The 286,638-nt window shown below is 47.3% G+C and overlaps 9 protein-coding genes and 2 long non-coding RNA genes across 18 annotated transcripts in view; 6 read left to right on the top strand and 5 right to left on the bottom strand.

The window, feature by feature from the left end:
- Positions 1-47,553: 47,553 nt before the first annotated feature.
- On the top strand, positions 47,554-57,988 carry LOC144153321 (palmitoyltransferase ZDHHC2-like). The gene is made up of 3 exons (XM_077684972.1): positions 47,554-47,675; positions 48,097-48,336; positions 57,408-57,988. The coding sequence occupies exons 1-3, from the start codon at positions 47,554-47,556 to the stop codon at positions 57,961-57,963; spliced, it is 918 nt and encodes a 305-aa protein (XP_077541098.1). The 3' UTR covers positions 57,964-57,988.
- Positions 57,989-78,097: 20,109 nt separating this feature from the next.
- On the bottom strand, positions 78,098-84,131 carry LOC144151700 (neprilysin-11-like). The gene is made up of 2 exons (XM_077682822.1): positions 83,135-84,131; positions 78,098-79,545 (listed from the first exon to the last, which is right to left on the bottom strand). The coding sequence occupies exons 1-2, from the start codon at positions 83,854-83,856 to the stop codon at positions 78,186-78,188; spliced, it is 2,082 nt and encodes a 693-aa protein (XP_077538948.1). The 5' UTR covers positions 83,857-84,131; the 3' UTR covers positions 78,098-78,185.
- An 8,802-nt stretch (positions 84,132-92,933) lies between these two features.
- LOC144151966 (isocitrate dehydrogenase [NAD] subunit gamma, mitochondrial-like) lies at positions 92,934-111,742 on the top strand. The gene is made up of 10 exons (XM_077683151.1): positions 92,934-93,127; positions 94,097-94,227; positions 95,394-95,509; positions 98,108-98,298; positions 102,567-102,700; positions 103,421-103,523; positions 105,225-105,371; positions 107,107-107,201; positions 107,750-107,810; positions 110,830-111,742. Exons 1-10 carry the CDS (start codon positions 93,041-93,043, stop codon positions 110,917-110,919), a joined length of 1,155 nt encoding a protein of 384 aa, XP_077539277.1. The 5' UTR covers positions 92,934-93,040; the 3' UTR covers positions 110,920-111,742.
- Positions 111,743-112,412: 670 nt separating this feature from the next.
- On the bottom strand, positions 112,413-153,448 carry LOC144151965 (ubiquitin carboxyl-terminal hydrolase 15-like). Its single transcript, XM_077683150.1, has 19 exons — positions 153,293-153,448; positions 152,448-152,575; positions 148,038-148,204; positions 144,882-144,972; positions 142,979-143,124; positions 141,734-141,789; positions 141,570-141,641; positions 139,792-139,936; positions 138,467-138,799; positions 135,394-135,705; positions 131,026-131,117; positions 130,835-130,903; positions 129,444-129,572; positions 125,640-125,713; positions 122,150-122,421; positions 119,579-119,856; positions 118,992-119,095; positions 115,271-115,359; positions 112,413-114,409 (listed from the first exon to the last, which is right to left on the bottom strand). Exons 1-19 carry the CDS (start codon positions 153,385-153,387, stop codon positions 114,251-114,253), a joined length of 2,811 nt encoding a protein of 936 aa, XP_077539276.1. The 5' UTR covers positions 153,388-153,448; the 3' UTR covers positions 112,413-114,250.
- Positions 153,449-156,256: 2,808 nt separating this feature from the next.
- Positions 156,257-165,414, top strand: Arpc4 (Actin-related protein 2/3 complex, subunit 4). 2 transcript variants are annotated; one of them, XM_077682643.1, is made up of 4 exons: positions 156,257-156,412; positions 157,704-157,822; positions 159,086-159,293; positions 165,115-165,414. In XM_077682643.1, the coding sequence occupies exons 1-4, from the start codon at positions 156,410-156,412 to the stop codon at positions 165,289-165,291; spliced, it is 507 nt and encodes a 168-aa protein (XP_077538769.1). In that variant the 5' UTR covers positions 156,257-156,409; the 3' UTR covers positions 165,292-165,414. The 2 variants fall into 2 exon arrangements, with proteins under 2 accessions (XP_077538769.1, XP_077538770.1); XM_077682644.1 differs by lacking the exon at positions 156,257-156,412 and adding an exon at positions 156,581-156,599.
- Positions 165,415-169,117: 3,703 nt separating this feature from the next.
- Colt (carnitine/acylcarnitine carrier protein colt, mitochondrial) lies at positions 169,118-203,357 on the bottom strand. 3 transcript variants are annotated; one of them, XM_077685239.1, is made up of 9 exons: positions 203,081-203,357; positions 191,296-191,388; positions 189,243-189,370; positions 186,452-186,542; positions 179,055-179,184; positions 175,913-175,985; positions 173,991-174,100; positions 172,927-173,051; positions 169,118-170,271 (listed from the first exon to the last, which is right to left on the bottom strand). In XM_077685239.1, the coding sequence occupies exons 1-9, from the start codon at positions 203,180-203,182 to the stop codon at positions 170,209-170,211; spliced, it is 915 nt and encodes a 304-aa protein (XP_077541365.1). In that variant the 5' UTR covers positions 203,183-203,357; the 3' UTR covers positions 169,118-170,208. The 3 variants fall into 3 exon arrangements, with proteins under 3 accessions (XP_077541365.1, XP_077541367.1, XP_077541366.1); XM_077685241.1 differs by lacking the exon at positions 203,081-203,357 and adding an exon at positions 202,302-202,767; XM_077685240.1 differs by lacking the exon at positions 203,081-203,357 and adding an exon at positions 192,748-192,909.
- LOC144151851 (uncharacterized) lies at positions 199,432-201,959 on the bottom strand. The gene is made up of 2 exons (XR_013318990.1): positions 201,489-201,959; positions 199,432-199,680 (listed from the first exon to the last, which is right to left on the bottom strand). It is a non-coding gene; the product is annotated as an uncharacterized LOC144151851 (long non-coding RNA).
- Positions 203,358-203,579: 222 nt separating the features above from the next.
- Ssadh (succinic semialdehyde dehydrogenase) lies at positions 203,580-231,862 on the top strand. Of its 2 annotated transcripts, none has more exons than XM_077685224.1 (11): positions 203,580-203,765; positions 204,275-204,403; positions 212,150-212,272; positions 213,142-213,225; positions 214,702-214,872; positions 216,705-216,965; positions 221,216-221,359; positions 223,578-223,736; positions 225,932-226,101; positions 229,080-229,138; positions 230,620-231,862. In XM_077685224.1, exons 1-11 carry the CDS (start codon positions 203,733-203,735, stop codon positions 230,826-230,828), a joined length of 1,542 nt encoding a protein of 513 aa, XP_077541350.1. In that variant the 5' UTR covers positions 203,580-203,732; the 3' UTR covers positions 230,829-231,862. The 2 variants fall into 2 exon arrangements, with proteins under 2 accessions (XP_077541350.1, XP_077541351.1); XM_077685225.1 differs by lacking the exon at positions 203,580-203,765 and adding an exon at positions 203,866-204,046.
- A 613-nt stretch (positions 231,863-232,475) lies between these two features.
- LOC144151561 (uncharacterized) lies at positions 232,476-274,721 on the top strand. 4 transcript variants are annotated; one of them, XM_077682661.1, is made up of 6 exons: positions 232,476-232,643; positions 241,329-241,627; positions 244,234-244,359; positions 246,030-246,154; positions 266,305-266,459; positions 271,628-274,721. In XM_077682661.1, exons 2-6 carry the CDS (start codon positions 241,411-241,413, stop codon positions 271,740-271,742), a joined length of 738 nt encoding a protein of 245 aa, XP_077538787.1. In that variant the 5' UTR covers positions 232,476-232,643; positions 241,329-241,410; the 3' UTR covers positions 271,743-274,721. The 4 variants fall into 4 exon arrangements, with proteins under 4 accessions (XP_077538787.1, XP_077538788.1, XP_077538785.1 ...); XM_077682662.1 differs by having other exon boundaries at positions 232,485-232,643; positions 241,329-241,585; positions 266,281-266,459; XM_077682659.1 differs by having other exon boundaries at positions 232,485-232,643; positions 266,281-266,459.
- On the top strand, positions 246,171-251,633 carry LOC144151562 (uncharacterized). Its single transcript, XR_013318900.1, has 3 exons — positions 246,171-246,793; positions 247,860-247,928; positions 248,007-251,633. It is a non-coding gene; the product is annotated as an uncharacterized LOC144151562 (long non-coding RNA).
- A 6,084-nt stretch (positions 274,722-280,805) lies between the features above and the next one.
- The window catches only part of LOC144151560 (uncharacterized), a 10,581-nt gene continuing 4,748 nt past the window's right edge, over positions 280,806-286,638 (bottom strand). The window contains exons 5-7 of the mRNA XM_077682658.1: positions 286,380-286,468; positions 282,390-282,539; positions 280,806-281,069 (exon numbers count right to left, since the gene is read on the bottom strand). Of these exons, the coding sequence (XP_077538784.1) occupies positions 280,926-281,069; positions 282,390-282,539; positions 286,380-286,468 (383 nt within the window). The 3' untranslated portion in view covers positions 280,806-280,925. The remainder of the gene's footprint in view (positions 281,070-282,389; positions 282,540-286,379; positions 286,469-286,638) is intronic.

Raw genomic sequence — 286,638 nt, 5'->3', positions numbered from 1 at the left:
GGACAAGTTCGTCGCCAGTCTTGTAAATATTGACCTTCCCCTTTCGTACCTGCCCGTTTGGATTACCTTGTGAATATAAGGCGTGAGTTGGCTCATGAACAGTAGTCCGGCTCATTGCTCTGCACGCGGTCCGGCCCAACATTCATGACACAGATTATGAAGCTTTAACGGTGGAATGTAAAAATGCTATTTTTGTTGTTGTGTACCGCCCCCCTGATGGAAAACTCGAAAATTGTTCCGCATTTTTAGAAGACCTCAATTTTGTTTCGTCTTATGGTTTACAAATAACTATTGGTGGGGACTTTAACATTAACATAGTACAGGCAAGCGCACATTCGCGTGATCTAGAGCTCCTTTTCGGTTATTTCGGCTGCATGAACGTGATCAAAGAACCGACTCGTATGGGCCGTCTTTCCCAAAGTCTTATTGATGTATTTATAACCAGTGATACAAGTAGCAGTACCATGTCCGGTGTGACTGGTACTGCCCATATCTCCCAATTCTGCCCATCTCTACATATAGGTGACCATTTACCTGTATATATGTTCTCAATGCGCACAGAAATACTAAGATGTAAGCAATGCCCCGAATCTTTCGCTTTTCACGATATTAATCAGAATACTGTGACTACTTTTCGTCAGAAAATTCCCTCTAGGTGGTGGAATCCTTTACTTCTGTGCACCACTGCAGATGATGCCTACGATACTTTTCTAGAATCGTATAAAGATGCATATCAAAAGTCTTTTCCTCTTAAGATGGTCAAGAAAAATAAGAATATAAGGAAACCATGGATTACAGATGAATGTCTGAAGATGATCCGTAAAAAAGATATATTGTACCATAAGTTTGTAAAAACAAAGAACAGGGACGATTTTGTAGCCTTTCAAAAGTACCGAAACTTTGTGACAAAGTTCTTACGCTATACTAAAAAAATGTACTTCGAACATGTGTTTTCTGAGGCTTCCTCCCGGCGGGATGTCATGTGGCGGGAATTGAATAAACTTTTTCACCCACTTACCCCCGTACGACGACTTTGAATTGACAGTAGATAATAAACCACTCAAGGGTCAAGAACTGGCAACCAAGTTTAATCACTATTTAACGAATCTTATGCAATGCTTCCACAATGAAAGCGCTATGAGCTTCCTAAAGTATTCTAACCCACACAGAGCCTTTTTTTCTCCGGTAACGCCTCAGGAAATATGGTCGATTTTCTTGTCACTAAAAAATAGCAAGGCCATAGACATCGATAGGCTTCAGATTCGGCCTATTAAGCTTGTACTGGACGTTCTTGTATCGCCGCTTAGCCATATATATAACTTATGCCTTACTACTGGTGTTTTTACAAAAAAGATGCAGCAAGCTAAGGTCAGGCTACTGTTCAAATCCAGGGACAAAGTCAATTTTTCCAATTATAGACCGGTTTCTGTACTTCCAGTTATTTTAAAAGGCTAGAAAAAGTAATCGCGAAACACCTTGTGTCCTTCTGTGACAAACACTCTATTATATCATCAAAACAGTTCGGTTTTCGTAAAAATATGCCAACGAATTAGCTTTACTAACGCAAAAAGAATGAATAATCCAGGGATTTGAAGAAAATAAGGTAACCTTAGTTATACTTATAGACTTTTTCAAAGGATTTGATAGAATTAGTCATTTAACATTGCTTTAAAAATTACAACATTATGGATTCCGGGGGCTTTACTCTTTTGCAATCTTATTTAAGTAACCGGCAACAGGTCGTAGCAATAAAGGAACACAACTCTTCTTCACAAGAAGTAAGGGCTGGAGTTCCGCAAGGCAGTCTTCTAGGGCTAATCCTGATCAATAATTATGGATGATATCGTAGAAATTACTGAAATTGCCCATTTTTTTATTTACGCAGATGATACCAACATTTTCTTTCAATCGTGTGATACTACTCAGCTTTTGCATTTAGCAAAGGGATTTGCATTTAGCACATTTAGCAATAGCAAATTTTGAATTTAGCATTTAGAAAGCTTCACAAATGGACTAAAGCATACTCGTTAAAAATAAATACTAAGAAAACTAAAGCGGTGTTATTTTCACCAGCTCAAAGATCTCTTGATAGAAACCTCAGTTTGTACATCGGATCTGAAAAGATTTGTATAGTTAGTGAAATAAAAACTTTAGGCATTGTTTTTTAAGAACATTTAAAATGAGATGCCCATGTCTATCACGTCTGCACTAATTTATCTCGAGCGTGTGGGGTGCTTTGTAGGTTACGGCCTGTGGTTACATCAAATATTAAACTTATTCTTTATCATGCTATATTCACAGGTCACATGAATTACTGCAGCCTCGTATGGTTAACCAGTTCCGCAAAAAATAATAATAAGCTGCATTTATTTCAGAAAAAGGCCATTCGACATATCGCAACTGTACCATATGACTCTCACACCAACGAACTATTTCTGCAGTATAATTTGCTTCCTGTCCACTGTATCTACAACTTTAATCTTCTAACAAAGTATAAAAATAGCTTGCAACACAACGGTGCAGTGTATCTAAGTCTATGTAGTTTAAGAAAACCGTTGGACATACCGTACGAAATTAGGGGAAGGAGTACATGGTTCGTGCCGTTTTCAAGTACGAATTAAGACAATGAATGGTTGCAATCCCTAACTTCCCGCCTTTTAAATAACCTAGCCGAGAGTGGCATAGCTATAAATACAATTTCTAAGTGAGATTTAAGGAAACGTTTATTGCTGAACATAGAACATTTTTAACTGACAATCTATTAAGCGTTGTCTCTCGTGGCAACCTTGGTTTAGCCAAAATTACTTAAAATATTTTTTAAGCATTTTATTGGCATTGTCTTCATTCCCTGCAAACTTTAGCATCTAAAAAGTACCGTACAATGATTTTGCCAATATTGTGTGTATTTATGTGGATACTTCTGTAGTGCAGATTTTGATGAGTGTATGCATACCTGTATATAACATGACTTTTTCTTCAAGTTTTGTCTTTTGCTTTTTTTGTGTCTACACAGGTTCCGTACATATCCAATATTTCTCTTTTTATGTACATGTGTACCCTGTTTTGGTTTGTAACCTTTATACGTATGTATGTACCTATGAGTGCCTATATGCGTGTATGTACATCATTTAATAAGTATATTTTACAAACTGTGAGCTATAGTGCGTTTTAATGCTTTCTTTTATGTTTGTATGTAATATCGACATGTTAAGGCGAGATTTATTTTCTTAGGATTATTTCCTGTTCGTATGCTTTAAACTCCTGTTTCTGCTCTGCCACGCCAACCGTAAGGTGCAAACACCTCGTCAAGCTGCAGTTTTGCAGCTTTTTGTGTTTGTCCTCGCATTTCTATGTACGAAATGATCAATGAAGTTGAAGTTGAAGTTGAAATTAGTTAGGTGAGTGAATGAGCTAATGTGAATTATTGGGACTGGTGTGTTGATTAATTTTGATTAAAAGAATTGGCGGGTCAGTTAAGGCGGATTCGACGGTCGGACCAAACATGATATCTTTGGGGTCCTTGGCATTTGGAAATTTTGCAGCGTTCTCCTTCTCGACCAATCAGGAAATTTTGTCACGCACAAAGTAGCCGCAAAGTTACGTGAAGACCGCCTGAATGCTATAAAAGGTCTTTCTTTATGCCCGTATTGCGAGTTCTCCTCTGCACCACAGTGCTGAATGTATCAATATGTAACCACTCCTGCCTTGGCTGCCAACAGGTGGCTGGCAGTATATTACAAATAAATAAAATTATGTTGTTGCTATATTAAAATTGACATCTCAGACTAAAGTTAATAACTAATTGCCTAATGCATATTGTATGTTCATCAAAGAGTTTTCAAAACGTGTGTATATATGAGGGGAGACAGTTGGAAAGAAACTAAACTGCAAGAAAAAAAGGGAGGAACGATCAACTGGTTTGATGCAAGAGCCGCCCGATAGCATTCTTCAGTACCTTCTCTTTGTGTTACCGTTCTGCAGCCTCCTACAGGTGTAGCATCTCAACCGCCGAACACAGCCCCCTCTAAGCTGAGGAAGCGGCGATAGCACATGCGCTTAGCCAAAGCGGCGTCAAAACTCTCATAACAGACCCTTAGCAGGTGTGGCCCAACTTTGCCAACGGTCGATTGCATGTTACAACACTTCCGATGTTCAACCAGAGACCACCAACGAGACCAGTCACGATTGTATGGGCGCCAGCTCATACTGGCATCCACGGCAAACAAGATCACCAACCTCGTGGTTCGAGATTTCACTCGCTTAGCCGGCGCTGATGAAGCCCGGCCCGAGTGCATGCATCCTGCAGTCACTGACCAAGAAGTTACTCAGCACTCTGCCCTCTTCCATAGAACGTACTCCTCCCCGCACCAATCGCTACCGATTAACCAGGAAACATTACTCCGCACCCTGTGGGCATACACCTTCCCACACAACGCCAGACTTCACCTCTTTTACGGGACACAACTCTCTCCATTGCGTTGATTCTGTGGAGAGCCTGGGAACCTCATACACATAGTAGGCGGCTGCGACTAGTGTGCCGTAGATCCATCCAACCTTCACGTTTCCATAGAGAAGTGGGAGACAGCCATGGCCAGCTGCGCCCTGGAAGATCAGTTGTTCTTGATGGAAACGGCTGTCGATTCGGCCCCCTCGAATGAGGACGCCTCTCTTAAACATTGCCTCGATGGAATTAAACTTAATTTTCTCTCTCTCTCTCTACAAGTGATCATTACTGCTGCTTGTGACTTGACTTGGCTATCATCTTTCCTAGAGCCCAATCGCTGTCACCAGTCGCTGAAGGGCCATTAGCAAGTTCCTATCTCCAGTGGTTCCCTATCCCATGTCGTCCTATACCAGCCGTCCAATGAGTCCTTAGAGCCATTCTTTCTTTCTAACAGCTCTGTTAGCAGATAAAAGATGAGCAGTAGAAAATTTTTTCTAAATACCACCTGCCACGCTTGGCAGTCGCCGCCACGTACTCGTCACACTACCATAGAAAACATTTTGCGAGTACAGTTAAAGGAGCTCTTCAACACCTCAGATAAACTCGCCGCGGTGGCTCAGTGGCTAAGGCGTACGGCGCTGATGAGCACACAGACGCGGTTTAGATTCCCGGTCGCGGCGGCCGCTTTTCTGATGGAAGCGAAAAGCGAAAACGTCCGTGTGCTCGAAATTTCGTGGCACGAAAAGATCCCCAGGTGGTCAAAATTAATCCGGAGCCCTCCACTATGGCGCGCCTTGTCGTCGGCGTTGCGACGGCGCGTTAAACCCAACAGTAAATAAATAAATAAATAAATAAATAAATAAATAAATAAATAAATAAATATAACTAGGTAAATAAATAAATAAACAAATAAACAAATAAAAAGCAGTAAATAAATAAATAAACACTTTCGAAAACGCTTTCAATCTTCTTCGCATCTGGAAGAGCTGCGAAAACTATAGCTATTGCCAGCACAGAGCAAGAGTGCGTGATTTGCTCGTCGCTGTGGATACACCTTCCGTTTCTGCTTCGCTTTTGTGGCTTTTTTTAGATGGCTATCAAATGCGTTCTCTTCTGCAACTTAAGGAAAGCCGGCAAACAGCCGCTACACCGCTGTAATGACGTCATTCAGCGGTCGAAGAACGCCAAGACCGGGAAGGAGAGAAAAATATTTTGAGCAAGTTTCTATGTTATCTGACGAGGAGAGAACAGTAATTTTTGGCTGAGGCACATTGCGACCCCATAGTATAATGCGTTGGTTGACTACTTTCTGCAAGCACTCAAGATTTAGACAAAATTAAAAAACGTGTTGCAGGGTCGCTTTAGTTTGGCGAAGACAAAATATTAGGACAAAGAAACCTTCATTATGAATTTTTTGTTATGCCGATTTGATAAGGAAACGAAAAACGAGCACAAAAAATTAACATAAAAAAGACGCCTACTTTTTTTTTCTTCGAACCCGTTTGAACCCGTTTGAACCGGTTCGAACGGGTTCGAACCGGTTCGAACCGGAACGGAATGGTGCTCTGGAACTGAACCCGAACCGAACCCGAAAGGCTTGAACCCGAACCCGAACCGAACCCGAAAAAATTCCGGTTCGACACCCTGCCCACGACGCACGCCTGCCCGCCGCTGCGAAAAAGCGCTCGGGCGGAGCACGCGAGCGCCACCTCGTGCGGTTGATACCAAGTGCCTCACTCGGAGGCGGCCGCTTTTAAAGCAAAGCTTTCTAGTTCTACCCGCCAAAGGTTCTTTCGTGGCGTGCGGGACAACAAAATCCCAACGGGGTATGGGGTATGGGGGTGAGGGGTATGGGTGTGAGGCGCAGGGTTTGGGGGTATGGGGGTGAGGCGCAGGGTTTCACTCACGGACCAAACTAGAGATGGCGCGGCGAATTTACCCAGCGTTCTCCGCGCGGAAGTGCCTGCTCGTCGCGGCGTCGGCGGTACGGCTTTGTCATCTGCTTTAGCGAAGGTTGTTATGGGCCTGTTTTGTGCAGCTTCGCGTCAATTGCGCTGTTCCTTCGAACGGCTTGATTAACTTGTTTGACAGCACTTCCAGGGTAATCCGTACCCGACGGAATTAAGTGGTCGCGCGGCAAACATACGTTAAGGATTGTTTTACAAGGCGGGAAAACAAAATACACAAACCACACACAGACATTTGGCCGATATAGAGACGCTATCTTTTGCGCACTGCTTGCCAGGAATGGGACTCCGATTTCTACATTGCTGAATACCAATTCGGTTGTGTCTTAAGAGGTATTACAAAAGGAAAAAGTAGCAACTGGTTCTGATAAATAGCGATCATAAAAGTTCCCTGAGCTTTTTCGCAATCCTCAAACTTACTAAACCAACTAGTGTAAATCGGTATAAATGGCAGTCACTAAGCAAACATGCCGAATTGTTTTGGTGTCTGCGCTTGTATCGAGCGGTGGTGTAGCCCCAAGCTAGCACATCAGGATGCCTAGGTTCTGCTGTCTCACCCTTCGAAAGACGCTCCTCTCCGTTTTCTTTGTCCCGACTCACGGCCGGGCTACAGCGGCGACGTTCGCCGCTCTAACCCGGGCCGTGGCCGACGCCCCCGCGAATTCCAGGTAACGGCTGGAAGGATCTCTGGCTTCACTCTGTGTACATCCACGTGTGTGAATTGAAGTGACGTCACATGGGCAATTGTTGTGGGTGTCGTTTAAAGCTTTTCTTCCGAACCACCTTCACAGCGTGCATTGGAGCCAATTTTTTTCACTACCCAAGTGTTCTGAGTGAGTGAGTTAGGGCTTCATTGATGTAGAAAGTGGAAAAGAAGTGGACTGGAGATATTTTGAACTCATTTGGGAGTTCACCAGCATACAACCCAGTCTGGGGAAAGGGGAGAGGGGGAATAAAGGGGACCATCATCATCATCAGCCTATATACGCCCACTGCAGGGCAAAGGCCTCTCCCATTATTCTCCAACTACCTCGGTCCTGTGCCAACTGTGACCAATTTATCCCCGCAAACTTCTTGATCTCATCTGCCCATCTAACTTTCTGCCGCCCCCTGCAGCGCTTGCCTTCTCTAGGGATCCACTCTGTTACCCTTAATGACCAGCGGTTATCTTGCCTTCGCACAACATGCCCTGCCTACGTCCATTTCTTCTTCTTAATCTCTACTAATATGTCCTTAACACGTGTTTGTTCCCTGACCCACTCCACTCTCCTCTTGTCCCTTAATGTTACACCTATCATTTTACGCTCCATTGCCCGCTGAGTCGTTCTCAATTTAAGTTGAACCCTCTTAATGAGCCTCCAAGTTTCTGCCCCGTAGGTGAGTACCGGTAAGATGCAGCTGTCATACACTTTCTTCTTAAACGACAATGGTAGGCTGCTATTCATTATCTGAGAATGCCTGCCATATGCACCCCACCCCATTCTGATCCTTCTAATTATCTCTGCCTCATGGTTGGGATCTGGGGTCACAGCTTGGCCTAAGTAGATATATTCGCTTACCACTTTCACTGCCTCGCCACCTATCTCAAACCGCTGTGCTGTCCCGAGGTTATTGATCATTACTTTGGTTTTCTGCATATTAATTTTCAGGCCCACGGTTCTACTCTGTTCGTCCAGTGCGGAAAGCATGCTTTGCAATTCGTCCCCCGAGTTACTTAGAAAGGCAATGTCATCAGCAAATCTGAGGTTACTGAGGTATTCTCCATTAACCCTTACTCCTACCTGTTCCCAATCCAACGTTCTGAATACTTCTTGTAAACATGCTGTGAATAAAATGGGAGAGATTGTGTCTCCTTGTCTGACACCCTTCCTTATAGGTATTTTACTGCTATCCTTATGGAGGATGATGGAGGATGATGTGGACCCACTGTAGATATCCTCTAGTATTCTTACATAATGCTCATCTACCCCCTGGTTCCGTAATGCCTGAATGACTGCTAGGGTTTCGACCGAGTCAAATGGTTTCTCATAATCTATGAAGGCTATATATAGGGGTCCAGTATACTCAGCGCACTTCTATATCACCTGATTGATCGTGTGAATATGGTCCATTGTTGAATAACCTTTACGAAACCCTGCTTGTTCTTTAGGTTGACTGAAATCTAAGGTTGCAGAAATTCGGTTAGCGATTACCTTGGTAAGTACCTTGTAGACGACTGACCGTAAGCTGATCGGCCTGTAATTTTTCAAGTGCTTCATGTCGCCTTTCTTATGGATTAGGATGATGTTCGCGTTCTTCCAAGATTCTGGTACCATTGCGGTCATTAGGCATTGCGTATACAGGTTTGCCAGTTTTTCAAGTACAATTTTTCCGCCATCCTTCAAGAGGTCTGCTGTTATCTGATCGTCACCAGGTGCTTTGCCCCCTTTTATTTCTTTGAAAGCCTTCCTTACTTCGGTCGTTACTGGTTGGATGTCTATCTCCTCTGAGCTACTGTCTCGTTCGGCATTATCCTGGATGTCCTGGCTACTGTACAGATCCCTGTAGAACTCCTCGGCCACTGTGACTATTTTATCGCTATTTGTGATGACGTTGCCTTGCTTATTTTTAAGTGCATACATCTGATTTTTCCCCATCCAAGACGTCTCTTCACAGCTTTCAGGCTACCTCCGTTCTTTATTCGATCCTCTCCATATTATACTTCCGTATGTCAGCTGTCTTACGCTTATTGATTAACTTCGAAAGCTCCGCTAGTTCTATTCTGTCAGCTGCGGTGGAGATTGTTATGGTTTGCCGTTTCCTAATTAGATCTTTAGTCTCCTGTGAAAGTTTGCCAGTATCCTGTCTAGCCATAGTGCCCCCGACTTCTACTGCACACTCGGTGATAATACATGTAAGGTTGTCGTTGGCTTCCTGTGTCGTAAGCTCGGCTTCCTCGTTAAGAGCTGAATATCTGTTCTGCAGCGCTATCCTGAATTCTTCTACTTTACGTCTTACTGTTAGCTCATTTATCGGCTTCTTTCGTACTAGCTTGTTGCGGTCCCTCCTCAAATCTAGCCTAATTCGAGATCTTACCATACGGTGGTCACTTCACCTTACCCTTCCTAGTACTTCTACATCCTGCACGACGCCAGGGTTATCGCATAATATGAAGTCTATTTCATTTTTATGCTCCCCATTCGGGCTCCTCCAGGTTCACTTACGACTCTCCCGTTTACAGAAGAAGGTATTCATTATGCGTAGGTTATTCCGTTCTGCAAACTAAACTAATAGGTCCCCCCTGCTATTTCTACAGCCCAGACCATAGTTCCCAACTGCCTTGTCTCCAGCCTGATTCTCTCCTACTTTAGCATTGATGTCCCCCATAACTATGGTATACTGTGTTTTTACTTTAGCCATTGCCGATTACACCTCTTGATAGAAGCGTTCCACTACTTGGTCGTAGTGGCTGGATGTGGGCGCGTAGCCCTGCACCACCTTGAGTCTTATTGGGCCTAATTACAAGACCTGCTGCCCTTTCGTTAATGCTATAGTGTTCTTCTATGTTGCCTGCTATGCGTTTATTGACTAGAAATCCCACTTCCAGTGCTCTTCTCTTCTCTAGGCCCCGGTAATATAAGACGTGTCCATTTTTCAGCACCGTAAAGGCTTCGCCTGCACTCCTAACCTCGCTAAGCCCTATTACATCCCATTTAATGCCCTCTAATTCCTCGAACAACACCTCGAGACTCGCTTCGCTGGATAAGATTCGCGCATTAAACGTTGCCAGGTTCAGATTCCATTGGCGGCCTGTCCGGATCCAGGGATTCTTAGCACCCTCTGCTGCGTCAGAGGTCTGACCGCCGCCGTGGGCAGTTGCTTCGCAGCCGCTGGGGACTGAGGGCCGTGGGTTAATTGGCGTATTAATGGGAGGTTATGGCCGTTACTACACCAGGGTTGCCAATCCTGCTCTGGTGAGGGAGTGCATTACCGGCAATGGTCGCCGGGGTCAGGCCGCACCCCAAGCCCCGTTGTGCAATTCCATCAATACGCGGATTTTTTTTTTGATCCGGTGGGAATTGTCTGGCACCGCGATTCGAACCACGGCCCTTCTGCACGCGAGGCGGATGCTGTACCTCTACGCCATCGCTGCAAAGGGGATATGGGAGAAGAAATGGGTACAGAGAAAGAGGAAGAGAAAGAGATAAGGAGTGCGTAAGGCTGGCCTTCAGGCATTGGGCTACAGTCGTTTGATAAGGTCGGCCTCCTCGAGTAAGACCAGGACAAGTCGGAATGCTTCACTCCGGATGGAGTTGGGACCCGTCGGGAAAAGCAGGTCCATCCGGTTGTGGCTGGGCAGCCCGGGACGCCGGAGTGCGGCCTGAAGCTCTGCTCGCGGGGCATCGTGCTTGTCGGCAGGAGCAGAGCAGGTGCCCCAGTGCCTCAGAACCTGGGCAGTCAGCACATGTGGGCGGCGACCGGCGGCCTTGTCGGTGCAAGCGGGCTGCCACGTTGCAGCAATCGAGCCGCATGCGGAGGAGGTTGGAGCGGGCGTCCCTGCTAATGCGGCCAGGGAGGACCCGTGGAGCTTGGCCGCTGATGACTCTGGTGTCCGGGTGCATCGTCTCCACTTCCCGCGCCAGGATGGGTTGTGCGACGTCGAAAGGCTTCAGGTCGCGGGATGCAGGGACCCCATCCTGGCGAGCAGCACATCTGGCCAGGGCGTCAGCCACCTCATTGATGGTGATTCCTACATGAGATGGCAACCAGTGGAGCCGCACGTCACGACCGCTGGACTCCACCAGGTGAAGCTTCGCCGCCAGCGCCCGCTCCACGTAGCCGCTACAGCTCGATGGGTGGTCCGCCGCTCGCAGTCACAAGAGAATGAGCGGGGAGTCGGTGAAGATGACGGCCCCCTGAATCCCTTCTCCAGGAGCCCTTCTACAGGAGCAGGTCTGCAGCAAAGTGCAGCGCCCAGCCAGCTCTGCATGGGTGACGCTGCGGCAGCTCAATGTGACCCTCGTAGATGGACGCCAGCATGCCCATCTGCGAGTAGGGGCGGCTGCGGTAGCGCTGCAGAAGAAATTCCCCAACCTGTTTGCTATGGAGCCGGTGGATGTACCGACAGCATCGCGCTCGCACTCAGACACGCAGGATCACCACCGGCGCCATGGCTCACCCGTCTCCCCCGTAGTTGAAGACAGATCGTCTTCCCACGTCCCCTTCAGATCTTATTTTGGAAATTAGTAAGGGGGGAGGCGGAAGACGGGAACTTCCAGGGCACTCCCCCCTCCCCTGGAGCGGTGGGCCCCAGAACCGTGGCTCTCGAGCTCACGGGCAGGCAGAGGTGACAGGCACCCTCTGCCTGTGTGAAAAGAGAATTTATTACAATCCACATATCAGGCCGCAGCGACTAGTGGTAACAGCGCTGCCCTAAAAACAGAAAAAACCCAATCAGTTCAAAATTACTCCCGGCATTCAACACTCTGCACAACAAATGTCTGTGGAGGTGAAACAAGCTATTGCAAAATCAGCCGAGAGAAAGTTCACAGGTGTCTATGTACAGAGAGAGCTCAGAAACTAACTGAAACTCAATACGGTACAATAGGTATGCTCAGGATGTTGTTCCTGACTACTATGAAGCGCGTGGACCAGCGTAACAGAAAGGCTTCTTCGCCTAGAACTGCCAACTCATTTTCCAAGTGACTCATAAGGATCGACCGTACACGCCACAGCAGTGGAAACATAGCCCGTTGTGGTCGGGCGCGAAGACACGCGGCACCACGCTTTCGCCACAATACAAAAGCACCAGCACACATCAGGAAGTTCACTAACACGTCATTTGAACGTGTGATTATTCCAAGTGTGAGACAAAACAACATGCTTAACACAGTCCAAATCGTTGCCGCTAAACTATACTGAAACAAGGCATGTTATAGTGTTTCAGTGTGCCCGCAGTGCGGGCACCGTGAGGAACGCACAACGCCGAATCTCGCCAGACGGTCACACGTCAGAAAAACTTCCCAGCCACGCAACCATCCAAAATCCCGAACATCAGACGGTAGTGCCGCCGATGTCAGCTGATGCCAACGAATGCCATGTGATGTTGCTATCTGTTGATTGTCTGATTTATTGCCAATTTTTCGGACAGTTCGCTTGCCGTACTTTCCCTAAAATTTAGGCTTGGCAAGGTAGACTGGACGTTTGTCAGCGTTTTGACAACATAGGCATAAAATGGCGGTGACGGCTCGGCAGAGGGACCGGCAATGCGTTCGTCATAAAAAATTGAGCGGGAAGTTCCCTGAAAGTATTGAAGCAGCGCCCTCCCTGGGTACTCAGTTGAGTCGACCAGGTCGAACACTGCGCGTACGGCCAGCACGCTACACATGGTTTGCAAGCAAGGCAGCCTGAAACCACCCATCGACTTGGGCAGTCTCAACAGCGCACGCGACACTGTTTCTGTCTTGCCCGCCCAAAAGAACGACCCAAACTTCGTGGCGAGCTGACGGGTGAAATGGCGCCGCAGTTCCGCTACGCGGGCTACATAAAAAAGCGCCGCCGAGACAGACGACTTAATTATGTAGCTTCGCTCTGCGGGGGAAAGCCTGAAATTTGCTGCAACTGCAAGACGCTGCTCCGCAGTCTTGAGAAGGCGCTTCCACGTACCACGCGCCACTTCACCCGAGGAATGGAAAACCACACCTAGTACCCGAACTCCCGTAACCCATTTTACGTCGCCCTAACTAACTAAGTGGTTCGAGTGAAAAGGAAAGGAGATGCACTGGGGATATTATTGAGCCCAGCTGGGGGCTCACCTGCATACAACCCAGTGCGGGGGGGAGGGGGAGGAGGGGTATATAAAGATTAGAGAGGAGAAAGGGAGTGATAAAAGGATAGGTAGGAGAAAGGGAGTGATAAAAGGATAGGTAGGCGAGCAACAAGAGCGAGGAGCCTCGACGTGAATCTCCGTGAAGCAGCAGCAATGGCGCGTCCAGCAGACTATTGTCTATAGGCGCTGAGCAAGTCCTGTAGCCTCCAAGTAGGCCAGCAGGAGGCGGAAGACGTCACGGCGGGTGCCGTCGGGGCCTGCTGGGTGTAGCAGGTTCTCCAGGCGCTGGTGGGGCAGCCCAAGACGTTGGAGCGATGTCTGCAGCACTCCCCGGTGTGCCGCAAACTCCGGGCAGGAGCAAAGCAGGTGCTCCAGCGTCTCAGGCTCGGTACAGTGGGCACAGGTGGGGGAGGAGCGGCGGCCTTGGCGGTGCAGTCGGGCTGCCACGTCAAAACAATTCAGCCGCAGCCGGAGCAGCAGGCTGCGGACGTCCCTGCTCAGACGCCCCGGGAGGACCCGAGGGGTCTGGCCACTCACCACACGGCGGTCTGGGTGCATGGCAAGGGCCACTTTGGCGAGCTGCTGGCGTGCAGCGTCGAATGCTGTGACGTCCCGGGAGACAGGGGTGACTGGCTGGTGGGAACCCTTGGCCAGGGCGTCGGCGGCGTCGTTCCCCGGGATCCCCATGTGGGACGGCAGCCACTGCAGGCGGACGTTGCAGCCGCCAGAGGCAACCGCATGGAGCTTGGCAGCCAACGATGTCTCTACATGCCCGCAGGAGCTGGACGGCTGGTCTGCCTCCCGCAGTCGTAGCAGAGCTGGCCGAGAGTCCGTCAGGACCAAAGCCTGGCTGTCCTGGCCCGCCCGTTCCAGCAGCAGGTCCGCAGCCAGGTGCAGGCCAGCCAGCTCCGCAGTGGTCGACGACGCAGGGAAGGGCAGGCGGCACGTTCGGCTGGCGCCCAGCGCAGGAGCCGTGCAGGCAGCTGCCCGCAAGGCCAGACGCAAATGGGCCGAAACGCACCGCCATACTTTTTCCCCTGTTCAGTCTATCTCCAGACAGCTCACCGTACTCCTGCAATAGCCGCATAAACGCTTGGTAGCTGCCCTCGTCCCGAATGAACAGGGACACATCGTCTGCATACGCGGACACTTTAACTTGGCCTACGCCTGGCAACGGGAAGCCGCGGATGGCAGTGCTTGCATCAACACGGCGGAGCAGCGGGTCCAGACATATTACAAAAAGCAAAGGTGACAAGCGGCAGCCCTGCCTTATCCCACGGCTGACAGAGAACGGACTACTTAAAAGCCCGTTGACAAGGATTCGAACGCTCACGTCCGAGGAGAACAGCTTGAGCATAGCTACGAAGTCTGGCGGAAAGCCATATTGGCACAAAACGCTCAGCAAGTATCGGTGTTCCACTCTGTCGAAAGCTTTCGCTTGATCGAGAGAGATGAAGCACCCTGAAGCGCTAACCTTTGTTGCGTAACAACAAATCGCGCGTCAATGCCAGAGAGGAGAAAATTGTGCAACCTGGCACGCTGCACGTTTGCGCTTGGCTGATAATATCGGGCAAAACGGCATTGGTGCGACTGGCCAAAATGGAGGCTACGATCTTGTAGTCCGTGTTGAGGAGTGTGATTGGTCGATACGCTTGGGGCTACGTAGGATCCCCGCCTGGCTTCGCAATCAAGATTACGTGACCCCCACGGAAGGAATCGGGCCTTACTCCGTGGAGAAAAAAGCCGTTCACCATGTCGAGGAGCGTACCCTGAATAGCTGGGAAAAACCTCTTGTAAAAGCCAGCAGGAATCCCGCCAGGCCCAGGCGTCGATGCACCATTCAATTTTTTAACACACTCGCCGAGCTCGTCAGCAACCACGGGAGCACACACCGAAACAACAAGGTCATCTGGCACACTCGGCAGCACCCCACAAAACGCACTAAGCTTGTCCTCAAAATCCTGTGCATCCCACGACGCGTTCTCGGTCGAGAAAAGGGTGACGAAATGTCCCACGAAGACCTCAGCTATATCTTGAGCCCTCGTGCTAACCGACCCGTCAGCGATTGTAACCTCTGGAACAGTAGCTAACCCACCCTCAACAAGCGAGCCCGCTCTAATATGCCCGAGTACAGAGGGGTCCAAAACGGGCCTGCCCAAGGCCTGCGCACTGCTCGCCGCTTGCGATGATTGACGTAAGAGGGACGCGTAGCGCACTTTTAGCAAATTGACGTAGTCCCGCATCGCGAAGGTTAAGGTGCCCCTCTCTGTACGATGCGAAGCCTACACAACGTGTCGTTAAGCGCGGCAGTGATACGCGCCTTGCGCGCACGACCCTCCTTTACTAAAAGCACGCGCCAGTGGTCCTTCAACTTATCCCAAGGCAGAGAACCGAACTCGCACAGAGCAGTCAACGAAGCATTAAGTGCTGCTGAACTGTCCCTGTCGGTTAGCAGACGCTCGTCCATTCGCCACATCTGGTGGCGTGGCGCACAGTTGCCAAGGTTAAGCGTCGCTAACACGGGCCGGTGATCGGCCACGCGACAAGCCCCATTTGGGGAGGAGAGGACGGCACAGCATTTCACGTAGCAGCTCAGCTCGGGTGGAAAGTAAAACGTATCTACCCGACTGCCAGATTGTCCCCTTTTCCAAGTAGCGACAAACCTGTCGCCGTGGAGCTGCACCTACGCATCGGAGAGACGAAATTGACCGATCAGGTCCTCCCGGGCACCGCTATAGGGTCGACCTTGCCCACGTCCCCGTACGTCACGCTGAGGGTCGGTTACACAATTAAAATCACCCACCAAAAATGTTGGGTAAGGTTCGAGCATGTATGCGTCGAGGGATGCGAAAAAAGAGGAAGAGTCAAAGGGCTGCGCGGTAGCGTACACTACAACAGCTCGGACGCGACGAGCAAGCAAGAAAAAAATCAGTTGCAAGCACGCGCTCTCCGATCTACAATGAGCCCTTGCGGCGCAAGCTCTCGTGCAGAAATACGCCTACGCCCGATGCCATCCTGTCTGACAGGGTAAAAAAGGCTTGCACACAATACCACTTGCGAAACAGAAGAACGTCGCGTGGAGTACGGAAATTGCACTCCTGCAAAAAGAGAAGATCAACGTGTTGCGCCCGAGCATAGTGCATCACCTCCCTCTGTTCGTCCCAGTCCCGAAAGCCCTGAACACTCAAAGTAAGAAAACGCACCAGCATAAAGGTGATAAGGGCGCAATTTCCACATTAACCTCCCCACCTTCAAAACTCACTGTCGTCGGAAGGCACGCGACTTTTTTTCTTGTTTATTGTCATAGTCAGGATCATCGGCGTCCGCTGACGACGTCGGCAACGCCCGCTTGGAGGCATCTAGGCGGTCAGGTTGAGAGCGTCGGGGAGGAAGCAGGTCATGCACCTGGTTGATCGGGTTGACGAGGCGAGGGTCGCTCACAACGAGGAATGGGCCAGCAGTGCGAGGCTCGTCAGTGCCGCCCGCATCACCTGTGGCCGTCGAGAAAGACACACTTTGCTAGGTGGACGCCGCGAGCCGCTCCAGGAGAGACGGGGAACCTACCAGATCGTCGACCTGGCTGACAGGGTTGACCAGACGGGGGTCCTTGACCTTGGGTGTAGGAGCACCACTGGAACTGGACGTACTGTGGCCAGCTACAGGCGACTTCGAGGCGTGATTAGAACGGCCCACCGCTGCCTTGCAGCTCGTGCAGGGCTTGCTGCGTTCCTTCCGGCGGCTGCGCGAGCCGCTCGAGGAGCCAGGAAGAGCGATGTTTTTTCCTGTGCACGCCCTGGCTCGCGCTCAGGCTGCTCCGCGATGTCACTGCACTCGGCAGAGCTAGGGCTCGTGAAGTGGGAGGTATCGGTCGAAGACGATGAAGTGGCTTCGTCCGCAGGTGGAATCTCTTCCTCCGAAGGCGACAGGCAGCTCTCGTGTTCCATCTCTTGGCTGTCGCTTGTTGATTCATCAATCGTCGAGTTCACGCCCAGAGCAGTACCTTCACTTGATGCCTCGGGAGGCCCGCTCAAGGAGGCCCTGGGTAGCTCTGGAAAGACGCTTGTACTCTCAAGAGCCTGCTGGGGGGGGGGGCGCGAGGCGACTCAGCAAAATTGCTCGCAGCGTCCGCATAGGAGCGGGGCCGCAGGCAATCGGCGGTGGCATGGTTTCCCTTGCAGCGGCGACACTGGGCATTGCATCGGACGTCGTCTACGCCGTACTCCGAGCAGTGGCCGCACCAGGGGTACTTGCAAGCGCTAACTTGGTGGTTGGTCTGGCCACAGCGGACGCATACCCTCCGCACACCTTTGTATTCAAACTGGGCCTTGAACCCTCGAATCTTCAAGAAGTTAGGGACAGCATTCGCCATCTCCATCTTCATGAGTCGCATGCCGTTCTTGATATACTGAGGGCTCCTCCACGCCGGCTGGCTGACGTTGAGTATCTTCCCATACGGTTTTAGTGCTGCCGCTAGCTCAGTGCTGCCGCTAGACAACGGGGGTGCTGCTAGACGACCTGCGGGTCCATGCAGGCCACAGCACACGAAACACTGGTAACGACGACGGCTACTTTCTCAGCGATCTTGCGAGCAGCAGCAGCCGTATCCGCCACCGCGCTGAACTTGAATCCACCCTGGTGCATCAGGGTGTCCAGGCCATAACGACCTACGATTTCTTCAAGGGCATTCACCAGGTCACCCACGGAGACGTCCTTCGCGGCCGTAAAGTAGAATAAAAACAATAAAGGACCCAGTACTGGCCCCTGAGGGACGCCAGAATCAACCGGTGCACAGTTGGAAAGAGCGTTATTGATTGCAAGAAATTGACTTCGACTTCGAGGATATGCAAAAATCCAGGAAAGTAATTTATCATTTCATATAATATGTCACATATAATATCATTTCATATAATATAATATGTCCTAATTTGTGCAGAAGCTTTTGGTGCGGTGCTTTATCGAATGCTTTTTTAAAATCCATAAATATTACGTCAGTCTGTTTTCCTTCACTAATGGCACTCGCAAAGTCATGAACGGTTTCCACTAGCTGAGTAGTGGTCGAGGAACCAGCCCGAAATCCGTGATGCATATTTTGTTATTACCTTATGTGTTTATAAGTAGTTGATTATGTGCTTGTAAGTGATGCGGCTGGTTTTAAGAGTTATAGCAGACTGTCACTACCGTCCATGCTACCGTGACTGGGAGCGACTTGTGTTGTACGTCGTATGGCAATTTTTCGTTAGTCTGTGGCGTTTTCTGTGCTGAAGTATTACTTTTTAGTTCTCAAAAGCGCTAAAAACAGTATTAGGAAAAAAACATCCCCCTCGCGAGGGGCACGATCAAATGCAGAGCCTTTCCGCGGGGGGCGCGCCTGCAAGTCGTATGGATTACGTATTGGTTGTTGTTGTTGTAATTGTTGTCTTTCAGCGTAGTGGTGAAACGTGAAACGTGCCGTGAACCCCCTGCCGCGGCTATGAAGCAACGTGGAGCGGCTATGACGCAACGTGGCGCGGCTATGACGCAACACAATCCAACACAATCCACTTTAATCCAATCCAATCCAAACCCAAACCAATCCAAGCCAAGCCAATTCAAGCCAATCCAATCGAATCCAATCCAATGCCCCTCGCGAGAGAGTGTTATAGCGCCGAAATCGCGCCACCACACGAACGCGTGATGTTGACGTCACGATCACGCCACAGCTGTTAGCGACCGCAGCGCGCGCGAACGACATATGTGGTTTAAGCGCGAACCGACCGCGGCGAGAGAGCGCGATGCGAGCGCCCCCACCTGTTCTTGCGCGCGAAACGACTGTTGCTCAGCGCGAACCCAACGCGGCGAGAGAGGGTGTTGCGCACGTCCCCACCTGTTGTGCGCCCGAACCGAACGCGGCGAGAGAGGGTGTTGCGAGCGGAGAGAAGGCGAGGAGGACGCGGGGGAGAGGGCGCACCTGTGGCCGACGGTTGAATGAGTCAAGGATATAAGGCGCGTTCGTAACCTTCCGTTATGTGTTGGCTTTGTGGCCCAGTGGGTAGAGCGCCGTGTACCTTGCGTTCTGCCCGCACAGTCGTGGGATCGAAACCTGGCGCCGGTAAGTTATATAGTGTAGGGGGAGCGATGCGGACTACGGACGTTAACGCGGGTGACATCGTGAGTTACTGAAATGCTCTGCATTTAAAACATGGGCCTTGGGCGGTGGCTGAACAACCTCCCAAGAAGCTATGTGTGACGTGTTCCTAATGTCCAAGATGGCGGTCCAGTGGTCACAATGTAGACGGCGTCCAGGAGGGAGGGGCTACCCCAACGTAAAACCGAAGGCCGCCCCGTTGCAGTCACGGCGAAACCAAGAGGGCGGTGACAGATGACGTGTCCTTCCTTGGCTGCAGTCACGGCGAAGTTCCTAGACACAGGCGAACGACGTAACCCGTCCCGGGCGAAGCCACCGGACCAACGTTGGCGAATGTGAGAGATGAACATCAAGCGGTGGGTCCCAGAACCCCAGCCTTGGTGTCCGACATAACTCCCGGTGGCGTCTTCTATACTTGAAGGTGTCCTGAACCGACGCTTTTGCCGGTGTCTTGCTGTCCAGGCACGTGCACACCGCCGCGCCGCCGGCGGTCGCTCCGGGGGAGCACGAGCACGCCTCGCGAGTATTGGCGCTAGGAGGCGTCGCCTGAAACACGGCGCAGCACCAAGCTCTGCAATCTATGCTCATCGCACCAGGCCACTGACCCTGTGACCTGAACCACCCGTTATACGCTATTCGGCAATCTCCAGAATCATTATGGTCAATGATTTGTCTTATGTGACCGCTTATACGTTGCGAACCGCGCCTCCGAAGGCGTGGTGTGGTGAGGTAGAAGACAGCAGTATTGTGTGAATGTGTTGCAAGGCTTCGACGAAGACGGAGCTTATAACGAAGCTGAGATGGCAGACCATGGAAAATCACCGTTAGTGGGTATGCGCTAAAGGAAGAGAGGAGAGGAGGAGACCGTGGCTGGGGTCGAAGCAGGGGTGGATTCCGAGGAGCAAGGTCCTTGAGAGCGGATGAAGGGAAAGTTGGGGTAGTTGGTAGGTGTTCATAGACGTAGACGTAGACGAGCTCTCTACGTCTTTTTTCGTCCCTGTTTTTTGAGCGCTTTTGTTTCCACCAAGTTTTAAGAGCGGCCCGCAAGATGTGGTATCCGTGATGTGCCAAATCCGTCGTCGAGGACGCCCGGAGACCCAGCAAGGCTGCAGTGTCGGCCGTGCCTTTCGTCCACGACCGCGCATTCAACAGCCGGCATCGACTTAACGACGTGGTGCACCCCGGGACGAATACCAAAAGGCACCGATGACCACGGTTTTTCTACGCCTCAGCAACGGCTTCGCCACTTGAGATATTTGATCCAGTACCGATACGTATCTAATCCTAACTGGGAACTGTTTTTATTTCTTTCACGCCCTTAAAAGCTTGGTGGTTTTATGATTGACTTTAGTGTCGCAGTCTGCTTGTACCCGTAACGTCCGTTTCATTAATCGTCCCCCCCATATAAGTGTTAGTCCCCATACTTCACGCCCGTCTCAACCGGCTATCTCTTTTCTGTGACGCCACTCTGGAGGTCTAGCCATCTATAGCACCACACGTGGTCACGCCCGGAACTCGCCAAGCCTAACCAAGGAGTTAGAATCTGAGGCCATGGCAACCGCGTAATCACCGCCGCCGCCACATGCCAGCAATGCATCTCCGGCCGAAGCACGCGCTCTCGCCGCCGAAGAAACCCCTCGTGCCACCGAAGGAGCTCACTTTCGGGGCACCGGCATGGCCAGTGAAAGAGCAAATTTTCCCAGCCTCAGCCTGCCGACAAGGACGACATTTTTGCCTTAGGTACGTCGTCATATTACGCAACACCGCCGAGCCAGCAGCATCGACTGTGCACGCAGCGTACAACTCCTCGTAGCCGGGTGCAGTGATATTCTGGCCAGCCAAGCACGCGCCAATGAGCTGCTTCAAGCTCGGGGCAAGACACCTGCCCCACTCGGTGCTGTGTCGGCGACCGCCACTTCCTCTCTGCTAGGCCATAGCTGGCGGCCACTGGGAAAGCATCGACATGTAGCATAGCCCTCTCGACGCCGATGCTCTGCGCCGCCAAAAAAAGTTGGCCGCGTATCTGCTCCTTTCGTTGCAAATGCCGTCAAAATACGATAGTCTTTATCGGCTTTTGCGAAGTAAATGCCTCCCTTCACTTTACCGCTCACCTCTCATGTTCCTCTTGCGTCGCGCTCCTCCCAAGGTAAAGACGCCAAATGTTTGCTTAAATCATTTTAAATTTCCCGCGTTCCACTGCTCCAAACCGGGTGTCTCGATGCGAACGCTGCCGTACGGCGAAGACGCGCGTTAATCGAGGCACCCTACTTCAACGTTTATAGAACCGCGTTTCCCTACTCCACGTGCGTTGCAAGCAGAACGTGGAAACTATCTAGTGGAACCTTGCGTAACTGTTGCCGGTTGATTTCTTAAAATGGCGCCAGAAGCTATATTGGCGCTGGCGACAGCAGGCGACGGCGGAGTGAATTCTTTTTCTGCAGTTGATGAAGTATTTAATTTCGAAAAAGTCAAGCATGTTCGAACTTTTATAAAGGAACACTGCAAATACCACTTCTGTATTGATTTGTTGTCTCATATTTGCGTAATGTCTTGTTCTTCAACAATGTTGACAAGTATGAACATTACACCGGACATAGACGGGCAGATTTAGCTGTGACTATATAAGACTATTGCGCAGGCATTGTTTTGCTTTGGCCGGGTGGCTGAATCGAGTCACAGACAGACAGACATACAGACATACAGACAGACCAAAATTTCTGGTTTTAAGTAGCCCAAGAAAGACTATCGTCTTTAAAAACTCCCCCCACCTCTCCGAAGGAGATCGTGCGGAAATGCGAATGCATTGGGTGCACCGATGAGTGCGCTGCGCCAAGCAGTAACAGAGAGAGGCGTGCGCTCCACTGCATTTATATACATTTTCCGAGCGCAGCGAGCGGAGAGAGGGTACCCGGAGAGGAGAGAGAGACCCGCGCAACACGCCCGCCCCGCGCGCGAGCTCTCTCTCCCGCCGAGCTCCGCGATGCGAGCGCCCTCACACGCCCGAGCGCGCTCCTCCTCTCCACTCACTCTCCGCTACTCCGCCCGAGCTCCGCGATACGAGCGCCCTCACACGCCCGAGCGCGCTCCTCCTCTCCCCTTGCCCTCCGCTACTCCCGCCCGAGCTACCACCTGCTCCGGTTGCTAGGCGCGCCACAGCTGTTGCTAGGGGCGAGGAGGAGCGTGGAGAGATAACACCTGCGGGCGCACGCCGACGGAGCACGACAACCCCCGACTAAGAAATGCATTCGCATTTATGACGACGACGACGACGAAGGCAGAACTACGAGGCGCGCGCTCACGTGCGCTCGCGCTGGAGGAATGCCGGCGCACGAAATGCATTCGCATTTACGACGACGACGACGACGAAGGCAGAACTACGAGGCGCGCGCTCACGTGCGCTCGCGCTGGAGGAATGCAGGCGCACGCCGGCCAACGGAGCAAGACAACCCCCGGCTAATAAATGCATTCGCATTTAAAAAAACGCGGCCGAGACCCGCAGACGAGCGAGATTACGCCGAGGATGGGGCCGGTAACATTATGACAGTGAAGCCCGAGATGGCGGCCAATGCGCACCCCTCCAAGCACCGCAACCACACCAGCGATGCTGCGCCAGCGGTGGCAACGCCGCAGTCTACGCAGAACGGCAAAACACGCAGGTCCCAGTCACGCCCGCACGTGAGCTCCTCTGCGCATTACCGGCCCCTTGCTGCCTCCACTGGACAGGTTGCGATGGACGCTGCTGCGGGGAAGCTTCCTCAACACCTCGCTGCCTCGTCGGATGGTGCAGCTCCTACCTCGCCGGATGGTGCCGCGATCGACAGCGACCCCGTGCGCTTTGCCAAGCGCGCCTCTGAGCTGCATGACAGAGTGGCGGCCGCGTCCGCTGTTCTGGCCGAGGAAGATGCTGATGATACGGCGCAGTGCATGGTCACACCAATGGACCTTGCAGCCCCTGGGGTCCACACAGAAGGCCTATCTAACTGTGGACCTCCCGCGGACGAAGCGGAAGGCCAGTGGACACAACAGATCTCGAAGTCGTACCTCCGCAAAATGCAGAAGCTTGCCGCCAGGCGTCCAATACACCAACCTGTTGTCGGTACCTGCCTGTTCCGCCCCACTTACCGTTCTGCCTCCTTCCTTGCGGTATCAAGGGAGGCAGTCGCCCGTGAGTTGGCCGCTGTCGCCGCTGTCTCCCAAGTGAGGATGAACACTCGCTTAAACGTTGTTGCCGCCGACGCCGAAACTGCTGAGTGCCTCTCGTCACTGTTGGCAACACAGAAAAGATGAGGTGTGCCCGTACGCGTCTACCTACTCGTGGAACGCGGCACGAGTCGTGGCTTGATCTTCGGCGCAGACCCGCAAATCACGACGGCCGAGAAATGGGCTAATATTAACTGGGGTGTGCCTAGTGGTGCAGTGGTAGTACACTTTGCGGGACCTGTCCCACCCCCCTTCATGGCTGTCTACAAGCTGGTACTCCCCGTGAGAGCCTGCCATCCCATGCCTACCCACTGCGGCCGATGTTGGAGACACGACAATGTGACGGCCAGCTGCAAGTGCACCGCGGAATGCGCGCGTTGTGGGGTAGGACACTACTCACAACAGTGCACTGCAGCTGTTGCCTGCTGCTCCAACTGTAGTGGCCGCCTCAGTGTGAAAGACACCCGTTGACCACGCTGGTAGCACAAGCGCCGAGTGGCCACAGCCATGGCCCAGGCGATGCAGCCAGGGCTACGTGCTGAGGTCGAGGCATTATTTCGGCCAGCGCAGCCCAGCTACGCCGAGATGGTCACGCGGTGCAGCACCCAGCAGCAGTCACGGCTCGGCCCACAGACGGAGCAGCCTGCCCCCCAGGGACGCCCTCAGCCCCGTTCTGCAGCTCAGCGGAAAGCAGCCAGGCGCACCACTGCCTAGCAGCCCGCCCCTCCCGCCGCCCAGTCGTTCCGCTTGCAGCTCTTGGCCCGGAGCAGATGATGCCCGTCCTCCAGGCCCTGGAGCAAAGCTTGGCGGGCAGAGAGCTCGCCGATGACCCTGCACGGCTGGCGGCCACAGACGCAATGGCCCTCCTGAGTCCCCCGCTGACCTCCACCATGGCCAGCAGACCCTGTGGGAAAGGCCAGCGGCCACGCATTCTGCAGTGGAACTGCAACGTCCTGGGCCGCCGCAGTGTGGAGCTGATTGAGCACCTGCTGCGGGAGTCCTTCGACGTGCTGGTACTGCAGGAGGTGTGAGTCTACGGTGACACCCCCATGCCTGCCGGGCTACTTGTGTCATCTCAGCGCCACCAGCTGCCGCACGAGGCCTTGCAGCAGCAAACCGTGTCGCGACGCCACCGACCCACCGGTAAAGTCGTGGGCAGCGGTCTATGTGCAGGCCACCCTCAACAGCACTCCTGTTGACCTGGCCCCAGTTGACCTGGCCCCATACTATATTCGAGGAGGGCCCAGTTGCTGAGGCCCCTATGCCGACTCCCACTGTGCTTCCTCGTCATAACTTGAGTGTTACCGCATGGCTGCCGTATGCCCAAAGCGTCGCAACGACCCCGGTACCGAGCATCACGTACGCTGACGCCGTGGGTGTCTCCCCTCAGCGGGCCGCCATGTCTTACCAACACCCTTTACCGATGAGGCCACCGCCCTTGTCTCGGCCTCTGCCCCAATCCAGCAGTGCCTGGTGAACGTGGGACAACCGTTCCATCTGTTTCAATTGCCGTTATGCCGGACATGTCGCCCGATACTGCCGCCGACGCCTGACGCCCACCAACGAAGATACCGGAGCCGCTGCTAATGGTCCTCACAGCCGATCGCCACGCCATGCCTCACACGGGTCGGACTTCACCGCTGCACCTTCTGATTCCCGCACTTTGGTACCCGTCGCTCATCCTCCCCTCGTCGTCGATCTCTTTCTCCAATTCGCCGCCGACCAACCACTACCGAAGAGGAAAACTAGTTCACGCAGTTCCGGGGGCAAGAACTGCGCTACCAGCGTACTGTTCAAGGCCTCGTTTTTCGCCCTCAAATGTTATAGACGTATTTGTGGAAGATCGACGTGCATTGGCGTTAGTCGAGTCGGGCACTGCCGTTTCATTTATACATGCTGGCCTTTGCCGTGTCCTTAGAAAAGTGACGACGCCGTCGGATGGCTTCGCGCTACGTACCGCAAACGCACAGCACGTCCATGCGTCTCCAGCGTGCACGGCGCGAGTGACGATTCAGGATGTTTTGTTCATTGTAGAGTTTATCGTGCTTCATTCTTGTTCCCATGACCTCATATTGGGTTGGGATTTTCTCGCTCGTCACCACGCCGTCATCGATTGTGCGCGTGGGGAAATTGAATTTGCACCAGACTGCGACGCGCACCATAATGAGACAACTGCTGCTAAAGTGGTCGTCAGCCAAGATGCAAAAATTTCGCCGCACTGCTGTGTTTCTGTGCCCCTGCGCTGTGTGAGAACTGCTGCACAACCGCGCTTTTTACGCCGTCCGACCTCTTCATCCGACAGAGACGTCTTCAACTGCCGCCCGCTCTGTTAACGACGAGCCGCATGCTTGTTAGTTACTGGTCCTCGGATGAAATTTCGCTGCTACAAGGTGAGACTATCGGCTGGATTGAGCCTGTCGAGCCGAGTGCTGTCGTCGATGTGCCCGACGATACTATCATTATCACTGATGTCGCAAAATTGAGTGCTACATCCGAAGCTGGGCTTTTACCATCCGACGTTTTCAATCAGGCTACCGTTGGAGATCTCATGACCACACAACGAGAACAACTGCTGGCACTACTCCATCGGTTTCGCTTGTCTTTTGACTGGTTGAAAGCTCCGCTAGTCGAACATCAACAGTCGAACACGCGATAGACACTGGCTCGCGCCCGCCGCTACGACAAAGACCTTATCGTGTTTCCCAAGAAGAACGACGTACTATTGATGAAAATGTAGACGACATGCTTGAGCGAGGCGTCATTAGGCCTTCCAACAGTCTCTGGGCGCCTCCCGTAGTCCTTGTGACCAAGAAGGATGGTTCGATACGCTTTTGCGTAGGCTATCGGCACCTCAATAAGATAACCAGGAAGGATGTACCCTCTACCGCGTATTGATGACGCCCTCGACTGTTTGCAGGGTGCCGAATATTTCTCGTCGCTTGACTTGCGCTTTCGATCCTGGCAGGTACCTATGGCAGAGGCTGATCGCGCAAGCATGGCTTTCGTAACACTTGACGGCCTCTATGAGTTCAATGTCATGCTGTTCGGCCTTTGTAATGCGCCTACCACATTCGAGCGCATGATGGACAGTATTTTGCGGAAACTCAAATGGAAAGCATGTCTGTGCTACCTTGACGCGGTCGTCATTTTTTCTCCGGATTTCGAGACCCATTTACGCTGCCTGGAACAACTTTTGAATTGTCTTGCCAAAGCAAAGCTACAGCTCAAACTCAAGAAATGTCGCTTGGTCCCTCGGAAGCTCACTATTTTGGCCCACGTCGTTTCGAAAGATGAAGGTCTACCCGTCTATCCCGTCTAAGCTTAAAACAGTTGCGGAGTTCCCGACGCCAACATCTATGAAGGCCCTGCCCAGCTTCCTCGGCCTCCGTTCTTACTTCAGGCGCTTCGTCCGCAACTTTGCGACCATCGTAGCACCATTGACGCAGCTTCTCTCTGGTACCTCTAAAGACCTCACTACGTGGTCCCCGTGCTTGTGAAAACGCGTTCGCGACGTTGTGGAAGCTTCTTGCGTCGCCACCTACCCTGCGGCATTTTGACCCGAGCGCACCCACTGAGGTTCATGCTAATGCCAGCGGGTTTGGTCTAGGGGCTGTGCTTGCGCAGCGAAAATCAGGCTTTGACGAGTACGTTGTCGCCTACGCCAGCCGTACACTTACAAGGCTGAGTCAAAATACTCCTTCGCGGAAAAAGAGTGCTTGGACATAGTTTGGACACTAGCTACAAGTCCCGACCTTACTGTACGGCCGCCCATTCGACGTCGTCATGGACCACCATGCGCTATGCTGGTTGTCCACACTAAAATATCCGTCTGGGCGGCTAGCTCGGTGGGCTTTACGGCTACACGAGTACAATAAACGTGTCATATGTGGGTCTGGCAGCAACATACCCGACGCTGATGCCTTATCCCGTTGTCCAGTGTCACCAGAGACTACCTGCATCCTGCCTGACGACGCTGTTGTGTCACCTCCCTCTCTCACTGACATGTCATCTGAAAAACGCAAGGAACCATGAATTGCTTCGCTCATGTCTTTGCTCTGACGTTTTTCTCGGGCCCTGCGCAGAGAAGCTACGCACTTCACGCTTTGTGACGGGTTGCTCTACCGGAGGAATTACCTCAACGAAGGGCGAAAGTGGCTGCTCGTAATTACTCGGCACCTTCGCACCGACATTTGCGCTTCTCTTCATGCCCATCCAACGTGTGCCTACGCTGGCTTGTTAAACGTACCACCGTGTCCGTCTCCGCTATCACTGGTGCGGCATGTACACCTTTGTGCGGAAGTACGCTAGGTCACGCACTACCTGCCAGCGTCGCAAGCCTCCGCCTTCCAGCTCGGTGGATCCGCTGGATGCACTGCAGCCGCTTCCTTGCCCAGAGAAACAATTCCATTCGACCGTGTTGGCATTGATTTGTATGGACCTTTGCCCACCAAAGTAACCGGCAACCGATGGGTTATCGTCGCCGTCGATCACCTGACGCGCTATGCCGAAACTGCTGCTCTGCCTGCCGCTACAGCCTGAGACGTCGTCTCTTTCATCATACGGCGCTTCATTCTGTGGCACGGGGCGCCTCCTGAGCTCCTCAGCGACAGGGGACGTGTGTTTCTGTCAGTCGTTATTCGTGCCATCTTTGTTGAGTGCCGTGTTGCCCATCGCACAAGTACAGCGTTTCATCCGCAGACAAACCGCGTCACTGAGCGCTTCAACCGAACCCTCGGCGACATGCTGTCGATGTACATCTCAGCGGATCACGACGACTGGAACCTTGTGCTGCCCTGCGTGACTTATACGTACAATACAGCCATTGAGGCCACAACAGGTTTCTCGCCCTTTTTCATCCTGTATGGTCGCGAGCTGTCATGCACCCTTGTTACGGTTCTCCCCTTCCGACCGGATCGCTCCTTGTGCTCCCCAGCTTCTGAAGCTGTCAAGTACGCAGAGGAATGCCGGCAGCTTGCAAGGTCCTTTGCGACTCAAGATCAGTGGCAACAAAAATTTCGACGCAACGACACACCCGACGTATTCACCAGGATCTATGGTGTGACTATGGATTTCCTCCATCACACCAGGATTGTGTAGCAAGCTTCTTTCTCGGTTTCACGGACTTAACCGTGTCCTCGAGCGGACGTCGCCGGTGAACTACGTCATAGAGCCCATGACACCTCCCTCAGACCTCCGTCGCCGCGGGAGGGAGACTGTTCATGTACAGCGTTTGAAGCCGTACTATGATCCCCTAGTGTCGTGTGCACCATGAGTCGCCAGGGTGGCGCTTTATTCCCCGGGGGGCAGTTGTAATTGAGTAGAGCGGCAGGGTTTAATAAGAAAGAGCGGACAATGCCCCATAATGGTTAAGTGCTATCAGATGTCGCCATGTTGCTGGCAGACAACCAGCCGCAGGTGTAGAAGAAGCTTGGACTGCGCGGCTGTGGGTGTGATCTTTTGTCAGCTCCCTGTGCGGTTCAGGACTTCTGTGATTTGTGCGTCTATAAGCAAAAAAAATCCCTTCAATATATATATATATATATATATATATATATATATATATATATATATATATATATATCAAGGTTGCAGTCGTCATTGCCAGTGCTATTCGGCTTTTTTTTCGAAATATATAATAGGGCCGAATGACGTGTGCTTGTCACGTTTCTTTGATTCATTGATAAATAAGCGAAAATATAAGTCGAGAAAAAATCCGCCGTTTTCCGGGAGCGGGACTCGAACCCACATCTCCGCATAACCGGTGCGGTGCGTTAACCAATTACGCTATCCCCACAGCGGCTTCTCTCTCGACTTTAAAGCGGGGGTTTATATTTACAAGAGCTCTGAGGCCGGTCAACTAGCGCCGCCCCTCGACTACCGCGGGAGACGTAGAACGTCTTCTTTCCCAGCGGCCGCCACGTAGAACGTGGTCGGAGGTCGGGGTTAGCAATTGGCATATCCGAACTGCTGGAGCCAGTGCCTCGTAATGCATGTAGCAGAACAGAGAGATACGGGACGAGGGACTCGGTAAAGATACATATCAAGGTTGCAGTCGTCATTGCCAGTGCTATTCGGCTTTTTTTTCGAAATATATAATAGGGCCGAATGACGTGTGCTTGTCACGTTTCTTTGATTCATTGATAAATAAGCGAAAATATAAGTCGACAAAAAATCCGCCGTTTGCCGGGAGCGGGACTCGAACCCACATCTCCGCATAACCGGTGCGGTGCGTTAACCAATTACGCTATCCCCACAGCGGCTTCTCTCTCGACTTTAAAGCGGGGGTTTATATTTACAAGAGCTCTGAGGCCGGTCAACTAGCGCCGCCCCTCGACTACCGCGGGAGACGTAGAACGTCTTCTTTCCCAGCGGCCGCCACGTAGAACGTGGTCGGAGGTCGGGGTTAGCAATTGGCATATCCGAACTGCTGGAGCCAGTGCCTCGTAATGCATGTAGCAGAACAGAGAGATACGGGACGAGGGACTCGGTAAAGATACATATCAAGGTTGCAGTCGTCATTGCCAGTGCTATTCGGCTTTTTTTTCGAAATATATAATAGGGCCGAATGACGTGTGCTTGTCACGTTTCTTTGATTCATTGATAAATAAGCGAAAATATAAGTCGAGAAAAAATCCGCCGTTTTCCGGGAGCGGGACTCGAACCCACATCTCCGCATAACCGGTGCGGTGCGTTAACCAATTACGCTATCCCCACAGCGGCTTCTCTCTCGACTTTAAAGCGGGGGTTTATATTTACAAGAGCTCTGAGGCCGGTCAACTAGCGCCGCCCCTCGACTACCGCGGGAGACGTAGAACGTCTTCTTTCCCAGCGGCCGCCACGTAGAACGTGGTCGGAGGTCGGGGTTAGCAATTGGCATATCCGAACTGCTGGAGCCAGTGCCTCGTAATGCATGTAGCAGAACAGAGAGATACGGGACGAGGGACTCGGTAAAGATACATATCAAGGTTGCAGTCGTCATTGCCAGTGCTATTCGGCTTTTTTTTCGAAATATATAATAGGGCCGAATGACGTGTGCTTGTCACGTTTCTTTGATTCATTGATAAATAAGCGAAAATATAAGTCGAGAAAAAATCCGCCGTTTTCCGGGAGCGGGACTCGAACCCACATCTCCGCATAACCGGTGCGGTGCGTTAACCAATTACGCTATCCCCACAGCGGCTTCTCTCTCGACTTTAAAGCAGTTCGGATATGCCAATTGCTAACCCCGACCTCCGACCACGTTCTACGTGGCGGCCGCTGGGAAAGAAGACGTTCTACGTCTCCCGCGGTAGTCGAGGGGCGGCGCTAGTTGACCGGCCTCAGAGCTCTTGTAAATATAAACCCCCGCTTTAAAGTCGAGAGAGAATCCGCTGTGGGGATAGCGTAATTGGTTAACGCACCGCACCGGTTATGCGGAGATGTGGGTTCGAGTCCCGCTCCCGGAAAACGGCGGATTTTTTCTCGACTTATATTTTCGCTTATTTATCAATGAATCAAAGAAACGTGACAAGCACACGTCATTCGGCCCTATTATATATTTCGAAAAAAAAGCCGAATAGCACTGGCAATGACGACTGCAACCTTGATATGTATCTTTACCGAGTCCCTCGTCCCGTATCTCTCTGTTCTGCTACATGCATTACGAGGCACTGGCTCCAGCAGTTCGGATATGCCAATTGCTAACCCCGACCTCCGACCACGTTCTACGTGGCGGCCGCTGGGAAAGAAGACGTTCTACGTCTCCCGCGGTAGTCGAGGGGCGGCGCTAGTTGACCGGCCTCAGAGCTCTTGTAAATATAAACCCCCGCTTTAAAGTCGAGAGAGAAGCCGCTGTGGGGATAGCGTAATTGGTTAACGCACCGCACCGGTTATGCGGAGATGTGGGTTCGAGTCCCGCTCCCGGAAAACGGCGGATTTTTTCTCGACTTATATTTTCGCTTATTTATCAATGAATCAAAGAAACGTGACAAGCACACGTCATTCGGCCCTATTATATATTTCGAAAAAAAAGCCGAATAGCACTGGCAATGACGACTGCAACCTTGATATGTATCTTTACCGAGTCCCTCGTCCCGTATCTCTCTGTTCTGCTACATGCATTACGAGGCACTGGCTCCAGCAGTTCGGATATGCCAATTGCTAACCCCGACCTCCGACCACGTTCTACGTGGCGGCCGCTGGGAAAGAAGACGTTCTACGTCTCCCGCGGTAGTCGAGGGGCGGCGCTAGTTGACCGGCCTCAGAGCTCTTGTAAATATAAACCCCCGCTTTAAAGTCGAGAGAGAAGCCGCTGTGGGGATAGCGTAATTGGTTAACGCACCGCACCGGTTATGCGGAGATGTGGGTTCGAGTCCCGCTCCCGGAAAACGGCGGATTTTTTCTCGACTTATATTTTCGCTTATTTATCAATGAATCAAAGAAACGTGACAAGCACACGTCATTCGGCCCTATTATATATTTCGAAAAAAAAGCCGAATAGCACTGGCAATGACGACTGCAACCTTGATATGTATCTTTACCGAGTCCCTCGTCCCGTATCTATATATATATATATATATATATATATATAGCGATGAATAAGTTCCGAGATTTGGTTTCAAAAAGACATTAGAAGGGAGACACGTATGAAGACGATGATTGAACTAACGTTTCGACCGGGGTCCGGTCTTCATCAGAGTCTCTGACGAAGACCGGACCCCGGTCGAAACGTTAGTTCAATCATCGTTTTCATACGTGTTTCTACCTTCTCATGTATATATATATATATATATATATAATTCAGGGTGTCGAACCGGAACTGAACTGAACCGAAAACCGGAACTGAACCGGTATTTTTGCCGGAACTGAACCCGAACCCGAACCATTATTTTTTTTAGCCGGCTGAACCCGAACCGGAACTGAACCAAAAAAAGAAATAACGGTTTCCGGTTCTCGACGAAACGGTTCGACCATCCTCTTATTGATAACGGGTGGTAAGTGTCATTAGGGGCTTCTTTCACGCGCCATCAACTTCGCAATCTTTCGCTCACTTTTACCCTTTCAATGAATTAAAGCGCTCCGAACGCGCTCATCACGGTCACAACATGGTGACAATTTGTTATTTGATTGATTGTGAGGTTTGTTAATGCACCGACGCAACGCAGGCGATAAGGCGCACCGCAGTGGAGGGCTCAGGATTAATTTTGACCACCTGGAGACCTTTAGCGCGCGACGAAATCACGAACACACGGGCGTTTTCGCTTTTCGCCTCCATCAGAAAAGCGGCAGCCGCGGCCGCAAATCGAACCCGCGTCCTTCGGCTCATCAGCACAACGCCATAGCCACAACATGGTGAAACGACTGCACACCAGTATAGCAATTAAGGCCCCTAATAGCAATGGTATGTTGCTTGTGGACGAGCAAGCAGGGTGCAAGGCTGGGAAGAAGAAATGTCAAACTCTTGGCACCCTGCGCGTTGTTGGAAGCACCGAAGTCGCATTTCCCGTGGTCGCCAGTGCTCCTGTCACCACGCCCCCACAAGGGGTTCTCTCTCTCGCCCTCATTAGGACGGTGTAAGTGAAATCAGTCCACAAGAGTGTTGCACTGTGTACCAGCCAAGATTCAAGCCCTACATTTGCCTATGCCTATTTGCAGCAGCTAAAGAGTGCTGAAATTTTGGCTTTTAGTCACATGCTTAATCACAAGTATCAAAACAGCGCCACAAACGAAACGCAGGAAGAAAGAAACGCACATATGTTTGTTATTTGTTCGAGACATCGGCTTTATACAAGCGAGGCAAACCTCACGAAACGAGAAAGATGGGAAAATAGGGCGAAGGGGCCGGAGAAATAAGATTTTTAAACCTACTACACCGGGATAAGAGAAGATTGATTGATTATGAGGTTTAACGCGCCCACGCTACACAGGTGATGAGGCGCGCTGCAGTGGAGGGCTCCGGATGAATTTCGACGACCTGGGGATCTTTATCATGCGCTGAAATCTCAAACACACGGGCGTTTTCGCGTTTCGCCTCCATCACAAAAGCGGCAGCCGCGGCCGGGAATCGAAACCGCGTTTTTGAGCTTAGCAGCACGACGTCTTAGCCACTGAGCCACCGTGGCGGGTGAGGTAAGGGAAGATGCGTGTCTATTCGAAATTCTAGAGATTGTGTTCTTTCGAATTGACAGGTGTGCCAGGCGTTGTGCACTGTACTATTATGAGCAATATGAAAGGGAACACAGGAACGCGTGGCAAACAGCCTCGAAACAGATTCGGAGCGATACGCGGACGGCGCTGTGGAAAACGAAAGGGGAAAGGAGGGCGCTCTTCCACCAACTGCTGGTACCCCTACCACGCTGACATTTCTACAAAGCCGCAGCTTACGTCATTTCACCGATAATATGGCATCGTCGGACAGCCGATAAGACGCATGGCGGCAATGGGAACAGTTGTTAGAACAGCGTCCCCCTTTCCACTTTGTTTCCGACGGTGGCCGCTGCGTATCACTCATAGCTGGGTCTGAGGGTGTTTTCTACGCGTTCCTGTGTTCCCTTTCATATTGCTCATAATAGTACGTTTGGTTTCGCTGATTTCCACTGGAGTCTTTGGTAGTGTCTTGTACAGGTAAAGCTGCTCTTCACAGGCGAATAAAACGCCATGGTGTGTGCGCTGGCGCGTGTTTGCGCGCTTTACGTGGGAGTTTGCTTTGTTGATTGTTTTGCAATGGGGATGCAGGCAGCATTCGCTCTTGATTGTCGCGGTAAGCCCGACAACGAAGGGGCCGCAGCCCGTGGTCGGCGATATTTTCCCGCCGCGTCTTCTTACATGCTTGGCCAAGGATCCTAAATGGACCACGAAAACGAATCCCTACCTTGCCTTATTTGAAAGATCTACCTTTGTTGACTCGTTAAGGGCGTTGTTTTCACAAGAAGCGGTGAGAAACACCGAAAAAACTTTCAAATTTTCTGTCACCCAGCATCAGCAGTGACGTAACCAAGAAGTAATTCAAGCAAAATGGGCAATGACTTAAGTCATTATTAGCATCCAAGCAGTACAACAAAACGAAGCAAGGGGCAACAATGTCTCTTAGCGGTGGCTTCGTGCAGTCTCTAGGACGACAGTAGAGGTGGTGAAAAAGATGCTGGTACATTTTCTGTTACACCTGCCCTAGATTATCACATTTGACAATAGTATTGCAGCTCATTTTAAAAAAGCAGTAGTTCGAGTGAAAAAAAAACACTTCAGTTTTATGATGAATTTAAAGTATACACAACTGATTTTTTGCACCTTGCTAATAATTCAGTTCTGAACCGGTTCGGGGCTTTGAATTAGTCGAACCGGAACTGAACCGGAACAAAATAAATTTACCTGAACCCGAACCGTAACCGATCCCGTATTTCGACACACTGATTTAAATATATATATATATATATATATATATATATATATATATATATATATATATATATATATATATATATATATATATATATATATTTAAATCAGTGTGTCGAACCGAAAAAAATACGGGATCGGTTACGGTTCGGGTTCAGGTGGGCAAATGTACCGCCAAGATTGGTATCGGCGACTCTGAGTTCGTTGCAAGTTTTGTCGTCCTCCCCGAGTGCTGCAGGTATTTAATTCTAGGAATGGACTTCTTAAGTGAGCACAACGGTGTAATCCACGTAGGGGAGCGTTCCATTAGGTTCGCCGCGAGCAATCGCCGCCCAGAACATGGAGTAGGCCGTGCACCGTTGCGTGTTATCGACGATGATGTGAACGTACCGCCGCGGTCCTGCAGGATAGTTTCTGTGATGTGTGATGTTCGCTGTACCGTCGATGGTATCGCCGAGCATATGGACGCCCTCTTGCTGGATCACGACATTACAGTTGCTCGAGGCGTACTGCACCTCACCGAGGGCCATGCGGAATTATTGCTGACCAATTTTGGCAAGGAACGCCGCCACGTCGCCAAGGGTGCCACCGTTGCTTACTTCGAGGAAATCGCGGGCAACGATGACTGTTTCGTATTAAAAGGCACTGAACCTGGCGAAGGCGCTCCCGATCCTATCCGTGATATCAATTAGAGCTTACCGAACGCGGAGCAACGAGCCCTTCGTGAGTTGCTAATTAGCTTCAAAGACAGTTTTTATCATCGTCTGCTGTGCGTCAAACACCCCTGACGAAGCATCGCATCATTACTGCCAACGGTGTGAGACCTATTCGCCAAAACCCGTATCGTGTGCCTACCAAGGAGCGCGACGCCATCCGAAGCCAAGTAGAACCGATGTTGCGAGACGACGTCATCCAGCCATCTGAATCCAGACAGGGGAGTTCGCGGGCGTCCCCCGTGGTTTTGGTAAGAACGAAGGACGGGACATTGCGATTCTGCATAGATTACAAGAAGCTGAACCAAGTCACAACAAAGGATGTGTACCCGCTGCCCCGGATCGACGACTCCTTCGACAGGCTTCGTCATGCCCGTTACTTTTCATCGATGGATTTGAAAAGAGGGCATTGGTAAATCGAGGTTGATGAGCGCGACCGCGAGAACACCGCCTTCATAACACCAGATGGTCTTTATGAGTTTAAGGTTCTCCCTTTCGGGCTGTGTTCCGCACCTGCCACATTTCAAAGGATGATGGACACTGTTTTATCTCACTTGAAGTGGCAGACGTGCTTGGTTTATCTCGACGATGTCATCGTGTTTGCAAACACATTTGAGGAACATTTGCGACGGCTATCTTCCGTTCTTCATGCCATTCGATCGGCCGGACTCACGCTGAAAGCGGAAAAATGTCATTTTGGATATCAGGAGCTACTTTTCTTGGGCCATGTCAGCCACGCCGGCGTCAAGCCCGATCCTAACAAGATAGCAGCGGTGACCAAATTCTCGACCCCTGCGGACAAAAAAGCTGTTCGACGATTTCTAGGCCTTTGTTCCTATTATTGCAGGTTTATAGAAAACTTCTCAAACATCGCGGCCCCCTTAACCTCACTCACCCGTAATGATGTCACCTTCCATTGGAATGGGGAGCACCAGGCTGCCTTCCAAGAACTCGGGTTTCGCTTACAAATGCCGCCGGTACTCGCCCACTTTGACGAAGAGGCTGCGACCGAGGTCCATACAGATGCTAGTAACGTCGGTCTTGGAGCTGTACTTATACAGCCGCAAGACGGTGCGGACAAAGTCGTCGCGTATGCAAGCCAAACCCTTTTTCGAGCGGAGACCAGCTATTCGGCAACAGAAAAAGAATGTCTGGCCGTTGTATGGGCGGTCATGAAATTTCGCCCTTACCTCTACGGCCGCCCTTTCCAAGTAGTAAGCGACCACCACTCCCTGTGTTGGATGGCCAATTTAAAGAACCCCACAGGACGTTTAGCTCCCTGGTGCCTCCGACTTCAGGAGTTCGACCTAACGGTGATTTATAAGTCCGGAAAGCAACACTCTGACGCTGGCTGCCTTTCACGAGCGCCAGTCGAGCACACCGACAATGAAGATGATGACGACACGGCCTTCCTCGGAGTGCTGGACGCTACCATCTTGTCTCAGCAACAGATGGAGGACGAGGAGTTGCGGCCTCTTTTAGACTTTTTACAATGCCGGAATAGCAACGTTCCGAGGCCCTTCGCACGCGGGTTGAAGTTCTGCTTGCGCAACAACATCCTTTACAAGCGAAACTTTGCTCCTTGCGGAAGGGACTACCTCCTAGTTGTCCCCGCGTGTCTCCAAAGTGGAGTACTATGGGCGTGCCACGACGACCCAGCGGCTGGCCACCTGGGTTACGCTCGGACGACGTCCAGGATGAAACAGAATTATTACTGGCCGAACCCTGCCGCCACCGTGAAGCAGTACATACGGACGTGCCGTGAATGCCAACGACGCAAGACTCCGCAGGGCCGACCAGCTGGATTACTGCAACCGGTTCAAGTACCGAAAAGGCCGTTTGAGCAGATAGGCATGGATTTCTTGGGACTCTTTCCAGCCTCTCACGCAGGCAACAAGTGGATAATTGTCGCCACCGATTATTTAACGCGGTACGCAGAAACGAAAGCGCTTCACCGCTGCACAGCACTCTCCATGGCCTAGTTTTTTATTGAAAGCGTCGTTCTTCGCCCCGGCGCTCCGTCGATTCTTGTTACAGACAGGGGAGCCACGTTTAATGCCGACCTTGTACGCGCCATAACGAACCACACAGGTACCTCATACCGGCAATCAACCACTTGCCACCGCAAACGAACGGCCTGATCGAGCTGTTGAACAAAACTTTTGCTGACATGCTGAGCATGTACGTTGACGTGGAACACAAATGCTGGGACGAAATTATTATGTGACATTTTCTTATAATACCGCCCGGCAGGAACCAACGCGTATGACACCGTTTGCACTTGTCCATGGATGCGAGGCAGAAACCATGCTTGATGAAATGCTGCCTCACGATGACGGCGACGGCGACGAGAACGTCCAGAGTTTCATCCAGAAAGCCGAAGAAGCGCGGCAGCTAGCGTAGCATCGAATCACAAAACAGCAGCTGCACGATTCTCTCCAGTACAACGCCCGCCACAGACACGCCGCTTTAGATCCTGGCGACCATGTATGGGTGTGGATCCCAATAAGACGTCGAGGGCTGTCGGAGAAGCTTCTAAAGCGTAACTTCGGTCACTACCGACTCCTACAACTTAGCCACGTCACTTACACCGTGGTTCCCGCAGACTGCACTTCAACGAGACGGCGGCGTCCCTTGCGCCCGGACGTAGTGCACGTAGTGCGCAGAAACCTTATTTTAAATGCAGAGCATTTCATTAACTCACGATGTCACCCGCGTTGACGTCCGTAGTCCGCATCGCTCCCCCTACACTATATAAAAAAATAATACTTACCGGCGCCAGGTTTCGATCCCACGACTGTGCGGGCAGAACGCAAGGTACACGGCGCTCTACCCACTGGGCCACAAAGCCAAAACATAACGGAAGGTTACGAAAGCGCCTTATATCCTTGACTCATTCAACTGTCGGCCACAGGTGCGCCCTCTCCCCCGCGTCCTCCTCGCCTTCTCTCCACTCGCAACACCCTCTCTCGCCGCGTTCGGTTCTGGCGCACAAGTGGGGACGTGCGCAACACCCTCTCTCGGCGCGTTGGGTTCCGGCGGAAATGCTCTGCATTTGATCGTGTCCCTCGCGAGGGGGATGTTTTGATTTTAAGTGCGAATGCACTTTATAAGCGACCCCAAACCTTTCACCGCCGCCGGCGGCGGCGGCGGCGGCGTCCGCAGTCCTCCTCTCTATATATAAAAAAAAACACCATCCGGCGCCAGGTTTCGATCCGAGGACTTTGGGGCCGCAGCGCGACGATCTACCGACAAAGCCACGGACGCGACGCTGATATCAGTGTTAGTAACGCGCCTTATATCTTTAACGCAGTCCTCCTCTCTATATAAAAAAAACAGCATCCGGCGCCAGGTTTCGATTCGAGGACTTTGCGGCCGCAGCGCGACGCTCTACCGACTAAGCCACGGACGCGACGCTGATTTCAGTGTTAGTAACGCGCCTTATATCTTTAACGCATTCAAACTACGTCGTCAGCGGCGTGCGTTGGCGACTCAGCGGCGTTATAGCGGCTTGATAACTGCGTGGTGTACACGTGATACTACAAACCCGATGGAAGAGATGGAAGAGAAGGCGGCGAGGCGGTGGGCTGTGGGGGCCGAGCGCAAGCGCCGCAAGCGGGCCGACAACCGTGCATTCGCACTTTCACATTCTCCCCCTCGGGGAAATGCGGGGGAATTTTTTTTTCCTTTGTTTGCTAACACAGGATCGGTATACGGCCCTCGCAATGTGTTTCTCCGGAGCTGTACGCTTTTGCCCCTTTAACACAGAGACGAAAAGCAAATCGCCTTTGTTTGGGCTTGCCGAGTAAAGATAAAAATATCCCGAAAGCTGGCAAGGTCGCTGTTTACACTTCGTCCAGATTAGAAATGCGAACGTTGATAAATTGTCCAACCGTTACTGTCGAGAGAGGGGAGGGCGGTTCGTTTATTTCAAGGACATAACACACCCGCGCTGGTTGTTTGTATGTCCACACAAGCATCGGGACGATGCTTCCGTTTTTCTTAACACCGGCGCAAAGAGACGACTGTGAGGACGAAGAAGTGGTTCAGTGCGCGTGCTTTTTCATCATCGTCATTCAGAGCTCTGGCTCTCGTGCTTGGAACCCTGTGCTCGAGCTATCCCGCAAAAGGCTCCGGCTGCTTGTACCGACCTGGTTGTCTCCTTCGGAGACCTCGGCTCAGCAACTGCGTGTTTATAGCACGCGACAATTCTGTTTCCTGCACTCAAAAAATTCTTCATCTCTTTCTATGACCCACCCCAACCTCCCCTTTGCTTTCCGAGGTTTTCTTGACTGCCAACCCTTATTTTCTGTCTTATTTCACGGAGCCCCTCATTTCCCATTTTCTGATTCGCTACACGCTTAGCGAGGGCCTCTGTTCTGGCAGTCTTGGTGCCAAAGGGAGCTTAAGAGGGTTCAACGCTGGTTGACCACTCTCGACATGTCGTAGACACTCGAGTCACGGCCCGGGGCTTAAAAAGAAGGTCCCCTTCACCCCGAGTAGTCCGAGTGGCGCTGGCTACCACCCCCAAGTGCAGGAAACAAAAAATTACTTAACATAAATACCCGAGAAAGTGCTGGGGAAACAGCCCCGCCGGTAGCGTAGTGGTTATCGCATCAGACCGGTATTCTGGAGGTCGTGGGTTCGGATCCCACCCGGCGGGCATTTTTTCACCACTTTGTTTCCTGCACTCAAAAAATTCTTCATCTCTTTCTATGACCCACCACAACCTCCCCTTTGCTTTCCGAGGTTTTCTTGACTGCCAACCCTTATTTTCTGTCTTATTTCACGGAGCCCCTCATTTCCCATTTTCTATATATATATATATATATATATATATATATATATATATATATATATATATATATATATATATATATATGTATATATATGTATATATATATATATATATATATATATATATATATATATATATATATATATGTATATATATATATATATATATATATATATATATATATATATATATATATATATATATATACATATATAACCCATGAAGGAAAGAATACTCAGGAGAGGCCCCTAGCACCCCAATGCATTGCAAAAAGTGTGGAGGAAGTCACGTGATTTTTCTTGAGCCCACGGACAATGTTGCTTACTTGTTTACAACTGCGGCGGCCAAATTTGGGCGAATAGAACGGACAAATTTTTAAGGCGCTTGGTATGTGGCTGCTTCGCTACGCTTGCAAACCAGCGCAGTCGCTACGACAAACGTTTTTAGATTAGGCCAGTTTTAAAACTCTGCCGTCGCAGGCGTCTGCGTTCGCCATCCCGCGAGCCTGTTGCTATGACGACGACAAACGCTACTTTGCCAGGCTTAAGAGCTGAAAAATCGTCCTTCTATCTCAAAAACGAAAACCGTTTTTGATTAAAACTTTGGGTGAGGGTTAGAATGGGCAAATTGAAGGCGAAATCAACAGCTTAGAAGACGACATCGCACCGAGGAATTAGCGACGAAGCTGTTTTCGCTTCGAAGCGGGAGGGCAGGGCGACGCCATGTTAGTCAAATCAAACCGGAGACAGCAAAGGATGATGGGATAGAGTGCTGGGCTCCGTGGGCTCAAGTCATGGCGGGACTCGGCTTCACAAATGTGACGTCAGGGCCTCTCCTAACCTTTTCTTTCCTCCATGATATAACCAAAAATAACTACACGACACGGCGCATACACCCATCTCTTCTGTATTCTGTATGCACAATGCACATGAGAATATTTTGGTCACAGCTCGTGACCTTTAAGGGGCCATGAAGACAAAATGAAAGGTTGGTTAATTCAAAAGATCGCCTCATTAGAATCATAGTGATACCACTTTTAACGCAAACTTCGCTCAAATAAGCTATGTAATTAGAAAAAAAATGGTCTTAGCTCAGCTAACCTTGGATATGCAACGAAAAAGTTTGGCTTAGTCTGGTTCATGGTGTAAGATATATTATTAGGTGAGGACACAGCTTACAAAACGAATGTGTGCTCTTTGTTTGGACAAAGTCGCCAAACTGGCGCCGCTGAGACCGTTGATTGCAGCGCCCTCCAGCGGCAGAGAAAAGAAGCTGCCCGAGCGCCGCCCACTCGGAGGTGTTCGGATCTCTTCGGCTCCTTCTCGGGCCTTCTCGGCAGCTTCCGTAACCGGTCGTCTGCTCGATTTCTGCTCGCCGCAGCTTGGCTGGTTCCGCCGACCGGCGGTGCAGACGATAATTAGAAGAAAGCCGTGCGAAAGCCTTTGCACTCGGCCCAGTGTTTCAACGTGTTCTAAGCATGTGTTTTGAGTCGGTAACAATCAAAAGAAGGTATAAAACACTAAACCGAAGGAAATGTGTGCCTTGGTAGCCGTTGAGCGCTCACACAAATGAGATTTTATGCTGCGCTTTTTATGCTTGCGCAAAGAAAAAATGGAGTGCAAATGTTTTATTGAGTACGTACTGCAACGGATGGCAAGAAAACGTGGCAGTAATCAACGTTACCTGAGATCCTAAACGAATGAATGCGTGCTCTGCAGTCATCCCCAGCAGAAAATGATGCTACTTGCGTTCAGCATTTTTCTGAGAGTGCGGTTGCGCGAAACGGTTCTTTTTGGTGCTTTGAGGGGATGTACTACTGAATGTCTAAGAGAGGTGCGCTCGCAAACGATGCAGTGCCGTCGACTTTACCGTTGGCTACAGCCCCCCAAGCTACTCCGTACAAGCAGCGGCAAAAGAAAGCGTCCGCTGCCGGAACAACGCTCCGACATACAAGGAAAGTAGGCAGCTTGTGAAATGGATTAAACTGGCGGCGAGTACGCTGATGTTTCTTCGTCGTAAATGACGTTGCACAACTGGGGCTCCAGCGGAGACGAATCGATGTTGTCAAACTCACTGCCGGTGTCCAATGTTCTGAGAAGCTGCGCGCGCGTTTTAATGAACCTATGAAGTCCGAAATCTCGCAGCTGTTTAAACAATGCAATAAATTACGCGTTAAGATCGCGTTGTGTTAGCTCACACGGTGAGCTCAAGCAATGTTGTTTTACACGCATGTCGCAGGTGCCTGCGAACCACCTGGCTTCGGACTGTCGTTGTTCAAGTCGCTTGAAGCCTCGGTCGCTTCGAAGCTTAGTTAAGAGTTCTGCCACCAGATGTCCTTTCAGTCAAAGGTCCACGGGTGGTGCCACGGCGCCACCAACTCTATTTGACAGATTTTTGGGCTGCTGTGTCCACACCTAAAAGTATATCTTACGCCGTGGTCTGGTTGAGTCTTGGTTTTGCGTGGTTAACCTTTGATTTAGCTGTAGTGCCGACGATATTTCAAAGCCGTCTGGTTCCGTGCAACTCTCACAGAACGAGGCCGGGCGGACGCGGCGTTCGCCAGGGTGAACGCGGCGTTCATTCAAGTCGAATGAACGCGGCGTTTATTCAAGGCAAAGGGAGTCGTCTCGCCCCGGTGACGACGGGCGCGAGGCGACTCAAGTTGCCCGAAAAAATCCAGCGCCGCATGCATGGGAGGCTGCGGGGGTGATCGGCTGCTTCGGCCGAAGCGGCGACGGCGACAGCTGCTCGTTCCGTTCTGCGCACAACGACTGAAAACGAGACCTTGTGCGCAGCGCCGACAACAGGCCCGGCGAATCACGCAATGCGCTTCGAGTGGTGTATCGCCGGGGGTCAAAAGGTCACAAAAGGTCAAAAGGTCACCTTGCGCATCCTCCGCGAAATATCTGGACCAAAGAATTAAAGGTTCGCTTTAAAAGGAAATGGCCATGCGACCCACTAGCTCATTTTCCGCAACAGAACCTATGATGTCATACCAGCCAGCTCTGCGATTGGCGGAGGCCGGAAAAAAGCAAACGCAGATAAGGCAGAACTTATAAGCTTGCCGAACGAGCTATTTGCGCTTAAATTTAGGGCACACTCTTTTTATATCAGAATAGTGGAGCAAACAGTGGAAGTTGCGAAAGCACACGTAAACCTAGAAGTAGTTATGCGTACTGCTGTTGGTACTGCGCGCACTATGCTTCGTTTAGATGCAAAGCACTGCGGGGCTTTGGGGTTGTCTCAGACGACACTGGCCGATTGGCGCAAGCAACGGTGTCCTACGTGACCATATTTGTCGATCGGGCACCATGTTTCACGAAACAATTATTATCTCCGTGAAAAAAAGCAAGCCGGATATATGGTCAACAACAAACCAAAGGCAAAAAAAGGCTTGCCGCGGTGTGGTGACGCCATCTAGGTTGACTAACTGTAAGCAAGTCTCCGCTCCACATTAAGTTTAGTATGAAAGGCCTGTTCTAATAATGTCATTGCAAACGTCGTTCAAACACACGTATTTGCGCAAGAATCAAAATTTTAGCTTAACTTGATTAGTTTTGCAGTGAATAAAGCATCGTTTGCTTCCGGAAAAGCGCTGGGCACTATAGAACACGAAGTCTTTCGAGTAAAAAAACTTCTATTTTGTCTTCGTGGCCACTTCAAATTCAGATCACAATTGGCAACAACCAAAGATTGTGTGAAAGCTGGTGCACCACAACAACACCCCGCCCCCCCCCCCCCCCCCCCCAAAAAAAACGCCAAAAAACCGAGATAGCAAGGTTCAGCCAATGGAAATATTCAGAGGCAAGATACGCAATTTATTTTGGCGATAAACTCAAAGATGTGCTAATGCAAGCGTCACTGCGGTGTGCCATTTAAAACGCCTAAATAATTTCTGTTGCTTAATAAAGTTTTATGCTTGAATTGGTATAGAAGAAGGCAGCGCTTTATTCTCTGCGGGGTTATAACGCGGTGCATACGGCGGCGCGTGCCCAGTGGTATGTGTCCCCTCGTCACAATCATCGCTATCCTTTTCCCTTAGTGACGTCTCCTTCGTAGCGATCGTCCTGTGTGCACCTTTTCTCATCCTAGCCTTGTTTTTGTTGGTGAAACGTATTATAGCGAAGCTTTAGTGTTCCTACTGATGGCGTCTGCAACGCGAATACGCCTGAAAAGCCAACTTTCTCTGACGACGATGATGATTCAGAGTGAAGCGTAGTAAAGCAAAAGCGCTTCCCTGCGAAGCTTGGCAACGGCTCCGCTCGGCCCCATCCACTAAAGGTTGATGTGCAGAACGATGTAAGATGAGAATGGCGTTGCTCTGCGTTAGGCCTAACGCTAGGCCTAACCTCACATCTTGGGGTTTAACACCTCAAACGGGCACCCACTGAAATAAGTGCTCCCTCAACGCCAAGACAAAGAGATAACTTTATTATCTAAACAGCTCCAGTCGTGACCGTAGTGCCACAGCCTCTTTATTAGGAGACGGCCAGTCCTTAGAATTACCGGCAGTGGGCCGCCAGGAGTTCTTGCGTCGACTTCATGTCCACGCCAGGACCCGGGTTCTGCCGGTCCTCCCAGGGAAGTGATGTGGGAACGAAGGTATGGCGGTAGGCCTGGTGGATGGCACTCCCAATAAAGGGGTGGTACTGATTTCGCGCACCCCAAACCCAAATATTAGGCCTACGGAGTGCACACGTGAGAGTTGCTGTGGGCACTCTAGAAAAGTTGTGCGTACCTCCAGAGTAGCAAATACTCGCATTGTGGGATTGTACAACCAAAGAATCCATCACAAGAAAGCTTCACGTTCAGCCATCGTCGTCGTTAAACGGAGGGGTGCATGATTTTTCAAGTTTTTGTTGGTTACCGTGAAAGACTATGAGTCGTAGGCTTGGCTAATCGCCCTTGTTAGCCCCAAATATGCGCTATTATTTTGAGTGTGCTTTCGCACTCATCTAATTGCATGTTCTGAAATTTCAATACTCAATTGTTTCTGTAATTAGCCCATGTACTGCTAACATGTGTTTTTTTTAATTCGAGCACCAGCACCGTTCCGCTGGCCCTACATTTAGCCAGGTAGACTCGATCATGCAGCTCCGGAATTCTTGTTGGCCTAAGTGCCAGCCTTAAAATAAATGAAGACAAGATGTCACGGTCTACAGGATCCGTGCTTCTAGCGTGATCCGGAGGACGTTGGTTCAATTCGTACACCACGGCAGAAATTTTAACCCGCTGTCTTTTTGACTAAATTAGTTCCTTTGTTTGTGAGTGTTTTCATGAGAAATGTGGCGTTCTTCCAAGCTTTCATTGACCGGTTCTCTGTACTTTGACGTGGGTCATTTGATGCCGTGCGTCTGCCATTTTGTGCATTGTCCTGCGGCAAATAAAAAATAAAGATTACTTATCATAAAGGTTAATTAAAAATTAGAAGACAAACTGAAGCACAAAAAACTACGGCGACGTACCAACCGTGTAGCTACTGTATCTGTACAAAAACTCATAATTAGCGAAGTTAAAGTAATAATTCGTTATAGAAGTGTTGATGTAGATCATTGGTAATAAATGTAGCCAAGCAGAAAAATAAGTCCCCCATTATGGCCAGTGTAGGTTATCACAGGTCAACTTAAACTAAAAACGACAAATATTAGCTGTGGTTCTCAAGTTGACTCTTCACTGTAAAACTCACAATGAGAAGCTGCATAAGAGTGCTTACGCATTGCTAGAAAATTCTGGGAAATTCCGTTCGATTTCGAGCTTGTCACAGTTCTATCCTTTTGGGGCTAGTAGCTGCGTAATATTGCCCGCCACCATTTAGGAATTTTGTTATGGCTGGCAAGAGAATGCGTGTCCGTCACAGCACCGTGCTGCAAGTGAATGGGTCGTCCTTTTAAGTGCGAATGCACTTCTTAAGCGAGCCTGAAGCGTCCGCCGCCGTCCGCATAGCAACAGCTGCGGGTGCGCGCGCTCCTCGTCTTCCTTGGCAACGGGGGGAGATGGGCGCGCGCTGCCTGGCCGCTGACATGGCACATACCCACGTGGGGGATTGGCCAGGAATCTCCTCGTCTTCCTTGGCAACGGGGGGAGATGGGCGCGCGCTGCCTGGCCGCTGACATGGCACATACCCACGTGGGGGATTGGCCAAGAATCGGGCGTGAGAAGGGCTAATGCACCCGCTTAAAGGAGTACTGACACGAAATTTCAAAGCTGAGATCTGCTCTAGCAATCAAGTACAACGATAACACAAATAGGTGTCTGTGAATAAATGCATCTTTCTTTCTTTGTAGTTGTGTGTGTGTGTGTGATCTCTCTTTCGCGAACATTACCGAACCGCGCAAATTCAACTCGTGCATTCGCACTTTCACATTCTTCCCCTCGGGGAAATGCGGGGAATTTTTTTGAGATTCTCATGTTTTATTTTACTCGTAAATTTGGCGTAGGTAAGTTCATCCACTCTTGTCTCCTTTCACGAGCCTCAGCCAGTCTCCCTCCGTGGGCACGCACCATGCGGATTAAGAAGTCGAAGAAGAAGAGTGTATGAATGCTCCCTGCGGAGGATCTAATCCAGGTTCCCGCAGAGGGCGGGCCGTCCCACCGACGCCAGAGTCTCACGCGTCTTCTAGACTGGCTTCCGCTTATTGTGGCCGCGAGCGTTGCATCCTGGGCCTATTACGCCTACATCATCGTCTTTTGCCATCTCGTGGCCCAAGGCGGCGTTAGCGAGGCCATCGCCTACGGCTTAGCCTTTCATCTACTCTTCGGCATGTTCCTGTGGTACGCACTCATCGCTTTTCGACTGCTGGAGTTTCTGTATTATGTGACAGCGGCCTGTATCACGCGCAAGCTTCTTTATTGAGTAGACAGTCGCCTAACATGTGGATAGTTGCATTGAAGAGAATGTTTACTTGCGCGGAGAAGCTGAAGTTTAATGTTGCATAAGTTGTCTTCTACAGTGCAGCCATTCATCACGCGCAGGTGCAAATAAACGGCAGCTAGTAATTTCAGCTTTTAATTACGCCAAATGAGAAAACTGAAACATTCCCTTCTGCTATAATCACAGGAATGAGCCACTTATGCTTCGATTATTTTGATCCGGAATCTTGTTATTACAATAATTCTTTATTCAGAAATGGTGACTCAAGGTATCGTCAGGGATGGGGAAGATGGTAAAGAAGGTGAGGGTGTCTACATTCTCTTGTGCATCCCCATGGTGCCTGCGGGAGTCCACAGGGCTGTGACAGTATCTTTTGGGTGAGCCCGGCACAGAGGAGGCGACGCCCACTTCTGGAAGTTCTTGATGTCTGGCGGAAGATCGGCTCTTCTTACCGCCGCGAGCCCCGAGCACTCCCACGGCATGTGCTGCATTGCGGGCCTCGGTGGCGCGTGACACAAGAAGCAGGTCACGATGGACGCCTCCCGGGAGTTCTCGAAAGGTTCTCTCAGGTGTCATGAGCGTCCGGCAACGTATGCCCGCCACTTTGCGAGCACGTCCTCTGTAAGGGCAGCCCCGGCTCTCATCTCGTGTATGAGGACTTGGGCCCCCCCGGGAAGTCCTCCTGGCGGTGGTCACTGGTCATGGGGTGTAGAGTGTACTGTTAGATCGTAACCGCAGTGACATTGTTCAGACACCTAAAAGTAGAGCGGCAAGCAGTACCGGGTGTATATTCTACAGGTCGTACGTGCAGACGGTCATCACGGCGTTGCCTCCTATCCCGGCGCAGTATACGTTGACTGAGGCGGCTCAGCAGGCGCTGGCCAACTGCAAGAGCGAGCACAGCCGTCGCGGCATGCTGGACGTGCTGGCCGCGGAGAGGGACGTGCGCACCGTCGGCCTAGACGGCAGCGTGCGCTACTGCGAGCCGTGCGGCATCATCAAGCCCGACCGCTGCCATCACTGCTCCGTCTGCCAAAGGTACACATTCGGGGGCTATAGGGGGGACGTAATCATACTGACAATAGATGATTTGCGTACCTTGTGTTCTTTCGCAAGGCGTAATCGGCTATTTTCGGCCATTAGGTGTCAAAAGCAACATTACGAGTATTGACTTTCATACCTTGCTCTGTTATCCCCAAGGCTCGATATTGAGCGCACGCTTTCAGCTGTAGTGATTTTTTTTGCTTCATAATAGCCACTGTGGCGCCAAGCTTGTCACCAAACCTCCCCCCCCCCCCCCCGAACCAAAGGAGGTTACATCCTGAAAAGTTCATATCTTGATTTTTGCTCCTGCTGTTCAGTTTATGTGTGCTCTTTTTGGCATAAACGTATATTAGACATGGTGCTAACATAATTTCGAAAGGCAGCTTGAATAACAATCCAAACGACCCTAGTAAACATTTATTGCAGGAAAATTGAATGTCCGCAGCAGCCAGTATTAGCTTCCGAGGAGCTGACATCAAATATTACCAACATATTACCTTTGCAGAAAAAATTAATCCCTAAAGTCGCTAACTTTGATTGTCTGATTTTATGTATTTGAAGCAATCCTAGTTTAGAATACATTGAATAATCTTGACTCAGGACATGTACACCTTCGGCACCTTATACGGTCATTTTACTCGTCTACACCATCGTTCAACCATATTTGAATGTTTCTTCTTTGCAACGAAATAATCATGCAGCTAACATGCGCAGCAACAATAGTTGATTAATTTATTTTCTCCAACCGACACAGAAATAAAATACTGCTAAATAACCTGTTTCTTTCTGTTTTGAACCGATGTAGTAGCCTGTGTAATCGTACTGGAAAAATTACCCCCAACATTCATGATTGTGTGGTTGGTATTTGTACCTGGATTTTGTTGAGCTTCCCTTTGCTTTCATGTTTGTTGTCGTTCATACTTGGAAATATTCGTTTAATTGCGCTGTCTATAACAAGGTTCTTCAGATTTGTAGTTTCCACATTATACAGAGAATAGGCATATCATATGTACCAAATTTAATGAAGTTGGCTCAAATGATATCGTACGTCTGAAACTTATGATATGGTACATACGGTACATATGATATTGTACATATGATATGGTACATATGGTAATGAATTTACTAGCGCGTACGGGTAATGAATTTATTGCACTTCGCTACTTTGTACTACTTGCCTGGGTCCCCTTCAAGTGGTTTGCATATCCTGAAGCACGGGCAACAAAGCAGTATAAAGCTCATTCATTCGTGCACAGCCACGCATAAATTCACCAAACGTTGAAACAAAGCTGCCCAGGCGGCAATGAAAAGTTATTTCAGCAGAGTTATTTTTAGGTCATTGGGAAGTAACTCTGAGCTAGCACGAAATTTTTCATTTCTTTTAAAGAACATAACACTGTTCAATGGGACGATAAAAATGTAGAATTTCAAACTTTTTTACAAAATTAAATAGGGAGTGTAAATGTTGAAGCCAGTGCAGAAGGTGATATAATAACATACTGGGCGTTTGAATTAGTCGCTGTTTACAATCCTTTTTTACCTTGGACTCATGACATCTTACTGTATCCATTCAGGAAACAAATATCCTTGCACGTCATTTCCATTAGATGTTGTCAGTAAGCTTCACTAGTAATATTTTATACGTCCATTCAGCGGTCAGGGGGAGATTTCAAGCGTGAAAAGTTGTGATGACAGGTCCCTACGCAAGGCCATCCGTAGCAGAAATCACCAGGATTAATGTTGAAGGCGCTCAACCTATCATAGTGGCCAATAATCGCAACAGATGCATTATATGGCAATAGAATTCCAGGGGATTCCAGAGGAAGAGAGGAAACCTAGATCAGTTCTTACTAAATACCAACATATAGGAAACACCCGATGTAATCTGTGTGCCAGAAATTGGAAACCCAGCCAAGCTACCAAATTACAAAACGTTCAGTCCAGAAAATGAACACTCCTCCAGCGATAGCGATAAGAAACCGGTGTTTGCTGCATTCATCAAGCGCAATCTAACGATAACACAACACGACACAGATATGGAAGTAATCGACCATGCCTCCACCTAAATCATTTCAACCTAAGGAAAGGGGAATGTAGTCTTTTTATACTCAACGCGTACAGCAGCCCCCATAGTAACAAGTTTGCAAAACATGACGAAATGATATGCTTTTATCCTGACGGGGGACTTCAGCGGACACGACTTCGCCTGGGGCTACAAACGCGAGACGACCAAAGCAAGGAATATATGGCACGACGACCAAATAGCGGGACTCTCCACAGCCACCGACCCAACCTACCCAACTGGACTATATAACAGCGTCAGCATGGACATGACGCCGAACTTACCGTCACAAAAAAATATGGTCAACGACACCGAGTACATAGATAAACCTACAGGGAAACCTGGGCAGTGACCACTTCATAGTGGCCACATCGCTCACAGTGGGCCTATCCCATCCCAAAAAAGGCTAGTATTCGAGATTACTGATTGGGATTAATTTGGAATTATCGGGGTAGCCGAACGAAAAATGTAGGAAGAGGCAGGAAGCACAGCAGACATTCAGGAATGGGTCGAGCAGCTGAACACACACGCAAGAAAAGTGACAAATAAAATTCCCCCGCATTTCCCCGAGGGGGAGAATGTGAAAGTGCGAATGCACGGTTGTCGGCCCGCTTGCGGCGCTTGCGCTCGGCCCCCGCAGCCCACCGCCTCGCCGCCTTCTCTTCCATCTCTTCCATCGGGTTTGTAGTATCACGTGTACACCACGCAGTTATCAAGCCGCTATAACGCCGCTGAGTCGCCAACGCACGCCGCTGACGACGTAGTTTGAATGCGTTAAAGATATAAGGCGCGTCACTAACACTGATATCAGCGTCGCGTCCGTGGCTTGGTCGGTAGAGCGTCGCGCTGCGGCCGCAAAGTCCTCGGATCGAAACCTGGCGCCGGATGCTGTTTCTTTTTTAAATATAGAGGAGCACTGCGGACGCCGCCGCCGCCGCCGCCGCCGCCGCCGCCGGCGGTGGATGGTTTGGGGTCGCTTATAAAGTGCATTCGCACTTAAAACGATACCCGAAGGAGCCGAGCTCAAGCAAGCCAACGCCACTCTTGCACATGGGGGAGGCGAAACGGAGCCTTCAAAGACGGTAAAGCAAACAGAGGCTAAACCGAAACCTACGAAGCCGAATTTCGTACTTAAGCAGGGAAATAGAAGAGTACCGTAAAAACCCGCGTATAATACGAGGTTTTTTTTCCGAATATTACTATGTAAAATTTGTGCCTCGTATTATATGTGGATCCCGAAGTTCTCAGCCGAGAATGTTCACTTTCGCTTTTGGTTTCAGCGGAGGGTGCGCCATCTTGAGGTGACGTTAGCTGGCTGCTGCTTATCTCAGACGGCGCCATTTTGTTTGTTTTGACCACGCAAAGGATCGGCACGTTCACCGGCAGTCTATCACGATGTCGGGTGCACGAAGACATTATTCGGCTGCAATTAAAAGAAAAGTTATTTTATGTGCCGAGACCATCAGGAATTGCGCCGCAGGACGGTTATGCGAGCACAGACGGAATGTCAGCAAATACAGGGATGGCCATTTGTCTGTTCACTGCCACGACTGCGGCTGCGTGCCACGGTTTGAGCAATGTGTGGTACGGTCGAAACACAAGGCACAAAAAGTAAGAGAAATAGTAGAGGCAGATTTGATTAGTATAGCGAGGTTGTCCTGTGTGAGCGTGCCGTCACTGAGTTTGTCAGATAAGGAAGCAACTTTTCTGCGCATGGCTGCAACACATCGGCATTGGCGGTGATAGTGGGAAGTGATTGCGCGTAGGCTGGGGATACATATATGTACGTTTGTGTGAAAGAAAACTACGTAGTTGGAAGTTAACGCTGTGTTGTGTGTTCTCTCTCTGTCCTCGTTATTTTTGCGCTATGAATTCGTCAAGATCGCCACACCAACGTGCCCAAGAATCCGTACTAGTGAGCAGGACGGCAGTTCGGCGTCACCGAAGGCAGCATTCCCGGGTAGAGAAAGCAACTGGAGCTTGACTGGATAAAGTCTCTGTGGTGTCGGCGGCCTGGAGCAATGTTGGGGGTTCCCGTCAGTGCTCGTGTTGGAGGGCTTTCGCTGCCACCTTGCCAATTCCGCGCAGAAGTTGTTGCGCGAACCCCGCACCGAACTCACTGTCATTCCAGGAGGAATGACATCCCAGCTGCAACCGCTAGACGTTTGCATCAACAAGCCTGTCAAAGACTGCATCAGGTCCTGCTACCGAGAGTGGATGAGGTCAGGAGAACCGTAAGTGACAGCTACCGGATGGCTGACGCGGGCTTCTCCAGCGGTTCTTTGTGGCTGGATCGCGGATGCGTGGGTGGATTGCGGATCCAGAGGAGATCTTCAGTCGCTCTTTTAAGAAATGCAGCATCTCGAACGCCTTCGATGGCACTGAGGACCACTTTTGTGGGAAGACATTTCCGACAAGGCGAATTCAGGAGACAGAAGCAGCGAACCTGACGATGACTGAACGGACGTCGGGAGACATTGCCAGCGAAAACTGACAGTGACTGAACGGTAACTGCAGTGCAAATAAATGTTTTCTGTGCTCTTTATCTCGCATTATATGCAGATGAAAACTTTTTTTTCTGAGTTTGCTGTCCCCAAATCGCACCTCGTATTATACCCGGGTCCGTATTATACGCGGGTTTTTACGGTATGCAAACCACCAACTGACCCGCCAGGATATAGGTACAATACGTGCGATACAATGAACTCACAAATCGGACTTGCGAAAACCTGGAATATACATCGTTACTGTGGTCTTGCCCTACCCCAGGAGTGCTAAACCACACAAACACAACCTCAGCAAGGTCATGCATGAATATCCAAGATCGGACAAGAACTTCATAGAAGAAATCAAAAACAGATACATTGGATCAAACGCGAAGGAGAATCACAAACCTCACGAAGGCACTCCAAACTCCAAACTCGACCGCCTCGTTACAACATCGGAAGTCTGGGAAGCCATCCATGATCTTAGGACGAAATCCGCACCGGGCTCGGATGGGACTAGGAGGAGGAGGAACAAACGTTTATTTTACATATTTAGAGCAGATGGGCGGCCGCCTTAGTCCAGGTAGCCGCGTGCGGTCGCTGCTCGGGTGGCCCGCTGGATCAGGTTTTGCTGGTCCTGAAGGTCCGAGCTGGTCAGCGCGCATTCCCACTGGTCAGGAGTAGGTGAGGGGAGTGGGGAGGGGTGGTGTGGGCAGAAGAATAGGGGGTGGGGGGTTGTGTCTTGTGTCTGTGGTGTGGCAGTCGGGGCAGTTATAGGTGAAGCGGCTGGGAGAGATACGAGAGATGATAGTGCCGCTGTAGAATGTATTTGTTTTGAGACGTCGCTATATGCGGGATTCTTCGTTTGTGAGTACAGGGTGTTGGGGGAGGGTATTCTCGGCGGATGTGGCGATAGTGCGCTAAGACATCGGAGTAGGTGGGTGGTAGTGGGTGTAGCGTGTCAGTCAGGGTGCCCAAGTCGCCCGGCCTCGTCGGGAGTGCCCGGTAGTGAAGTTCACGGGCCGCATTGTGGACTGCTTCATTCCCGGGGAGGGAGGCGTGACCTGGGGTCCAGACGATGGTTACGTTAGGAGGTGATACTAGGCCTTGTAGAAGCTTGAGGGCACGTAGAGAAATTCTTCCAAGGAGGTATCTTCGACAGGCTTGCTGCGAGTCCGTAATAATCGTGAGGTAGTCGCACGTTGCTGTATGCATTGCTAGGGCTATTGCCGTAGCTTCCGCTGCAGATGGGGATAGGTGGCCGTAAGTGGCCGCAGTCTGTAAGGTGCAGTTGGTGTCGGTGACCGCTAGGGTTGAGTGGGAAGGTAAGTGAGCGATGTCGGTGTAGCGGGTGTCGTTGTCTGATGAGTACTTCTTATGTAGGTAGCGAACCCGAGCGTTGCGACGTCCTTTGTTGTACTCGGGATGCATATGTCGTGGAAATGGGCCGACTTTGATGGTGGCCCGTATACGAGGTGGTATCGGCTGTAGTGCTTCATGGGATGCTGGTGTAGGACGGCCTAAATTCTGGAGGACTGTGGGGCCTGTGGGGGTGAGCGTAAGGCGAGAGAGTTGGCTGGTTCTTTGGGCTTCGATAAGTTCGGAGAGCGAATTATGTAGGCCAAGTTGAAGGAGCTTGACGGTGGAAGTGAAAGCCAGTAGTCCCAGGGCTATCTTGTAGGCTCGACAGATGAGAGCATCCAATTTGGAGTGTTCTTGGGGTTGGAGTTGGACATAGGGAGTGCCATATGTAAGCCTGCTGAGCAGTAATGCTTGCACAAGTTGACACGTGACTTGTTCTTTACAAACAAAATTATATTCAATCTTGATAGCGATTCCGAAGAAGCGTATGTGCTTAATCAACAAATACTGCGGTTAGAGTTACGTGAAAAGCTGTAAAGTATGAATTTCCGTCGTGGCGATGTAGGTACCTTGTAAATAAATAAATAAATAAATATGAAGATTTAATTAATAATTAAAAAAGAACCCGAGGATGGCTTGGTGGGCTAGTTGGTGGGCATCATGAAGGGATTAACAGCCAACAAAGACGACGAATCACAAGGAATTCGAGAAGACAGGACAAGCGCTGAACTACAACTGACTTTTTATTCTGCCATGAAAGGCATATAAACCAAGACACATCCAATAACAAGGCCCAGCAAATATGACGCAAACACTTATCTCGCGCCCTGCCTTCTACGCGCGTTTCTCCAGATACGGTTTTTCTTTTTCTGAGAGTGCAACAGATGGCATGCCGACGCAGTGTTTACGTCATATTTGTTGGGCCTTGTTATTGGATGTGTCTTGGTTTCAGTGTTGTACACGTTCCTCTAAAATAGGAACGAAACCTCGTTCCTCGTTCCTTCCCAATTTTGAAACGAGTTACCGTTACAAGTTCCTTTATTTCGAAAGGAACGCGTTCCAGTTCCAGTTCAAAAATTGGAACGTTTCGTTACTTTAACGTTACATTCGATTTTTTTAATTAAAATATAGGGTCTGATAGGTAAAATAGAGTTCGAATTTTAAAACTATAATCGAACTACGTATATTATACGAATATGAACACCGCCGGCAGCAGATTATCTAGAAATAAAAAGAATCCAAAGGAACACTCCCTGACAAATTTTTTTTCAGGAAGCACCGCACAAACCCCTGACATGTCTAACTGCGTTTTTGGTGCTCGTCTATTATAGGTGCAACACATATAATAGACGCAGTAAGGTTCCTGCGCGTCAGATGTGCAAATACAAAGTTACTCACGTGCAGGAAGATAATTAAATTTCTTGCATTAGATTCACTATTACAGTTTATTTAAAATACTCTACAGGACCCTTTGCAGGATTTGGTTAAGGGGGTTACAAAAGTGAAGCGTTGCGGATCATACAGCACAAATTTGCGAGCAAGAAAACACATTGCAGCAGGTGACAGAATCCAGCTTGTTGCCGGAGCAGGCAAGATGGGGTTCGATGATTCTCAAATGTCCGGTAGACCCGCGAAGACCCAACTTGCTACTTGCTCAAACAAAACGAAAAAAAAAAACAGCTATCTCTCTCTCTTATGGTCAGTCTCGGCGCTGGGCGATTCCTGCGCCCCCGATAAACGAAGTTCACATAAAAAACAGAGAAATGCTTAAATTATCTCACCTAAACCAGAGTCTTCTCTGGCTAAACCTCGTTAACTCACGAGGGGCTCCGCGTTCGCTCTGGTTCTGTAAACCGACCGGACTCAAGCTTCTGTAAATGGACTTTATAGTTCTCGCTCTGACTGTCCAACAACACCAAGCACTTCGGTTTTATTACACTAAAACCAAGCCTCGAGGACCCACTAAGTTCTAACTAACACACACTGTGCCGCTGATTGGCCAGGTCAACAAAACCCAAATATTTGTGCACAAACAATCACGTGATCCACACTAACACTCTCACTCAAACTCCCAGGTATTCATCAAGGCACAAGTATAATACAGGTTTAACTTGAATCCGACCAACTACAGCAACTCTGAGCGCTGGAAGTTGACCTTCGGGCGGCCTGGCCTCTCTCAGGTATTGTTCATACGGCGCGCGACGAAAATATGCCCAACAGTGACAGAATTACTGCCCTTTGTCAACACGACGCATGCAATACAAAAGCACCTTGCGCTCCCGTCGGCCCATTCCCGCCAGATCGGCGACAGACCGCCCCGTGACGAACTGCGCGCGTACTCTGTAACTTCGAGCAGTACAACATCCCGAGACACTGCGGTGCGCCCAGCTCTTTTGAGAGCCGGCGACCCTTTGAATGACCTCACAGCGAGCGCAACTGCCCCGACAACAACGCACCCGCGCCTCCCGAGCACTAATGCTGTAATTAGCCCTGACAATATACAGAAGGGGTGGTTTCACAAGGAACCTGCGGCGCCAACAATTCTATCGGCCAGACGTGCATTTTGGCCACCCCAGACAAACGATGAAAGGTGAAAAGCATTCTTGCGGCAGCGCTGTTCACCCGTAAGCTCAACCTGCATGAAAGCAAGCCTAAGCTGTGAACCACTGCGTGGTTATTTTTCTGCATTGAACCTTCGAGGAAGCACAATCCGCTGAAGGGCGGGCAAATTGGGCAGCTTATTGGAAGAGAAACACGACGACTTGTGATTTTTGTACTCGAGCTTTGGCATCAAAAACAGCCAAATCCTGGCAATGTAACGGCAGGAACGCCGTTCCTGCCGTTCCTTCAAAAATCTAACGAGTTACCGTTACAGTTCCACCGATCCTTAATGGAACGGTGGCGTTCCTTCGTTCCTACAAAAAGGAACTAGTTCCAGGAACGCCGTTCCTTGGATTGCCGTTACGTACAACACTGCTTGGTTTATGTCCTTTATGGCGAAATAAAAAGTCAGTTGTAGTTCAGCGCTTGTCCTGTCTTCTCTTCCTTGAGTATCGTCGTCTTTTGGCGCTGTTAACCCTTCAAAATAAATAAGACCATTGCATGAGAATTTGCCATAGACGTTCTCTTCATTTCTCCACCGCCGACACGTGCAGGTGCGTGCCAAAAATGGACCACCACTGCCCATGGTTCAACAACTGCGTCGGCTTCACCACCTACAAGTTCTTTCTGCTGACGCTGTTCTACGTGGTGGCACTGTCGCTATTCGGTGTCGCCACCATGGCGACCTTCGTGAAGGACCTGTGGCTGGAGCCCCGAATGACGGCACCCACGTTCCACCTGACCTTATTCCTCCTCTTCGGGGTCCTGGTGACCGTCGTCTTGGGCTCATTCCTCTGCAACCACATCTGCATGGTGCTGAGAAACGAGACGACGCTGGAGTCCTTCCGGGGCCCGGTGTTTCGTCAACCTCTCGACTCGTTTGACCTAGGTCGCTACCAGAACTTCATCCAGGTATTCGGTCTGCGGAAGGGGCTGTGGCTTCTCCCTGTGTTCACCAGCGTGGGGGATGGCTTGCGTTTCCCTACCAAGACTCGCCCGGCTCTGGACTGCCCAGAACACCATCCACCTTCAGTCGATGCCACCTATTCTACGAGTTCGTCTGGTGGCGCGGTCCAATTCGGTGCCTTGGATCGTTTCCAAAGTAACTGACGCGATGGTGAAATTTCGGCATAGGAGCATGGTAGGGTATAACTGTGTACTGCGTGGCGCTGTATGTAACAATGCATTGGCTGAACATACTAATGGCTACCTTGCTCAAGAACACTACTTTGTATTTAACCAATATAGGAGAACTACGTTAGCTATAGCGCTTGTACTTAATATTCAACCCTAAAGCGCCGCATTAATATTGCGCGACTTAAATGTTGGGTTTCACTTATTCTGAGCAATTTGACGTGATTGTGGGTACACATTGGACCTTTCTTGTCTCCAACGTCGATAGAAATACAGAGAGCAAGAGAGAGAGACAGAAGAAGGAATAGAGAGGGCGAGAGAGAGGGAGAGATAAAGAAACTTCACTTAAAGCTACCCATGTCCGTGTGCCTAAGGTTGTCGTAAAGGGCCGCGAAAGAGCCTTTGCCGGGGTTCTGCGGTATTGAGGACACCCGAAGTGCCCGATGTGCACGGAGAGGCGAGGCCATAGGGTTGGCCGAAGCATTGGTGCTAATCCAAAAATAAGCACGCGCATCCTTTGCTTCCTCTTCTAACTTACCCTAACCCTTCCAAATATTAATTTTTTGGAGAACTGCTATTGAATGGAATTCGTTGTCTAAAAAATGTTTGAATGAATTCTGTAAGCACTTATTAGAGTTCATAACTGACTGCTCTAGAAAGGTGGTATTCCCGCCGAGGCTTATGTCACTCTTTTCGAAATGATGTTTTGTTGCTGTCTGTTATTTTGTAATGACCAAACATCGATTTCCTACATCCAGCATTTTCTTGTGAAGTTTTAATGGCCTCTTTCTGCTGGGATGCGTGTAAATCTCTCTATAAAGACTGATATTTTTTCGGCTATATTAAGCCATGTTTAGGTGTTTCTAGTTGAGCCAATACTTTTGTTCCTTGCTTTGGTTCCGTTTATTTTGAGTTTCACTCACTATATCTGCATCTCACGTAGCTTTTGTCGGGCCCCATAAGTGTATATTTGCATCAGCCTGTTCCCACTTCCCTGCTTCTCCGTGGCGAAAGTATACGGCAACTAAAAATAAGCTGAAGTAAACACGAACTTCATTGATAGCGTCGCCCACAAAAAATGGGCGCTGAATTTTCCTTTCCTTGAAAATGAGGACGAAAGACGATAGCCGACTGGCGCCGCTGCCATGTAAGCGCTTGCCTTCTCTTTCCCGCTCACTTCTCATGCTGTTTCTCTCCCGTCTTATTCCTCCCAAGTTAACACACTAGAGGTTTGCTCAAGACAGTTTAAATTTACCGCGTTCTTCTGCTCCAGGCCAGATGCCTTGATGCAAGCACTGCCGTACGTCGGAGACGCGCGTGAACCGACGCACCTTACTTCAACGTTTATAGAACCATCTTGCCCTACTCCACGTGCGTTCCAAGCGGAACGTAGAACCTATCTAGTGGAACCTTTCGTAACTGATGCCGTTTGATTTCTTAAAATGCCGCCAGAAGCAGTAGTGGCGCAGGCAACAGCAGACGACTATTTTCTGCAATTGATGTAGCATTTCATTTGAAATCTCAAAAACCAAGCATCCATGATTTTTAAATAAAGAACATTGCAAATATTACTTACGTATTGATTTTCTGCCTTATATTTGACTAATGTATTGTTCTTGTACAACAATGTTCACAAGTATGAACATTGCCGCCGGACTTAAACGTTTAGATTTGGCTGTGGGTATAGAAGGGTATTGCGCAGCTTCTGTATCACTTTGCCGGGTGACTGAATCGAGTCACAGAGACAGGCAGACCAAACTTTCTGCGTTTAAGTAGCCCAATAAAGACTATCGTCTTTAAAACAGTGCACTTGGAGCAATATTCCAGATCAGAGTGTATATAGGTATACATAAAAGATCGCACAAAAGAACCTTATCGTTACCCACTGATCATGATCGTTAACAGGAACCAAGGTTTTCAAGTGTTGAATCAAATCGAAAGACATACTTTCTGTATTTTTTCGGTGTCACGGGTTGTGTCACCGTGTAACATGGAAAAGCATAAACCTCAGAGTACTGCAGCAACCTATCAATACCATTACCGAAGAAGCATTACCACCATGTTACTATGCGCAATCTGCTGCGAGCATTTTTCCCTGGGAAAAGGAGAACTTGACACATTGTAGGAAGTCGCACGTCGATAAACGTACTTTCACTTGATGAATACAGTTTCTTATTCAATAAAAAGGGTGATCAAAATTAAGTCGACAGGATTTTTTAAAAATTAGGAGCATAGATTTACGTGAACGCCACCTCTACGAGTGAGGTTATCCGCCCAGGGGGACAAATAATTAGGTGGTAATTATTGATGTCGGTGGCTGAATTAACTAAAATTGAATAATTAACTTTTTTAGCGGCTGCAGTAAGCGGGCATGTTTGCATTGAAAAGTTAGACGCAATTGTATTTCTAAGCAGTTTCATTTGGCAGAATTCTTCTAGCGCATCCGTACTCCCAGATATCGAACTGCGAAATTGAATTGCCGTTCGCATGATTACGCATGCTTGACAGCGAAGACCGGCGCAAGGCTCCTCCCTTTTGATCTGTTTCGATAGCGGTTCCGAGTACTGCAGATTGCGTAACGCCAGCCAAGACTGAAACGGTGCCAGTTATCACTTTTGTCTATACCTTCACCCCGTTGTCAAACTAAACACGTAATACACAGCGGGCACGTCACAAAAGGGAGGAGCTTTGCGCCGGGCTTCGCTGTCTAGCTTGCGTAATCATGCGACCGGTAATTAAACCTCGCAGTTTGATATTTGGGAGTACGGATGCACTAGAAGAATTCTGCAAAATGAAACTGCTCAGAAACACGATTGCGTCCAACTTTTTAATACAAACATGCCTGCATATATCAGCCACTTAAAGATTAAATATTCAATTTTAGTTAATTAAGCCACCGACATCAATAATTACCACGTAATTATGTGTCCCCTTGGGCACATAATCTCACTGTAGAGGTGGCGTAAATGTAAGCGCCTAATTTTAAAAAAACCTGTCGACTTAATTTTGATCACCCTGCAGAGTAATACCAGAAGCAACGGCATTGCGTGCGGCAAGTTTATGTTTTACCTAACAATGCTTCTAGGCAGAGCGCGAGAAGAGAGCAGAGTGAGGTTGCAGATACTTTAGCACAAAATAACAAAATTAATACAAAAAACGGGTTCACATGTAAAATAAAACAAACGTTGGTGGTTCATTTCAATAAAGTTCCAGTTTTTTCTAAATCAGTTTTTTCAGTATTTTACTATCAATGTACTTACACTCTTTGGCAGATCTGGGGAAAGGCAATAAACTGGAAGGGAATTACCCTGGTTGTATTTATTCGAGTCCTCATCAGTATCATCATCATGACCATTATTATTATCGTCGTCGTTATTACCGCCATACCTAAGGGCTCTAAAGGACATGGGCCTGTCCCATAGATCTTCAGTAGTTCCTGTCCTGCGGTGCCCTAGTCCCTCCTTTGCCTTTGAATTTTCTGCGTTCCCCCATCACATGGTCGTCTTCGCCTGCTTCCAGTCCTGTCTTTCGGTACCCACTCTGTCACCGGGTCGTGCACAGGTTCTCATTTCATAGCTCCACGAGTAAATCAGAGGTGCACTTTTTTCGTAATCTTAGCTCCAATACAGTCCGCCAGAGTTCGTTAACTGACAGAACATGCTTGTTTCCTGTCCTTGTAATCATCCTTCCTTCCATGGCGCACTGGGCTGACGTAAACTATCTGTCCAAAAGTTTAGCAGGACGAAAAGTTCTACACTGCCTGTTCGGAGTTTAAAGACCTCTTCAGAAAGTTTGATTGTGAATTTCTGAAGATGGCAACAAGCTTTCTATGTTCTAGATTTAGCAGGGCGTATTTAGTAACTCGTGTGCTAAATTTGTGATAATTAAAAATACTAGAAGTGAGAAGACAAAAGCTTAGATGAAAAAAGCTGCGACATATGACATTTTGTATAATGTAAGGGCAAATAGAAATTTTTTGTGACTACTTTCATACACCTTTCACCTTGGCAAAGGGGAAGCTAAATCAAAACCTTTAAAGGATGTCACTAATGTTTTCAGAGCGTTATCGTTTACGTTTCTTATAGCCCTTTGGAACACGCATTAGGATATAGCTGTCAGAAAAATTTGAAACTACCTGTGTATGTTTTTTATAACCAAAATTTCACTTAAAAACCATACAACAGCTCGATCTCATAAGTAGTTAATCAATTAGGTAGTGTCCTAATCGTAAACACGCTATCGTAAACGTGACCAACGTTTCCTAGCTATTGCTACAATAGAAAATGTATACCCATTATTGTGATCTGTAACCCTCATATATTACGGTAAAAGCTTCAGCTTTGCTTTTATAACGTTTTAACTAGATTGAAAACGTAAAACCAGAACACCTCCTTGACGCTACGAGAATTTTGCATGTCAAATAGGTGTTCTTGAATCGCTCAGTAGGTGTTCTTGAACCCCACTTGAATCACTCAGCCAGCATTCGCATTTCCTGCCGTAGAGCGATATGCTGGCTGAGCAGTTTAAGTGGGAATGACGACGATTGTAACTGGCAAAAATGCTCTTAAAAGTCGCCTGTACAATTGTACGCTCCGTGTCGCAAACGGATGTAATAATTAAATAGTTTATCACGGCGCGTTATCGATAGAGCAGATTCGCACTGTTTGAGAATGTGGATAATTATTTCTGCACGGCTGAAGCACAGCCAACTGTCTCTCTTTAAAGTCATTTTTTGTGACTGCCTTCTTTGTAACTTTTAGTTCCTTTCCTCCACGTTATGATGTCAAGTGAGCGTCACCGTATAAGGAAATAAAACTTTTTAATTTTTGAAGACGGCTTCGTCCTGTAGTGAAACTTGACTTCAGGATGACCATGAAGAATGAAATGCAACATACAGAAGAAAAAAGAAATAGGAGTACTGCGCATGTTCGTCCGTTTTCGAAAAGTTCTCATTTTTATTGTATATTTTCTTTCTGAGAACAAAACATTCTCCAAACAGCAAGTCTTAAGCGGAATAAAACTAGGCGGGATATAAGAACAGACGAATGACCTCACTTTAGCTTCAGAGGTACCTAGAACGATATCGTGTTTAATATGCAAAGCAAATCTCTGCTCGGGTACAACTTAAGAACGACAACGGAAGTCGCCCGAGCGCTTCGTCAACGCACCGGGTGTTCCTCCGCGCGGCGCAAAGAGTGCATTCTTAATGCGAGTATTTTAAACGTGACTCGAGTCGTTTCATAATTTTTCTGACGTAATCTGGTTATAAATTACTGCGACGACAAAAAAGAAACAAGTTGTCAAAAAGTAGACAGTACTACGCATTAACCGCAATCTTCTTTCAAAACGCCCGCGCGCGTTGAGGTCCGGGTCAGTCGCTTCGGCGGAGTGATACACCACATGAGCTATTGCCGTTCTGAACTTGTACCCGAGTATAGGTGAGCACTGGTACTTTCGTAGCGTTTATTTTATGGCACCACCGTTGTGAATTTACCAGCGGTTCTATCTCGGTGTGCGTACGGTGTGCATAGCATTCCCTCTAGCGAGGGAATGCCACGCATATATGGCGATCATTGTTCGTCTATTGCTGTCTCACAGGCTGCTCCTACGCATCATATCTTACAAAGCCGGCCAAGTTCTGTCAGAGCATGAGGCAGCCGTTCCAGAACTCCTCGTACTGGCTTTTAAGTGCCGTATCGTGCGAAGTTGTATCTTCGATGAGGGAAAGGAAAAGTTAGCGTTTCTACTCCAGTAGATGTGCATGGGGCTGTGCCCAGCGGAGACCACCTGGTGCCTTGATGGCTGTCTGGCAATGCATGGAGTTCGTCCATATCGCTTCCTGCAAAATAGAAAAATGTGAGATGCCGGTTGACCGGAAAATATGGGCTCTCACGCCAGTGCGATATAATCGTGGCCATACCATGGAATGTAAGATAAGGACACCAATGAGCGAAGCGAAGAGAGCAATAGTTTCCACACTTTACCTTGAAGGGTTATAAAATCAGCTGAAACGAAGTCAGGGCACAGCCAGCAAGGCAGAGTGGTAGAGCACCGTATTCCGGAAACTTATACGCAGGCGATTTTGTTTCTGCAGAGATGCATGCAAATTCTGCGAAATATATTTGACCAGGACGCCAATGTATTCGCTGTAAAGTTCAGCACAGAAAAGTCGAGAAGAATAGTTGGAAAAAAGGGTAGCATGCACACTGTACACATCGAACGAGCCGAAATACACAGCCTGAGAAAACAAATATTTGGGAGACCAGATAAACGAAGGAAGAAGCTATTCGCGAACTCACCGCGAGCAATCCTAACATAAAGACCCGTTAAACGCGGCCGTATTAAAATATAGACCGTTTATCATGTCGCGTTCTGGGTGCGGCCATGTTGGAGACGTGACGCCATTCGCCATGGCCGGCCTTTCTGAAAGCGTTGCTTGCCGTGGCCTTCGCTGGCGCGGGTGGATTGGGCGAATTTGGCAATTTTTTCGTGTTGCAATGAATTATGACTTGGCTTCCGGCTAAGTAGTGTGTAGCAACGTATGCAAATTACTTTGTCACGAATAATCTGAAGGTTTATAAGCACTGTTGTGATTGGCGTCAGTCGCCGAGTTTTCTGTAGGCGACTTTCGTCCTGCATGAAACTGTCAGATAGTTCCAGTTTTTTCTATTTCTACGTATTCTGCATAGCCGAAGGGCTGTAACATCATGCATTACGATAATTGTGCATGTATTTATAATGTTTCTGAAAGCTTTCCTTTCAAGCGTACGCTAAATATTGGCTGTGTACGCACGGTTTTATCGACATGAAGGGCTGAAAAACAATATTGAGAGACTAAGTCGAGCAACGGTGTTTATTGTAGCGTTCTAGCCGAAAAAACTTTCAAAAAACGATGATGATCATGCACATAGCTGCTAAAGAAACACTGCCGCATGGGCTGGCGCCGATGAGCATGTACAGATGAAGACGAAGCGCATGAATGGTCCTCTGGAATTCCCCATCGGTGGGAGTGTGGTAAATAATTCTCACAATATTTTATTTATTGTTTATTTATTGAGATACCTTAAGGGCCAAGAAGGGCATTACATGGGGGTGGATTGCATATCAAACAAAAGATTGCATACAAGTTACAGATGCCAAATGATTGCAGGGTGAAAAGCCAGTACATACCTCAAGGGTGTAAAAAAAGTACGAAAGAATATGGGTACAGAACTAGAGCGGATGTTTATTTTCTAAAAGTAAGTAAAGATAATTTATTATAACCCACATATCAGGGCGCAGCGACTAGTGATAACAGCGCTGCCCTAAGTACAGAAAATTATCCAATCAGTTTTTATGTAACGTGGTCATTCTACACACTGCGCAAGAATGTTTGGCGTGGGCAACAAGCTACTACAAATCAAGTCACACAAAGTTCACCAGCGTTCAAAGAAAGAGTTCATAAACTATACTGAACTCAGTACGGCACTAGGGAATCGCTCAGGATGTTGCTCCTGACCACTATAAAGCGTGTAAACCAACGCAAAAGAAAGGCTTCTTCTCCTAGAGCTGCCAACTCGTGTTTCGAATGACTCATGAGAATCGACAGGACACGCCACAGCAGCGGGAACATTGCCCGTTGCGGCCCGGTGCTCGAAGACATGCAGCACCACGATTTCTCCACAAAACAAAAGCACTAAAAACGTTAACAGAGCACTCTGGAACGAGGACAGCTCAGTTAGGTTTGCCACACTGGGAGTAAACTTATTCCATTCGGCAATACTGAGCGCTAATGGTGAATTTTGGTATTTGTTAGTTTTCGCGAATATGGGTCTCACTTTATGCGCATGACCGATGCGTGCTGATACGCAGGTTGCTGGATGAACATGACTGCTTGAAGGCAATAAACCATTGTGATAAAGAGTATGAAAAAATGATAAGCGACAGTATTTTCTTCGAATTGCGAGAGGCGGAAGTTTGAGAGGCGCTTTTATTGCCGGAACACTGGTATGGCGGAAATAAGACGAAAGAATAAAGCGAGCCGCTTTGTTCTCTACTGACTCGAGTAAGGCTGTTAGATATTCCTGGTGCGGCATGGGTGTAGAAGTATGTTTTTCCTTGACTGCTTCTTCGTGTTTCGACGGCGGATGAAAAAGCTGCAGTGTCAGATATAATTGCGAGCTTGCTTACAGCTGACGCGGGCAGTCTTGTGGACCTATTCCGCGTTATCAGCTGTTGCCCGTTCAGTGAGTGCTAACTTGCGGCTATAAAAGTATACTTGTTGATACAGAGATACGGCGCATGCATTGAAGGGAGAAATCATATGTGTGGGTGCATTGGTGCGCAAATCCCAAAAGTGCACTTAACGCGTACAGTGAAGTTTCTAAACGCTCAAATTGAGGGATCACGCTTTGTTAGTACATTGAAATATTTCACCGAGCTGGCACACAAGGCTACTGTCGAGAATACGTTTTTGCATTTTATTTTGGTTGATTATGATGCGGACCATGGCAGTGCACGGTAGAAACCGAAATTCACGTCACACGTGCACAAAGGCCAGTGATGGCGAGTGCGGCGCTAGCGCCATCTGGTTTAGGTGGGCCTAAGTTGTAGCTGCAAACGGTCATAATGCCCGGTGGGGTGTAACAAATAGGAAGTAAGGCAAGGAGTCTGTAAAGGCATAAAATTGGCCTTCGCAGCACATTATTTGCGAATACAGTATGAAGGCCTTAAGTAGTAAGAATATTAAGGCCTTAGTTGCCCTATTGCGCGAAAAACCGTCGATTTTCGCACAAGTAGCGGACAAATCTGCGCTCCTTGTTCCCAGGGCACTCACAGGAGGGAGGCAGCCACCCTAAACCCCCAACCGTCAAGTTTTCATCTCCAATGAGCCTGTCGTCCAGGTCCCCCACCTCGTAAGGCGAATACGCGCACAACAATCACTGTTCCGAAGCATATGCATCCAATCTTCAACAAGGAACGACGTGTCTAGAAGAACTTGTTTTCGGGCGAGTTGGTGCGTCTTGGTGAATAAACACGGGCTTTGAGCAAAAAAAAACACATGCACACAGTACGGGACAAGCTCAACTCTCAACTAACTTTTATTGGACACACCACACAACTATAAGTACACTTGTTATCAGGTCACTCATGCGCCTTTCCTACAATCATAGTAATCTATAAAAGCAGCTCAATCAGATGGCTACATATACGTGTCAAGACATACAAGCTCTTGTTTATGAAGTAACGCCGATGTGTCACTCACGCATTCTCCTCCCTTATATCTTATATGATAAGCATCTAAGATTTCCTGTGCCTTCGTGTCGTTTCACCTGCGTAGAGCCTTAACATCTTTTAATAGCGGTACACACTGCCCATTCGTGCGGTCCAGGCAGAGGGTGGGCAAGCGTCCATTAGTCTTTTTTTAGATGCGGAGCATCTTATAGTCTGGGCATGTCCCGCGTCGGCGTCCGCACTCACACTGCGCATGCGCAACTCTCCTCCTTCCCTCTCTCCCACAGCTGCGCGATACTCCCGTCACTTCTTCTCTCGTACTAGCTGCGTGCACTTCGCTTTCGCTTCTCCCGCGTTCTCGCTTCTGCTTTCGCGGCGCATGCTTGGCGCTTGCGCATCTCTCCTCCTCTCATATCCTCTCCTTCAACCTTGAATGTAAATCGGGTAGCGCGCTGCGCGCGTTCAGTTCAGCGCTTGCTGCGGTTGACTCCACTTCACTCCGTTCTTCCGATGAAGTGTTATGGAAGCAACAGTCCCGTCAGTTAGTGGGTTGGCGCAAGCAAGCGTCAGCACCACCCCACAAACTAACAGCAACGCTACGTCCACTGAAGACAAAGCTGCGCAGCGAAGGGCACGCGACGCTGAGCGCAAACGCTTGAAGCGAGCGGCGGACCCTGAGCTTCGTCGGCGGGAATGCTCGGCGCTTGCGCATCTCTCCTCATCTCGTCTCCTCTCCTTCAACCTTGAATGTAAATCGGGTAGCGCGCTGCGCGCGTTCAGTTCAGCGCTTGATGCGGTTGACTCCACTTCACTCCGTTCTTCCGATGAAGTGTAATGGAAACAACAGTCCCGTCAGTTAGTGGGTTGGCGCAAGCAACCGTCAGAACCACCCCACAAACTAACAGCAGCGCTACGTCCACTGAAGACAAAGCTGAGCAGCGAAGGGCACGCGACGCTGAGCGGAACACAACGGAAACACAACGGAACCCCGAGATACTCAGCGTTCCCTTCGGGAAGATGGGGCTTTTTTTGACAGAGAGGTGGTGCTCACGCATACGGTCGTTGATGCAGCGTCCAGTTTGCCCTACGTAGACTTTCCCACACTTCAAAGGTATTTCATACACCACACCAACTTTGCAGTCTGCATAGGGGTTGGCGTGCTTCTTGCCTTTGTTTTGTTAGTTATTAAAGTTAATGGGTGAATGCTAAACGTTCCCCATGTGCCTCAAAGGCCTTCATAACATCAGCAACGGCTTCATCATTTGTAAAACCGGGTCGCTTTCTTAAAAAAACAAAGACGTCATCCACGTATCCAAAAACCTTGGCAAAAACATCGGTGTCGAGTACGTCATGCAGAGCACGGTCAACATCGGATAAAAATATGTTGCATAAAACGGGTCCCGTACTGTCTGTATGTGTTTTCGCGCAAAGCCCGTATTTATTCACGAACAACGCGTTGCACGGGCTCGGCAGCTCACCAGGAAGCACGGAGGTGCCCCGACATCGCACAGTCAAAAACTCCAAGAACTCTCACCACAACAAAAGACATCGCCCGTGCAGCGTCATATCTTCACGTATCAGTCTGCGTCGCAGTGTAATGGCCATTGCTCATGCCACCGCGACTCATTGCAATTAACCATACCTCACAATAAAAAAACAGCAGCGGCTTAGCTCGGCTATGTCAGGATATACGTAGCGTGAGCTAAAGGTTCAGCAATTCAATCCAATACAATCCAATCCAGTCCAGTCCAGTCCAGTCCTGTCCAGTACAGTCCAGTCACTACTCCTCGCGCATGCGGAGCACGGCTCTCCAAGAGCCACGCGAAACGGCTATCAAGCGGCTCCGGCGCAGCGTCAGACTTGGCTACGGCGCAACGGAGGCGCACAGCTCGGCACGCGCCGGCGCCAGTGCGTCTGCCGCGGCTATGACGTCACTCTTCTGGAATGCGCAGACCGGCGAATGTGCAGACCCAATTCTCTACACACCCGTACTCCAATTAGATTGGATTTGCAATCCAATTCAGCACAATCCAATTTAATCCAATCCAATCCAATCTATTTCAAATCCAATGCTTCTCGCACTTGCGCAGCACGGCCCTTCAGGGTCCACGCGAATCTGCTCAACCTCGGCCAGTGTAACTTACGCTACAATAACAGACTCACAACACACCTGTCGCCCATATCAAGCCAGACTAGCACCTCCCAAGGCACTCTCCATTCTAAAAAGGCTTCCCGACGACATCTAAATTACCCTTTTATAAGCCCCAGGCAATTTGAGCCTTGTCGGCAGCTGCCGCCTACGATATTCATATCCGGGCATTCACAACTTCTGGACAGGACACCCCGAGTGGCACGGAACCTCCAGCCAGCAGTCCAGCTACTATCGACCCCTCTTACAACTCAATTCTCTCACATTACACACACATGAGAACATATCCTAACCCCTTACTATCAAGCTACCAAGCATACATACTCCAAAACTGCAAACAGAAACGTTTTAAAATCGCATAAGCGCCTCGAAGATCCAACTAACCCTGTTCTAACCAGACTGCCCGCACTGCAACTCAACCCTTACGACGTATCATATCGCATTCTCCTGCCTACATTACCTCAACTCCATTAACAACTAATCCGTTGAGCAGTGGCAGCGCGCGCTGACCAGTTCGACACCGGAGCTTCAAGAATCCCTGGAGCAACGAGCCCTGGATTCGGCGTAGGCTCGCGGCCTCCAGGGCATAGCAGGCTAACCATATCCCCGTCCCAATACCCTCTTGCGCCAATAAATGTGTATTCCTCCTCATTAGTACTTCTTGCTGCAGACTATACGAACGTGTCCAATCATTTTCGGACTTCTTGCGAAAGCGTTTAGGTCTTAAAAACATGTTCAAAATGCTAACAAGGAGGAGGCTGCCACCTAATTTTGGTAGGACTGGTGCGATCTCACAGCTCAGAAGTAACTCACATAAACATCGGTTTTATCTCGTACTACCAGATAACACATTGTCATTCGCACTAATGTTCTTATCCTTTTCCGTTGCAAGCGTTTTTTGCGTCTGTTTCTTGTGTTTAATGGTTGTGACACATTATTGGCAGATTTGGTGGTTCCTTCACGACGAAGAAGCTTTTCGCACGTCGAACTCGGCATTTGAGGCGATGAAACAGGAGGCGAGACGGTGATAACGACGACGGAAGGATACGACAGCGAAGAAAAACTGTAGAAATATGTGAAAACGTTATTTACAAAAGGGAGTGACAGAGCATTGCTGTCTTAGCATTCGCCTGACTTTGGTTACACCCTAGAATCAGAAAACGAGGCGACAAATGCGTAAGCCAACCGTCCCTAGCACTATCGCAGTAAGTAGTGCATTTAGATAAATACATGTGACGCAATGCATAGCATCAATGTGTGTCATGCGCCGAGACTGTGCAGTTTCTTCTGTTCAAAATAAATTCCAGTTGTGAGTGGCGCCCTGTTTATGTTTACCTCCGTCATTTCGTCTTTTGTGTCTTTTTGCGCCTGGTGAACTGACCTAAGAGCTTCTGTCTTGGTGATCTACCATATCCGCACGTACAGTTGCCGTCAGAAGTAATTGGAGCACGGGAGCTGTGGCCGTACCGCATAGGAGTGCCTGTAGCTGCACTGGCGGTAAACTATAGGAGCAGAACACGCATGCGCGCCTGCCGACGGTGATAGCCCCTCTATACTTCTCTACCCACTTAAGAAGCTTTTACATGGTGACCGAGAATCTTCCTTCTTCTTTCTCGTCTTCGTCTGTCTCCTCCGAGTGCCGTCGCGCCGAGATTCCCGCTATTTTTCCACGGGCTGACCCCCGCACGCGCGCGCAATTTCAAAACAGATCACAGTTCCTGGCAATCGGAAACATCCTCCCGTCCCCAGCACTGAGGGTTGTAATCTTCGTCTACGCTGCAGTAAGCTCTATGGGTACAGTGACTGCACCGGTCGTCGCAATGTAGCGCCGCTAGGAAACCTCACAATGCAGGCTCGGGAGTTTTGGTCGCGTCCCATGATAACTTATATAACCCGACCAGTCTTCCGCATCTGTCGAGGGGCTTTTAAGTGCGAATGCACTTCTTAAGCGAGCCTGAATCGTCCGCCGCCGTAGTCAGCATAGCAACAGCTGCGGGTGCGCGCGCTCCTCGTCCTCCTTAGCAACGGGGGGAGATGGGCGCGCGCTGCCTGGCCGCTGACATGGCACATACCCACGTGGGGGATTGGCCAGGAATCGGGCGTGAGAAGGGCTAATGCACCCGCTTAAAGGAGTACTGACACGAAATTTCAAAGCTGAGATCCGCTCTAGCAATCCAGTACAATGACAACACAAATAGGTGTCTGTGAATAAATGCATCTTTCTTTCTTTGTAGTTGTGTGTGTGTGTGTGATCTCTCTTTCGCGAACATTACCGAACCGCGCAAATTCAACTCGTGCATTCGCACTTTCACATTCTTCCCCTCGGGGAAATGCGGGGAATTTTTTTCGTCGTGCACAAGCACCGAATCTCCACTTTCAAGCTCGTGGGTGGGCACATTTTTCGCATGGTGGAAAGAGCGCAAGTGCGACAGATATTCCTTTCGCCATGTCCTCCCCGAGAACTGTTCCGCAAGCCGTTTACAATGGCGCCACCTTCGCGTGAGTTCGCTTCTTGTTTATTCCGCTGGTTGTCGTTGACCCGCACGAGTCGCAGCAAGCCTCCTTCCTATTAAGAATTGTGCGAGCGTGAGTACCTCTGGGTCATTGAGTGGTGCAGATAGGTTCGTGAGCGGACGGAATTTACCCGCCTCTGCCTCTTGAAGGACAGTCGTCAGTTCTTTTAGTCGTCAGTGCAGCTTTCCCCAGGATTCGCCGTAAACATGATTTCCCGGTTTGCAACATACGCTTCCAAAATCCGCCCAACCACGCCGCTATTTCTACAATAAACTTTCATTGCACGTGTAAAGGGGCCAGGTAAGGGGGCTACAGGTGCGCTGGCTGGCCTTGGTCGTGTCCTTATGCATGCTTTGCATCTGCCGATTACCTTTTTTACTATTTGTCTTCGGCGCTGGATCCAGAATCTCTGTCTTAGCTCGGTCAATGTGTCTTGAGTCCCGCCATGAAGGGTTCGTTAGTGGCAATCGCGAATGACAAGTTCGGTGAACGGGTTAGAAGGTGGCAGAAAGAGGGGGCACGTGCTTGACTTCCTCTTCTTCTTGAGAGAACTGTAGCGCCTGCTTCGTACACGAATCAATCCCGTTGAGCCAAGGAAAGAACTAAGCATCCGAATGCTTGATCGGCAGTCGAGAGGAGCGTTCTGATTCCAGAGCCGCTCGAGTAACTGTCTTGTTGAACAACTCGGATCCAGTGCAATTCCGCATGCTTAATCTCTTCCACCGAGATGGATGTAGATATCCGGTTGGCAACATTTTTACAATGTCTGATGAATCGCAGAATCGAAGCGGTGGTTCGAAGAATACGCAACAGGTTGGAATACCGCGCCAAGTCCAAGATGGGATTCACATTCCTCAAAAAGCAGACTTCCACACACCTCTCCCTTTCTTCGTCGACGCCTTTCAACTCAATTTCTGACTCTTCCGTAAGCCAATCTGTAGGGTCTTTCAGTAACCCACCGCGGTGGCTCAGTGGCTAAGGCGTTACGCTGCTGAGCACGAGGTCGCGGTTTCGATTCACGGCCGCGACGGCCGCTTTTCTGATGGAGGCGGAAAGCAAAACGCCCGTGTATACGACATTTCGTCGCACGTTAAATATCTCCAGGCGGTCCAAATTAATCCGGAGCACTCCACTACGGCGCGCCTCATCGCCTGCGTTGCGTCGGCGCGTAAAACCCTAAAATCAATCAATCAAATCCTAATGATGACGATGGTGATGATGATGTATACACTGCCCTATTTTATTACCGGCTTTGTACAGTGACAGTTCAGTTCAATTAGCAGTTTCTCAAAACATAAGGAGTGTGCTTTTCAAACCAGTACATGGCGCTCGCTGCGTACAGAAAGTGCCGGGCTTGTTTCTATGTCGCAGTCGTGGTTGGGGCTGTGGATGGCGGGCAGTAGCAACTAAATGCGCGGTAGACCCCATCTCGAAATATCTTTACCAGGTATATGATACAGTAAGTAGAATGACTAACCTGATTAAGACTATTGAACAACAAATCATTGATAATAATTACTTCATCAATTTGTGATACAGTCGAACCCCGTTATAACAAAATATCATCGGGACCGCAAATTAGTTCGTTATAAGCGATATTCGTTGTAACAGTAGAGGTAGAAATCGGCTATAACGAATCGACAATCTGGCTCGCGCAAAAATACTTGATACAAAATGCATATTTTAAGGCTTCGAACCCACTACAAACACGGTAACCCTTACCTTTCTCCTTGTTGCATTTTCAAGCTCAGTGACCCGGAACATGAGTACGTGAAATTACAACAGAACAAAACTCACTTGACGAAACAGGCCTGCGTCCTTATTTATTTGATGATGGATGTGATCTTCGACTGGTGGCTACTTGACAGCACTAAGCACGATTAAAGGAGCCATGAAGAGAAAACACAAGTTTGGTTCATTCAAAAGATTGTCTCGTTAGAATCATACTGACACTACTTTTAACGTAAACTTCGCTCAAATAAGCTACATAATTAGGAAAAACGGGAATGGTCATGCGACCCACCAGCTCATTTCCCGCAACAGAACCTATGATGTCACATGAGCTAAGCTCTGCGATTGGCGGAGGCTGGCAGAAGCAGACGCAAATTAGGCAGAGCTTACAAACTAGACGAACGAGCGATTTGCGCTTAAATTTAGGGCACATTCTTTACAAAGCAATAAGAATGATGGGACAAACAGTGGAAGTTACGAAAGCACATGTAAACATAGAAGTACTGATGCGTTATGCTGTTCGTACTGCGCACAGCATGCTTGGTTTAGCTGTACAGCACTACGGGGCTTGGGGTTGTCTCAGACGACACTGGCCGATTGACGCAAGCAACGGTGTCTTACGTGACCCCATTTGTCGAGCGAGCACTGTTTCAGGGAACGAATATTTTCTCCCAGAACAAAAACAAGCCAAGTTTAAATGCGGGCAAAAACAAACCAAACGCTTGCCACGGTATGGTGGCGCCATCTAGGTTCGGGTAACGTAAAGAAACGCGGGAACAAACCAACACCGCTGTACAGGGTGGAGACAACCTTTGAACGGTCCCGTGCCGCCGCAATTGGGCCAACGGGCTCAACGCGTTATTCTTTTCGTTTCCCACGAGACCTAGCAACGCGAAACAGACAATATGATTCAACTTCTTCAGTAAACCGCGTTGCGGCGATAATTTTAGCGCGGTTTTGACACAATGACTTGCTTCGGCGGCGAGCGAGCAACCGAAAATGTCGGCGCCAGCGTATACGTGTCTCTACCCTGTACGGCGGATGCGTGAATGAAGGTACTCTAGGCTGCAGAGCGGTCGGTTCCTGTGATGTCATTTGGGACCACGAAAACGCACGATTGAGCGGGAAAATCAAAATTTTAACCTAAATTGATTTATTTCTCAGCGAATAAAGCACCGTTTGTATCCGGACAAGCGCTGGGGGCACTATAAAACTGGGGGCACTGTAAGTTTTACACAGCGTGCGCGAACAAAAGGGCCTTTATACTTCTGCAGTTTAGTACTACGGGGGTTTTTTTCCAAGTAGCTTCTCAGCCTCCTGGTCAAATATTTCTTCGTTATATCCGATATTGCTGGCGGCTATCACGGTTTCAGTTTCGTTATAAAAGAACAAGTGTCATGAAATAAAGCATGACCAACCAAAATTTGTATTTAGTTCGCTATAGCCTATAATTCGCTATATCAGAGTTCGTTATAACGAGGTTCAACTGTACCATAAAACATGGACCTTCTTTTTGTGCTGCCGTTTTACAGCAGCAGCCGGGAATACTTTGTTTGAGGAGATTACATTTTCTCGGCGTCTGTTTGTCGCCGTGTGTCCATCACAATGTGGGAGACGCATGCGATGCCGAGCACGGTACTAGAAAACAGTGAGTTTGGATTTTGCCAGCTTGGAAATTTTGGCATGTGAACCAGGCCCTCCCCGTGCTTTTTGTTTGAAGGGAAAGCAGACGAAGGAAAAGTTTATCCTGGCTTGCAAATGTCGCTGGCACAGAGACGTGGAGGGAAATAGTTAGGAGCGAGATAAACATTACTGGGAGCATCAAAATGTGGTGTTCCCAGATCAAGAATTCATTCGGAAACACCAACACCAAAAAAAAATTTCCCCGCATTTCCCCGAGGGGAAGAATGTGAAAGTGCGAATGCAGGAGTTGAATTTGCGCGGTTCGGTAATGTTCGCGAAAGAGAGATCACACACACACACACACAACTACAAAGAAAGAAAGATGCATTTATTCACAGACACCTATTTGTGTTGTCGTTGTACTTAATTGCTAGAGCGGATCTCAGCTTTGAAATTTCGTGTCAGTACTCCTTTAAGCGGGTGCATTAGCCCTTCTCACGCCCGATTCCTGGCCAATCCCCCACCTGGGTATGTGCCTGCACAGACACCTATTTGTGTTGTCGTTGTACTTGATTGCTAGAGCGGATCTCAGCTTTGAAATTTCGTGTCAGTACTCCTTTAAGCGGGTGCATTAGCCCTTCTCACGCCCGATTCCTGGCCAATCCCCCACGTGGGTATGTGCCATGTCAGCGGCCAGGCAGCGCGCGCCCATCTCCCCCCGTTGCCAAGGAAGACGAGGAGATTCCTGGCCAATCCCCCACGTGGGTATGTGCCATCTCCCCCCGTTGCCAAGGAAGACGAGGAGCGCGCGCACCCGCAGCTGTTGCTATGTGGACGGACGGCGGTCAACGGAATTCAGGGTCGCTTATAAAGTGCATTCGCACTTAATAAACGTCACTTCGGCTCCGCCCACGCGTACCTTGCCCACTTATACCTACTTGGGGAGTCACCAAAATTGGCGAGCCATTTGTAGCGCAGTCATTTCCAGGCCAAACCCACGTGTCTAATTACTGCCACTGGGGATTATTTTTGCCACTTACAACGGCGAAGACCTATTGTCCTTGGAATCACTGTCCTTGGGGAAGCATCCAATTACATAGACGAATGACTACAGCTGGAGCTGCAAGGCGTATCACCGACAGGTGTTCGTCTGTAAACTGTCTGCGCTACACAGAGGACGCCATGTTTAAAACAAGAAAAGCTGGCGAATATGAACACCTCCAATAAGCATTTCCTGTTTGGTTTGTGTGTTTTTCCAACGTAATGTATTTTAATTCATACACACGGTAGACACAGCTGACTTATTGAAAAACCACAGACGAATAAGACTATGGTCTAAGTTCTAATGTACCTAATATGTCCAAAGTACGTAATATGAATTTTTATTTCCACCGAGCACACACGGCACCTTCGGCCCTGCGCTGCTTTTGTGCAGAGGAGGAGACAACTGACCACTTCCTGTTATCTTGCAGGCGGTTGTCCTTACTTTGAAAGGTATTCGAGGAGGTTCCCCTCAGCCGTCTGTCTTTCCTTGTCGGTGCACAATTTAGTATCATTTGGGGCATTGCCCAGAGTTCCTCAGGAGTAACAACCCAAACAACATTTTTTTTTTCTCCCGGGCTTTGTAGGGTTTTAGAAATTAACCGCTATGGATTGACACACGAAGGTACTTAGACCTCCTAGAAGAGATAAAGACAGGGCAAGCACGTTTGCCCGCCAGAAAACCAGCATTGTTTATGCGTGTCGACTAGCATTGATCCGGGAAGCTAGATGGGCTCGTGACAGGTAAACGAAATAGTGCAATTTCGTTGTTATTACAAGTGATAGCAATACTAACTTTATGTTTATGGTCTTAACTTGAAATATAAATCATGCCGATTAAAGTAGCATTCTTGTTCGACTGATAAATGGAGATACAAATGCACAGTGTTGCTCAGATCTAAGACCTCATTGTGTCTATGCTAATGAACATAGTATTTTTCTGACATTTTTGTGATGTGGGGAATCACTCTGGATCACAAAAATGTTTTTTTGCGATCTTAATCAAATAAATAATGTGCTGAGAATCAAAGGGTTAACGAAATATTTCGCGACTCCCCTACACTTGCTTAAATCGAGTTTTAACAACTATAAACTCGCACGTCTTGTTACGTATTGCAAGGGTATACAGGAATTAGAGATAATGGTCTCGTTATATAGGAAACATCTAACTCGTGATTAGTATAGTCAGATTGCCTGCTAATTTATGTGTATATCTGCGGGATGTGAACAACTCATTATCACGTCCCACCTAACAATACATAACAATCCGATACTAGTTCGCAGTAAACAGTTTTCTGTTAGCAAATTTGGCCTGAAAACATTATGAACCAAGTGAAGAAAGCGAAGGTAACGCTGATTGTGTGCGAAAGCTCAATAAACTCCACTTGATGCCCGTGAAGAAAAAAACAGCAGTAGTGTTACAGATATTCAACTCCCGCGCGTTGGATGCTATGAGCGACGCGCTTTATAAAACCAAAGAAAAAAGGAAAAACTATTGCGTCTGCGTCATATAACCAACGAAGTGACAACCTCGAAGAGCGCAATAACAAAATAGGCGTTTACCAATTCTTCGTAAACAATTCTGAATTTTAAACACACACGTCATGCTTGGCCGCGTCTGTATCCTGGCGGCGTCTGTATCTGCTCCGACAAATGCACTCCAGATGGCCAAGCATGTATGATTCATAGTTTACCAAATCATTGCTAGCAGATTAAAAAGTTTTCCCAAATTATCAACAGACAGATTAAGAAACTGAAATGACATTTATATTTTATAAAAGCGCAATACAGAACAATCTGGGCACGAAGCTTTTAAAAATAAAAAGAACAACTGTGAGAACTAAGCCGAAACGCAAATATTCACGAAGCTTGAGAGGTTCCTCTCCAGACGTTAAGCGGGCTTATTGTAAGCATCCAATGAAATCCATTAAAAGAACCTGCACTTGTCCGCGTTTTGTCGCGACGGCGGAGTGCAGTTAAAAGCGAAAGCGAACTCCCAGAAGTGATCCGCAAGTTGCGCGCAACTGTCGAGCGCCCACGCGGAGTACCTCTTGGCGCAAGTCATTCTGCAGAGGGTCATGAAGAACACTTTTTCATCCGTCAGTTCGCGGGTCAAGTTCAACTGGAAGCTGTTCCGAGAACGTTCCAGGAAGAGGGAGTACGCGATCTCCACGGCTGCCATGGCCACCCGGCTATGGCGTGGCTGGCCACCTGGGGAATCGCAGTGCCGCCTCTCATTCAGCGCTTCCAGCGATTCCGGCGAAATCCACGACTTCGCGTCGTCGGCGCTTCCATTCGGGTGCAGGTACTCGCTGGGGCTGTCGAGCACGCTCATGAGCGCCGAGAGGAACAGGAATCCAATGCCCCCGAACGTCATGCCCGCTGTGCCGCGCTCGCTGAACACGGGACTGAGCAGGGCGGCCACCGCCACCTCCACGGCGTTCGCCAACGGGTCGTAGGCGGTCAGCTTAGGAGCGAAGCTCGGTAGCAAGGTCGTCGCGTCGTCTCGATGCCCACCCGCGAATACGGCGCTCAGGCATTTCCTAGATTTCACCCACATCGTTGCAAAAGCTGTGTCGTTTTCGGGGCATTCGGCATAAAGCTGCTCGACCTTCGGGTACTGGTCGAAGAGGTCGCTGGGCCAAAGACGGACGATGGCTGAGTTCAGTTTGCGCGTCAGGAACTGCTTCGCGTCGTCGCCCATCCACGTTATTCTATTTACGCGATGGGAAGCTGCCTCCGCAAGAGTCTGCAAGAGCAAGTCGGCGCGGTTTTTGCCCATCGGGGTGAGGCGGGCTCGGGCGAAGACCGCGACCGTCAGTGGTCTGTAGACTGCGTCCACTTCGCGAGCACACAGCAAGGCGAGGTGAGAGGCCGCAAGCTGCTCGTTGCCCATAATATTCTCGAGCAGCGTCCTGTCCAGCATAACTGCGTACATCTGGACGAACTCCCAGGACAGCTGCCACAGGACGTCCGTGCCACTGACGTCCTGAAGGTATGGGACGAGGACCTTTAGAACATTGGTGTCGGCCATCAGCAGGTCGTTTTGAAGGGAGTGCGGTGCCAATCGGCTGACTTGTTCCAGTAGCCCGACAAAGCTTAGGTTTGAGAGGTTGTCCCTAACGTGTGCAAGTTGGAAAAGGTCCGGTACACCGTGCGTATCCAGCGCCAGTTGCATCAGTGCAACCACGGCCATGCTTTGAATTTCAGCACTCCTCTTGATCAGGCCGTCGACGTCGGGGCCCGGCGCGTCATCCACAAGAAATGAGAAGAGCAGCTTCCAGTACCTGCAAATGTTACCGTGTTTGAGCAGGCGCTAAGATTGATGTACAATAAACGACACGCACTGCCACAGTACAAGGACGAGCAGCGTCGTAGTTGACGCTTCATTATATTCAATACTGTTTTGACCCAACCCCGTCCTATGCATAAAAACGACCAACTGTCTGTTAACGCAGTCTCGTTTGAATTTCTGAAATACGCTTTTATAAAGAATTGTTTAGTTAATTCAGATTCTTGGGAAGACAGGGGGGTTATAAGATTGTGAAATGCACTAACGTGGCTATCTGGGCGTGTTGGTTTAACATGATTAGGAGAAGACAGCGCGGTTTACACACGGACACAGGGAAGAGTACTTGACAAACACGAGCGCTGACACACACTCAGCGCTCGTGTGTGTCAAGTACTCTTCCCTGTGTCCGTGTGTAAACCACGCTGTCTTCTCCTAATCATATAATATTGTGCTTTTGAAATGTTGCGGCTGTATGAAGAGCACAGTGTCATCAGTATAGCCGTACGTCCAAATTCCAGAACCGACAGGGAGAGCCATTCAATGACATTTGAAGAATAGGCGAAACAACTGCCCCTTGAAGAGCGACGGTCTACAATACAGTGAAGAGCAGATACTAATACAGGGAAAATTAAACTAACTGTCTCTTAAAAATGCGCAAGGCCACGTCACAACATCCCTTGGGCTGTTCAGGTTCTGTAATCTAGCGAACAACGCAGGATATTCATCTTCGTAGTAAGCCTTTGCAGAGTCTTGGGGAACTATATATGGAGCCGCAGTCTCTCAAAGTCCGTGCGAGAGCTTCAGACAGAACTATTTGGGCGAGAGGCAATTTGATTTGGACCGAGGATATTTGCTATGGAAGGATACGTGTATGCAAAGTCGCCTAAATAGTTTTGCCACATTAGCGACTAATGCTATGGGCTTCATTGTGAACAATGAAACTCTGGGCCGTACATCAGAACATAAAATTGTTTAATCGGGCCACATAAATACAAGAAATCAAGCATTTTTACGAGATAACTGATAATACTCACAAAGTCATTTGGTCAGCTAGGAGGGGTATGTCTTGTGTATCCTTCGTACCCGTTTATATTCACCTCCCCAATGGCGCTGGCCACAGCTTTAAAGGACCTAAGGTATTTCTGATTTCCTGACGCTACCTTCCCCAACGTTCGGACCATCAACTCCCGGCGGAAAAATCGCCGCCTCAATCAATTCCTGCTTAGCAGGAGGGTCATGGTTGTAAGTCTGGGTGTATGGACTTGAGGCTCGTCGCGTGAAGCTCAGGTTTTGGTTACGCGCATGACGTTGCGAGCGCAAAAGGCACAATTTAGTGCGTGGCGGGTCGACCCCAATGCTTAATTTGATAAGAGCCAGTGAAGCGGGACATTATCTTTTTAAAGTAAATTGCGGTGAGATGGACTCCACGCGAAAACCAAGCAACCTACAGCCAACATCACAGGGCGTTTTAACGCGTTAGTTCGCATTCACTTCTTCAACGTTTTCCCCATCATCTCTATTACTGCTACCACATCCATCTCTATTACTGCTACCACAAGCGAAAAGGTTTCGTGCGGTGGCCGTTAAGGCTGCCACGGCTGTCACGACTGCGGCAGCGAGCGTGCGGTGCACGGGCGCCACGGACGCAGAGGAGGTCGCCATCGCTCTGGCGATCTCCGAGGCCGAGTGTCGCACCGTGCTCAGCGACTCAAGAACCACCGTGCACAACTTCACCATGGGTCGAGAGTGTGCGCCCAGGCGGCCGCCATCATCAGCAAGACCAAGCTTCAAGGCAGAGAAGTCCGCATAAAGTGGTTCCCGGAGCACGTGGGCGAGTGCGCAACTACGCCCAACCACGAGATGGCTCACTAGACTTACCTTCCGCTCCCCCGAGACCGACCGCTCGTGGTGGTTCGAGAGCAAAGACCGCCTAGCAAGCTACAGCGAGATTACCAGGGCCTACCGCCTGGCTCGACAGGTGATGCCACCGCCCCACCAGGGTTCAGCCGGGAGGAGGCCGTGTTACTACGGCAGCTCCAAACCGGATCCATTCTCGCACCGGCAACGCTGCACATGTTACATCCAGGACTTTATTTGAGTGGTGTTTGCAAAGTGTGTAAAGTGGGTGTGGCAGACCAGTGGCACATCTTCTGAGACTGTGTCCAGTTTCCAGACGAAGCGAAGTCAAGAACTTATCCGCCAAAACTCCAAGAAGCAGTGCGCAGTAGCGACAAGGAGGTTCAACTTTGGGCCGTCCAGCAAGCCCTCGAAAAACACAGACCTGGCGACCCGCCAACGGGATCCGCTGGCGCTGTGCACAGTAGCAGCAAACCCTAGGTCGACGCCAGGCCCGTGTCGCGGTGCGTAAAAACCCGTCGATTTGCAGGCATCAATAAAGCTGTACCTAACCTAACCTAACCAACGCAGCAGTGAGGAAACTTTCGAAAATGAACGAAATCCGTGCAGCTTTGACTTGCAACCACGTATACTCTGCAGCTTTGCCTTTCGAACCTCAAAAAACTCGAGAATGTAGGATTGCCGCTTTTCCCCATCGCTGGAAAACACCACGCGCGGCAATGCAAGGTCCCTTGCGATGTCGATGTCAACTCTCTTCCGCGCTGGCTGCTTGTCTACTGCGTTTAGTACGTCGAGCTTTTCCTCAAGGGAAAGCGCCACCCGTTTTCGCGACGCCATTAAGGCCCGACAAAGTTCGCGGTTGCAAGCTCAACGGTGTTCTTAAAGCTTGAGCCGCACGATGGCGACGAGAGTGCGTTCTATTCTCGCGGTGGTGCTTTTATAGCAAACACGCACTTCCGGCATTCCAAAGTGAAACTTCCGTTGTAAGCGCAGTGATAATGGTGATAGCATAAAGTAACATAGGGCAATCTAGTGGTGACGAATCGCACCCGCGTGCGACTTCATGCAGTCAGTTCTGTAGCCAAGCCTGGCCAAAGCTCGTCAAACGTCAAAATGGCGGTCCGAGCATGTTTCCCAGGCGTATCCGGGCGGGTTCGGAGTGTCAGATGGTGACGAATGATCCGGGAACGTACCCTGAGCCATGAGGTAACAGTGAGGATTTTAATACATGGGACTTCAAGTGAGCTGCGCCGGGACTGGACAAAAACAACCTAGCAACCGGGAAAACGCAGCACTGAGGAACGTAAGAGCACGGTTCTACTGTAAATATATACATACCACGTGGTATATATGCACCATATATACGTGGGTTGTAGTTTTGTTACACTCAATTTGATGATGCGTGTCTTCACGCACAATTTTTTCTGCGCTAAACTAAATATTGCTGGTACTACAAAATATCTAATTATGTGCTTAGTCTTAGCAATTACCTGCGCTCTGTGAATTATTTCATTTTACACAACGTAGTTTTCATGTCACCTTGGTTGAAACGTCATGACTTTATCACTAAAGGGCTTGTACTTCATTTTAAATTAACTGACGTGTTAGTGTGGCATCATTTCTGCGGCTTATATATTACGTGGTTGGAAATGGCAGGAATGTTTGCCTAGGAATGCAAAACTTCACAGCGCTCGTCCAAAAAACATTCCGATAGAAGGAAACAGTACCTTGGGTAGTCGCCAGCTTCCATGACACGTCTATGGTTTTCGGCGAACAGTCGTATGTCACTGGTGCGCCCTGGCATGATGAGGATGCGGTGAGCGCCAGCGAGGAACGGGTGTTTAATCACCTGAACGCGCAGCCAGAGCGTCAAATCCCAGCGAGTGGCCAGGTCGAGAAGTACGTCCAGGGCAGCGCTCCCGCCCAAGGGCTTCTCCGGCCAGGACAGGTTGCGTGCCCTCATGAACTTGCGGAACTCCCGTCTGTCGAACTGGCTCGCGCCAGTGTTTCTTACACAAGCTTCGAGCAGTGCTAGGGGTTTCCTCGCCACCGGCCACTCCTTCGAGCCGTCCTGGAGCATCTTGGGTAGATCCTCCAGCCAGGCGATGGCGAGGTCATCAAGGGCCGTCGTGGACAGGTCGGGGAAGCGGGCGTCCGGCTTCCACGTGGAACAGACGTAGTTCTCGAAGTCCTGGCACGGGTCGATGCTGCGGTTCAGGCCGTGCGTGAGCAGCTCGACGTGTCGAAGGCACTCTCTCGCCTCGCACCAGGCGGGTGAACGTACCGCGAAGGCCATTCCGGGAATGAGCTGCCCAAGAAGTGCGAAGGCAAAGACAAGGGCGAGCGCGACCACGGCAAGCACGATCAGCCTCCGCCGATCCTTGGCGCGCAAGGCTGCCATTCCGGAAGGTCGAACGTCCCGCTCCTGCGTCGTGCATTTTTGCGCCATCAGTGCCAGTCGAGTGCTTTAGGCAGCTTATCCAAAGTACGCCTCTCCTTTGTCATAACTGAACATATTTAACGCCTGTAACCTTGGCTCAGCTGCAACGTCACGACCGTTTAAGGTTACCTCATGTATGCACACACCTGACCACCACGCGTACACACAAGCCACACACACTCACACACGCGGACGCCGGCACCTATCGCCATAGGGAGGAAATGGTGAACAGCCCCATGAAACGCGTCTGGGGAAACGCGTCTCGTTTGTAAAGCCAAACTTTCCTTGACTCTTTTTCCTGTTTTCAGGGGGATGCTGCTGCTACTGCAATTCGGCAGTGCTATCCGCTGGGTGTTATCTTAAACCGGTAGACGTCGCACTACGCCTACCGCGCTTGCGGGAGTGATACAAGATAACATCGCTGGCCTCCGTGTATCGCGCCTACGGCGCCAAAAACGACGCGTTTTAAACTGTAAGGCGCAGGCACGTGTGGGATGAAAGCAAGCACAAAAAGAACAGAACTCTCGCGCTGTTGGAGGCATATGAGGCGCGCGAGCACTGCGAAGGTGGGAAATCTGAATTGGCCCTAGCACCCCAATGCATTGCAAAAAGTGTGGAGGAAGTCACGTGATTTTTCTTGAGCCCATGGACAATGTTGCTTACTTGTTTACAACTGCGGCGGACAAATTTGGGCGAATAGAACGGGCAGATTTTTAAGGCGCTTGGTATGTGGCTGCTTCGCTACGCTTGCAAACCAGCGCAGTCGCTACGACAAACGTTTTTAGATTAGGCCAGTTTGAAAACTCTGCCGTCGGAGGCGTCTGCGTTCGCCATCCCGCGAGCCTGTTGCTATGACGACGACAAACGCTACTTTGCCAGGCTCAAGAGCTGAAAAATCGTCCTTCTATCTCAAAAACGAAGGCCGTTTTTCGATTGAAACTTTGGGTGAGGGTTAGAATGGGCAAATTGTAGGCGAAATCAACAGCTTATAAGATGACATCGCACCGAGGAATTAGCGACGAAGCTGTTTTCGCTTCGAAGCGGGAGGGCAGGGCGACGCCATGTTAGTCAAATCAAACCGGAGACAGCAAAGGATGATGGGATAGAGTGCTGGGCTCCGTGGGCTCAAGTCATGGCGGGACTCGGCTTCACAAATGTGACGTCAGGGCCTCTCCTAACCATGCATTGGACAAACCTCCATTCCATTCCATTCATCAAGAGAGGAGTGAGACAGGGCGGCGAAGAGTATGATGGGTGATAGCAGTGAGCGGATAACGGCGTCACAGCCCATTATGGTGAATGACTGCTCTGTACTTCCCACAGATTTCACGTTAAGTGGAACGGCTTTAATTTTTTTTTGTTCGACAGCTATTACGTCTGTTTTGCGACGCAATTTTTTATTCCATAAACAGTCATTTTATTTTGTTTCATACCTACCATTGCAATGTCTATGTTTACTATTTTAACTGAGCAGGGTTTAGCCTCCGTTATGTGCGTTTCTTTTGGCTCAAATGTGTTCAGCGATTTCCCCGACACGTCCACTGCCAAACTGCAAGGGTTAAGCCTTAAAGGGACCCAGAAAAGCTTTGTGAAGGTGGCAATCAAATGCATTCATGTGGTAGAACACATAACGGGGGATTTTTGAGCCAAGTGTGAGCCCCATACGTTGTACGGATAATTTGTAAACAATTTTTGAAGATCGCCTTTCTCTGCCGATGAGCTCGCCGCCGCAGCGAGCCGACCGCGGCTGACGCAACGCCGACCGCGGCTGACGCAACGACGAGGCGCCCCCCTGATTCGGCCGATCGTCGGTCGCCGGCAACGTCACTGCCATTGGCTTCCGGCTGCTCTTCCTCCTTCCTGCGCGATCCCGAGGCAAAGACGGGTCTGCAGCGATTGACGCGTGCCGCAGGAATGTAGCTAGCGGAGAACGGAAGTCGAGCGTCGCGATGTCACATGGCAATTCCCAGTGTTTCCAGCTGCTTTGAAAGAAGCAGAGAGTGAGGAGGAATCGATCGGCAAGGGTGGAGAGGTGCACCTAATTGCTTCTGGCGCAGCTAATACTGAATGTAGATCAATAATTCCAGCGGCATTGCATCGGTATATTGGGACTACGCGACAATAAAGGCCTTTTGCAACTTTTACAAAAGGCTTTTCTGGGTCCCTTTAACAGAAATACCAGTGAACTCGTTCAAGCCCACCTGATGGAACAATACGAACACCTCGCTCGCGCGCCAATGGAGAGACGCATCCTCAAAAAACTAGGTATAGGATACCACACGCTATATCAGGACGCGAGAATTCTTTCAAATATTCCCTCGCATATTGTGGCCAAACCAATTAATTCCCCGCAACATCCACTTCACGTACCACCCCGAGCGGAGGAAGCAACGAGCACGCACTCTGCACAAGTACAAAAATGACCCACTGGTCGTGTACGTCGATGCAGTAGAGTACAGACATCACGAGGCTTTCACCGCAATTGCCGTTCAAAATTACCCCAATACCAGCAAGCTCGATGCTATCACAGTCCGGACGCCCATCCAGAACCTGCGCAAGAGGCGGTGATAGCGCTCGCCCTCTTACGCGCCCCCACACTAGCAACAATCATGCAATAATCTAAAACCGCTCTCCAAAATTTTCGCGCTGGACGCATATCTCCAGCGGCGCTTAAAATTTTGCTCTATAACAGCGCAATCCCCAGTACAATTGATCTGGACTTCCGCGCATTCTGGGTTCGAGGGAAACCAGGCGGCCCATGACCTAGCCCGAAAATTAGCTATCCGGGCTGGGCCAAGCCCGTAACGTTACCACGGGGCCCGGTCGGTGCGGGTCCGTCTGGCTGGATTTGACGATTTCACCGCCTATTACCTCGTATCCCGCCGGATTCATCATTGGGCAGATAAATCCCTCGCCTTAGAACAATGCCACTTCTGGTGCCAAATCCAGAGGGGGCCTTCCCCAATCCGGTCACCATGACCCATATCCACCCCAGCATTTACCCAACCTCAGCGCGCCCTTTATGTGGCGCCCATGCCAGCCTGGTTCACATCATGTGGGCATGCCCCCAGGACCCTTATTCCCGAAATCCCCTCTGAGGAGAGTTGGGAGGCCTTGCTTCGCAGTGCCGACCGGAACCTACAGGTCCGCCTGGTCAAGAGCGCGGAACAGGTCGCCGGCAAACACCGGCCTACGGCCACCACGGAACCTCAAACCACGGGACCGTCAAGTCAAGGAGAAGACGTCCAGAAGGGTCAAGCCTTCAGCCCGTTACCTGCCACCACCATCAGGACTTCGATTCTCCTCGAGCCACTTTCTCACAACAAAGTTTTAGCGCGCAGCACTTTGGCGCCTGCTACAGGGGTTTGACGGCGGCGGTGTCGATATCCAGGTTACCGAGTGAGCGAACAAGACAGCGAAGTCAGAAAGAAAACGGAAAGGAGTGTCTGGAGAAACTGTTATAGGAAGGGCGGCACGCGCTGCTATGGCGTCATCTCTCTCACTGCCTCCTCCTCATACTTTTGCCAGACGCTCCACTGTTAACCGCTCACCCGAACCACGTGAGATTTGCGCGGGAGGTTCAAACACGATTTGAAACAACATGCTCGGCGGCGGCGACGCGCCGCGAGATAACGGCAGAATAGCGCGCGCCGCCGCGCATTTGCTGATCACGCGGTCACTTCCTGAGACGCAGCAGATATGCGCCGTGACCGAGAAGACTGCAGTTCGCGCTGCGCACAAATCTCGCATTAAGGAGTACAGTAAACGTCGGTGCTCTCTCTCTCTCTCTCTCTCTCTCTCTGTCATCTACTTATTTCGCATAGGAACGTTGTCATATCGCAGCGCTGTTAGAAGACATTATCGCTGTTAGGTGGGAAACATTATCGCCCACACGCACGTCGTTGTGGCGAAGTGGCTAAGGCGCTCTGCCGATGAGAAAAGCACGTGGGTCAGACACACAGCCGCGGCAGTCGTTCTTTTTTTCTTTTTTGATGGACGCGAAAGACGAAAACGCGCATGTCGAGATATCGGCGAATGGAAAGGATACCTGGTGGTCTAAATTATATAGCCTTCCGGTACGGAGTAGCCTATTGCGTGGGTGCACCTTCACCGCATAAAACAAAACAAGACAAACTAATCAAATAACAATTTTGTCTCCATTATATGCTTAGATAGGTGGATCGTTTCAACTGGTATTAGCAGCAATGAATGCTCCGCATACAAGTTCTCTCACCATGCTTTCCAGCGACGACGAGGTGCTGTAGAATGGAATCTTGGGCAGCCAACGGCGCTTTCCCTTTGCGTGTCCGTTGTCGTGCGGCCCGTTCGGATGCATCGCAGGGGACCCACTGTGTCGTAACGCAGAAACCGATTCTTGGCGGTCGCGGGTGCTTCGAAGCCCACTTGGGGTCAGGCTCATATCTGTCCGGGAAACCCTGGACGGTCCAGCGACCTGCCCAGGTGTCGAGCTTTCGGCCGTTGCCATAACGGTCCTTTTAAGGAGGATACGAATCCACCGGTGGGGTTGATTATGGTCTGGGGTCTTCGGTCACTGTTCCTCTTCTTCCTTCCTTCTCCTGTGTCACATGCCATCTAGGGAGGGAAATAGGGAAACAAAATCATTGCGTGAAAATGTGTGACAGCGGAGAAGCGACCGGGTAGCTCAATTTGCGCAAAAACAGTAATATAATGACAACATTAGAGGTGGGAGGACCTGCGAAGTCAGTTGTACGGTTAGCAACATAACTGCACGGCCGAGACCACTTGACGTGTAACATACCAGCGGGAGTTGGCGCCAACTGAGATTATTGGTTTTGCGGGAAATTATATCACTGGTTTTTCAGCGATATAGCGGATTTCACCGCCACTCCGGGGAAATGTAAAAAATCCTCCAGTCGCCACGCTTACGTTTTCGTGCAAGTACTGACCCTTTTTATCCAGGGCACCTATGACACCGGAGAGGAGCAGGAAACCCATGCCACGAGAGGTAATAGGGAGTTTAAGCTTAGCGTGTGTACCGTGTGTTCTGTGCGTACCGGGACCCGACTGGGCATGTGCGCATTCGTTTCGGTAAAGGCGCTTAGTTCCGCTGACGTGCGGCCGGCCCTCGCCGTGCCCCGCCGCATGGTCATGAATGACTTAAAATGGAAAGACCGTCGCTATATCGTCATCGAACCGATCAACCAAAAAATTACACCATCTCCCCGAAGGGAACTATGTGGTGATGGAAAGCATGGGGGTTCCGTGTAGGTTCCACACCGGAGCAGAACCGGCGAAGGCGGGCGTGACCATTGACGACGTGCCGCGCGAACTTCGTGTGGCGGGTGACAAGGCCCTCGTCGTCGTCGCTGGAAGGGCCCCGCAGTGTTTCCGCTGCAACACCAAGGTACATCAGGCGTGAGTGTAAGGTGTCCCAGTGTTCTTCGCACCGTTGCGTCGGGCCGTTGCGTACCGTTGCGTTGGGCTGTTGAGGGACGGGGACCTCTGCGAACACGTCAAGGACGCGGCAGGCAGGGAAGAGGCAGCAGCAGGGGTCGCCGGCGAGGCGGCGAAGCAGCAGATGCCAGCGGGACGGGTGGAGACCGATGCTGGCCAGCGCGTTCCTGAAAAGGAGAAGCCGGTCGAGCTGAAGGCGCCTCGGCTCTATGCCCCGTCGAACGTGGCCAGCGGCTCCCGAGCGGCAAGCCAGGGAACTACACCGCTGAGTCGTCCTCAATTTAGGTTGAACCCTCTTAGTGAGCCTCCAAGTTTCTGCCCCGTAGGTGAGTACCGGTAAGATGCGGCTGCCATACAATTTCTTCTTAAAGGAGCACTGACACCAATTTTCGGCGTTAATATTATTGCACAGTTCGCTTCCTTCACTCAACAGAATACCCTGGCTGAAATATGAGCGGTCTGCGATGCGAAGAACATAGTTCAATTGGATCTCATTTATCGCGCCGACGGAGCAGCGCGCGGAGCGGCACTCAGCAAATGAACATCAGCGTGACATCACTCCTGGGGAGGAAAAAGAAGTGACGCGACAGCGCTCGTCAAAAACTCGTGACGTCACTTCACGCGCGCGGCCCCGCGAGCGGCGAGCGGGCGCCGGTGACGTTCGCACAAAGCGGTGAAATCAGGCAGGGAGTCTGTCATATGCGCCGTTCGGGATGAAAGCGCGGGAATTTGAAAAAAAGAATTTTCAGGCCGTTCAATGTAATTAACTATCGCGCGCTGAAGTATTTGAAGTGCTGTTTCAGGTTGGCCAGACCATTAAGCATCGATAAAAGCAATAAAAGTGTAACAAAATTTTTGTGTCAGTGCTCCTTTAAAGGAGCACTGGCACCAATTTTCAGCGTTAATATTATTGCACAGTTGGCTTCCTTCACTCAACAGAATACCCTGGCTGAAACATGAGCGGCCTGCGACGCGAAGAACATAGTTTAATTGGATCTCATTTATCGCGCCGACGGAGCAGCGTGCGGAGCGGCACTCAGCAAATGGACATCAGCGTGACATCATCCAGTGAAAGCCAAAAGAAGTGACGCGGCAGCGCTAGTCAAAAACTCGTGACGTCACTTCATGCGCGCGGCCCCACGAGCGGCGAGAGGGTGCAACGCCCTTTCAAGTGGGCGCCGGTGACGTCCGCACAAAGCGGTGCGGTCAGTCAGGGATTCTGTCATATGCACCGTTCGGGATGAAAGCGCGGGAATTTGAAACAAACGATTTTCAGGCCGTTCCATATAAATAACTATCGCGCACTGAAGTATTTCAAGTGCTGTTTCAGGTTCGCCAGGCCATTAAGCACCGATAAAAGCAATAAAAGTGTAACATAAAATTTTCAAGCGACAATGTAGGCTGCCATTCATTATTTGAGAATGCCTGCCGAATGCACTCCACCCCATTCTCATCCTTCCATTTATCTCTGCTTCATGGTTGGGATCCGGAGTCATAACTTGGCCTAAGTAGATATATTCGCTTACCACTTCCACTACCTCGCCACCTCGTTTCGTTTTTCCAAGTTTGGAAAAAAATCGGTAGAAACGACAGGGAAAAAAAAAGAAAAACTTTGTCATTACCACTGCATACGCACCATTACAGTGGTGCTCTGAAAAATGTTCTCGAAGACGAGGAGGACCACGAACGTAAAGAATGTATACGCCCTCATTTTGTAATGAATCATAGACAATAAAACTTCTTTTTCTCCTCTAGCGACGGTTCAACTCTATACGAAAAAAATAATCGGAAAACACTTTTAATCAATTGGCTCAATCATTGTCTGTTCCTCTAATATTTTCATTCGGGGCGAAAGTCCTGAGATTTTGCGCGGGGATCTTTGCCGCACTGTACACTCGTTCATTTCTGAATCTCGCCGTCTACCGCACCAGCCGCTAGACCGCGATGGCGGGCTTCTTTATAAAACATGCAAGGGCCTGTACTCACTGCCTTCCCGCTCACTGCCTCTCCTTCACTGCCGTATCTTCTTGCTTTATTTATCTACGTACTTTTCACGGCTCTCCTTCCTTCTATCATTGCCGTATTCATTAGCGCTGATTTTATAGTTTGGGGTGTTCTCTCTCATGCCGTTTCCCATTTTCGGGCAATCTCCTTATATTTTTTATTACCGTGTATTTTCGCTTTTCTCTATAAACGCGTACTTCAAGTGCATTTTTTATATTTCTTTTAATCCCGAGCCAAGTTTCTTTCTCTCAGTTAGCGCCCATTTCCTGGCCGATCCCTCTGAGTGTGTACCAACCGATCTCCTTTACCCGCTTTCACCAGCCCTGACAAGACATTGAGTCTCCTGCATCAAATAAATTGCGCGTGGTATGCGGAGCCCTTAGTTGATAGATCTTGCGCCCGATCCACCAGCCACAGCTGGGCCTAAAGTAAAGGCCCGTTCACACTTGCGACAAAAGCGACGAGAATTCTGTCGCTTTGTCGCACGGCGATAAAAACTGGTCCCGACCATTCCCGTCGCTTTTGTCGCAAGTGTAAGCGATCAGCTCTCTAGCTCTCATTGCTCGTACCTGAGATTAGGTATATTACCCATTGTTGAGCTGACATCGCGCACCACGCGGTAAACTCTGCGCAACGCGGGCACCAGGAGGCGTCATGGTAGCGGAAATGCCGTGTAAGTTGGTGGGGTTCACGTAAGTGTTGCTGTGAAGCTGTATGAGTACCGCCTCGCGTTCTTTGGTCAGGGAGCTGTCGCCCGATGAGTGCGCGCCTAGCAGGAGAGCCTTAGCGTGATAGCCTGGTATGTAAGCGGTTGGTGCTCACTCTTCTGACCATCACGCGTGAGGCCCGTACAGAATTGCAAGTTTTCTGGCACTCGTGTGGATCCGAGGTTCCCACGCACACGGGAGTCAGCGGGTGTTTAAATAAGCGTGGTAACCTTTTCCTTGGGTGGCCGTTGTCGATGGAAGTTGGTTCTACTTCTGATTTTTCCTTCCTGAGAATGGCTTCGACTTTCAATTGGTATTATTCCACGAGCCTGCGGTGAGCCGATCAGTAGCAATTGAGGTTCATTTGCACAAAAACACAGCCGTCGCTGATATCGTTTTCAGTATATTGTTGAATTCCTCGTAGAACGATGTGTTATTTCCTTTTGTAGGCTCCATCAAGAAACCATCTCGGCGAAACGCAACCAGAAGGGACTAGTCATCCGTTCCTTTTCGATAGGGCGTACAGCATGACTAAAGTGAACTAGTTCATTGTAGCATGGCCTGTAACCACGCCAAGCAAACAATTCCTCGTTAGCTGCAAGATTTTCACGTGATGTTTGTTGTTTTTTTCTATGCTGGCCTCCTTCAGCTAGTGCGCTGTACGCTAGCTGTACTTCAGCCCTGGTCCGAACCGGGCGCTAGCACTTTACACCACTGGAAGTTTAAGTTAGCAACAAATGTTCAAATACCGTGCAGCTACGGTGGCCCTGAAAGCTCTAGAGCCTGTGAAGCGCTTAAAAAGACTGTCGAGCCGTAGTGTTAACACTACCACCTCTAAGTGAAAGCAACGCCGGAGACGCTGCTGGGGGCGCTGCATACGGCACCACTTTACCGGTGTTTCTATTTCTCTATGGCGTCACCACTCCACTAGCGCACTGACGGACGTTAGTCTATTCGTCCGCAGCAATATCATTGGCCAGTTCGGGTTTCTCCTTTTGCACCTTCGCTAGGGCGTTCGCGTTTTATTCGTACGAAAGCGCTTATAAATGGCCAATTCAGCGCGCCTACTTCGGAGTATATCCACATCTGTGCCCCGTGTGTTGTCCGGAGGGGTCACAAGCTCATCGCGGAACGTAAGCCAACCGCCCTGCGTAGTAAATTCGGACATTGCTAATCGCGCATGAGCAGACGTGCAGGACAATTTTAAGGTCAGCCGAGGAGTTCCGAGCTCGTTTAAAATTGGCGAAAGCCGCCGCCTATTTTTTCTCCATTTGAAGCGTCTATGGGCGAAACGATTGTTGGGTGTGTGGAGTAGTAGATTCGAAAGGAGCGCTTATCAACGCGCCTTCCTTATCTGATGATGCGTTCGCCGCATCGCCGTCCGTGCGCTCAGATTGACTCAATTTGTTTGGAAGGTCCGCGAGGCACATGTCTGTTCCGTTGTAGTTATCGTAGATTATTTTTTTCAATTTTTCTTCGAACAGCGCGCACTACCACGAAGGAAAACGAACATAAGAATTGCGTAGAATAGTCGTACGTGTTTTCCTCCCCAGTTTTCAAACCGCGATATTACGTCGTTTGTGGATGAAACGTGCTAAGCCGCTAGATGCTTCGGTCTGAAATTTTGCATGAAAATGTCACTTTATGTTCGATTAAGGTACAGCTGTTTTCTTTTTGTATGTGAACTATTTTCTGTGTGCGGATACACGTAAAAAAAAAAAAAAAACGAAAGGCAAATATTCTGCGTCCAGAGATGAAAACAGGCTTTTCTTAGAATGTAAAAAAAAAAAAAAAAAAAGGTAATAATGTCACTTTCATTTTCATAGGGAAAAATGGGCCACGAAATGCGACCTTCTTCCAAACTAAGAGCGAACAAAAAAAGTCGGCCATTTTGCTGAAATAATTTTTAGAAGACGCTTTTTCATTGTGTAATGACCTGTATTCCCCGTAATGTAACTTATTAAATGAAAATTAAATTTACCTGGCTACACTATACTCAGACTGACGATAAAGGTCACTGGCACGTCTTTTCCTTAGCGATGTGCCATCCATGCAGTTGCTTGCGCCAGAAAATAAACTGGTGTTTACGTTTTTGTGCGCAGTACTTCTCAGGCGAAGCCCAGCCGCAGCACCTGACAGCAAAAGCAAAGTATGGAGGCCGCTTCATGGTTACTATGCTTCCTGGAGATGGCATCGGCCCCGAATTAATGAAGCATGTTCGTGAAGTTTTCAGGTACTTTCATGCTGCAAAACAATTTTATTGGCCATGACTTATCTTTTTGCATCACTGTATGTCTGCGTCCATTTATTCCAGATGTGAAATACATTTATTCTCTATCTTTCAGCTGTCATGCAGTAGCTGCATTTTATAGCAGTGCCAATTTTTCTTTGAGCTACCTCAAGAAACAAGACTCTAATGATACAGGCTGAAAGCTTTCTTAAAGGGACCCTGCAACACTTTTCGTGCAGTGCAAGTAAACCTGCGCGACGTTTAGATTACACTGCCAGGAATATCTGAGCCAAATGTTACACGTGCACGTGAAGCGGTGAGCGCACAAATCACTGTGAAAGACGCGGAAAAACTGACCGCGCTCTCTTCAGTTTTCCTCATTATGCATCCCTGGCATGGTCTAAATGACATCATTGCGGCCATGGCTGTCCTATTCGCTGTCGCTGGTCAACTTCGCGGCTTATTTCTCGCATTTCCTCTGACGATCCACCATCGTCGGCACAGTGTACCAACCTCTTCTATGCCTGAACGTGTGCACACAGTTTTGGCGTTTCTTTCATGTTTTGAGTGCGCGCGGAGTTTGAGTGATGAACTCAATACTCCCCTTTCAATGGGACCACTCGACAACAAACGTTTATTGCTTCAAAAATGCCCTACTAGCCTGAGCACACTTTTGCGAGCAGGCAGCTGCTTTTTTGTAGCAACAGACCAAAAGTAGACCACTCCACGTTGCGGAGAAAAGGAGAAAACTCCCCAGCCTGTGGTATATCGAAGGCCGCCAAAGAGACCGCTGGGAACCGCCCTCATCTAAGTGAGAGAGCACGCAGCTTTCGTCGCGTTGTCTGCGGTCGAGTTGAGAGGGAACAATTACTCGCGATTTCTCCTTGCGCGTAGCTTCGGTGATAGTGAACGGGTTTTCATAATTTTTGCGGGAGGAGATTGCTGGGACAATAGACTTTACCCCAAAATACTTTCCGAGTAGTTGATGGTAAGTGCTGCGGGGTCCCTTTAACAGAACCTTAGTATAACAGAGTGCACAATGTATAACAATTGAGTATGGACGTGGTCATGTGATCATGTTTCCGAAGAAACGTAACTTATACCTGGGATGCAAAAATTGAATGTGTAGTGGCAACACTGTTGTGATTAGAGCTTCTCGTCTGCTCCAGGTATGGTGGAGTGCCCGTGGACTTTGAAGAAGTTCACCTAGACTCGAACCAGGATGACTTGGAGGACGTCGATGAAGCCATTACGGCCATCAAGAGAAACGGAGTTGCCCTCAAAGGTGCGTCTCAGTATTGGTGTGCACATGCTGTTTTTTAAGGGCAAACAGTGTTCAAGCACCTATTACAGACACGACTTGCATAGTTGGGTAACAATTTTAAAATATGAGTGGACTCAGTGTTATGTGCGAGCTATCTTACAACAGCCGTGGGGTTAAGAAATAAGTTAAATTAATTCTGATTTGAGTGTGTTGCATTGGAAGCTAAAAATTTAATGCCGCAACCATTTCGTACATCAGTGCAGCTAAATCGTACTGTGTGTGGTTGGCTAATATTTGTGGGGACACATTCCATACGAATATGTCTTGCTCGTATTTTAATTGCCTCTGCGTTAAAATTAGCATCCCAGACAGTTCTAAAAACGTGCACGCTTTGATATTAAAAAATGTGACCGTAATAAATGAAACATGCGAAGGCGTGGCCTGACTTAAGACAGGATAAATAATAGCCTTATTGCAAGAATAAAAACTTGGGCTTATCAGATGGATTCAAGTACATTTCATCTAATTTTGGCCGTGCGGGGTGTTCTACAAAAAGGAAAAGTTTAATCTCTGCCGCATCAGCTAAATACAGAACATGGCTACGCACTGAGGCCGCCAAAAAATTCTTGGAAGAAAAGTGTCCATGTACAAAAGAGTAATCCGAAATATTTCAGCTGATGGATTGGTGATTCATGGACTGGCGCACTGAAGGGTGATGGTTACGTAACCTTAGTGCTTATTTCAGGGCTATGTGCTTTGGTCGTACTAGAAACTAATTGTGCTTTGGTGGCACTAGAAACTAAATACCTCTTAAACTGCCAAAAATGTGCTATAAATGCACCAGGGTACCACTGAGGCTAAAAGGCCACAGCACTAGCTGATTGCTTTCTTATAATTCAAGCTAGCCACGTGTAGTGCAAACTGCAGAATTTGTGAGAATTTATTTGTTATAATGAAGAGTTACTCTGCTTCATTCACTACGTTCTCGCTGTTGTTACTGCAGTGACCAGATTTTTATCAATGTATGAGCATTTCCATGGGGACTTAACAAGGAAGCTCGTCTGTCAGTCTTTACTTGATGCATCACACTTTTACCACGCAAGGAAATGCTGTTAATACAAAGCCCTAGAACATTTATATTTTCTTGTAAGACCAGTTATATTGCTTTCAAAAAATAAGAAGCCCTTCCAACACCGCATTTGTGTAAAGTAGTTAGGCCAACTTTAAAGGGGCTCGACGTATACCACTCTACTGGGGTATGGTAACGAATCTGGCTGTAAATGAGCTCGGTGTGCAGTGCTGCATATGGGTGCGTAGGGTCTGAAGCAAATATTAGTACAGGCGCTTGGACCTTTCCACTTTGGTATTGGACTGTTTATATTGCCCCTGGAGAAGTGTCTGTTTAGCAATGCTTCAGTGCATGGTAGTGGAGCCAACTCTAACACTTTTGTGCCCATGGGAAAAGAAATGATTTTGGATAGGCCAGTGAACAATTTTTAAGTGTATGGTATAGAATTGTAGAAGAGTGAATTTTCTTCGCAGTGGTAAATGCTTCTTATCGGAGTTTTCATTCGAAAGAAAAAAGAAAAAAAAAATCTGTACAAAAACGTTTGGGGACAAATGCACACACACAAAAAAAAGTCATTGCTGCTCCACACAGAAAAAAAAACACAAAAATTTAAGATATACACTTTGTACATACACTATTCGTTCAAACTCCTGCAAATATCAAATGCCTAGCTGTAAGATTTCTTGACCTACAAAAAGAAATGCTAGCACGAGTGGGTTTCGTGCCACTGTGCAAAGCAGTTCCTCGAAACATAGGTTGGCATGCACTGCAGAAAACATTGGTTTTCTGCTTCACTCTGTTTTGTTCGTAGAACAGTTTGCAGTCTTGATACTTTTGCATTTTCCGGGGCTTGTGTTGAACAGGGGTATCAGGTTCTGGGCCGGTTTGGCCGAAATAAACAAAAGATGATGTTAGTGTCGCTACTGTACTCGGGTACAAGTTAAGAACGGCAATAGCTCACGTAGTGTCTCACTGCTTCGAACGATGGACCCTGGTGTCAACGCACGCGCACATGTTTTGAAACGAGATTGCACTTAATGCGTAGCAGCCTCTTTTTCGCACTTAGATTTCTCGCAGTTGCTTCAGGAATTTAAAATAAGGTTAAGTGCGAGAGATCCTGGAAACACCTCGTGTCACGTTAAAAATACCCGTAGTAAGGCACTTTTTGCGCCGCGCGGAGTAACATCCGGCTGTGATGATTAGGTGCAGGGGCAACTTTTGTTGCCATATTTAAGTGGCCCTTGAGTATAATAGACGGCACCAGCTCTCAGAGCGCACTCGGAAAGTGCCATATTCGAATGGTAAAACATCAAAATTTGAACTTGAAAGCATCGATAGTATACTATCGATTTGAATAGGCATGGTTAGGAAATTGTTAAAGGGGCTTGGTGTATAGTAGAGCAGTTTGCACATTTATCAGACAGTTACCACTTGGGAAGGCGTTTCTACATTTTTTTTTTTGGTGGTGACACAAGGGTGGGTGGGGACGCGTAAAAAGGGCGAGCCGATTGTGAGCCTCCTCCTCCTCCCCGTGCTGTCGGTGGGAGCAGGCAACATTGAGACGAGGCACAACTCGCCCAACTACAAGTCGCGCAATGTGGAGCTGCGCCTGCGCCTGAAGCTCTTTGTCAACGTCATCCACTGCAAGAGCCAGGAGGGCGTGCCCACCCGCCACAACAACATCGACATCGTGCTCATCCGCCAGAACACCGAGGGAGAGTACAGCTGCGCCGAGCACGAGGTGCGTCTCTGGGCATGCCGTTTTCACACCAGGGCTGCGCTCTGGGTCGCACGCTGTTCTTTTTTCGTGGTATTACCCACTGGGCTTTGAAGCGTAAATACCGCGCAAGTTGTGGAGAAGGCAAATTAAATTGAAGTCTAATGACACCTTTGACAACTATCTAGTTGTTCTCGAATGGCCGAAGGCATTTTGGGGGAGGGGGTCTCCAAACCTCCTGACGTCCGTTTCATTCTGTGCCACAAACCCTCTGTGACGAGGTAGAAAAACGGCTTTGCCACAAAGCATGAGGTCCTCTTACATCTTTGCACAACCTGCATATTGTATTCAGTTAGTTGCTGTGGTCCTTCGGCTCAGGGTATGTTGATGTGAAAGTCACCCCCAGTCTGAGCAAGAGACATTCCTTCCCTACTGATCACTTTACCCCATCTCAGAATGGAGGTGACTGTGGTTTGCGCGGTGCAGCCGGCATGGCTACTTTGTTTATTTCAGGGCCAAAAAAAAATATGCGAACTGCCAGGTGATTCCAACAAATGGCAGCCTCAGAATGCTGATATGCAGATGGTTCTCCTACCGTCATTCGCTGCCTCTGCTTTAACAGGATATGGACATGCTTTGCACGGCAGCATGGCAAGCAAAAACACCATGCCATCTGAACAGTACAATGACAAATCTGTGGCTATTTCGCGATGTGGTGTCTGCTAAATTGCAGAACTTGCTGACTCGGCGGGTGATCGACGTAGCGGCCGGTGTCGCGCGACTCGCTCGCCGTTAGATCTCGGCGGTTCTCCCACTGTGGAGTCGCAGAAGTCAGGGGTTCTCCAAATCAGAAGTTGGTGGCGCTGTGACAGAACATACTACGAGCGCTCGGTTTTGACCACCCAATTGCGCAGGCGCCTTACAGAGTGCTCCAGAGCGTTTTAAGCAACCAGCCTCATGCCACACAATTTTACATTCCTTTTTTTTCTCTGGCACAATAATGCAGTCCTGGGAAATGCCGAATGCTTGGGGCACGCATAAAACAACTGCACAGCAAGGTGAGAATGATAAATAGGCGGTGCAAGTGGTTTTAAACATTTTAAACATTGCCAGCTTAAAGGGGCCACGAAGATAAAATGCAAGTTTGTTTTGTTCGAAAGATTTCGTGTTCTGTAGTGCTCGCAGCTCTTGTGCGGAAGCAGACGATGCTTTACTCGCTGCGAAATTAGTCAAGTTAAGCTAAAATTTCAATTGTCGCGCCAAAACGTGTGTTTGAACGACGTTTGCAATGACATCATCAGAACAGGTCTTTGAGCTAAATTTGGTGTGGAGCGGAGACTTGCTTACCGTTAGTTAACCTAGATGGCGCCACCACACCGCGGCAAGCCGTTTTGTGCCTTTGGCTTGTTTGCGACCGCATTTAAACCTGGCTTGTTCTTGTTCACAGAGAAAATAATCGTTTCAAGAAGCATGGTGCTCGCTTGACAAATATGGTCGCCTGAGACAACCCCAAAGCCCCGCAATGCTGTGCATCTAAACGAAGCATAGTGCGCGCAGTACCAGCAGCAGTACACATCAGTATGTTTACGTGTGCTTTCGTGACTACCACTACTTGTCCCACCATTCTTACTGATATAAAGAGAGTGTGCCCTAAATTTAAGCACAAATGCCTCGTTTGGCAAGCTTAAAAGTTCTGCCTAATTTGCATTTGCTTTTTCTGGCCTCCGCCAACCGAAGAGCTGGCTGGTATGACATCGTAGGTTCTGTTGCGGGAAATGAGCTAGTGGGTCGCATGGCCATTCCCTTTTTTACTAATTATACAGCTCATTTGAGCGAAGTTTACGTTAAACGCGGTGTCAGCATTATTCTAACGAGGCAATCTTTTGAATGAACCAAAGTTGAAGTTTGTCTTCATGGCCCCTTTAAGGTCAAGACTGTGTAAGTAATTGTTCGAGTACTCTCTGCTGGCTTCTTTGTTTTCTGCCAAGCACAGTCAAAAGTGCCGGCCCCCTTCCATGGCCTTTTCCACGCTTTGGTGACGTCACCTGCTGTGACACACCGGCAAGTCTGGAGCATGAAATCTAGAGGATAGCACATACATTTAACTGTGCACGAATGGGCAAAGAGTTGATATCAGTCACAAACTATAGGCAGAAAAAGGCAATTTCAGGGGCGGGGCCAACAACAAATTACATTGCAAACCATTCTGACATCAGTGCAGTGGACAAAACTTGGCAGGTGCTGGCTGGTGAAGTTCTTGCGCCTTGGGTTGTTCAGCTAATTAGTCATATAAAAGGACACACAATTTGAACGCTACACAGTGCAGCCACGAATGAGGGAATGACAAATATGATTGATGTGCAAGAGAATTTTAATGTGGTAGACGTCATCCTCCATCCACCAATGGGATTTCCTCCTTCGAGGGTTCTGTGGACCATCCATGGTAGAGAACTTGTGAACCTTGTAAACCTGGCTCGTTGCGAACGAGCAGTGCAAAGCAGCACTTGTTTTGTTCTGACAGCTGGCAGTTAGGACAGCGAAGGAGTAACAGGTGCTGTTCATATCACCGTTGCAAATTCCAGGGGACAGCAGTCAGTTTCTTCAAAGAGACAAGTTAAAAAGAAGTTTGGAGTGCTGCAGCATTTATGTAGATCATTGGAATTCCCAGGCAGTAAACCTACTGAAAACTAAAGACACTGCTGCCTGTAAAGGGTGCATCACCACAAGCATACGTGTAATGTGGGAAAGCAACTGTTGCAAACGAGAGGATAAATACAAATTCTCATCGAAGATTTTTTTTTTTTGGGGTTTCGTCACCTCGTAAAACCTGGATTGTGAGTATGTGACATTGGGCTACACAAGATTTCCGTTCTGGACTGCTTGTGTTCAATCTGGGGATGACACCCACCTTTCCTAGGTGTTTTTTAGGAGCGTCAGCGCGTCTACATTGGCAAGCATATAGTCTTTCTAATCAGGGTTTACCACCCCTTGAAGAAAGTCAGTAAAGAACTCGCATAGAGTCTGTTAAGCATTATCTTAAGTTTGAGGTAAAGGGCCAGTACTTTGATGCTTGATTACACAGACTGCCACATTAGCACTTAGATAGTTCTCAAGCACATGGTTTACAATCCTACAGCCAGCCCATTTCTGTAATGGTTCAGCTGAAAGGCGGGACACGAATGCGAAACAAAAAAGTCTGAGGGCACGTAAACTTTTCTGTTTATGAAAGCACTGGTGTCCAAGTTAATGCTCGTGACCCGTTCCTTTCTGCCCTGCATTCTCGAAGGGCTTCGTCCTCATGCCACTCGGGATAATTTGCTTTGCAATCTGCTCCACTTTACGCTTTCAAATGACTTCGGTCTGTCTCCTATGCCTTCCTGTCGCCATGTAACGGGAGTGTTGACGACGTTGGTGGATTTCGCTGCTTGTGTTTTTTTCACCTTGATGAATTCTTCTGTGGCATGCTGGCGTGAATGTCAACCTTTTGCTACTGGCGAATTTAAGTTCGCGCTGTGGAGCATCTCACGCTACAGAGCACTTAAAAGCCGACGCAAGTGCTGGTTTTTTTTTTTTTTTTTTGCTCAATGGGTAAAGGGTACTTAAAGGAGTACTGACACGAAATTTCAAAGCTGAGATAACTATGTAAAATGCTTCCTCTTTATCAGGAGATATCTCCCAGCAAGTTTCAACGGCAACCGTTCGGCGTAACATATTTCAAATCCATTTTAATCTTTGCCCACACGAGAAAGCCCAGAGCGGGCCGACATGACATCGTCTGCTACTTGCCCCAAACTGCCGACGTCGGGGCTCCCGTGACGAAGCCGACGCGCTGGCTGTGGTTGGCGCGCACTGCTCTGGCGTGTGCACACGTCATGGTTTTGGGACTGACGTCATGCTGCCCGGGCGCGCGGGGACAATGAAGACCTCGGCCGCTCTGGGCACGCGCGTCCAGAGCGGCAGCGGTACGGCAAGAATGGCGACGTCACGTGATACCTCCTGTCATGGCGGCCGCTCGGTGTTCGTTTTGTCGAAACCGAAACTGACACGAATAAACAACACCGTAAATGAATGTTTATGCAATGCTTGACTGTCTAATGTGTCATTCTATGACTAGTGGGCTGGTAGGCACGCACGAAAAAAAACGTAACATGAAAATTTCGTGTCAGTACTCCTTTAAAGTGTCATGTCCCGCATTCAGCCCATCCTTTCCAGTGTGCTAGTGCACTGATAAGGCAACACTAGTGCGAGGAGCAGGGTCACTGACTGCGCACTTCTGGCCTTTGTCGTTCCAGAGCGTTCCGGGTGTAGTGGAGAGCCTGAAGCTGATAACGAGGGAAAAGTCTGAAGAGATCGCCCGCTACGCATTTGAGTTTGCTCGGCAGAACGGAAGGAAGAAGATCACCGCTGTTCACAAGGCCAACATCATGTGAGACTGCAAGAGTGGCGTGGCACTAGACTCCTCCTGTCATGGCAAACTCGAAGGAATGAAGCAGAACATGTTGATCCTCTTGCTTTAAGGGCAGCCCTTTTTTGCAGTGCAGATGTTCAAAGAATGGAGGATTGTGCGTTTGTCTTGACAGTGAAATCAATTTAAGCAAGTTTGCGCGATAGGGAGAGTCAGCTGTATATATGCTTCGATCCGTGTTATAAACTGGGCATGAATGGCATTACGAGAATTGAGTTTATCATGCTTGGATCGTCACACCTAGAAATGGATACATTTAGAACGCGTAGGTGAAGTTAAATGTGGGCAGCGTCGTCTTGTAGCTTGACTTCTAACAAACTTTATTGTCAATTTGTACGCGTTGAAAATCGCCAAAGCTGCGAATGGCAACATTTTTTTCCCCCAACAAAACTAGGATGAAAAACGCATATAACACACGATGTGCTCTTTTGCTTATTATTGCAGCGAAAAATTTCGTCATTTGCCACCACGTATTGTGTTCCACTTACGGAAACTGTTGCCTCTCATTTTCCATTTCTAGCACTGATGCGAGAACACTAGGCTTGGCCTTATGTTTGTCTCACGATGCATAAGTTGGGCAGCAAACAAATTTTTTTTTGTGATGTATTTTTTCGTGTACAAATAGAAACTTGCACTGCTGTAATGCGAAGAAGAATCAGCCCGGGAATTGTCTTTTGGCAGGAAGCTGTCTGATGGGCTGTTCCTCAAATGCTGCGCGGAGACTGCCAAGGACTACCCAGAGATTGAGTTTGACAACATGATCATCGACAACTGCAGCATGCAGGTGAGAGCCGTAAGCTTTCGAAATTGAAAGTTTGACGTCTAATGAAAACTGGTTTGGTCAGTAGAGACATGAAAAAAAAAGGGTACTTTTTTTGCGAGGGGGGGGGGGAACAAAAGGGAAAACTGTTATAGAACGCCCTTCCTCAAGATCTAAGGGGGTACAGTAAAACCTCGTTACAAGAGACACTTGGTTATAAGAGACATTTGAATGAAAGCAGTTTGGTTGGTTTACAAGAGACACTTGGTTATAAGAGACATTTGAATGAAAGCAGTTTGGTTGGTTGTTCTATGTTCGCCATGTTCCAAACATTGCATACAAGAGACCTTGGTTAGAAGAGACCTGTTTTTTGGCTCCCTTGAGTGTCTCTTGTAACGAGGTTATACTGTATACGGGGATATATGAGAAACAGCGGGGATATGTTGAGTAAAATATAGTCAGTGTGAAAGGACTTCGTGACATGCATATGTATCATGTGCACACACTGAGACATTTTTCTCTGAAGTTAAGTGTAATAGCGTCTTCGATAAACCGTAGTGGTGCACACCGGGGCGCACCGGTGCGCCTTTTCATCCTCGATAAACCCCTCCGGTGTGCACCATCCGTCCTCGTTAAACCGGGGCGCATTGTCGCGGGGCCATTTTTGGTTGCCCCACCATGCACCGAGACAGTCGACGGGGCGCCAAGATGCAATCCCAAGATACATCGTGAACGGCGCCGGGGAATCAACTTCCTCTGTCGTCTGCTTCAGCGACGGCGCATCGACGCATTCGTGTGACGGCGAAAGGAGCTGTATATTGTTGCTGACAAGGATGACTTGCTTGCGAATTCATCGGGCAACGATGCGACAGGCTCCAAACGGGGAGTAACAGCGGCCAGAGATTGTAAATGAGAACGCGAACTTCGTGTACGCAAAAAAGTCTGCATGCATTGCCAGCCAGTTGGAGACTTGCAGTCGTTTTGTTCGATTGAATTATCATGAACAGTCACTGCAGTGCCTAGACCACGAAGACCTACATTCTCAGCCATGGCGAAAGGGCGGAACAAAACAGGCACTTGCGTTATATGGCTCTAACGAAAATGAGAAGCAGCTTGTATGTAGCTGTTAAGTGGGAGCGGTGGAAGTACATGGACGCGCATGTGTGACGGATGTGGGTTGTGTGTACATACAATCATTGACCTTCAATAAACATCACTTTCTAGTAGTGCTGTCATGTTGCGCCACTGCATCGCCACTTGTAAACAATTTTATGAGTTGCTTTCTTACCTTTATAGATTGCGCTTCGGTAGAACCACCCAGTTGGTCCTCGATCAACGCTCCGTGCCGGTGCGCACCGTCATGGGCCACCGTGCACTGCGCCGCTTTTGGGGGCAACCCCGGTGCGTGTATTCGAGGACGCTATTAATCACATTTCGTGATGAAAGTAAAACACCACTTAGTACCGAGTGAGTCGAGTACAAAATGCGCATTTAGACGAACTGCAGACTTAGCTTGCTTGCTTCATGCGAGACACAGGTTTAAGCATCACCAGTTTAAATGTCAACCCGACCGCTGGCGTTTGTGTTGCACAGCTTGCCTAAGCGACAAGTTTTCATTTTAGTGTGCTTTTGCATGTTCTGGAATGAGCTGGATGTGTGTTTGGTGAAAATGGTGCCTGCAAATTGTGTTGCAGTTGAGCTAACGACTCGTCAATAATCTTGCAGCTGGTGTCGAACCCGTCCCAGTTTGACGTCCTGCTCCTGCCCAACCTATATGGGAACATACTGACCAACATTGCCTGTGGACTTGTCGGCGGACCGGGCATCACCTCTGGCCGGAACTATGGCCACGATTATGCAGTGTTTGAAACGGTCAGTGTTCTCTTGTTTCTGGGTGCTCCTGCGGCTGGACCGGTCCACTTGAGAGTGCCACTACTAAGTTGCTTTGATAGAGAGAAAAAAAAAAACGGACAAAAAGAAGAAAAAAAAAGACAACGGCGATAACAAAGATAAAACACTGCATTTTTGTAGATTACTGCAGTGCATATCCGTAGCAGTGCCTCATACTTATGCCTCCAGCGTTTAGGATAATTTTCGCATTGCTTGGTTTTTGATGGGATCTCGTAGGGATATATGATGCAGAAGTTCTTGTCACTTGTTTTGTTCAGAGGTGCCAAAGGGAACGTTTACAAAGAATGAAATAGCAGTTCAACGTGGAATCGCCTTCTTAACAGGAATACCATAACCTTAAAGATACCATAATCACTGTGTGCGTGTTCTGTCATTGCTCTTGGTAAATAGGACATAAATGATGACACATACCATCCCAGAGGATTGGCTGAGAAGCATAGTGGAAACCAGAGTGTCGGAACGAAATGTTTTTCGTTTTGTTTTCTGTTTTGTTCCATGAATAAAAATTTCATTCCAGTTCAGCCCCGGAATGAAAAAAATAATGGTTCGTAACGGTACGTAGCCCGCAAGGAAAATAGAAAATTGAGTTTGCGCTGTGCTCTGGGAGCACTTGCGTACAAGCGGAGCATGTCTTGTAGCTGCTTTCATTGAGTCTGCCGCTGTAACCACGCCGAACATTGCAATTTTTTTTCTTCTTTATTATTATGTCGTGTTTCTGAATTTTTGTGCTTATTCATGTATAATACACCCTTACGACTGTTCCTTAGGAGAATGCAGCATGTCAATCAATCGATAAATAAATGAGTTTATTTAAATAAACAAATAAATATCTAAATAAATTGAATAATAAATAATTACGGCCGCGACGTGTTTCACAGCCAACTGCGGGTGGTGATCACACGGAGAGCTAAGAACTAACCATCGACATAGATGTATAGTGTTCTAGAGAGTTCTAGAACACGGTAACTGACTAATAACTGACTAAGAGAGTAGGGCAGCAGGCAGCAAGTCGCCCGAAAGTCACTCAGACACCAGCTAAACAGAAGGCGATTTTATATCCCTGCGAACTGGCCATAGTCTCCCACCTTGCTTCATGCAAGTTAGGTATGAATGCTGAAATGCCGGAACATCTTTCTGCTCGAACCGAAAAACTAAACTAAATTTTTTCAGTTTAGTTCCCAAACGAAATATTAAATAACGTTTTGATTACGTTTTCATTCTGGCCAAAAATAGTTTTTTTTTTGTTTTGTTTTTCGGTTCCAGTTTTCATTCCGTTCCAACACCCTGGTGCAAACTAAAACCAAGTAGTATAAGAGCAAATAAACAGAAAAGAAACTTGTTGGCGTCAGCGATAACTTGGATGGTTTCAGGTTAGTTATCGTTGTAAGGCTGTTGCTGGGGTTCACATAGTGTGTTAGCAGCTGTATCAACTCGAGTGATAGCAGAACATAAAACAAAGACAAATAGAAGCCCAAATTGCGAAACAAATCATAAAGCCTTATGAAGTCTGTGCATTGTTTCGGCTTCAAGACTGCACCAGCAACCAAGAATGCAGCTAACCAATGAAAACTTCCACTAACTATCACATTGTGCCTCGCGCAACAATCACTTGTTATTTTATGAACGCTAATTTGCATAAGAAGGCAGTCTTCAACAGCTTGCAGACTATTGACGGCAGTCATTCAATTCTACCTAGGGAACGCGCAATACAGGAAAGTCCATTGCTGGCAAGAATATTGCCAACCCCCTGGCAATGTTGAATGCAAGTGTGGATCTTCTGGATCACCTAGGGTAAGAACTGGCATACCCAAGGGATATGTCTTACTCTTCCAAATTTTCTCTCTTCACCAGAGCCTAGATAAAAAATAAATGACTGCAATCAAAGGACAAAGCCAAATTCTGGTTAACAATGAAAGAAACACCCAGAGTTTACCCGAATATAAAATTGAAACATTTTGTATCTGCCTGAAATTTTCACGTTTGTAATAAACTTTCTTTGGAATTCCACACCATCTGGTAGTGCATTAATAGGCAGTAAGATTAACCACAATGCACTTGAATATTCAAAGTGCAAACAACACGAGGACGAAGAAAGAAGACGAGACAATGCACATTAACTCATCATCTTCCTTCATCCTCGTGTCTTTTGCGCTTTGAATATACAAGTATGATATACCAACTCGCCCAAACCTTCACCTTGTTAACCATAATGTTTTATTGCAATTGTAACTTCAAAATCTGGTTTCTTTTTTGTTGTTTAGTCTTTGTATAACATAAATTTGCGATCCCGTTATTGAAACGTCACATTCTGCATAATAAAATGGCATTATCTTTTTTAGGTTGAAGAATGACGCCACCATTATCAGAAACGCGATTGACAAGACCCTGAATGTCGACAAGGTATGTTCAACATTCGCAGCAGTCCAGTTCATGCAGTTTTAAATCACTTGCAAGCTCTCAAAGAATGTACGGTCACGGACACATTAAATACGGACACGAAAATACGAACCAGAACACGCAAAATTAAAATATGCCGTTTGTGGAGGTTCAATAATGGTGCACTATTGTTACATTTGGAAAGCCACATTTCCCAACTTTGTTACTGTAATTAAGCCAGGCGTCAATTTGACTTGCACGGTAAGAGATCAGCTGTTTGTGTGTTGTGGTTCATGTTTTCGCAATCGCGTTTCATTTGTTAATGACTGTACTGGGCGTCTCTCATGTGCGTCCAACACTTCAGCGCACAGTGCAAAACATCTGGTGCTCCATTGGTACTTTGTTTCCACTTTATTACGCTTTGTGTTTCTCCGATGTCACGGAACAACTGTGATTCTTGCAATAGGAGCCTCTTATTGTTTCCGTTTTACGGAAAGAAGTCCCATGACTTGTATTTTATCGTAGCTTGTTTGCGGAAAAAATGGAGGGTTGTTCACAAAGTGATCGTGTTTTTCACGCGAGTGTACTATGTTTATGTTTATTGAGCAATAAACATGAACATTACCACTTTCTTTCATTCCTGCCGTCATTGTTTAATTATTCTCTGATTGTTTACTTAATTGTTTGTCAAGTTATTTCTATTGCGCTCAAGCAGAGGGATCTTTGCTTGAACAATGCGATTTGAACGCTCTCATCTGTAGTTCCTAGCAGATAGTACTTCCTAAAAAGTACACAAGAATGTTGCATTTAAAAGAACCAGGTTCGTACTTTTCAAGTTACCAAACTTTTTGTACGAGATGGGCATTGGGTAGACTGTACTTTGAATGTTGGCAAACACTACCAAATTTGGACTTCCTACAATAGCAGTGACAGGCTTACCTGCAATGCACCCCTTGCAAAGGCATTGGGAAAGGCCTCTGGAGCACACTTTCTCCCCCTGGCTTCGAGCATTAAAGTACCCACTGAGTGGCTCACGCACATAAAGTGCTTACTTGTAGCGTGAATGAAGAGAAGAGTTTTAAGTGCAGAGCACTTTAGGGGCTTGCCCTGTCGTCGTAGCTCGCCCGCTGGGCCCAAGTAGAGCCACACGGTGTTTCGTCGTAGCCGCTGTTGTCGCAGCGTAACCCAGAGGCTTCAAAAGCCAAGCGGTTTATATAGTCATAAGCGTTTGAAACTTGTGGACCACCGCTGGTGCTTGTCATACATCTCCCTGTTGTTTAGCGTAAAGAAAACTGCAGGTGCATTTGAGGCAAAGTATATGTAGTTGACTGGCAGCGCCTGCGTTTATTAAATTCGGAACGCTCGTTGGGTTGGTTTTTGCGATAGTAAGTGAAAAAAAGTGGCAGTGCAACGCCGGCACGTGCAGGTGGAAAAGCAAGCACAAAAAGAACAGAACTCCTGCTGGCGCAGTTTCAGGCTGGGGGCGCGCGCATAAATTTTCATACAATAATAACTAGAGAGGAGTCTGGCGCTGCAATCGTTCGCCGCAGTGGGTGTGATGGGTAGTTCTGGATTCGGATTGGCGCTCAATGGCTTGAGGAAGTTACTATGGATTCGATTGTGCAGACAGTTTCGTTTTTGTTTTGGACTTTCATGAACGCATTTGCCTACGCGGTGAGTTGAAAGAACCGTTCAAAAATACGTTTCTCCTTGAACTGAATGGCGCACACGAACTGACGCCGCCCAGAGTAGAAATGTTTTATAACCCAGAGTTGCGAATCGGATGGGTTATCAATTCATTGCCGTACAGCGAGCACGATAACACAAATGACGGCACTGTGTGCGGCGAAGTTGTCTGCGAATTAGGAGTAGTTGTGGCACTGCTCATTCGGCAGAGCAATGTATTGTCCAAGCTGAAGATGGTTGCGAATCACTTGGAACAGCCACATCTTTCATGCGAACGCCGGCTCCTATGGCATAGACCAGCAGTACTGGCGGCTGATAGGAATGCAGCTTGATGAATGTCACTAATTCAGGCAGGAATAGCTTGTCCAAAGGTAATTTTTTTTTTTTTTTTTATGAGCATAAAACTTTTTTTAGTACAACCACCGAACTACAAACTACAACCACCAAAAACTTTTACAAATAGTTTTTAAAGTCCGCGTCCTGCTGTAGTTGGCGGAAAATGGCAAACCTGCTCCACAAACTTCCTCGACTCCGTGTCTGCTTTTTATTTAAATGCGCCGTTTTATTTCGTCCAAAACCAGTTTTTGGTTACTTTCTTGTTTGCCATGTAATTTGTAAACGGAAAACCGTTATTTAAATGCGCCGTTTTATTTCGTCCAAAACCAGTTTTTGGCTACTTTCTTGTTTGCCATGTAATTTGTAAACGGAGAACCAGGCCACGAGTTTTTGTAAAAACACAATTTGCGTAGCCATAGGCCCATTTCGATCCTATGCAATACAGTTCCAGAACTACCCGTCATTCCCGTTGAAGTTACTGAAGTTATTATTGTACAAAACTCTATGGGCACGCAAGCACTGCGAAGGCGGGAAATTCGAATTGCATGGGTTCGTTGCGCTGCTGAGCACGAGGTCGCGGGTTCGATTCCCGGCCGCGGCGGCCGCTTTTCTGATGGAGGCGAAAAGCAAAAACGCCCGTGTGTACGAGATTTCGGCGCACGTTAAAGATCCCCAGGTGGTCAAAATTAATCCGGAGCCCTCCACTACGGCGCGCCTCATCGCCTGCGTTGCGTCGGCGCGTTAAACCCTACAATCAATCAATCAAATCGAATTGCATGGGGTGGTAGCAGTGAGCGGATAATGGCGCTACAGCCCATTATGGCAAATCACCGCTCTGCACTTCCAACAGCTTTCACATTGAGTGGAATGGCTTTAAATTTAGGACCGCAACTCAGTTTTCATGAACTTTTGTGGCCACTTGGCTTGACAGGCCATGGCATTTCCTCGGGTGCCAATCTGACAGTCGCTCACAAGCTTTTTTCTTTTCTCTAACTACGCTGGCTCTGCTTGCTTCAAACAGGTCCACACACCAGACCTCGGAGGCCAAGCGACTACTCGAGACGTCGTGAACAACATTATCAAAGAAGTGCAAGAGAGCGTCAAAATCTGAGGTGACTCTAGCAGGCGCCATGCTTCGAAAAAACCCACCGGACAAATCTGTTGCTACCGCTGCTGATGGCACGACAGCGTCGGTTGTTTTATTTTAGCCCAGTTTCTGTAGGCCTGAGAAACAGTGCCGTGCGCTGAAATTGAAAAGCTGCTAGAGAACTGGCAATACTTTGCTTCAGCACAGGATATGGGTAGCACACAGAGTTCAGTATGTATCAGTTGCAAAGCTTCTGTATGCCCTGTAAAACAACCGTTCTCAACAGTGTTTAGCACACGGTATTTACTTATCGAATGCATGTATCGTCTGACGGTGAAAACAAACACGACACCTTAATAAAAGTCTCAGAATATTAAAGCACTCTAAACCTTTGTGTAGCAATAAAAAGGAGGCAATTCTGATTATTGGGAAAACTTTAGGAGACTATTAATGTGTCGTCAAACATTGCGGCGAGTCGTACACTAGTTGAAATTCCGGCATCACACATTATGTACTCCCCCCGTCATCACAGGAGGGTTAAATTAGGGGTTACATCTCGAGACATGATCCCTGTCGGGAGTTTTGCAACTCCATGTATTGAACTCTGGTAGCAAACTGCAACAGTGATTGTTTTTAATTCTCATGTGCAATATATTTATTCCTTTGATTTTATTCTTAGCAATATTTAGAGCAAATGTATTTAGGGCAAAGTGGTACGAAACTACTTTAACGTCACTATATTTTAAGAGCCGAGAAACGTAGTTGCTGGCTGTGCGTGGCCGTCTTTCGTTGTCGCAGCTGTACCCAAGTTTTTTGTGAATCTCAATAAAGACCCTCGGCAAATGCACTTCCGGCTTTTCACTGTGTCTCCTAGACTTAGGGCTAATATTTTCAGTAGAGTGCAAATCAGTTGGCTACAAGGGGTTTACGAAAGATACCTTTATCTGACGAACTGATCCCTACGAGTTCTCAACAGTCCTCATCAAATGTGTCCATTTTGCTCCTGACTGCTCGAAGTGGAGCAGTTTGCGTATGAAACCTGTTGGGACTGCATGGAGTCTGTCTCTAATGGAACCAAAGGATCAGACATTTGTGCCAGAATACAGCTTGGCGGCAAGACCTTTTACGGCGCTTCAAAAACACCGAATTGCATTTCCCAGCAGAAAATGTTGTGCACATGGCAACCAGCAAATGGATCACTGGACATCTCGCAATGTATCCACAATGCCGTGCCCATGCCTTCAGTCATTTTTTGGCTTCACGGAACACGAATGGATGACGAAACAGTGATGGAACACTGATGACGGAACACGATTGAGGCATGTGTGAATGCCTCAGTGCAAAACACACTGGCTGGGACAAACACGGCAGTTTTTCTTTCATGAACGAATAAGCCACGCAATGAAGATTTGCGGGTTTCTTCAACACGACGATGAAGATGTATTGGCACGCAATACATACATGAGCAAATATTCCCAATCCACAACAAAAAACAAGAACCAAGCCGCCCGCTGCAATTGTGTCTGCAAGGTTATTTATTATTCCATGTAAAAACGAGAGCATCACATTTTACGACCAGCATTTGAAAATCTAGCTCTCCTGCATCACTCGCTGCCCCAGGCTCGCACAGACACTGCGGCTTGCAGAAACAATTTTTCGAAAACGAAACAGAAAACGGGGAAAAGGGGAGGGGGAAAAAAGATAAAGGAAAACGAAGAAGCTCTCCAAATTTTTTACACAGCTCAACAGAAAAATAATGCCGCATGCACAGAAAGGGGGAAGCGACAAAAAGCCTGCATGCATCAAACCTTGTTCAGCTCTTGATCACAAAAATAATTTACACAATTGCTCAAAGTGAAAATAACCCTAGGGAAGAAAAAAAAAAAGCAAGCATGAAGAAGACATTTATTTCAATCGTACAATTAGTGCGTAAACCGACAGCGGCGAAACATCGTTGCAAACGCAATGCAGTCGACAACCACATAGTCCGCCCGCCTCTTTCAAATGGAAAGAAGAAGGTTACGCCGAAAGCAGCATAAAACTCCCCGAGATCATCTCACCCTTCAAAGCAGCCACTTCACACACCACACTCACACCCACAACCTAAAACTGTTGTCAGACAAAACGCACAAAAAAAAAAGAGGAAAGTCAGACGCACGGGCCACAAACGCAAGGGGCGAGACCTTTTCCTATCACATCGCAGCCGTCATCATTCTTCTAATAGTACAGGGACTTTCCTGTCCAAAAAAGCATTTGAATTCAAGTAGTACGGCATGCAATATCACGTCGTGTTGGCTCAGTTGTAGGTCGTTTACGAACTCGTTTCCTCTCTCTCCTTCTCCTACTAGTATTCGACTCTGCGCTATGACCTACTCTCGCAGTAAGACCTCGATTCCCAACCGCGCAAACAAAAAGCTCTCCCAGAAGCCACTGGCTATGTCTCCTTTACAACTGGCTTCCTCCTGTATGCATACAGACTTCCGTAAGAATACGGACCCTCCGTAAGCATACGGACTCCCGTATACAAATGAGACCACCCACACGGACGAAGAAACCTTACAAAAACTAAACAATCCCCACTGCTTTATGCACCCAAAACAGAGATCTTGACTAACGAATCACGAAATTATTCGGGCAAGCTAAAAAAACAAATTCTCACAAAACCGTTTTTTTTTCCCCTCTCCTAAGCACTGTCACTATACGGAGAGAAAATACTAGTGCTAAGCTCAAAAATGCGCGCCAAATCAGGAAAACCCTTAGAGAGAAAGAGAAAGAGGGGGGAGTAAGTGTGTGCTAGCCTATGGCTCGCTTATCACTTGGGAAACACACCAGTGCAGCTGTTAAATGTGCAGTAGCACAAAGTGAGGCGGGGGGGTTCAAAAAAACCTGAGCACTAGCTCCACGTTTAAGCTCTGCGTTGCGGACTGCTTGACGCAACCACTGAAACGGGATAAACAAAAATGGGAAAAGCACGCCACCAGTTTGGCAAGGGCGAGGAACGCAGCAGCAACAAGGGTTAGAGAGAGAGAGAGAGTGACAACGACAAAAGCGAAAGCCGGAGGAGAAGGCCCCCTCGTACGATTTGGACTACCATCTCGCTTTCTCTGCTGTGTCAAGTCGGTCACAGTTGGGGGTGGGGGGGACGGCTTGCCAGCTCTGCTCCTCGTTTTTCCAGCTCCGAGAAGAAGGGAAAGGTCTCCTCCTCCTCCCCCTCTTCCCAGCCTGCCCACTCAGCTCTGCTCGGGGGCGGAGGTCGTCGTCACCACCATCGAGTCCGGCAGCGGCAGTTTTGTCCGCGGTGCAACGAGACGCGCACACACGACGACGCGCACCGGTGCCGGATCCCCCGTCGGCCCTAGCTCGTGTCCATGTGGTCCGAGCTGGCCGACGACGAACAGCCCTGCCGGCTGCTGGAAGCCGCTGCCGCCGCTGCCGTGCGCTTCCCGGAAGATTGCGGCACCACGGGTGCTGTGGCATCGCGGCGGGCGTAGAACAGCACGTACGCCGCCTTGGACTGCGCAAGAAGGTTAATCAGTCTTAAGAGTGCTAACCATTCAAAGCTGATTGTTCTTAACGTTAGTCTGCCTTCATTAAGAATGCTAATCATTCCTAATTATTGACCATGTGGTGGGATGAAAACTAGGGGTGTGCAAATACTCACTCGAATATTCGAATACGGATCGAATAGTACCTCCACAAATAATCAGATTCGCGAATGGAATACGTGCTATTCGATTTTTTAAATAGCCGAGTGGAGTTTTTGAATGTTCTTGGCTTTGCAAAAGCGAGGAACATCGGTGCATGCCATCACACTGCTGCTACACCGTCTGCTCAGCAAGTTTCATCCAAATCGCGCTTTTGACAAACGTGCCTTGCAGAGGCCGTAAATTTTATCCTGCTGCCCGTGGCGACAGCCGCAACCAAAAATATTCGAAAACGTGAAAAAACTGCTCTCTGTTTCATATATTCTGGCTACCAATTTAGTGGCATTATCAATGCAAGTCTAAGACATAATAACTAAATATTCCTGAATCGCTGAAGTTACCGCCAGCCAATTATTTCTGTTGAACTACTTCCAGGTGCGCAGTGAAAAGGTGCGGTCCGGCTCCGTAGCCTTGACTGCATTGCCACAGAAAGTTGTCCCCGAGTATAGTTACCTCAAATCAAAACTAATTATACATTTGAAATCAGCTTAAAAAACTGGACAAGCCCATGAAATTTCGCCAAAATTGGTTGGAAAGCAAACAAAAACAAAAAGTTTCTCAGACCAGTCTGCCCCTTTAAACTTCCCAAACTTCCCAATCTGGCAGTACAACTTGGCTGCCTCCACCGAGCGCTAACAAGAGCAATAGTTGTGGTAAGGCTCGGTCCTTACCACGACGTTGTCCTCCGTGGCTGCCGACACCGTCGTGTCGTCGAAATGGTACCACTGTTGAGTGTCCTTGTTCTTTGCATACGCCGTATCTGCAGAGAGAAAACGGAAAATGCCGGCGTTACGTTGAGGCTGCACACAACCACCAATACGTCACTCTGCTTCTGGAACAGTAAAAAAGAAGGGAAAACGCAAAAACGCCCCCACCGCTGACAGAGAAGCATGTCGGCTGGAATTCACATTTGGGGACCGTCCTGACGCCAACGGTCACAGACCATCACACACCGCGGATTAAAGGCGTGCACTGAATGACTTTTTGCTTCAAGGGAGACGACACTTCACGATCAACAAGTTAGGACGATCAAAATGGGGGCGACACACGTAGTTGCTCCCTTCTGATTTATAGATATAACTTTTGTTTTCGTGTGAAACAAGTCTTGCTGATTTTGAGATTTAAAGGGAAGGTGAAGCGGTTTTACAATTAAAAGAAAAGTTGACTAGCAGCAAGTACACATTGAATAGTTCATGTGTACGAAATATTTTCGCAATACATGCAATAGAAGCGGCGCAATGAGCAAACAAAAGTGGCCCGATGCCCCGCCCCCATCTCGCCGCGCGATGCCGGAAGACCGAAGAGCGCGGGCGAAAACCGGCTGAAAAACGTCATACTTGGACTTCCGGCCGGATCGGCCGCCTCGGTCATGCTCTTTTCGCCGTGTTTCCTTGTGAATGATACTTGTTGTTGTTGTGGTTGATAGCACTCATTTGTACTATTTTCGTGTTCAAAAAGTATGCGCGAACGCCAAACGAGGCATACGTTATCATGCCGTATTCCTAAGCAGAATAATGCCACGCCAAGGTGGATGTGCTTGATGACAGAGAATATACTACACTACGTTAAATACTTTTTAAACCGCTCCATTGCGGTTTTTTTTTTTTTTTTTTGATGCGACGGACGTGAATGTTCACATTAGATTTTAGATTTAGGAAGGATGGGGAATACTGCTGTACTTTGGCCGGGGATGTTTCGTTCCATTCCAGAAACCAAGTCACATTTGATCAGGAAATACTTGTTTCGTTAAACGCGTCGGTTTTCTTTCCCTATGGGCTCAGAACAGTGTTCAAAAAAACAATTTTTTGGCGAAACTAAAACAAGGGGCCAATCCTGATAGAAGTTCTCTCCCGGCTAAGAGGAAACAGTATTCCTACACAGTAAAAGAACCAAGACAACCAGATTACTTATTTTGCAAGTATACATGTCACGATAAGGTGATGTTTGTCAGGAATTAAAAAAAAAAACACCACTCCGAACCACCACCGTGCCATAATTCGTGTTGACTGCGGGGGCCTAATTTTTTGCCCAAGATTCCGTGTGGCTGCATATTATAACCTGGCAAGCACTTGTTGTCACTGAACCTCAAGAGTGCTCCAGTGATAGTCGGTGATATATATAATGATGATAATAAAAAAATTAGGAGCGAAGAGTAAATATACGGCCTCTGTCCGACTAGCGCGGTAAATGCTTAAATCTAGAAATGCTGAAACAGGCCAACGATTCATTATCACAAACGTTTGGTGATTGTTACCTAAAGTAACGTAACTACAACGTAACTGCCTTGTCCGACTGGTAACGAGGTGGCCGTAATATTGTAGCAGAATGCGCAACGCACAAGCGAAAATCAAGCCCTACTAGAGCCAATAAAGCTGAGCAGGCACTAGTATGCTGCAGTGTTTTCAGAATAAATGCATGTGAAGTAGTAAGACGCCACTCATCGAAGTGCAGCTAGCAATCGCGGAGGCGCCGTAGCGCCGCTACCGAAATGGCGCGCGCGTGTGGGTCTGTGTACGGGGATGAGTAACGGGGCTGGGGTGGGCGACAACGAACAAAGGAAATGCGGAAGCAGAGTCTGCTTGTTGGTTTATGCGTGTACCGGCAAGATGTGTCTCGCATGTACGTTTACAGCGCATGAACGCTATTTTTTCGCGCAGTGCACGTACGTGCTTTTCGCTGGTAGATTGTTCATAAAACGCCCATTAATCTTCGGCATAAATAGTTTTGTGTATAATAAGAAACAGTTAAGGCAGTACCTAATATAAACATAAGGTATAAAATCCCCCTATGCTGGTTGCCTAATTCAAAAATATTTTGATGGAACCCACTAGTCGACGTCACAGTCACTGCTTTGGGGTTCTCTGTCGTGTAAAGCAAATTTAAGCTCCAACATAATTGAACCAACAGCACGGGAAATTATAAAACAAACTTCCAGTCATGTGCGAAAATTAAACTGCAAGCTAAATTGCCGCAAAGGCAACCGTGCGATCGTTCGCAATGCTTCCGACAACCCGCGCGGCCGAAGGGTGTCCTCCGTTGACGTCATGACGGGCGCAACCAATCAGGGGCGTCAAAAGACGAAAAACGCGCGTCTTTCAAACGGGGCCGCGCTTTTTGCAAGATATATGCCACTTGGACTCATGTACGATAAATTTCAATGTGATATTCAGAATCAGCGCGCAAGAAACTATATAACTGTTAATCTAACTCAATTTTTTTGGAAAGCGCTTCAGCTTCCCTTTAATTTTGTAACATTTATTGCAGAAAAATTGGTGGAGAGATGCAGTCTTAAGTAGTGCAAAAAGAATAACATCTTTATTCTGCCTCTGCTGGAGAAGAAGTTAGGTCCATTTGAATTTCAGGCTCACAAGATCATAAGGCTCAGCAGCCTACTCATTCCATCCTGCAGCAGGTCACCTGGTTCCTCGCTGACAAGGTGCAAAGGCATTAGGAAAGAATACTCAGGACAGGCTGATAGAATCCCCCACCCACCCAGCATGACAATAAGAGCAGCAGAAGTCATGTCATTTCAGCCACACAGCATTCCAAGTAAGTGCCAGTATTACTATGGCTGTTAACCGACAGGTTGTGACTTTTGGTTTAACTTAGAGCGCGCGCAATTCAACAGGGACGGCAGAAAGAGCGCTTGTGTTTGTCGTCTTTCTGTCGTCCCTGTTGAATCGTGCTCTAAGTTTGACCAAATATGCACCAACAGTGCGTTCTACTGAGGTTGTGACTTCCCCACCAGCTCCATCGGAGTTTGTGTGCCCAACCGGCTGCTCACAGGTTCTGTGGACATCCCAAGATGGCAGAGTAGCTTCACAAGAAGCAACATCTGGGCCTCTGCCAAGCACTTTTTCCTTTACAGTTGCGGGCAAGCAGGGTGCACGAGCAGCCTACAATCTTTGCAACAACTACATTCTCTGCAACGGCTATATTGTATTGGTTGCATTGCACTTTGAGTGCCTATGACTGACCTACACAACCATTCATCGACTTTCTCCCCTGGCGGCGACGGGCTTCCCCACACTTCCGTGTACATGCACCCGCTGCGCTAAACTATGTATGAAATATATATCCAGGCACTTCACCCATGACTGTTGTGAACTACACACACGGCACACTGAAACCACTTCCAAGCCCACCCGTCCGAGTGAATGGCTACTGGCCCCACATATATGATCTTCCCCTGTTAAAAAATTAGTTGTCAAGGAAAAAATAGTCTTGGCTATATCGTTTTTCATTTGTAAGCGACTTATCGGTAAAGGCAAGGTTCTGCTGAAGCAGATCAGGGGCTTTAGGCTGAAACCACACAGTGGCAGCGGCTGACATGGGGTTGCTCACCCACGCCGGTTGACACAAACAAAGCTAGAGCACGGTGGGTACACTCACAGTGGCCGCCGCCCATGCCGCCGTAGTGATTGGCCACCGCAATGAGGTCGTAGACGGCCCGCTCGTGATTCCGGTTGATGATGTAGTCATCCATGCACAGGTCGCTGTGGCATGGGAGAGAGAAAAACAAACACAGTGACATCCCAGCCGACGGTTGTTGTTGTCAGCAACAACAGTGGCGACAGAGGAACACCGCCCCAACACCCCCCTCCGACTCGAAAAGAGAGAGGTGAGGGAAAGGAGGAAAGCAAACACATTCAGTTTCAGCTAGCATACATACTTTGGGAACAATCGGAGCAAGACATCCCACCCGACAGTAGTTGTTGGCAGCAACAGTAGTGGCGACAGAGTGCACCCTTGAGGAACACTGCCTCAACACCCTCCCCCCCACCCCCCTATAATTCCGAGAAATAGAGAGAGGGAGAGAGGAGGAGGAAATCAAACATTTCTTGTCCTCTTGTCATGATTGAGGCTAATTTCTTGTCAGCTACAGGTTGGAAACAATAGGAGCGAGATGCTCCAACCTGATAGTTGTCGGCAGCAACAGCAGCGGCAACAAATTGCAGCCTTGAGGCACACCCACCCACCTGATGGGAAACTCGACGTGGGTGTCGATCTTGTCGCGCCAGAAGCGGTTGTAGGAGAAGCGCTTGAGGTGGATGATGAGCACCCGGGGCAGGCTCCACAGGTCAAACTTCTTGGTGGCCTGCTTGTGCACGCGACAGCGGGGGCAGTACCAGGGGTCCTCGGCGCCCAGCTTCTCCGTCGTGGTGAACAGCTCGAGACACTCGCGCAGCTGCAGCTGACGCCGCCCGCCCCCGCCGGCCCCGCCCCGCTGGTTCACCGACTCGTGGACCAGCAGCTCCTGAAACAGGCACGACGACGTCAAGTCTCAACAGAACACGCGGCTAAAAAAGTTACGATGACACGTAAGCAATCTCTACATCATCAGCGTCTGATTGTTGCATTCTCCTCATTAAAGGGGCCATGCTTACATGCAGCTAAAAAAGTTACGATGACACCTAAGCAATCTCTACATTATCAGCATCTGATTGCTGCCTTCTCCTCATCAAAGGGGCCATGTAGTCAAAATATAATTTTGTTCCTTTTGAAGGAACTAGCCTTTCCAGCCACAAAGGATGCTTTTTCAACAACAAAAAATGCAATAAACGTAGAAAAACTTTCAAATTTACCACTATGGTGATGCAGTAGAGGTCAGCACTAAAAACATAGTTATTAGTGTTAATTGCATATTAGCATTCCAGTGACAATGAAACGATTGATAATGAAGATTAGCGTGCCGACACTACACAGGCGAATGAAGCGCGCCGTAGTGGAGGGCTCTGGATTAATTTTGACCACCTGGGGGTCTTTAACGTACGCCGGAATCTCGAACACATGGGCATTGCCTCTATCAGAAAAGCGACCGTCGCAGTTGGAAATCAAACCTGCATCCTTGGAATCAGCAGCACAACGTCTTAGCCACTGAGCCACCGCAGCCGGCATAATCAAACGCAACTAAAGGCCCCACTACAATCGCTCAGTGATGCTTCAGTGATGATACCGATCGCGCAAAAAAGATTCAGTGATGTCATAGAGGTGTCGCCAAACAGTGGCCGGGGAGCCGCCTCGTTTGAAGTTTGCGATAGAATTGCTTGTTTGAAGTTTGAAAAAATAAAACTGGCATGATTGTTGAGACAATCTAATCTTTTTGATGCACTCCAAACTTGTATTTTGTCTTCACGGCGCCTTTAATACCTTCACCCACCACCCTTTGGGTCTTTTGCTCCCTCTCTTGTAAACATTCTACACACAGCCACACTTGGATCGGCAAGAAAAGGGGACATTTAATTCATGGGAATGTGCTTTGTTACTTCCCTAATGACCACCTCTTATTAGCATGCTCAAATGACTCGTGCATCCATGAGCACATGTCTGTAATAGCACACATCCATAGGTCGGAGGCCACAACTGTGTTCGCGACGTCCCACCCTTATCCCTTTCCTTTGGTGTCTCTTTCTTGTCCTCTCCTTTACTTTGACTCTGCACATACCGACGCTGCAAATCCCGGACCACCCCCACTAACGTGAAACCTGGGGAGGGGCGAAGCAAGCAGTGTATAAGTGTATTCTTGGCGCCTTGGCATTTTTGCCCACGGAGATGAACCGTCGGGGGGTAGAGGCACACAGCTTTGCTGTAAAAGTCTAACCACGAAGCCTTCTAGCGCGAGGTGTTGGAAAACGAGTGTCCCGGTGCGCTCTTTTGCCCACGGAGATGAAAGGTCTAGTGCAAGGCATTGAAAAACGAGTGTCCTGGTGTTTTAGCACCATGACTACATGAGATGCGCCAACAGCCAGAGCCCACCCCTAAGGGGCTTTGCCCCTAAAAAAGGAAAAAGGTGAGAAGACATTTAGTGCAAACACTTTGATGCTCGCCTGGTTGCTACCCCTGTAATTAGGATGCTCAGATTACTCATGCAGGCCCCAGTACATGTCTCTAATACACGCTTCCAAGTCAAAGGATACAATGGGTCCCCCAAGACGTAATGGTGCCAAGGTTGCATGTTTGCCATGGATTCAGGAGGCCCCTCGTTCGTATCCCAGCCAGACCCAAATTTACCTCCTGTTCCATCTCCACTCGCGTTTACGGGAGAACCTCCCCAAGAGCTCTGGCATCAATCCAACCATTCTCCGAGAACTTCTTTGAGCCAATGGCTGGGGAAACCTGCTTTTCAACCTAGCGCACTGACTAAAGGGCCAAGCACAAGCGCAGAGCGATGCATTTCCGCACACGCTTTCTCTCTCTAGAAACTGGTCTGGCAACGGTCAGGAAAAACCTGCCGCGGTGGTTCAGTGGTTAAGGCGCTGCGCTGCTGAGCACGAAGTCGCGGGTTTGATTCCCGGCCGCCGCGGCCGCTTTTCTGATGGAGGCGAAAAGCACAAACTCCCGTGTGTTCGAGATTTCGGCGTACAATAAAGATCCCCAGGTGGTCAAAATTAATCCGGAGCCCTCCACTACGGCGTGCCTCATCGCCTGCGTTGCGTCGGCGTGTTAAACCCCACAATCAATCAATCGACGGTCAGGAACACGCATGAAAGCTACAGGACCCTCCCATAAACCTTGCCAGTGAGAGGAGGCAGAACGGCGGCGGCACTCACGTCGGCCTTGGTCTCGTCGAAGTAGTGCTGCTTGGCCTTGGGCAGCCAGTCGGCGGCCAGGTGGGTGCGGGCGCCCAGCTTGAGGGGCTGGCCGTTGTCCACCAGGCTGCCCAGGTTGAGCGAGCCATTCTCGTTGACGCACTGCAGCGAGAAGAGGCGCAGGGGGCGGCCCTTGCCCCCTGCGGGGGGAGGGGGCTCCACCTCACTGGGCATCTCCTCATCCGCGTCCGTAAACAGCTCCTCTGGCCCGCCGCCACCACCGTTGGGCAGCTCTGCGCCACCATGGGCGGGGGAGAACGGGGGCGACACCGGTGTAGGCCTATCGTAGCCCCGCTCAGTGCAGCAGCGCGCACGCGGAGACGTGGGAACGGCAAGCCGTGCACATGTCTCAACAAAAGGACACCAAGGGCTGAAGTTCCACTTCAATTTCGCGTTTTCCCAAGATAAAAAGAGTGCACCACAAACTGGGAAGACTGAGAGCCACAGCAACCCCAAATGGTCCACACAGTGGGTGCGGCAACAATGGACTTTCGGTTACAATAGACCCTTTTCTGTTGGTTTGTTTGCTCCCCATGCATTTTAAAAGTGGCGTCCGCTCTGCTCAGAACAGACCCAGCTAGACTATCGGCTACAAGAGACCATACGTTAAAAACGAAAATGGTTTTGACGAAATGTTAATAGCGGACTGCCGCAGTGCCAGCACCCAATATGCTTTTTCTGTTCATTTTGCCAAGAAAACTACTACGTCTGCCCCAACATTGCTGACATAGAACAGGTTGTTGGCGCAGCCAAGCCAAGCCAAGCCAGTGCCAGTGGCCTTTTTTTTTTTGACCAGCAGCATGAACGGCATGAATTAGAGTTGGATAAACTAAGCATAATTAACACTGTTTAACATGGTGAAAAACAGGTTGACATCACCAGAGGTACAGGCCTGTTAAAGCAGGGGCTCCGTTCGACCATAAAAAACAAGGCTGCTGCCGAAAAATGCGACTCCGGTGAGATTGAAGAACACCGCTTTCGAATACACGAAGTGGCACTCCCAGATTCGAGTCGGCCCTCGTCGCAGTTTTTTATGCAATAAGGAACTCAGGTCGTGAAGTTTGGCATTTTTTATTATTCCCACACATGCATTATTCCTACTCTGCTCGATGAAAAAGGTAACAAATTCCTCAAATGGAGGGATGGTTCCCATCCACTACGTGCAACCTGCCGCTGGCAGCACACAGTCCAAGTTGTCTAACTTTCCATTTCACAGCTGTCCTTTATAAGATTATTTCTTAGCTCTTTTACCGACCGGACTAAGATGATAAAAATGCGGAAGCTGCCTTGGGGGAACATCGGGCAGCAATAAGAATTGTTTGCGAACGGTTTGAAAAAAGCCTGGCTAATTCTGCCTGCCTTGACTTATTTTTATAAGTGGTTAGTAATTGCTCCTAGCTATATTCTTACTTGGCTTAGCGTGCATCTCTACGCACTCGACTGCGTGTGCTAGGCCTTTTCCAAGTGCCGGCGCAAAGCTTCGAAAACAGCGTCAAGCGATTCTTTTCCCCGCGTGAACGCTGTGCAGAGATGCTGCAGGCGTGTACAAAGAACAAATTGTCCGTAGCATTTATGTGCAACGCAATACTTGTCAAGGTTCCCACTTTACGTTCATGTATACTTCGGATACAGCAAGCATTTTTTTTCCAGATTGAGAGGGCTCGTTGTAACGGGTCTAGACATTAGTACATTCATAATCCTCTCACTACAAACTACCTACAATTCCTTTAATCTCACCTGTGCACACAAAGCAAATCCTAAGCACAAAACTTGAACTCAAGTACAACCACGCCAGTACACGTGTTTCCACTGTTCTATTACATTCCCAGCCGCGCAACAATCGCTGTTCCACACAATCTTCCACAGCTACGCTCACAGTCCCAATCGGCACATCTCCCAAATCTCCCAAAGAACACTTAACAGAGCTTTAATGTCTACACTTTAAAACACTGAAACCTACTCATTCCACACAAGGGCAGTAGGCAGATACAATGAAACCTCGTTACAAGAGACGCTGTTACAAGAGATGCTTGGTTATAACAGACATTGATTCAAAACAGTCTGGTTGGTTTTATATGTTCGCCATGTTTAGGGCCCCTTACTTTTTGCGGTGGAACATTTCAAATTCTGCGATTCTAGATAGGGGAATCTGCAAAATTCCGCGACAACATTGAAACGGCATAAGGTACATGTAACAGTTCATTTATTAGACACTTCAGACTCCTAACATGCTAGATTTTATTTACAACTGAAGGAAGTTGTTGTGGCTGAGCCTCTGGTGATGCTTTGTGCTTTCTTCACCAAGAGAATGGCGCTTGTGAGGCACGATGCCACCATAACGACTGAATGACTTTTCTGCATCAACAGAGTTGATTGGCACCAACAGGTATTTAAGGGCAATGGAAGAAAGTGTTGGAGCCAGGTGTTCCATTCCAGCCCAGAAAGCCAGGACATCAAAATCTTCACCTGGCTTTTCTTGTTTAGAAAGAAATTGTGCCAAGTCCCAGTCACTAGACTTGAGGTCTGAAGTCTGCCCAAGACCTCAAGACTTGCCATTCAGCAGCTAGGGCTATAAATCCAGGAACGGCCCCAAACTCTGATCTCTTCTCTGAGAGACACCCAACTTGCTGGGGATCCAAGCACCTCACACTCTTGAACTTCCAAGTGTCAGAGTTCTCCAAGTATACTAGCGCCTTGCTAGCCACTTTTCTCATTGCACCCTTCATTTGTTTGCAATCTGACGGGCCCTGTCGTGTGCAATGTTCTCTTTCTGTGGCTATGGCTAAGCCCCTTGATTCGGGTGGAGGCTGCGCCACCTAGCCACTTTTATTATTTGATAAGGTAGGAATATGCAGATGCAAATTTAAATTTTCAACAGTAAAAAAGTTGCAGACAATTAATAGAAACCATTTTGGTATTGCTAATAGAAAATACCACTTTTCCGCCCCATTTCACCGAATATATCGTTTTGGGGACGTAGCGCCACACTTCTAACGTTTTTTTTTTTTGGAATTCCGCGAAAACACTTTAATTCCGCGATTTTTCGCGGAATTGCGGAATCGCGGAAAGCTAGGGGCTCTAGCCATGTTAGCAACATTGCATACAAGAGACCTTGGTTACAAGAGACATGTTTCCTGGGTCCCTTGAGTGTCTCTTGTAGCGAGGTTTTACTGTACCACTGTTTGCTATCACCAGGAGCAGATCTGTGACATCTACCTCACCATGTGCTAACCAGACACGCAAGGAAGACAACGTCGAAGGTTGAACAGACAACATTTACCGGTAGGTCCACTTCAGAGACCATCCTAAGCCCTTATCTGGCCTTCCCACCATTATCTGCCGTCTCCTACTACGCTTCAACGGAGAATCGCATTTAACAAATAGGCCAGATTTAATCTCCCCGCCAGTCTTCACCCTTATCTCCCTTATCTTTATCTGCCCACTCATTCACCTCCATTTTGCCCTTCCGTGTCCTCGGATAGGAAGACCTCCTCTTCTCCTGGTTTGGGTGGGGTCACGTACCTCCTGCACAAGCGAGAGACACGGTGAGGGACACCAGAACGCATCGACAAAAGCAAGGAGCGAACTCCCAATGTACTCGCCACCTCGGAAGAGCCCCAGAGACAGAGAAAGAGAGGTGCATCCCATTAGTATTCCCATCAGCTGCGAAGCTCATTAGAATTAGCAGAGGCCAGTCTTTCGTGAATACAGGAATACCGACACAAATACACGTCACAGCAGCACGTTGCAATAATTTGGCTCAGGGAGAAAAGCAGTTCTCCAAGTGAGTGTTGTGTGAACTTATCTTTTGGTCCAGGTTGATGCTTTCTTTTTCCAGGCTTTGGCAGACCTGTCTGGCAAAGCAGTGGGCATGCTGCTTTCTTCCACAGCCTGACTTTGAGCTTTAGCATGTGGATTAGCCGAGCCCAGCAGCTTACTTGAGACTAATTAAGACCGCTCGCCTAATTTCCTTGGTAAGCATTCAGTTGAATGCCTAGTGTTCTGAGTGTTTTCTTTTTCTTTCTATAACTATAGGTACGGAGAGAGGAAGGCAAGAGAGGGCACTTGACTCTCAAGTGATCCACAGCTTTTGTGCAGTTCTAAAGGACCGAAAATAGTACCGAGAACCCCTGCACTATCTATACACCATTTTCCATAAGCAGCCGGGAAAGGAGGAAAATACTCTCAAACCAGTTCTCTTGGCGGCCGACCAGTGTTGCCTGTGCGCGCTGGGCTGTTAACATCGCTCGGCGCGGTATGCTCCGCTGCGTATACAAGGGGTATTTCGCACCGCGTGCTTAGTTTTTGCGGAACTTTCAACTGTTTTAGCCAATGCTGCGATGCCGTTCAAGGCGCAAACGTCACTTGGTCAGCACTGCGCGGTGGTGGGTTATTGAAGAACCAGAGAAAGCGAGAAACAGTCGCTGACAGCACGCATGTGCACGACACTGCCTGGAGAAAATGCAGTGCGGTTGCGGCGTGTTTTTGCTGCATCGCTTCCCAACACACACCGAGTTGAGATATTGGTGGATGCCGCTGATAAACCGCAACGACTTTGTACTAACGACCAACTCCAGGGTTTGTTGGGTGCACTTGGACGGCAAGCAGACGGAGCAAAATCCATTTATCACACGCAAAGCTGCGACAGGGAACGGAACCCCCTGAAATGTTAGAAGCAACTTTATCGTTTACCATACAGCATTGATTGATTGGTTGATTGATTAATTGATTCATTATGGTGTTTAACGCCCCGACGCTTCTGGGTGATGAGGCGCGCCGTAGTGGAGGGCTCCGGGTTAATTTTGACCACCTGAGGATCTTTCACGAGCGCCGATACAATACAACATTACAATAACTTCTGGTTCCTTGTAGTCAATTTAAAATACCATGTATTGTTTGGTCATTACAGCCGATTGGCATTAAACAATACCCTTTTCATTGAATCTAACCTTTAATATCACGGCGTTTTGTTTACTTTTTTTCAGGCCAACGCATTACACTGCCAAACGATATGAAAGGATAACTTTCTCCTTCGCACACTGCTGGTCGATAGCAGGATAAGCAGGCAGCCCAATGTGGAAACGAAGCTCGAGATACGCGTGAACGCTGCATTTGGAAAATAGCTCAACCTGTTCACAACGCGGTCAAAGTAAAAGCTTCTAATCCTTTTGCGTTGTCACGGAATCTAATTACAATTACAAAACAGTTACTGCTGGTCGCGTAAAGCATTTGTGGTGCAAGCAGCGGTTTCACAAAGGTGGGCTCCGAGCGACAGGCCACATGCGCTGCGCAGAGTTAGGTCAATCATAATCACGATCATGATCAACCAGAATTAACTCGCCCGAACGTCGACCCTTCTGCTCAACCTTCGAATAGTAATTTGTCTGGTTGTGCAGTCGCGTTATTTTTCCGCCCAGGTAATTTCGTTTCGTCAGTAACCGTCACAAGTCTAGTTAAGATTATATTACATTGTAATGTCAACAGCGTAGCAATCGCCTCGTCGAAAGTCCATCGCGAGCACGGATCACCGTGACCCACATATGCTGTGCGCGCTTCGCATTCGACGTCCGCGCTTCCGTAAACATGACTAATCGGTGAACATAACGAGCACGGTGGCATTGAAAACACGTATTTACTCCCCTATATCGATTTCTATGTCAGTCGGTGCCATACCGGTACGTTTGCATCACGGAACTGCGGAGCACCACCGGCACCACCACTACACTGCTACTGCTGCTCGCAACAGCCGGGAGCGGCATTTTCCGCTCTGGCAGCAAATGAAGACCTAAAATCCGTCCGCAGATGATGAAAACAAAACAGAACACACACACACAAGCACTGCAACCGCTAACTTAACGCCAAACCACTACGGTTCACTTGGTAATGCACGGGTACCGAGCAGACGCACGGAAAGAACGGAGCACTTAACAGCCCAGCGCGGAAGTTTCGGCGGTCGCTTCATAGACGGCGCTAGCGTCTGGTCAGAAAAAGCAAATGGCGGCGCCCATCTCTAGCAAGGAAAATGGTGTATACACTGAACACGAAAATTTAATTTCACCCCCTCCATCAAACTTAAACAAAAAAACTCATCCAAGTGACATTCTCGTAAATTTCTCCAGCCCAGCATGCTGCACTAACATGTAATCCAAGCACACAGCCTCTACACACCCAATTCTTTTTTTTTTTTTAAGGAAGCAAGCAGAATAGAATGAAGAGAAATATCTGAATCCTAACTGCGTTGTCTGATTATGAGCCTGGCCCCTAACCCTTTATCCAGCCTTCCTATCATTACTAGCCGTCTCCTCAGCTGCTTAGCAACTTTAACCAGGCCCAAATAGAACAGATAGTCAGAAATCTGTTGCGGCAGAAAACACGCACTGCGAAATGCGCAGAGGTGAAAACTGATGCAACGGATCAAAAGTTGCAGGTTGGGCACACAAGCTTTGTGCCTTTTTTTCACTTGTTTCTGCCCTCCTTCCCGCAACAAGGGTAAAAAAAAATGGCCGTGTATCTGCTTCTTTCGTTGCAAATGCCGACGAAACACGATATTTGCCAAGTAAATGCCTCCCTTCTCTTTCCCGGTCACCTCTCATGCTGTTCCCCTCCCGTCTCGTTCCTCTCAAGATAAACAAGCTAGAGGTTTGGTCAAGTCAATTTAAATTTACCGCGGAGATGCGCGTGAATCGAGGCACTCTACTACAATGTTTATAGAATCCCATTGCCCTACTCCACGAGCATTCTAAGCGGAACGTGGAACCTATCTAGTGGAACCTTTCGCTGCTGTTGCCGTTCGATTTTTTTTTTAAATGCCGCCTGGAGATAGCGCTGGCAACAGCAGGCAACGGTTTCTGCAGTGGATATAGTATTTTATTTGCTATCGCGAAAACCAAGCATCCGTGTATTTTTTTAATAAAGGAACACCGCAAATAACGCTTATCTATTGATTTTCTACCTCACATTTGCGTAATGTCTTGTTCTTGTTCAACAATGTTGACAAGTATGAACACTGCCACCAGACTTCGACGTTTAGATTTGGCTGTGGGTATTTAAGACTATTGCGCAGATTCAGTTTCACTTTGGCCCGGTGGCTGAATCGAATCACAGGCAGACAGACAGGCAGACCAAAATTTCTGCGTTTAAGTAGCCCAAGAAAGACTATCGTCTTCAAAAATGCGCGCAGCTTTGTTTCCACCCAATCTCCTCGAGGGGGCGACCAACGTGGAGACGGGCAGAAGAGGAAGCACAGACAACTCACGCCAGGCACTTGAGGATGTGCTCGTAGAGCGTGTCGTAGGTGCAGTCGTCCGTGGGCACGCTCACGAAGAACGGGTAGCTGAACAGGTGGTACAGGGGCCCGCTCCGGCTGTTGCTGGCGTACTGCATGCTGCAAGGGGCCCCCCCCCACAGAACACACTCGCATTAGCGGTGGCTTCATTCAACATCACAGCATAACCGTATCAGCTGACCCTGCAGGATTCCAGGCAGCTAAAAACAGCACTCCTCTAGTCACGAAGCATTACCAGGTGCGACGTCATCTGGTTTTACCCCTGAGCATTGCTTAGTATTCCAGGGGGCACATGGGTCTTTGGGACCGAAAAATTGCCCCCAAAAGTATTTTTTTCAGGTATCACTTTTGTTTTGATTTGCACATTTTTTCCTGCGAATATTCCATTTGTGGAACAGTACCAGGCATTTATAAAAGCCGTAGAGGCCCGATTTCAACAAAGAAATAACAATTTTTCCATAATTCCCCACTTTTTCTTCACAAGTAGTATCACAGTGATAGGAAATTGTCGAGAGGTACATCCCAGCATGCAGTGCAGCTAGGAAGATCATTTCTTTTGTACTGCGAAGCTGAATGCTTAAACCATCCAATACGGGAAGCAGGTTTTGCACTTTGTGCTTCAGCGGTTGTTTAATTAGCGTTATTTTTTAATTGGTTAGCAGGAGTACTACCAAAGTTGAAAATGACACAAACTTGTATGTGATTGCAAAACAAAACAAAACAAAAAAAAACTGCTCCCTCATTTCATTCCCCACAACTTCAGGTATCTATTCACGCCTTGCTGGTAATCTTTTGTTGAAATATTTTTTCCCTATGATTCTCAAGAACAAACAAGGAAGATTTTTAATTGGAAACTAATTACCTCACATCACAACTAATTGGATATCTGAAATCAGCTTAAAAAAAAATGGACAAGCCCATGAAGTTTCATCAAAATTGGCTGGAAAGCAGAAAAAAAAGTTTCAAAGACCAGCGTGCCCCTTACAATTCAAAAATGGAACGTAACAAAGCTCCACACGTATACAGTAGAGCTGCGTTCGGACAAGCTCGACAGTACCAGGAAAATCCCATCACGTTATCGGGAGTACGTCTTCGGGGAGTTCACCCGATAAACATGAGAAACCTGCAACTTTCCCATTATTGCGCAAGTTTTAGTGCGCTTTGCCTTGACACTGCCTGCTTTACAGCGCGGACAAAATGTTGCAGACAGATGCTTAACTTGTGGCATAGTAAATCACAGACAAACCTCAACACAAACAAAAAACTCTTTCTTCTGATAATTTGTGCCCATTATGGTTCTTATAGGAAGACCATGGGGAAAGACTGCGAGAAGAGAAGAACCAAGTCGTGCATGGACTCACCTCTTTTCCCGCAAATAGACCGGTAAGTACATCATGGAGTTGTCCTGTATCGAGTGCGACAGCTCGTACCTGCGGGAGGAACAGGAGGTGTCGTTGGAAAGCATCCAACCCCAGGAACACGCTGCAAGGCATTTCTAAAAAGGCAGGGAGGGCGCACATGCAAGGAAAGGCGAGGCCCAGGTCACACTCACACAAAGACGTCGCTGCGGTCGAGCGAGTCCACCTGGTCCGAGTGCGAGAGCACCCTGAGGAAGCGGTGGTTGTGGACCTCCGTGACCACCAGCTGCAAACAGGGCCGAATAACACACACGCACACATCAAAAAAAGAAAAGAAAAAAAAAACCCGACATCTTGGTTACAATCGGGGCCATTTCTCCGCGAGACTGGAGGTGTAAAATTCCACAGATGACATGTGGGGACGTTACTTTGCTATACAACCACCTACATCAATTGCTTGTTTATCATCTTGTGTGCGCACCCGCCGCAGGTTCGATTCCCGGCCGCGGCGGCCGCTTTTCTGATGGAGGCGAAAAGCAAAAACGCCCGTGTGTACGAGATTTCGGCGCACGTTAAAGATCCCCAGGTGGTCAAAATTAATCCGGAGCCCTCCACTACGGCGCGCCTCGTAGCCTGCATTGCATCGGTGTGTTACACCCTACAATCAATCAATCATCTTATTCGTGTATCTTTTTCTATCTGCCTTTGAAACCATGCTTCCCTTTCCTTGTCAGAGCTTCTTGTGGCAGGCACGCCTCTGCATTGTGTGACCTTGAAATGCGCTGAGGCTACACAGGTGATGAGGCACCCCGTAATGGAGGGCTCCGGATTAATTTCGACCACCTGGGATCTTTAACGGGCGTTGAAATCTCGAACACACGGGCATTCTCACTTTTCACCTCCACCAGAAAAGCGGCCGCCGCAGCCGGGAATCGAACCCACGTGCTCGGGCTCAGCACCACAACGGCTTAGCCATCGCGTGAGCTACAGATGAACCTGGGGTGGAGTTCTCAGTTGTGTGCATTTCATGGCAGTTTCAAAGTGTCCAGTTCAAGAGAGTGCTGACTGGCAGACGGCAGGCCACCTGTTTCCGTGCACGTCACTGGTCAGTCAGAGGCCAAGCAAGTGCAACTACGACCCGACTGAAATAAATGCGAAATGCAGGCTCTCGAAATGGACACAACTCAGAACTGCGCACCGGATTGCAGTTAGTAGCTACCCTCTTATTCCACACTATTCACACTAGCCCTACAGAGTACTTTGTCGCCCTGATTGGATAAGATTAATCAGCTCAGCCTAGTTGCTCGGGGGAGACAGGAGTGGGGAGAAAAAAAAAAAAAAAAGTGTGGCCCAAAAGCCTTCTGCAGGACAGCGCACCCGAAAGGCACTGCCCTGGGATGAGGCCGGCCTCGACAGAGTTCAATGTGCCCATCCTTGAACAACACAGAAGCGAGCAGGCAGCGAGCACTTCCATGGGGTAAGCTGGAGGGCCTAGGGACACAACACTCCCCACCTCAAACCCTTTAAAAAGTTCAAATTTTGGGGGGTTTAACGTGCAAAAGTTACACCTGCGCTTTTTTAGGTGCGCCGTAGTGGAGGGCTCCGGAGTGAAACAGCTTCCTTTAATTTTAACTCTGTGAAACTTGTCAATGTTGCCGCTTTTCCCCCACTGATTTCAAACATACCATTACTTTTTGAGTAGGTCAATTAATTGCCAAGATAATTAGAGATAATTAGTAGGGGTGTGCGAATATCAATTTTTTTAATTTCGAAGCGAATTCGAATAATAAAAACAAAGTTCGAATCGAATCGAATAGTTCTCGAATATTTTTCGAATACGAATACTTATTGTTTTTTGTAAAATAATGTTTTCACCATCTAGAGACACAAAAACTGCAGCTTTATTGCACAACAAATCACACAAAGTAAAATAAGGAAATACACAATACCTTTGCACTGAACAGGTTAAGGTCGGCACTTACTTAAATGTTAACATGGAGAAAGGTTAACTGCTCGACATGTTCGGGGAGCAGTGACAACCTCCTGCTCGTCACCACTTTACCAGATACCGAAAACAGCCGCTCACTTGAGAGACTAGTAGCTGGCATGCCCGAGCCCGTGCACATTGCCGCGCGCTGATACAGTAAAATCTTGATGATACTAATCTCGCGGGACTGCGAAAAATATTCGTATCATCCGAAATTCGTATGAACCAACACAGACCAAAAAATTTAGCGCTGAAAAAAATGTTCGTTTATTTCTTTTCCTACTTTCGCGTGAAGAAATTCGTGATTTTTTCTGCTTTTTTTAACCCCCGTGTCGCAAAGCAGTCCTTTCTGGAGCACGTAAAGCTTCGCGCTCGTCTCCTCGCTCGCTGTGGCCAAGCTCGCTACGCGCCGCAACAGCCAAGCGTGAACCGCATGGTGAGTTTTTGCACGCGATTCGCTCGCCTCAGCTCTGCGAGCGCTGTATTTTCACACCCACATCGACGATTTCGCGCCCGCGGTAGCGCCTACCTCGGTCAGAAAATGACGCACGACACGCGCGGCAGAATGGAGGAGCCTGACTACTTGCGATGAGATCGAGACAGCCGGCTTGGCTCCGCCGGAGATGGTTAGGCTTAGCACCCCGGCAAATATTTTATGGGCGCTTTCACTCGGCGCGGATGATGTTTTATAGTACCGTTTTCGCATGCATTATCAGCTCCTTTACCGCACAAGCAACTTCGTGTCTCCCTTGAGCCGCATTTTAAGGGGGCACATGGGTCTTTGATCAAAAACTTTATTTTTGCAGTTATGATGATGAAAATTGGGGATCACATGAAGTTTCTCATTCTGATTGTAGATATCAAATTTGTTTTTGAGTAAAATGATTATATTGAAATTTATTTGGATTTTATATTCATTTTTTTGACAGCCTTTGTAAAAAAACTGCAGGAGGGATGCAGCTAAACATGGAACCAGTGAACTCTGCACAAATCAAAGAGTGCAATAAGACTAACATTATCATTCTATCTGGTTTGTAGCAGAAGTTACGACCATTTGAAGTTTGGGCCTGGAAGGCAAAACCGGTTTTTCTGGTTGCCACCTTTCAAGCCCAAACTTCAAATGGTCGTAACTTCTGCTACAGACCAGATAGAACGATAATGTTAGTCTTATTGCACTCTTTGATTAGTGCACAGTTCACTGGTTCCCTGTTTAGCTCTATCCCTCCAGCAGTTTTTTTACAAAGGCTGTCAAAAAATCTAATATAAAAATCCAAATAAATTTCAATATAATCATTTTACTCAAAAACAAATTTTATATCTACAATCAGAATGAGAAACTACATGTGCTACCCAATTTTCATCATCATAACTGCAAAAATAAACTTTTTTGGTTAAAGACCAGTGAGCCCCCTTAAAGAGCGCTTAGAAGCGGTCGCACGAGCGCCCGCGCCACTTCGCGGCTGGAGCCGACGCCATGTTGACGCCGCCGGCCGCGCCGCGCGCAGCGTGGGGGTGGTTTCGCGGCGGTGTCAGCGCGTTGGGCGTGCGCAGAGCGTTTTCGCGAGCAGAAAACAACAGCCCGGCCGTTTCTGTAGAAAGAGTGACAAACAGGGGAGCGAGAGCCGTCACTTGCTCGTTCGGCAGTCGGGTGCCTCGCCGGCTCGTTCGTATCTTCCGCCGAGCCGCGCAGGTCCGTTCGTAACAGCCGAAATTTTTCCCATTGCAAACGATGCAATTTAGCCGGGACTTTTCGGAAATTCGTATCATCCCGAAATTTGCACCCCCAGAATCGTATAATTGAGTCCACTGTAAATAAACACCGATACAGACACGCTCTGATTTTTTTTTTTTTTTTTTTTTTTTTTAGTTTTGGGTGGTTCGAATATTTCGAAAAATAAAAGTGTCGTTCGAATCGAATCGAATACCAAAAAATTCGAATCGAATATTCGAATTTTCGAATATTCGCACACCCCTAATAATTAGTCATTTTTGGAGGAACAATAGACGACAGTGTTAGCCATAAAACTGTACTCTTCATATTTTTCAATACTATGAATCCTGGTGAGCGCACTATACGAAGCAGTTTTGGGATGCATCGTTTGGAGCTAATTTTATAGCTCAATAAACTTTGTTGTATACGAAGCAGCTTTGGGATGCATCGTTTGGAGCTAATTTTATAGCTCAATAAACTTTGTTGTTTCAAATGGGTGTTTCAAATCGTTCCTTGCCACTGGTGCCACCAAAGTTTAATGAGCTGTAAAACTGGTTCCAAAGATGCATCCAAAAGCCGCTTCCTATAGTGCATTCACCGGTGTTCATAGTAATAGAAAATATGAAGACGAAAATTTTATGACCAACACTGTTTTGTCTATTGTTCCTCTCCAAAAATGACGTTATCTTGGCAACTAACTGACCTACTCAAAAAGTATTGCCATATTTGAAATCAGTGGGGGAAAAGCAGCAAGAGTGGCAAGTTTCACAGAGTTTACTTGAAAATTAAAGGAAGCTGTATTAAGGGCCGTGGCCCCCCTTTACGCAAGGCCTGTTCAGCCACCGAGCCCCGCCCGTCCCTCACCCGGTCGGCCGAGACGTCAGCGACGAGGCGCGCCAGGGAGCCGCACAGGTCCTGGATGGAGCTGAGCTTGGTGACGGTGAGCTTGAGCTTGATGGGGCTGAGCAGGGGGTCGGCGCGCACCAGCACCAGCTCCAGGGGCTTCTCCTTCTTCAGGGGCAGGGGCAGCGACAGGTAGCAGAAGGGGTCGAAGGTCACCGACAGCTTCTGGCAGTCCGGGCACACCAGCGTCGACTTGAGCAGCCCGTGGAAGATGTCCACGATCACCGAGTTGTTGCGCAGCAGGTAGTTCTGCCACGCCTCCTGGGCCACCACCTGGGGAGCGGACAAGTGCGCTCTGAGGCTTTGATGCGCAAGCCACTTCTCGTTACGAAGTCCATAGGCAAAAACTATGCGTTTCATGTCATCCTGGACAGCCTGTTGTGCTTTCTGCCTTTTGAGGCCTGGTGACACATTTCTGGTCGCGCATTAGTGCCCTAGCATTATGAGCTCCGGCAAGCAAAAGGCGTTATCAATCGAGGACAAAGCGAACATCACCAACTGATCCAAAAACTATCAGCAGTGGTGGAAAGAAGGATGTTGCGGCCCACTTCGGAGTCCCTCCGAGTCAGCTGCGGGCGATTCATGCGCAACAACACTCGTTTTACTCTTTAGACACCCCCTTTCACCCCAACAGCCGTAGGTGTCTTGGAAAACAACACGCGATGCAGCCATTTTAGGCGCGGTGCACCAATAGGGAAGGGTGCACCCCCCATAGCAAAGCTTTCATAGCATTCAGAACTGCCGAGCCGTCTTCCCATCTGCTCACCACCACAGTGCCTACTTGAAGGCCACTTTCACTAGCGGCGCGGATAAAGATTCACCAATATTCAGCAATTTGTACAGATGCGTAACTTGGTGCCAAGAGCTCCATTCTAGCAAGCTGTAATCGGTGCAACATGTGTCTGCCTTGTGCTCACTTCGTTTCTGCTCGCAGGGTTACGCTGGACATTACGCAAATTCCAATGCAATGAAGGGAATTCCAGATTTCCCTGATTCTGTAGCACTGAGATTTCACTGTACTTGTAAATTGTAATAAGTCAAATATGCTGTGTTTAATTATCACTCAAGTTCACAATACATCCAGAGGATATTCCCAAATGTGCCTCCACAATTCTTGCTGAATTATCCCCTCCTGAAGTTTCCTTTTGATGCTTTTGCGGTCTGATGAGAATGTTTCTTTCATATTCCACAAAAAGTTGGTGCCTCTGCGCCTGTAACCGTTCAACCGCAATGAACTGCCCTCTTCTTGTTCAACAGGTGATCCTGGACTTCACCACTGAATACGGAGAAACAAGAACCAGAACGAAAATCTAAAGTTCAATGAAAAGTCTGAACGAACTAATAAACTGAAGGAAGCGCGAACCAACATGCAACACTTCAAAGAAGAAACTAAATTTGAAATTTAGTAGTACAGTTGAACCCGTTTACGCCGAATTATGTATATTGAACCATTTCTGGTCATGGTATATTTGCAGTGAGATTATGTATAACAAAAGGTACGTCTATATTGAACAAAAATACCAGCAACACGATATATACACAACGGCAAATGCCGCAGGAGTGCCCCCCCCCCCACTAAGTTGGCTTCTCCTCAAGGCAGCGGAGAAATTCCATTGACACACCCCTAAATGTGGTTCAGCCTGGCCACTCATGGGCAGCAGGCGGCTCGCTCCCCTCCTCCTTGCTTTCCCTCCCTATTGTGATGCCTCCCTCGCGCCGTCTAAGGTGAGCCGTCGCACCTCCATGCAAAAAAATATCCGGGCCCGCCCACCATGTTTTTTTTGTTTGCTTGTTGTTTTTGCGCCGTCCCTGCATTGCGGGCTTTTTTTTTTCCCCCGAAGTGTTGCTGTGGTGGCTAGCACTAGAAACGCTTATTTGCCGCTGTAGCTAGCGCAAAGCAGCCAAATTTGCATTTCGCCGTGAAGCTGGCAATCATAAATAGAGACGAGTGCGGTAAGAGGTCGGAAGTCCCCGCGGCGCACGAGATTCCCAAGAGCACCCTCAGCACGATCAGCACACAGCTTTGATCAACCTCCTCGAAGCAGGTTCTGGGCAGATGTTACTGAAGAAACCTCCCGAAATTGCTTCAAATCTGCAGCTGATGCGTGCCAGTGATGACTTCGAATATCTTAACGAGCGCGACGAAGCCATCGCCAGTGCTGCCGAAATGTGGAGGGAGCTGTTGGAATTTCCGGATGCCATTGCCGGATCAACGGTCGGCAAGTTTGTGAGTGTGGACGATGGTGTCACGACTATGGGCGAGTTTGCAAGAATACACTGCCAACATCGTACCGAGCACAAGTGAAAGTGAGCGCAACGAGGAAACCAACAAAAATCCTTTGCTTACAACCTCTGAGATGATGCAGCACTTCTTCGCAAATATGAACGGTTGCGGCCTCAGCTGCCCGACTCCTTTAAACAGTGTGGATTAGTGCATACTGTGTCAGGCAGTGAAGGTAGTTCAAGCAAAAGATACAGGACCATTTCGTGCAAAAGTAAGGCAGTTTCACCAATAAAGTGCTTTTAAAAATGCTGTGTGTTTTTATCACATCCAGTTCCTTAGCTTGCTCATATAAAATTATCCCCTATATCAAACTGATAGGTGTTTTTTTGCGAGTTCGATACAGCCGGGTTCGACTATAGCAGCACAGGTCAATTACGAAATTGTGGGCAAAGCATTCACCTCAGAACAACTACTGACCACCTCTCACACCCAACAGTACAGACTGCTGCTAGAGATTTCCCAGGTAGCTTGAACACCCAGATAAACGGTGTAGAGAATCACAGTCAATAATAGCAACAGCCGAAATGGTTGTTTCAACAGCTGCTTCTACCACTGAGGAATCAATCTGGTTCATATTCTTCAATTCACAGTGCCTGTGCATGTCGCCCAACCACTAAGATTGACACGGTTCGGTTCATACAGGCTGTGGCAACCGAAGAGCTTCAAGTTTGGATCGCAAGGCGTCGCGGCCTCCTCCCTCCCAGTGATCCCCTCGGGAAGGCAGGCAGGCAGGCAGACAGACGAGAGTACCTCGTCGGGCCGGCCGTCGTTGTCCTTGAGCTCGATGTAGGGCTTGTGCAGGACGCGGTTGAGGTCCTCGTGCAGGCCGTCCAGCAGGAAGGCCATGAGCTCCTGGCAGTCCTGCTGCTGGAAGCCCGAGAACTGGGGCGCAAAGCGGCCCACGGCCGTCTTGAAGGGCTTGGGCATGACGCTCGAGTAGCTGCCCGACCACATGACCTTGACCAGGTCGGCGTACGAGCGGGCAATCTCGCCGCGCATGCCCAGCGGGTTGCTCGTGTTCAGCTCCGCCATGTACCGGTCCTCCAGGAAGTACTCCGTCAGCAGGGGCGTGTTGCTCATGCACTGCGTGCGCCCGTTTCAAGAAGAAAGGGGGAACGCTCTCTAACGTGCACTGCCACCACGAAGCCACACATTCTTTGTCGCACACCGTCGGAGAACACACCCATGCGTTTGACACGCGGGAAACCAAAACAGGCTCAACAGAACAGACATTTATTCGATACAAAGCAAATACCTAAACAAACAAAACCGCACACAAAAAAACTAACCAAAAAGTATTAACCAACCCCAGAAAACCTGAATGGTCCTCTACTGAAGTAAATACAAAGTACATTCATAAAAAAAAGTTTTCTAAATCCAATCCTCCCAACCTGTGCGCAGAATTTTAAATTCACTTCACACCGCATTCGGTAAACAGCTCTAATCTATGTACGAAATTTAAAGGTGCAAAAAAGACGTGAAATAGGCACCAACACTTGTCCTAACAAAAAGTACTATAGTGACCCTTGTGCAAGCCTTTCATGAAAATACAGGGCTGCACATTTTTTGTACATTTTGACTGAGCAAATAGCTGAATGGGTAGTTCATTTAATCAGCAATATTTTACAAAACCCTTTGCTGTACCCTCTCCTGCGCACACGAAAGAGAGAGTGTGGGAGCTAGAGAGAAAGACGGTGAAAAAAAAAGAGAAAGCCAGAGAAAGAGAGGGAGACTGAGAGAGAGGGCAATACAGGTGGAGGGAAATAGAGCCAGACAGAAAGAGATAGATGGAGAGGGCAAGGAAGATATGGGAAGTTTGATAGAGTGAGATAGCAAACTACAGGGTGAGATAAGTAAGGGAGAGAATGAAAGGCAGGGAAATAGAGTGAAATAGAGATACTGAGCGAGAGAGAGAGAGAGAGAGAGAGAGAGAGAGAGAGAGAGAGAGAGAGAGAGAGAGAGAGAGAGAGAGAGAGAGAGAGAGAGAGAGAGAGAGAGAGAGAGAGAGAGAGAGAGAGAGAGAGAGAGAGAGAGAGAGAGAGAGAGAGAGAGAGAGAGAGTCAGTGGCTGCTCACCTGCAGGGCGGAGTTCATGAAGCAGGTGTTGCCCATGTTGGCCAGGCCGCAGAGGCCAGGCGTGACGCCCCCGTGGGCATCATAGCCGTAGTTGCTGTTGTAGCCGCCGTAGCTGCTGCTGATAGCACTGTAGCTCCGCGTGGCTCTGGGTGCAGAGGAAAGGGAGGGAGGAGGACCCATCAAGTGATGCCTACGTTCTGTCATCTCAAGAAGAGAAAGAAAGCGAGTTCCCGACCGAATGGTTGGGACACTAAAGGCAACTAGCAAGTTGGGCTCAAACGAAAGTTCTACTGCCCCGAAGCCCTCTCAGCATTTAATTGGAGGAGAAAGATACTTTAATTACTGAAAAGTTCAATTGAGAAATGCATTTCATCCCTTGCGCCATTCCACAACGTTTCGCGTGACGCGAACCGAAGATGGAAGCAAGTGAGACAGTGGTGCGATTTAGCAGGAAAACTAAAACCTACCAAGCGAACCATCGCGGCCGCAGGAGCCACTAGTCGCGCTCTCGGCGCAGAGAACAAAACAACTTGCCCGCCTTACACATATGCTCTGTGTGCGCCAAAAAAAGGCATTCAAATTTACAGCTCGACAGATGGGCTCACGTAATGCAGCCTTGGTATACGTACAGTTAGAGGTAACAGGCCTGTAACTATGCCGAACCTGAAATAACTGTCGTAATAATTACCAACGGCGCCGTGGCTTGGCTGCATGCGAATGTCGGTGGAGCTTGAATCATACCTGTACATTTATAATTGTTTATGACTTATGAAAGCTAACGTGCAAAGAAAGATACGTGTTTCTTTGAGAGCTAGTGTGCGTGCTTCTCGTTCTGTTATTCATCACGCGACTCTTGGCACATCTGCTCAGTCGCCGTTTACGTCCCCTCTGCTAGGCGACTGATGGCTTCATTTTTCGATTATTCACAAAATTATTTTCAGGGTGCTATCCCAGAGACTGGTATATTCGTTTTCTGGGGACGCCTATCTATCTACTTAGGCCAACTTAAGTTTGGTCGTCAGTATCTCTTTAACAGCCTGATAAAACGGACGTTCAAGCGCCGGCAGCTAAACCAGGCAATAGAATGGAAATGGAAGCGGCACCCGCAGTATGTGTTAGCAGTGGTCGTAACAAGGCAATGGTTGCATAGGAGGAGTTCTGCCACCCTCAACTTGGTTACAACAAAGCTTTGATTACATCCAACGCCACAGGCCCCCCCACTCGATTATTCGAACCGTCAGATTATTGCACACCTGCATACGAATGCCCATTCAACCACCGCACATTTTGTATGCTCAGTACCGTATTTTTGCGCGTATAACCTGCACCGAAAATGCGAAAATTTCAGGGGTGAAGTAGAGGTGCATATTATATGCATCTCCTTTAGTGCAGCTTCACGGCAATGTGCGCTGGGCCGTGATGCCCCTACGGCAGTAATAGCGACTAAGCCACTGTTATCCCACTGACAGTGCTTATTTTGCACACACAACTCAACAATATACCAGCCTGAAAAAATGTTTGCGGAAAGTCATCTGGTTCCGTAGTCAGCTAGGCAAGTTCTTTTGCATAAAAAAATGTGTAATGTCACTCGAGTAGTAGCTTTGGTCCATAAAATATGCGGGCAATACGCAAGGGATATGTATTTTTTTATTCGTCGACGGAAAGTGGGGGTGTGGGTTACGCGCGCGAAAAAACGGTAGTTCTGCACAGATATAACCAAAGCACACAGCAACCTTGAATGAGGTGATGAACCGAATGGGCGCAGCCATAACACTCACATCGTGTTGCCTGATGACCCGTACGGCCTGTGCTCCGACGTCCGGCTGTTTATGTGCGGAAGCCTGCTGCTGCTGTGGGGGCCAAAAAGAAGAGGGATGGTTGCACTGTCGATCTTTCAGTGGCCGAACAAAAAAAGTGCAAAAAAAAAGTACGGCCAACTTGCCTCCGCATTTGCCTGGGCCACGTCCCATCGCTGTTTCGCTCTTCTAGCAATACAACCTGGGCACAGCAAGGAGGAGAACGGCTGCCGTCACAAACCACAAGGTGACCGTTGCTTCGCATGACACGAGGACATGCCGTTTCAGCATTTTTAAAACAAAAAGCTAACACCTTTTTCAAGAACAAGAGGAAATTCCCCTGCAATGACTGAGCACTTGAAATGATATTTCTTGGAGCACTGAAGTCCACTTAGGTGCTTTAAAGGTGAAAGACAGGCATAGTACAATGAAACCTGGTTATAACAAGATGGCCTATAACGAAATAATGGATATAACGAGCAAATCGTAATTCCCTTTAGAAACGAGTGTATTTGAAACCTAGTTTTAACGAGGTAAAATTTGCCCCTTGTGGGATACAGCGGACAAATTTTGTTAGGAAATAAAATTTTGAGCCAATTTCACTACAGTGCGCAACGCGGATTTGAGGATACGCGCAACGCGACAGCTGCATTTAGCCGTTCAAAATCCCCGCCATACAACCTCCAACAACACGTGCAAAGCGGGATGGCACCGCGTGCATCCACTGCGCTCGCAAAGCCATTCCTACCTTCCTCTCACTGCACATGGCCCGCACAGCTGCGGTGCGCTTGCCTGCTACTGTTGTTATTCGCTTCGGAGTAACGAGGCGCTGTCTAGTCGTTGCCTATGGTTGCAGTACTGCGACTCCCGTGCAAGTTTTTTTTTCTTTTTCAAATGCATATTGTGCTCGCTCCAGATTACTGAAGTACCGCCTTATAGTAGTTGATCGACTGGACTGCTGCAAATAAGAACTGAAAAGTGCATTCTTCAATTTGAAAAAAAAAAAAAAAGCCATGACTCTCGAACATAAGAAGTAGCTTCTGTTTTTTGCACAAAAACCAATGAAAAAATCAAGGCCTGTTAAAAAAAAAACATTCAATTCAATATTCAGCCTCTTTCTGAATTCGATTTGATATTTGATTCGAAAGTAACTGTTTGGTATTCGCACACCCCTACTAATCAACCGTTAACTCTGGCGACCATTAATCATCTGGTTTACTTCTGGCCTTCCCTGGGCTTTGGTACCCATTCGTGTCAACGCCGGGGTCATTCAAGGAGACCTTCCAATAAGACATACCAAGCTTTCACCTAAATTAAAAAAAACTCTGAATTTGTTGCCCACAGGTTGCAGCCACCGCTTAGCTCCCACACAAAAGAGCCTCCCCCAGTACCTGTCCCCGGTAGAGGCCCGCATCCTGGATGGTGAGCGTGCGGTCGGAGAGCTGCTCAAAGGTGTTGCTGCTGCAGCGGCTCCAGATGCGAGTCTCCTTCTCCGGGGGGACGTTGAACAGGGTGCGCATGGTGCTCTCGATCTGCCCTGCAATGCCACCACAGCGATGCAGAGAGAGGGGGCACTCCAGCAAACAACGGCAGAAACACAGGTCCGTGCCATCTGCTGCAACTCAATATTGGCGACGACGCGCTCGCAATAGGTCGCCAGGCGGGTTGGTCTAGTATTCCCTCTCGCACTTTTGTATTGTGGCTCCCAGACACCAGCTGGAAGACCTTCTCCTGGCTAAGAATATACAGGTCACCAGGAAAGAGCAAAGGTAGTGTCGCTAGATAAGGTCACAGAGCATCAAGTGACACACTTCGACGGTTCATGCGTGCTGCCATTTTGGTTGTATATGCGTTTTCCATCGGTCAACTGTGGTAGTTCCAGTTTTTCCTCCCTGCTCTGCGGCTGCGCGCGATTGGCGTCGTTCCGAACGAGAATCAAAGATAACATGCTTCGCAGCATTTCAGTAGCAAAAGTGAGTCCGAAGATGCCGTGTTGCTGCGTCTTCGGCAGTGTTGCTTACAAATGACCTCATCAAAGTTAGCCGTGTGGGAGCAGAAGCGGCGATCTGGCAACCCTGATAAACACCAAAATGGCCGCCATTGCTCACCTGCGTGCCTCAGTGACGCTAGTCAGAATCTTATCTAGTGACACTAAGCAAAGGATGTGTCAACAGGGGCAAAAACATGCCACAGGGTGCTACAGCAGCTAACAAAGTGCCCCGGAAAGTTCTACCGTGCTACGGCCGCGAAGAATGATGGTGGTACCAATCACGTGGTAGCTCTAAGGGCTCACAACAAGGGCCTGCCACCTGTCCAACCAGAGAGACCAGCGCTTGTCCGGGAGCAAGCGATGCTTTGTTCACTGAGTAAGTTAGCAATTACAGCCACCATTTCAATGCTCCCACTGTCCCGCATGTTTCGTGACAATGTGCTAGACGGAGGTACCTAAAACGGAGAGTTAGTATGCACGTTGGCTCCTCGAAGCATTCAAATGCTCCAAAACTGGCAGAAGCGGCAAAAATACCAGTGTAATTGTGTAATTTGTAGTGCACCCCTTGTCATGTATTCAGTACACTCATTGCCATGATCCTAAATCGAAGAACTCCGCAATTTCGGCCAACTCCTTGCTGTATCGCCAGGGGCAAGGGGGGGAGTAAGAACCATGTCTGCACTGCTGAATGAACAGCGAAAACCACGCCCACTCACTTACGAACCCATTTTCCCTGCTTGCAATGTTGGACGGCTGCACTCTGCTTAAACTGCATGAAAAATGCATCTCCTCTAAAAGAAATTTCGTATTCTCAACGAAACTCCTAAGAGCTATGCATCAACAACCGCACATCACGTGGTGGTAATGGCAATAAGTTGCAGGTACAAATACTGTCACATCTAACTTTCACTCCATTGAAACCTTGCAAAACTGCTCTCCATCGTACGTCAGGAAACCGCACAACCAAACACAAACCAGCTGCAGTAGAGTTGGCGTACACCACATACAGTCCCAACAAGGGTTTGAACTGGGATTCTTCACGTGCTGAAGCTACAGCAGCGCTACAAAGCATGCCACAGGGAAGGGATGCGGCTTACTTTGGGCCGACACTAAAGTTGAGGAGTTCTACACAAACTACAAGCTGCAGATGCATGAGGTGCGATTAAAGAACAGAATGGCGAGTCTAATGAAGGGGGAAAGAAGGATGGATGAGTGTGTATCGCCCCTGCCATGTACACGGAAAGCATCACTGAAAGCGTCCGCCACGCATAGCACGTTGGATGGAGGCAGCAGGGCCAGCTCACCGATGGTGTCCTTCTTGCTGAACCTCTGTACAAGCACCTGGTCCATGTTGGAATGCGTGCAGAGCTTCAGGTCCAACAGGTACACCTCCACCTACAGAGCCCATGGGGGAAGATTACGTGGATGAAGGCAACGAGCAAGTTGGTTTCAAACGAAAGTCTGACTTTCCCGTAGTCATTTTAGTGCTGAATCAGTGCCGAAAGCCTTAACTGCCCAGAAATCGCTAGTCAAACACTGATCAAACGTGACGCAAACAGCGGCTGCAGCCGCTGTTTGCGTCACGATAAATCGGAAGCAAGCGAGGCAGCGATGATGTCTAGAGATGTAGAAGCAACCGAATACAACGCTGAGTCGTTTCGTCGGCATTGGTCAAATCAGTCGCGCGTTCCTCAACTCCCACGTCCCTTGCAGATCTGGACCACTAAGAAAAATGTTCCTTCATGGCACCCGAGATCACTATTTGAAGCTTTGCTGAAGAAAAACATAACGTCCTTTTGAGGCCCCGCGAATTTTGGTGTCAAACCTGTAGTGCATCGGGTCTCGACTAGATGGCGCCACGGCGACCATCATCATCAGTGGACAAACTAGCATTCTAGGTGCGCTAATAAAGCAAGCTCCCCGCCGGGGCGGGTTATGTTCCTGCAGGAAGCATCGTGTGTGTGCGTGTCTCTCAGGGCTGCGTGCTCTGCCAGGGCAGTCCCTCGGCGTACCTGCTTGGCCACCCTCAACAGAACCAACCGCTCGTGTGCAGCTCGCACGCTTTTTCAAAAAGCGGTGCCACTGCACCAAATATGATGAGTAGCGCCATCTAATGGCAGCTCCAAAAAACATTGCGCACGCCAGAAGTTTTAACCACTTCCACTGAAAGTTGCACGGTCCAGCCAGTGGCGGCAGCACCGACCTTCCCATTTTAACTATGTTCAATCTTATTTAAAAAAAAGCTATGCGTAAGAGTGGTATATCCGTGCTCTCGGTGAGCTAATCTATCAATCTAGGGCGACTTGTATTTTGACTTCAGTGCCCCTTTAATTCTTTCGTTACCACGAGAAATTGACCAATTTTTGACACAAAACATTTTTTCTGTGCTATACATATTGATTAGGCCCACATTGCAGTGACATAAAATGCAGATGATTCCACGCGCTTTCCAACGACACCAGTTTTAATAATGTTTTTATAAATAATGATTGCGAAAAAAATTATAAAAATTCAAAATTTTTGCCCAGGCGTCGAAGAAAATAAAAAATAGGAAGTTGTGTATAATAAACCACCCCTAGTACAAAAAAATTTAGATAGGTAAACATTTCAAAAACCCGTCCTAGAGAAAAGATTGCGCTGCGCAGTACAATTTGTCAGATACAAAAGAAGAAGTCAGCACGAGTGGTGCCCGTGCCTTGAGGTGAAGCCCAACCTCTATTTCAAATTTTGCTATTTTGGATGGTTCTCTAGAAGAAATCTGGTGGTTTGACATCATTAAAAACCCCAATTAGCCTTCACATGATTTATAAACACCTTGTCAATGGTTATGACCTACACAATATTGAAGGCAAGCAAGCTATGCGAAAAAATCCGCTTGGAGTTGAAAACCAAACTCTGTGGTGGATGCATGTTGACGTTCTGATCATCGCTTATCCGTCAGAACTTTAATTTGTGGTTTATTATCATGTTCTGACTCGCTGTAGTAGCCCTGCTTGCAGGAATAAGGTACGATGCGCTAGAATCATGCCCAGGAAGCTTTCAACAAGCCGCAGTCATGCTATGAAGCGAGTTCAGCATTGCAGGCCTACTACATTGCAGCGCCACCTAACAATTTCGAAAAGAAACAATTACACGGCTGCTGGAGACTTTCTCAGAATAGACAGCTCTACTATGAAGCGACACTAGACTTCTGGAAATACCCTTGGACAAAACCGAAACTGGCCGGTGAGCAGCTGGCGGTGTTCAAGGCCGATTGTTAGCGTTCTCCTCGTCTCAACTGATATCCGCCGACTCGGTGTTATCTTCAGACTTTCACCTGAAGCTGTAAGCGCAGAAGTAAGGTGTGGGTTAAGTGGAAGCACGAGCGGCACGCCTGTTTCGAGGCACAGTAGTGGGCAACGGAGGCGCCATGGCAAATGAGCTTGTAGTTGGGTAACTGCGTAGTAGCACCAAATATGAATTTTGCAACGCAAAAATGAAACCGAAACTGTTAGAAACTGGCTGAAAATGCCAGGCACACCTGCTAGACATGCGAGGGACCATCAGAAATAAGATTTGGCAGAATAAAGCTATCCTTTCTTCGAACCAAAGATCACTAGTGAATAGCTGGTGTCATTTTCAAGTTATTATCACCTCTCAACGCTGTCGAATTACAAAGCTGACAACATTATTTGGTACTTGACTTGCCAGGATCCTTTTGACAAAAAAAAAAGTTATGGTAATGTAGCCAACCATGAGCGGCATGCGTTTTTGTCAAGTGCAGCGGCCACGCCCACTTCCTCAAAAACACCCGCACCTCCGCTCGCAAAAAACGCTGTCAAAAATCTGAATGTTGCTGGAGCGGGAAAATTTAAACTGATTCTAAAAGTGCAGTGCCTAGACTAACTACTGGCCGCATTAGGTGTACCAGAAACGAGTACAACATGTCGAAATAAGCAATATAAATCATCGATCACCGGTGATCGATTTGAATAGGCGTGGTAACAAAAGAGTTAAGCCACCAACAAAGTGAATCCTATTCCTATTCAAAGCATTTAAAAGACACTGACCTTTATGATCAACTACAATACGGTTTGCCCCAAAACTGAGAAGCTTTCAACCAGTGCAGTTCAATCTCGAGGAAACCAAGTTAAACAGAGAAATACCTCAAATGCTTCCTAGTGCCCCAGCTGCCCCGCTTAGAGCACTAATGAGAACTACCAGCTTACAGACAATTACATAACCTGCCGGCCCTATGTAAACCATTCTATGAAACCCCCCCTTGGCTATGAAGGCTTCACCATGAACATTTACCAACTTGCCCAGTTCGCCGCACTTGTAAATGTTACATATTACTCCAGACTACCAAGGTTCTTGCTGAAACCTTGTATTCATGGCCGTACACAGCTACACAACCACCCAGTAACATCCTGCAGGTCTTCCACACAGGGGAACAGTTGCCAGGAAAGAGTCTAGCTCACCTTGAGGTTCTTGACGAAGATGCCGATCTCGATGACCTTGCGCTCGAGGGGCGCCTGGCCCGGCATGAGGCCGTACCAGGCGACCATCTTCTCCCAGGCCTCCTGGGGCAGCAGCAGGTAGTCCAAGTCGTCCACCAGGTGTAGCTTCAGGTCCCCGCTGTTGTCCTCTGGAGGGGGGAGAAAGACGCGGGGAGAGAGAGAGGGAAAGCCAAACAACCGTATTTCAGAGACGACTCGCTCTAGCTGCTCTGCACTGGGCCGCCGATTGGTCAGCACTGTCATCGAGTGATTGGTCTGAAAAAGTTCCAGCCCGTGAGAACTTCATTTGGACAGTCTCGAGACTGACTAGTGAGCATTGTTTCATTTACGGGATGCATAACAAACAAGGCTTTCTGCATGCAACTTATGCCCACTGCTGCACCTGCAAAACAATTTCAATTTCCACTGCGCTTGTGTGTTGGGCCTGCTCTTTATAAGCATGGAAATTTAAAATTCACGATTCCACCTATTTAAACTCATCCGAGCATAATAAAATGACACCTGAATTGAAATTATTCTGCTACAAGTGCTAGTTCTAGTGATTTAAAAAAATGCCATTTGAGATTTTTCTTTTCTTTCTGTGCCTTCCCTTTTTTTTCCCTTTGATTTAGACTGCAACCTAGACCAGATCGAAAATCTGTTTTGTCTCAAGTCTCATCACGGGACTACCTAATGACAGTTTTGCCAGCATTAACTCGAAAGGAGCCAGAAATATGTTCGCAGAGCAAGCTTCAAACTACGTGTGATAATGTAAGTGCATGTGACCATAACCCAAGCTAGAGTGTCGAAACTTCGGAGTCGCACAGTGCAGCAAACGTCAACATTACCCTGCACCAGGCATCCTTTCACAACGACAACTGCAACTGCAATGCAATGACTCAAGTGCGTACACATGCCTTCGTCTTTCGGCGACCAAATGCAGAACTAATACCAATACAGAAACTAATAAGTGACGTATTGAACCCCTTCTAGAAGTGACAACTGATCACTGATGCAGCACAAAATCCTGAAATTCTATCAATCAAACTTAGACAGTCACTGTTCACTCTACAAAATGGCCAAGGTGCTCAACACAGTTGAAGAAATTCGGCTCGGAAAATCAGATAGACATCTTGAAGCAATTGCTGATTAGACAATCCTCACAACCTGGAACCTTAAGTGATAAAAAAATAAAGAAAAATTCCACTTTGAGGAAGGGAGATATTATTTGTCATTCCTTCGTAATCTGGGGTAGTTTGCCAACCAGTGCGGACATCTACTGATAACAAACGCTGCACGCCACTAGCACGAAAAAAAGAGGGAGGGGGGTTTATCACGCTTATCAACCCATTAGGACTTCTGGATGAAATGGTCAAGCGTTCTTAAATACCAATCAAGGCACAAGACTGACTGCAAATACAGCGTTGCCAGCACAAACTGACCCTTTGATACCCAATGTTGCTCAGGAGCAACAGCTGAAACAATATTTTTTTTTTCTCTCGCACTTTGTGGTTTTTTCGGCAACTAGCACCATCTATCGACAGACAGAGGATCCCGGACCTTCAAACATTAAAGAAGAGAGGGCAGCACGTACTTACATGTGCTAAAAAGAATATTGTTTATGCGTGTCAACTCCCATCGAGCCCGGGTGGCTTAATGGGCTAGTGACAGGTAACCGTAATTATGGAATTTCGTTGTTACAAATGACAGCAATACAAACCGTAAATCATGGTGACCAAGGTGGCTCTCTTGTCTTGTTCAAGTGATAACATGGGCAGCTACTGCCCAGTGTGCCCTAGTGTTTGTCCTAATAAACCAAATTTTTTTTTTTTTGGACTTCACATTTGTGATGCCACAAGTCCTTTTAGATCATAAAAAACTTCTCACGCGCTTAAAAAAAATAATGAAGTTTTGGGCTTTAATGGTTAAGTGCTTGTTTCCCCTTGTCCACGACCCCCACACTTGCACAGACAATGACACAACACGTTTCATGAAAAAAAGACAGGTGCTTTCAGGTTCCCAGCGGCAGATTACAGGCACCTGGTTACAGCGCGTGGACTGAAATTTTCCGCGAACAAACCCAGAGCGGATCTTATCTAATCACAGGTGCTTCAGCGGTGGTGAGTGGACTCATCTGTCGTTAATATCTGGATGGCAGTGTGAACTATGACTCGCTCATTTCCCTTTTTCAAAACAAGGTGCGGTTATTGCCGTCTGCACTAGCTTTAAAATTTTCCCCCCGGGTATAAAAAGAGGCTTTTTGATAGCGTGAGGTGTATTGCACGCTCACATCAGGGGGAGACCGTCAAAAACAACAGTGCCGAAGCAATCCATCCCGCTTATCACAGGTTTATTCAACGCTACGTCAGGGTAATACGGCCCAGATGTTCATTTCAAAGTTGTTCAGTGTGTCCAAAAATTTGGCCCAGTTAACTCGATGCAGCGAGTCTAGCCGCTGTATTCGCAATAAGAAAACTTTGCCAGTCTGTTTTTAAAGTAAAAGACCAGGGAATGGATTCACTTATGAAGCTTTGATGCAACGTAGGGTGTGCTGCCTCATAGGGTGGTACGCACCTTAAACAGTGACAAAAATGCGTTGTGAATCCAACCCCAGTAACTCCTTTATCCCGTCGTGTTGCCATGTTTACCGGGAAAACACCGTGGGCCCTTTGGACCATTAACAAGTCTCCAAATCAATCCTACAAACAAGTTACATACGGCCTAAATGAACTGAAGACACAAACTTCTGCATTTCTAATCTTGTCGGCAAAGTAGAACCTTGAAACACTACCATTTATCTGCATTTTTTTGTGCACGTTTAATGCACAAGCGCTTGATTCAAAAGTGTACTTCTACCTTTAACTGAGACTGGCTGAGAATATTTTCCAATCAAAAGCGTATCGGTTCTGAGCACCGGGCTTTACTAATTGGCTCCATTTCTTTTGAAGGCCAAGTTCAAAAACGATTGCACATAACATTTGGTGCAGACTTTTTTAAAAAAAAGGAAGGGAGGGTGAGAAAAGGGGCAGGTTACCCAAATTAATCTAGACCTTGTAAGAAATGCTGCTTTGTTATGTTAACTTTACATAGCCCACTCCATATACGATGCAAAATAGTACTGCTAGGCATCAATCTCTGCGGCACTTTTGTTCATATTTGACCTCAGATTATCTCCTGCCATTAAACAAAACTCGAGAGCACTGACAACCAAATTATCAGGCAGCCTTCCCTCGCTGCGTGCAAAAGTCGGCTATTTCGTATGAAATAGAAACAACAAAAGTGAAAGGCACTGAGGCCGCACGGGTTGCCAACTAACTGTTTAATACCCGTGCCACACGTGCACGAAAAATGACATTACGTGCTTCACGCCTTAAAAGAAACCGAATGACATTATTTGGGTGGTCCGCACTACACGCCAAACCGCAAAGGCATTAAATGTGTTGGGCATGATGTTGATAATGACCAAAACGAGAAATGCACTCATATTTTAGAAGTTTTTAACGTAGAGAAAAACATCTTACAAGGGTTAAAAATGTTTTTTTGCGAAAGTAGTGTTTTCTAAAAAAATGTGAGCCGTTTCTAATGGCTTCGGCAGCTGCCGTTGCCTGCCAGTAGTTGCCAAACCGGAAAAATTCAAAACGACGAGCGAGACAATGTTTTGCCTCTTGCCGCTGTTCTAGTGAACTTAATCTTATTCAGAACTTCGCTACCAACAGTGCATGAAAAATCGTCTTATTTCGAAGTTCAGCTACAGTACTGCGGCAACACTCTGGTGCTGGGAGCTTCGTTGGTTTCGTTTGGTGCTCATCACGTTCGAGAGTAGGCAGATTTAAGGCGTTCGTGAGGGCCAATGAGTTGTGCGGAACTCCTTAAACCAAAAAGGACATTAGAGCGAATGGCATCATATTTCTGCGTGTAGCAGCGAATTAATGGACTACTGTGAGGTTCTGGAGTTTATTATGTCGCTTGACATGTGTGCTGGGATGGGAACGCAACTGAACCTAAACCAAGCCAATTCTGAGATGACCACAGCACCCCAACTGTCCATGCTTGCTGCTTCCTTGGATCATGTTTTTGCTATTTTCCTATCTACCAAGTCGTGGTTTGTTCACACACCGAATTTTCAACGGTGCCTACTTTTGAACGCTTTACTCCAGCTGCCTTTACGAACAAGGTTGGCAGAGTTCTGAATGTATAAAAACAACATTTGTGTGACCCTGCATTTGTACTCAGAACACAAAGCTCCACCAATGAGTCAAGCATATCAACCTAGAAGGTGTTTTTATCACCCATTCTGTAACTGCGTCCACGTGTTGCAGCGGCAACCAATTTACAGTGCGGTTTCTTGCCAACAACGCCATGCAAAGTAGTAAGACGGGTAAAAGTACTGACCTTTAAGTAACGGTGAATTGTCAATCGGTCCCGGGTGCGTTGTCTGCTCCCCCACATTAGATGCCTCCCAAATGTCGTAGCCGACATATCGCTTCCACTGGTTGAACCACTTTTTGTCAACCATATACCTGCAACGAGCAAGCGTTCGCGGCGTTACCGAACCATTCACAAGACGCGCACACACACGAAGACTCTACGACGACGCAATCAAAACCTTACGGCCAGATCCGCTGTTACGTGCGGCAACGAAAAAGGTCGCGGGGTTCAACCGAGATAGGAAGTTTACCCGGCAACGAATGACCGAGTCCGTCAAGACGTTCGCCGCGCATAATTTGTAATGTCGTAAAACGTGCCAAATAAGGACAGCGGGCAGTCCGTGGACTGGACAAGATTCAGAGCGAACTCGCGGCCGAGCATCAGTCGCTCGTGCATGTAAACGTGAGACGCGAATGAGAGACGATGAAACATGAATGACTTTCACGTTTCAAAGGCCTCAACTTGTGCCCGCACCAACGCAAGTCGCTGCGTAATTGCTTAGCAGAGGAGACGCCGCCAAGGAATTTTTTTTTTCTTTCAGACGGGTAGACCAACCGGCGACCTTGGGCGTTAACCGCGTGTACCGAATGCTGCCAGCGACAGCTCACAGAAGACGCTCGAAAGACACGAGACTTGAAAACTCCGGCATTGGTCGGGCCATTCGGTGGACGGGGGGCTAAACGCAGCTCTCGGACGGCGTTCATTTGCCGGCACGCCACCCAAGGAAAGGTGGCACTTTCGGCGACGTTTTGGCACTTCCACAGCACACGAAATGCACAGGGTGGCGGGGTAGATCTTCGAGCACGTACCATAAGTCATCCTTCTGCAGTGGCTTTTTTAGAAAATTTGAAATCTCGTTCCGCTGTGTCTCCAAATCGGTAGCAGGGGGGCCACCTTCCGCCATTTTCGAAGAGGAACCCAGCAGCCAGCAGCGGCGGTGACGTATCGTGACGTATCAGTTTATTGCGTTGAGCAACTCGCGAAGCTCAAACTGTGGGTCTATTCGTTTCACCTGCACCGCGTGAACCAGTTCAGGCGGTGCCGCACTTCGCCGTTCGTTTCAGCGGTGCAGCTCACGGCACCTGAACCGCGCCGTTCGATTCACCGGTGGTGCCGACGGGTGCAGGACGGGTTCACGGCTTTGCCTGCACTCCCTGCCGAGGAGGTGCAGAAGCAGACGAAAAAAGTGCAGGGCTGGTTCCGCCGATGGCGGAACCCACTTTGCACCGCTGTGAACTGGTTCAAGAGGTGCAGGCTGAATCGAATAGACCCTGTGACAGCTTTGATCACAGCTTTAAAACAAAAACTTTCTGCAAAACTACAAAAAAAAATTCTCAGCATTTGCACATAATACCGTGACGTCAAGACAAGTTTGTTTTTGCTTTTTGTTGGCGTATTTTATTCAAAGTTTGCACTTTAAGATATGTTTTGGCTTCTGTATTATTTTATTTTGGCATTAAATACAAATTTTATAAAGTTCACAGTTTAATAGTTTAATTAACATTTTTTTTGTGGGTTGAAGCATGTTTGCAGCCGCATACAACGTTGAATGCAACGTTACTAGATAGGTTCAGTTGTAAAACTCTCCCCATGCGCCGTGCATCGCCGGAGTCTCCGTTTCTCGGCGTGCCGCGAGAGGGCGGGACCGCCGCATTTTGCTCTACCCGGCCGCTGCTCGTCGCGTGCAACGGCGCCTCTCCAAATGCCTCTTCGGCCTTTTCATGACGTTAGCACGCGATAATATTAAAGACTACACGCTACCCGCCAAGTTATCCGCGTCCAGACTACATCTAGGCCAGAGTACTTTCCAGTAGCTGCTCAGGATCGCTTAATGTGGGGCGTAAAAGCCGTTAGTTACGGCTCATTGCTTTACTTTCTTGAACAGGTCAGCCGAAGCGCATCGTAGTTTGCGCGCGCTTGCGTCGGCTGCTCGCTGGCAGTCAACCACGAGCGTGAACGGTCTGCAGCGAGCTGGTAGCGTAGAATAAGCCTCCGTTAAAGCTTATTTTGATTGGCTCTTCCGAATTTTATAAAAAAAAATCATGAAACCGCTCATTTTATTTCCCTCCAATTGGAAGCAAGGTCACCATCAATTGGAGCTATGTCACCTTGTGGCTCTAGTAATTAAGGCCACTCGAAGACGAAACTTCCTAATTTTCTCGACGTCCTTTTTAGAACAGTATCTTTTCCATGTTTTGCCCTGACAACAGTTAGCTTTACCAAACGTACGAAGAAGCGACGTTTCTGCAAATGCGAAATATCTCTAATTGAAAGAATTATTGAGTCATTTAACTGACGAAGTTAAACCAGCTTACATGTCAATAAGCATAAAGTTATTTGCAGCAATTTATTGGTTTTTACAGTACACACTTTACGGCAGACACAAAGTAGAAAAATATATGCAACGTTTTTTTTTATTTACAATCAACTCCACATCATTTTTGCTTAAGGTGATTATGGCTCGTTAAGAGAAACAAAGTAATGAATAGAAATCATGCAAGCATTTTTATTTAGAAATCAACTCATCTTTTTTGCTTACGGTGAATATGGCTACAAAATACCAAAGCATGTTGACAGAAAAAAAGTAATAAATAGATACATGTATGCAAGGTTTTTTTTTCATTTAAATCGAATTCTACAACTTTTTTTGCCACTGTGCTTGCAGTAGCTTAGAGCGTTGTGCGCCGACTTAACCTGCACATTCAAGGCACATTCTCGCTGAAGGAATCTGGAGTAGAAATGCACGTCACCAAATACGATTTGATGACGCGCGCAGAGAATTCCTCAGAGAGAACGTCATTGCATGTACGAACCATTTGTCGATATCCTGTTCGTGAAAATGGCAGTCGCACACTTTGGACTTTGTCGAAAGCTTCTTATCCGCTACAAAGTAATTCGAACAGCGCACATTTTAACGAAGGACGGACAGAGTTACACACCATAATGCTTCTTCGTTAAAATGTGCGCTGTTTCTTCCTTTGTATCTGACCACCAACTAGCCCAACATGGTATCCTTTTCCTTACCCGCACGCGGGATGGCCTTAATCCATAGCGAGCGAATTCGCATCTTTGGAAGCCGAGAAGAAGTGCCTGTCCATGTTGCTCTTAATTGTTGCTGCTGTAGCCACTGGTACACCCGGGAATAAAGCAGGTCGGCATTGTCTGCATCAGCCTCACATGCAGAGGCCCACATCAATGGAATACAGTCGCTGGCAAATCACTAAACGTGCCACTCGAACGGCATCGCGCATTCAACACTACTGAGAAAGACCGCGCGAACAAGAAACTCCGGAGACCGCGGCACTGAATGCGCCGGCTACTGCGAGTACTGCTCTTCGGCAAAAAAAGGACCCGGAAGAACCACACAAGGGGCGAAAAAAATGTCATTGTGTCTGCTGTTCATTGTAGCTATTTGCTTTCGAGAATGTAATAATTACCAGATGTGTGCGCCCACCCAAGCGCCCGCGCACGCACAAGAAACGTACGCGCCGAGCGCTGAACTACGAACGCGAAGGGAGAAGCGAAACCGCCTGCGAGCGCCCGGCTGCCGAGCCGGTTGCGACTGCAGCGCCACAGACAGAAGGATCGGTGGCGGTTCCGGGCAGCGCCGCCCAGTTTTACAACTGAAAATAATCTAGTAACGTTGGTTGAATGAGTGTCCTTATACATTATTTCTAAAGCACAAATTTATATTTTTACCGTAATTATTAATATTTTGAAATCTGTAACGCGAATAACGTACGGTAAACCACCACGAGAGGTAATAATTATTTTCGTACACTACCGCCTCTATTGGCAAAGCGCTAGAAACTTTGTTTTGCGAGGCCTTCTGCCAAAGCATCTGCCTCTTGCGCCGGTTGTGGGTGGCCTCTATTTGTCATGTCCGGCCGATATTGATAGCGAATTTACCGGTGAAACAAGCAATCATGGTAAGCTCGAACATGATCGTATTACGCGGTAACGTCTTGATTTAACGTCCACTAAATCGTTCATGATGGCAACAAGGCAGTTTACGCACGCCTTGAGTAGTTTGCCCCTTCCCGTAGCTGTTAGGTCGCATAGGCGTTGTCATCCTGTCACTTCGAAATCTTGCAGTTCGGTCCGCATTCTCGCATGGTTAAGGGAAAATTTAGGTCAAAAATACGATCGTCTTTCTGAACAGCGTACCACGTTACAACTTTTCGGCTCGTTGTACCCAGAGCCCCTTTTGCCAACGCTACAACTGTCCTTCGTTCGCCGAGTCCTGCCTACCCGTTCATGTGTGAACAATTAGACGATTGAAATGCGGTCTTGAGAAATGAGTATGCGTGCAGGTGACTGGGGAGCTGTGCAAGCCTGAGTGCTTCTAACGTTTTGTTTTGGCTTGTGCGGGACCAAGCTCTGCTTATTCGGGAATATAAATCAACTTTGTCACCAAGCGAGCGCCGGGGGCATTGAGTCAGACTTGTACTGTAAACACGGCGTCTCGTTAAGCGTTTCGTTTTCAAGGTTTTGTTGTTTTGTTGCATTTCCTGCTTCGCTGTCCGCAACAGTGCTGTGCAGCGTCCGCGTTTGGCGTAATACTTTCGTTGCCGTAAATATCCTTACCACAATCGTCGATGCCTTTTTAACGAATGCTCGCTGGGGAGGGCCGGTTTCGTTTAGATACCTCGTAGTGTACGGTCTTCTTGGAGGTAACGCTGATGGCATTTGTTAAGTTTACTTGCGTTTTTGTTTTTGTTTTTTTTTTTCGCCAGTAGAGCTTGAAGTGGCAAACTGTACTAAGGTGTGGAGGCGAGCTAGTTGGTTTACAATCACGGCGAAAAAAACAGCGCACAGAAACGGAAGACAAGAAAGAAACAAAAACGTGGGCCTTTCGTCTCCTCGTATTTCTATTTCGTTTTGTTTCTGTGCGCTGTTTATTTCGCCATAATTTAAGTGGCAAAAGTGTCCTTTGCAACCATGAAGTCGCAAGAGGCCACACGAGCGTATCGGACGTTTTTTGTACGGAATTTGTGGAGAAAAAAAAAAAAAAAAACGAGTGTAACTGTAGTATGTTGTCGGAGTTCATGAAAATTCCTATTTCATTCCACGTGAACCTAGACGGGAGTGGTTGAATTTCTGTTGTTTGCACAATGAGGCAACTGAACAAGCCATCGGCCTCCGAAGTGGCCGTAAAGAACAATCCAACTGAATGCATGTCCAAGTTCTGACCTCGTCGGGTGTGCGTCTGTCTTGCAGTCTGCCACGCTGAGGCCATACCTCACAGCTGTGAGGCACACCCTGAACGCGGCCATGTGCCTAGAGAACTTCTCCTCGCAAGTCGTTGAGAGGCACAACAAACCGGAGGTGGAAGTCAGGTAACAATCAGGAGCGCACTTTTCGTTCTAAAGTAAAAGCTTTCTTAGTGGGACCAGAGACCTACAATGCTTCTCTGGTCATCAAACTCTCGGCCAAGTTTTGTACGGGGACGAAGGCTACCGCGAGGGGCGCCACCGCAGATCGGAGGGCATCGGGCGGCCGCCGCTGCTGTAGCCAGACCGGCAGGCAGGAACGCAGTAGCAGCATGCCCGTTCACACCAAATTTTTTCGCTACTCACAAAATAAGTCCATTTGAGCGGCCCACGACACGTAAAGCAAAAGCGCACTGCTGATAAGGCAGAGAGCGTCTGTTTTATCTTACACCGTGGTCTGTTCCCTGCCAAACGCGCTCTGACCACGCCCCCGGTTGCCCTCCGATCAACACCAGCACCACGGCGCGGCAGCCTACGAAGCTCCCCCATAGCGTGACGGTGAAGTTCCATGACCAGACAGGCATTGAAGGACTCAAAAAAGCATGCATTTTCCCATAGACCAGTTGGTCGACTGAAAAGCTCTGATAAGATCTCCGGACATGTGGTGCGTGCTTGAAGCCGGGCTGCCATTGTGTCATAACTCACTTGAAAATCGCGAAAAAGAAGCGGTCTAGATAAGGCACTACACACATCGATCATGGAGGAGAAGTACAATAGTATTCTTTTATCTCGTAAACCATGTATTGGTATACATTTAGATCATTCGTAGATGCATTTATTTATACTCGGGAACAAGTTAAGAATGGCAATAGCTAATGTACGGTATCATTCCACCTAAGCGACGGACCTGGATGTCAATGGGCGCGCGTTTTGAAAGGAGATTGCTATGAATGCGGGATATTGTCTGCCTTTTCTCGCGTAGTTTTTCATCGCTGCAGTAGTTTATAAGCGTATTAAGTCCAAAAAAATCTTTAAAACGGCTTGTGCCATGTTCAAAATGTTCCCAGTAACGCACTACTTGCGCCGCGCGGAGCAACATCCGGCTGCGGTGATGAGGCATAGTGGCAACTTCCGTTGCAGTTCTTAAGTTGCAACCGTGTGTAGTGCGGGAAAAACCATCGCATAAGTTCAGCGGTTTGGGTCTTCGAAGGGTTTGGCAATCAATTGGACGCACTTTCAGTGGAGGTTGGACGCTATTTTAGCAAAATTTTTGTCACCATTTTGATGTTAGAAAGCTTTTGCGCGTCTCTCAACTTTGTTTGGGAAGGGATGGTAAAGTTATTTATCTCGGACTAGAGCCCCCCCAACTGATTTGATCAATATAAACAGGAGCAGTAAGGAGCTGCTGCTGACGCCCGTGGTGGTGAGCCGGAACGAGAAGGAGCGCGTGCTCATCGAGGGCTCCATCAACTCCCTGCGCATCAGCATTGCCGTCAAGCAGGCCGACGACATCGAGCACATCCTCTGCCACAAGTTCATGCGCTTCATGATGATGCGCGCAGAGAACTTCGTCGTGCTGCGCCGGAAGCCCGTAGAGGTGAGCCCGGAACGTCACACTTCCTGGTGCAAGCGTGTCGACCGGTACCCATTGCAAAAAGTACTAGTTGCATGTCAGGCCGTAGGTACGCTGCAAGACCTCAAAGCCAAATCGTTAGGCCTAAGCTCAGTTGCTGCTGTTCTGGTGATGTGATGCATGCCCACTGAGGTGTGCATGCCCACAGTAGCATATTGGACAACACTTTACAAACATGACGCTACACTGACGCTGTGGGTGTTGCCACAGGCTCTGCCACCTACGGCGCATGCACTAAACAGGGAATTGGTGAATCGACCTCTTAGAGCACGAGAACCACAGCGGTCAACCACAAGGAACCTGTGCCCATGCTCTGAATCCTGTGTGCGTACTACGTAGCCTGATGAAGTGCTACGTGCTCGCAGGGTAGCACATACTTGTGGTGGGGTGATGCTTTATAAGCGAGAACAGTTAAAGCTCGTTAATTTGATTGATTGATTGATTGTAGGGTTTAACGCGCCGACGCAACGCAGGCGATGAGGCGCGCCGTAGTGGAAGGCTCCAGATTAATTTTGACCACCTGGGGATCTTTAACCTGCGCCGAAATCTCGAACACACGGGCGTTTTTGCTTTTCGCCTCCATCAGAAAAGCGGCCGCCGCGGCCGGGAATCGAACCCGCGACCTCGTGCTCAGCAGCGCAACGCCTTAGCCACTGAGCCACCGCGGCGGGTAAGCTCGTTAATTTGAACTTCGAATTTATGGATAATTCGAACTGTATGATTGGGTCCGACCAAGTCGCCATAGAAGTAGTCCATGTGTAAAAAAGCCCTTTTATTCAAACCAGAGTAGGTTCCGCCACGGATAATTTGAACTATGCGCCACCGGACCGGCGCCTGGCACACGGCCAGAGAAACACACCAGGCTGCGTAGAATGGAGACTGCAGATTGCTGTAAAACCAATCTGAATCCCGACCCGCCGCGGTGGCTCAGTGGCTAAGGCGTTGCGCTGCTGAGCACGAGGTCGCGGGTTCGATTCCCGGCCGCGGCGGCCGCTTTTCTGATGGAGGCGAAAAGCAAAAACGCCCGTGTGTACGAGATTTCGGCGCACGTTAAAGATCCCCAGGTGGTCAAAATTAATCCGGAGCCCTCCACTACGGCGCGCCTCATCGCCTGCGTTGCGTCGGCACGTTAAACCCTACTATCATCATCATCAATCTGAATCCCACATGGTGAACATTTTTAAAGACGTGTTCTTTGCGAATTGCATCGACAAGGGCACTATATGTCAGGTCGAAATCGCAGAAACTGTCGCTGCCGATGAGGACGAGGACGTAGCATATTGCGGTGCCCGCTCAGAAGTCATGTTCCCGAATGGAATGCCGCCCGTGTCTTCTTCAGTTCTCGAGAAGGCGAAGATGAGGCTTTGCGCTGCCACAGCCTAGCTTGATTGAGGAGTCGTGCCGCTACGTTCATTTGTTAGAGCAAAAAAGTGCCGAGTGTCTCTTCTAGGGGAAAAGAGGCAGGCCGCAGTCGCAGGCTTTTTTAACTCTTTCAGGACCGCCGGAAAAAGTGATGAAAAAGGGAGGTCTCGGTACAAATTTTTTTTTTTTACATAAAGCAAAGGCACCATCCTGCCTTAGCATATACCAAAATGCAGCTAATTATACGTTCTTTGACATACAATACCAGTTTTTACTTCAACACTGACGATAGAACCATGAAAAAATCTGAAACTAAGAACTTCGTAAAAAAAACTACAGAAAAAGATCGAAAAAAAAAAGCGTAAATATAGAAATATTAAAAAAGAATAAAATTATTTCAGGATATACAAAATCTAACACAATGCTTTGTTTCTTCATTGAAAAAGTTTGATGCGGCTAGGCGTAACTGGTTTTTTGTTATGTGTGTGATCTCTTTGGCACTAGGGCCATGGCTACGTTGTCGCCCAGGTACACGCCGGGCTCTTGTCTCGGCGAAAACTTGATCCGTTTCTGCACTGGTGGCAGGAGATCACCACCATAGGTAGTTAACACCCTAGCGAATAAATATAAACCAGCCAGAACATAGTTCGAGCGCACATACCTACTCCAGAGCCAATTGAAACCGAAACCAACACCCACCTTTGAGCGCGATTTGATGTTCCAGGCTTATCGACACCCGAATCCTCACTCGAGCTGAAATCCGATCTCTAAAGCCGCATTTCGACTCTTCACTGCCACTCTCATCATGAAAATCCACAGTGGAAGGCGAAGATATGCGAGCCGAGACGAGGCGGATTTCTTATCGCGCTCGCACGAGTATGACGCCATGTTTGTTTACATTCGAAACCGCTGCCCGTCAGAATAAAATATCTTACACGTTGCCGCCTGGCAATAAAAAAAGAAACTTCACAAAAGAGAAAACTCCAGTTTTCAAACTATCTCCTAGATGTCGCTAGGTGTTCCATCGAGCGAAAATTTGTATTCTGCAGGCTCGCGAAACCATCGATCATATGTGATCGATGGCCTATGGAGCGGTCCCGAAAGAGTTAAGCATCGGAGTGCAGACATGCCGTACTGTTCGGAATTGCAGTGTACTGCTGTTGTTCGCTTGCATTAAATTGAACTTGCATTAAACTTTTCGGCCCTAGTGTCCTATATTTAGGACATTAACCGAAATTCTTCTAGTGATTTCAGAACAAAGCCAAAACAGCTAGTTTTCTGTGAAATAGTTCTTCGAGGATTCCTCTTTCGATACATAGCACCATTGCTCGTTTTTTGCTACAGCTGAACGCTAAAGTAAGGACAGCACTTAAAGGGACACTGAAGTGATATGTAAACATTGCGGGATTACTAGCGCAAATTGTAGTCCGGAGTCCCCAGGCCATGTTTCGACCACTCTAGGCGCGTTTACGCGATTTTATTTAGTAGAAAAACTAATTCGAAAACGCTGTCCTCCTCTCTTTACGCTCGCCCATTTTCTGTGGCGTTTTCGTGTGACGTCAGGAGGGGATGAGCTGGCAATTGGCTGCGCCGCTGCGCCACGGCTGCGCTACTGCACGGCTCCCCGGCCGACAGAGTCAGTCGGCCCAGCGTTTCGTCCGTCGGCCACCGGCGGGTCGTCGCAATCAAGGAGGTTAAAAAAAATTTGCTTGGTCGCAATTCGTTCGCTTAGTTGAAACGAAGCCAGGACACGTTTGTGAATGGAAGAATGTGCCTTTCTTTACTTGGTTTGTTTGTACACTGTATCTAGCTCCAAGTCAAGGTCGCTTCACACAAGCGCTGCACATGCGACGCTTCGCTGACTGGTACGCCAGTAGGAAAATATAAGGCCTCTTGAAGGCGGGAGAAGAGTCAGCGAAGTCAATATAGGTACTAAGCAAATAAAATCAACTGATATTTTTACCGTACAGCGTAAAACTAGGGCGCGGGAAGCACTTTTTTGCGCTGGGCGAACAAGCACAGCGGTCAGCAGCACGACTACGCATCTGCGAACGCTTTTCCGTCTACGAAATGCAATTGCTAGACGTGAGCTACTGTGGAAACTCGGGCGACGCTTACTGCACGATCGCAGTACAACAAATAGTCACCTAAGCGGCTTGAAATGCCAAAACTAAATAAAAGTGTAAACCGGTTGTACAATATATACCTTATATTAGCAATGCCTTCGCGTCCCGCTCCGTAGCCTAGTAGTCTGAGGCGGTAGGAATTCATTGCAAATGTTTTGCGAGTCACGAGTTCGAATCCCCGCGGGTACGTGCTTTTTTTTTTTTTTTTTTTGTAAGTTAACTTTTTTGTTTTCCGCCGATGTTTTCTATATTGAGTTCACCTTTTTTGGGGCCGCAACGTTCATGGCTACACGAACTAGTTCACAAAACGCGCGCAGGCTGGCACTGGCGCGCTAGCGAGTTCTCGTTGGCGTGCTGTTGCCATAAGCACCGACTGCTTGCAGGCAGTGGGCACAGGCCAGAATGAACAGACCCTTGGCCTGGTGCGAACACGCTTTTTACGATACAGGCATGAGGGAGGCAAGCTCCAAATATGGGGGAAAAGCGCATGACATTTGGGCGTCTGCGGGTACGCGGAGGGCGTTCATGCACTGCGTAGGTCTCGGCTAGTGAATGCTACGACTACAAGCCGTCCTGGGAGGCTTATCTTGTGCATTTTACAGCTGACAGCATGGCAGAAGCGCGGTACGATGATTACTGAGATATTGAGAATGCCCATCCAACAAAGCCATTGGTTATGTTTTACAGAACCGAAACCGAAACCGAAACTTGTGTGATTGCTAACCTTGGGCATCGTCCAATCACGGCGCCCCTCCTCTCAACGTCACAGCCTTAGTTGGTGCGGCCGCCGCAAACCGCGCATGGTAGTTTTTCTTCTTTCGCGCTTTGTAAAATAATTACCGATTAGTCAACCGGATAAACGATGAAAAGTGTGCTAATTTGAGCCAGTCTACGCAGTGCAAGCAAAAACGGGAGCTTGACAAATTCACTTCAGTGTCCCTTTAAGACCAAACTCACATCGTGGTGACCCCAGGGACCGAAATCCTACTTTCATTACATGGCTGTAACTCGAAAAATACTTTCAATACCAGCTTTACTTTTTGTATGCGGGCGCACTGATTTTTAAAATCTAGGAAAACAAGGAAAAGAAAATTCTGTTGGATTTTAAATTTTCAATTGCCCAATGACCCAATTAGATGTGGTGCCTCTAAATCACTAATTACTTGCACCACAAGTTCAATTTTTCGTTTGTAAGCTTATAGGATCCCAATAATAAGGAAAACAGTTTTTTTTTTTTTGCTAGAAATAAATTTAGGGCTGAAAGGGTTGATTCGAACCAAGATGGCATCCCCTTGCAGTTCGAATTAATTAACAAGCTTTTTTTGTGTGCTGCTTTTGCATGATATTCTGTGGTTGGCGCAGCCGAAGCGTCCATCTATTAACTCGAAAATCTTAACTTCCATCGCACTACAAATTAAAATACTGTGGCAATTGCACAAGGGCAGGGTTGCAAACTTGGCAGGAAACGCGTGGCCCAGCAGGAATACTGCGGATGCCGCTATGGTTGCGGGGCTGAAGATAGTGAGGGGGAACTTTTGCCCTTGCCTTCGTAATGTTGTTAGTGTGATTAGTGCAGCACGCAGCCGGTTTCTGAAAGCAGGCACTTCACACCGCACTTGTCACGCCTGCCACACTACGAAAGCAAGAGCAAAAGTTCCCTTCACTCTCTTTCGCCGCGCAACAGTCCGCCGTGGCCTACAATATTTTGAGCAAGACTGTACATACTGTATTTTTGCGCGTATAACCTGCCCCTGCATAACCCGCACCTCTACCTTTTGTCGACGAATGAAATGAAAATATATCCCCGCGTATTGCCCCCATATTTTCATAAAAGGATGGACCAAAGCTACTACTCCAGCAACATTACACATTTGTGTATGCAAAAGAACTTACCTAGCTGACTATGCAACTAGATGACTTGCCGCATACATTTTTTGAGGTTTGTATATTGTTGAGCTGTGTTTACAAAATAAGCACTGTCAATGGGGTAACAGTGGCTTAGTCGCTATTACTGCTGTAGAGGCATCACGGCCCAACGCACATTGCGGTGAAGTTTCACCGAAGGAAATACCTCACGTATAATCTGCACCTCTACTTCACCCCTGAAATTTTCGCATTTTTGGTGCGGGTTATATGCGCAAAAATACTTTAAATAGGTTGCAATACGTCTTTTCTAGGCTTACAGCTCTAAAGAATGGCAACAGGGAATTAGGAGGAGTTCGATGTATAGTAAGTAGTGCGGTGAGGCTTCCTCTGACCAGAGAGCTTCCTTCCTCCCCCCCCTTGATTCGTTTCAGGGCTACGACATCTCGTTCCTGATCACCAACTTCCACACGGAGCAGATGTACAAGCACAAGCTGGTGGACTTTGTGATCCACTTCATGGAGGAGATCGACAAGGAGATCAGCGAGATGAAGCTGGCCCTGAACGCCCGCGCGCGCATCTGCGCAGAGGAGTTCCTCAAGCGCTTCTGACAGCGGCGGGGAGGAGGTGGACGTCAGCCGTTGGCAATGGTTTTTCCCCCACACACACCAGAAACATTTATATAAATATTCTATATGAATCATGTTATTGTAATAAACATTTTTTCTTTAATAGCTCCGGCACTGACGGCAGTTTCTTCAACTGGTATTGGCGTTCCCAGTCGACTTTCGTGAGTGCGCAAATGGTGTGCTGCAGGCTCCGCATGTTTGCACACACGCTCACGTAAACCAGAACGGAAGCATGCCAGCTGCAGAACTCCACCCACTAAATGTGCCTCCGTGACGGCACGAGGTGTGTAAGATGCAGACGAATACTGTTGTGGACGTTTTCATCGCAGCTTTCCTCCAGCAATGAAAATGGGTCATTTTGAGCATTTTAAAGGGACAGACAACCGATTTTTGTCGAGTATATGTTCTCTATCCCACATGAAATCCAGCGTTTTATATAGCCCGGTAACCACAAGCAATTTATAAACAAATTGGCAGAAATAATTTTAATTTGGCACCAAACTTTCTGAAATCGGAAGGGTGGCGGTTCGTAGTGTTGAAACTTGGCACTACAATACGTGTCCTGGTCACGTGACCTGCAAACCTAGCAGCTACTGTGACTGCTGAAATGGTTATTCACTTATTGAAAACCTTTGAACACAAGTATTTGTATAAGTTTAAATAGTATGTGTATTTTTTAACATTATTTTGAAAATTTTCAAGACACACTGCCCACCGTCGCTGGGTTGCTCTCAGTGTGGCTAACTGAGCCACCATGCCCAGAATCAACGGAAGCAATCGGTAAACAAACCCAGTGAAGGAGCTTTGACGATTCTCCTGAGTCGGGGGCGTTTCTACTGCCGAAATATTCTATTTCAGTTTCCAAATACGCGAACGGCAACTTAAGAAAAAAAAAGGACGTGCCCAGGGAGAATCGAACTGCCCACCTCCGCAACGTGAAGCCAGATTCTACCTATCATCCATCCCAACAGATGGCGCCTTCATGCAAAATAGACTAGTGAATTAAAAACACACATAAAGGAATAAGAAAGCCTGCAATTCACGCTTTTTTTAGCTGGGGACAAGTTTTTAAATACCGCTTTTCATCTCGCATACAGATCGTATTTTGCCGCGCTACTGTATGTCGGTTGCCAGCGTCATTTTTTAGAGGACACATACGGCTCGTAGATCTAAATATTTCGATTTAAAAAGTTCTAAAGCACTATCAGCAAAGCTGTTTCACGTTAAGGTGCTTTAAGGGATGCCCTTTATTTGTAATAGAGAACATATACTCGACAAAAATCGGTTGTCTGTCCCTTTTTAAGTTGCTCAGTTGATGTAATGTACCTAAATGTCGCATCGTCCACTGCTTTTTAACTTCCTGTCAATGGTGGCTGGCCATTTCGCAATTCCCAAAACTGGTGGGCTGATTGGTGTCATTTTTTGATGCGGTTGCCCTATGGGGCAAACCCTATGGAGGTGGGTTTGCAATGCTAGCTGTTCGAAGAACTCGTCAAAATGATGAAATGGCAATGCCTAGAAATTCTATTTGTTTTGTATGCCGTATTTGCACGGTTGTAACGCGCACATTTTTATGAAAATACGCATTAAAAAATTCCTGCGGGGTACAATCGGATGCAAAACTCAAAAACCTCAAAGCCAAAACCGTCAACTCTAATAAAACGAAACGAAGCAGCTGAATGAATAATGGAGGCTTCGTTTCAATGCAAACTAATCGTCAAGGCGGAAATGGACAGTAATTTTACGCCCCATGCATAAGACATCCCGGAGTCGAGTGTTCGCTATTGGTGAACACAAGGTGAACACAACACCAACTTTTAAGTGCGAAACTTCACGGAAGGGCTTTAGCTGCCAACAGCTTGTGCCGGTAAACAAGGAAAGTTACGAAAATACACGTAAGCATAGAAGTACCGATGTGCACTGCTGTTGGCACTGGGTGCACTATGCTCGTTTTAGCTGCACAGCAGCCCGCCACTTTGTAGTTGTCTTACATGACACTGGCTGACTGGCATCAGCGGTGTTGTCTTACATGACCCTGTTTGTAGAGGGTACTCCATGTTTCACAAAACAATTACTTTCTACAGTGACAAAAACAAGCCAGGTGCAAATATGGTCAAAAACAAAGTCCGTGGCTGAGCATGGTCATGCCATCGGGGGGGACTGACGGTAGGCAAGGGTGCAGAGCCGCATGGCGGAGTGGAAGTTTGTTTGAATACGCGCACTTATGACTTCATGGCAGACGTCACGGAAACACACGATTATGCGGGAGAATCAAAATTTTAACCTAATGGTTAATTTCTCAGTGAACACAGCACCACCTGCTGGTGGGCAAGCACTGGGGGCACTATAAAACACAATCTTTTGAATGAAACAAACTTGTTGAAAGGGGCCATGCTTACAAAATACAAGTTTCTTTTATCGAAAGATTTCATGTTTTATAGTGCCCCCCAGTGCATGTCCTAGAGCAAACGATGCTTTATTCACTGGGAAATTCAATAATTTAATCCAAAGTTTCGATTCTCCCACTACATCATATGTTCTGTGATGCCAGTAATGACTTATCTGGGGCAGACACAAAAAAACAAAAGATGGTATAGTATGTGGACTGGGGCTGCCACTACCCTACAGATGCCCGTTTTGTTGCCTTGTTTATTACCTGTGTTCTTAGGTGGTACATCTATGCCACTCAAAGGACTTCTGTTCGCACTCTGTTTCTGACCGGACTTGTATACTCTACCTGCCATACTTTTATAGCGGTTGATAGTGGTCCCTCTGTGAAACATTGGGTATAACTCGACAAACAGGGTCGCATACGTGGCTGTGCCGCTTATGCCAGTTGGCCAACGTCGTGTCAGATAAGCCCAACACACCCAACAGCTGTGTTAGGAAGTGTCAGCTGGCAAATAGCCACACTAACTGCGTCTATGTTTGTTTTTGTTTGTAACTTTCTTTGTTTACTCCAGCACTGTTACTGCTATAAAGAGAATGTACACTAAATTTAAGTGCAGTAAGCTCGTACTGAAAGCTCATAATCCTTGTTTAATTTCTGTTGGATTTCTAGCCCCCGCCAATCGCGGCGAGCTGCCGGTAAGTTCAGTGTGGAAAAGTAGCCAGTGAGTCACGTATTTATTGTTTTCGTCATACACAGATTACCTGGGTGAAGTTTAAGTTAATAGTGGTGCAAGTGTTAATCTAAAGAGGAAATCTTTCAAATGAACCAAACTTTGAATTTGTCTTGATGGCCACTTAAGTAAAAAAAGGTTCCGAGTCCTCTGTCTTGCGTCATGAACCAATTTCCTCAGCAACACGTTTTTGTTAAAGGCATCCATACAGAGAGTGACGGCTGCTCCGCAAAGCAAAAAGATGAAGTGAAGGGCTCTGTTGTGTCGGCAGGGTATTGCGTTCTTTGAATTATGGTTCGGACATATTTTTCAGAAGTTCAATCAATGCATTTTGAGAAAGTGCACAATGACACCAGGTTTCACGACACAGATCTCGAACTCTGCAGAACAGGCATTGCTGGGCAGAATTATCTCGCTCTGAAGGGCGCGATAGCTCAGTGGAAGTCGTAAGATCGTGTCCTTTAAGCGATATCTGGCTTTTCTGTTTCAAAATGGGCGGTTTTATTGTCCACACAGATGCAGCTAAAACACAGTACATGCATCTCAATCTCAACTTCACTAGCAAATCTCAGGTACTCTATGCACAACGCCGCGCCATCATTAGTACCATAAAAATTTATCACTAATTCAGAAAAGTGACTAGCCTGGCAACGCATCGTAGTCAGACACGTTTTAAACATCCGCAATTTTATTTTTTTGCCTATGCTTCAACTTCACAGTTGAGTTTGGAAAGCTGTGTTCGATGATCGCAGGACTTCGCAGGCTTTGCATTGACGAGAGGGAAGGCAACCACTGTACAGTCCATCATTTAATCCACCTTCAAATATAGATATGTGGCACGGAATCTCTTTGCATAGTTGTTCGACAAAAATAAAACGATGGGAAAATCTCAATACATTATTGCACACCGGGGCTCAAGGGCAGGGTTTTCGAAACATGCTGGAATGGCGCAGGGAAAGCGGCCAACAACAAATAGCACATGACTGACCAGAACACTCCCTTCACTGTGAAATTCGATCAGTAGCATACGGTTTGTTAGCAGCAATAAGCGACACACTGCAGTCCCAACAAGAAGGGCAGTTATTTTGCTATTGAAGAGTTGTTCCCTGGGACACGATCTCCTTGCAGGTATAAAAATAATCTTAGAAAAAACGCGAGCTCGAAAATAGCCGGGGTGTAGCAAAATGTACAAAATGTAGCCTAGCTAGTACAAAAACGGCAGCAGAAAAAGCCTGGCACTTCGATGTCTCAGCTCAGGAAAAGTAACTCGCTAGTGGACAACTTGCAACATTCACTTTCCTAAAATAGAAAATTGAAGGTACTATCAGTTTGAAGGCAATCAAGAAAATGTGCAGTCAAGAAAAACAATGTGTGGCGCTATACATCAAGCAGAAATTCCTATTGCGTAGAAGACGCACTGTACATAGCTAAATTCCACCAAGCTCTTATAAATCTCCGGGGCTAGTTCGAAAGCTGGCATGCTCAACTGTTTAACAATGCGATAACAACCCAGCTTTTTCCTCATCAGAGGTCTGCGACGAACAAGAAAACAATACAATCACTCCATAGACCTCACCACAATTGTAAAACACACCTCTGTACACGTATCATGCAGCAATTTTCTTGCTAAAAACATATAACAAGAGAGGTAAAACTGGACTATGGCTGCATCTATTTACATCAGTGGATGGAATATGGCAGCAGTCTCGGCATGCACCGGGTTGTTTGTGTAGAGTAGGGCGAACTGTTCCGAGGATGGCGTAGCATTCCACCGCCCTTATAAGTTGGGTGCCAGCCAGTTGAGGAACTTCATGGCCACTTCGTACCCCATGAAACACGCCTGCAAGCCACAGAGGATAGCATGTCATAAGCAACTGGCTAACCTTTTTCAGTGCAGAGCACTTTAGGGCTGCGCCTTGTCGTCGTAGCGCACTCGCTGGACCCAAGTAGAGCCACACAGCGTTCCGTCGTAGTAGCTGCTGTCGCGGCGTAACCCAGAGGCTTCGAAAGCCAAGCGGTTTATATGGTCATAAGCATTCAGCGCTTGTCATACATCTCCCCGTTGTTTAGCGCAAACAAAACTGCAGGTACATTTGAGGCAAAGTATACGTAATTGACCGGCAGCGCCCGTGTTCATTTAGTTAGGAACGCTCGTTGGGTTGGTTTTTACGATAGTAAGCGAAAAAAAGTGACAGTGCAACGCCGGCACGTGCGGGAGGAAAAGCAAGCACAAAAAGAACAGAACTCCCGCTGGCGCAGTTTCAGGCAGGGGGTGCGCGAGCTCTGCGAAGGCGGGAAATTCGAATTGCAATGGGTGGTAGCAGTGAGCGGATAACGGCGCTACAGCCCATTATGGCGAATCACTGTTCTGCACTTCCGACAGCTTTCACATTGAGTGGAACGGCCTTAATTTTTTTTCACTTGTACCTTTGCAGTCAAGCTTTAAAGTCTACACTTTTTTTTTTTTTTTTTCCGGAGAACTTTAGGGGCCTGGCTTGCCATTGCAGCGCATCCGGGGTCACAGTATAGTCTAGCCACCGCAGTCCCGCAGTGTCACGCACCCAAACAGAGGCTTCAAAAAGATCACCGCTTCCTGCAGTCTGGATCGAACGTGGGTCCCTCGTGTTACACAGCCGGTGTCAATCCCACTGGGCCACACAGGCACACGTTATTCATACACAAAGTGTTGGGGGCGATCTCTGCACTGTACCGTGGCCACGGAAGCTGCCATTTCTAGGCCGCAAATAACGCACAATAAACAATAATATAAAACTAGGGAAAAAAATATGAATTAAGCCATTAATTACCCCATATAAATGAAAAATCAATTCAGCTCCTTATAGGCCTTTCCAGGGGCTGCAGCACCCTTTTTTGTCTACTTTCGGTATCAGCCGCCAGGCTGATACTGAAATTAGTCAAGAGAGAGGGCGCCACAGCTATTTTGGTGAGTCGTTGCTCCGCACTTGAAAGCTTTCACGATGAGTCGAACAGCTTTAATTTTTTAAACATCTTTATTGAGCAATCATCTGATTGTGCTCGAAGAATTCCACCTCTCTTCCTTATGAGGCTGCTACATTTCTAAAACCTTCACCACCATCTGTTGTTGAGTGGCAGCAATGCAATGTGACGACCACTGTTAACTGAAGTTTTGACTCGCTGCGTAAATTTTTATAGTGGTACAGGTAAAACCTCATTACAAGAGACACTCAAGGGACCCAGGAAACGTGTCTCTTGTAACCAAGGTCTCTTGTATGCAATGTTGCTAACGTGCCAAACACATTAAAACCAACCAAACCATTTCCATTGAAATATGTCTTATAACCAAGTGTCTCTTGTAACAGTGTCTCTTGTAACGAGGTTTTACTGTAACTCCAGAGATGTTTGTGGCCCGGCAACTTTGCGAGACAAAAGCAAGCACACAGAAAAGTCAGCATCACAGGCGGGAAACAGCTGAAAAGCGTTATTACTGCGAAAAACACAAGTGAAAAAAATTGGTGGGCATCTTTTAGCCTTTCAGAATGCGTGTTCGACGAACTCAGATGAAAAAGCAAAAATGCGCAGCAGACTATGTGCATGTAGACAAAGAGCAACTAACTAGTTAATTAAGTGCTTTTTTGGTGTTTGTGCTTGCTTGCTTTTCTTTGACGAGAATTTCAGATGATGCGAACACTTTTTGGTACCTGAAGGGATTCGTATTAGGGTATCTGAATTCCACACTGCATCAGTGCGATGTCTCGGCCAGGATGGTCCACCAATTTGATGCATACAAACTTGGGAAAGTTTGGAAATTGGCTACATGGGCAGTGAAGGAACAGTCCGTGCATTTACCAGAATGGCCAATAGTAAACTCCTAGAGGAATAGTGAGGGCATTCAATTATGCAATTGCCACCTGCTGTTAACTCTGCTTGCATTCAGACAGCAGGCGCAGATAAAAATTAAGCTCCATTTTTGATCACACCACTTGGTGACACACATCATCTGTCGTCAAACCAACACAACTTATTTTCTGCTCGCAGGCTTTCAATGCAGCCGCCAGCTTCTTATTCCAACAAACGATTGATTATGAGGTTTAATGCGCCGACGCTACACAGGTGATGAGGCGCGCCGTAGTGGATGGCTTTGGATTAATTTTGACCACCTGGGTATCTTTAACGCGCGCCGAAATCTCGAACACCTGGGCGTTTTTGCTTTTCGCCTCCATCAGAAAAGCGGCCGCCGCGGCCGGGATTCGACCCCGCGACCTTGAGCTCAGCAATTCCCACAAACAATCGCTGACCCACACATAGTGCCTGTTCATACCAAAGTTACCGCTACAATCCAAATAGCAGCCAGTATAAAAGCCTCATTTAGTCGGCGATCATGACCACATTCACACCTCTCTGCCTCTACCTCCCTGCACTCAACAAACACCTGTGAGATACAACATGCCTACTGTGCAGAGTTCATCAGGCTGCCAGCTTCCCTTTCCCTCAGTGCTCTCGAGGCTGTACTCACCGCATTAGCCGGGAATGCCCGCAGCATGACCGGTGCAGCACCCTTGTACAAGGCACGGACGCCTTCGTGCTTGATCAGTTCGCGGAACACGTCCCTGATGCCGTTCGGGTACTTCCCTTCGGGAGCTGCACGGGCATTTAAAGGCAGAAAGATGCGTCACAGTGAGCCGACTCGACTGGAGAAACTTTTGAAATGCTGGATCAATCCTGGCTTACACCACTCCTCCACCAAATAATTTTGAGCACAGTTTCGATGGAATAAAGGTAGCCATCTCGGTTGCCAGAAGGGAGGAAAACGAACAAGGAATTAGGGGAAAAAAATTTCTGGGGACACTTCAGTCTGCTTACGTGCTTTGAAGGTGAAAATCTGGCGTACTAGTGTGACGGTACCTTTTATATACACACCCACACATCACCCACACTATTTTGCCGTCCTTAATTCATCTTAATCCACCCTAATCCCACCTTAACCCCTACCTCAATTTCTTCATAATCCACTTTACTAATCATTAATATCAATCATTAGGCAATCCCTGTGTGACTTTTGTAATCATTAATGATCTCTTGTACACAGCTGGCATGCTCTGGTTCGCTTCTGGCTTTCCTTGAGTTTTTGTAACATTTGTTTCGACGCAGTGGTAATTCAAGGTTGCCTTCCAATGAGACATGCAAGGCTGTCGTCCTAGTAACAAGTGCTATCAGAACAGTTAAAAGCAGCTTTGCAGCCAGCTACCGACTACAACTCCAACTGTAAGGTGAGCGCGCGCGAGTGTTGAAAATCAAGCCACTGAAAGTGTGACTTGAGTACATCCAAAAGAATGCATTTGCATCACACGTATCAACCTTTTCCCTGATTTGTATGAACAAAGCAAGATAGTCCACAAACAGGACATCCACAGAATGATCAAGTAATAAGCTGTAAAGGTGGTCACACAGGGTGCAGAGAAGCAACCTAGTATACATCATACGTAGCAACGATGGGCACTCTTGTTCTTCTAAACTCTGCAAGAAGACAGTGTTAAATGGTGCATTTGCTCTACACACAATGCTACTAAAGAGACTCGCCTGTCTGTAGCCGCGACTTCAACACGTCTGGCGGTATGGCCACCATCCAGTTGAAAATGCCCGCCATGCCGCCAGCAAACAGGGTCACCTTCACACTCAGGTCCGACCGGCTGCAAAGGGACATATGAGCCGTGCTCAGCCAAGCCTAGCCAAAGCCAACCGAGAATTAGGTGAATGGAGATTAAATAAGCGCAAGGTACTGGAAAGAAAATTTAACTCGAGCACTCAGAAAGACTGAGATAAACTACATGCCATTCGTTTTAGGTCATACGCCATTGCTACTGTAAATCACGGCAACTGTGTGCTAGAGAAATTTAGTCGACAAACCGGTTAACAAGTGCCTGCCTTGAAGTCCGCAATGTGGGATAAACCTTACCACGGGCCTTAATGGGGACTCGCCTGTTCACGTTCCTATGAGACTTACTACTGCATGACCCACGGGCTTAAAAACCATTGTAGACCTATACGAACAGTTTTGGAGATCCATGAAAAGGCTCTAAACGGCCTAGTCTGCTTATTTCGAAAATAGGTCACTTCCGTACTGAAATAAGAAATAAAACTCACGCTTGCTAGACAGCTAGCACCATCAAGATAAACCAAAATGTGTTTCTTGTTTACTTTTTATTTTAGTAAACAAAATGACATCTTTTTAAAAGAAGCAAACTATGCCGTTAGGAACATTTTCATGTATTTGTGGAAACTTTTTGTATCTGTACACGATGCTTTTTAAGCCCGTAGGTCATGAATTAGCAAGTACCATAAGAACGTGATCAGGTGAGTCCTCCTTAATCCTTTCCACGCTCGCTTGAAAACCTTTTCTCCGCCCTTTTGTTGTGTGGGGAACGAGAGGGTGGGCAGGGTGCATCAAACCCAATATCTCAAATAAGTCCCAAATTGTTCCGAAACAAATGTTAGTTTAAAAAGCTGTCCCTGGATTTTTCAAGACCGCCACCCTGCTGGTGATGGCTCCAGGAAGCCAACCAATCATTGCGCTGGAGAGAACGGTTTTCGGAGAGAACACTGAGAGGTATATAGGGCCGTGGCTAAAACTTTTCGCAGCTACTCCCGTGATAACTTGGGAGACCGATGTATACGCAGCACGCAGCGTGTGCTGGTCTTCTGTGGCACAGTCTTGATGTACTGTCCTCCCCCTTACACTTTCGCCATACTTCCATCCTTCGCTTTCCTGCAGGTTCGTCTTTAGTGTCCCCTTCATTCGTTTGGTGATGAGGCGAAACCACAGTAGCGGGCACCAAAGTGCTGCGCACTACGAGATTTTCAAGCACCTACGCATCCTAATTAGCAGCTGTTTTGTTAATAATTAGTTCACTGTTTTGTCTGTATTCCATACAACTTTTTATTGGATAAGGTATCCCCAAATAAAGTCCTGCAGAGCATCTTAGTGCATTACTAGCATGAAATATCAAACAAATATGCAAAAAAAAAAGAAACTGCTGTAAAAGGGTTAAACTTAGTTGGCAGCTGACGACGTGAAGCTCGTGCAGAAATGTTTTTTTGCGCATGCTTACTGTTGCAGCCATGATCATTCAAACTGTGGGACTTTTACGCTACATAGCTACCCCCTGGGCTGTAAGGATAAGGATTCATCTAGGCCACCAGGAAATCATCAACGTGTGCCAAAATCGCAACTTGCGCGCAATTACGTATTTCGTCTGCTTGAGAAAAATAACTACGGTCATGTTGGAGCAACTACCCCAATCTTCACCCTTACAAAGTTTTACTGTCATTAAACGAAATATTTAATGTGAAAAAGCTTCCTAAACAAAATAAGGACGGTTGAAAATTTAATAAGAGAAGAATCCTGTAGGCACAGTAGGAATTTCTGTAGTATATACGCACACTTCTGCTGGGACTTATTTTTTCTTAACCAAGCGCTGGGTTGTATGCAGAGGCATGCATACCTTTTGCCTTCCGGTGTGAGGACCCTCTGTAGCCACTCGTAGCTGGCAAAGTACACACCACTGGCAGGCACATCTGCAGACGAAAAAAAAAGAAAAAAAAAGGCCCAGAAATTCCAATCGCATCTATCAAAATGGTTCTCTAAGCCAGGTTCACACAAAGGGACCACAAGAATGAGTAGGTGCAGTACGGCGAACACTACACCTACAATAAAGGTGGAGGGGGCAGAAAACAGTAATAGGCCATAATTCACAACGTCCAGAGGCCCACTTTTCACGAACCACCTTACTGCACCATTCAGTAATATCACAACCTCCCAAATGCCTTCTGAACAAGCGATTCCTTCTCCTAGCCATCATGGGGATTCCACCACGAGTATGCCAGGAAGTGTTTCCATCCTACAAGGTGCCTGCGACTGCGCTTCTTGTGGCTCGTGATCCACACCGGCAGTTGGCTGCTTTCTTTCCTTGCCAAATTTTTCGCCTGCGCCTCACTACCAGCATGGCATTCCCACCACACCACTTAATCGTGCAACGATTATTTGCTTACCTGTGGTGTGATTGGCAGCCATTTCTGGGCTTACATTCAATTACAAAGCATCATACGACGCTGAAGCTTCACCTTTAAGTGTAAAGCCCGACAGCATTGTTGAGCCCCGTTCGTATCATTCACTTGTCATGCTCTCAAGCCACACAATGATGTAATTGTCATCATTGTTTGTATGGCACCTGTGAGCAGTGAAAAATTTCTGCTCGACCTGGTCGCACGCCATCTGTTAATTAAGTCGACGCGTTACGACCCCAGGGGTGTCAGTTGTCGCCGTAAGTTGGGCTATGGGATTTTTCCCTAACTCCGACTTTTCGCACTTGATCAATGTTGCCTACGATGTCAGCTTTTCTGTGACACGGGGACCTTAACGCTATGTGGTAAAAAACAGGCAAACATAACAATGGACCACTGTAACCAGCTCTTCTGACATGGCAAAAAAACAGAGAACAGCAGATGGACTAACAAACAACAGAGATCAATTTTTTGTTATGCATGTAGTGTGTAACATTTAAACAATTCCTAACAGACAACTCATTTTTTTTTCATCGCATTTCTGTATAGATAAATTAAGTTTAAGTGATCTTTTGGTGACAAAATTACCACTTTCAAACTCCAAGAAACTGAACAAGCTTCCTGGAGTTTGACTACTAAGACCTGTTATTTTGTGCATGCGGCCGAATGCTGCCTCATACTCGTGACGGTTTAAACTTGCCCCTGTTGATTTTCTTCCTGGCAAAAGGTGGCAACCTAGAATAGCAGTTTCCCTAGACACTAGAGGCAGATTTTCCCTAGTGAGTTCCGAAATATGAAACTCCTGCGCTGCGAGTTTATTGCTATTGTGGACATGTTTCCTTTTTTACTCGTACCTACCTCTGAAAAGCAGGACGGGTAATTGTGCCAAACTAATAAAAATTATCTTGCAGTTTACATACTTTCTCTCTGTAGTGCTATCTATAGAACAGTGACCTGCTTGGGCCATGAGCCTGGAAAAAGTGTCTACCCCTGCTTCATTATAAGATGCGCAGTAATAGTATCCACATTCCCAATTTGAGAGGAATTGGAGGATCATTACTGCGCATTAATTTGAATATTACAGTTAAAGAACAACTGCCCGTTTCTCTACTTCCACCAAGCAAAAACAATACAAAAACAACAAACACGTACCATCTCGTGCACTGCACACCATGACTACAGTGTAGCCTCGTTACAACAGATCTGCTTACAACAGATATTCAAATACAGCACACCAATTTGCAATGTTTGGTTCGTATTCCTATCTGTGCCATTGATTAAACTTATTTCCCTGTGAATCCTGTTTCAACATACATTCAGATATGACAGACCTAGATGAGAAGATTAGCAAGTCCATTTTTGCATCTCTACAGTGGAATTTTTAGGTGTACACAACCCTTCTTTCCATACATTTGCGGTGTGTGTCTTTAATATGTTAGTGCAAAAGATCAGATGTTTACACACGAAAGCTACCAAGGTCGAAACAAAAAAAATGTAAGCCCCCATACAAAAATAGATGGCTATAACAAGACCTTCCCTTGCACTTTGCTTACATTCGGGGTTCAACAATGCAAACGGAAGTGTAGGTTGAAGTGAAATAGTAGTAAGAATAGCGCGAGTGAATGAAAATATGGAGAGGGTGCTGTACAGAACAGGAGCACAGCAAGTGTAAGAAGAAGTGTAAGTGCATGTCATGTTGTGATGTGCTTTATGGCATTGCACGAGGGTGAAACACCCGAAAAATCCAAGTCATCCTGAAGGTCTGTCGGCTTTAAATACCAAACTGTTTCAGTTGCAACTAAATCATGAGAAATGGCCGGCACACTTGTATTGTTTGTTTTGATTTTAACAGTCGAGAAGTCTGGACTCTTGTTATAACAGACTTCATCCATGATTCCGTCAAAGTCTGCTGTAAACAATATCTGGACTGTTCACGCTCCTTGTATAGCAGACAGAAATCATGATCACTATCATGGTCTGTTGTAACAAGGTCATACTGTAGTTGCAAAACTTGGAGGGAAAGAAAATGAAGAACAAAAGAAGAAAAAATTAAAGCCGTTCCACTCAATGTGAAAGCTGTGGGAAGTGCAGAGCAGTGATTTGCCATAATGGGCATTAGAGCCGTTATCCGCTCACTGCTACCACCCAACGCATTTCAAATTTCCCGCCTTTGCAGTGCTCACGCACCCACTTCCTGACACTTTTCCGGCAGTTCTGTTCTTTTTATGCTTGCTTTTCCTCCCGCACGTGCCGGCGCTGCACTGCCACATTTTTTGCTTACTATCGTAAAAACCAACCCAATGAGCGTTCCTAACTAAACAAACGCAGGCGCTGGCGGTTATTTACGTATATTTTGCCTCAAATGTACCTACAGTTTTCTTTGCGCTAAACAACGGAGGGATGTATGACAAGCGCCGAACACTTATGACTATATAAACCACTTGGCTTTCTAAGCCTCTGGGTTGTGACGCGACGACAGCGGCTACGCCGGAACGCCGGCTCTACTTGGGTCCAGCGAGGGAGCTACGACGACAAGGCACGGCCCTAAAGTGCTCTGCACTTAAAAGGAGAGAGGTCGCTCACCACGCAGGAGGGTGGCAGCAGTGCCCTTGTAGATGCTCCGGATGCCGCCCTCGCGATAAAGCTGCTTGACGCAGTCCACTGGTCCCGCATACTTAGGCTTGCCTCCATGGTCAGCGTGGGCCTGCTGAACCTGTCGTCACCATATGCGAAAAGGCGCGCATGTCAACCAGCACAGTAAACTAAACCTTCTCTCTTTTTGTAACTGTGTGAATGCCAATAGTGCCCAAATTAAGGGGGGCACATGGGTCTTTGGGACCAAAAAAGTCCCAAAAAGCATTTTTTTAGGAATCACTGTTCTCTAATTTTCACAGTTTTCACTCCGAAAATTCCCTACGTGAAACAGTACCAGGAGCTTATAAAAGCTGTAGAGGCCTGATTACAACAAAGAAAGAAATATTTTCCCATAATTGCCCACTTTTTCGCCACAAGTAGTATCGTAGTGATAGGAAATTCTCGAGAGGGACATCCCAGCATGTAGTGCAGCTAGGAAGTTATTTCTTTTGCACTGTGAAGCTGAATGCCTAAACCATCCAATATGGGAAGCACATTTTCCATTTTGTGTTTCAGTAGTTGCTTAATTAGAGTTATTTTTAATTGGTTGGCAGGACTAGTTCAAACTTAGAAGTTCGAATTGATGCAAACGTGTATGTGATTGGTACCTATTGGTAACTTCTGGTACCTATTCATGCCTTGCTGGCAATCTTTTGTAGAATAGTTTTTTTTTTTATTGTTCTGAAGAACAATCAAGGAAAGTTTTTATTAACTCAGAAACTAGTTACCTAACGTCAAAACTAATTAGATATTTGAAATCAGCTAAAAAAACTGAACAGACCAGTCAAAATTAGTTGGAAAGCACAAAAAAAGAAAGAAAAAAAGACCAGTGTGCCCTAAAGGGGCCATGAAGACAAAATACAAGTTTGTTTTATTCGAAAGATTTCATGTTCTATAGTGCCCCCAGTGCTTGTCTGGATGCAAACAATGTTTCATTCCCTGGGAAATTAATCAATTTAAGTTAAAATTTTGATTTCCCCCCAAAATCGTGTGTTTTCATGGTCCGCAATGACATCACAGGAACCGACCACTCTGCAGCTGATTCTGAAGCAAGCTTGCTTACTGCTAGTCAACCTAGATGGCGCCACCACACCGCGGCAAGCCATTTTCTGCCTTTGGTTTGTTTGTGACCGTATTTAAAACTGGCTTGCTTTTGTTCAGGGAGAAAATAATCGTTTCGTGAAACATAGTGCTCGCTCAACAAATATGGTCACGTAAGACACCATTGTTTGCATCCAATCAGCCAGTGTCACCTGAGACAACCCCCAAAGCCCCACAGTGCTGTGCATCTAAACCAAGCATAGTGCGCACAGTACCAACAGCAGTACGCATCAGTACTTCTATGTTTATGTGTGCTTTCGCAACATCCACTGTTAGTCCCACCATTCTTACAGGTATAAAAAAAATGTGCCCTAAATTTAAGCGTAAATAGCTCGTCCAGCAAGCCTATAAGCTCTGCCTAATTTGCGTTTGCTTTTGCCGGCCTCTGCCAATCGCAGAGCTGGCTGGTATGACATCATAGGTTCTGTTGCGGGAAATGAGCTAGTGGGTCGCATGGCCATTCCCATTTGAGTGAAGTGTACATTAAAGGAGCCATGAAGACAAAATACAAGTTGGGTTTATTAGAAAGACTGCTTAGTCCCGATAACAATGATACCAATATCATCGCAATCTTCGAACAAATAACGGATATATTAAAGAAAACGTGTGAAGCAGTCACGACCCCCTAGCCAATTTTCCGCAACTTTTCTATGACGTCACAGGACCTTGTTTGTGCGATTGGCGGCCGCCTAACTGACCTGTCGCGACGACACATGACTGGACGTCTGTAATGGGGCCTCTAGTTCCATTTGACGGCATCACTGGAATGCTAACGTGCAGTTAACTCACTGAAAATTATGTTTTATTGTTGGCCCGTATGACGTCATTCTTGCTCTTAACACGTCACTGTGGCGCAAAATTTGAAAGTTTTTAAATACTTCTTGCTTTTTTCCCGTTAAAAAAACATCTTTTGTGGCTGTAATGGAGCTGAGTGAGATACTGAACCCTAGTTCTTTCAAATTAAACGAAGTTGTATTTTCTCTTCATGGCTCCTTTAACTCTTTCGCTACCGCAGAAAATTGACCAATTTTGGGGGGGTCCAAGAAAACATTTTTTTTTCTGCTAAAAAATTATTTAGGCATAATTGCAGGAGCACAAAATGCAGATTATTTAACGGCCTTTCCAATAACACCAGTTTTTTAAAGGTTTTCATATATCATAGTTGTGAAAAAAAAAATCAAAATCAAAAGTTTTGTCAAGTTGTCGAAAAAAATGATAAAAAAGGAGTTGTGTATATCAAACCACCGGTAGTAGAAAAAAATTAGAATATACATTTTGCAGGGAAACATTTCAAAAACACACCCTAAAAAAAATGTCGACTTGCGCGGAACAGTTTTTCAGATATAAAAAAAAAATGTTAGCACGCACGGTGCTCGTGTCATGCGGTGAAGCCCAACCTCTAATTCAAACTGTGCAATTTTGGGTGGTTCCCTGGAATAAATCTGGCGGTTTGACGTTATCAGAGGCACCAATTTGCCCCCACATAACGTAAAAACAGCTTGTCAATGGCTGACTTTGCATTTACAGCGAGCACAATATTTGGGACAAGCACGCGATGCAGAAAAAAACATGCATGAAGTTGAAAACGGAACGCCGTGGCTGATGTTTGTTGTCGTTCACGGTCAGTTATCTCTCAAAACATAAAGCTGAGCTTTATTATCATCTTCTTACTCGCAATTGTAGCCTTGCTCGCAAAAATGAGGTACGATGAGCTAGAATCGTCCCCTGCGATCTTTGGCCGAGTAGCAGTCGCGCGCTAAAAAAGATCAGCACAACGAGCCTCCTCTATTGCAGCGCCACCTAACATTTTTCAAATGAAACAGTACAAAAACTTATCAGAGACTCCGTCCGAATAGACAGTTCAACTAAGCAGCAACATTAGACACCCGGATATACCCTCGCATGAAAACGAAACTGGAAGGCGAACAGCTGGCAGTGTAAGGCCGGTTTGAAGCGCTGTCCTCGGCGGAACAGATATCTGGCGACTGGGTGTGACCTTTTGACTTGCATCTGAAGTTCTTATCGCAGAAATCGGGTTAGGGTGGGGGGAAATGAGGAGCGGCGTGCTTTGTTCGAGGATCAGTCGCGGACGCTTCAGGCGCCATGGCAGTTAGCCTTGAAGTTGGGTAACTGCGTAGTTGCGCTAAATATGAATTTCGCGATGCAGAAACGAAACCGAAACTGTTGTAAACTGTTTGGGAATGGTCCTGGGGTAAGTAGAACTACCAGAGTACTTAGGACAACTTGCGCAAAGGCAATAAAACTGCCTAAAATCATAAAGTAGCTTTGCAACCAGGCACTGCTTGACATTTTCAGCCGATTTCTGGGATTATTACTGTCAGAGCGTGAACCTGACGATTGAAAATCGTTTGCTAGTTCCCCATTCACGCCCTGATAGCAAAAAACAAGCGCTGGTGCAGAGTAATTACGAGTTGCACGCATTCTTCGTTGGTAGCCTTGAGGCGCGATGACCACGCCCCTTTTCCACAACCAGGTGATTCAAAAGCGTGTCAAAAATCACGTTTCCGTTGCAAAAATGAAAACAAAACTGATTTTGAAAGGCCATTTTCTGATCTAACTCCGAACAACTTTACTTGTTCGAGAAACGCCTGGAACGCTATGAAAAGGCGCTCCCAAAAGTATAGATCAAATTGATCGATTTTGATAGGCGCGGTAGCGAAAGAGTTAAAAGTGGTGCCAGTATGATTTTAATGAAGCAATCTTTCGAATGAACCAAACTCGTGTTTTGTCTGCATGGCCCCCTTAAAGGCCAACTGCACTCAAAATTTAGACCGCACGAAATCACTGTTACTGCATAGTATGACTAAAAAGACTGCGATGTACGAAGTGTGACGCCTAAAATGTGCGTAATCACGCCACAAGCAACCAGCAAAAATCGACGATTTTGAAAACGAAACTGGGCAAAACACAGCCATTATGTGCAGGCGGAAGTGATGTATCAGCCGTCGGCGCAAGCGGCCAGACGGCCTGGCCTGACGGCGCGAGCTGTGCGGCCCGGCCGACGCGGCCGGCTCGGCCAGCCAGGAGGAGAGTGTGAGCGCGCGTGTGCGGGGGTGTGGGAGGCGCGCGGAAAAGCGAGCGCTTGTCTCGCAAGCACGACACTATTCGTGCGCTCCGACAGCAGCACACCGCGTAGGCATGATGTCGCGACGACACTCGAAAAGGAGAGAACCGCACGGTTGATGAAGCCTCTTCGGAGCCACGAAGGCCAGGCGTACCGGCGGCGCAAAATACGAGTTTCCTGGATTCTCCCGCTGCAAGGCAGGCCAAGCGGCCAGGACGGCTGGCATGTCACTTCCGCTAAATGGCTGTTTGCGCGACATGCCGGCAGGTGCTTTGTCGTCTGCAAGGGCATTATTTTGAGTGCCTGAAACTGAATAACCATGCATTGCACAGAGCTACTGGTCGCCTCGCAGTAGTTCTCATGGTACCTACTACACTCTTCGAAGGCACTTAGCCAGGGTGAAATTTGAGTGCAGTTGGCCTTTAAGTAGGTAGGCTTCCTCTCTGCTCTGCGAGTAGCCCTTGCACATTTCAAATCGATGCAAGAAAGGCTCTGCTTTCAATTTCAGTCCTCAGAACACTAAAACAAAGTTTTCATACTCAAAAGAGTATGAGCATTTAATACGAGGAGGAGCACATACTTCAAGGATTATGAACAACACAGCGTTTGTATTCTGAGGAGCAGCAGCGTTTGTAGTGGAGTCGTTTCACATCCCGATACATATTATATATACATACACACAACAGACATAGACTGTTAATGACTTAAAAAGAGATGTTTTGTATCTCAAAGAAAAAGGCATCCATTAAAGGGACACTGAAGTGAATTTGTCAAGCTCCCGTTTTTGCTTGCACTGCGTAGACTGGCTCAAATTAGCACACTTTTCATCGTTTATCCGGTTGACTAATCGGTAATTATTTTACAAAGCGCGAAAGAAGAAAAACTACCATGCGCGGTTTGCGGCGGCCGCACCAACTAAGGCTGTGACGTTGAGAGGAGGGGCGCCGTGATTGGACGATGCCCAAGGTTAGCAATCACACAAGTTTCGGTTTCGGTTTCGGTTCTGTAAAACATAACCAATGGCTTTATTGGATGGGCATTCTCAATATCTCAGTAATCATCGTACCGCGCTTCTGCCATGTTGTCGGCTGTAAAATGCACAAGATAAGCCTCCCAGGACGGCTTGTAGTCGTAGCATTCACTAGCCGAGACCTACGCAGTGCATGAACGCCCTCCGCGTACCCGCAGACGCCCAAATGTCATGCGCTTTTCCCCCATATTTGGAGCTTGCCTCCCTCATGCCTGTATCGTAAAAAGCGTGTTCGCACCAGCCCAAGGGTCTGTTCATTCTGGCCTGTGCCCACTGCCTGCAAGCAGTCGGTGCTTATGGCAACAGCACGCCAACGAGAACTCGCTAGCGCGCCAGTGCCAGCCTGCGCGCGTTTTGTGAACTAGTTCGTGTAGCCATGAACGTTGCGGCCCCAAAAAAGGTGAACTCAATATAGAAAACATCGGCGGAAAACAAAAAAGTTAACTTACAAAAAAAAAAAAAAGCACGTACCCGCGGGGATTCGAACTCGTGACTCGCAAAACATCTACGGTGAATTCCTAGCGCCCCAGACTGCTAGGCTACGGAGCGGGACGCGATAGTCTTGCTAATATAGGGTATATATTGTACAACCGGTTTAAACTTTTATTTAGTTTTGGCATTTCAAGTTGCTTAGGTGACTATTTGTTGTACTGCGATCGTGCAGTAAGCGTCGCCCGAGTTTCCACAGTAGCTCACGTCTAGCAATTGCATTTCGTAGACGGAAAAGCGTTCGCAGATGCGTAGTCGTGCTGCTGACCGCTGTGCTTGTTCGCCCAGCGCAAAAAAGTGCTTCCCGCGCCCTAGTTTTACGCTGTACGGTAAAAATATCAGTTGATTTTATTTGCTTAGTACCTATATTGACTTCGCTGACTCTTCTCCTGCCTTCAAGAGGCCTTATATTTTCCTACTGGCGTACCAGTCAGCGAAGCGTCGCATGTGCAGTGCTTGTGTGAAGCAACCTTGACTTGGAGCTAGATACAGTGTACAAACAAACCAAGTAAAGAAAGGCACATTCTTCCATTCACAAACGTGTCCTGGCTTCGTTTCAACTAAGCGAACGAATTGCGACCAAGCAATTTTTTTTTAACCTCCTTGATTGCGACGACTCGCCGGCGGCCGGCGGACGAAACGCTGGGCCGACTGACTCTGTCGGCCGGGGAGCCGTGCAGTAGCGCAGCCGTGGCGCAGCCAATTGCCAGCTCATCCCCTCCTGACGTCACACGAAAACGCCACAGAAAATGGGCGAGCGTAAAGAGAGGAGGACGGCGTTTTCGAATTAGTTTTTCTACTAAATAAAATCGCGTAAACGCGCCTAGAGTGGTCGAAACATGGCCTGGGGACTCCGGACTACAATTTGCGCTAGTAATCCCGCAATGTTTACATATCACTTCAGTGTCCCTTTAAAAAAACTTGAACCGAGAATGCTTACTAACAAGCCCTAAAATATTTGAAAGCGGCATTTTTAATATTTAACAACCTTGCCACCGTCAAGTAGGCCACCAAGAAGAAGAATGCTGGGCAACAATAACATTCAACCACCATGTAACTTGCGTTTTTGTGCCAGCAAGAATAAAGAGATACTGTATAAAATATGATTCAAACTGAAACAGTCAGAAGCGGCCTATTAAATGATGTTTTGTACGGAAATGACGTTGTGTACAAACATCATTAAATGAAGTTTTGTGTGTCTTCCTTGAGCATGTGCGCATAATGCATTTTGTTTTAGTTTGGTAGAGGGCACCGTTCGTGTGCACCGCTCGTTTCAACAACGACATTAAGCTTCGGTTAACATTTAATCAGAACGGGACAGCTAGAGCCGAACTGAACTCTGAATGTTCCAAACGGGAAGGAAAAAACAGCACATGACTTGTGCCATGGCACACGGCTAGAGTACAGGGAATGGCAACTTTGCATCGCACTGTTATACATTTGTTTCTTTCATTCACTTCTAACAACATCAGCCAGTTGTTTTTTTTTATCCCGCATAATTATCGCACCCCCTAACTTCACACTGATTTTTCCGGAAAAAAAGTGAGAATTACGTGAGTAAATACAGTATTCGTCCTTCCACCATGTCTTTATGGCTGCTCTGGGCCAAATTCTGGACAACAAATCGAGAGGACCACCTGCCTGAAGAAGGCACTTGATCCGTTCGCCGGGGGCCATAATTGCTGTCGTGAAGACACCCGACAGCATACCAGCGGCAAACAGTTGGGGCAACCTGGGCCGAGATGGGGGGAATTAGGCCACAATTTCAAGGCCTGGAACATATGGGAAAATATAAATAGATCGCAAATAAAGAGTGAGCTCAACCAATTTGGGCTGGAGTGAGTAAAGTGACCCGAGAAAGTTCTTCAGCGCAGTAACGACAACAAAAAAGGCTCCAAAGGCAATTGGTAATACATAAGCTAGAACATACTGGTTCCTTCACACATCACCTAGAAAGACTTGCTGTCATTCGGTGAAGTTATCAGTTTTTTATTGTTTTTTCGAGGTACAAAATGTTTTTTAAAGCTCGTCCAGTAGTGCAAAAAGCCTACCAATAAAAAGGGGACCACCTTTTACAACTTTTTTCAGTTACTACTTCCTTCAAGGGCCATTGGTCCAAGTAGGTGCAAAAAACGTCTGCTTCTGCTAAAAAAAAAGGGGAGGGGGGGAGGGCAAGGAAAGCATCACCTAACTTTTTTCATGCACCAGCATGTGTCAACTTGGTCTGGTGGCGTTAGCAAAAAAAAAAAAAAAACAGTGGAACCTCATTAACTGTACCTGCATAAAGCGTAGTTGCTTTTTATACGCAGTTAAGCTGAATCCCCGAGTCGGTGTGCCCCTTTAACCGAATGCATTCGGATAAACTGTAGTGTCGGTTAGCACGTACTTTCTTCGCGTCCCCATCAAGTACAGTTTAAGGAGGTTTCACCGTACCAAGAAAAAAACTGCACCACCTGTAAAGGGTGCACCACCACAGATAGGGTGTTATAACAGTGAAGCCAGCTTTCACGCCTGCTCGAGTGTGAGCACAAGGGGCATATGCGTATGGGCACCCATTACTATACCATTTTGAAGGTGATAGACTTTCTTGGGCTACTAAAACACAATAAAAATTGGCGCAGCTTGCACTCGTGGTGCAAGGCTGGAGAAACGGTGGAGCTGGGGGTCGTTCTAGCTTCTTCCCCCCTTTGGGATCCACTGTCAGTGTGGGGGACCGACCGGAACGGCCACGTAAGATCCGTCCAAACCTGGCCTCACCCCCCAACACTTAGCCTCGTCTAGCAAGAACATCACAAGACCTCATAAAACTTAGCATAGCCCAACAAAACTTAGCGAAACCGGAAGAAGCTAGGTCGATCCACAGCTCCGCTGTTTCTCCAGCCTTGCATGACTAGTGCAAGCTGCACCAATTTTTTTTCCACTACAAAACCCTTTTTCGCTTACTCCTTTTAAGACAGAACATGACGTAATGTCCTCATCCTGGCAATCAAGAGCCCTTACTCACGAGTCACAACACACGATAAAACCATGACCATAATTGCAGCCTACTACTCCCTAACCGATTGGGATATCCTGCGCCTCACATTAGCATGACAAGCGATAACACAACTTGGCTTCTGACTGGAAGCACTGGTGGGCTTAGACAGATAGTCCAGTAGCATTCACAGCTGTAACAGTGGAGCTTTTTACTTAGTCTTGCAGTCACTGTATATAGTCCACGGGCTGTCCAAGGGCACTTCTCACCATAAGAGTATATGTAAAAAAATACAGGCCAATCCACTCTGTGAAAATGGTTGGAAAGCGAAGCTGTGAACGACACCCACAACAATAACTCACAAGACGTCACTTGAATTCACACACGTGGCTCTGCAAAGAGTGAAATCAGAGACAAGTGAAGTGCACTTAACAGCACCCTTCATTAATTCAAAGAGATATTCCTTGCTAAGGTCAACTCAATGCATGATCCATGAATGGTGGTTGGTTGAGTTGTATTGGTGAACCACATGAGTGGAAACATTGTTTTATAAAGCTCAAGCTAATTGTTCTTGAACTTGTCCCTCCTGTCAGAAGCTCAAGCTATTTGTTAGGACAACACTTCGCCTTCGTCTCTGCCGCCGCCGATGGAGGCGACGAGATCGGCGGCAGAGATGTAGGAAAAGTGAGGTGCCATGCGTTGGTGTGAGCTTTAATTTTTACAACTCCTAGTGCATGCGCTAGGCGCACTCACGGCCGCTTCACATGCCGTGGCCGCTGTGGCGCGAGAGGTCGCGTGACGCTATCACTTGGCATTCAGCGAGAACGCAGGGTGCAAACCCGCAGATGTGCTCGGTGAGTGCACCATCTGTCTCCCCCGTCTCTGCATGGGCTCGTAGCTCAGTCGGTAAGAAAACGGGCTCTCGCTCCGTTTCTCTATTCATTCCACGTTCGATTCCTGGTAGTGCCAGTAAGTTCTTTTATTTGTTCATGGGAGTTTTCTCCTGACACCAACGGTTGCAATAAAACCCTTGGAGGGTAGAGGTAAAAAGCTTCGCTTTAAAACAAAGGCTGAGTTCTGTCTCAGTTTGTAGAGTCCGGGACTATTCATCGGTGATCCCTAGTAGCGACAGCAGGGCAGTAGCCATAGTAAAAAGGTGTTGTCCCTCTTAGGCAGCACTACAATGCCTCTTCTACACGTAACAAACAGTGCTGCGTCATCCAGTAGATGGAAGAGGTGTGCTTGCGTCATGCACAGACCCACCCATCCCCTGTCACTACATTCTACGTTACGTTCCTGCCTATTCCTTCACAGGAGAAGGTCAATTCGGAATCACTTGTTTCGACAAGTGAATCCCCCTCCCCCCCACTAGTGTGGCTCCCCTGTCCGAACACCTGATGCCTCATTGACTGACGGCGGACGAGCGCAGTGCAACTGCCTTTTCTTCCCTCGACTCACGAGAGCTCGTCGTTGGGGTGCTTCTGTTGGATCTTCTTGCCGATGCCAAAGCCCAGAAAGCAGACGGCAAACATGGGTGTCACGCCCGTCAGGGGTGCTGCCATGCCCTTGTACAGGCCCAGAAAGCCCTGCGAGAGGCAGTGTGTCATGCCCACCACCAAACGAAAACCCACTACCAATAGGAGCCCTGTGACTTTAGGAACAATCAATGTAACAACATACTCCACAAGAATTAGCACTGTGTGCTCACAAAGAAAAGATAAAAGGTGGAAAGACCACTGGGGAACTTTCCGCAGCTTTCAAGCTTTATCATATGACGCAACCAGAGCAGCAGGACCCAACACATAAACGCACACTCCGCGCTTGACTGTTTCAACAGCACACGGTTCACCAGTCTGCGTGTAACTGATGGCATTGAACCACACTCGCTGCATCCTCATCATCAACAGCACTGCAGGACGAAGGACTTTCCCACTGACCTCTGACCACTCCTGTCCTGTGCTGCTCAAGTCCACTCTTTGCCTCTGAATTTACTCATGGCTTCGCTCCACTCAGTTAACAGCATCCCCCTTCTTCTAGTCGCTCCTATCAGTAGCCACTCTGCTAGGCTGGTAACCCACCAGTTCGCCTCACTACATGGTGAGCGCCAGTCCACTTTTTCATCTCAATTTGGGCAAGCATGTCTTCCACTCGACTTTGGCTGGCAAAGCTGACCTAGTTTTCCTTCCTAATGATCCGTGTGGCACCACACTTCTGCCCCACAAGTAATGGCCGACAGCACGCATTGGTTACACACCATTTTTTTTTTTTTCAGTGAGAGAGGCAGACTCCTGTTCATTATTTGGGACTGTCTGACGAGCGCAGCCCAGTGCACACCTCTTCTGCACCGAATTTCCTTCTCGTGGCTGGGACCAGCCCTGACACAACTGTCCGAGGAAGGTAGTTAGTCGAGTTTCGATGACAAGTTTCGATAACAGGGGGCACACTGCTCTTAAAGGGGGGCACATGGGTCTTTGGGACCAAAAAACTGCCCAAAAAAGCATTTCTTTAGATACCACTTTTCTCTTGATTTGCACAGCTTTTCCTAAAAAAATTCCATATTTAGAACAGTACCAGGTACTTATAAAAGCCACAGAGGCCCGATTTCAGCAAAGAAATAATTATTCTCCCATAATTCCCCACTTTTTCGCCATGAGTGGTATCACAGTGATACAAAATTCCCGAGAGGTACATCCCAACATGTAGTGCAGCTAGGAAGATCTTTTTTTTTTTTTTTTGCACTGTGAAGCTGAATGTTTAAAACATGCAGATTTTGCATTTTGTGTTTCAGTAGTTATTAATTAGCATTATTTTTAATTGGTTAGCAGGAGTAGTTCGAACCTAGAAGTTAGAATATATGTAAACAGGTATGTGATCGGAAAACAAAAAAACTGCTTCTCATTTTTCATTCTCCACAACTTCTGGAATCTATTCATGTCTTGCTGATAATCTTTTGTTGAAAAGCTTTTTTCCTATCGTTCTCCAATGAAGAATATTTTTTATTTAACTTGGAAACTAGTTGGCTCACATCAAAAGTAATTCGATATTTGAAATCAGCTAAAAAAAAAAAAAGAAAACTGAACAAGCCCATGAAGTACAAGCCCATGAAGTTTTGTCAAAAAGACTGTTTCGGGGCTTGAAAGGTGGCAAACAGACCAGTTTTGCCTTTCAGGCCCAAACATCAAGTGGTCGTAACTTCTGCTAAAGACAAGATAGAGTGATGACGTTAGTCTTATTTCACTCCTTGATTTGTGCACAGTTGACTGGTACCTTGTTCAGCTGCATGCCTTCAGCAGTTGGTTTACAAAGGCTGTCAAAAAATCAAATAAAAACATTTAAATAAATTTAAATATAATAGTTTTACTCAAAAACAAATTTTGTATCTGCAATTAGAAGGAAAAACTACATGCATCCCCGAATTTTTATTACCATAACTGTGAAAATAAGGTTTTTGATCGAAGACCCATGTCCCCCGTTAAACGGCAGTGTCAAAAGAGCGCGGTGCTCCTCTCACCTCCCTGACTATGGTTTTCTTGGCACAGTCGAAGGTGCCCGTGTAGCGGGGAAGTTCTCCAGGGCCTGGCTTCGGCATGGTCTGCAGCCTGACCTGTTCCAAGCAGGGCGAGAGGGGATCGCTCTCGCATCACAAAGGACAACCACTGGGCGAAACACTGTAATGCCGCCAACGTAGTGAGACAGCAAGCAACTGGGCACATCAGCGAGTGAGCGAGCGTTGAATGAATAAAACGAACGGCCTTCCAAAGCCGTATGAGCAGGTGATCCGCACACATCGCACCATTCATTACTAATGTCAACTGAAGTTAATTGCCTGAAGTTAATTGCAAGCTCAACAATGCAAATATGCGTAAAATAAGACAGCGCCACAGATTCCTTCACAGCCACGATTTGGCCTCTACGATGCAAAACTTTCCCCTACAACCTACTAAAATCCCGCTGTAACTGTGCGGAAGATCGCGCATCCTGGGTGCGTTCGGAATTTATTGAAATTTCACCACCATTTTAGTAGCTGATTTAACACTTTTTTTTTCATGAAGCTTTTAATTATTGCACAGCCTATACCAAACTGAATGTCTGCTATGGTAAAAAAAAAAAAAAATCTGGCAGTCCTGCCATCCTAAATGTCGCAGTCCAACTGCTAAAAGAATTAAATATGAAGATCCTTATCTGGTGCAACGATATAGGAGTACGAAAGCTTAAGAGGCACTGAAGTGCAAAGGCTAGTCATCTTACATTGGTAGATTACAGTGACGTGAATACACAGTGCCACTTCCAGAAACAGCAGATGCTTATTGATGCAGAAGATGCCAAAAGTGTAAGGAATAGTATTACCACCTTATGCGCTTTTCCGCACTAAGGTTTGTGACAGCACAAATCATAAGTGGTGAAGCTTGTCCAGGTGTTTTTGAGACGCTAGCACTTACCCATATGCACGACGTCAATGTAAAACAACTGAATGCGGGAACGTTTGCTGGGCACGTGCTTTTTAAAAGACGCTCACTTCAAGCAAACATTATAAAACAGAGGGCATTACTAGAGGTGGTAGACTTTGTTTCAGCTCCATTTTTCGTTGAAAAGTTGGAAAGATGACACGACAAGATGACACATACCATAGGCATTGTGCAGACCACACAGCTAGGTATTGTGAGCACTGTACTGGCTACTGTAAACATTCCTGGATAAAACCAGCGCGAATTCAGACGAAGACAAAAAGAAGTAACCACAAGGACAGCCGCTGGCTGTCCTTGTGGTTACTTCCTTTTGTCTTCATCTGAATTCGCACTGGTTTTATCCAAGAAGTCTAAAGTCCAACAAGCCTAGCTTGCAACCCTCCTACTGTAAACACAACTGGCTACCCACGTTGCACAAATCACGTATAATGGATACCACAATAGTGGCAATCACAGTGGGCGCAAATCCCACTCTTCTTCGAGACGTGCAGGATTACCTTGATGGTATCGAGTGGATGTCCGGACAGCACATTGCACACTCCTCCAAAGCCACCAGCCGCGAAGACCTTAACCAGGCTGGCTCTATCATCCATGCCCATTACAAAGCGACCAGTGTAAGCCTCACCCACTCAAATTTTTCGCAAACGAGCAAGAGAGCATTAGCGAAGCCAGCCTTTTGCATAAAATCCCAATCTTTTTTTCATAACTGTGAGGAAGGGTGTTCTATCAGGGTTGCAGTGTTAGTGTGCCACTTGAGAGATGCAGCTCTTGTCAACGGCGGTGGGGGTGCTCTTATCTCTGCATGCAGGAGTCAGAAGCATGGGCAGTGCACAAATAAGTATCTAATGCACAAAAAGATAAGAACGCTATCAGAACGTTGCGTAGGCGGTGCTGATAACGATAACAGGAACTAAGAACAGACATTTGAGGGGCTCTGAAAGACTTGTCAGATGCCACTGATAGGGGACCAGTTTAGACACGAGTGGTTTCTTCGGGGAAACAGCAGGGTTCATGGGTGCTCTCACACGCAGGTGGCATTGCTATAGAAATTTGTTCTTTTATGCTTGTGCAGCAGAAAAAAATTTTTAAGGGTCAATGGGCCAGTATAAAGCATACTAACCACTGCTTTTTGGCAAAAATGAATACTGTATTAGATTTGTGGCCCCGGTACCGTTTAGCCAAACATTTCTGCACCTTCTATCTGACACTGCGGCAATGCCAGCAGAATTGTGTGAGCATGGTTCAGCGTCAGATTAGGATCCCCTAGGATGTCAATAATTCTAGCACATAATCATCGAACAAACGTCTTCCATTTTAAAAATATCGGCTTGCCAGGAATGACAAAAAAACCCCTTTTTCCACTAACAAGGCCACACTTTAGTACTTTTGATTACAGCGCATTCTCTTGGGACGTCCTCCTTCTGTGCCGAAAGTACATTGCTCGGAGGTTGCGGAAGTACGTCAACTTTGAGCAAAAGCCCAGCTTTTGGCATTTTCACCTGATGATGCATATTTCCGGCAAATCTCGTTTTATCATCATTAAAATTCTCATGATGACAAAACTCTGCTTTCATTCTCTCTGCCTTTCATTCTTCAAATATTGAAATTAAGAAGGTTAATTTATCGTGCCAAAAACTACACCTAGGCATTGAGGTGCGCTGCCGTGAAGGGCTACGGAATAAATTTGACCACTTGGCTATGTTTAACGTGCAGTCAAATTTCAACATAGCTGTTGTTGTTATTCGCTTCCGTTTGCCCCAAACTGGTACAGCAGCTCAATGCGCTGTCGGCATAGGTCGGCAGGCTCCCTCACACACCCCCACTCAGCACTCATGAGCGAGTGGTGAGTGAGCCTCACCATAGTTTTGGACTGGCGAGTGCGAGCCCCACGTACCACTTGCGAGTGCACTTGTGCTACCCGCGTCATTATTGCGCTTGTACTCGCTGTTGGATATTCGTCGCAGGCTCCGCTCGCTGTGATGGTTATTCATGGCGGGATCGCTTTTAGCTTCGGAAATATGTTGTCACTGGGCTCCTGCTATGGGGCACCCTAGGATTAATTCTCTGGTGGCATGTTGGTTTAGGAATACGATTTGGATGGCCTTCTGACGCCGTAATGCAGTAATACTGTTCGGTTTCATGACTCATGGAGGGTCTGCTGCACATACTCGTGTGCGAGGGGAGTCGAGTGGCGAGCGCGAGCGCGAGTGAGGGCGAGTGGTGACGGCGAATGGTAAGAGTGTAAGTGAGTGCGTGAGGAAAATACTTTTTCTATGCAAGTGTGAGTGAGTGGCTTCCAGTTTTTCCGAGGTATGGCTGTTGGGCAAGTTCTTTTTTATGCCAGAAGGCATTACACCGCACTGATGTCCGGGACAACTCCAATACCCTTAATTGAGCTAAATCAGGCTGTGCCACTTCACCCCCCTTCCGAGACCCTCCATCTTACTCTGTTACAGCACTCATTTCCAAAGTTTAGGAATATGTTTAAGAACGAACAGCACCTCAATCTTTCAGAGGGGCATAAGAGCCAATGTGGAATTACCTTGACGAGTTGTTTGGAGTTAAATCGGGGGACTTCGTTTGTTGCACACCTGAGTGTCTCCAAAGGTGAAAATATGTATCTGACACGTTTGTGAGCTCCACTTCCAGATACTACTTCCTGAGTACTGCCATGTTCTCAGCTTCCTCACAGCGACAAAACGCAGGGTGCTGGAGTCTATAATGCACTTCTTGTCAGCGTCAGTAGAACAAAAGCACTCCGAACTTTGGGGAAGCGGGCTACAGGCAACTTTATGTCCCGTGAACATTTCCCTGGCAGGGTTTATGACGAACATGAAATCATAGCTAGGGTTTCAGGTGATTCAGCATTACACCAATGAACACTGCCATCCTGACAAAATCCTGCCATCTGGCGGCCTAACCTTCACCTGTAATAAATGCCCCCAGCAGCTAATAGTTCAAAGCCACAGAAACTATAGTATGCCCCCCGTGAGCCTTGTATGGATGGCGCTACGTGTGGAAATAGGGTACAACTTCACTTCAGCTTGCGTTTAATATTGTCAGCCCCTTACATGTTTCTGATGGTGTGTAATGGATCGTCAAACACACAAGGAAAGTACGGCTTTCAGGATAACGTATATAATATCAGCATAGAGTAGAAGCCAAAAATATTTGTGTAGAGTGCCATTAAGACATTTCGTGCATTAGAGAAACTCTGCCGATGCTGTGAATTGAAGCAGACAAACACCAGCTTGTTAGGTGGCATTCTTTAGCAGGTATGCAAAATAGCGTACATGTCGGCAGGTGTAATGTCCTGGTGGGTACAACGTCTGAGATTTCAAGTGCACTCTGCCCTCACAGCATTTACCTTGAATTATACATTAAAGCTAGGTTTTGCATTGTAACGCCAGTGCCGTCTACATACCGGTGCCTATAAAATTGAGACTAAGCCAGATTACTGACTGCAGATATTATGTCGACAGGAAGGTTGAGCGCTGAAAGACTGAATTAGATGAAAACGCGTACATTAATTGCGAGTAGCTGGACCGTGCGGCGCTAGTCAGGATGTGCCCGAAACGTCATTCATATTAAAACGGTACTCGAACAGCCAGACCGATAGAAGAACAAGCATCCCAGACAACGCACATACATCCTAGGTAAGTGCCAGGGATGTCCCACCTGGGAGTTCGGGAACTCCCAGGGATATCCCACTTAAGTTCCAAAAACATCCCAAGTGATACAAAAAAAGACCTCGCTGGGATGTCCCAGACTAGGACTTTGCTGGGAGGTCTGACATCCCATGTAGAACAAAGAAAGGAAATTTTTGGGATGTTCCAAAAAGGTGCTCGTAGGTCCTTTTCAGGACACGTTTGATTAATGCTTGTGGTTATAGCTCAACATTCCATTGCAATGGAGCTTTTCCTCCACTCAAGTGCACAATTAGAACTCTGCAAAACCTTGCAAAACCATTTTATTGGACGAATTTCGTACATAACAAAGATCAGTGGCAAAATCAAGCAGCACTTAAGTCTTAAAGGTACACCATACACTTTTATACCACAAACAAAAGTTCTTTATAACTTGATGCATGACTTTACTTCTGTTTCTGACAATAAATTCGACTAGCCGAAGCAGAAGTGAAATTTCACATGAAAAATTTCTAAAGGTAGCACGAGTTATGTACAGAAAGATAAGAGTCGTCTCTTCTCTTTTACATGAGAAATGTGCCATGCACCTGAATAATTCATTTACAAAATAGAGTGAGCCTAATTTCTAAGCAATTTATGGCATAAAGAATAAGGCCTGAAAGTGCTGTACTTTATGAAATACGAAAAGGTGAAACATGTTACAAGACACAGGAAAAGCACATTAGTGCACAGAAAGTTACTGAAAACCATTAAAAGGGCCATGCAGACAAAACACAAGTTTGGTTCATTAGAAAGATTGCCTCGACAGAAACATTTTGACACGACTTTAAAGGGGCCATGAAGACAAAATACAAGTTTGTTTTATTCGAAAGATTTCGTGTTCTATGTGCCCCAGTGCTTTTCCAGAAGCAAACGATGCTTTGTTCACTGCGAAATTAATCAATTTAAGCTAAAATTTTGATTTTCACGCCAAAACGTGTGTTTGAATGACGTTTGCAGTGATATAAGAGCAGGTCTTTCAGCTAAAGTTAGTGTGGAGCGGAGACTTGTTTACTGTTAGTTGACCTAGATGGCGCCACCACACCACGGAAAGCAGTCATGTTTTTGGTTTGTTTGTGACCACATTTAAACATGGCTTGTTTTTATTCATGGAGAAAATAATCATTTTGTGAAACATGGTGCTCGCTCGACAAATATGGTCACGTAAGACACCGTCGCTTGCGTCAGTTGGCCAGTGTGAGACAATTCCAAAGCCCCGCAGTGCTATGCATCTAAACGAAGCATAGTGCGTGCAGTACCAGCAGCAGTACGCAGAGGTACTTCAATGTTTACGTGTGCTTTCCTAACTTCCACAGTTTGTCCCACCATTCTTACCGATATAAAAAGAATGTGCCCTAAATTTAAATGAAAATAGCTCTTTGGGCATGCTTATGAACTCTGCCTAATTTGCATTTGCCGGCCTCAGCCAATCACACAGCTCGGCATATGACATCATAGGTTCTGCTGCGGTAAATGAGCTAGTGGGTCGCATGGCCATTCCCTTTTTTTTCCTAATTATGTAGCTTATTTGAGTGAAGTTTACGTTAAAAGTGGTGTCAACCTGATTCTACCGAGGGAATCTTTTGAAGGAACCAAACTTGACCTGCCTCCATGGCCCCTTTAAATGTAAACATTGCTCAAATAAGCTACATAATTAGAAAAAAGGGAATTGCCATGCGACCCACTAGCTCACTTCCCACACTAGGACACATGACACCATACGCACAGCCGTGCGGTTGGCTGAGGCCAGCGAAAGCAAACGCAAGTTAGGCAGGGCTTATAAGCTTGCACAATAAGCTATTTTCGCTTAAGTGTAATGCATATTCATTTTATAGCAGTAAGAATGGTGGGGTGAAACAATGGAAGTTACAAGAGAAGAATCAGTGCATATTGCTGTTAACTACTGCGCACACTGTGCTTGTTATAGCAGCACAGCACTATGGTGCTTTGGGGTTGTCTCACACGACACTGGCCAAGCGGTGTAAGCGACATTGTTTTACGTGACCCTAATTGTAGACGTACCCCATGTTTCACAAAGCAATTAGTACCTACCGTAATAAAACCAAGCCAGGTGCAAATACAGTCAAAAACAAAGCAAATGTGAAGACAGCATGGTGCCGATATTTAAGAGGATTGATGGTAAACAAGGCTCCGTAGTCCGCTGCAGGCAGGACGGCGCACTTGAAATTAGCTTGAAGACCCTTCCTTGTGATGTCATGGCAGACATCACAAAACACACGATTTGGCGGGAGAATCAAAATTTTAACTTGAACTGATTAATTTCTTGGCGAATAAAGCATCATTTGCTGCCCGACACGTGCAAAGGGCACTACAAAACCCCAAATCTTTCGAAGAAAACGAGCTTGTATTTTGTCTGCATGGCCCTTTAATGTGGCAGTCACACTCCCTCAGGCCGCGCGGCCACTTTTGAACAATACGGGGCTACCGTAAGGCATCGCTTTGCACCACACACACATAGAAATCATTTGAAAGGCCAGCTGATCTAGTTCTGACTGATATAAAATACTAGTTCTAAAACCTACTGCAAATGAAAAAAAAAAACTTATAGAATAAAATTTTGGATCCCGTGTACCTGCATTCGAAATATGTAGAACTATTCAACGTAAAGGGAGGACATTTGCCGTGTGCTTAGAAGGCATGCCAATTGGCCACATGATGACAAATTTGTTCTCAGCCAAATAGGTTTTCACCTGTCTGCTAAAAGGCAAATAAAAGCTAACAGAAGAAAATTGATGAACAGGTAACATTACACGGCTTAGAGCAGAAGAATAACACTTTGCACGTGTTGGCTGTATGCGTATTTTCCTACCTTTAAAATTTGGCTGCATTTTGTCACCATTTTACGCACTGAGGTCTAAATGTGGAAATATATGTGCAAGCATACTTATGAGTAAGCGTTGAAAATGTGGAACCGTGTAAGGATGTATATTGCGACATTTTAACCTTGGCAATTAAAAAATTCCAAATAAATGCAGCCAAATTATGACGGAAAAAAAATCAGTCTACAGCCAACATGTACAAAAACTATCACTGCTCTGCACTGAGTCATGTAAATATCAAGTAGAGAATTTCCCTTTTTAGACTTTTAGCAGAAATATGAAGAAATTTTGAAACCAATTGAATTCCATCATGCAGCCACTAATTGGTATGTATTATGAATGCACAGCAATCTATCCAATTTCTGTTGAATTGTTTTATATAACTTCGAAAATACAGAGGCAAGTGAAGCAAAATAAGATTTTTCGAGTTTTAAATTTGAATTTGTCTCTCATACACTCAGATAAATAATGTTAATATCACTCAAAACTAGACAGGCTGCACTTTGTAATAGTAAATTAGCCATGTATGTGGTGTTAGTTGACTCACAGCAGAGACCATACAAACGTCCAAATGGACAACCACACCCTGAGGGAGTACTGGTGCCATGCACCTTATTCTGGCATGATGCCCTGAAATCCTTTACCACGTAGTAGCTTACCACACACACATAAAAAAACAGTTTAGATTAGTGTCAGGAAAATATACATGAGCAATCAAGAAAAAGAAAATCAGATTAAACGACTTTCATATCATTCCTTGGCAGTCACTGCATTGGAGCTCCAAGGATTTTCTAGTGTGCCGCAGCTCTTTCTGCAGCACGTCAGAACTGTGTTGCTGTTGCTGTCTTCTTATCCTTTGGAGTTCCTTGTGGCTGGGGAGGCTTTCCATGGCCCATGAAGCTGCCTGCACATAATTTAGAAAACAACTTGTAATGAATTCAATGAACAGTGCAGACACCGGCTAGCTTGAACACTGCCAGTAAGAAAACACAACTCGAGCATTACCGAAGTGTACAGATAAACATTGACCCATGGTGATTCACACCATGGGTAAAACGGCATGCTTACGAGTACAAGCTGAGCTTCGCTGATCTCTCACAATGCCCTTCCTGATACATGCTCTCGTAATTGCGCTACAGTCAAAATAAACCTCGCGGCCAGAACTCACAACACTAAAGCAGCCCGCCGCCACGCGAAACCTTGAGGAGCTTGCGGGTTGTTTTGCGCAGAAATTTGATGTGTGATAGAAATTTTGCTATTTAGTTCTGTTTCATGGACATGACCTTTACATTCCATGATTGCCCAAACATTTCACCTGCTTCAGATGTAAATGAAACAGTTTTTCTAAATAATTTTCAGTCAAGAGATTTTGAACTGGCTCTTGCAATCATGCTTGTTCGCACAACGCATCACACACATGCAAGCTACTGCAGCCATTTACCATTAAACGTTTGTCAAATGCGCCATTACATTAGTCTTCCCTGGGACCAATGGTGCAAAGCACAATGAAATATAACAGAGTAACAATAACAAGGACGACACTAGACACGGGAGTCGCAGTTTTCTGGTAATGCCCACCAGGTTTAAAACTGCCTGTAATAACTGCTAACTGCATCTCTGAGTGTCTGCTTGCCAACAAGAGACTACAGGAAACTGGCAAAAAGAAATATAGCTGCTTGGCAGTTAGACTGACTGCAATACCTATATTCAGAGCATATCGTGCAATTTGAGAAAGATTACAAACAAAATGAGTGAAAGGTTGTGTTTACCGCTCATGAAAAATTGTTAAGGCTTTTTAAGAGTAACCGCACTGTGAAGTCAGTCTTCCCAGCTTTTTAAACATGATGCACAACTACCCACACAGTGCCCTTCTTTAAAACAGTCGTCAAAGCGGCCCAGATAACGTTGCCATTTGTTGCATCGTTTGCCGGAATTCTCTTTGCTGTGGAGGTAGTGTAGTCGCCAACATGCCCATCTACAAACGGCCGCAAAGTTACAGCAGCAAGCCACATTTAGATTGCAGCACAGTCATTAGCACATACAAGGGCAGGCGATCACGCGAGCTGAGTAAATTGAGCACATCCCACACTGACATGCTATTCAGTGAAAAATGTTAAACGCGTAAATTATAACGCATAACACCTGCGCTATGCCGCTCTATCATTTCTGAAAGAAAAAAAAAAAAATAAGAAAACGCAGTCAGTACTGAGGGCTGTCACTGGACTGTCTCACGCGTTGACAAAACCCGAGACGTGATTTTATCTAAATACATGCGAGAAATGAGTGATTTCGTTCCGGGTAGCGCGGGACTGATGATTGAGGCCTAGAACCAGGAACTAAGCTACGCGAAAAGTTTTAGTTAGTCAAACTATTGAGGCCCAATAATGTCTCTTTGTCTAGAGTTGTTCTTGCTCGGCTTTCCGGCATCTGCGGCGTTTTTTTTATCTGTTGCAGTGATGCCCTTCTACCCTAGTTGTATAATAAATTCATGTAAAATAATCAACAGCTAGAGGTACAAAACAAGTTGAGCGACGCGAAACAGTGCAGCAAGCGTTGCAACTTCTCCCGCCACCCCGGGAGAAGCCTTTCGACCGTTTCCGCACTGAGCACCCACCTTCGACCACAGAGCAAGAAATCATGCATAAAACACAAGAGGGGCATTGGAAGGGTTTAAACACTGAGTGGTACATATAAACGACTTGCAATAGTTACCTTGTGAAATGACGTTCCAGCAGCACAGGAGCACGTCGCACATTTCCATCCGCGGGCGGCCATGTTTATAAAACTGCGATGGCTGAATCGGCTGAATGAATCAGTTTCGTAAAAAGCTCACAGACGTCTCTAATGGTGTAGAATAACAACGAAACTTTAAAAATGTATTGAGATATATTTAAAATAAAATAGAAATTTTAGTTTTAAACTTATAGTTTGAAATATTGTACATAAATACGAAATAAAATGGCAACAAGGCAGACCCAGAACCAAGCAGCAGGCCATCTGAGCGGGACGGTTCTTTCCTCCCTTAGAAAGTTGCCGTGCTCAAAAGCAGCGTTTTCAGTTGGTTTAATCAGTGTACTAGCCTTTCTCTGAAGCACTTCCTGTAACAATCACGCGCTACCTGCGGGTACGCGAGGCGTTTGCTTATGGAGGAAAGAAAAGTTTTTCTTCCTCCATGCATTTGCTTTACGGCTGTACCTCAATTCACGCGCATTACACGCGCCTATGCGTTTTATTCATCTGTGCACAAAAACAAAACATTGGGCTGACCGAATCAACAAAAAGCACGCATGCGCTTCCGCATACATCCCAATCACAGCCATTCTTGGACATTTTTAGGACACTCCGAGTGCGGAAGTCCCAGGGATGCCCATAGGCTGTGCTGTTTGGGACATGGGATTTAGGGCCTTTTTTGGGATGTCCTTAGGATGTTTTGTGTTGTCTGGGATGAATTCAGCTACCAACAGCAAACGCGTCGTAGGCGCGCGAAGGCAGGCTTGGAGCTCTCTGCAGGCATCCTACGGTTACCTTGATCGTATCAAGTGGATGTCCGGAGGCCACTGTGCAAACCCCGCCGATGCCGCCGGCGATGAAGTCTTTGATGGGGCTAACCTTATTAGCTCCCATGGCGAAGGCGGTCACAGGCGCGGCGCTCCAATGTATTTTTACGCAACAATAAGCGAGAATTCTGCGATTCTACACCCTTTCTTCAGAACTAGGTACTCTTGACTAGCCTCTATGATCATATATGAAGCGTACTGCCACAGCAAGCAGGCTGCGCGATCTAAACCGCTCGATGGGCGCAGCCATTGAATGAATGACCGCTCTTCTTCGTCTTTTCAACGCACGCTCCCGCAGGTGAAAACAGCGCTATCGAACGTCACGTAACACGGAGATAAAAAGAAAAAAAAAAAACCAATACAGAGAACTGCGATAAATAACGATAAGCAGCAAGAAGGTATTTGCAAAGCGTTCGCCCGGGCGCTTTCGTACTCTCGCCAATCGATAAGTCCACTCTCAAGACTGTAGCCACGGGTTTGTTGCAACAAGTGTTTCGAATCCACGTGTTCGAGCACGCTGTCATATGTTTCCAAGAGCGATATGCAATCGAACCCCGGATGCACTGGCGAGACGAGCGCATAACGCACGTAATGAAGGGCCCGGAAAAAAAGATACTCTCGACGGACAGCTCCGGATTGAATGACACGTTCGTCTTTGACGGCCACGGAGGTTAATCCGCGGACACCACGCGCGGATTTGCGTTGGTCAGACGTAACGGTGGACAATTAGTGTGATCGCTCACATACCTTGATAGTGTCCAGGGGATGCCCCGCGAGAATGAGACATACTCCGCCGAAACCGCCAGCGAAGAAATCTTTGATGGGGCTCACTTTCCTCTTGTCGGGCATTTTTTTTCGCTGGGGGATCGTCCGCGCGGGACGTGTGTTTATGGCAGACAGAAGAGGTTCCGGGCTGGCGTTTGCTCGAAACGATAGGCGGTGCGGTCACTCCGGTTGCCTATCGGAGATAATTAAACGACTAACGAGCAAGCATCTACAAGCGCAAGAGGAAATGCAAATAGCGCTCGAAAGTGGGCTGGACGGCTGGACTCAGCTGATTGCCCTCCCCTATCAGTTGAAACCGAAACTAAGTTAACACTTGCAAAAATTTTTTTTTAAATTTCAAATATTTTAAGCACTTTCTTACAAAATATTACTTTAAAAATAATTTTTTGTGGTTTAAAGCAAATTTTTTGGGTATGCTTGTTTCGTGGTATCAGACTACTTTTGCACGCTTCTTGGCGGCTTGGCCGACTTCTCTCGAATGGCGCCACAGTTTTTTTTGTACGATGCGGTAGATGAACTCGGGAATAAGTTGTTATTATCAGTCGTTTATTCTTAATCGGTGCTTGCTAAAGGGCGCGCGAAAGGCCCCGGAGGACTTGCGAGGCGTACAAAAATGTTGCGTCTCATTACTAGAACCGGTTTTCTGGTACGTGCTATTTCATTCCTCTTCTGTTCCCGTATCCTAACACCTGTAGCAGACGCCTTCGAGGATACTTTGGACCTTGACACAGCAGTCAAAAAGCGCCAGTCTAGTGCGGCTACGTCAGACAGTTCCCAGTCGCGGCGCCAAATCAAGCAGTTTTATCACTTCGGGGGTTATCGACACGTATCTTTTTTGTTGTTATCCTTCGCGCGTGCGTCGCGCGCGTGCTATCCAAAGTAAACCGTACAGCGCCCGTACTATTTTCGCGTTAAAAGTTCATGGATGTAAGTGGTTATGATTTCTTGCGTTGTACTTAAATTTGGGCGCTGCAGTGAATTCCAGTAGCGGTTTTTCTAGTCGCATAAAGCACTGTGCATGCGCGCGTGTTCTCGTACTTCTCGTCGAAAACACGGTCGAACCCGCGCGTTCTGTACTAGCTGGAGCAGAACGATTGCGTACGGCGCGGCCAAAGTGAGTGATCGACGTGTGTTGATTCGCCACCGTTAATCCAGTTTCAGGTGTCGGCCCCGTCGGCAAACAGGGCCGCTGTCACACGGCTGCAGCACAACTACGCCCTAGCGCACGACAAGGCCTTCGTCAATGGAAGCTGGCGATCCTCTAAAAGCGGGGCGACGTTTCCGGTGAGCGAAGTTCTTTGCAGGCAGCAGAGCCTGGGCATGATTAAAAAATGAAAAAAGAGGGCAATGACTGCATAATTGTAGTGCAACCTTGTGATTACAATAAAGGGGGCGTGGCTGCGGTTTAATTCACCCATCTTGAGATGCTCGGCACGCAAGAAATCTTGTTTTCTAATATTGGGGTGGACTTGGCTGCCATCTTTGCTCTCGACCCCCCCCCCCCCCCCCTCAAATTTGTACCCCGAGTACTGAATGATTTCAACACCCACAAACACACAACACGTACAGCGAAATTTGAACATCAGTGTAAATTGACCGTATCGAGTGGTTCACAAATATTAACGCCCAGTGGCTCCAGGATGTGTTTTTCACATGTTTTTAACACCAGCTGTGAACTGGCATTGCATGTGAGTGTGCACATGTGTTTCTCATCGGGCAGGATGCAACGCTTTCCCCGTACTGACGCTACACCACAGCTGGTCCTAGAAACGACCGGTAAAGAAGCGGCAGGCAGTTTTCCCTCTCGTGCCACAAAAGCGAGCACCCTGTTGTGGTTTGCACAAAAAGGTATCGGGAGGGCAATATTCCATTTCGAGATAAGTGCAAGCGCGGCCCTCCTGGTGCAATCCAGAACGTTAATACAACGTGTTCATATGTCGCTCCTTTCCTGTAACTTCACCTAAAAGATACCAAACCGCCCTTGTATATGAAGAGAATGTGCATAGTCGCTACAAGAACACTTTTCAGTAAAAAAATCACTGGTCTTGGAAAAAAAAGTTGACGTTTCTGGGGCTTGAACGCAGGGTGTTCACTTCAAAACGCACGATTCTTCCCCTAGGTTACTGAGGCAGTTGCTTAATTAAAGGAGCCATGAAGACAAAACACAAGTTTGGTTCATTCAAAAGATTGCCTCGTTAGAATCATACTGATACCACTTTTAACGTAAACTTCGCTCAAATAAGCTGTACAATTAGGAAAAAAGGGAAAGGCCATGCGACCCACTTGCTGATTTCACGCAACAGAACCTATGATGTCATACCAGCCAGCTCTGCGATTGGCGGAGGCCGGCAAAAGCAAATGCAAATTAGGCAGAGCTGATAAGCTTGTCAAACGAGCTTTTTGCACTTAAATTTACGCCACATTCTTTTTAAAGCAGTAAAAATGGTGGGACCGACAGTGGAAGTTATGAAAGCACACGTAAATAATAGAAGTGCTGATGCGTACTGCTGTTGGTACTGTGCGCAGTATGCTTGGTTTAGCTGCACAGGACTGCGGGGCTTTGGGGTAGTTTTAGACCACACTGGACGATTGACGCAAGCAACGGTGTCTTACGTGACCATATTTGTAGAGCGAGCACTCTGTTTCGTGAAATTAATATTTTCTCCCTGAACGAAAACAAGCCAGGTATAAATATGGTCAAAAACAAACCAGAGGCAGAAAACAGCTTGCCACGGTATGGTGGCGCCATCTAGGTTCACTAACGGTAAACAAGGCTTTCCAATCGGCTGCAGAGCGGTCGGTTCCAGTGATGTCATTGCAGACCGCGAAAACACACTCTGCAGTATCGGATATAATGAAGAAATATTTGACCAGTAGGCTGAGAAGTTGCTTGGAAAAACTCCCGGCGTCCGAAACGGCAGAAGTAGAAAAGGCCCCTTTGTTTGTGGACACTGTGGAAAACTTCATCCTGCTCAGTGCTGTGAATAGCCACCCGACCAAGATCATATCCTTCCTTGAAAAAAAAAGGACCGCAGGGCTGTTTTGTTGAATGAGCTTTGTTCTGTTGTAATTTCCCGTTTCATGTTCTGCTTCATTGAGCTTGAAATGCCACAGGGAGGAAGATAAGGGTTACCTTGTTTATAGTAGGTTCCAAGATTAAAATACAGTTGAACCTCGTTATAAGAGACACTGATGTAAGAGACAAATGGGTATAAGAGACACTATTCACCCACATGGTTGGCTGCCCTATCTTTCCCGTTAAATCGACCTCTTTTATAACAGGCATAGGATGTAGAAGATTGGTTATAAGGGACAAGTCATTCTTGAACTTTAATCAATAATCTCGCTTGTAACAGACATTTTAACTTCAGATGCAGTGCCACCAGTCACTAATTGCAGTTGCTTCCATTCTGGAAACACAGGTGGACAACAGACGCCTGCAGTCGCTATTTATTATAACTTCAACAAACACACAGTGGTTCAGTCAGCTATGAAATGATGATGAGAAGCCCTGCCAATGGAAATGCAACTTACAGAAGTGGTTGAAGCTTACTGCCATCCATTGAATGGAGCGCGATCGCACATGCTGGCTCTCCCACTCGCATAGCTCCCAATCAAGAAGCACTGCAGATGTTGAGTCCTGCAAGCATAATGAATAGCCTGAGCACACAGCGGAAGCTGTGTGCTCTGGCTATTCATCAGGCTTGTGAACTCAACATCAACGATTCATCTTCCACAAACAAGGAAAGGAAAAAAAAGCTTGTATAATCAGTTGTAAAAAACAGTGTAAATACAGTCGTGAAGCAAACAAAGTTTCATAAATTCTGGGGCCAAACATTAATTAGAATGAATCTTTTGAAACATGCTGTAGCGTTCTTTTGAGCTTATTTTAGTCATACGGTGCCCACATTGAACTATGGGTTGATCAGTTAGTGAAAACATAGTACCCTGCTTATAAGAGACATCTCTTATAAGAGACAGAAACTGCTCCCCGGTACGTGTCTTTTATAAAGGGGTTCAACTGTAATGCGTTTTCGCATCAAGGATTTTGGCAGGAGCAGGATTACTGATTAGTTTGAACAGATTTCTGGCTCTACTGTTACAACGAATATCAGATATAACGAACTGTCCCGGTTCTACCGTCTTATAACGAGGTTCGACTGTAGTATCGTTAATCAACTTGAAGTGATCTCTTTTTTATGTACCTGTTTCTGGTAGCTCCAAACACTTCCACTTAATCTGCGTGATAATAAAAGAAGAAAGAAACTCAGTGCCACAGCTGCTACCGCTGATACACAGCGATTTTATTTATACGTACATTACTTAAACACGATAGAAATCACCAGCTGGCTCACGTATTGCAGCGACCCGAACTCCTCATGTCAAGGGTTCAATAAGCACCGTGTTAACGTGATTCCAAACATCCTTCGCATGCCCTAAATATTGCTTATAGCCTGTTCAGAATGGGAAGCAGCTGGTCAGCTGTGACTCCGATAGTTACGTTTTTCCTAGAGTAATGTGTTTGAAGCCCCGAGATCGTGATGAAGTTTCACAGATGTGAATACTTTTATGATTGCACGTCCATTTGCTTCATCATAGTATACTTGCTTGCGCTACGGCGTTAAGCAATAGGGAAGTTACTCGGAGGCGATCTAACCAAAGCCACAAATTTTACTTTAACCAGTTATAGAAGCTAGGGTTCAGCCCGTGCTGTACGTCCCAGCAAACTAATTTGCCAGGTTTGGTAGCAAGTATCGCTGTATTTTCTCTTTTGTTATACCCCTGCTACACTAGGGTCCAAATGTCATCTGAACCAAATGTCATTTGACTCAAATGCCAAGTTGTGCTGCTACACTAGGTTTTCAAATGCCATTTGGCTCAAATGACATTCGAGCCAAATGAGCACCGAGAGAGACATTTAAGATTTCAAATGCCATTTCCAGCACACTCAGATGCAGTGTCTTCGATCGGCAATAAAAAATATAATACTTCCGAACGTAAAACAAACAGAATATTGTTGTTTGTGAAATTTTGTTTATTGTTTATTTACTTAAAATACGAAATCAACATATTTAATTTTCATACTCTCAAAATCAGTGGGTCAGTTGCAAAAAAAACAGCAAAAAAAACAACGCAAGGCAGCCATATTTAGAGTCAAAACTGGTGTATCTTCTAATTTGATATCATTTTACTGCCTCGGACTTCTCATAAGTTTGATTGTTGTATTAGTGTACGAAAACGGAACGGGGCAACAACAGCGCCACTACAGCACAGCGAACAGTTGTGAAAGCTTTCAAATGCCATCGAAATTGTAGTGTAGCACGGCGGATTCTGAATGGCATTCGAAGCAACCCATTTGAGCCAAATGTCATTTGGTTCAAATGACATTTGGACCCTAGTGTAGCAGGGGTATAGGTTGTTTGTTTATAGCTGTGTACATTATTCCCCCCCCCCCCCTTCCAACCTATGAGATTGAAAAAAAAGGCATATAAAGGAGTGCCTAGACATAATTTAACTTGCTGTTGGTAAACCAAACCACCTTGTTTTGTTGCTGCATGTGGGAATTTCAGCCCACTTGGCTACGGACCCTCTGAAAGGAATGTAGGCACCGAGGGATTGGCCCCAGCGGGGTGCAGCCAGCCCGGGCTCAGTTATGGCTGCATGTAAATAGTTCTTCACTTCATGTAAATATATTGCTTCATTTCACATATGGTTCGTGTCATCTTGCCAATGAAACAATATTTTGTGCCTATGACAAGTAGGACATGTCAGTCGAGTGAAAAAGAAAAAAAGGTGACTGGGCAGTTAATTGAACAGCAAGCATAATTTGGTATGTTCTTTATAGAAAAATTGGGGATGCCTTGAGTGGCTCACATGCAATGTGCAATTACACGATTGAGGTGTGGTCGGATGCAAAGGCCGTGCTGTGCGCAAAAATTTGCATCAGCAGGGGTTGAAGGGACAGTTGTGGCGTGTCGCGTTGGCTTCTTAACCGGAAAAAGACACTTGGAGGGACATTTGTGCAAGGATTTGTATCACAACCGTGTAACCATTTATTTATGGATTTCTTAAATCTTCCCTTCTAGCCGAGACAGCTTCTTGTTCCCAAACTCAGCAGTGATTGTGAGCTGAAAAATGTTTTTGAGGGGCCGTGAAAAGAACACGCAACTTAGTTCTATTCGAAATATTTGGTGTTTTGCAGCACCCTCAGCATTTGTCCAGCGGAAGACAGTGGTTTATTCACTGAGAAATTTAACAGTTACGAGCACAATTTCAATTCATCCACTATCAGAATAGTAGACGAAAGGGCTAGCGGAATAAAAAAAAAACAAGCAATGAAGAAAATGAACGCGACACAGCCAAGCATGTGCCACTCAAGGTCAAATGCGCCTCCTAGGAAAAAACCACGTGCAAATGTGACACACCAAAGTTTTAAGGTGACACCAGAACGCATGCACAGCCATCGGTCAATCACGGGAACACCGCCAGACGGCAAGATGCAGCACGTGTAGGACAAAGAAGGAACAGGAAACGGAGCTTATAGGAATGAGCATGCCTGCACTTTTGCAGTACCCTAGTCGTTACAGCCATCATTTTCCATGCCGGGCTACCTTCAAGGGCATTTGGAAACATAGCAAAATGGGAATTACCTAGCTGCAAAGAATGTTGCGTGTTTAATATTCATAATCGCGAAAGAGGGCAAAGTTCCTGGATGGTGTTACTATTCCCGCAGCTTCCTTAGTGATCTGCTTCTGCAGAACAGAATAGCTCAGCAATTTCTACGGAATTATTGCACTTTCCTGTGCTGTCTATGGCAGGGGTTCTCAAGCATGTTGGTCCCAGGGAACCCTGCTAAGTTCCGTTAAGTGCCAAGGAACCACCCCCCCTCCCGCCATTTTTCATTCCGTTCATGCTACATTAACGTGCAATAAATTCAAAAGCAAGCAAGGGTATCGTTTTTTTGCCGTCGACTTTACGCGAATGCGTACGCTAGCGGCACCTATCTCCAAACAGGAGAAATGCGCATGGGGGTTTCAAGTGGGGAGATGGGGGGGGAGATTCAAGTGCAGTAGTTTAACCACGTGGCCCGTTTTCGGAGTCTGGCTGGCTACAAGCTGCTGGCGAGATTTATTGCGCAGCTCGCGCGTTTCTGTTATGCGCCGAGATGTGCTTACTGACACTCGGGCGTGAGTAATGGAGGTTCATTAGATCGATCGTACCTCAAGTTCACCATATAAGACTTTGCGACTGCGGAACCAGGGAAAATTTATCAGTGGCTCGCGGAATCCTGAGGAGGGGCCTGCGGAACCCCTAGGTTCCGCGGAACCCACTTTGAGAAACCATGGTCTATGGGATTCATTGGTGCTGTGAACAGCTGAGGAGGTAGTTCTACTCTGTAAACCAATAAAAGCCTGCAGTTAAGATCTCTCTTCAGTTTGCAGTTGTGTCCTCAAGCAGCAGTTACCGATTGTGCCTCTTCCACCAGAGCCCATTATTAACCCTTAAAAAACTCGGCTGAGGGTGGAAAACTACTACAAATACACTCGCCGGTGGTACTAACAGCATTGCAGTCGACAAAAGTGTCGCAACTCAAATTATTAACACCACGCTACACCTTAACATGATTCGACACATTCGTGTGCTTTTTTCACACTCTTAGCAAAGAGCATTACCCCAGCTCAGAGCTTGGGCACCACTCTGACTAAGAATGCTGAGCTCATTCGAAGGTCCAGGAGAGATCCACGACCATCCCCAAAGGACCGGCTGCTGATAGAGCCCTTCCTGTCTGACAATCTGCCATTCTGCCTGACATAAAATTCTCGTATTTCCTGTGCTAAAAGAACTGCCAAAGGTTCTGAGCGCCAAACATACTGAAATTCCAGGTGGAATCATGTCATGAAGCGTCCCTAAGTGCGAGCACGCTCCCCCAACTTTGTGTTGTTTTTTCACGCACAATTAACGATCGAAATGAGGTACAACTTCCAGCTGCAAATCATTGAGATAGGTCTGGCTTGTCATGTCTTTTAAGCTTAAATTTTCACTCGTTGTTGAATTACCCTGCATGTCGCATAAATCTGATAAAATTGCAATTCTTGCGTGGCTAATTTCACGAAGAAAATGAAGTACTTTTTCACAGCTGAGAACTTTTCCAGCGTTTTTACTGCAAGTCAAAAGTTTGGCGTAAAATATGTTGCTGAAATAAATACGAATTGAGCCTATATTTGCCTAGATGACAGTATTTGGGGCCCATAAATACCTAAATGGCACTCCTCAGTGCCTATAATAGGCGCCTAGAACCTTGATTTTTCGTGCCTAAAGTTCCGGTCTTTAGTCATATAACACTCGTGCAGCAAAGTAGCTGGTCACTTGCATGTTAATCCTATGTTTTCCTCATTATATCACTTAGTCAAGTTTGCGTTAAAAGTTGTATCAAAGTTCTCCAATGAGGCAATCTTTCAAGCAAGCCAAAATTTCTATTTTGTCTTCGTGGCACTTCTAAGTGCGCTACTGTTGTCTTACAGTATGTCAGTTTCTGTTCACTTGTGCTCGCACGGTTTCCTTCATTTAGGTTTATAGTTAGCTCAGGTTAAACCCAACCGTTGTCCTGGCCCAACTAACTAAAACATTAGTAAAGAGTGTGAAGGTTTTTGCTATCCACAATCCAATTGACAGCACATATCATTAGATAAGTTGTTACTACGTTACAATTACTGGGGAAGGAAAGGGTTTTAATGTTCCAAAGCTACATTTGGGCTATGATAGGACACGTGCTGTAGTTGAGGGCTCCGGTTTAATTTCCGCCACCCCATCTGTAAAGTAGCCACTGCGGCTGGAATCGAACTCGCGTCCTTGGGCTCAGCAGTGCTATGCCTACTACGTTGCGTACAAATCTCAACTAAGTGGTCTTCGTTTGACACGGAGGATCGCTTGCTTGTCTAGACATTGCGGGAAATGTTTGTAACTAATCAGAAATGTGAGGAAGTGCTTTAAATGGCTGTTCACATTTCTTTTTCTTCTTTTTTTCCCCAGGTCTTCAACCCTGCAAATGGAGAGGTCATCTGCAATGTCACTGACTGCTCTGCAGAGGACGTTGAGGAGGCAGTTCAGTCAGCCATCAACGCCTTTAAATCTTTTAAGGAGACCACGGCCAAGGTAGGCTTGAGTGTTTGTTAGGTGTGGATGGGCTCTCACAATACATTGCATGTTCCACACGAAGTTTTAGCGAAACCGTGTGCACGTATTGGAGTCACACTGGTGCACGCGTGAAAATAAATGGAATATATAATAACAATTCTGAAATGTCAGAACCAGTTTGGGAAAGTTTTTTTTTATCATGGTCAGATACTGTAGGCTTCTTCCGTGAAAAAGAGAATGCTGTGGTAAAGAATAGATTGTATACTTCATTAGGTCACAAAAATGACACTGCAGCATAATTTACAGTGTGAAAGAATAAAAGTTGGTAAACTGGCTTCTTATTCTAAACTGGCTGCATTCTATGTTAAAAAAATTTCTTCTTGTTTTTCTAGGGTAGGGAATACAGAGTGCATATTTGACCCCTTTATGCGAGAAGTCAACATTGTTGCGATACGAACGCCGGTGTTTTCTACTTTCTTCGAGTTTAATTAATGTGCATATGTTATGTTATAAGTGCATGTAATTGATAACAATTGCGGGACTGAGTTTTCTTTAACTGTATCTAGACATAGTTGAAGTGTTTGGAGCTAACAGAAGCAGCATCGCTGAAAAAAAAAAATGAGTTCAAGTTTATTAGTGTAGCTCTTCCAGCTGAGCCTGCACTTACAACTGCACTGCTCTTTATCCTACTGGTGGCTAGATTCAATTCCATGCACGTGTTTATTTGGGAGCGGAAATTGTCAGCAACACCTCATTCCTTTCTTTCATTTATTTTCTTTTATGTAATGAATTATAATTATGTATTAAATGAATAAATAAATAAAATAAATGCATTCTTTTATGTATAAACTTTTTTTTTCTCTTAACTATACTCTCTATCTGTGCAGGAGCGGTCGGCCATGCTACTGAAGTTCTTTGAGCTCCAGAACAAGCATGCTGAGGACTTGGCCAAGCTCATGACTGCAGAAAATGTGAGCAGCACGCTTTCTTTTCAAATTTCCCGTACTCCCCCACCCCCTCCCTATGCTATCGACAGTACCCAGAGAGATACCAGGACACCTGCAAATAGTGCAGACTATCAGCTGCTTCACCCGCGCACACGGTTTCGGCCTGTAATCTCAAACCCCAGACCACCAACGACAGATTTCAGCTGCTCAGTTTTATCCCCGAAGTGCAACTTGTGGTTTTCCAGCGGGCGGAAGATGCCACAAAGGACTGTGGGCTCATGGCTGCCACCTGATGAGGCGACCACCTAGAGAACCTCCCTTTTGGGTGGTTGCGCTCAGCAAAGACGACCAATAAAGCTCTCTCTCTCTCTCTCTCTCTCTCTCTCTCTCTCTCTCTCTCTCTCTCTCTCTCTCTCTCTCTCTCTCTCTCTCTGATCACCAGCTTCTATTAGCAGCAAGGTTGTCACTATTATCATGCCTAGACAAATTGATAAGTATGGAAAGGGTGAAAAGCGAATGGGTTCCCGGGAGGTTGCCACAAATATGGATTCACAATATGCGCACGCTGTTGAATGGAACATGAAGTGGGGAGCTTCATAGATGGTTAGCGTTGCCACCTGCCTGGTTTTTGACCGGCCTGACCGGTGTTTTAGAAACCAGGCCGGTTGCCAGTTCGTACCTAAAACCGGCCATCATTGGCTGGTGTTTTTGCCGTCAGGCCGCGATTATTTTTTCTTTTCTTGCGTTTTATAAGCGTTAATTGAGCAACTATGTGATAAATATGTGTCGACAAGCTGTGCAAAGACAGACAGCAAACAAACATTAGCGAGCCAGCGCGCTCGGACCAAGGGGGGAAACAACGAAATGCCTCCACTGAAATGGCGAGAGAAAACGAACGACTCATCAGAGCCGTTCAGTTTAATTTTAAATATACATTAAAGTTCCACAAATAGTAGGAGAAGGCGAGTGTATAGAATTTTACCTTTTGTCGTTGTGCATTGTTGGTGTATTGGATAGTATTGTGTGTGTATGTATATGGCATAAATATCAAATGCATTTTGTCATCCGCATTGCCTAATTTTTAATGTTCTTTTGGCGGATTCAGACGCAAAGAGCTTTTAATGGACAAAGTTTGCGCGGTTATTTTTCAGTGTAGCACATTCAGAGCAATAACCAAAATCTCTCACTTTCAGTACCAACGTTGTATTTCTCTCTGGGAAATGCTACAATAAATGGCATTGCATGTCAAAAAAGAAAAAGAACACGGCATCTTTTTTCTTTCAACACAAATTCAACCTTTTATATATCAAGCTCCCCGTTTTTCTTTGTTTTTTTTTTTGTTGTTTTTCGTGGGAAGGTTGCAACTGTATAGCAGGTGGAAGCAAATATTGGCATTCCTTTCGTGGTCAAGCACAGAAGAAAGAAGCTGTGAGAGCAGATGACCAGTAAACAGGAGCAGTTGCCATCGTCTCTTCCTTTCTGTCCCCGACGGGGTTTCAGGGCAAGCCTATGGTGGAGTCCCGGTCAGAGGTGGTCTACGGGGCCTCCTTCCTGGAGTGGTTTGCTGCCGAGGCCCGCCGAATGTACGGGGACTATGTGCCGGCACCAGTCAAGGGGAGGGAGATGGTGTTCATCAAGCAGCCGGTCGGGGTGACCGCCATCATCACGCCGGTGAGTCTGACCCCGACGAGCCGCCTGCCTAGCTTAGTCTGCATGGCGGCTCAGTCGAGAGTTTCCTTCGACGCAAGGGGCCAGCGCAGCAATGCATGGGAAAAACAAGAAGAACGGATACTGTGGTGGCAATCCTTATGTGGCAGCAATCCTCATTGCTTAGCTGTAAGTACCTGCGATGATTGATGCAGACAATCTTTGCAGAGATTGTGGCAATGCTTCTTCGGCGACTATCTTCTGTCTGTGACTAGAGTCTGCTGTAGTTTTGCAACCGCTTCCTCGTACCGAGACAAGAAAAGAAAAGGTAGGAGCAAGAGGATAACTATGGAATAAAATTAGTCCGATTGTTTTATGCTCAAATGAGAAGGAAAGAGAGAGCAAGAAGTAAAAGGAAACTCATCATATGTTGGGCTAACAGCTTTAGGGGCAAAGTATGGCTGATCCTTGCAGTACGCATAAATGCATGAAAATTATTTGTTCTTATTTGATTAGTGTTTCTTAGCAGCAGGGCTGTAAGCATTTAGTTCCGCCGCTGAGCGTTACCAGAAGAAAATACCAAGGCAAAATACCGAGTGCATATGAGCGTGTGCCCCATGAGGAGCGCCCGGCATTGGCCAGCTCGACCTTCGAGAACACTCTGCCCAGCGTTTGTGGCGTGATCTCTCGCGTGCTGTTCTCCGTGCCAGTTCACGTGCGTTTGCGCTTGAAGTGGGGAGGACAGACGCTGGGTTTGTGAAGCCGGTTGCTGCGGTTCCTAGCACGTGCTAATGCAGTCCGCTTTGGGAGCGATGTGACAGGCTGCGGATGAAACGATCTGGGCCTGCCAGTCATGGAGAACTTTCAGCGGGAAGTTTGGAAATTCATGTGGGGCGCAGCCATAGAGTTTCATTCTAATATATACTAGACTAGGGAAACCTGGCGCTGCAATTGCGGGCTGTTGTAGGCGCTGCCATTGCAGCTAGTGGCTTGGCTTCTTTCTTGTCTCAGTGCCAAAATCAGCAAAAAATATTTGTTTTGTTTTTGCATGAAGCTTCTAAACAGTCACCAACAAATAAATCTTTTTTGTAACTTCAATTTTTAATACCAAAACAAATTCGATTAATCTGCTGCAGTAATATTGTTGCATTTTTGCAGCCAGAGGCAACTTCCCAGCGTGTTCGTGAGCCATGCCAAGGACAAGTGGAACGTGCCTGCCCAGTACATGACGGAACGCTCGCTGAAGCGCGGCTCCCCTAGACAGTGGCGCCAGATTTCCCTCTAGTGTATATTAGTATGAAACTCTATGGGTGCAACAGCCAGGTTTTTGACGAAACAGAGGGGCTTTGTGCTAATTTTTGTGACTGAGCTTTCTCTTATAGATGGCACTCATGATGGAAATCAAAATGGGCATCAGTGGACATCTTATTTATCACAATATGTGATGTATGCCTGGTTCCTGCAGAAAATTCGCCTGTTTACATGTACAAATACCAGCCCTGGGGTAGTGGTTTTCCCTAAACCTCCCATATCAAGAGATTCCCTCATCGTGCAGTGGGCATAAATAGGCTGACGTTCATTCGTGCTTTGTTTTTATATGGACGTATTTTACTTGTTCGTATATGGGCCTGTATGTATGTGTCACTCGTCCATATACAATTGAGAAACGTACATTTCGCCTGTTTGTATGTGTTACTTGTCCATATACAAACAAGAAACGTACATTCGGCTGAATTTTTGGGGGAGGGCGTCATCCCGCCGTGGACATAGAAATAGGCTGACAGTGGAGAGGTGAAGCAATTCTCGAGGTGGGTGCAAGCAGTGTATAATCCAAGCTGTCCGGACACTGTATGCAGTGGAACTTCCCCAATGCCATGATCACCCGCAAGATCGGCGCAGCCCTGGCAGCGGGCTGTGCGTGCATCATCAAGCCGGCACCGGACACCCCCCTGTCGGCTTTGGCTTTGGCTCAGCTGGCGCACGAGGCGGGCTTCCCACCGGGCACAGTGAACGTGCTGCCCAGCTCGGAGGCAAACACCCCCGCAGTCGGCAGGGTGCTGTGCGAGCACCACGACATCCACGCCCTCTCCTTCACGGGGTCCTCGGCCGTTGGGAAGGTGAGGAAGGGGAGAGGGAAAGGGGGGAGGAGCATTCGGTCACCACTATGTTGCATGAACAAGTGGAATCAAAACGAGAGTAGGGTAAATAAGGGATGAAGATGAAGTGAAAAAAATAGAAAAAAGTGAGGGAAGCTCACACTAATGCGTAAGACTTGAAGGTTGCAAAGCTGTACATAACCTTCGTGACCATCACGGAGGTTTAGGTCCACGATTGCAGCCGATTTGCTTATTCTTCGCTGACGCAACGCCCTTTACTCCATCATTGTTGCTTTATAAGTGTGAGCTTCCTTTATTTTATTTTTTTGAAGTGATAATCATGTAACATCACCTTGGAGGGGCGTACGCAATGACATGTCTGTCTCGTTCGGAGCAGGTGTTGCCACAATTACGGAAAACGCCGGAATCTTTCTTGTTCCGAGCAAGTGTTGCCACGATTATGGCAAACACTGGAGTTTTTTTAGCCAATCTTGGCCAACCTCCCTAAGTGGGTGTGCTTGGCTTGACAGACGTGCTCCGGGCATGCTGGGCGGTTTGCCGGGAGGAACACGCACACAAGCGCTCAGCATTTTCTTAGTTTTTTCTAACTGCTGGGCGGTCGCTGCAATCCTGGCCAATATCCCTGAGTGCGTATGCTTGGCTTGACAAACGTGTGCTGGGGGCGTTGGGCGGTCGTCACGAGGCATGCACACACGAGCACTCGGCATTTTCTTGGTTTGTTAACTTTAACTGCCGGGTGGTCGCCGCAAGGCCCGTGCTCACGTGAGCGTGCTCGGCAATTTCTCTGTACTTTTAACTGCAGACATGAAAAATTACAATTCGCTAAACATCTTCGCTGTTAAAACAGAATTTAGAACTGGTGGAGGAAGGGAGGAATATGTGCATGGTCGATGAAATTGCATAGGGGCGGATGAAAAGTAGAACCACTGGCGAGAGAAGTCGAAGTTCAACAAATAACTTTAATAAAACAGGCCAGGCGGTTGCTTACAGCCGGTGCCCCGATACAAAGGGGGAGGCCTCTAATCATCATCTAAAGACAAAGGTGGGTTCCCAAGAAATGATTGCAGGGTTTAATGCGCCAGTGCAATGCAGGCGATGAGGGGCGCCGTAGTGGAGAGCTTTGGGTTAATTTTGACCACCTGGGGGTCTTTAACATGCGCTGAAATCTCGTACACGGGCGTTTGTGCTTTTCGCCTCCATCGGAAAAGTGGCCATTGCGGCCAGGAATCGAACCCGCGACCTCCGGGTTCCCAAGAAAGCGAAGCTGAAGGGCGAAAGTACAAGAGTTACTCAGTTTTAACTCTAAAGCATCACGTTGCCCATTCAGTAAGAAAGCTGGCGTGAAAAGCTGGGAGCTGCCCCCTAAACTGCCATTAACTGCAGCACATTCTGGAGCGCATTCTTTGGAAACGGTCACAAGGTTGCAGCGCATGCCTTGCATGGGACGTGGTGTGCACACAGCCACTTGAAAAAGCGGGAAATGCTTATGCTTGATGGGCTTTCATTTCGGCACATGGTACGCGGAGCTTGCAAAATGCCGTGCGGCATTTGATTGTACGTTAATCCGCGTTTTCAATGCACACGCCTACGGTGTTAAATGTATGCCTTGTTCTACTGATCGGAAGAAAAAAAGTGCAGGGATTCACACGTGTGATGACTAACGTAGAGTGGACGTCACCCAGGGCTTAAAAGTGCAGCCACTCACGGTTGTGCTCCCACCCGATCACACGGTCTCCCACTCAGTGTCATTTGTTGCTGCTGTAAAGGTTCATTTCAACCACAGATAATAACGGCAATAAAACTCACTCTCCGTGTGATAAGCCTAGTGCTATTCTAACTCAGTGTTGTTAGTAAGCAGTGATTATTACATTCACTTGACTCACTCATCAGTACTGCCTGCGATTGCACTACCACTTTAGCAGGTACGAGATAAAAAATGCTAGAAGACACAGGAGTGTGAATAATTGAAACTGACTTCGAATACTTCGTGAACACTTTTTGCTATTCGATCTGATTCGCAGCACCGTTTTACCGTTCGAAGTTTTCGTACACGCCAAATTCACAAATAGTACACCAGTAAAAGTTGGCTCTTCCGCACAGCATGCAAAGTTTTAATCTTCACAGCATAGCACGTCCTTTCGGGCTAGCTTTTTTGCGGTACGCCGAAGCTGTGCAGAAAAGCCTGACTTGTGCGTCATATAATCCAAGGGCAGTGCTTTGCTTTTTGAGGCTAGAGCAGGTTGCCTGCGAACTAAGAGTTTTGTGGGGAAGTATTCACAAAATGATGGGGTATGCGTGGTCTGCGGAAAAGAAACAGAAACTATGCGGCACATCGTGTTAGAATGTGAGGGTATCCATCCAAATCTACATGAAGGGAATATTGGGCTTTCAGAAGCCCTAGGATTTAAGGCTATCACAGAGGAAGTTAACTTCAAGGCTGTCGAGGGGACGAAAAGAAGATTAGAATGCTGGTGGACGAAAAGCAGAGAGGGGAATATTGCCTAGGACAGTTACCACCTGTAACAGGAAAAAAAAAAGTATTTGGTGCCTAATAAGCTTTTTGTGCCTGCCCTAAGCAGCGCTAGTATTGAACCAAAAGTGTAAAACATAGGTATATTAGTCCTTTTTGGTCAGATGACATGTCATCACCCCGATACAAAGGGGAAACCAATAGAAATCATCAAATCATCATCATCAGGATTTAAGGGTAGCACAGAGGAAGTTAAACACTGCAAGGCTGTCAAGGGGACGAAAAGATTAGAATGCTGGTGGACGAAAAGCAGAGAGGAGAATATTGCCTAGGACAGTTACCACCTGTAACAGGAAAAAAAAAGTATTTTGTGCCTAATAAGCTTTTTGTGCCTGCCCTAAGCAGCGCTAGTATTAAACCAAGAGTATTAGTCCTTTTTGGTAAGATGACACGTCATCACCCCGCTTCAAAGGAGAAACAAATAGCAATCATCATCATCATTGAATCAAGTATATGCTATCAATTGGGAGCTGAAGTGGAACAGTATTTGTGTAAAATTTGTAAACTGAAAAAAATTTTCTGACAGTACAGCAGTATGAGTGAGAAATTGAGTGTCATTACTTGTTCTACGTGCGTGCAGTAATGTACTAGTCATACCAGCCAGCATAGCAAGTTGGTATCCGCTTCCCGGCTACAGCGGTCGCTTTTCTGATGGAGGCAAATAGTGAAAACGGCTGCGGGTTTGTGATTTGGGGCATGTTAAAGTTCCCCGGGTGGTCAAAGTTCATCCGGAGCCCTCCACTACGGCACGCCTCATTGCCTGTGTACATCAATGCGTGAACTCATAATCAGTCAAGTTGGCATCTGCAGCACATTGAAGAACCTGCATTTCTTTATGGCTATTTAGCCCAAATTTTAGCTCCACCATTTCGCCATTTTGTCGTAATCCCTTTTTTTTAATGTGTTCTACTATTCTTTTATGAAACGCTAATACGTGAACACTCAGATGGGATAAAGCATGACTGCCTAAGTTATCATATAGCTGTTTTAAAGTCTCTATACATGTTAAAGTAAATGTATTTGTGATAAAAATATTCTATTTGCTGTGAATTTTTACTGCAGTCAACTATCGATAATTTGAAGTCGCTTAATTGGAATTTTTGGTTAATTAGAAGCGATGTGCTGGTCCCAAAAATTTTACGTGCAATCCAGTGGAAGAAATTGCTCGATAATTTGAAGCTAAAACCCATTATACCGGTTAACTGGGTGTTATTTTGAATAAAAAACATTGAGGTGACCATCATTTCTCGATAAAATTCAAAATTTTCAAGCCCAAGAACAGCGCTGTGTTATTGATGTCGGCGCTATCTCACTTGAGGCAGTGCACAGTTGACAGTATGGAAGGGCTGTTGAAAATCGCTCTCAACCTTATACATTGCATGCACCGCTGTGCGAGCAGTTTCAACTAGTATCACGGCAACCGTGCCATACATTCGACTGGCAACAAAAGGTGAGATAAGAATGAATTCAAGAAGGAAGACGTGTTGCGGACTGATTACAAGGCTGTTCTTGTGGTTTTTGTTTTATTGAAAGTTCGGTTACTTCGAAGTGTTTTGCAATCCCCCTGTACGTCGTCTTAACGGGAGTTGACTGTATTTTTGTATTAGAAAATATTTGATTTGCAGCCACTTCTTACTACTATTGGTACTCGATTCGCAGTACAAAACATGATATTTGCACACCTTTACTGAAAAGTGCCCTTTTTACAACACCGCTCCAGCTCCTGCTCCAACAGTGCGCTCAGAGTGTGAAGAAGGTGTCACTTGAACTCGGAGGAAACGCCCCGTTCATCGTTTTCGACTCAGCTGACTTGGAGAAGGCCGTCAGTGGTGCCCTGGCTTGCAAGTTCCGGAACACTGGACAGGTTGGTCTACCTCTCCTCTGGGCAGTATCAACATCCACATGCATATGTGCGTGTAGCTGCTTCATGGTGCACCCATATGGTGTGAAACCTTGTTAGTCAGACTTCATGGGACGCAGTTTTCAAGCCATACCCTCCAAGAGTTGTTTCTGCTATTGGTCTTTTTGTTTCTGCAGGACAAAGGCTTTCTCCATTGATTGGTATTCTATGCTTTGTCCATTTTAGAAGTGCCCGGTTTGCGCAGCAGACAAACACAAGTTTGGTTCATTCGAAAGATTGCCTCGCTAGAATCACACCGACCCCACTTTTAACGCACACTCTGCTCAAATAAGCTATGCAATTAGGAAAAAAAGGAATGGCCATGCAACCCACTAGCTCATTTCCCGCAACAGAACCTAAGACGTCATATACCCAGCTGTGCGGTTGGCTGAGGCCGGTAAAAACAAACTCAAATTGGGCAGGGCTTATTTCTAAGCTTGCCAAACGAGCTATTTGCGCTTAAATGTAATGCATATTCAGCAGTGGGGTAAACAATGAAAGCTACGAAAATACACGTAAACGTAGAAGTACCGATGCGCACTGCTGTTGGTACTGGGTGCACTATGCTTTTATTAGCTGTACAGCAGCCCGCCGCCTTGGAGTTGTCTTACACGACGCTGGCCGATTGGCGTAAGCGTCGTTGTCTTACATGACCCTGTTTTTTTTGTCAAGCATACCCCATGTTTCAAGAAATGATTACTTTCTACCGTAACAAAAACAAGCCAGGAGCAAATACGGTCACAAACAAAGCAACAGCAGACAACAGTCCGTGGCCCGTGGCTGACTATACTAGCGCCATCTGGGACGGCTGGCGGTATACAAGGCTGCAGAGCCTAATGACGCACTGGAAGTTCGTTTGAGTACCCGCCCTTGTGACTTCATGGCAGACGACAGGAAAACACGACTTGGCGGGAGGATCAAAATTTTAACCCAGATTGATTAATTTCTCAGTGAAGGCGGCATCGTTTGCTGCCGGACAAGCGCTGGAGCACTCTAAAAGATGAAATCTTTCGAATAAAACAAAATTGTATTTTGTCTGCATGGTCTGTTTATAAGCAGCAAAGCGGGCACTTTTCAAATGGACAGAATTCCCATCCGGGGCATAATTGGCGAGGTGGTTGAAACAGGTTTTCGTTCAACACTGCGTGAAAGGCTACACCTTCGGGTATCGTGAACTAGAACCATCTTTAAAATTGTCATTATTTGGCAGTGCACAGCTGAAAAACAGTTTTAAAAACTAAAGTAGCGCATGTGGTAACCTCGAACAGGCCTCTGGAAATGTTTTGATGCGCTTACCTGTTGGCGAAAGTGTGATATTTTTCTGCACTAACTTCTGTTATATTTTTCTAAGTTTGACTGGCTACTAATTAAATGGGGTACTGAAAATAAAAAAAAAAAAACTGAGAAAAAGCATGTCTGTTTCTGCATGCAGTTATTCAAACAATTTTTTTTAATTTAAGTATATGGGTTATTATTTTATGTATGCTTTGTCTGAAAATCTGTTTAGCCTTGTTTTTTTTTTTTTTCTTCTCGATTTTACCTTTTTTGTACCAAAATGCTTCTAGATTCTTGAGGAGTCTTTTCATGCAAGTTCCTTGGGTTGCATCATCATTCTGTTGTATAATTTCATCATCCTTGTCATCATTCCTCCCATTTTTCCTGTGCAAAGAGTGCCAGCGACAGTCTGCGAGTGTTCTTGTGGCATCTCTAGCAAAAAAATTATCTCTCATCTTCTCTTGTCATCTATAATCCTACTATAAATAAACGCTTTTCAAAATTTGACCGCCGAAAGTGGTTATCACTTGGTGTTTTAGCAGTTCGTCCGCAGGTCCTATTTTATGGTCTTTTTTTTTTTTGTAAAGTTAAATTTTTAGCAGCTTGTTCTTTGCTGTTCGGGATGAAATTCCTCGTTTTCGTTGAATGTAATGTTTAGCACCTCAGTAAGTATTGCATCTGCAGGAATTTTGGAAGTGGGAGATTTTAATATATCAGAAGTGAACCAATGCTCGTAATATCCTAATCAAACTTGCTGTTCAAAGAAAATGTGCCACGAAAAAGTTTTCTAACTTCCAAGTTCCTAATAATGGAGTTCTTAATGAGTTTTTTAAACAAGTTCTTAATAATGGGGTGCTGCAACTTGTTGTACTGCTAGTACCAGCGTGTTGAATGCGTTGCCCTGCAGACATGCGTGAGTGCCAACCGCATCTTGGTTCAAGAGGGCATCCACGACAAATTTGTGGCCGGACTCGCAGAGGCTATACAGGCGAAGATGCAAGTCGGGGATGGATTTCAGCCGCAGACAACGCTTGGGCCCCTGATCAACTCCAAGGCTGTTGAAAAGGTGCAACAAAACTAGTCACGCCGGCACGGCAGCTGTTGTCTATGGTGCTTTTTCTCTAAACTGCGTCAGAGTATGGGTTTCAGCTAGTTGGTTCATGACTAGATAAAAAAAAAACAGTGCAGTAACGAGGACAGTGACGGGAAAATACAACACAGCGGCAGTGTGGTTTTCCTTTTGTTGTTTTTTCTGTTGTTATCCCCGTTTTTGCGGGGGTTTTTTCCTTGTTTTGAGGGCACAGAAAAAGGGTTTATTTGAATTCTGCAGAACAATTCATTGCCTGCTAGGTAGCTACTCTAGTTGTGGACACATGGTGTAAAGTCATTACTCTGTGTTTATGTCATGTGTATTACATGCTGCTCTGGCTGCATAGACAGGAGGCTTAAAAAGATACTATAATCAAAAAAACATTCTTTTTTTGTCCTGCTTGTGTTTGGAAAACATCGGCTTGCATGACAAAAATGCGACGTGAAAAGCTTAAACACAGGCTTAAAATTAACTAACATCTCTTCGTTTTTCATTTATGATTAATTTTATTTTATTTTTTGGAGAGAGGGAGGGTGGGGGGGGGGGGTCACCGGGAGAAATATTTCCTAACAGGAAGTGAAGTATTTTGAAAGGATTCAAGCCCATCATTGGCATGGCTGTTATTGTATACAGCGTGTGAAAAGTAATAAGACGAAAAAGAAATGGTGTTTGTTGAATTTCTTGTGTAAACCTGTTGAAGGGTCGAAAACTGGTCAAGTCAGTACATATATTTGCAATAAAGAATCAGCGAAAAATCTCTGGAGTACAGAAGGTAGGGCAGAATTATGCTGTCCACATACCAAACTGTTGTAGCGTATTCAGTACTGTTCATGCACTTCAGCTAGTCCCGTAGATGAAATAGGATATCACACACAAAAAGAGGATTTCATCAGCGATGGTAGACCCTAAATGCACTAGTCTATGAAAAAAGCGAAGTAACCTATCGGGGAAAAAAAGCCCTTTATTTTTTGCCCCCCATCATGTCGTCAGCCACACTTCTATCCGCCTTTTATGCTGAAGTTTGTTTATTGCTGCAAAAAAGGCTTACCTATCTCCAGGTTGAAGGGGTCACGAAGACAAAATAGAAGTTCAGTTCATTAATTAAAAAGACTAATTTTTCCCGATAACAATGACACCAATTTTTTTGCAGACTTTAAACAAGTATTGGAGATACTAAAGAAAACATGAACCATTGGTGACTCCTCAATCCTTTTCCAACGACGTTTCATTGGTGTCACAGAATCTTAAGGGGGGACTCTGCTCTTAAAACAATTTCTTTTAATTCTTAAGTAAACTCTGTGTAACTTGCCAGTCTTGGTGCTTTTTTCCCCACTGATTCCAACTATGCCATTATTTTTTCAGCTGGTCAATTAGTTCCCAAGATAATTATAGATAATTAGTCATTTTTGGTCAAGCAATAGACAAAGCAGTGTTAGTCATAAAAGAGAAATGTTTGCATTTTCTGATAGTATGAACCGTGGTGAGTGTAATAAGAGAACCGGCTTTTCGATGCACCAGCTTGGAACGAATTTTACAGCTCATAAACCTTGGCGGCACCAGTGGCAAGGAACCATTTTTAATGCCCATTTCAAACACCAAAGTTTAATGAGCTGTAAAATTCGTTCCAAGCGGTGCATTGAAAAACTGATTCTCTTATTGCACTCACCAGGGTTCATAGTATCGGAAAATGTAAAGATTACTGTTTTATGACTTACACTGCTTTGTCTATTGTTACTCCAAAAAATGGCTAATTATCTCTAATTACCTTGGTAACTAATCGATCAGCTGAAAAAATAATGGTGTATTTGAAATCAGTGGGGAAAAAAGCAGCAAGACTGACACATTTCACACAGTTTATTTGAAAATAAAAGAAATTGCTTTAAGAGCCATGTACCCCCTTAATACACTGATAAATTTTTTTTTTAATTCTGGCAAATATTATGTCTCTGTTGTGTGAAATTTAAGTGTTTTTCAATATTTCTTGGATATTTTCGGTTAAACAAAACATCGTTTTTCGTGGCTTGAGCAGAGCTGAGTGTGTTACAAAGGGAGCTGGCTCTTTCAAATCGGACAAAGTTGTATTTTGTTTTTCGTGGTCCCTTTAATTTGAGAGCGGAGCGGCACGTACAGGGGATGATGCAGACTGGCTCCCTGTTGCGATCGCCCCCCAGGTGGAGCAGCACGTGGCAGACGCCATCAGCAAAGGGGCCAAGGTGGTGGTCGGAGGCAAGCGGCACGCACTCGGGGGAAACTTCTTCGAGCCCACTCTTGTCACCAACGTCAGCAGGGAGATGCTCGCCTGCCAGGAGGAGACCTTTGGGCCCATGGCCTCGGTCATCAAGTGGGCATTTCCAACCTGGTCTCCTTTGGGCTTCGACATGGTAAAAAGCGCACTAGACGGGGACAGAAGAAAAGACAGTGACATGGGACGTTAGCGCTCGTCCTGTGTCACTGCCTTTTCTTCGATTTCCGTCTAGTGCGCTGTTTACCATGTCGAAGTCGTATCACCAACTAGCCCAAATTTCTGCTTTGAATAGTCTCCTTTGGGCCCTTGCCTCCTTTGAGCCCTTGTCTCCTTCTGACAATCCTTTGATGGCATTCCATCATGGTGTAAAACAAATCAAATGAACAGGCTCTAAGGAGTGTCCTGGCGTGGCTAAGGCATTGTGCTGCTGAGCAAGAGGGCGTGGGTTCGATTCGGGGCCGCAGCGGCCGCTTTTCTGATGGAGGCGAAAAGCAAAAACGCTCGTGTGTACGAGATTTGGGCGCACGTTAAAGATGCCCAGGTGGTCAAAATTAATCCGGAGCCCTCCACTACGGTGCGCCTTATCGCCTGCGTTGCGTCAGCATGTTAAACCCCACTATCAATCAATCAATGGGCTGGAAAATGCATGAATCCGCAGTGTTCAGCATCTTTCCTTGCCACATGTAGCTTATCAAAGCACGTGTTTGTGCCTTCATCTCGTGTTTTCATTAGCCCAGTCATGAGCTTCAAAGAGAGTGCAAAAAAATAGTGAGGGAAGATTTGTTTTTCAAAGTAGGCTTTTGTAGCTTTTTTTTAAGGTCACGCACGTAATGTCTTGCATTCAAAAGCAGCTAAAACGTACATGATTCAAATTCAACAGTTTCATCAGAACGGGGTGAGCTAGTTTTCAAGATGTCATGATCACTCTAACGGTTGTCCAGCGTCTTCAGATATTGGCCGGCATCATCTGTATTAATTATTACTGTATTTTCCAGTCTATAAGTCGCACTTTTGTATAAGTCGCACCCCCTCAAAACGACAGTTCTTCCAAAAAAAAACGCATATCACCGGTGTATAAGATGCACCAGTGTATAAAACGCTCTTGTTAATCAGGTAAACTCATACAGGATCAGTTTGTTAGAAAGTGCGGGGAAAGTACATGGTTGCGGCGGCCGCCGCGTCTGAACACATCCCCGGTAAGCAGTGCTAGACGTGCGCATCTACTGTCCAAAGTCTAGGCAGAACTAACTTCTCGAAAATGGTTTATTGATACACACAGATGGCATGTACTTACAGATGGCATTTAGGCAAAACCATCGAAGCCTTCTTCCTCCGACTCTCTAACAAATAATTCATTCATTTAGACCATAGTCTCTTAACGTGCGCTGACATCACACAGCACACAGGCACCTTTTCGAGCGCTGACCACACGCAGCCGCCACGTACCGGATTTATTTCATACATAAGTTGCACTGGTGGATAAGACGCACCAACGAAAATTTCAGAAAAATACTGCGACTTATACACCGGAAAATATGGTACTCACAGCATTCACACTTTGGTTTCGATGTAGCTATAGTATTCTTCGGGAAGCAAAGAAAGAACTACCAACGGGTATTAGCAGTATTAGCACCTATATTAGTAGCAATGTCCCTGTTTTTTTATTGCGTGCTGGTGAAAATTTGCGGGCTGCCTTTTTCTGTTACCATTAACTTTTGCCACTTGCTACAGTTGCTCTGTTGTTCAAATAGGAAGGGGTGTGGAAGTTTTTTTAGAAACAGTGTGCTTACTGTTTGTACACGCATAATGGCATGAGTATCCCCTGTGGAAATGGAAAGAGAATTTCTAGCAAGAAATCATACTTTCCAGATTCATTTCTGACTAGATTTATAGATTCTAGCTGGAATCGACCGCTTCTAGCTAGAAAAATCATTAGTCTAGCCAGAGACGATTATTTCCAGCTTGGAAGATTTTTTTTCTTCCAGCTGGACTGACAAACGCTAGCTGGAAGTAATAACTGCCTGCTGGAAAAGAATCTTAGTCGAGCTAGAAATGAGCTAGAAACTGAATTTCTAGCTAGAAATATTTCTAGGTAGAAGAAAGTTCTGGTTCAGTAATACAATTACAAAATTAGGGATGGGCGAATATAGATTTTGAGGTTCGAAGCGAATTCGAAGCGAATAGTGATTTGGTCGAATAATTTCGAATCAAATAGTTCGAATAGTACACATTGCAAATCACAAAGACAAATGAGCAACTTGTGACCTGACTAATGTACACAATTTTTTCTAATAATTAGAACTCACGTAGGCACAGCATTGTGTAAAACTATTACCAGTTGAACATTTATTGCAAAATCTTACACACAGCTTTCCTTTGCTGTATTCACAAGTTTTCATGAAGAAATGCCTGTTGCACCACATGCTCTAGGTGCAGCAGTTTCCGCCGGCTGCTCATTCACAAGTTTAGTTTAAGCGCCACCTAGAAACTCGCAGAGTTAAGCGCCGCCTAGAAGCTCCGCTAAAAAAAGAAGTATTGTAGCCACTAGTATCCTCGGCCGTAGCCAAGCAAAGCGCAAGTGGCTGGCCGACATTTTGAATAGGCTCGCTTAGTGCGGCGTACTGCCACACTGTGCGAGCCTATTCAAAATGGCGGCCTGTACAAGTCTGCTGGCTTGGTGCCGTTATGTTCGGAGCGGTGTCATTTCAGTGCCGCCTTTTTTTTTAACCTAAAGTGTGCTGGCGGCCGAGAGCTTCGTCGAACCTCTAGGCAAGGCAGCAACTCGGCAGTGCTGGCACTGATAATAGAAATGTCCGCGTCGGTGGGTCTTGAGCCAAGCCTGGGGTAACTCTCGGAAAGCTTGGCCGAAAAGCTTGGCTTTTAGCTGCCTATTCGGGAGCATCGAATAATTCGAAAATATCGAATACCTGCATTCGGATCGAAGCGAATAACGAATAGAGAGCTATTCGATCGAATATTCGACAATACCGAATATTCGCCCATCCCTACAAAAGATATTATTTTCACCTGGGATAGCATTGTTTCCCTGCATCTTCTTGTTCGTCTTTGCCCAGGTTCAAGACAGAAAAGGAAGCGGTCGAGCTTGCCAACTCTACAAGAGTTGGTCTGGCGGGTGAGTTTATAGCATCACTTCATGACCTTAGCAAAGCTCTGCTGATTAGCGGCCGCCTTGGAGCTGATCATTTAGAAAAAATGAGCACCTAACAAGATATCAAACTCAACTGTAGCAAGGTCCGCTTGCAGTCGCGGCTTGCCTGAGAACGTGACCTGAACTCAAGTTCTCCCCTAAAGTTGTACAAAATCTTCACTTATGGTGGTCCGAGCTTGCATCGCCAGCTACCATGTTGGTTTCTTTGCAGCTGCTGCGCTGAATTGTGTAATACCCTTGTCGCACGGCAAATATAATGTAATTGAAAGTGAACGACACTGGCTGCTAATGACATTCGGTTTGGCTGTCTACACGGTGAAATAAATGTCATTTGGGAGTGATGGCGGTGGCGATTAGCGGGCTCGCAAAACTGCTAAATTATATTTCAGGTGCATCTACAATGTTTTAATGCATAGCATCTTTTTAAAACATAACACAGGATTATTTTCTTTAAAATAAAAACAGGGCAATCACCAGTTTAGGTGACATTAGTAGACATTACAAGCCGAGACAAGTCCACAAAAAATCCGCATTAGGGTAGCGCGTGCATTGGAGACGCAATTTTCTTTTTTGTTAGTACTTGTTTGTCTTTATTTGAAAAACAACATGAAGGGTAAAGTATGTTTACTAACAGTTTTTAGAAACAGTATTCTTTGGTTTATTACTGAACCTTCTTCTCTAGTGACGCGCCACTGCTGTCGAGGCTACTCATTTTGCTGCTGAATGAGCTCTTGAACCTCAGTTAGCCGCTAAATGTCATTCGCCTCAAATGTCATTCGGTATTCTTGTGCAGCGCCAAATTAATGACATTTAGAGCGAGTGACGTTTGCTCTAAATGTCATTAGATCTGCCGTGTGACAGGGGTATGAGGAACATGTGGACTTCTTACATGGACAGAAGGCTGTAGATGAATGTTTGTTGTATTTTATGGAATTATTCTGCTACAAGGGGCCTTGCACCCACTCCTGCCATGATTTGCTTTCCTGTTATATTGTGCAGCTCGACTTCATTGCCCAAGTGTTGATGAAAGGGAAATTTGAGCAAAATGTAGCAACCGTAGTGGTTAGGCAGAGTGTGTGAGCAGTATTAGGTGCAGAGAAGCGGAAATAGGACGGGCAACGAAGTGGATGAGAAGTTGCAGGGGCAGCTGGGACAGCAAGTGCCGGCATCAAAATATGATTTCTGCCAAGAGAGCCACCCCCACCACCTTTTTTTTACATGTAAACTCATCAGTAGTGCTAAATCTAGCGAAGAAAGAAGGTAACAACCCGTTGATGCATTTTTGGTTATTACATTCTCCCAGATGTTGCACTGCAAAATTTCAGTCCCACTAAAACACATTTTTGATGTTTTACCGTAGCTTCACCGAAAACAACTTTCACCTCAAAAGACGTGACAGATGCTGCATTTCTTGATTTTTCGCTTGTTTTTCTTCATCTTTGCAGGCTACTTCTACACGGAGAACATCTCGCAGGCCTGGCGCGTCGCAAAGGCCCTTGAAGTGGGCATGGTCGGTGTCAACGAGGGCGTAATTTCGTGCGCAGAGGCTGCCTTTGGTGGCGTCAAGGAGTCTGGCCTTGGCCGCGAGGGTTCACGCTATGGGCTCGACGAGTTCACGCACATTAAATACATCTGCTTTGGCGGTTTAGAGTGAATCTCTCGTGGAATGCGGGTTCAGTGATAATTGCAAGGGTACCTGTTATGACGTGGCATTGTGTATGGCATCTCTTTCCAGCCGTTTCCATTCCCATCGATCAAGATCCAGGGTTACCACAGAGGTCAGAGAAGCGTATGAGTAACCATGCATTTTTCTTCCGCTGTTTGCGGCAATGTAAGGATAGATTCTGAAGGAGTAGCGATGCCAATTTTGTGTTTTTTGTTTTTGTTCTTGCACTATTCCCTGTTAGTCCATAAATTTTAATGCGCAAATTAACACTCACCAATGAGCTGCTGGCACTGAATGAACATGTCGCTCGCATCATCTGTTTCGGTTTCTATGGGCGAGAGCCCGGAAGCTAGTGCAAGGGTTCTACAGTTGCTTTTCTTCTGACAGAGCAAGATGCCAGCCTTGTCGACATTTCTTGGCCCCTAGAAACTACGGCAAAGTGTTGATTTAAAATTTGCTCCAAGCAACATTTGCTGCTGATGATTTCAGGACGGCATATCAGTTTTTGAAAATTCAACTTTGTCGTCAGTACCTCTTCAGTTCTAAGCTGTTTTGGTGACATATTGAGAAGTTCTACAATTGGAGGCAGCATGTGCTATAGAAGTGTAAAGGCTGCTGCTGAAAACTTGCCCCCCATTGCTCTGACGGGATTCAGGTGTTGGCTGGTAGAATCGCCAACACCTTGGAGAGGTTTCGGTGCTTGCATGTAAAAAGGAAAGGTTTTGCTAGAACAATAGAAATGTGATAGCTGAAGAATGGTGTCATATAACGTGGTACGGTGAATTTGACGTGGGGATGGCTATTGCGCACATTGTATGGTGGGAGTGAATGCTTTAATACTGCAGTGCCCAGCAGCTCATATTGGCATGTGTAGCAATGTGTGTGCAGCCGAATTATAGCTCCTGCTTCCATGTGTTTGCTGCTGTTTATAGTGCACGAAGTCATTCCCAAAGTGTATGCGTCATTCCCACGCGGGCCAGCAATCTGTCTTCCAGTGCAATAAAGTCGATGTTTCCAGTGTATGGCTTGTGAATTTTTCTTTAACATGACAACTGCATACGCCAGTAACAAAAATTGGATCAATTAACAGGTGCCAGCTCTTGGTCACACAGTACAGTGACTGCTCAAGGCAAGTATACTGCACACTGAGGTTCTACTGCTAATAAAATACACAACAAATTGTTCGGCAGTAGTGTTGCGTACACAAAGCACACTAGCTCGTGTGGCCCCCGGCGAGCGCGTACGCGCGCGTCCTGTACCACCGCCAGCCAATCAGCGTTGAAGGTTGCGCGCACGTAGTTCCAAAGCGCTCGCCACGAAATTCTGGGGGGAGTAGCTTTTCGTTAATAACGGTGGATAATTATTTTACGGACGAAGAAACGTAAATTCCTATCGGTCGCAAAACTTGCTTTTGAATACGCGCGGCGCCTGATTTACACGACAAGTCCCCCTAGCAGCGGTGGGAGAAAACACAAACTTGTGCAATCGCGTTGGGGAACTCTTGGCGGGTTATTCGACGCCGCATTAAAGGCGAGCTTCGGCTGTGATGCTTACGAGCTTTATCCAAGAGCGTCGAAGCATGCAAGTGATCGAAAACACGCCGTTTTCGCGTAGTTCCTCGATCCATCGCTAGAGTCGCAATGGCTTCCGCGTTGCCGTGCGCAAACGCGCTCTACCTCCACATCAAAGTGGCGGGCCGTGTGCAAATCCCACGTGTGACGCGCGGTCCCCTCTGGTTACATTTATTCCATATTGTAAAATAAACACCGCGCTCATCTGACCACGATCAAGCCGTCGAGCCAGGTGAGTCCCGGCGGGCCGGGCGTTTTGAGAACCCCTCCGCGCTGCGGTTTCTCGTCGCGAGCAGCCATTAGCACCCAGCTGAGGGGCCCCGTTCACCCCGACGACTTCGTGGCGCGAGCTCGAGGCGAGGGCGGAAGGGGAAAAAAAAAGCCTCTAAGCCTATCCAGTGTAACTGGCGGCCAGGTCGAATCACGGCTGGTTTCAAGCGACCAACAACGACCTCCTCGCCGACTCCCTCCCAAACGCTGCCGTCTTAATCGCTGCTCTGCCTGTCAGCGCAGCGGGGGCTGAAAACAAACAAAAAGTAAGCCTAATGTTGTGTTTCGTTCCCGAGGTTAGAAGTCGCGCGCTGCTTTCCTGGTTGCAGCGGTTTAGCTTTTCTGTTTTGAGAGCGTGTCGTGCGCTCAGCTGTTGCTCTGTTGCAGTTTTTTGTTTTGCATCGGGCGTTTTTACTGAGCGGTTTCCGCAATCTCGGTACGGCGGTCGGCCGGTAGTGGTAGTAGGTTTACCGGTATCGCAGTGGAGAACATCGGTTGGTGGTGTTCCCTCCCCCTTCTTCAGCTACCTCCCTCACGTTTTCCTTTTCTTGGTGCGTTTTTGTCTTGACGCGGAAGAACGTTGTTGCAGGAAGCCTCGGAAAGGGGGGCGGGGGTGCCGATGTTGTTTATGCGCGGGAATTTTTTTTTTTTAATTTCTCAAACCTGCTGGCGTTGGTTTCGGCCAAGCAAGGGCTTTGGTGAAAGTGTGGCGAATGGTGTGGGGGCCGTTTTCCCCGTAGCTGGCGACCCAATTTGAACGCTGACCTTGAACTTGTCGCCACCTCGCGCGTTCCAAAACAAGATGGGGCGCGCGTTCGGAGGGGACGTTGTAAGCGCGGTTGCCGTCGATGAACCGTGCTTGCGAAAAGCCGTGCAGCTCGTTCTCCCGTCGCGATGGTGCCTGGGTGATCCGAAGGTCGTCCTGTACAACCTCCCGAGAGCACTCGGGCGCGCTCTGCGTTTCGCGGTCGAGGTGAACCGACGTGTAAATGCCAAACAATGGTCACGCTGCGGTCGACACACATGGACCGCTCTGACGACTCCCGCGTCGCGATTTTGCTGTTATTTTGTTTTCGCTGTCAATAATTGATAGAAATGCGCGCTGTTCTCACTTGCTTCCGCGAAAGTTTCGCTTGTCAAAGACCTTGCCGCATACCTGCATTCCTTTGCTCACTAAAAGAACACAGTAATCAACCCTGAAATGGTGTTTCTTGTAGCGCTACCTAATTTCTTTGTGCAGTTTGTGTACGCGTCAGTTTCATGGCCTTAAGAAACATGAATATAACTATGTAGCGTGGAGAGTCATCACCTAAAGGCCCAACCACATGCACGCGTAAAACCGACGTACACGCGCAACGACGTACGCCAGCGGCGGCATACGCCGCTGCCTTTACGCCGGCCGACGACGTCGGAGAGGGCGAGTAACCACAGATCGCCGCAACGCGCGCGTAAACCAATGCGCCGCGCAGTGTGGCTCGACTACATCGGACTCCGCTTTGTGGCGACCAGTTCAAGTACATTATAACTCAAATAAAACAAATAATGCCTATTCACACAAAAATACGTATATTTAATACAGAAACAACTAAAACAGTTCTTGGGACATTAAAAAAACATTAAGGATTAGTATGCATACTTGGCAGGCACAAAACCCTTCCGCTACATCTGGCGTAAAACTGCCTTGCTCCCATAGTTGCTCGTTGCTTCGCGTTTTTTGTCCGGTTGTTTTGTCTTTGTATTTTACAAATTACTTCGTTTTACCGCATAATTAATAGTGAAGTTAGCTTATTTATCAATTCGCTGTCTTGTTATGCGACCTGACCGCCGATAACATCACCGCCAGAGGTGTACGTCAACACCGTGCGCCCGAAAGTTTGTGTCGATGTCTGGCGGGCTCCGACTTGGGCGTAACAAGCGCGTACCAATGCATTCGGAGTACGCCGGTTCCTTACGCGCTTATGCTGGTTTACGTTGTTGCGCGAGTACGTCGGTTTTACGCGTGCATGTGGCTGGGCCTTAAGCCGTCTGGGATAAAATTCAGACGCTAAGTCTCAAGAACATAAATTTAGAGCGCAGGCTCGACCTCACCAGGCCTCAGAAGCGCGCAAATACGTTCCTTCCGGTTACAAATGCATGAAAACTGGCCTGACATTGCAGAACTCAAGGAACAGCTGTATTAGTCGACAATTGTTTTGTCTTCCAGGTGAACCAGCTGCATTGCACAGTGTTCAAATGTTTGAGTTATCGGGCATCGGATGTGGCTTGCCACAGATTTAGAGATCGCATTAGGAGATGATCATTGTCCTGTAAGCTGCCATGGGCTGGTAGAGTAATTGCGAAAATAGCTTGCCACGACTGATATCAAATAATGGTTTCATTTTTCACGCAACAGGTTCTTTGGCATCTCATTTCTGCCTTTTGAACGCTGGTTTGTGGGACGACGCTTAATAAATTTTGCTTTGACACTTTCTAGCTACCCTGTGTTTGCTGAAAGCATCGTAGCGTTTTATGCATAGCAAGTTCCCCCCCTTCTTCCCTTCTTGTTTTTTCTTTCAAACTGTTTTCGATTCGTAGCATCTTGATGTTGGGCAGTTATGTTTATCATACTCTGCAGGACTCTTGCAAAAGTCCAGCAGTGGCGAGGTCTGTTTATCGAAGCATTTGCGTAACCTCAAATGCCAACTACTAGCAAATAGTACAAAGGACTGAAGAGATGCAGCGTTTCTTCTCCATGGTCCACGCAGTGCCTTGCAGCTGTTGCTATCACCCTGGAAGCTTGGTTTGATTGATGCATTTTCGAGAAGGCAAACTGTTCGGTGTGGTGGGACACAATAGGCTTCTTAGGATGCACCTGCTGGAATTGGGCCTTTCCGCAATGCCATGTCACCGAAGCTTGGATTTAAAAATAAGCGGTTGGATGGCCGGCCACATGTGCACATTTCATGTCTCGCATAACGGGTCAAAATTCATGCTTACAATCGAATCTCTTTGTAACGAAACATATTGGAAATTTGGTTGGTCAGGCTGCGGTATATTGGCACTTGTCCTGTTTACAACGAAACGGTATCGGTTATAGCGAATGAATTTAACTCGCCGCGTGGCTTAAAATAGTACAAAAGCTAGCGTGTGTGTCCAAAACCTCGTCTCTTGACTGAATGGCTGCATTGCATGGTCGATTGTGTGAGGAATATTTGGGGATATTGGGTTTTTCTGCAGCTGCAATTTGGGGGGGCAGGTTATGTACACAAAAATGCGATACATATTTGTCATGTAGTGCAGTTCCTAAAGTAGTGCTCTTTAGTTTTGTCCAGCAATTTAGTTGCCCTCTTATATAACGGATATTGAGTATAACGAATTCTTGCTCCCTGTGCGATTTCCTACAGCGAGGATTGACTGTACTGGCAATGGGGTGCTTAAAACGGACTGCTGTATGGGGCAGTGTATTCATTTACTTCCATAGTTTAGGTTCTTGCGAACTGCATTTCTGCCTTGGAAACTGTGCCACAGCAGTTGGTGTACAAAGGTGGCTGCCTCCCACTATGTGTGGACATTCACACATTTTTACAGGCTAGTCTTACAGTAAACTTGGGAAACAGCATTAAGAGCTTAATTCCCCAAAAGATGTGACACATTTATGGCAAGCTTGTTTAGCACTGATGGCAAAACATTCTTTAGGACCCAGACTAAGTTGTGTCCAATGGCACCTTTCACTGCACTGCCTCAGTTTTACTGCTAGACACGGAATTAAAAAAAGAAAAGTGTTTGGGGGGTGAATTGGGGCTTAAAGGGGCCATGAAACGATTTTTTTTTTAAATTGCGCTATGTTAGCGGACCTCTGTTGTACAAAACTATGCCTAGCGGTTTTATCGCGCAAGATCGGAACATAGATTTAGAAATGCGATTGCTGTTTTTCTTATGCTTTCCTTGTCAAGTAGTGAGTGCTTTGCTGTCCTAGTCATGGGTAACTTAAGACAAGCTTGCTGATGTCCTCTAAAGTAAGTGATGCAGGCTTGCTGTCTTGACGTGATCAACACCTGATGGCTTACAGAGTGTGTGGACGCATTTAACAAAAGTAACTTGCAGTTGTCGGAAATTGCATCCAAACCATCTTGTTTTGCAGAGTGCAAAAACGAGCCAGCATGTATGACGCTACCTGTCTCAGATTTTGTCGGGCACAATTCAGTTGCTCTGCCACACTAGAGAATGCCGTTAACGTTCCTTAGCCAGTTGAATATGCTTTGCGGTGGCTTACTGCACAAGCGTAACAATAGGGTGATCAGTAAGGGTGTGAGTGTAAAAAATAAAGGAGCTATAGCACTGGGCTGGACTGAACACGGGCACTAGCTCTTTGTCGCAATTCTCGCGTGTCCACCTTTGCTTTTGTTATCCATTTGCTCGTACGGTCAGCCCATATGGAAGCTGAAGGCTCACGGGTAATTGGTATCGAGCATTGCGTCATCGTGAGGGAGGCTGGAATGAAAGGAGAGGGAGGAGTATTTATTGAAGTGATTAATAGCCGTGGTGGCAGTGGGGGCTTAGTGATTGAGTCCAGTTTGTGGCACATTGAAAGTTTGTCCAATGGAATGGAGGGCAATGGAACAGAAGATGACAGGTGTAATGTTAAGGGACAAGAAGAGAGCGGAGTGGGTCAGGGAACTAACGCGTGTTAACGGCATATCAGTAGAAATTAAGGAGAAGAAATGGGCGTGGGCAGGGCTTGTAATGCGAAGGCAAGATAACCGTTGGTCATTAAGGGTAACAGAGTGGATCCCTAGAGAATGCAAGCGTTGCAGGGGGCGGCAGAAAGTTGGATGGGCAGATGAGATCAAGAAGTTTGCGGGGATAAATTGGCTGCAGTTAGCACAGGACCGGGATAATTGGAGATCCATGGGAGAGGCCTTTGCACTGCAGAAGGCGTAGATAGGATGATGATGATGATGATGATGATAGTTTGTCCAAGCCCTCCTGCTTACCACATGGAAGTGCTCGTGTGTGCTTCCGTGATCTTCAAAGGACGGCAAAGCAAAATGTTCAGGGCAGCCTCATCCCAAGGCATCCTTGCTGTTACGGAGTGCCTTGCAGATGGTTTGCACCACATGTGTGCTTGCATTGTGTTCCCATTAAGCGATGGACAGGAATGCGTTCAATGCTGCTGCAGTTCCTGGCAGGTCGTATCAACGTATGTGGAAATGGGGATTCAGCTGCGCTAGTTTCTGCTTCCAATGTGTCTGCTGCTCTTCACGACAGAGTGTTTGAAATTTCGTGATGATGGTATGGAAACTTAACAGCCACTGACGATATGTGCATGAAGCTGGGAAGGTTTGAAAAGAGATTAACTTGGGCTGTTAACTCCAAAAGGGGCAGTGCATCTCGCTGCCAATGCGAGGTGAACTGGTACTTCGGTCTGGAAGGGAACTCCTTGTCTTACCTAGTCTATTCTGGCTAATTCTGGCTAATTTTAGCACTCAAAAAAAAAAAAAATTGCCCAGAACCATGGAGAAGCTTAAGTTTGGAGCCTATTTGAAAACTCTTTCAGTGTTGGCAGTGCTGTGACAGAGCAGATGGCTCCCTCCCCTTCCACACCTGAACAAAACGGGCAGCGGTAGTTGGGGTTTGTTGCATTTTTAAGAGGGGGCCCCCCATGAAGAGAACATACTTCATTCAGTTTCGATTAATTAGCGCTTGGTAACTCGGCTCCATTCGAGCCACGGAAAACGCTTGTTTACCGGAGAAGTGGAAAAAGACATAGAAACTTTCAAGTCTTGCACTGCAATGACTGAATGTGGGCAGGAGGCAGCTTCAGAGGACACGGGGGCACGACAGGGCGGGTAAGGAAACGGCAGTTCCCGTTTGTCAAAATGTCCATACCTGCCAGGTTTCCCGAATTATCCGGGAGACTCCCGGATTTTGGTGGTTTTGTACGATTGTATGTTCGAAACAAAAATCTCCCGAATACACACCCGTGTTTGGCTAAACCTTTCTCCCAGTCTAGCCACATTGCGCTGGAGCTACCTGACAACCCAATCGCATCCTACACCACTGGACATCGTAATAACTTGTAAAGCATGGTTGGCAATGCACGCAAGTTGAACTGGTCAGTACCACAGAAACGTTGAATGCGAGAGGCATTTCAGCATGGTAAATGAAACTTGCCCCCAGTTCCGATCATCAAGTTCTCGCACAATCCGAGGTCAGTCGCGTTCTTTTGGCGAAGTGTAGCAGGAATGAACATTGTTATGCTCGGCAGTACTCCCAGGGGTTCTTAAAAAAGGCGGCGTCAGCCGCATCGAAGATTTAGCAGCTGACCAGTCGTGTAGCTCGTTAGTAGTTTGGACGAAACAGTTCAGCTCCTACTCTGTTGTGTTGTAACTAAATTAGAAATGCATGTAAATGTAAATCATTCCATTCTGTTGCTACTAATTTTTTGTATCCCTCCTACTCCGCCCCCCCCCTCCCCCCCCCTCCCTCCTCCTCCCCGGGACTCTCCCTAATGCCATCTCGGCGAACCTGGCAGGTATGAATGTCTATAAATCAGTAAATACTCGGATTGCCAGCTTTATATTTTTTCTGTAAGATCAGGGTGTCGTAAGTTTTATGACAAAAAGAAACATTTTAATTGTGTAATGACCTGTCATGCCCTAAAAATAATAAATACTTTCACTATTAGCGTAATTTTTTTATTTCTGTGCTTCGGAGGTGCAAAGATGTATGAAAACATACAGAAAAACAATTATTGCTTGAAATAAAAAAATCCAGGGCTTAAAGGGGTAAAACTTTTTTTTTGTGTGAGGACTGGACTCCATAAAGATAATACCCGTGCCACACATACACGAAAAATGACATTAAGTGTTAAAGGCCTTAAGATACTGAATGACATTATTTGGGAAGGCCATGCTACACGCGAAAACGCAAAGGCATTAAATGTGTTGGGCATGATGGTGACAATGACCAAAAAGAGAAATGCACTCATATTTTAGAAGTTTTTAACGTAGAGAAAAACATCTTGCAAGGGTTAAAAATGTTTTGGCAAAAAAAATGTTATGAGAAATAGTGTTTTCTGAAAAAATGTTGTGGGCCGTTTCTAAAAGTGGCTTTGGCAGCTGCTGTCGCCTGCCAGCGGTAGCCACACCCGAAAAATTCAAAACGACGAGTGACACAATGTTTTGCCTCTTGCTGCTGTTTTTCAGAACTTCGCACCAACAGTGCACAAAAAATCGTCTTATTTGAATTGAAGTTCAGCTACGTTTCTGCGTCAGCACTATGGTGCCGAGAGTTTCTTTGGTTTCATCTGGTTCTCATCACGTTTTGAGAGTAGGCGAATTTAAGGCGTTCGTGAGGGCGAATGAGTTGTGCGGAACTCCTTAAACCAAAAAGGACATTAGAGCGAATGGCATATTTTTGCGTGTAGCAGCGGGGATTAAACGGATTAAAACTTAATGGATTAATTAAATTAATTTCAATAATTAAATTAATTAAATGGTTAATGATTTAAAACTTTGGGCATTAGGCATTAATATCATTTTTTTGTAAGGCTTAAAAAATCACGGCTTTGTCTCTTGTCTTCATTCTCTAGATTATTTGCTTGAAGTTTGCAATGAAATCAGCACGGTGGTTATTGGGATGAAGCAGTCTTTTCAGTGAACCAACCCTGCCTAGTAGTGATGGAAGCGCTCTCCTGTTACCTGCCGCGGTGGCTCAGTGGCTAAGGCGTTGTGCTGCTGAGCGCGGGTTCGATTTTCGGCCGCGGCAGCCGCTTTTTGATGGGGGCGAAAAGCAAAAACACCCATGTGTGAGAGATTTCGGCGCACGTGAAAGATCCCCAGGTGGTCAAAATTAATCCGGAGCCCTCCACTACGGCGCACCTCATCGCCTGCATTGCGTCGGCGCGTTAAACCCTGCAATCAATCAAGCTCTCCTGTTGGTGCTCAGGCAGAACCTCTGCTTTGTATGTTCTCCGTAATATCTCCATTACTTGTCGCATTACTTGGATCACTACTTAGGCCAAGTTGTGACCCCGGATCCCAACCATGAGGCAGAGATAATTAGAAGAATTAGAATGGGGTGGCGCGCATATGGCAGGCATTCTCAGATAATGGATGGCAGCTTGCCATTGCCCCTGAAGAAGAAAGTGTATGACAGCTGCATCGTACCGGTACTCGCCTACGGGGCAGAAACTTGGAGGCTCACTAAGAGGGTACAACTTAAATTGAGAACGACTCAGCGGACAATGGAACGGAAGATGATAGGTGTAACATTAAGGGACAAGAAGAGAGCGGAGTGGGTCAGGGAACAAATGCATGTTGAGGACACATTAGAAATTAAGAAGAAGAAATGGGCGGGGGCAGGGCATGTAATGCGAAGGCAAGATAACTGTTGGTCATTAAGGGTAACAGAGTGGGTCCCTAGAGAAGGCAAGTGTGGCAGGGGGTGGCAGAAAGTTAGATGGGTGGATGAGATCAAGAAGTTTGCAGGGATAAATTTGTCGCAGTTAGCGCAGGGCCGGGGTAATTGCAGATCTATGGGAGAGGCCTTTGCCGTGCAGTGGGCGTAGATAGGCTGGTGATGACAATAACTTCCTTCGTGTTTGCGATGAAATCTGTCGTGTTTGCCGTCTGGACGGAGCAGTCTTTCGTCTTCCCCTCTCTAGGCGGAGCCGCTGCAGCAGGAGGGAGCTGAGGGGCCGAGTGGGGGAGTGAGTCGAGAGCAGACCGAGGCGGCGGCGGCGGAGCATGAGTGCCACGACGGAGTGCTACAAGTGCCACAAGCTGGGACACTTTGCCCGCGAGTGCTTCCAGGACGGAGGTGGCGGCGGCGGAGGCCGGGGCGGAGGACTGGGACCCCGGGGCGGGGGCCGGGGCGGAGGCGGCCGCGGGGGCCGCATGGACTACAAGCCGCCCATCAGGGGTGAGAGGATGCTGCTGTGGGCACCCTACTCCCCTGCTGCAAGTGGGCACTCTGGCATTGTATGCGCGCTCGCTGCATGCTGCCGCTTGCCGCATGAACCGGTATGTAGGTCGGCTCTCTTCTCTCTCGATCATGCAGTCCGTCCTCTTGGGCAACATGAGCTTAATCGCCAAGTTGCTTTCATGACAGCCAGTCACCGCATGCAAATCTCTGTCTGTCTGCAACCTCCTGTAACCTCGAATGCACCGCTGAATGCCTGGAGGGCAATTTGCACGTTGGCAACTTTTGCCTGACTGTTCTCTTCTTTGCTTGGCAGTGAAGTGACTCCCGAGTTTTTCCACTTGTTTTCTCAGCATGGCGATGACATTGGAAGCCACGTAGAGGAGGAACTGAGATCGGGGAAGAACTAGCCAAAAGAAATTGGGGAACTGCGAAAGGAATTGGATTTCAAGCGGGCTCTTCTAGTATTGGGACACTTGTATGTGGGCCGCAATTTGCAAGCTGCAAAAGACTGCTGCGCATATTTTTTTTTAAGATTTCAGGCGTACATACCGGTTTATGCGGTGGTTTTCATTTTTGACGCTATCCTTCTGTGACATAACGCTAAACGTGGTTGAGTGTGCCATGACGCTGGTATGGAGATTAGCTGCCTCGCTGCAATTCTGAGATTTGATTGGTAGACTCAGTCATAAAGAGAAGGACAAAAGTCGACCAATTGAAGTGTAGCAGAGATTTCTTAGGTTCGCACAGTGCAAGCTCACTGTGTTGTGCTAAGGAAAGGGAAAAATGCTTAGATGTGGTGTGGGCTATAAAATAAATTAGTAGCATGTATTGAATGTGAGTTGAGCTTGCACCGTGCACCTCTAGGAGAGAACTTGAACGGGAGGACTCTGTATTTAGCGCAAACTGAAGCTGCGTCCAGAAAGCCCATTTCAGTGGAAATGTCACAGGCCCCTTCCCCATGCACTTCCTTCCTGCCTCTTTTTCCGCATGGTTGCACGAGGTGGCTAGTTGCGCTTTGGTGGCATGAACATGCAGCATGTAACCAAGCTGCAATACGCAGCTGCCTCCACTGGCATTTCAGGTGCATAGAGCGAGCGTCACGTGACTCAAATGAGGAACTTGAATGGCGTTCAAAATCCGCCATGGCCCACAGCGTCTGGTTTTTTTATATATGACAACACCATGCTCCACTACGTCTGGTTTTCTTATATCATATGACAACGCTTGAAATTAAAGGTAATATCACTCACTGAAACTATTGCCACCTATAATTAAATAGTTCTAAACGTAGCTTCGCTTTTTTTTTTTTTTTCCTTGTTTTGTTTCTAAGGGTTTGCCCTTCGCAATGTTGGGATGGAGAATATGTCGAAAGTCTTGCGACTGTATATTAATTCTAAAAAAAAAAAAAATTGTACGAGGCATTTGTCTGGAAGTCGTTAAGTTAACTCTTTCTGTTTTTGGTAATTTTCTGGAAGCTGCATCTAGTCATTGTGAGGAGGAAACCAACGTTTGTGTCTCAGAGGCACTTGTTAGCCTTGAATGCTCTCTCTATGATTTTTTTACTTGATCGTCTTGACTGAATGCTGCTGAAAAATGATATGGAGCAGCTTACAGCTCATTTGAGGCACCAGTGAAGCACGGTCCGCTACTGTAACCCGAAGGTTTCAAAGTTCTTGTTGATTTTTCAGTTGTAAGCGTGATCTTTCACATGGAGGTGGACCTTTCCCTAAAAATTTTGAATCTGGAGGATATGTTGGTGTGTATTATATGCAGTAGCAATGCATTCGCTGACTGGCATCTGCCAGGAACAGACTTTTGCGGTAAAACGTGTAAAATTGTGACTGTGGGGCATTTTTCCACAAAATTTGAGCACTCTTAGTAATCATTAATGTTATCTAGCAAGGCACTGAACTCTCCTTGCATTAAGTCATGTAATGCTTTGAAATTTTAATAGAGGTTGTGCAAAAGACAAGTTAAGCGTATTGCACAGGCCAAGCTCAATTTGAATGGAACGTTTTGGGAGGCAATGACCACACCATTAAGTGCTGCGACAAACTGATGGAGAGTTAGCAGCATCTCGGCAGTAGCCTAAGCACGTATGGGTTGTCCTTGCCGTGACATCTGTCAAAATCTGCAACCAGTTTAAATGCCTGTTGCAAATTAGAGGTCTAGCTGAATTGCTTGTGTTCGACTTGCCTGGATGGAAAATGCAGTGGCCCCCAAGTCCCGGTGGATGTCTCGGCGGGCTGTGGTTTCCAAATTGAACACACATAAACCATAACAGAGATGACGATATGTGCATACTGTCCGAAAGCAGCGTTAGGTGCGGTTGTCTGGCAGAGGCTTTTGCATGTTTGCCACTGTTGTATCCTGGCGTGAACTCCCCATTGACGGCTTTGCGAGAAACGCAGTCTTGTTGGTCTGGTCGTAATGTGGCCTCCTGTAAGGCTCAGTGTGCTTGTTCCTTGCGCAAGCGCGCAGGAACAAAGCAGCGTTGGTGAAGGACCCGCCACATTGGTACGGCGCTTCTTGGACATGACGGATATTGTTTGTCGGGCCTTGCACGCTTACACACGCAAACGCTTGCAATGGAATGGAGATCTCAAGCTTTCTCTATTCCTTCTCCTCCTTCTCCTCCGTTGCAGAGAAGTGCTATAAGTGCAACCGGATAGGCCACTTCGCCAGGGACTGCAAGGAGGCTGAAGACCGGTGTTACCGCTGCAACGGCACCGGCCACATCTCCAAGGATTGCCAGCATGGGCCAGACGAGAGTGAGCTCCTCCACTTCCTCCTCTCCTCCTCCTCTTCTTCTTCTTCCTCTTCCTCCTCTTCTTCCTCTTCTTCTTTTTCCCCTCTGGTGTCTAGAGTGGTACCATACGCAGTCGACTAAGCTAAATTGATGTCCACCGGCGTTTCGCTTTAAAAAATTGTTGGGTGCCACTTCGCTCTCCCTAACGCAAGGCAACGTAACCTAACCTAACATTATCAAAGAAACAGACAGAAATCATATGAAACACCGAAAACGAACTGAAACCATTATGATTAGCATGGAAACTAGAGATGTAAAAAAAAAAAGTCGAAGGAAGCAAGAGCTGAACTTGGACCACCGGCCGCAGCATCAGGAAGCTAAGACATAAAGGCACATTCTCACTTGCGACTGGGGCACGTTGTTCGTGGCGCAACGAGACGCTGTTCGCACTTGCGACGAGCGGTGATGCGACTGTGTTTAATGGAGCTGTTACCCGACTTGTGCGACTTGCTGGGTGCTTCAACCATTTGCAGTCAAAGAAAATTGTTACACGAGTGCGACAACGGCAGACAGAAATCACTCTAGCACACATGCTACTAACCTTGAACAATGCCGAAAGCATTGCAGGTTGCAGGAGGAGCAAAAGAATAACAAACTCAGAAAGGCTCTTTTGAACTTATTATTGCTCGAAGAAATACACGCGTTTGCTTTCACGCCGCAACACTCTCAACCCGGCCCACAAATTTCGCTTCTTTTCACTGGCACAAAGTTCTGACGCCTCGGAACTCTGTGCCGTGTTTACCACTCGCCGCTAGAAGTATGAAAAGGCTGCAAGTTGGCCTACCGTCCCGCTATCCACCTAGCTATATATGATGATTACTTGCTTTTACAATTCAAACATGTTTCTCTACGTTGAGTCCACGCTGTTCGTTGATTAGTACATGTACAGTTAAACTTAGACGTAACGAACTTCAAATAAAATAAATAAAAATAAAAAATAAAATAAAAAAATAAAAAATAAAATGAATATATGTAGCTGCGTGTGCCGTTTTCACTAAGCGCAGTGGTGAAGTAGATAACGCTCGTGTGAGTGGGTGCTGAATGTGGCGGGAAGACAAACCAAATGCTCACTCGCTGAACGTTGGTCTTTCTATAGCAAGGTTGGACACAAACTTTCGTAACTTGTTTTTACTGCGCATACGCAGCCCGTCGCCAGGATGCGCGGCATGTACTGAAAGCCGCGTGCTCCATTGTTTGTATTTGAATCTATCTAAAAAGTACATGTTCCATCGTCTCTTTTCACTGTGGTAGTAGTAGTCATTGTCGTGTCCATCTGTATCGCTGTCTTCCTCATGCATGACTCCTGCACTGCCCAGATTGTTTTGTCCGCAGGCTTTCACATTCCTCCCAAAGTGAATTGCATCAGCACGCATTAGAACCAGTGGCAATCGGCTTAGCGAACTGTGCGTCTGTAGTGCGAGCCAGGTTTTCTGATGGCGCCGCACACTGCCCAGATTATGGCCGGCAACAACAGCTTTGCTGTTGAGAAGAAACTGGCGTTGAAATTTTGTGAACACAGTTTGTGCAAAAACACTTGCAGGCTACGCTTGAGAACTGTGATTTGAGTGACTTTTGCACTCTGTGGTGTGCGTGGTTTCTCAAACTGTCTCCCGCTCCCTCTCCCCCGACCAGTGTCCTGCTACAACTGCGGCAAGATGGGCCACATTGCCCGCGAGTGCAAGGAGCAAGAAAAGACATGCTACATTTGCCACAAGCAGGGCCACATCTCGAGGGACTGCGAACAGGACGAGCGAAGGGTAAGGGGCCGTCAGCGCTGGCTTCGTCCTCCTCCTAACGAGTGGTTTGTCCTCTTTGTTGGTTCTTGTACGCTAGAGGGTCTGCCCACCCTTCTGCTTCTCGCCTGTTGCCTGCCCACTCGTCTTTCTCTCTCTCTCGCACCTTGGTTAACCTAGTGCGCGTAATGTACTCGGTGATTAACTTTGATGACTCGCAGTTCGGCAGATTGCGGCATCGGATTTAACCACACTGGCAGATCCTTTGCCGCGTTGTCTGTGGTGTTCTGAACACTTGTGCCGATCGCGGCGAAGCGAGATGACACCGCTACTCGTTGTGTTGTGTTTATGTGGTACCATTTTTGCCGGGCCCAGTACGGGGTCATTGGCTTGCCGAAGCTTTTGCGGTAGCTTGGTTTGAAACTCGGCATCACCCAGTTAGTCCACATCATGTGCCCCTTCATCATCATCAGGCGAGCTGTGGTGTGCTGTGCCGCTGGTGATGGTCGCCGCCACGCCTGATGCTGCTTCTTTCACAGCACCGCATGCTGTCCCCTCACCTGGCAATTCACGTGTGTCCTCTCTGTTCCACACTAGCATGCGCTTGCCCGCTTGCTGGCCAGCGTGCCCAGGATTCGGTTCTCTCTGCCTGAAACCGGCCAGGTAGGCATCTTTGCCGGTCATCACGGAGTAAGAACTAGACAGGAGGTGGAAGGACGTTTCCTAGGGCGGCCGGATAACGTCACAAGCGCTTGTTCAAAGTTAAGCTAGCGGCATCTGTCGTGGGAGAAGAAACTGCACAGCCACAGCGATCGGCATTTTACTGCACAATGGGGACTAGAAGGCTGTTGGATGCCCGAATGGGAGGGGGGGGGGGGGGGGGGGCGGCTATAAATGACCGTATTACGTGGCTAGCAAGCTAGAGCACGAGAATCGAAGCCCAATCCCCACCGGGAGGTGCGAAGGATGTGCTTGGAGGCAGGTGATGTCGACAAACCACACTTCATTGCTCGGTCAGAATATGGAACACTCACTGACAGGCTGTCCCGAGCTTGGGCGGGAGATGGAGTCTCCGCGAGTTCGGTAAGCCGTCCGTGGCCGCCGTCTCGGTTCGTCCCGTAGTGGGAGACTCGCCTCGGCTCGGGGTCGAGGAACATGGGCTCTTTTGTCCAACCCGTGCGGTTCCAGACCTCTGCAGAAAAGCTCTAAGCCGATAAATCCCACGTTCTGATGTTACCTCAGTTGGGAGAGAAGGGTTTCCAGGGGCGGGAGTGGCGGCGGGGAAGTCGGCTGCTAGGCGGCCGGAGCTCCGAGTGCCGTGATCGCCAATGAGGAAGCAGATGCGCTGGCACGGCATTGCCGTCGACGCAGTATCCCCGTGTCAGTGGTGCCAGACAGTTAGGCCTAACGGCGCTGCATGGCAGGCATGGGGGACCGACCACATCACCCCCGAATGAATTGTGGCCACTATCATTTCGTCCATCAGGTGCTGCTACCCCCTCGTTCACCGTTGCAGCCACAAAGCTGTGTAGCCCACTTTGGTCTTCATTGTGACGTTATCTGGTCACTCGACTGTGCCCGCCGCAATTGGCCGCCTCGCCTCCTGTCTATATTCTTGCTCCGTGCTGGTCGTGCACTTGGCTGGCTGACCTAACGGGTCTTGGGCGGCCCTGCATGCCTGCCCTCCCATCCACCCTGTCGTTCATGCTCCGTTTCTGTCCCGTGCCAGCATGACACATTTGCCCATTCGCTGGCCAACACGCCGGGGAATCGGTTGGCTCTGCCCGAAAACGGCCAGGTAGGCATCGGCATCGTTTGACCGGGTTGCGCTTGTGGGCTGGCTGACTCACGGAATTGTTTTGTTCCCCGCCCGTAGCTTGCACGACTAGCCCGCTTGCTGTCTCATGTACCGAGGTGTCCGTTCACTCTTCAGGGGAGCCTGCAGGTAGGCCTTGCCCATCTGTGTGTGTGTGTGGGTGTGTGTAGAACCGAAATTTCCACCGGGAGTGATTGGCAGCGGTGGTGCCTTGCTTTGGAAGGAGTGTGGAACAGATGGACGTTGCTTGCGTGTTGCGGGTACGAGGTCCCAACTGTTCTGTTCCTTTCTGGTCAGTGGTAGTGATAAATATTTGATGAACTAAAGCTTAACTACATTCATCAAGCTTCTCCGTAGTTGGTGTGGGTAAAATTTATTTTTTTACGAAGGCAACTTTGGTTGCGTTAAACAAGCACGTTGCCGGTATGAAGCAGTGCCGCATTTTCGCGTGTATAACCAGCCCCGTATAAATCTGCACCCCCTCTTTCAGCCCGCTGGGAAAGCAAAAAAATCCTCGCTTATTGCCTGCACATTTAATACAGAAAAGGCTGTACCAAACTACTGCCCAAGCAACACATAGCATACTATGTAGACAGAAAGAGCATATATTTATCAAGTAGGATACACCGACTGCACAGCAAAAATCACAATTCGCTATTAAAATTCAGTTGTTAGGGTGCGCTCGTCCTTGTTTTTTCTTGTATGTTTTGCGCAATCGCTGCCATGGAAGGCTTTAGTCAGGGTTACTGTGTAGGAGCTTCACGGCACACTGTGCATTGCCGTGAAACTGCACTAAAGGAAAAATCCTGCGTATTATCTGCACCCGTACTTTGCCACTAAAATTATCACTTTTTTTGGTGCAGGTTATAGGCGTGAAAATACGGTATGTGAAGGCATAGAGTAAGGCTAGGATGAAGGTATCAGGCTGGCAGGAAAAGGAGAGGGGAGGGGTCGACAGGTGGGGCTCACAAGCTTCAGGAAATTCTGTGCTTGGTATTGTTGGAATCGAATAATGCAAGCACAATGTAATCAACTCGTAAACAATTTTCGGGGCCTAGGCGGGGAGGTACTTTGTGCTCATTCTCCTCAAGCTACACCATTTTCAGATATTGAAAACCGCACAAGGAGAGCAGCGTCGGAGGGAGGTGGTGGTGGCCACTGCCGGGAGTCGGCTTCATGCACAACGCACACGCAGTTAAGGAATTTTTAGTGTGAAAGCATAAAAGCTGGCAAGAGTGCTCACGTGCTCATTTCTTTTTGCACTACGTCATTTTCAGATAAATGCGGTTCTTAGCAGTGCACAGAATAATAAAAAAACTGTATTGGAGCAAAATCCCAATCACTATGAAAACCATCGGAGGACTTTTCGGATTCAGTATCAAAAAATAGGCTGTAGCATTTAGTCTACAGCCCATTGAAATGTTCTGGAAGAACGGTGCCGATGTCCTCTGATCAGCCCAGCTCGTTTGATATCCCGCAGCCGTTTGTGTAGTCGGCTCGCACCTTCCGGCCTTCATTTGTTGCCTGTCGCGCGGAGATGCCAGAACACTGCTTCCGCCTGGAGATATAATGGGCACGGGGTTCTTTGAATTGTATTGGCGGGGTGGGTAGGGCAACGAACTCTGAACAGTCTACCAAAGAGCAGCTTTAAGCAAAAAGTGAAAACTCCTGTGGATTGAGATTTAGGCGCTCGTTAAAGATCCCCAGGTGGTTGAAATTAATCTGCAGCCTTCCCCTACGTTGCGTATCATTGTCAAGGTGTATCTTCGGCACGTTAAACCTCACAATCAATTAATCTCAAGAGCGGCTTTGTCATGTGGTCACCCGGCGCAGTTCAGTGCCAATGCAGTGGAAGCAGTGGAACTTGGCAGAAAACCAATTCATTGCAGTTGAATCCCGCTACAACGGAATTTGACAGGACATGCGAAAAATTTCATTGAAGTGAAAATTCGTTGAGGCAAAATCTGCCCCTAGCACACCACGGAAGGGCAAGAAAAATACCCCTGTATATTTCCGCATCATTGGCAGCATAATGCAATGTTTAGAAAAGGGAGTGACGCGCAGTTACGTTGTGGTTCTTCAGATAATAGACATACCAATGGTTCTGTTTTTTTACCTGCACGCAAAGAGTGCGTTACGGAAGGGAGTAGGGGGGGTGAAGAAATGCAGGCACAAAACTGATTTTCTTGCAGATAGCTGCTAGGCCGTTAGGAGCCCCCCTCTCGCTTGTGGAAGGAGCGGTGCCGTTAACTTATCGTATTTTCGTGCGAATAACCCACACCAAAAATGTGAAAGTTTCAGTGGCAAAGTAGGGGTGCAGATAATACACGGGTTTTTTTCTTTAGTGCAGCTTCACGGCAATGCTCGTTGCGCCATGAAGCTGCACTGCTTGTTGTGCCTTGAAGATGACCTTGTGTACAACAGTGAGGACTGCGGCTCAAGTGATAGCTCTAGCGAGAACAGTGACACTGAGTTGTGACTTGAGTCAGTGAGTCGGTGTATTCGACTTGCTAAATATATATGCTTTTTCTGTCTGCATAGTATGTCATGTGTTGCTTAATCAGTAGTTTTGGTGCAGCCTTTCCTTTATCAAATGTCCAAGCAATACGCGAGGATTTTTTGTCTTTTCTTTTCTGGCGAGCTGAAAGTGGGTGCTGATTTTTTTGTGCGGATTTTGTGGGTGCGGATTTTTTTTCTTTTCCAACGGGCTGAAAGTGTGGGTGTGGATGTGGGTGCAGTGGCAGGTTATACACGCGACAATACGGTATCCTCTGACTCGGCACAAGAGCAACTAACCTTGGCAGGAAAGCCGCGCTCACTCGCGACTAAGATAGGATGACACGGGTTCAAGACTAAAGATGGAAACATTATTTTTGCTTTTGTCTGGGAAGAATTGTAGAAGGAAAACTGCAAGGACAGCTGCTCACAACGCATGCATGACGGTGCCACGCCAGCAGCAGAGTACATTCGGGCTATTTCAACTTGATGCGGATTGGCTGTAGCTCTGGCTTGGTGAACCAGTCCTGCGCCATCCTGCGCCTCGTGTAAAGATGGCCAGCCCCATCGTTATCACCAGCAAACAATGGCGTCCACCTATGAGCTTGTTTTTGTTTTGGGTGGCGGTGTGGGCGCGCGGCACACGTTTTCGGTGAAACCAAGTGTCCAGAATGTGTAAAAAGTTACAGATAGCTGGCATTATGCTTATTTTATTGTAAAACGATAAATTCAAACCCAGCCCCAATGAGCAGTGAAGATTTCGTTGAAGTGAAAGCAAGCCAGACAAATGGTTCGTTGTGGCGAGGACTTTGTTGCATTGACTTCTATGGCTAACTGATGGGGAATTCGAAATATTTCGTTGAAGCGGAGTTCGTTGTAGCAAAGCTGTTGTAGCGGGGTTCGACTGTACATCCATCAGCAATTGACTACTAATGCTTTTGCATTCACTGAATCGTAAAGAGTGCTTAAGTGTCCCTTTTTATTTGCTTTTTTTTTTTAATGGCTTGGAGCACAGGCATATAGTGGGATACCCAGCGCTGTAGAGCTTTTTTGGTTTTCTGCCGCTTCTCACCGTATAACCACCTTCCAACCCTTCATTCTAAGACAAGTCACGATTCCCTTTGTTCATAACCCCTGCCAATCACTTCTGTGCCTGATTTCTCTTGTGCTTGTGCTGCATGGTACATTTGGGACGTCGTTTTGCACCCATCAGGTTTTTTTTTTTTTTTTTTTTTCATTTCTTTCTTTCTTTCTTTCTTCATTTTTGACGGACATCTGATTTTTGCCCCTTCCTCCTGCCAAACCCCCCGATTACCCCCATTTCAGCGCCCCGAGTGAGTTGAGCTTGACAGTGTCGAAGGCCCCCCCACCCCCACTCCTGGAGCGGAAAGAAATCGGCACTCCGTTTTCTCGGGCGCACAGAAAAAGAAAAAGGGAGACGGAAAAAAAAAAGCGAAGCTTGTAGAGTCCTGCACCTCTTCTTCCACCTCACCCAACATGCTTTGCTGCTTGTGCAACCAACCATTGGTTCACCTGCTTTCCCCGAAAGCTTGTTTGCTGCTCCGACCCCTTCCGACACCGGTGTTGTAAAAAACGGGGGAGCTTAGATGGTGTAATCACCTTGTCTTTTGCTGGTGTTCCTTGAACTGGGTTTTTGTTGTGTGTGTGTGATAAGCTTTCACAGTTCTTTTTGCTTTTCTTAAAACAAAGGTTCGTGCAAGCTTTTTTTCTTGTGTTCACATAATTTAATTCTTGAGGGGCAAAGAAAACTTAAGTTCCTATTCTTGCAAAACTGCATAAGAGTAATACCTCCCCTGTCATTTTTTTTCCTGCGCCCTGTTGTTTTTTTTTTTTTTTTTTTGCATGAAGCTACCAACTAGGTTTCTTTGTTTTGAATTTTGGCTCTGTTTGGAAAGTAAAAAAAAATGGAGGTTTGGAGGTGTGCTGTTTTGTACATAAAAAATTTTTGTTTTCACTTGGAAGTTTAAATAAAATGGGACAGAAAAAAAAGGAAGGCCCCTTTTGTTGTTACTTTCTTTTGTTTTGCTTGGATCAAGGGCGAGTTTGCGAGTGCTTTTGCATAGTTGCCTGCCCTCATGCATGCGCAAACATCCGTGTTTGCATGAAGTGGGGTAACCCTTCCCGGTTATCTCAGTGGCATCGATTTGTTTGGAGTACAGGATGCTAGTAGGAAACACTGGTAGGCGATTTATACATTAATTGCATGATACGTAGCATACCAAGAGTGGACACAGAACACATCATTACTGGCATCTTTCAGGCCCTTGTGTTGCCTGTAGTAAGTTCATCTCCATCAGTCGTACTTGTCGGCTAAAAGGCAAAGCCAGTGAGGGGATCAGAGGAAGCAGGAAACAGAAGCTTCAAGCTGATATGGCTTTAAAAAGTGTGTGTTTTGGTGGTTAGTTGGTTTTTCTGAGCTTTGGTGCCGTTGCACCATTGTCAGCATGAGAGATGGACTGAGAAGCGAAATGGATTTTTGTTTAGCGCTACATTTGTCGACGTGGGATTAGTTGAGACACCTGATCATCGTCCACATGTAAGGATAAGGAAACCAGACAGAAAGAGCTTGCGGATTTCCACATCGGCATGTAGCCATTCGGTAAGACAACTGCGTAGTCGCAACACATCCTACATGCGATGTGTCTGCGTAGTGTAGTTGTCCTGTACTAGGCTGTCAGCTGATCTGTAGCCCACTGCTCCTGTGTGGGAAGGGATCCACTGGACTTCCACTGTGAAACAGTCTTTGGTGAGACACTTTGGGAGATAGAATTATGGCTTCTCCCAGGGTGTACCCTGATACAACGGCTCAAGAGCTGGCTTTAAGTTGCAGAATGCTACAGATTGATGTGAAGATACTACCGCATGCTTCGCTCTGAAAATGCCCACGAAATATTCAAATTTGGTATCGCAAAGGCGGCTACACACAATGCCCTCCTTTCGTTGCTGCGCTGCTTGAGCACCAATGATCGTGCTCGGGTCTGCATGTACAAGACGGGATAGTGCATACTTCATGCCCTTGTAAAACCAAGGCGGATTTAGTGCAGTGCAATGCAACGCCTGGATGGTATTTAGGGCTGAATGTGTGCAGGATTCATTCTTGATTGTAATACTGAATGCAAGGTTGGTTTTGCCAAGTTAGCATCACTTGCACAAGCAGTTGTGGAGGAGCCGGAGAAGTAGAGACTGAAACTTGTGGAGGGTCTTGCTACTTGCGACTGCACAGGGAACAGCAAGTGACGGCACCCCAGCCTCCTCCATATTGGCTTTACACTTAATTCTATCAATATTACGGCCCTTTCTTATAATATGAGTATTTCAAGCTTTTGCGTACTACCAAACAACCGCTCTCTTGGGACCCAAACCAGTGAAATCGAAACCACCCAGGAACGCTTCTGACTGCGCTCTAGTCGACTCCAAAATCCAATCTAAGAACACGCGGACTACCGAAAAATCTGCACATGCTTGCCGTTTTGTTATTGTCATCTGACAATACCAAATGTGCTTGTGTCTTTGTGACATTAGTTCGTGACATGCATTCGTATACAGATGAAAAGAAAATTGAAGTCGGGGGAATGGCATCGGCACGCCGGGAGAAAACATCCACGCGACATCCTGCCACTACGGTTAAGATTGAAAGAGGATATGCGAGCGAGACAAGAAGTGTGAGGGTGTGTTGCAGCAGAACTTTGGCAAAAGTTCAGCAACAGAGTGGCAATCTTGGAGAAGAAGTGGATGACACTTTTTTAAAATCTCGTGAACGAGAAAGAAGCACAGGATGCGCTGACAGGCTTCTCTCTGAAGAAGCTGTTAAAATGCGCACAGCTTGCAGGTCAGATTTTTTGCCTCAACCCAGTCCATTAAGTGATAGAAACGGTGGTTTGGCGCTAGAATGCGACGTGCTACTAATGAAAGCCAGAAGACACCAGAAGATTTCTCGGAGGCTCCAAAGGCCTTTCAGTCTGCTGAACCCTCCAAAAGTGCTGAACCCTCCAAAAGTACACCGTCTCAGAAATGGACCAGACTATGGTTAGAATGGATTCTCTGGCTAACAGGATGAACAACGTGATGTGCGACAACAGCGTGCCAATTGCTAACACTGGTTGTGGCCAAGAGGCTTCACGGTCTTCTTAGCCTTCATTAAAAATGTTTCTCTCCTATGCACAGCATTATTTTTTTATTTTTCTGAGGGGCATGGGTAAAGGGGAGTTAACATTTTTGCACCGCCAATTTAAATTATGGGGCAGTTCAAAACAAGGGCCACCTCCTCAAATTTTCCTGAACTATCCTCATGTTGTGGAGGTGTGCTTGCTCGGCATTTTAGGGTAGTTTCGGTGCGTTAAACCCCATAATCATCATTGGGTGCAAGCAAGGCAGCAGCAACCATGCTTTTTTAAAGCTACCAAAATACCAACCTAGGTGGTGCAACAAAGGACGGAGCTTCAGCTGGCATGGATTGGGATGGGTTATGTTATTTAGGCCTGGTTAGGCCAGCATTGCAGCAGGCGGGCGAAATAGGATGGTTGAAATTCATGGCTTGAAAGGCGCTTGTCCATTGTTAGAGCAATGAGCAGTTCACGCTAGGCTAGGCTAGGCGGAAAACTTAGTGCAGGTAAAATTGGGACCTACTGTGCAGCACACCCACAGCTCATCCACTGGACAAAAACAAATAGCTGAAAAGGCTGGCTACTGGAGGGAAAATAGGCCCAAAGCGTATCGTTGTTTACGCTGTTTATCTCAAGCGGCAAGTGATGTTGCAGAACGACTTGCAAGACACTGCCCCTCTCCGTTTGGCCTTCAGCTTCCCCATACTTTTCCTCTTCTCACTTGAAGGGCTACGGGTAGATAGTATACAAGTATACAACTTTTCTTCGATCGAAAGATTACCACGGTGAAACAGCAAACACGGTTCTTGATATTGCAAACCTCTTGGGTTAGGGAAAGATATTCGTATTGTCCAAGTTAAATTTGTATCGCAAACTTAACAAGCAAAAATGCACAAAGACAATGTGCATATTTGTTTCTGATACTTGAACTGTCTCTTACATGTATTCTTTACCTTGAAGGGCTTGTAAAACAGATTTATTTGCATATTGTGTTAGCTGCAAAAAAAAAAAAAAACACACTTCTCTACGAGGTAATTTTGTCTTTAAACAGATTTTTGTTTTTAAAGGGACCCTGCAACACTTGCCATCGACTACTAGTAATGTATTTTGGGATAAAGTCTATTGTCCCAGAAATCTCCTCCCGCAAGAATTATGAAAATCCGTTCACAATTAACGAAACTACGCGCGATGAGAAATCGCGCATAATCATTCCCTATCAACTCGACCGCGGGCAACGCGACGAAAGCTGCGCGCTCTCTCCCGGAGAGGGGGGTGGCTCGTGGCGTTCTCTTCGGCGGCCTTCGGTATATCCCATGCCGGATAGTTTTCTCCTTTTCTCCGCAACGCGGAGGGGCCTATTTCCGGTCTGGTGCCACAAAAAAGCAGGCATGGGTGCCTGCTCGCAAGTGCGCGCTCGGGCTGGTAGGGCATTTTTGAAGCAATAAACGTCTGTAGTCGAGTGGTCCCGTGAAAGGGAAGTATTGAGCTCATCACTCAAACTCTGCGCGCACTCAAAACACAAAAGAAACGGCAAAACTGTGCCTACAGGTTCAGGCATAGAAGAGGTTCGTACACAGCGATGACGACGACGGAAATGGGAGAATCTACCCGCGAAGTTGACCAGTGACAGCCGATCGGGCAGCCATGGCCTATGTGACGTCCCTCGGGCCATGCATAATGAGGACAACTGAAGAGAGAGCGGTTTGTTTTTCCGCGTCTTTCACATCGATTTGCGCGCTCACCGCTTCACGTGCACGTGTAATATTTGGCTCAGGTATTCCTGGCAGTGTAATCTAAACGTTGCGCAGGTTTACTTGCACTGTTCAAAGAGTGTTGCAGGGTCCCTTTAATGTACATCAACTACCCCCCTCCGACAGGTGGCCTCTGTCTTCACCATGTGACAAGTGGCAGTGCCGCTCCGCAAACGCAACTTTGGTTTCTAGCATGTGGAGCGAAGCCGTCTCCGTCACAGGCTCGCCCTCAATGTCCAAAAGTCGTGCAGAGCTGCGTTGAAGGCAATTATATGACAGATAATGCGCCAGCAGGAGCAGATGAAACGTTCTAACAGGCAAACAGAGTTGAAGTGTTCCGTCAAGAAGGATTTGTGCTACATTTTCCTGATCCAAAATGGGAACTGTATTCGTCATTTGAGGGTTAATAAAATTCGTGCACCTGCTCGTCGCTCTCATTGCGTGAAGAAGTGGCAGCAGGGGCTACGCAATCCCCACGAAATGAAGCCGTAACTTCCAGACCGCCATTGTAGTCGCGCAAGACTAAATACTAAAATACGACAGTTTACGTATGAGTTAGCGAGTTGAAACTTGGTCAGGTTATCATTTGCTCATAGCCAATCTAGATAAGGGCTTTTTTTTTTTACTAGTTTTCTTGTGGCCAGCTGTAGGATGGCTACAGAAGCAGCGGCCTCGCATTACATGTCTTTATAAAACTTCTTGGTAGTTATCTACATAAGTTACAGATGAAAAAGTCGGCATAATGAGAGTTGTCCTAACGGTGAAACGTGTTAAAATTCAGGGCTGTAGCTAGAAACTATTTTCGGGTGGAGGGACTGTTGTGGGAAAGGAGGAGTTTTGCCAAAAGGAGCACTAGCACTTGCTTACACGCTGCCTGGAAAAAATTTCAGGTAGGAGGAGGAGGGATTTGAACGCTCACACCTTCCCTCTTCCCCCGACTTCATTACGTGTTGGCATAGTTTGTTTTGAAATAATTACCAATTGGAGCTGTTTTCTCGGCCAAGCACTTGCCGGTTTATCACTTCCAGTGTGGCTCCAGAATATCTTTGTGTCAGTCGAAATTTTGCCCTCTTGGTCGGGTGATGCACTTTTCCGAGGGAATCGTCGAATTCGTATCGTCCCAAAATTTGTGTCATTCATGATCGCATTATTGAGATTCCACTGTGTGCCAGGTTTAGAGGTAACTGCGAGAGAGTCGAGCCACACTGGGCTTCTTTGATTTACTGCCTCAGACTGACGGCGGACTCTCAAAGAAGCAATTCGGCATTTGATGTTCACATATGTTTCTGCGACATGGAAAATCTTCGGTCTATTTATGAAGTATTTACTGGACTACTTACCAAAAAGCCCCACTGTCAATTCTGACAATCCAGGAACTTGAGTCATCCAATTTGCTTTCTTCTTTCATTACAACATTGAGAGTTCAGGTAAGCTCAAGTTGTCCAATTATAGCAACAGCTACGCCTCAACTTGACATTTGTAGTCGGAAGCATTTGTAGTCTTCTTTGAACGTCATCCTCCGACTCTGAGTGCTTCTGGCTGCTCCGACTCCAAAGTGGGAGTGCCATAGAAATTTGGATTCGAGCATTCACGTGATACCAGCCGCCACCGCGCCGGCAACATGGCGTAGCCGTGAAGCGGCCCAGGTAGTCTGAGCTAGAGCACTGCACGGGCCGGAATTTCTAGGCCCGGCCCGACCCGGCCCGGTAGAGACAGGCCCGGGCCCGGCCCGGGCCCGACAAGTTTTTTAAACGGGAGCCCGAGCCCGGCCCAAGCCCGACAAATTTTTAAAATGTGAGCCCGAGCCCGACAAAAATTTAAAATATCAGCCCGAGCCCGACCCGAGTCCGGTAGAATTTAAATGAAATAAGTCCGTGCCCGCCAGACTTTCTAAGTATCAGCCCGAGTCAAAAGGCTATAAACATGAGCCCGAAAACGTTTGCTGTTTTTAACCTAAAAGCGTAAGCATAAAGCGACTACATAAAGCAATGAATGGGAAATACTGTGATCACAATAATATAATTCGGATTTTGTTAGTGTTGACTCAACAGACTAAGTTTACGTACATTTACTGCTGGAATATTTGACAGCATTTTGCTTTTACTATCTGTTGCTAAAGGAACTCGGAGATTGCGCCACGGGTTCGATTCGGGTCCATACACGAACGCGCCTGAAATTTGAGCAGATGACGTGTCCGCTTTCATGACTTCATTTCTGTCTTTCCCTTCAGTGATGAAGGCAGCATTATTTTGTCTGCGTTTGTTTTCTTTTCTGCCTTGAATCATGGTTTTAAAACTTTTTATCCGAAACATTGGCTCTGCTTCGAAAATTGGTCCCCGAAACTATGCACGGTTGTGACTACCGCCCATACGAAAACATGTGGGCGTCCGGCGTTCCTACTTTCGGCAAAAGAATGGGGATGTGCGGACCTTGAAGGCAGCAGCTGATGGCAACAAATCTTGTCTGCCTTGCCTCGGCATTTTTGGGTGACAGCTTGCTTTCCGAAGTGGAGGAACCGCTTCAGTAGGGTTTGGTTTCGCCCTCCACGGACCCGTAGCATCCCGACGACGCTGCGGCCGCGCATGTGCGCTGTGACTGACCCATTTATTTTGTTCGACGACGACTTCGAGCCAGCCCGCCACCACCGGGGGTGTTCCGGCAACCGTTCGAGACAAAGCGACGACGCGGGCCGCACGACCCTTCGTGGAACTTCTGTGAGGCGGACCCCGGCGACGGAATCTTTACGGCTCCCAGCCTCAGGGAATGACTGCTTCTCCCCGCGTCTCCTCTCTCGTGCCTATTCCACCAACCCCCATCCTGTACACAGCAGTGTATTCGACGTGTGCACTCAAAATAAAGAGCTGTACTCCCATTCTTCAGTCTCCCGTTTCTTGTGGAGGCCCAGGCGCTTGGAATGCAGGGCCACGCGTCGTGACCGAGGAGCCGCTTGCTACCACGGAGGTGGCAACAGTAGACAGTGCGAAGTCTATGTCGCCTTTGTTCTGTTTTATTTCAAAAAGCAGAAATAAAGACAGTCATGTTGTATTGTGTGTCTGGAGTGCCCTCGCCTGGCCTGCTCTCTCCCACTATGCTGCCCAGACTGCCTGGTTTATAATTGATGTGAAGGCTTTCTGAGCGGAATCGTCTATTTATCATGTTTTTTAACGGCGCCATAGTGACATTGCACTTCGCTTTTTTTTTCTTTTCACTTAACGTCAAATATCAATGGGAAAACTTGCTATCAACAATTTAGAATTAGCGTCACACCACTGCCGTGCGGCCCGTGCCTCAGGCACTGCTCGGGCCGGCTCGGGCCGGCAAGGCCCGAAACATTTTTCGTTCAAGCCCGAGCCCGGCCCGGGCCCAAGAAAATGTGTGCTACCCGGCCCGAGCCCGGCCCGCGGGCCGGGCCGGGCTCGGGCTTTTGGGCCGGCCCGGGCCCGTGCAGTGCACTAGTCTGAGCTACTGCTTGTTCCTGCTCTCCAAAACGAACTTTAAGCCCCAAGCAAAGTTACCTACACATGCGCGAAACAAGCCGGTAACGTGGCCGAAAATGGCAGTACGAGTTGCCATTCAAGCCTCTTATGAAGGCGGCCATGAAATATCTGCGGTGCACTAAGCCTAACCGTCTCTAGGTGGCCCGTCTGGCTGCTCGTACCCTGTTTAAACCTGTTTGAAAATGGCACCACAGTTGTGCTTTGCTTTATTGCCGCAAGCAGTAGGCCCCTCCCACTACCACGTGGAGGTGGTACTGGCGGTCACGAATCGGGTAAAGCGTTCGGTTGGGGAGCTATGTCTGTCACTCAAATTGCGAGTGGCCTCCACATGTGAGTGCGGTGAGCCAGAAGATCAGAGCGACCACCCGAATGCAGCATTATTATGCTGACTCTCTGGGCTAGGCTTAGCTACTTCGTTTTTTTTAGGCGACATCGCCTTCTAGGTGGCAAATTTCTGTTGTGTGGTTGAGCTCTTCAATAAGTATGTACCGTTTACGACGAGAGAATCCTTTCAGTATGGTTCCCACACTAACTCTGTGCCTACATTCTGTCGATGATTTAGTAAACAGAGGCTGATGTTTTAGATCGGCTTGGACTTCTTCTTTGTCTAAATATAGTGGCTCTATTCATGAATACTCTTTCAGTGTCCGACCTAGACTGGCGGAGTGTTTCACTGCTTGGCTGTTTGGCAGTACTTCAGGTTTTCATTTTAATCTGTAAGCTGCTTGCTCTATAGCCACATGGAGGCGAAAATCAAAAGCGTGCGTGTTGAGAATTTAGAGCATGTTAAAGATCCCCAGGTGGTCAAAATTAATCCGGAGTCCACTATGGCAAGCCTCATAGCCTGGGCATAGCCTCGGTGCGTTAAACCCCACAGAATTTCGATTGTGAACCCGTTGCCCAGCATTTCTTCATTGTATCGGACCCCATTCCTTGGCGATGCCTTTTAGGAATCATTTTACTAGGTCATGGTTGTCCACAAATGTCGAGTTGCCTAGATATTCTGTGATTACTTGTATCCGTAAGTTATCTGGATCCAATTCCGAATCGAAATCCAGGGACCGTGTGCACGTCTGGGCTTTGCGGTGCTTCGATGGAAATTGATTTTCACAGAATTGTACGCATTTTCATATTAAAAGCTTGAAGGTCTTTCAAGTACTTTTTGGTTACTTGGTTTATAACTGAATACTTGGTTTGGTTTTGGTTTATAACTTAATACGTATGTGGGAACTCATTTTTCAAATAAAACTGAAGCACCGGCACTTTCATGTATTGCTTTATTTCCTGGTTGGGTCTAAATGTGAGCATCCATACACAGTATTGACAAAGAAATTGAAGAACAAATGAAATTTTGTACCTGTTTGACTCGCCTGGTTTGTATTATTCAGCCATTGGTTTTGCCACTTCCAGCCACATTCCTCAGGTTACAAAATTAAGTCAGCTTTGGCCTCGCTAACCCTGGAAAACAGGCATGCGAAGCTACAAATCGGCAGCAATGGAAGTGTAAAAAAAAAAAAAATTTGTCACTTTGGATTGCAGTTACATACACCCGCTGTGGTGGCTCAGTGGCTAAGGCATTGCACTGCTGAGCACGAGGTCGCGGGTTCGATTCCCGGCCGCGGCGGCCGCTTTTCTGATGAGGCGAAAACCAAAAATGCCCATGTGTACGAGATTTCGGCGCATGTTAAAGATCCCCAGGGGGTCGAACCACCCGCCACGGTGGCTCAGTGGCTAAGGCGTTGGTTGCGCTGCTGAGCACGAGGTCGCGGGTTCAATTCCCAGCCTCGACGGCCGCTTTTCTGATGGAGGCGAAAAGCAAAAACACCCGTGTATACGAGATTTCGGCGCACGTTATAAGGTGGTCGAAATTAATCCGGAGCCCTCCACTATGGCGCGCCTCATCGCCTGCGTTGCGTCGGCGCGTTAAACCCTACAATCAATCAATCAATCATCGCAGTTACATCTGCACTGTGTGCCAGTAGAAAGCCCTCTAAAGGTTCCTTCAACTCGTACCTTATCTTCGGCAGGTTAACCATAATCTGCATAAGGATGAATAGGAACATCCTTGCAATATTTTGCTCCCAGCCTTTGGTGGCAACAAGCTTGGACAAACCTCAAGATTCTCGAAAGTCCTCCAAAGGTTCCTTCAAGTCGTGGCTTATCATTGTCAGTTAAATCATAATCTGCATAACGATGAATAGGAATGGTCCTGCAAGATTTTGTTCCCAGGTTTTGATGGCAAGAAACTTGGATGAACCTCAAGATTTTCCTTTACGTTTAACGAAGTTTGTTTTCATATGTAAAGAATGCATCCGCTAAAGATTGCATGTATGACTTAATACGTTTACAGACTGGTAGGTGTAGAAAAGGTATCTTGCATAGAACCTTTAAAAGTCAACTGCACTCAAATTTCACCTCGACCAAATTTATTTTTAATGTGTTGTAAGAACCACCAAATCCGCTGGGACAAGTGGTAGCCCCGTGAAAAAGCTGCGCCGCATCTCCACCTGCCGGCAGATTGACTAAACAGCCATGACGCACCTGTGACGCTCCAGCCGACGGGGGCTTCTACCTTTGGCCACCCACGCAGCTGGAGAACCGGTCGAGCTCCAAACGCTTCACTCGTTTGCTGCCCCTTGCGTGCGTAAAGCTTGCGCGCAGGCTTGCTCCTGAGCTGCTGACCGTCCGGCCGCTCGTTGGACGGCTGCAACGTCACTTCAATGGCCGCGCTCTCCTCGATTTTGGTTTCAAAATCTCCGATTCTTGCTGACCGCTTGAGGCGTCCATGCACGTATTTCAGCTATTGTATTTTGCATCTTGCTTTCTTTTGCAGCAGACTGTACGGAAATAGTGTTTTCAAGAAGTCAATTTTCAGTGCAGTTGGCCTTTATTTGCCTTTAGGTATACAAAACTCTCATCTGAGGCCTTTTTGTGGCTTGGCTGGGCACAGTGCAATGGGTACTGGTCATGTGTGTAAACTGGGGTTGTAAAGTTTCATTTGGCAAGTTTATTTTTAGCCGCTATCATTGTTTCATAACTATGCCACACTTCACATGGCAAGCTTCACTGAAAGTCCTCTTTGCTTGAAGCAGGTTACGTATTTTGTATGGAACAAGGGCAGCTGACCTACTGCAAGCAGTTACAATAAGGAAAAAAGTTCAAAATAACATAGCGTAGAATTTCACATCAGCGTAAGCAGTAAGATAACACCAAGCGAAATGAGTCCAGGTAAAATATTATCGTGGCTCATTTTTTTCAGCCCCGGCATTAAGAGTCTGTTGGACTTATGCCGGTTCAGAACTTATGTGCAGTGAAGCTGTCTGGTGTGCAAAAAGATTTATTTCGGTGGTATCATTGTTATACCTGCATTTAACCCTTTTGCTGCACTGACATACCGGTAAGTTTTTTGCATTTCCCATCCGCAGTGTCACGGATGTACCGGTACGTTCTCCATTGCGCGTCCGAAAATTCGCGCCATAGCGCGAAGCTGCCGCGCCTGGACTTTTTGTGCCGTCTGCCGAATCTATCTAGTAGCTCATATTTTCACTCGCAAGCTCTTTTTCGTCGGTATATTAAAGAGTACGGAGCGACCGTGCTGAGGGGCATGGTCGCTCCACACGCTGTACTCTGTCGGGATGAGTGACCACGCGACACGCGTGCGATTACGGGTGCAAGGATTGTTGTGCCATCTGCAATGTGTTTCTAGTTTTTGTTATTTGGTCTCGCATCTACTGCGACGCGCCAGGTTAGCCCAGCGCGCCGTTGCCCTTCCAATAGACTGAAACATGACTCAATCACGCCTTTCGCTCGCTCGCCGCGCTTTCATTTGCCGCTGTCAGCAGTGGACGAGGTTGTTTTATCAATGTTGTATCCCCTTTTTATCTCTGTCTGCCATCATGATTTCATAATGTGTCATTTCTGTGCGTTGTGCGGGTTGCTGAGAGTGCTCCCTTCATGCGCGCGGTTACTTTTGGATGGCTGACCGTGTGGGGCCTTCGACTGTGGACAGGAGCGATGGTTCTTCGATTCCGATCCGAATACGAGCCGAGCTCGGATTCGCACTCTGAGAGTTTATTATCCGAGGAAGGGGTGCAAGTTCCACAGCGTCAGATTCTGATGTTGAAACGGTGGGGTCGTCGTCCCAGAAGCGTGCACAACAAACTGATAATATCTGGAAGAAAGGCGATTTCTCACCTACGCTCTTTCCTTTCGACATGTTACGTTCCGGACGCTACCATAGTCAAATAAATCACTATGCTTTTTTCCTAATATTTCGGAAACCAAGCCAACACTGGGGGGGGGGGTGTCACGATCAGAAATACCCGACAGTGAAAGGGTTAATGGTGTGTATTCCATTTGATACCTAGGCCTCAACATTTAGAATGCTTGACTTGCATAGAAAGGTAACACACTTTGGGTTGAGGAATCTTCTCTAATTTTCTGAAGCATTTGTTTCTTGTACAGATTATCCCAATGGCATGGTTGCTCAGAAAAATCGACTAGAATTTCTATTGCTGAACAAATTCAGACCAGTAAACAAAAAAAAAAGTGATACTCGGCACTTTTGGAACAGAGTGCAGGCAAAGGCAAGGATAGTCAAGAAGACAACTGGCAGCTGGGAGATATAAGAACAAGGTTCTGAGCTTGGCTTTCAGAGATTTCATTAAGCTTCTGGGGGTACACCTAGACAAGTTCATCTTTCTTCTTGCATGCATTGAACCCTTACATCTCAAGTGTACATTGAACTGACAACTGTTCTTACTCGGAAAAGCTAGTCGGCCAGAGAACCTTTGTTTTTCTTTTAAAAGGTGTCGCAAAGTTGTTCAGAAGAATATTGTCTTAGCCGATAACTATTTCTGTGGCATCTGTCGCATCACTTGTGTGCTTCCCAAAAGCACAAACGTCACTTCAACGCTTGAAGTATCAGCAGCAGTCAAGCCCCTGGTTTTTACTATTTTCTGTTGCTGTTATTGTTTATGTGCAATTCTGATGCGATTCTTTTCTTGTTAAGTTGCCTTGCTTTCTCGAAATAACTGACTGGAGAGGCAATGCTAAAGGTTTTGCACGAGTTTATTTGGGTTTTGTTTCCATTGTTTTTCGAATATCAGTTCATAGTGTGCAGATAGTGTACCTAGCCACAAGAACAGTTGGGCTAGGAAGGAACTGTTTTTGCTAAAAGCAATAGCATGCTCTTCACAGAACTTTTCACAAAATGCTGGCACTGAGGCCATTTGTGTTCAGTGTCATCTCTGGGTCCTTCGCACATTACTTTAGCAGTGTTCGTGTTAATAATAACGTCAAAAGTTACATCGAAAGTTTTATACTAAGACTCATTGTTGCGGCGTTCAATCAAACTTGCTGATAGCAATATTTAAAGTGCCATCAATATGTTACTCTTATGACCAGATCGGGCCAAAATGGGCAGTCTTTGGACCATTTTCACGATTTCTCCCGAAATAAATGCAAAATGCAACTTTAATACTAAAGTTGACGCAACCCAGTAAAACCAACACCACCTAAATGAGAAGGCCTCTGTATCAGCCCCTTCCCTTTACTTCTTTGTGCAGTGATTGGCAGGTAATTTTAAAATGTGTGGACATTTATGTTTTTAACCCTTAGTGATTAGCAAAAGTTAAGCACATGGCTCACCTGTCGATGATGTGGTGTATAGAAGCTTTCACTTTATCTTGGAGGTGTTAGACATTCTCTTAGTTCGGGGGGAATAACCGCAGAGACGGGGACTAACGGACGAAAAGACAGTACAAGCGCTTGTACAAGCGTACAGTACAAGACAGTACAGTACAAGCGCTTGTACTGTCTTTTCGTCTGTTAGTCCCCGTCTCTGCGCTGTTTTTTCCCCCTGAGATGTCAAACCAACTAGCCCAATCCCAAGCTTTAGTCTTAGTTCGGATTTTTTTTTTTTTTTTCTGTGTAAGACAACAGTGAAGTTTAGGGTTCTGTGGCTGTTTGTTTTTGGTTGCCCAATAGGTATATAGTTAACCAATATTGTTTTAAGTTGGTTGCACTGCGATTGAAAATTCAAGTACAGCATTAAAAAATATACAACAGCGTAAGCCAAATAACTTTTGCGTTACTTCCATTGCTGTGGTGCTTCTGTCACGAATGACGCCATCACTCCCACATAAAAGTCAGCGAGAAAAGTTCATTGTTCTAATTTCGGTTCCTTTCCCTCTGATGTTAAGAAGCTGGTATTAAACTAAAAAAAACCTCGTTATTGTAGTTTTAACTGATGCGAAATTATTTCAGCTGTGTAACTGAAAGACTGCAAGGTTCAACCCAACTGTGCAAAGGGCCCTTTTTTGCCGAGCGACAGCAATTTTTCTTTCTTTTCCTTTCTGTTGCGTTTTGCATGCCCTCGTTCTTTTGTTTGGCCCGTTTCCTCCTGAGTTGGTATACTGACTGCGAAGCCCTTCCCTCTCCTCCCGGCTGTCCGCCCACCCGAAAGAGTGGTTCCGGCATGTCTCCCCAGTGCTACCTGTGCGGCAAGCTGGGCCACATCTCGCGGGACTGCCCCAACAGCGAGCGGGACGACCGCAAGTGCTACAACTGCGGCCACCTGGGACACATCAGCCGCGACTGCCCCGAGGCCGGCGGCAATGACCCCGTCGCCGACGTCTGCTACCGGTCAGTGGCTCCCTCCTTCCACTCTCTCCGCCCCCTGCTGTTTGATCGTGTGCGTGTCTAGTATGTGCAGGTGCCGTCATAAGTAATTGGAACGGGGATTTGCATACCGTATTTTTGCGCGTATAACCTGCACCAAAATGCGAAAATTTCAGGGGTGAAGTAGAGGTGCGGATTATATGCGAGGGATTTCCTTTGGTGCAGCTTCACCGCAATGCGCGTTGGGCCGTGATGCCCCTGCAGCAGTAATAGCGACTAAGCCACTGTTATCCCATTGGCGGTGCTTATTTTGCACACACAGCTCAACAATATACCAACTGAAAAAATGTGTGTGGCAAGTCATTTAGTTACGGAGTCGGCTAGGTAAGTCTTTTTTGCATAAACAAATGTATAATGTTGCTTGTGTAGTAGCTTTGGTTAATCCTCTTTATGTATAAATTGTGCTGGCAATACGTGGGGACATATTTTTTTATATTCGTCGACTTAAAGTGGGGGTTCAGGTTATATGCAGGGGCGGGTTATACGTGCGAAAATACGGTATATCACACAATATTTGTCTCGCTGGCTTTATGAGAGCCATTATCGGTTGACAGGAAGCTTTTTCCATTAGGAAGGACTCCTCTAAATGCACACCAATGCAGCCATGCAGTTTCCGGGAGAAGAAATTCCTGAACATTTACGAGGCCATGTTCCAGTTACTTTTGATGGCGCCTGTACACACTCACTGAGAGACCTGCCGCTAAAAACTTACCTTGGGTCGTCACAGTGCAGTATTGTCTTCCTTGTTGATGCCTTCATCGTTGTGGGATGGGAATCGATGGAATCGTGGATCAGTGTGTCCCCTTCTCCACCTTAGAGGAGTGGGGTTTTGAAGTGTAAGAGGGGGCGAGGGAGATCGACGACACGTGTTCTTAGGCTGAATGTGGGAAGAGATGACCAGAATACTTCTGAATGGGGCTGATCGTTTCAAACAAGGGAGGGGACATTGTGGGCAAGGGGTTGTTAGGGGCAGCGGACACAGTTGTTTTGCGGCCAAGTTTTTCGCATCAGCATTTGTCCCATGCTCATTACAAGCAGACAACGATGATGCTGCATGTAGCGAGGACACTAGCGTGACGAAATGAGGCGGCAAGAGGAAAGCTGCAAGGCCACATTCTTCTTCTGTCTACAGTAGCCGACTGTTTTTTCGGACTCTGAAAATTGACTTGCTGGATATTTTGGACTTTCCCCGAGGAACTGCCACTTGTCCCATATGAGTAATGACTCGCAGATTTTTCGGACTGCTCTTTTATTCGGACTTTTTTCCGTTCCATTCCAGGTCTGAAAAATTAGTAGGCTACTGTAAATTGCTGCGCACTGCCATTAGTTTATCGGAGCTGCCTGCACGTGAAAGCTATGCATCTAGTTGGCCCCGAAGTATAGGACAGAATGCACGTCTGTTATCTGCTTGAAGGAGGTGTGCAGTAAGTGGGTGGGGAGGAAGAGAATGGGGGTGAGTGGCCTTTCAGATCTTGGAAATAGGCAGGTACTGAAGGTAAATGTTCTTCTCGTTGTTTCTTCTCCATCATTCGGGTGTTGTCTTTCCTTTGAGCCTTTGAGGAGATCAGTCCCTTGTCCTGTGTTATCGCATCTAGCCCTGTCGATGTCAATCTTCCTTCGCTCATTCAGATGCTGATGAAAATGGTGGAACGGGAACTGGGGACAACTATCTTGAAACGGATGCCTTCATTCCACTTAGCTGCATCCGACTACAGCCGTTAATGCAAGGGCAAGGCAAACCTGTAATAGAAGGTAACTAGCCAGTGGCAGTGTTTAGACGTCCCGAGCGTTTCTGTGCTGCCAGGAAAGGGCACCAAGATGCAGTATGTATTCAGTGGCACATGGGAGTTTTCTGTGTGTTACCATGTGTGACAAGCGTGAAACTGGTGGTATTGTGTGCGAGTACACCTGCATACCGTATTTTTTTTTTATTGCGCCATTTTGCCACAGGGCATAGGTAACAGGAAAACAATAGACATACCGTATTTATTCAATTATAAGACACTTTTTTTTTTTTTTCAAAATTTGTGGTCGGAAAGTCATACCTTGCCTTAAATTCGCAGCTCAGTATGTGTTGTGTGTGTGTGTGTGTGTGTGTGTGTGCGCGCGCGTGCGTGCGTGCGTGCACGCGCAGGTGCGTGCATGTGTGTGTGTTGGAAATAAGTGTAGGCAGTCAAGAAAGCCAAGGAAACCAAAGGGGAAAATGTGGTAGGTCAGAATAGCCCCGCCGGTAGCGTAGTGGTTATCGCACCAGACGTGTATTCTGGAGGTTGTGGGTTTGGATCCCACCCGGCGGGCATTTTTTCTCCACTTTCTTTCTTTTTTTCAAAAAATATGTCTGACGTACCACATTTTCCCCTTTGGTTTCCTTGGCTTACTACTTATTTCTGTCTTCATTCAACGAGCCCCTCATTTTTCATTCTAATTCGTTATATAGATGGCTTTTTTTTTTTTTTTTACTCGAAACAGCACCCTCGCCTTATAATCGTGACTGGCTTATAATCGAATAAATACGGTATGTGGCACCCATGCCAGCGTTCAAGCCAATTGGATGTTCCGCTCGAAAACGTCCAGTCCTTTGTATACTAATTTGGTTCACTAGGAAAACGCAAAAAAGCTTTGGATTGCCTTGGCTTCTGTTCTTAACGAGTTGTCAAGTTGATGACAATTAGAGAATCCTGTTTTCATGAAGTGCATGTTATTTAAGTGCCTGAAGTGCCTTATTCCACAAAAACACCCTTGTTGTTGTTTGGTCAAGAAAATTTTCAACTAAAGTCTCCGCGGTAGCAGTTCAGTGTTCGACCAACTGTGCTATCGGCACGTTGCGAGCGTTGAACAAAAATCTTTTTGCTTCGTCGTTGTTCCTTTCTTTGTGGCACGTAGCACTTGAGGGATTGGCCAGGAATCGAGAGCTTTAAGGGGCTAACGTGCCTGCTTCAAAAAAATTACCAATGTTATGAATTCGAAATGTAAAATTGTAGAGCAGCATGTGCTGTGTGACACATCAACATGATTTCACGGGAGGAGAACAGGTGCTGCACAGAACCCCCGATTCTAGGGGAGCTATGGTGTGTGTGCCAGTCTGCCTGCAGACAGAATTCGCACCATAAGACGAAGAAACGAAAGTGAGGAAAGAGACCCAAGCACAGGTGCAGCAGAAAAGAAGCTGTTCACACCGTATTTACTCACATAATGAACTACTTTTTTTTTTTTTTTTTTTTCGGAAAATTTCATACCATAAAGATGCTAGGAGAAGTGTTATCAGAACCTTACCTTTCTGGTAAAAACACATAGGTAAATTATGTAATCTTTTTTTTTTTTTATTCGCAGCTTGCTAGTGGCCCCTATTCGCCATCGTCCCCATACTTGCCACGGCGCTGTCTTCCTTGCTGAAGTCGCTTGCGGCTTCGCGTTCGTTTGCGGCCTACAGCGCATTGTCTTCCATGCCGTCGAGGCACTCCTAAACTTTTTTCCACACTGAGAAACTTCCCTTCTTTGGGCCCGCCAAACACACGGCAGTCCCTGTTCAACCCCCAAACCTGTTGTTTTCACCAGTAGCGTACACGCAATGGGTCAACTCTGAAGTGCCGCTTATATAAGCTTCAATGCATGCTCCACCACCTTTGGTTTAAATAAAGGAGGGGCCATGAAGACAAAACACAAGTTTGGTTCATTCAAAAGATTGCCTCGTTCGAATCATACTGACACCACTTTTAACATAAACTTCGCTCAAATAAGCGATATAATTGGGAAAAAAAGGAAATGGCCATGCGATCCACTAGCTCATTTCCCGCAACAGAACCTATGATGTCATACGAGCCAGCTCTGTGATTGGCGGAGGCCGGCAAACGCAAATCAGGCAGAACCTATAAGCTTCCCGAATGAGTTATTTGCGCTTAAATGTAGGGCACACTCTTTTTATATCAGTAAGAATGGTAGGGAAAACGTTGGAAGTTACAAAAGCACACATAAACATAGAAGTACCGATGCGTACTGCTGTTGGTACTGTGCGCACTATGCTTTGTTTAGATGCACAGCACTGCAGGGCTTCGGGGTTGTTTCAGATGACACTGGCCGATTGACACAAGCAGCGGTGTCTTACGTGACCATATTTGTCGAGCGAGCACTATGTTTCACAAAACAGTTATTTTTTCTTTGAACAAAAACAAGCTAGGTTCAAATGCGGGCAAAAACAAACCAAAGGCAGAAAACGGCTTGCCGCGGTATAGTAGCGCCATCTAGATTCACTAACGGTAAACAAGGCTTCAGAATCGGCTGCAGAGCGGTCAGTTCCTGTGATGTCATTACAGACCACGAAAACACACGATTTAGCGGGAAAATCAATATTGTAACTTGATTAAATTCTTCGTGAATAAAACATCGTTTGCATCCAGACAAGCGCTGGGGGCACTATAAAACGCGAAATCTTTTGAATGAACCAAACTGGTGTTTTGTCTTCATGGCCCCTTTAAAGCCAGCCGTGTTGCTCATGTACTGGCCTATCGTACACCACGCTCCAAGAGCACAAAAGAGGTCCAAACACAGCTGAACAACAAAACGATGGATCGTAATGGCGGTCGCGGAACAGCACAAAGCAGGGAAGAAGTGCGGAGTACGTTTGGTACTTTGTTTGCACGCCGCAGCGCTTTCATGGCGCTATACGCAAGGAGGTTTGTTTTGTGTTTGGCAGGTGGTGCTCCGCAAGTGCGCAATTTTTAAATTGCGAGCCATAACATTCGCGCCCACATCTCTGTTGAGACTTTTTTTTGTTAGAGCGCATTTTTAGCGTTTCTGCGCGTACAGTACTATGGCATGATATCAGGTTCCTGCGATCTTCGACGACATCAGCAACCATGCCGAGATAAAAACATATAGAGCAGTAACTTCTATATTCCTGCTGCATTTTATCAAGGTAACTGTAAACAAATTCTCAAGAAGAAAAGTAGGGGGGGGGGCTCATTACGCGATTAAATACAGTATCGCCAGGCCTTTGCCTTCAAAGCACATAAACTGACTGAAGTGCTCCAAGAAATTTTTTCTCACTGATCAAAAGAAGCAACAACGCTTGATGCATTGTTTTTTCCTCCTCAATGTTTTTGTTTTCTTTTTTTTTTTTTTTTTTTTTCTGGCAGCTGCAACGAGCGCGGGCACATAGCGCGCAACTGCCGGTCGACGCGCGCCAACAACCGCTGCTACCACTGCGGCGAGGTGGGCCACCTGGCGAGAGAGTGCGAGATGAAGGCCTGAGGGGCATGCCTCCTCCTCCTCCTCCTTTATGTCGCTGCACACGACAGCGCCGCCACCCTCGACAACGGACACCGTTTGTTTTTGTTGGTCTGTTTGCCCGCCACCGCTCCCCCATCTTGCCTTCCCTTTGTTTTTTGTGGGGGGGAAGAAAGTAGCCACCACTCCCCATGCCTATCCCCCCTCTGGAGCTTGTGAAGGCAGTTTCGTTTGCACCCCCCTATGGCATAGAGAAATGTAGAGGGGAGACCTTGCAAAAGGAATTGGAGGACATAGTGAGGGCGGAGGAATGGACAAGTTATCTCGTGTTTCGCACATACCGTCGTTACGACTGTTGTTTCAGTTGAGAGGTGGGTGGACGACTGGCTAGAATTCTGCTTTGCGTTGGTTGATTAAGTGTGGCAAGTTTGATAACAGATTGCTCTGTATTTTTTTTTTTTCTTCTCTTTTTTTGTTGGCGCGGTTGTTGCGAGGGGGGACGGCGGGGAAGCGGGCAATCTGTTCTGGGAGCCACACACACACACACTGTTTGTTGTTGTTGTTGACATCGTTGTGGGGATGATGTTAGCTCTCTTCAGCATCTTTCGGCGGTGCCCCTCTCTTCTGCCCCGCTTTTTGTCACACCCGACAGCAGGAAAAAGAAGGGAGAGCCTCCTGCCCTCTGCGCATTTGATCAAAGTCCTCGTAGATTGCTGGAGGGGGAAAACAAAAGGAAGAAACGAGGCGGTGACGATGTCCTGTTGTTTGGTCGAGAAGTGGGGACATTTGTGTGAGGGGTGGACCGACACTGAATGGACTGAAGCACAGTCCCTGAAGCGAGGACTGTCTCCCAGAGGTGGATGTGTACTGCGTCGGGTCTTTGTTCGTGGTTTCTGTGTAGAGAAAGCACAAGACATCGTGCATGGACAGGGAAGGCTTTACTTTTGTGTGGAGGAGGAGGCAAGGTGTGCTGCGGTGTTCCGCAAGGCACCGTTCTGGCACCACCAGCATTCAAAGCAGCATGCGCAGAGAGACTGCTTCGCGACCTAGCTGGTGGGTGGCGAAGGGGAATTGGTTGCGAAAACAGCCGGCGCGAGGTGGAGAGAAAATGAGAAAAAAAACTTATTTATTTTTGTTGAATAAAAAAAACAAGACTGCCTCAAGTTCAGTGCCCCCCTTGAGAAAAAGAGGCACGGAGGGCTTCGTATCTTTGACGTCATCTCGTCTGTGCGGGGGTGCTGCAGCCTCTGTCCCGCCTCTGCGGATTGTTACGGCGGGGGCTTGTTTGTTTTCTGTTTTTGCCCCCCCCTCCCTCCTTTCCCCCTCTCCAAAGTAGAGCGAGGACAGGGCCAAGGATTGGCAGTGTACAAAAGTGAGATTTCAGCGCGACAAAGTTGTACAAAAAAAGAAGTGGCGCGACAGCGTGGCACTTGCGCTCAAAGAGAGGAACGGGATATTTCTTTCGTTGTGGTCTCTTTCCTGGTGGGGGTTTTGGCACCGCAAGGAAAGGCGTTTCTGGGTGGCGGGGTTTAGGGGTCGTTGAGGCTCTTGGCAATCTGATCTGCCGGACGACAGCGGCGGTACTACTAGTTTGGTCGGCGTTTGGTGTGTGTGTACTGTGTGCGTTTGCCCACGAAGCTCTCACTCTCTCTCTCTCTCTCTGCTTGTTGAAAAAGAGAAAAGGAAAAAAAAACCACTGCTCTTGTGTCCAGTCTTGTTGAGAGTACCTTTTTGTAGCAAGCGCGCAGTGTTACGGCTTCGTGAGAAAGGGCAAACTCTTGGGAAAGACCAAAAAGAAGGCAGCAGATTTGTGCCGCGGCCGTGAAGGAACGTCGTACTATGCCTCGAATGATCGGCCCTGCCTGCTCCCTTGGAACACTACTTTGACGCGGCGATGTGCACGTTGTGTAGGTTGAGGCATGAGTAAATATATATATATATATAAATATAATATATATATATAAATAATATAAAGTGTAAATACTTGTTGACGAAGAGAAAGTTTCCCAGAGATATTTACAGCTGGTTCACCACTCGTTACTTGAGGTTGTTTGGAATCCATCCCAGGGGCAATTGTTTCCTCTAGCGACACAGAGAAAACGGAGCGCCCTCCGTTTTTTGCACACAGAACCCACCAACTGGAGGAAGAAGTACCACTGCAGTTGGGAGGGGGCGGTTACCGATAAGCGTGTCTCAGCCGACAAAACACTAGTCTTCTCTTACGAGCACTTGCATATATGACCAAAAAAAAAAAAAAAGTTGAGATGTTGTATACCTCACTCCGGGAACAAGATGCGCATAACATCAGAGCTGGGATTCACACGAGAGAAGGCAATGCCGTGAATACAACTCTGGCTGGTTGAGAAATATCAAAGTGCTTAACAAAAAAGCGAGAGGTGTCTTCACTGTTTCAGAGTGCTGGCTGTAATAGAGCAAGAGGAGCGGGCATTGACACGAGTGCGTTGGACAAAACACTGCCTGTCTTGTAAAGTCATGTCGAATTCACTAATGTGCGATACACATCCTGCCCTTTGCTTCCTTGTCGACGCAGGATGACAAAACTGTTTACGCGTGCGCTGAGACACGGGCGCGAACATGCGCCACGAAGGGCGGGAATTTCAAAATGCAGGAGGTCCGAAAGAAATCGGCCGCAGCGTTTGGAAGGGTACAGTGTACAGCAGAAAGCTGTGGCGCTTGGCAGTTGCTTGCCTGGCCGTGTGAATCCCAGTTCTCGGTGGCCGAGTAGTTGTTCGGCTGTCTCGAGACGTCCACAGTGTTATCTCGCGCGCGGCCGGAGCCTTCTGCCGTTGTACCTTTGTTCTATGTTCCTGTTGTTTTGTTCTTTTTTCTTCTTTTCACGGGGCCTTCATGCAACCCCACGAGCCACAGAGGAGACCCCTGTGCTATTTAACCTACTGTTATCCAGTGACATTGAGGTGTACATAACTGGGATGTGAAACGAGACAAAAAAAAATGGAATAAACCGACGGAAAAGGTCCGCAACACCGTAGTCTGTCTTCTTTTTTTTAACGTGTGAACTGTCTCTCTCTCCACTGCGATTAAAGGGGGACACTCCTCTTAAAACACTTTCTACTAATTTTTTTTAAAGTAAACTCTGTGAAACTTGTCAGTATTGCTGCTTTTTTCTGAGTGATTTCAAATATGCCATTATTTTTTAGTTAGTCAATTAGTTCCCAAGATGGAGATAAGTAGCCATTTTTGGCTTTGGAGGAACAATGGAGAAAACAATAAAACTTATCTTATATTTTCTAGAACCCTAGTGAATGCAGTAAGAAAGCGTTTTTTTTTTTTTTTTTTTTATGTAATGCTTGGGACTAATTTTACAGCTCATTAAACTTTGATGTTTGAAATGGGCGTTTGAAATAGTTCCTAGCCCCTGGTGCCACCAAAGTTTAATGAGCTGTAAAATTAGTCCCAAGCGATGCACCAAAAAACTGATTCTCTTATTGCACTCACTAGGGTTCATAGTATTAGAAAATATAACAATAAAGGCTGCGACATCTGCATTGTAGCCAAATGTGCACGGCAATCACGAGGGGAGCTCGGCACTACGCCTGTCGACACAGACAGAGAGAGCATGGAAGCAGGCAGCAAGCCTGCCAAAGGAGAGATTGCAGCTACGAGAGGATTGACAATTTTATGCCAACAAATCGACGGTAATCTCCCACATCGCTGCATGGAAATTGAATCCTGGAACGCCTGAACTTGCCGCTCCAACCGAAAAGAATTTTTTTCGGTGTTGCTCCTGAATGAAATAGACAAACATTGTTATAACAAACACTGATACAGCGAATTATCGGCTATAGCGAATTAAATATGAACATCCCCTCCTGTATTTTACAATGCCAAATGCATCGCGCGCTTCCCAATGGGAGCGAGTGGTACGCCTGCAGTGCCCACCTGTCGTAAGGTGGGGCCCCAAGCTGGACCACGATCACCCAACCGTAACTGAATTCGTGAGCGACTTGCGCCTGGTTGCCAAGGAAGCCGATGTTTGAGATTGGCAAAGTAATGGCACTCGCGCCAGCGAGAGAAAACTCGGAGTTGCGGCGGAACACGTTTTGCCAACGTCGCCGCCTTCCACCACGCGTCGCGCCGGGATGAACCGGTGACATGACTAAAGCGCTGGCAGAGTCCGTCAATGCATTTCATTGACGGACTCTGGCGCTGGGAAGGCTACAGATTGGGGGAGTGTGGCCGGATTAGAGGGAGAGGGTTGGTTGGCCGGTCTGGGCTGCTGCGTTTAGCATTGTAAAAATACAGGAGGCGATGATATGAACTTTGGTTGGTCACGCTTCATTTCTGTGGCACTTATTCTTTTTCTAACGAAACCAGAACCGCGATAGCTGTACAGGTTATTGGCTATGAAGAAGAAATATTTGGTTCGTGCGAGGCTCGAAACTCGAAAGCTGCTTAAAAGCAAAATACAAAAATTAGAAGATAACAGTTTTTTTAATAGTTCGTAATACTAAAAAGTCCAAAAGCCCTTTAGTGAGCGGACACTGTGGAAACATCATCCTTCAGTGCTGTTAAAATCTACCATACAAAGATTGCATCTTTCTTCAAATAAGAATGCAGGCCTGTTTTGCCCAACAAACTATATTCTGTTGTGATTTTACGGTGTCACGTTCCGGTCCATTTAGCTTGAAATGGCACAAGGAGGCAGGTAAGGATTACCTCGTTTATAGTGGGTTCGAAGCTTAGAGAGATGCATTTTTGTATCTAGGATTATTGCGCGAGCAAGATTTCTGGTTTGTTAACCCGATTTTTACCTGTACTGTTACAACGAATATTGGATGTAACGAACTAATTTAGTGTGTCGAAGCTACTTCGTTATAATGAGGTTCGACTGTTACTAATTAATGTTAAGTTTTCGTTCTGGCCGACAATAGTTTGTGTTTTTTTTTTTTTTTTTTTAGTTTTTCGGTTGCGGTATTCGTTTCGTTCCGACAGCCTGGTTCAGCCTCTTTGGCCAAGTGGGTAACGCCGCTTCTTTTAATGGGTCCATTCGATTCACCTGCACCACGTAAACCGGTTCATGCCGTGCCGCACTTCGCCGTTCGTTCCGGTGTTGCAGCTCTTGGCACCTGAACCGCGCCATTCGATTCAACAGTGGTGCTGACGGGTGTGGGACGGGGTCATGGCTTTGCCTGCACTCCCTGCCAAGGAGGTGGAGAAGCAGACGAAAAAAGTGCAGGTCTGGTTCCACTAATTAAGCAGGATGGCGGAACCGGCTTTGCGCAGCTGTGAACTGGTTCAAGAGGTGCGGGGTGAATCGAAAGGTCCCATTGCTTACGTACTGGGTCCAAGCCCCAGCAATTCTACCTTTTTCTTTTTACTTCTGGGATTTTTTTATTGCAAAAATGTGCCCTTATAACAGCTCTATGCATTCTTTTTGTTAAAAAAAGGGTCGTTGACAACTGTCCAGGTCAGTTTAAGTGTGGAGAGGAGCCTACCACCTCGTGTAATAGACCTTTCCGGAAAGTTGCGCGCGCCCCCAAACGGCGGCCGCAAAGCAGCCTGGGAACTGTGAGCGCCGCAGCAGCCGCCGCCGCCGCCGCCCGGGCCGCTCTTCATGTAGCTCTACCGTGCCAAACCGTGCCGTGCGCAGCAGCGCCTGTGGAGGCAGCATTTGTTGACGGTGCAGCTTCGGCGTTTAACATTGTGTGATGCATGCAGAACATCTGCTATCCTGGACAGCTGTTTTGATAACTGGCTTCTTTTTCAAACTTACGCATTCTTACCACAGCCCGCATTTCTTCAACAAACTGCTGCATTTTGGGGAGTTGCAGTGTGTGTCCCATCGATTCATGCTACACTATGTCTGTATTCGCTTCAAGTACTGTTGCCTAAGAGGTGGCAAGTCTCATTGAGCAATCCTGAGCTCTTTTGCTGTTTTCGGCTGTGTGTAAATATGAAAATAGAAATGTTTATTTCAGTCGAAAAAAGACGAGGCAGTTAGTTTGGTATCATTGCAATAAAAGACACGGACACTTTTATTCGGTTAGCAAAACTAACCAATACCGACTAAAAGGTAAAACTATTCAGAGGGCGCTAATACAAAACACGAGTTGACATTTCGCTTACTTATCGATTGAGAAGTGGTTCATGTGTTAAGTTGTTCAGGTAGCAACAAGTTTTCCATATCTGGTTTGGCTTGTCAGCCAACGATTCGCATTTGGGAAAACATACCACATGTAGTATTCTCAAGTTATTCACTTCTCGAATAACTCGCTCAACGTGTCTCCTCAGCGTGGCGATCTGCCGTGTGCGTGTTTGCTCCGCTACTGTCAGTTGACGCCGACCATTTAACATGGGGGGTACGTCTGTTCAATTTAACGCCAAGTTCACGGAGCTCATCTTCGATCAAAAATCCTGGGTCAGCTATGACGAGCTGTCTCCTTTGTTTTCACTCAGGAAGTACACCATACCTTAAAAGTGAGAAATAATAATTCCACAATGAACGACCGAAAAGAAATAGTCGAAATGCTGAACTCACAATGCCGCAGGAGACACGCTGCAGGCAGTCGCTGTCGCTCGATAAACCGCATCGTTGTCTGCTGGAGCGAAAGCATTGCTTTATCGCCCTGTTACGCCCTTTGTGCTAAAATTCATTTCAAAACGGGCGTTTATTACTCTGAGCTGACAGGAGTATCTCGGCAGTGCTGCATATCACTAGTTTGTCTTGGATGCCTGGAAGCGGGACGGGCGCTTAGGAAGGCGGTGTTTCGTTCACTTCGCGGCAGCATAGGAAAAAAAAAACGTATAAAAAACATAATTTACGTTATAATGCTGGGCTTGCCTGTCTACCGGAGGACACCTCTTGGCTAAGACCAGGGGCGGTATTCCCGTGTTTTGTCCCTTTTGTGTCCCTTTCAAAAGTGTCCCTTTTGAGCGAGCCCTGATTGGCTAAAAGCGAACACCCGGATGTGACGCCATGCAAGCACGGTGGAGCTACGAGCCGTGGCTACACGGAGCAGACGATTTGGAGCAGACGATTTTTTGTCGCCTTATTGTTGGTTCGCTTGCGGAACAACAAACACATAAAAGGTACTCTGATACGGTTTCAGTTCTTTAAATTGCGTTTGCAAGAACAGTTACGGTATTTGAATCAAAGGCCGACTGCTTAACCGGAAGTACGTCACGATGAAAGGGACGCAAAAGGGACGTTTTCAAAAGGGACAGTTACGAGAATACCGCCCCTGGTGTGTAAAAGTGGTCGCATACGGTCCATGTAACATTTGCGTCCGCTCGCGTTGAAATGGGCTCCACATATCCTGTGATGCTCGGACGGCTCCCACAAAGCAAATCGGTCATCACGACCCTGGCGATTTATCCGGCGAACCCATTAATCCTTTTTAATTGTCTTGTCCTTCGGAAACTTGTGCAATGAAACATGCCGGTCTCGTAACGTATTGTTGTCCCAACCGAGCACACAGGACGTTTGTCCGCCTCCTGCAGCTTCCTTGGCGCCATATCGTCAGTATCGCGTAAACTACAAACGCTAAGGCAGGTTGTAAACGAGTGTAGCTTTGCACACGCGGAAATGCATCACGAGTAGCGTGTGCACATGATATGGGCTTCTTCGTTTTTCCCCCCCGGCTCCCCGCGGGCTGCCGGAAGCAAGAGCTGGTTATTTGTATTTTTCTCGGGTAGCTCAAGTGTCACATTTGTTCTCTATTTCCTTGTGTTGAGGAATTTCTCTTTTCCCGCGGGCAGCCAGAAGCGCGAAGACGCTTTTCAACTGGCAGCAGCTGGTTCCTCTCTCCAAGCTAGCAGACGAGGTTGCTAGCAGACGACGAAAGGTTCTCACGCGGTGCCAGCAGTTTCAGAAGGATGGGGAGTTTATTTCTTATTTTGGGTTCAATGGTTTAAAGATGCTTTAATTGATGCGTGACATAACTTTGAAAGCACAGCATTTCATTGACGGGCTCACTCCGCGCACGCGGCGCGCGGCGCCCATGCACCCCGTCGCCGCCGTCGCCGCTCGCACCGCCCGCGCACGCAGTTCCCATGACGCCTTGCGCGGGCCCGCCAGGGGAAGGAGCGGCGCTGCAGTTTCTGGAAAGGTAGCCTGCAGTTTTCGTTTGGAAATGGAATGTTGGTTGTGCACTTGTCACACGGGAAGAAAGGAGTGGGTGTTTCCACACTAACCAAACCTCATTTAAAGTCTATACTTCAATGGAGGCTCATTTGGTTGGGAGAAGATGTAAGAATAAAATGGACACCTTCCTCCTTTTGCGTTGCGAGTCAAGAGAACGATTTCACTCGAAGCCAAAATTAAAGCCTTGCAAACAGGAAAGCTTGCTTCGGAAGCCCAAGTCCAAGGCAAATCAAGAGGGGGAGCAGGGAGGTTGCATATTGCACATGTGCCAGAGCTGATCTGCATCTGCCCGTATTTTGCAGCATTTGAGACAAGCAAGCGGTTTTGTTGTCTTCTGTTGTAGAACCTTACCGGGGTGAGTAGTGTTGATTAGCTGGTTTTTTGACAAACCCTGTTAGTTACTGAATGCTGGACAATACCACTCATAATAATCAATTAAATCACCTAGTTGCTGAATGCTGGACGATACCACTCATAATAATCAACCAAATCACTTAGTTGCTGAATGCTGGACGATACCACTCATAATAACCAAATCACTTAGTTGCTGAATGCTGGACGATACCACTCATAATAATCAATCAAACCACTGAACTACATTTTAACTGTATGATCACTCCAACAACAGTGTACCTAGTATCAGCAAATTGCTTTTATCAGCATTCAGCCGAGGTCTGTTGTACTACACGTGATTGCCCTCAATGTTTTTGGCGTACTTCAGAAATGGTGCAGTTTATTGGCCCTTTCAGTGACAGGGATGTTGTGTACTGACACGCTTGCAACTTCCCGAGCCTGAACACACATGAAAATGGCCGTTAAGAGTAAGCACCCTTGTTTTAAAACACGACATAACGTGAACTGTGACGCAAGACATTGCACTGCTCTGTGCAACTCCTCAAAGGAGGCGCGCCACTGCACATCACAACACCAGTGGCGGAGAGGAACTGACAACACCGGAGGAGTCTGCTGTACAAGACTGCCATATATTCGATTTCTGAACAATATAATTTGCCAGGGCATCAGGCTGGGAACACAACTCAACACGGCAGAGAGAACAAGACTCGAGCGAGGGGGTGCGGCCACTACGTCGTCTCTGCTGCGGCTGCTGTTTCCATCTGTACAATCTTGCGCAGCTGAGCGACTCTCCGCCGTCCCTTCTGCACGTCCTGTTCCCACTGCTTCCTGTACATGGTGTAACAGCGCATGGCAGCCTGGGCATCTTGCACCTGCACGGACACAGCGAGGTCAGCCTCCTGCTCTGGCCAACAGCGCGACTACGCACCTAGTGTCATCTAGTGCTTCCCTTCGAACACCCCTTCTATACGTTTAAGCAACAGCTAAAAAGAGCTCTGCTGTTTGGCAGCATTAGCCTCGGGGTAGAATTGCGGGTTTTGGAGAGCATGGCCCGGCTGGATTAGAGTCCTAGCAGCGTGAAATTTTTTTCCCCAAGACCCGCACTTTTAACAGCAAAGCTGTTTGGTAAATCGTAATTTTTCGTGTCTGCAGTTACAAATACCAAAAAATCGTCAAGCATGCGAAGGTGAGCGCAGGGCTCGCAGTAACCACCCGGCAGTTAACAGAACCAAAAAAATGCCTTATGCTCCCATGTGCATGCCTCGCGACGACCGCGCAGCATTCGGTGGTTCTGTGGTACTGACCAGTTCAACTTGCTCGCATGGCCAACTATGCTTATAAGTGCAGAGCACTTTTAGGCGCTCGCCTTGTCGTCCTAGCTCACTCACTCGACCCAAGTACATAGAGCACCAGGGCGGCGTCCTGGGGTAACGCTGTTGTTCGCGGTGTACCCCAGAGGCTTCGAAAGCCAAGCAGTTTATAGAGTCATAAGCGTTTGAAACTCGTGAAACACTGGCGCTTGTCATACATCTTCCCATTGTTTAGCTCAAAGAAAAATATAGGTACATTTGAGGAAAAATACATGTAATTAACCAGCAGTGCCCGCGTTCCTTTAGTTAAGGATGCCCGTTGGGTTGGTTTCTGTGGCAGTGCGACGCCGGCACGTGCGGGGAGAAAAGCACAAAGAGAACAGAACTCCCGCTGGCACAGTTTCAGGCAGGGGGCGTGCGAGCGCTGCGAAGGCGGGAAATTTGAATTGCATGGGGTGGTAGCAGTGGGCGGATAACGGCGCCACAGCCCATTATGGCGAATCACTGGTCTGCACTTCCGACAGCTTTCACATTGAGTGGAACGGCTTAATTTTTAAGATCTTCACTGATAACGATGTCAACTGGTGAAGGGTTGGCAGGTAGCTCCAGCACATTGTGGCCATACTGGGAGAAAGGTTTGGCCAAACACGGCTGCATATTCGGAAGATTTCAGTTGCGATTGTACAATCGTACAAAACCATCAAAATCTGGGAGTCTCCCGGACAACTCAGGAAACCTGGCCAGTACGAATAATTCCCCGAAATGCTTACCCAAGCACATTTTCAACTAAAACATACGAATCTGCCACACGAATGCAGGAAACAGAAAAATCGGCAAAGCCAGGTTGTTGATACCATGAAGAGGAGGCAGTGAGGCACTCACCGAGCTGTGTTCACCCTGCTGGACCTTGACCCCCAGGAGGCGTTCTGAGAGTGCCTTGAGTGAGGGCGTGCGACCCCCGAACATATTCTGAAACGGCCGGTACGCACTCGTGTCCCGCACGCGCCGCTTGGGATGAGACAGGAACAGCACCTGCCAAACACGCGGGCATTGAGGGGCTCCATTTGGTGGCTACAGTCATCATCATCATCGGTCTGGCGGTGTCCAAAGCTCCAGAGAAAACTCCAGAGTTCTTCAATATACCAGTCGCAAAACTCCGCTGCAGAATCCGCGCAGAGCAAGCACCCCTGATCTGTCGAAGTTGGGCAAGTGTACTGGAGCGGTAATACCTAGGGTTCAAAAGTGCAACTTTGCTAGACAATTACGTAATAACACAATAAAACAAAGATTGTTTTTCTACTTAGGGAACATCACATTTGGTAATGTTTACCTATGCTTCCACGGGTTCTCTTTTATGACTTGCTGCAAGTCATAAAAGAGAACTCGTGCTTGTGGCAGCAGCAGTTCTCAAGTGCTTATGGCAGCAGCAGTACTCAAGTGCTTGCGGCAGCAGCAGTACTCAAGTGCTTGTGGCAGCAGTATTGAAGTGCTTGCGGCAGCAGTCACAAGCACTTGAGTACTACTTTAGCTTTCTGCTGAGACCTATGGCAGGCTTGCACCAAGCACGGTGCAAGTTGACTAAGCTGCCAGAGGTCTCCATGCTTGGCCGTTTGCCCCCAGCACAGGGGGGCAGGAAGGGGGGGGGGGGGGGGGTTAATTGCGGACCTGGTTTGGATACATGGGGCCCGTGGGCAAGTTTCACAACTGGCGCACATTGAGTAATTCAGGCCTACAGGCTGTCCGCATTCCGGGGCACACTCCATTCCAAATCCTTCATCCCACCACCCCACTTAGAGCTTGAAAACAAAGGCCAATAATCATTCGAACATGACTCTAGGTTTTGGCATCGAGGCAAGTTATGTGCAGAAATACAGTCATTAGAAGCTTTTCAGACGAAATAGTCACTCAAAGTCTGCATGGGAGCACTCTGGGAGTCTGGGCACGTGGTAAAGTTTTTGCAGTACTCGAAATCAGGCTGGATTTTCCCTACCATGGGGCCAGATCTGCCAGGGACAGACTGACTACTTACCACGACATTGTCAGTCATTACCGTTTCGCCCGCCGCAAATACCCCCCTGCCCATTCCCAGCTCACCCACGCGCAAGAACGCACATGGCGACTCCTCCAGACTCACACTCTCCCTTGCCAAGCGGTACTTCACCACATCCACCCGTCCCTTTACCCTTCCCCCAATTGTCCTGCCTGTGGCACACGCTCCACTGTACCCCACTCCATGTGGGGCTGCCCTAAAGACCCTTTCCCTCTAATTTCCTCCAACGAGAAGTGGGAGGGGGAGCTGGGTAGCTCTGACCTAGGGACACAACTCTCCCTCGTGGACAGGGCTACGCTAGTCGCCGCCAGGCAGGAGCCTGCGGCCACCCCGACCCCTTAAACCTACTGTAAATAATAAAGTTTTCTATCTCTCTCTCTCTCTCTCAAACTGAAAGTCAATTGTAGCAAAAATCATTTCCTTTTCATGCGACTGGAAGGTCACACTCATCGCTTAGGCAGCAAGGGAAAAAAAGTTCCGCATGCATGGAGCGTCCAAACAACTTTACCTAAAATGAAACAAGGTCCCGGGCCGAGGATAAGCAGAGAAAAAAAAGGAAAAAAGGCCACACATCAACAATTCTTTCACTCGTGAAAATTTCCCCCGGCCAATGTTTCTACTACACTGACAAGAACCCTCAGGCATAGAGTTTCATACTAATATATACTAGAGGGAAATCTGGCGCCACTGTCTAGGGGAGCTGCGCTTCAGCGAGCGTGCCGTCATGTACCGGGCAGGCACGTTCCACTTGTCCTTGGCATGGCTCACGAACAGGCTGAAAAGCTGGCTTTGGCTGCAAAAATGCAATTAATCGAATTTGTTCTGTTACTAAAATATTAAAGCTCCATAAAGATTGGTTTGCCAGGGATTATTTAGAAGCTTCATGGAAGATGAACAAAAAACAATGTTACCCCTTTTGGCTTCAAGACGAAAAAGAAGCCACGTGGCTAACCAAGCCAAGGAGGCGAGGAACGTCGCTAGCTGCAATGGCGCGGCCCACGGCGGCCCGCGAATGCAGCGCCAGATATATTAGTATGAAACTCTATGCCCTCGGGGGAAATCTACATGGTGTGTCAATGCATTAGTGTGGTTGAGTTAGCTGCTGGAGCAGGAAACCTATCAAAGCAGTGCGTGTTTTAATATGTTTCACTACGTGGTGTGGTTACAATTGCATGACAGTCTCATTTGCAAGTGCAGTTAATCAACCCTACGTTAACAGCATTAAACATTTACAAAATATCATGTGCTGGCATCAAGGAACACCACAAAGGAGACAACATTAGTGAAGCAGCCCGCAAATCTTATCAATGCATACCGAGATTAATGATGACAAGTAGCAGCCAATCAATGTAACAGTAGAATGATACAAGACAAGGACAACCTGCATCACTTTTGCTCTCGGTGTTTAGAGAAGTGCGCACAGTACTTATTTGGATGTGGCGCTAACAGCTGCAGATCAATGGGCGCGTTGAAGCATTAAGACTAGCAGCAGAACCCACACCCCAAAGTGGCAAGATAACTTCGTTACAAAGCAGCTATGCGAAAGCAGGCATCGTTCAATCAAAAAATCAGAAATGACGTATCCTATCTTCCAGCTGTGGCACTCTGAATGTGGAGACCCAGACACACAGATGTGCTCAGGTACACACCTTATGCGTTAGTTCCCACTGTTCATTACGCACGAGGACGCGGGTTCGATTCTTAGCCGCGGCGGCCGCTTTTCTGATGCAGGCGAAAAGCAAAAACTCCTGTGTGTTTGAGATTTCGGTGCACGTTAAAGATCCCCAGGTGGTCAAAATTAATCCGGAGCCCTCCACTACGTCACGCCTCATCGCCTGTGAAGCATCGGCACGTTAAACCCCACAATCAATCAATCAATCAATCACTGTTCATCACGCTATGTTGACAGCAATAGTCGCAGTGGCAACCTCCATCAGCTTTTGTTCAGTTGACCTACCCACTTTGAAAAGCTCGTGAGAAGGTACTGTATTTTGGCGCGTATAACCCGCATCAAAAATGCAAAAATTTCAGTGGCAAAGTAGGGGTGCGGATAATACGCGGGGTTTTTCCTTTAGTGCAGCTTCACGGACGGCAATGCGCAGTGTGCCATGAAGCTGCACTGCGCGTTGTGCCGTGAAGATAACCTTGTGTACAACAGTTAGGACTGTGGGACACTGAATGAATTGCGACTTTCGCCTTGCAGTCAGCAGTAGCGGTCCTAGAGATTGGTTTGGGGGGGGGGGGGGGGGGGGGGGGGGATTTTTTTTTGGGAGGCGAATAAAGAATCGCTCCCCTCCTTGCGCCAATTCTGCTGAAGTGGTGATAACCATGGAGGCGTGTGCGCGTATGCGGAGCAACCCGCTGGGATTTAACTTCGCGCAAGTGGAATGCTTAAAAAAACTAAAAATAAGAAACTGAGGACATCTTTGGGGGAAGGCGACCGCCCCCTTTGCCCCCCCCCTGGGACCGCCACTGGCAGTCAGTGTATTCTACTTACTAAATACACGATTTTTCTCAACATAGTATGTGATGTGTTGTTTGGGCAGTAGCTTTGGTGTAGCCTTTTCTGTACCAAACGGGCGAGCAATACGCAAGGATTTTTTTTTCTTTTCTGGCGGCCTGAAAGTGGGGGGGCGGATTATATGCAGGAACGGGTTATACACGCGAAAATACGGTGATTTTGAGAGGACAGACGAGTGCAACAAACACACTAGAAAATGAAGAGTACACCCCTTCACATTATTGTTGTGTAAAAGAGTGTCCATCGAACAAGCAGTACCACCCCCAACTTGGGTGACGCGTACAACAAGCCCCTCCCTCACCTTCAGGTCGTGGTGAACAGCGTGACCGACGAGAATGCGACCATCCAGTATTTCGCTCACTTCCTTCTGGACCTTGTCGAAGTCTTCCCCTGCAGAAAGGGAGGCGAGCAAAGACCATCAACCACCCACACTGGAAATAACAAAAACCGTGCAATGTCCACAGCAACCTTTACTTCTTCACCACATGAAATTTCAGCCAGTTACAGGTTCCGCCACAGAAGAAATGGACTTGCGCAATCAAAACAAAACAGAGGTCACC

Source organism: Haemaphysalis longicornis, unplaced genomic scaffold, assembly GCF_048455015.1.
Source record: "Haemaphysalis longicornis isolate Haplotype H1 unplaced genomic scaffold, Haemaphysalis longicornis Haplotype H1 scaffold_9, whole genome shotgun sequence".
NCBI lineage: Eukaryota > Metazoa > Arthropoda > Arachnida > Ixodida > Ixodidae > Haemaphysalis > Haemaphysalis longicornis.
This window is presented reverse-complemented; position numbering and strand designations above follow the sequence as displayed.

Bases quoted from the DNA above. Each gene is read 5' to 3' on its own strand.
- LOC144153321 (XM_077684972.1), top strand. From the start codon at position 47,554: ATGGTGACTCAAGGTATCGTCAGGGATGGGGAAGATGGTAAAGAAGGT. The intron at 47,676-48,096 runs GTGAGCCCGGCA...TATATTCTACAG, and splicing joins GCTGTGACAGTATCTTTTGG to GTCGTACGTGCAGACGGTCA. The intron at 48,337-57,407 runs GTACACATTCGG...CGACACGTGCAG, and splicing joins CACTGCTCCGTCTGCCAAAG to GTGCGTGCCAAAAATGGACC.
- LOC144151700 (XM_077682822.1), bottom strand. From the start codon at position 83,856: ATGGCGCAAAAATGCACGACGCAGGAGCGGGACGTTCGACCTTCCGGA. The intron at 79,546-83,134 runs GTACTGTTTCCT...TAACATTTGCAG, and splicing joins GAAGCTGGCGACTACCCAAG to GTACTGGAAGCTGCTCTTCT.
- LOC144151966 (XM_077683151.1), top strand. From the start codon at position 93,041: ATGGCCAATTCAGCGCGCCTACTTCGGAGTATATCCACATCTGTGCCC. The intron at 94,228-95,393 runs GTACTTTCATGC...CGTCTGCTCCAG, and splicing joins CATGTTCGTGAAGTTTTCAG to GTATGGTGGAGTGCCCGTGG. The intron at 107,811-110,829 runs GTATGTTCAACA...TGCTTCAAACAG, and splicing joins AGACCCTGAATGTCGACAAG to GTCCACACACCAGACCTCGG.
- LOC144151965 (XM_077683150.1), bottom strand. From the start codon at position 153,387: ATGGCGGAAGGTGGCCCCCCTGCTACCGATTTGGAGACACAGCGGAAC. The intron at 119,096-119,578 runs GTGGGTGGGTGT...CCCATGCCACAG, and splicing joins CACGTCGAGTTTCCCATCAG to CGACCTGTGCATGGATGACT. The intron at 114,410-115,270 runs GTAAGGACCGAG...CTTCTTGCGCAG, and splicing joins CCACGGAGGACAACGTCGTG to TCCAAGGCGGCGTACGTGCT.
- Arpc4 (XM_077682643.1), top strand. The intron at 157,823-159,085 runs GTAACAATCAGG...CAATATAAACAG, and splicing joins AAACCGGAGGTGGAAGTCAG to GAGCAGTAAGGAGCTGCTGC. The intron at 159,294-165,114 runs GTGAGCCCGGAA...GATTCGTTTCAG, and splicing joins TGCGCCGGAAGCCCGTAGAG to GGCTACGACATCTCGTTCCT.
- Colt (XM_077685239.1), bottom strand. From the start codon at position 203,182: ATGCCCGACAAGAGGAAAGTGAGCCCCATCAAAGATTTCTTCGCTGGC. The intron at 191,389-203,080 runs GTATGTGAGCGA...TGCTTGGAACAG, and splicing joins ATCCCCTGGACACTATCAAG to GTCAGGCTGCAGACCATGCC. The intron at 175,986-179,054 runs GTGAGCGACCTC...TTTCGTCTGCAG, and splicing joins TGCTGCCACCCTCCTGCGTG to ATGTGCCTGCCAGTGGTGTG.
- Ssadh (XM_077685224.1), top strand. From the start codon at position 203,733: ATGTTGCGTCTCATTACTAGAACCGGTTTTCTG. The intron at 212,273-213,141 runs GTAGGCTTGAGT...CTATCTGTGCAG, and splicing joins TTAAGGAGACCACGGCCAAG to GAGCGGTCGGCCATGCTACT. The intron at 223,737-225,931 runs GTGCAACAAAAC...ATCGCCCCCCAG, and splicing joins ACTCCAAGGCTGTTGAAAAG to GTGGAGCAGCACGTGGCAGA.
- LOC144151561 (XM_077682659.1), top strand. From the start codon at position 241,411: ATGAGTGCCACGACGGAGTGCTACAAGTGCCACAAGCTGGGACACTTT. The intron at 241,628-244,233 runs GTGGGCACTCTG...CCTCCGTTGCAG, and splicing joins ACCCTACTCCCCTGCTGCAA to AGAAGTGCTATAAGTGCAAC. The intron at 246,155-266,280 runs GTAAGGGGCCGT...CCCACCCGAAAG, and splicing joins GCGAACAGGACGAGCGAAGG to AGTGGTTCCGGCATGTCTCC.